This window comes from Plecotus auritus (assembly GCF_963455305.1).
Source record: "Plecotus auritus genome assembly, chromosome: 2".
Taxonomy (NCBI): domain Eukaryota; kingdom Metazoa; phylum Chordata; class Mammalia; order Chiroptera; family Vespertilionidae; genus Plecotus; species Plecotus auritus.
This window is the reverse complement of record NC_137771.1, coordinates 119,030,192-119,300,148: the sequence shown is the minus strand read 5'-3', so window position 1 is coordinate 119,300,148 and position 269,957 is coordinate 119,030,192. Positions and strand designations below refer to the sequence as shown.

General features: G+C 42.2%; 2 protein-coding genes and 1 pseudogene across 4 annotated transcripts; 1 reads left to right on the top strand and 2 right to left on the bottom strand.

Moving 5' to 3' along the window:
* Positions 1–40,789: 40,789 nt before the first annotated feature.
* WWTR1 (WW domain containing transcription regulator 1) lies at positions 40,790–208,535 on the top strand. 2 transcript variants are annotated; one of them, XM_080654258.1, is made up of 7 exons: positions 40,790–41,077; positions 41,484–41,917; positions 133,208–133,344; positions 182,461–182,663; positions 198,407–198,540; positions 200,433–200,545; positions 205,175–208,535. In XM_080654258.1, exons 2-7 carry the CDS (start codon positions 41,487–41,489, stop codon positions 205,357–205,359), a joined length of 1,203 nt encoding a protein of 400 aa, XP_080510384.1. In that variant the 5' UTR covers positions 40,790–41,077; positions 41,484–41,486; the 3' UTR covers positions 205,360–208,535. The 2 variants fall into 2 exon arrangements, with proteins under 2 accessions (XP_080510384.1, XP_080510385.1); XM_080654259.1 differs by lacking the exon at positions 40,790–41,077 and having other exon boundaries at positions 41,377–41,917.
* A 10,165-nt stretch (positions 208,536–218,700) lies between these two features.
* Positions 218,701–245,407, bottom strand: TM4SF4 (transmembrane 4 L six family member 4; the record flags this gene model as incomplete). The annotated part of the gene is made up of 5 exons (XM_080654662.1): positions 218,701–218,805; positions 221,540–221,714; positions 233,825–233,961; positions 244,412–244,501; positions 245,234–245,407. The coding sequence occupies 5 exons, from the start codon at positions 245,405–245,407 to the stop codon at positions 218,701–218,703; spliced, it is 681 nt and encodes a 226-aa protein (XP_080510788.1).
* LOC308241545 (ras GTPase-activating protein-binding protein 1-like) lies at positions 235,348–236,760 on the bottom strand (annotated as a pseudogene). Its single transcript has one exon. The product of its transcript is annotated as a ras GTPase-activating protein-binding protein 1-like (transcript).
* Positions 245,408–269,957: the final 24,550 nt, after the last annotated feature.

The following is a 269,957-nucleotide window of genomic DNA, read 5'->3' as shown; positions in this document are numbered from 1 at the left end:
CTTTGTTGTTCATAATTTTTATATTTACCTTTTTCTTCTTCTTCCTCTTCTTAAAGAATACCCTTCAGCATTTCATACAATACTGGTTTGGCGGTGATGAACTCTTTTAGCTTTTTCTTACCTGTGAAGCTCTTTATCTGACCTTCAATTCTAAATTATAGCTTTGTTGGATAGAGTAATCTTGGATGTGGGTTCTTGCTGTTTATCACTTTGAATATTTCTTGCCACTCCCTTCTGGCCTGCATAGTTTCTGTTGAGAAACCAGCTGACAGTCATATGGGTACTCCCTTGTAGGTAATTAACTGTTTTTCTCTTGCTGCTTTTAATAATCTCTCTTTGTCATTCGCCCTTGGCATTTTAATTATGATGTGTCTTGGTGTGGTCCTCTTTGGATTCCTTTTGTTTGGGTTTCTCTGCGCTTCCTGGACTTGTAGGTCTATTTCTTTCACCAGGTGGGGGAAGTTTTCTGTCATTATTTCTTCAAATAGGTTTTCAATATCTTGCTCTCTCTCTTCTTCTGGCACCCCTATAATTCGGATGTTGGTACACTTGAAGTTATCCCAGAGGATCCTTGCACTATCTTCATATTTTTGGATTCTTTTTTCTTTTTTCTTTTCTGGTTGAGTGTTTTTTGCATCTTCGTATTTTAAATCTTTGACTGATTCTTGGGATCCTCTAGTCTGCTGTTGGATCTCTGTATATTATTCTTTATTTCAGTCAGTGTATGCTTAATTTCTAATTGGTCCTTTTTCATATCCTTGAGGGTCTCACTATATTTCTCAGAGGTTTCTAGAAGATTCTTGAGTAACCTTATAACCATGGTTTTGAACTCTATATCCAGTAGTTTGCTTTCCTCCATTTCTTTCATTTGTGACCTGTTTCTTTGTCTCCACATTTTGGCTGCTTCCCTGTGTTGATAGAGTGGCTTTGTGTGCTAGGTGTCCTACAGGGCCCAGTGGCTCAGCCTCCCTAATTACCTGAGGTGGGCACTCTTGGTGCACTCCTTTGTGGGCTGTGTGCACAGTCTTGTTGTAGTTAAGCCTTGATTGCTGTTGGTATCACTGGGAGGAATTGACCTCCAGGCCAATTGGCTGTGAGGATCAGTTGTGTCTACAATGGGAGAACTTCTGTGCTGGAGACACCCTTATGGGGCAGGACTTGCTTCAGTGAGGCTTTGGTGCTCACTGAGTCTGCCCCCTGAGTGTGTCTCTTATGGATGTGAAGAGTTGTAATCTGGATGGTCTCACTCTGACCACTGGGTACACTGGCTCTTGGATCTCCAAGGAGGTTCAAAGTCAGCCACTGCCTGAGGCCACCCAGCAGTAGCTACAGAGAGATCTGCAGATTCCTCCTCTTTGTTTAGGGTTTGGAGGTGCCCAGATGAGACCCAGCTGTGAAGCAATGCAAGCTGCTGTGGAGCCTTGGGCCTTCTTTTGAAAGCTCTGAGTCTCTCTGACCCAGCTGCAGTTTGTTAGGTAATTTTAGTTTGCAAAAGTCCAGTCCATTCATATGTGAAAGCATCTGCACACAGCTTGGGTGGGGTTGTAAATTGGGTGGGGCGGGGTCTCAGGGACTCACCAGGGCAGAGCAAACAGCAATGGCTGCCCATTAGCCCTGGCCCAAAGAGGTGCCCAGGTCTCTGTGTCCCATGGCACTGTGCAGGAACAATGATCTCTGCGAGCACCTCTGAGAGAAAGCCAGCCTCGCGTTCCGGCCAGATGCCAGACAGTCCAGTTTCTCCCCATATGAGCCTGGGTCCCTAGAGTCTCGCCCGGAACTGGAGTTCAGAACAGTTGGGAGCTTGTATCTCCCTCACAATTGAAAAAGACAACAGCGTACTCAGTTGCCAGCCCCTTTCGCACATGCCTCTGTACTTCCACACTTACACACCTCTGCACCTCCTACCGGACTCAATGCGCTTTTCTCTTTCCTTCTAGTTGTAGAATTTCCACTCAGCCAGCCTTCCCATGGTTCTGGATGATATTTGTTTTGTCTTTTAGTTGTAGTTTTGATATGGTTGTGTGCGGCAGCAAGTTTAGATGTTTACCTATGCTGCCATCTTGGTTGTCTCTCTATTATCACAGTTTAAATTTCCAAACATTCTTTATTGTTCTCTAGTGATTCTTTTTTATACCATCCTATTCTTATAAAATCTTTTCACTTCTCTGAAGATATTAATAGCTTTTTTTTTTTTTTTTTTTGGAAGCTTTTACTTCCTTGCATAGTCTCTGTTTCCTCTCCCGATGATTTGTTTTTTATCTTTGTGTGTTTTGTCTTTATGTTCTCTGGTAGAGGCCTGCTTCAGATCTTTGCCCTTCACTCATATTTTAAAGCTGGTGGAAAATTCTGTAAGGTAGATGAAGATGGTTGAGTTCAGTCTTTACTCTAGGGTGATCTGCCTGGGACATTGATATGAACATTTCCTTCAGGTCTTTTTTCTTGGTCTGTTTGAATTCTTTAGAGAGAAAACATCTACTTGTCTACCTAGAGGACATGGCTGCCAGTGTCTGTAAGCTAAATGTGGACTGGGGAATCACAGCACATTATGGAAAGCTTTTTTCTTTTTCAGTCTCTCTGCTTTCAGTACAGTATTCCCACTCAGTCTGCTTTGGAGCCTAATCCTGGCTTAGAGCCCCTTATCCTCTGCTGAGGAAAACCACAGTCTTTTGCTGCTTTGGAGAGAGGCAGTGGCTAAGCTGCGTTTGGGAGGGAGCTTTTGGGGTTGCCTATCCTGGGAATTGAGTTACTCCTTGATTTTCCTATCTGCCGGTTTAAGATTTAGCTTCCTCAATTTTCTATGTCAGATACCAACTGGTCTATTATTCAGCCTCTAAAGTTTTGTTGCTATCATTAGTCCTTCTCCTTTTAATTTTTTAAAAACTATGTTTTTATTGATTTTGGAGAAGAAGGGGGGAGAGAGAAAGAGAAAGAGAGAGAGAGAGAGAGAGAGAGAGAGAGAGAGAGAGAGAGAGAGAGAGAGAGAGATGTGGGAGAGAAACATTGGTTGTCTCCCATATGAACCCTAATCTGAGACTGAACCCACAATGTGGGTATATGCCCTGACCAGGAATCAAACCTGTGACCTTTCAGTGAGCCACACCAGCCAGCCCTCTCCTTTAATTTTTTTAAATCCCCTTATTTCTACTTTAATGGAGATTTGGGGAAGGGGGTAAATACATTTGTTCAATCGGACATCTTTAATCAGTAATTTTTAAAAAATATATTCTTAGTGTAATTATTTATTCTGAAAAATTAGATTTTTCTGTGCCAGAATTTCAAGTCAACTGATTTACTTAGAATAGTTGTATAAATGTGTCCATTCATTATTTTCTAATTGGTTTTTAATATTTTGGCCATTATAACTACTGCGTGGTAAAAGGTTCTATTTGTTGGCAAACCCTCTTGGGCTGTTAATCACCTTTTATGTGTTTAGGGATGTAAACAACATGTGTGCCCCAGATGGGCTGTGACGCCCAGGCTCCCACTTTTTGACACTTCAATAACCCCTAAACCTCATTTCAGCTTGTATCCTGGCAATCGCAGATTCAGTCACTCCAACTAAAATCTCTATAATGAGAGATTTATATTTATATTCAATATCTACTTTGATAGGAGACTTTATATTCTACCTTCTTTCTGAAGAGTGAGGTGTAGGAATAGATTTGGACTTAGGTTGGGGGAGAAGAGGACAGGAACAAGAGTAACAATAGGAGCAAGGATTTAGGTCCATGCTAAATATTAATAACTTTCACATTTTATTTTATTTTTTTAAAATAAATCTTTATTGTTCAGATTATTACAGGTGTTCCTCTTTTTTTCCCCCCCATAGCTCCCCTCCACCTGATTCCCCACCCCACCCCATGCCCTTACCCCTCCCCCCCCCACTGTCTTCATCCATAGGTGTAAGATTTTTGTCCAATCTCTTCCCACCCCTCATACCCCCTTCTCCCTGAGAATTGTCAGTCCACTCCCTTTCTATGTCCCTGATTCTATTATATTCATCAGTCCATTCTGTTCATCAGATTTTTTTATTCACTTGATTTTTAGATTCACTTGTTGGTAGGTATGTATTTGTTGTCATTTTGTTCATAATTTTTATCTTTACCTTTTTCTTCTTCTTCCTCTTCTTAAAGAATACCCTTCAGCATTTCATATAATACTGGTTTGGCGGTGATGAACTCCTTTAGCTTTTTCTTACCTGTGAAGCTCTTTATCTGACCTTCAATTCTGAATGATAGCTTTGCTGGGTAGAGTAATCTTGGTTGTAGGTTCTTGCTATTCATCACTTTGAATATTTCTTTTTTTTTAAAAATATATTTTATTGATTTTTTACAGAGAGGAAGGGAGAGGGATAGAGAGTTAGAAACATCGATGAGAGAGAAACATCGATCAGCTGCCTCCTGCACACCTCCTACTTGGGATGTGCCCACAACCAAGGTACATGCCCTTGACCGGAATCGAACCTGGGACCTTTCAGTCCGCAGGCTGACGCTCTATCCACTGAGCCAAACCGGTTTCGGCACTTTGAATATTTCTTGCCACTCCCATCTGGCCTGCATAGTTTCTGTTGAGAAATCAGCTGACAGTCGTATGGGTGCTCCTTGTAGGTAACTAACTGTTTTTCTCTTGCTGCTTTCAAGATTCTCTCTTTGTCTTTTTCCCTTGGCATTTTAATTATGAAGTGTCTTGGTGTAGTCCTCTTTGGATTCCTTTTGTTTGGGTTTCTCTGTGCTTCCTGGACTTGTAAGTCTATTTCTTTCACCAGGTGGGGGAAGTTTTCTGTCATTATTTCTTCTAATAGGTTTTCAATATTTTGCTCTCTCTCTTCTGGCACCCCAATAATTTGGATGTTGGTACGCTTAAAGTTGTCCCAGAGGCTCCTTACACTATCTTCATATTTTTGGATTCTTTTTTCTTTTTGTTTTTCTGGTTGGGTGTTTTTTGTTTCCTCATATTTCAGATCTTTGGTTTGATTCTTGGGGTACGTTGATCTACAGTTGAGTTTCTGTATATTCTTTATTTCATACAGTGTATGCTTAATTTCTGACTGGTCCTTTTCCATTTTTTTTTTGGCATTCTCATTAAGGTCCTTGAAGGTCTCACTAAGCTCCTCAGAGGTCTCATCAAGTTTCTTGGCAGTTTTTAGAAGATTCTTGAGTAACCTTATAAATGGGGTTTTGAACTCTATGTCCAGTAGTTTGCTTTCCTCCATTTCTTTCATTCGTGCCATGTTTCTTTGTCTCCGCATTTTGCTGCTTCCCTGTGTTGATGGAGTGGTTTTCTGTGGTAGGTGACCAGTGGTTCAGCCTATCACCTGAGGTGGACACTCTTGGTGCACCCCTTTGTGGGCTGAGTGCAAAGTCTTGGTGTAGTTAAGCCTGATTACTGTTGGTACACTGGGAGGAATTGACCTCCAGGCCAATTGGCTGGGAGGACCCGCTGTGTCTATAATGGAAGAACTGCTGTGCTGGAGACACGCTTATGGGGCAGGACTTGCTTCAGTGGGGCTTTGGTGCTCACTGAGTCTGTCTCTTGAATGTGTCACTTACGGATGTGAGGAGTTGAAATCTGGTGTCGTCTCACACTGACCACTAGATACACTAGCTTCTGGATCTCCAATGGGGTGCAGGTCAGCTACTGTCTGAGGCCACCAGCAGGAGCTACAGCGAGAACTACAGTTTTCTCCTCTTTGCTTGGGGTTTGGAGGTTTTGGAGCTGTCTGACCAGAGCTGCAGTTTGTTAGGTTAAGCTGCGGTAGGGCAGACCATTTATATGCAAAAGCCGCTGCATGGAGCTTGGGTGGGTTTGTAGATTGTGCGGGGCGGGGTCTCAGGGAGTCACTAGGCTAAGGCGTGGCAAACAGCGATGGCTGCCAGTCAGCCGTCTCTGCATCTCCACATTTCCAAGTCCCCGCATCCCGCACCCCAGCGCAGTAAACAATGATTGCTGCGCGCACCTCTGCAAGAAAGCCACCCTCACTTTCCGACCCAATTGCAGACAGTCCAGCTTCTCCCCGTAGGAGTTTGGGTCACCAGTTTCTCCCCAGAGACTGGAGTTCAGAGTAATCGGGAGCTTGTCTCCCTTCGGGTTGAAAAAAGCAGTGCACCCAGTCGTTTGCTGCCAGCCTCCGTACCTCAGCTTTTCAGCACTTGTGCACATCTCAGTGCTCTTTTCTTTTTCCTTCTAATTGTAGAATTTCCACTCAGCCAGCTTTCCCGTGGTTCTGGGTGATAGACATTTTATCTTTAAGTTGTAGTTTTGAAATTGTTGTGCAACGCAGCAGTTTAGGTGTTTACCTATGCCACCATCTTGGTTCCTCCTCAACTTTCACATTTTAAACTCTAATTTATGTGCTGGTGAGGATTCTACAACTGACACCCTCCTGGCACAGCTGACTTCATAGGGGGACAACTCAGTCAATCACTTCAGTGGTCTGGACTGTGTCATGTAGCTAGTCTCACAGCAAAATAGAATCAACAGCCCTTGCAATCTCAGAAATGCCATGGCCAGCCTGGTAAGCAGTAGTAAAAAAATGAAGCTTCTTAAATTGATCTTTGGGCTCTGTAGTCAAAGAAAGACTGGTCTTGCTTGTTTTATTAAATTAGTCAATCAGAATGTGTCTGATAGCACCTTTTCAGTTTACAAGATTAAAGTAGAGAAAAGCTGCTTTTATTATTATTATTATTATTATTATTATTATTATTATTACTACTATTATTATTTTAATCATCACCTGATAATATTTTTCCATTGATTTTTATGGAGAGTGGATGAAAGAGGGACAGTGAGAAATATCAATGTGAGAGAAACACATTGATTGGTTGCCTCCTGCACCCCTTTGACCAGGGCCCGGGTGGGAGAGGAGCCTGCACTGAGGTACGTGAGATTGACCGGAATTTAATCTGGGAGCCTTCTGTCCAGCGAGCCAAACTGGCTAGGGCGAGAAAAGCTACTTTAGAAAAAAAAAAACTATAGGAATTGTTATTACTTAGTGCCTACTATCTGCTGAATATGTTATAGCATGGTAGAAAGCTATGAAAATTCCAGGATAAGCGGAATAGGGAAACTGAGATAGTTAAACAGCAGTTTGTGGCCACCTAATAAATCCTGTCTTCCCTAAATCAAAGACACTTTAAGAGTAAATGGTTTGCACTTCTCCTCCCCAATCAGAGGGTAAATAACTTAAATCACCCTACTTTAGGAGACAGATAACAGAAATCCAATTAGTGCCATTTGCCAACCACACCCAAGGGCAGACAAATTAAGAGAATAAATCTCATTTTGGTATATCTGCATAAAGCTGATGAATATTCCATTGATCCTTCCCTAAACACCCAGCCTTTAGAAGCTCTCAAAAGGAAGGTCACTGCAGGTTCTTCCTCTAGGGAGCACACCCATACCATTCCTTTCCCCCTCTCCTTCCCCCACCTGTCTCCTAAACTCCAAGGGACCCAATGAGACTTGCAACCAGGGGAGCAATGGGCAGTGGCAGCTCGTCCCGGGCTAACCTCCTGAACCTGTCTCCAAGGCCCCCTTTTCTCTGACTTCCCAGTGAGCCAACGCAGCCCAGCCTAGGCTCTCCTGTTGATTTTTCTAAGCCCTTCCTTGTCTCACTGTCCTAAGTGTGTTTTTGCTGTGGTCAATAAATTCTTGCTTGCTTTCCTACACTTTAGTCTCTTGATTGAAATCTTTCCTTCAAGAAGACAAGAACTGAGGTCTCATCCTCTCACTGGTAACAATCCCTAAAAGATTTTAGGGATGGAGTCTGAGGGGGGAATGAGACAGACTAGTAAGCCCGAACAACTGGAATAGGGAAATAGACAGATAGTTAAACAGCAGTTTGCAGCCATGTAGAAAATCTAGATGCCAAGTAGTTTGCATCTATCTAGTAAATCCTATCTTTCCTAAACCAGGAACACTTAAGAGTAAATGGTTTGCCCTGTCTGATTTAGCTCAGTGGATAGAGTGTCAGCCCCTCGGACTGAAGGGTCCCAGTTTCTTTCTTTTTTTTTTTTTTCGAATTTTTTTATTATTATTATTATTTCCGAAGGGTCCCAGTTTCAATCCCAGTCAAGGGCATGTACCTCAGTTGCAGGCTCAATCCGGGCCCCAGTTGGGGCGAGATGGGAGACAACCAATCAATGTGTCTCTCTCACATTAATGTTTTTCTCTCTCTGTGTCTCTCCCCATCCCTTCCTCTCTCTCTAAAAACCAATGGAAAAATATCCTCAGGTGAGGATTAACAACAACAACAAAAAGAATATCTGGTTTGCACTTCTCCTCCCCAGCCAGAGGGTAAATCACTTAAATCACCCTACTCCAGGAGACAGATAGTAGAAACCCAATTGGTACCATTTACCAGCCACACCCAAGGACAGATGAAATTAAAAGAATAAACCTCATTTTGGTACATCAGCATAAAAAAGATGAATACTCTATTAAGATCCTCCCCTGAGACCTCCCTAAATTACCCAGCCTTTAAAACCCCTTAAACCAAAGGTCTGGCCCAGCTGGTGTTGCTCAGTGGTTGAGCGTTGACCTATGAACCAGAAGGTCATGGTTTGATTCTCCGTCAGGGCACATGCCCAGGTTGCAGGCTCGATCCCCAGAGAGGGGTGTGCAGGAGGCAGCCAATCAATGAATTCTCTCTCATCATTGATGTTTCTGTCTCTCTCTCCCTCTCCCTTCCTCTGATATCAATAAAAAAATTAATAAAAAACAGAACAAAAACAAAGGTCTAGCCCTGGTAGGTGTAGCTCAGTTGGTTGGGCATCATCCTATGCACTGAAAAGTTGCTGGTTTGTTTCCCAGTTAGGGCACATGCCCAGGTTTGGGGCTTGATCCCTGGTGAGGGGTGTGCAGATGGCAGCCAATAGATGTTTCTCTTTCACATCAATGTTTCCCTCTCCCTCCCTCTCTGTCTCTCTAAAAATCAACAAAAAAATCTTTTAAAAAACTTTAAATAAAAAAAGGTCCCAGGAACACACCTGTGTGCCCCCTCTTCTTCCTCCAAGGCATGCATCTTCTAATCTAAACTCTATAGGACCCCACCCATGAGACTTGCAACCAGGGCAGCCATCAGCAGTGGCAGTCGTCACAGGCAAACCCCTGAACCTGTCCCCAAGGTCCCCTTTTCTCTGACTTCTAAGTGAGCCAAAGCAGCCCAGCCTCAGCTCATTTCCCCAGCCCTTTCTTGTTTCACTGTTCTCAACTTTAATAAATGTCTTTTAAAATTAAAAACAAAACAAACAAAAAACCCAGAGATGTTTAAATTGTCTTAAAAAACAACCTCAGTGGCCAAAACCGGTTTGGCTCAGTGGATAGAGCATCAGCCTGCGGACTGAAGGGTCCCGGGTTCGATTCCGGTCAAGGGCATGTACCTTGGTTGCGGGCACATCCCCAGTGGGAGGTGTGCAGGAGGCAGCTGATCGATGTTTCTAGCTCTCTATCCCTCTCCCTTCCTCTCTGTAAGATATCAATAAAATACATTAAAAAAAACAACACAAAAAAACAACCTCAGTGAATTTGGGAAATAGACTGCAAATATATCTATACCTTAAGAGTAGGTCAGCAAAGGTATGTCTCTCTGGGTTTTCTTTAAGCAGATGGTCATTTATCATTATTTTTTCCTTTGATGTTAGATTCCCCAAAGGAATTAGCTGTGAGATATGAGGAGATGGCTAATGCTCCCCCTTCTCCCTTCCCCTTACAAATACTAGTTTCTGCAAATAGCTTTTTATATTGATATATTGGGCCTTTATAGCACCTCTGAGTTTTATTTCCATGCCTCTGATTAGGTGCTGGCAATTTTCACTTAGAAACACCACTATTTTTCACATTCAACATTTATAACACTGAGAGTTTCAGCATTTGCCTCCAAATCCTTCCTTTCCTCTGGCCTTCCTCATTTCTCTCTTCAGTCTCCTGATGATACAAGCTCAAAAATCCAGAGGCTGGGTGGCTAGACAATATGATCAAGGACCCTCCCTGATTGTTCTGTTTTTTTGTTTACCCACCTTCAGGACAGCTGCCTTTCTGGTTACAAGATAACAGCAGAGATCTGGGCATCACAATGAGATGCCCCAATGTGCAAATACAGCAGAGGGCACCTCCTCAGGCACGTCTAGTCAGAATTAAGAAATCTTTCCTAGAAGTTCCTTTGTAGACTTCTCACATCTCATTGACCAAAACTGGGTCACATGCCCATTGTTAAAACAATCACTGTTAAGGAGTAGACTATTGTAATTGGTTGATCAGGATATACCCGTGAGCAGAAATAGGGTCATCTTTCCTGAGATGTGGATTCCCAAATAAAGTTAGAGTTTTATTGATGAGAAAGAAGGAGTAAATAAATAGAAGGAAGATATGTCATCCTGGTTTCCTCCTACCACCTTAGTCCAAGCCCTTGTAACCTCCCTCAGAGTCAAATATTATAGCTTCCTAACTGATCTCCCAACTTTCTTTTCCTCATAGCCCACCTTACATAATATGGCCACATTCATCTTCGAGAAACACTGCTTTGCCACATAGCCCTTTTGCTAAAAAATATTATTGGTTCTCTGTGACCTTTAAAAAAGCATTCATATTTACTATAGAATTTTCAAATCACAGAATATAAGAATTGGAAGGGCCAGGAAACTTGGAATGTCATAGGCTGGCACCAGGAATATCAGCCGTTAGCTGAACTAGGAAACGCAGATGTGTGGTCTTGCTTAAATATTTTGTCTAATCAAAGGCATGATCTACAAAAATCTCTCTTTAAAAAGCAATCTTTATTCTGAGTTAAGCAGCATTCCAAGGGATTTCTTTTTAAGGGAATTGTTAAGGAAAAAAATCCAAACAAAACATTGAAACCTGTAAAGAATTTTTGTGAGTTTATTTGAGCCAAACTGTCGACATATGCCGGGAAGCAGAACCTCAATGAACTGAGATAATGCTCCAGAGAAATGGAGGGTTACATCTGTATTTATACATTGCAATGAAAGAAAAGGGATGTATGTGAGTTACGTGAAATCCATTGGTGATAGATTAGGGAGGTGGGATAAAGCAAAGCGGGGAAACCTCTGGCATAGGGTAAAAAGTGAAATGATGGACATGTGCTTCTTTTACAGAGATGGATACAGGATACTTTAACGTAATTAACAGTTGACAATTAACTTGATAACAATAACAATGAGGGAATGTCCCTGTGCCATTTGTTGTGCCCTGAGGGGTCCGGGGTAAAAAGGAAGTTACAAGTTACCCAGACATCTCACAAATATGTTATCTTAGAGGCAAAAAGGCAAATGGGCTCAGTAAAGAAGATCTAAGTTGATCTTTGTCAGGGAAAATATCGGCCTAGGACATGACTGCCCACCATAACCTGTTTGTAGTTATATATTTAATTTTCAAACCATCTTTTGTGGTTATTTTAGGTCTCTGAGTTTGCAAGACTGCCACGCAGGCCTCCCCTGAGCTTGTCAGGTTAGCATGTGGCTCCTTTCGTCCACAGAATCAGTGTCTAGATTTTCAACTTGTTCTTTCTGAAAACTAGCTTCAAGTTTAATATAAATTATTTATTTTCACCTTCCATTTTGAAATAACCTCTCTTCCCTTTAACCATCCTGAGACTTACCTTGTAATATCATCTCCAGGATCTCAAGAGCTTGTGGGGAGTGGAGGAAAAGGCAAACAAAGGGATGATTTAAAGTACGGATTTTGAAAGAGCTTCCTTTAATGATAAAGCAAAATCACCTGGCAGGTCTTTCCATGCAAGGTAAGGTGTAGTTTTGGACTTGGGGTATTTGGGCCTGTGTTGGGAGGCTCTGGATTCAGATATATTGCACAGTGCAGAGGTGAAGTGATTCAGCACCTCTTGTCCAGATTATTGTCCAAGAATACATAATTCTTTAGGGAGAGACACATGACAGCAATTCAAAGAACACTTGAAATGCTGAAAATGGTGTCTGCCATTTGATTTCAGTTATTCCCCAAACTCAGCCATAGCAGGTACTATTAGTTGGAAAGAATCATCCATGAGTAATGCAAACAGTATAGGTTGCAGACACTGATGCTAATGCAGGGCTGAGTGGTACAACAAACACAACAAAATGCTCGCATGCTGGATTCTCACACACCTTCCCTGTGCCATCTACTTTTTGCTAGAACACATGTGAACGATGCTCTTTAAACTGGTGCTACTTCGGGGATGTGCAAATCCTTTTCAAGTTAACTGAAATGTTTCTGAGACTACTACATTCTCTGCTGCACTAGATAACACTCATGGGTAAAAAATTTACATACTTCCTTTACATAATGTGGATAGAGTAATTAATACTTACATATATGAAATTATATCATGGAATATCTTTCCATGGGTAGTCAATTCTCATCTTAATTACTCTTTTAAAATGAACAAATAAAATAAAACTAGACTTATAGAAATAGAGACCAAAGGAATGACAGGCAGAGGGGAGAGAGATGGAGGAACTGATGAAAAATGGAAGGGAAATATGATCAATAATACTGTACTAGGTTGGAGAGAAACCAAGATGGCGGCATAGGTAAACACCTGAACTTGCTGCCTCGCACAACCACTTCAAAACTACAACTAAAAGACAAAATGGACATCATCGAGAACCACAGGAAGGCTGGCTGAGTGGAAATTCTACAACTAGAAGGGAAGAGAAAAGCACACTGAGACTCAGAGGAGCTGCGGAAGTAAAGTGCAGAGGTACAGAGGTGTGCGTGGAGAGGGCTGACAACTGAGTACATAGCTGGCTTTTTTAATCTGCAGGGAGACACAAGCTCCCGACTGCTCTGAACTCCAGTTCCAGGAAAGATTCTGGGGACCCAGACTCATACAGGGAGAAACTGGACTGTCTGGCAGTGGGCAGAACTCGAGGGTGGCTTTCTCTCAGAGGTGCTTGCAGTGATTACCAAGGGACACTGAGACCCGGGGGCCTCTTAGGGCAGGGCTGACAGAAAGCCATTGCTGTTTGCTCCACCCTGAGACTCCACCCCATCCAAGCTATGTGCAAAGTCTTTTGCATATGAATGGCTTGGTCCTTTGAAATCAAAAACTTACCTATCAAACTCCAGCTGAGTCAGAGAGACCCAGAACATCCAAAAGAAGGCCCAAGGCCCTACAGCAACTTGCATTGCTTCACAGCTGGGCCTCATTTGGGCACCTCCAAACCCCAAATAAAGAAGAGGAATGTGCATATCTCTCCATAGCTCCTGCTGGGTGGCCTCAGGCAGAGGCTAAATTAGCACCTCCTTGGAGAAACCAAGATGGCGGCATAGGTAAACACCTAAACTGCTGCCTCTCACAACAATATCAAAACTACAACTAAAAGACAAAATGGACACCATCCAGAACCACAGGAAAGCTGGCTGAGTGGAAATTCTACAACTAGAAGAAAAGAGGAAAGCACATTAAGATTCAGAGGAGCTGCAAAAGGCTGAGGTACTGAGACTCGCACGCGGAGAGGATGGGAGGGCTGTGTGCACAGGCGGCTGAGTGCGCAGCTGGCTTTCTAAAGCGGGAGGGAGACAGAAGCTCCCAACTGGGCTGAACTCCAGTTCCGGGCAAGATTCTGGGAATCCCGACTCATTAGGGAAGAAATTGGACTGTCTGGCAGCGGGCGAAACTCGAGGGCAGCTTTCTCTCAGAGGTGCTTGCAGCGATTATCACGGGACACTGAGACACAGGGGCCTATTAGGGCAGGGATGATGGGAAACCAAGGCTGTCTGCTCCGCCCTGAAACTCCACCCCATCCAAGCTGAGGACAGAGGCTTTTGCAATTTTACAAGTCTTGTCTCATAAGAGTGTCTCCAGCACAGAAGTTCTCCCATTATAGACACAGCTGATCCTCACAGCAAATTGTCCTGGAGGTCAATTCCTCCCAGTGATACCAACAACAAACAAGACTTAACTACAACAAGGCTGAGCACACAGTCCACAAAGGGGTGCACCAAGAGTGTTCACCTCAGGTAACTGGGGAGGCTGAGCCACTGTGCCCTAGAGGACACCTACCACACAAAGCTACTCTACCAACTCAGGGAAGCAGCAAAAATTCAGAGACAAAGAAACAGATCACAAACGAAAGAAATGGAGGAAAGCAAACTACTGGATATAGAGTTCAAAACCACGGTTATAAGGTTTTTCAAGAATTTCCTAGAAAAGGCTGATAAATTTAGTGAGACCCTCGAGGATATGAAAAAAAAACAACAACTAGAAATTAAACATACACTGACTGAAATGAAAAATATTATACAGAGACCTAATAGCAGACTAGAGGACTGCAAGGATCAAGTCAGAGTTGAAATACAAAGAAGCAAAAAACACTCAGCCGGAAAAGCAAAAAGAAAAAAGAATCCAAAAATTTGAAGATAGTGTAAGGAGCCTCTGGGACAACTTCAAGCATACCAACATCAGAATTATGGGGGTGCCAGAAGAAGAGAGAGAGCAAGATACTGAAAACCTATTTGAAGAAATAATGACAGAAAACTTCCCCCACCTGGTGAAAGAAATAGACTTACAAGTCCAGGAAGCCCACAGAACCCCAAACAAAAGGAATCCAAAGAGGACCACACCAAGACACATCATAATTAAAATGCCAAGAGCAAAAGACAAAGAGAGAATATTAAAAGCAGCAAGAGAAAAACAGTTAGTTACCTACAAGGAGCACCCATACGACTGTCAGCTGATTTCTCAACAGAAACTATGCAGGCCAGAAGGGAGTGGCAAGAAATATTCAAAGTGATGGATAGCAAGAACCTACAACCAAGATTACTCTACCCAGCAAAGCTATCATTCAGAATTGAAGGGCAGATAAAGAGCTTCACAGACAAGAAAAAGCTAAAGGAATTCATCACCACCAAACCAGTATTATATGAAATGCTGAAGGGTATTCTTTAAGAAGAGGAAGAAGAAGAAAAAGGTAAAGATAAAAATTATGAACAACAAATACCTATCTATCAACAAGTGAATCTAAAAATCAAGTGAATAAAAAATCTGATGAACAGAATAATCTGGTGAATATAATAGAATCAGGGGCATATAAAGGGAGTGTACTGACAATCCTCGGGGGGGAAGGGGTGTGGGGGGTGGGAGAAGAGACTGGACAAAAATCAAACCTATGGATGAGGACAGTGGGGGGGGGGGGTAAGGGTATGGGATGGGTTGGGAACCGGGTGGAGCGGAGCTATGGGGGGAAAAAGAGTAACAACTGTAATAATCTGAACAATAAAGATTTAAATTTAAAAAAAATTAAAAAATAAAAAGAAAATACTATACTAGGTTGCTCAATGACAGAAGATTATTAGAATTAGTGACATGATCACAGTGTAAGGTATAAAAATGTCAAATCACTCACTATATCATACACCTGAAACTAACATCCTATATAATAAAGAGGTAATACGCAAATTGACCATCATGCCCTCACAAGATGGCTGCCTACCACCAGGCCAGCAGGGGGGTTAGTGAGGGACGACCAAACGACTGAACAGCAGGCTGCATGGGGCGACCAGGCCTGCAGGGGGTTTAGTGAGGGATGACCAAATGACTGAACAGCGGGCTGCATGGGGTAATCCGGCTGGCAGGGGGGGACAGTTGCGGGTGACCAGGCCAGCGGGTGAGGATTTGGGGGCAATCAGGCCAGCATGGGGGCAGCTAGGGGCTACCAGGCTGGTGGGGGGTGCAGTTGGGGGCAACCAGGCAGGCAGAGGGGGGCAGTAAGGGGTGACCAGGCCAGCAGGGGGGTGCAGTTAGGAGCAACCAGGCCAGCAGAAAGGGGACAGTTGGGGGTGACCTGGCCAGCAGCAGGGAGCAGTTAGGGGTGACCAGAGAGGCAGGCAGGTGAGTAATTAGGAGCCAGCGGTCCAGGATTGTAAGAGGGATGTCCGACTGCCGGTTTAGGCCCAATCCCGAGGGGTCCTGCATTGGAGAGGGTGCAGGTTGGGCTAAGGGGATTCCTTCCCCCCCCCCCCCGTGCATGAATTTTGTGCACAGGGCCTCTAGTCTATATAATAAAAGTCTAAGCAACCATTACGGTGGAACTACCAGAATGATCGGTCGCTAGGATGAGCACTGACCACCAAGTGGCAGAAGTTCAATACAGGAGCTGCCCCCTGGTGGTCAGTGCTCCACTCAGCCAGAAGCCAGGCTCATGGCTGGCAAGCGTAGCAGTGGTTGTGGGAGCCTCTCTCGCCTCCACAGCAGCGCTAAGGAGCAGCAAGCAGGCTGGCGATAAGGAGCAAGGAGTCCCAGACTGTGAGAGGGTGCAGTCCAGGCTGAGGGACCCCTCCCTCAGTACACGAATTTTGTGCACCAGGCCTCCAGTACTGATATGATATTGTATACCAACTATACTTAAATAATAAATTAATTAATTTAAAAAACATATTTGCAACCCACAGAATGGGAGATCCTATTTGCCAATGATACATCAATAAGGGGTTAATTTCAAAATATATAGGGAACTCATACAACTTAACAAAAGGAAGACAACCAATCCAATTAAAAAATGGGCAAAGGACCTAAATAGACACTTCTCCAAAGTGGACATACAGAAGGCCAAGAGGCATATGAAAACATGCTCAAAGTCACTGATCACCTGAAAGATGCAAATCAAAATGACAATGAGGTATTACCTCACACCTGTCAGAATGGCTACCATCAACAAATCAACAAATGACAAGTGCTGGCGAGGATGTGGAGGAAAGGGAACCCTCGTGCACTGCTGGTGGGAATGCAGACTGGTGCAGCCACTGTGGAAGACAGTATGGAGTTTCCTCAAAAAATTAAAAATAGAACTCCTGTTTGACCTAGTCATCTCACTTCTAGGATATATTCTAAGAAACCTGAAACACCAATCAGAAAGAATATATGCACCCCTATGTTTATAGCAGCAAAATTTACAATAGCTAAGATATGGAAACAGCCTAAGTACCTCTCAGCAGATAAGTGGATAAAAAAGTATCATACATTTACACAATGGAATACTACACAGCAGTAAAAAAAGAAAGACTTTTTACCATTTGCAACAGTGTGGCTGGACCTGGAGAGTATTATGCTGAGCAAAATAAGCCAGTCAGAGAAAGATAAGTATCACATGATCTCATTCATATGTGGAATCCAATTAATAACATAAACTGATGAACAAAAATAGACCCAGAGATATAGAAGCATAAACAGACTGTGGAACCTCAGAGGGAAGGCAGAGGATGGTGGGTGGTGTGGGAAACTGCTCATTGCCTTCACTAGCAGAGAGGTGTGGACGAGGAACCTGGAAGGCTGGAGACCTTGAGCTCTGGCAAAGGTCAGAGCCATACACCCACTGTCTGGTTGAGACAAAGGGAGCTGAAGCAACTTCCACCTTTTAGTCTTTTTTTTTTTTTAATTTTTTTTAAATTTTATTTTATTGTTTAAAGTATTACAAATAGTAGTACATATGTCTCCTTCCCCTCCCATTGACCTTCCCCCTTCTTCCCCTACCCTCCAGCACATGCCCTCACTCCCCTCGTCCCCCCAGTGTCTTGCGTCCATTGGTTATGCTTATATGCATGCATAAAAGTCCTTCGGTTGATCTCTTACCTCCCCCCACCCAACCCTCCCAGCGTTCCCACTGTAGTTTGACAGTCTGTTTGATGTTTCTCTGCCTTGTATCTATTTTTGTTCATCAGTTCATAATGTTCTTTATTATCCATAAATGAGTGAGATCATGAGGTATTTTTCTTTCACTGACTGGCTTATTTCACTTAGCATAATGCTCTCCAGTTCCATCCATGCTGTTGCAAATAGTAAGAATTCCTTCTTTTTTACAGCAGCATAGTATTCCATTGTGTAGATGTACCACAGTTTTCTTTTCTTTTTTTTTAAATAAATCTTTATTCAGATTATTACAATTATTTCTCCTTTTTCCCCCCATAGCTCCCCTCCACCCATTTCCCACCCCACCTTCTGCCCTTACCTCCCCCCCCACTGTCCTCATCCATAGGTGTATGATTTTTGTCCATTCTCTTCATGAACCCCCCATACCCCTTTCCCCCTGAGAATTATCAGTCCACTCCCTTTCTATGCCCCTGATTCTATTATATTCACCAGATTATTCTGTTCCTCAGGTTTTTAATTCACTTGATTTTTAGGTTTGCTTGTTGATAGATATGTATTTGTTGTTCATAATTTTTCTCTTTACTTTTTTCTTCTTCCTCTTCTTTAAGAATACCTTTCAGCATTTCATATAATACTGGTTTGGTGGTGATGAACTCCTTCAGCTTTTTCTTGTCTGTGAAGCTCTTTATCTGACCTTCCATTCTGAATGATAGCTTTGCTGGGTAGAGTAGTCTTGGTTGTAGGTTCTTGCTATTCATCACATTGAAAATTTCTTGCCACTCCCATCTGGACTGCATAGTTTCTGTTGAGAAATCAGCTGACAGTCGTATGGGTGCTCCCTTGTAGGTAATTAACTGTTTTTCTCTTGCTGCTTTTAATATTCTCTCTTTGTCTTTTGCTCTTGGCATTTTAATTATGATATGTCTTGGTGTGGTCCTCTTTGGATTCCTTTTGTTTGGGGTTCTGTGGGCTTCCTGGACTTGTAAGTCTATTTCTTTCACCAGGTGGGGGAAGTTTTCAGTCATTATTTCTTCAAATAGGTTTTCAGTATCTTGCTCTCTCTCTTCTTCTGGCACCCCCATAATTCTGATGTTGGTACGCTTGAAGTTGTCCCAGAGTCTTCTTACATTATCTTCAACTTTTTGGATTTTTTTTTTGCTTTTTGCTTTTTCGGTTGAGTGTTTTTTGCTTCTTTGTATTTCAATTCTTTGACTTGATTCTTGTGTTCCTCTAGTCTGTTGTTGGGTCTCTGTATAATATTTTTTATTTCAGTCAGTGTATGTTTAATTTCTAGTTGGTCCTTTTTCATATCTTCGAGGGTCTCGTTATATTTATCGGCCTTTTCTAGGATATTCTTAAAAAGCCTTATAACCGTGGTTTTGAATTCTATATCCAGTCGTTTGTTTTCCTCCATTTCTTTCGTTTGTGATCTGATTCTTTGACGCCGCATTTTCACTGCTTCCCTGAGTTGGTAAGGTAGATATTTGTGCTAGGTTTCCAATATGGCCCAGTGGGTCTGCCTCCCCACTTAACCTGAGGTGGACACTCTTGGTGCACCCCTTTGTGGACTGTGTGTACAGCCTTGTTGTAATTAAGTCTTTATTGTTGTTGGTATCACTGGGAAGAATTGACCTCCGGGCCAGTTGGCTGTAAGGATCAGCTGTGTCTATGCTGGGAGAAGTTCGGTGCTGGAGACAGCCTTATAGGATTAGACTTGCCAAATTGCAATAGCCTCTGTGCTCAGCTTGGATGGGATGGAGTCTCAGTCTTGGCTTCCTGTCAGCCTTGCCCTTGCGTGCATGTGCGCTTTCAGTCCTCCGCCTTCCCCAGCTCGAGTCTCCGCCTGGGAGTCCAGACTCCCCCCACAAGAGCGTGGGTCCCCAGGGGCTCGCCTGGAACTAGGGTTCACTGCAGTCAGAACTGGGGCTCAGTGCCGTCAGGAGCCGCTGACTCCCTTCCACTAGGGAAAGCCTGTGGCAACCTCCGCAGCCTTTGTGCGCACTGGCACGCGCGCACGCTTTCAGTCCTCCGCCTTCCCCGGCTCCCGAGTCTCCGCCCGAGAGTCCAGACTCCCCCCACAAGAGCGTGGGTCCCCAGGGGCTCGCCTGGAACTGGGGTTCACTGTAGTCAGAACTGGGGCTCAGTGCAGTCAGGATCCTCTGACTCCCTTCCACTAGGGAAAGCCTGTGGCAACCTCCGCAGCCTTTGTGCGCACTGGCCCGCGCGCCTTCAGACTTCTGCCTTTCCCAGCTCGAGTCTCCGCCCGAGAGTCCAGACTCCCCCTGTAAGAGCGTGGGTCCCCAGGGGTTCGCCCGGAACTGGGGTTCAGTGCAGTCAGAACTGGGGTTCAGTGTGGTCGGAGGCTTCCTTCCCCCTTCCGCCAGAGAAAGTCAGCCAGGCTCTCAGCCGCCCTTCCTCTCTGCGCGCACAAAGACCCTTTGCCGTACCTCCAATTCTCTGTGAGCTTTTCTCTTTCCTTCTAGTTGTAGAATTTTCACTCAGCCAGCTTTCCTGTGGTTCTTGATGGTGTCCGTCCTGTCTTTTAGTTGTAGTTTTGAAATTGTTGTGAGAGGCAGCAGTTTAGGTGTTTACCTATGCCGCCATCTTGGTTTCTCTCTTCCACCTTTTAGTCTTATGTAAATCCTTGTTGATGGGCTTTCACGGAGCTATTACTGGAATTGCCTACCTAAGGGCTATGGGTGTACCCCAGACCTGAATAAAAGGGTTGGCAAGGCCAGAGCAAAGCGGAGTCTTTCTTTTGGCTTCCGCCTGGCCCCCAATTTCCAAATTATTATTTCTTGTCTTGTCTCTTTCATTTGCGTGCAGCATCCTCCAGAGCCTGAACCCGAACCCTGAACCTGAACCCTGAACCACAAGGGACGTGGGACACTCGCAGGTGGGAAGAGATCAACCAATGAACTTGTACGCATATATGCATAACCCATGGACACAGACAATAGGGTGGTGAAGGCCTGGCTGGGGTGGGAGGTAGGCGCAGGCTAGAAGAGGTCAATATATGAGTTATTTGAGGTCAAAGAAAAAGAAGAATTCAAGTCTGATTTAGCTGATTGATTTGACAACCAGGCCTGCCTTTTCCAGTTAGTCTGTATGGGAAGTATTTCCTGTAAATTGAATGAGCCAACTCAGCAGCTCCAAACTTCTGACAAAATACTATTTAAAATATGTTAAAATAGAAGCATTTTTTTGCCCTGGCCAGGTGGTTCAGTTGCTTGGAGTGTTGTCCTGTACACAAAAAGGTTGTGGGTTCAATTCCTGTCAGCACACATACCTAGGTATCAGGTTCGAACCTCAGTCAGGATGTGTACCAGAGGCAGCCGGTTGTTGTTTCTCTCCCCCTTCTTCTCTCTCCCAAATTAATAAGCATATCCTTGCTGAGGATGGAAAAAAAAAATAAAAGCATTTTTTTTTATAATAATGTATGGGCAAAAGTATATTGAGACCAATATTTTAATTTTCAGAGTAAGCAAGACACCTCTAATGAAAAGGTAACAGAGGTAGTTGTTTGATAAATCTTAGAAATTCTTTTTAAATATATATATATTTTTATTAAAGGGAACGGAGAGAGAGAGAGATAGAGACATTAGTGATGAGAGAGAATCATTGATTGGCTACCTCCTGCACTCTCCCCACTGGGGAATGCGCCCGCAACCCTGGCATGTGCCCTTGACTGGAATTGAATCTGGGACCCATCAATCCTTGGGCCGACGCTCTATCCACTGAGCCAAAAGTGCCAAGGCTTAGTAGAAATTCTTTTTTTTTTTTTTTAAATATATTTTATTGATTTTTTACAGAGAGGAAGGAAGAGGGATAGATAGTCAGAAACATCGATCAGCTGCCTCTTGCACACCTCCTACTGGGGATGTGCCCGCAACCAAGTTACATGCCCTTGACCGGAATCGAATCTGGGACCTTTCAGTCCCCAGGCTGACGCTCTATCCACTGAGCCAAACTGGTTTTGGCTTAGTAGAAATTCTTAACAAACCTCCCAGAAACTGCAGAAGTGAATGGTTTTTGTAACTGGGTACCAAACCATTTTGCAGGGAACTCATACAACTTAACAAAAGAAAGACAAACAATCCAATTCTTTCTTTCTTTTTTAAATATATTTTTATTTATTTTAGAGAAGAAGGGAGAGGGAGAGAGATAGAAACATTAATGATGGGAGAGAATCATTGATCAGCTGCCTTCTGCATGGCCCCTACTGGGGATTGAGCCTGCAACCCAGGCATGTAATGTGCCCTGAATGGAATAGAACCCGGGACTCTCCAGCTGCAATCTGACACTCTATCCACTGAGCCAAACCAGCTAGGGCAGGTTATTTCTAATAAAACACTTTCCATAATACTCAAAGAGTCCTTAATTGAAGTGTTAGCTGATGGATTATGAATGCAAAATTTTGATGAGTATAAAATAATTTATTACAAAGTTATGAATAAGTTCAAGTAACTCATCCATTCCAATCCTCTTATTTTTGTGAGTTTTCTTGATGGTAACATTTCTAAGAATGAAAACTAGGAATAAAATTGGTGCTCTAACTTGGGGCATAATTAATTGAAAATAAAACAACCCCATCTATCTTATTAAGAACTTCACCTCTAATAAAAATTTTACTTTTTATGGGCTGGCTGGTGTGGCTTACTGGTTGAGCGTCAACCTATGAACCAGGAGGTCATGGTTTGATTCCTGGTCAGGGCACATGCCTGGATTGTGGGCTCAGTGTGGGGTATGCAGGAGGCAGACAATCAATGATTCTCTCTCATCTTTGATGTCTCTCTCTCTCTCTCTCTCTCTCCCCCTTCCTCTTTGAAACCAATAAAAAAAATATATTTTAAAAAATTTTATTTTTGCCGAAACCGGTTTGGCTCAGTGGATGGAGCGTCGGCTTGCGGACTGAAGGGTCCCGGGTTCGATTCCGGTCAGGGGCATGTACCTTGGTTGTGGGCACATCCCCAGTGGGGGGTGTGCAGGAGGCAGCTGGTCGATGTTTCTCTCTCATCGATGTTTCTAGCTCTCTATCCCTCTCCTTTCCTCTCTGTAAAAAAATCAATAAAATATATTTAAAAAATTTACTTTTTATGTCTAATGTTTACCTTAATTTGTCACATCTGTGGGTTATTTTGATAAATTATACACTAATAATAATTATAATGATAAAATTCTTTTTGCACTTTACAGCCTGACTATGGTAGAATCTATTAGCTGCCTTCCAGAATGTGCTCTCCTCCTCTTGGGGTGCACAGCTAGCCTGCATCTCCCCATCTCCTTTGCTGTGAGGTGTAGCCTTGTAATTTTCTGTCAACAGACTGTGAGTGGAAGTGAGGAGGGTCACTTCCAGGCCTTTCCCCATAAAATCTCTTTCATGTACTTTGCTTCTCCTTCTACCAGCCAGATACAGTAAGAAGGTGGCTCTAGTAGAGGGGTTGGCAAACTTTGGTAAAGGGCCAGACAATAACTATTTTAAGCCTTGCAGGCCACATAAGGCTTCTGTCTTTCTCCTCCTCCTCCTCCTCCTCCTCCTCCTCCTCCTCCTCCTCCTCCTCCTCCTTCTTCTTCTTCTACTACTACTTCTTCTTTTTTTTTAGTAGCCCTTTAAAAATTATGAAAATCTCTTCTTAGCTCTCAGGACACAGAAAAATAGGCCTGCAAGCTAGACCCTTGTTCTAGGGGATGGCAGAGCCATATGTTGGAGAAAAATTGGGTTCTCTAAACACTGTGTGAAGGAAGATACCTCACTCAGGACTATTACATGAGGAAGAAAGAAACTTTGTGCCCTGGCCAGTGTGGCTTAGTTGTTGGGAGTTGTCACATGCACCAAAAGGTTGCTGGTTTGATTCCCAGTTAGGGCACTTGCCAGGGTTGTGGGCTGGTTCCCTTGTAGGAGGTGTGCAGGAGGCAGCCAATAGGTGTTTCTCTCTCTCTCTCTCTCTCTCTCTCTCTCTCTCTCTCTCTCTCTCTCTCTCTCTCCCCCTCTCCCTTTTTCTCTCTCTAAAAATCAATAAAATATCTTTAAAAAGAAAAAGAAGAAAAGAAAGACACTTTGATTATGTTGAGCCATTACATGTTTGGGTCTATTTGTTACTACAGCTTAGCCTAACAAAAATACAGGAAATTAAATATTTAAATTTATAAACATTTTTATTGCAGAATGAATAAGAATATTTTTGAACACAACAATATAGTATTTAGGATAAAAGTATGTAGACGTGGGATAAAAATACCAGCTTAAGGAGAAAAGGGAATGATGTAAAACTTCTGACTGTTAAAGAAGAAATTGTTCATATATAGATTTTAAAAATATTTGTATTATCAATTTCAGAGAGGAAGTGGGGGAGAGAGAGAAACATCAATGAGAGATAATCATTGACTGTCTGCCTCCTGTACTCCCCACATTGGGGATCCAGCCTGCATCTGGGCATGTGCCCTGACAGGGAATCAAACCATGATCTCCTGGATCATAGGTCGAAGCTCAACCACTAGCTGGGCTATTTTGTTTTCTTTAAATGGATAATGATGGATATCAAATTGCTTGGATTTTAGATTCAATTAGATATTTTAAAAAGAGTATTGCAATAGTTTATTTTAAAATACCTATACAATTAATAGGCTGGAAATCACAACCTTTGCAATTATTTAAAGATATGAAACATTTTAGATGTCAACTAAGATTTTGTGAAGGGTTACATGGTTTTAAAAAACTATTTTAGGGATATGCCAATCTTTGAAGAGACTTCAAAGAACCTTTATAGACCCAGAACCAAACCTCTTTTGAAAGCTTCATTGATTCACTGGGCTGGGAGAGGGAGCAGGGGCTTTTCTGGCCCTCTTCAGCCCTTTTCAGAACCCACTGGCTAGGTCACCTCAAACAGTGTTCTGAATGTCTCCCCATGTCAGGACCCCTGCCAGTGTGTCTCTTAGCTACTTGTAGACTCATTTCTTCTGACCTTAGATTCCCCATTGAATTATGAGGATGAGAGGTGCTCTCTTTCTTCCTGTCTAAAGTTTTCCTTTTTTGGTTGTTCTGAGGATTATGAGTTAAATATTTGTTAAATACTTTGCAATATTTGGCTGATAGTATAAATCTTATTTATTATTGTTGGATTGATGAAAGGTATTATACAAGTGCAAAGTATCATTTTCCTTCTAGGGCATACAGCATTACCATGCTTAACCCCCAAGAAACTCATGACCTATTCTTTTGCATGGCCTCCTCATTTACATAACCAGCCACAAATTGAGCTAACAAAGGACTCCTGGAAGAAGATTTGCACTTTCTCCCTTTCTTCCCAGCCTTAAAGGTGTAAGAATTTTTTTCAGGTTGGACTGATAGTTCTTACTTTTCCTACTGATAGTCCTTACTTCTCCTTCTTGTTGTAGGGGAGAGGGAGACCCTGGGCAGTGAGTAAATCAAGAAGATTGAGTTTTTATTTTGATGTATCCTTATCTATTCATGTGACCCTCAACAAGCCACTCTACCTCTCTGAGCTTCATCTTCCTCAACTTAAAAATGACAGAGTTAAGATAAGTAATGTCTATGATTCTTTCACACTTAAAATTTCCTTTTAATGTGTCAAAATGCTGGAAACCTGTTTTGAAAATTTTAGAATACGGGTTTGTATCATTTAGTAATAGGTGATATGCACCAGGAGAAGTACAGGTGAATTAAATGAATAGGAGATACTGTTTTCCTAATATTTTTAGGGCAAAGTTCTTTATTTTCAGTTTTCATAGTAAATTCATTTTATACTGTTAGATCTATGTGGCTGCTGTTCGTAGTGATGATGGTATAAGCTTAAAAGTGACTTTGAATGAAAACACATGTATTGTTGCTTTCATCATAGTCTGTTCATCTTTATGATTCCCATAGTACTTAGCACATTGCCTTGCACAAAGCAGGTACTCAATAAATGTTGGCTAAAAGAATATCTAGAAGACAACCACAGATGCATGTTGTCCTAATATCAAAGGCAAAAACCTCAGATTTAATTTCACTTGATACCACAGGCTTTCTAAGAATGTTGTGAAAATACTATCGATAAAGTTATTTTAATTGATTGACTCATACTTAACTCCGGAGAAGAATAAAAGCTGTGTGAATTATAGGAGTGCCTTTATTAAAAGTAGCACAAGAAAGACTACCTAAGTAAATCTATGCAAAGGGATAAAAATTTTATAGGAAAATGTGTGACTTGGACTATATGTAAAAATTAAAACTAAAACTTATAGAAATAATTTTACCTTATCTCTAACAAAATTTATGTTATCTTCTAGATACTCTGACATTTTCAAAGCTGTGTTGCAACCTGAATCTCATCCTTTCCAATCCTCCTTCCACCTTTCCTCTTTTCTCAGGTGTCATACATGCATTGCGCATTGCACCTGAAGACTCTCCTGCCAACTTTTTTACCTTTTCTCCTATATTGGAGGAAAAAAACCTCTTATTTCCTCCAATACATCTCTTGCTCATCTAATTTTTTTCTTGGCATCTGTTTCCTGGTGGATCTGAATTGACCCACAAACCATGTTGCAAGTTCTTTTCCAGGCAATCATCTGTTTTCCTCAAATCGTTTTTTTCTTGATATATAGTGTGAACACTGAAGGTTAAGCAAACACCTATTTGCTGGACAGATATCTTTGCTGGACAATTTACTGTATTTGACTCTGCAGAGGAGTTACAGGATGTGTGTCTTCTAGAACTTGTACCAGGGAAATTGAGGTACACTTTGCAGAAGGGCAAGATTGCCTTCAAAGTTTTCCTGGATTACTTTTATGATTCCCTCCTAGTGTTTGACTCTAGTGTTTGAGACCCAGTTTATCTTCTTTAAACCATAGAACTGTAAATTCAGATGAAATGACGTTTCCAGAAAAATAGAAATTCCTGATTTAAGTGAGGCCCTGAAGTTGTGATAATCAAAAGAAAGAGCATTCTTGTTCTCAGACCTACTACTATCCATTGCTGACCCAAACTATGAATTAATGGTATCGGCACAGGAATAAACTTGGTTGGGATTTTCTTTGGTGGGATTTTGTGGCCACTGAGGTTTCCTCTCAAATAAATAAGCCTGGGAAGAAAAACACCTATGTGTGGGGTTCTTACTGCCTCTCCCAAAAACACCCCCCCCACCCTCCCGCAGGGGTGAAATAGAGAAGACTGACTGAAGGTAAAATCTTGGCCTCTGCACAAAGGCTTTTAGCGATTTTAGGTAAAGTGGGCTGGATCCTTCCCATGCCAACAGCTTGCTTTGGAGACTGTGAATTTCTGCTTCCAAATACATTTGGTCAAGCTGCCCAGAAAGTCAAAGGGCTGATTTATTAGCAAGGATTAAATTTACCACCATATTATGTCTGTCTTTCTAGCCAAACAGACTGAGACTTATTCCTTGGTAGTCTATTTGTGGGGTATTTAAACACTACTGCAAAAAAATTTGAAACCCATGCAATGTTCTTTGGTGAGGAAGTGTCTAAGGGAGCTTATGTAGAAGAATCAATATAACTATTGCTCCAGAGTTGTCAGAATATTTATCAAAAGGGTTCCCCTCTACTGGTGACTATTGTTTTAAGAATGGGATCTATCACTTCTAACTTAAAACCTTGGATTGTAATATGAAGTAATGAAGCTTTAGTCTGGTATACCTCAATATATCTATCCCCAGGGCAGATAGAAGAGATAGGTCTCTCACCAAGATCAACAAGTTAAATCAACATCAGGCAAAGAACTTTGTTCTTTCTCATGGAAAGGTACAAGTGACGATACCTAATTAAATTAGGCAGTCTTTTAAAAAATGTATTAGGATGACATTAGTTAATAGGTGCATATAGGTTTCAAGTGTACATTACTATGATACATAATCTGTATATTGCATTGTGTACCCACCACCCAAAGTCAAATCATCTTCCTTCACTATATATTTATCCTTTACTACCCCTTCAACCAATTTCCTCTGATAACCACCATACTGTTGTCTGTCTATGTTTCTGAGATTCAATTTTATATCCCATATATGAATGAAATCACATGTTCTTAGCTTATTCTGACTGACTTATTTTACTTAGTATTATATTCTCAAGGTCCATCCACGTTTTTGCAGATGGCAGTATTTCGTCTTTTTTTATGGCTGAGTAGTATTTCATAGTATACTAGAGGCCCGGTGCTTGAAAATTCATACACTAGAGTGGGGGGTCCCTCAGCCTGGCCTGCCCCCTCTCACAGTCTGGGAGCCCTCAGGGGTGGAAGGTAAGGCCCCATCACACCTCTGCTGCTGCCACTGCTGGCAGTGCAAGCCTCGGCCGGCCCCGGTTATCTGAGCCTTGGGTGGCCCTGAGTGGCTGGGCAGGTGACATCCGAAGCTTGCCTGCACCTCGGGCCAGCCCTGGGCGGCTGGGGGGCTGAGGGAACTGGGGGACTCTGGAGGCAGGCATGCAGAGCAGCCAGGCCTTGCCGCACACCTGCCGCCCCAGCGGGGCTGAGGGAACTGGGCACCGCCATCTTTGAGGGCCGAGCAGTCAATTAGCATATTCCCTCCTTATTGGCTGTGGGTGCCGCCATCTGTTGCGACAGCTTGAGAGTCAATTAGCATATTCCACCTTTATTAGATAGAATATGCATAACTCATGGACACAGACAATAGGGTGGTGAAGCCCTGGGGTGGGGCAGGATCTGGGTGGAGGGGAGGGGGGCAAATGGATGGAGATCTGTGTTCAAGCTAAGAAATAGCAAGTATAGCCCTGACCAGTGAAAATCAGTTGTTTTGGCACTGTCTCATGCACCAAAAGGTTGCTTGTTTGATTCCTGGTCAGGGCACATCCCAGGTTATGGGCTGGATCTCTGGCAGGGGGCATGCAGGAGGCAGCTAATCACTGTTTTGCTCTCACATCAAAGTTTCTCTCTCTCTCTCTCTTTCTATCTTTCTCTCTCTCTCTAAAAATCAATTTTAAAAATCTTTAAAAGAAAGAAAGAAATACCAAATATATGAATATGGGCAGCTATTCCATTTCTGTGGTTCTTTGCCTGGGCCCTCTTTTCTGGGAGCTTCCTGCCCTCTCTTGGGAGTCATGCTCATTGTACTTATTCTTGAGCCTGCTCTCCTTGTTTCTCCACCATCAAAGGTGATTAGTCCAAAGATAAACACTAGACTCAAGCTAAGCCAATCAGAGACCTTTCCCTAAGAATTTAGACATGTTAAAAAGTGGATTCCTTGCCGAAACCGGTTTGGCTCGGTGGATAGAGCATGGGCTTGTGGACTGAAGGTCCCAGGTTCAATTCCGGTCAAGGGCATGTACCTTGGTTGCGGGCACATCCCCAGTGGGGGGTGTGCAGGAGGCAGCTGATCAATGTTTCTCTCTCATTGATGTTTCTAACTCTCTATCCCTCTCCCTTCCTCTCTGTAAAAAATCAATTAAAAAAAAAGTGGATTCCTTTTTAAAGAGGAACTACATGTAATATGTGAAATTGTGATACATGGACATGCATTTGCCACGTGGATTGAGGAACAGACAAAGCTGGTTGGTCCAGAAAGAAGAATGAAGTAAATATGCAGGGAGAAACAAAGGAGAGAGAGAGAGAGAGAGAGAGAGAGAGAGAGAGAGAGAGAGAGAGAGAGAGAGGTGGACTTCCTTGGATTTTGCACTATAGTTATAGCGACTCTGTTTTTATTAAGTAAACATATTTTTTACCTGCAGCCAAGAGGAGTCTTAACTACTTTTCATCCCACTCCTTGAGAATGCATGATACAGATAATATTAATTTTCCAGGTAGTCCTGGCCTCACAAGAAATACTTTGATTCTACATGAATTTTGCTGCTCTTGAGGATCAGCACAGACTGACCGAGATTTGGGGGCTCCTAGAAATTTGGGGCTGTTTTGGAGCCCCTAGTTAAATTGCTAGGCTGGATTGACTAGCCATGATTTGTAATATATTTTTGGTATAATGAAACAGGTTCTGAGTTCCAACTGACCAATTTAAAAAATAACTTTCAGAATATAACCCTTTAAAAAAGAGGGACTGCCTATTCCATATTGTTTACTAGTGTGATTCACATTACAGAAGTGTTTTTAATGTCTGGTAGCCCCTATCTGCTCTCCCCTGCAGGCCTGGTCACCCTCAACTGCCCTCCCCTGCTGGCCTGGTTGCCCCCAACTGCCCTCCCCTATAGGCCCAGTGGCCCCCACCTTCCCTCCCCTGCAGGCCTGGTGCCCCCCAACTGCCCTCCCCTTACAGGCCTGGTTGCCCCTAACTGCCCTCCCCTGCAGGCCTGGTCACCTCTAACTGCCCTATCAGCCTTCCCCTGCAGGCCTGGTCACCCCCACCAGCCCTCCCCTGCAGGCCTGGTTGCCCCAACTGCCCTCCCCTGCAGGCCTGGTCCCCCCCAACTGCCCTCTCCTGCAGTCCTGGTCAACCCCAACTGCCCTCCCCTGCAGGCCTGGTCTCCCACAACTGCCCTCCCCTGATGGCCTGGTAGACCCTATCTGCCCTCCCCTGCTGGCCTGGTTGCCCCAACTGCCCTCCCCTGCTGGCCTGGTTGCCCCAACTGCCCTCCCTCACTGGCCTGGTTGCCCCCAACTGCCCTCCCCTGCAGGCCTGGTCACCTCTAATTGCCCTCCCCTGCAGGCCTGGTAGCCCCTATCTGCTCTCTCCTGCGGTCCTGGTCAACCCCAACTGCCCTCCCCTGCAGGCCTGGTCCCCCACAACTGCCCTCCCCTGGTGGCCTGGTCACCCCTAACTGCCCTCCCCTGCAGGCCAGGTCGCCCCTAACTGCCCTCCCCTACAGGCCTGGTCCCCCACAACTGCGCTCCCCTGATGGCCTGGTAGACCCTAACTGCCCTCCCCTGCAGGCCTGGTCCCCCCCAAACTGCCCTCCCCCACAGGCCTGGTAGACCCTAACTGCCCTCCTCTGCAGGCCTGGTCACCCCCAGCTGCCCTTCCTGCAGGCCTGGTCTCCTGCCACTGCCCTCCCCTGATGGCCTGGTAGACCCTAACTGTCCTCCCCTGCAGGCCTGGTCCCCCCCAACCATCCTCCCCCACAGGCCGGGTTCCCCCAACTGCCCTTCCCTGCAGGCCTGATCACCCCCAACTGCCTTCCCCCGCAGGCCTGGTCCCCCCCAACTGCCCTCCCCTGGTGGCCTCGTAGCCCCCAACTGCCCTCCCCTGATGGCCTGTGCACCCCCAACTGCCCTCTCCTGGTTCCCCCCCCCCCCCGCAACTGCCCTCCCCTGGTGGCCTGGTAGCCCCCACTGCCCTCCCCTGCAGGCCTGGTCTCCCCCAACTGCCCTCCCCCACTGGCCTGGTCCCCCCCAACTGCCCTCTCCTGCAGGCCTGGTCATCCCTAACTGTCCTCTCCTGCAGGCCTGGTCCCCCCTCCAACTGCCCTCCCTCCCCTGCAGGCCTAGTCGCCCCCAACTGCCCTTCCCCACAGGCTTGGTTCCCCCCCAACTGCCCTCCCCTGCAGGCCTGGTCGCCCCTAACTGCCCTCTCTTACAGGCCTGGTTCCCCCCCTCCAACTGCCCTCTCTTACAGGCCTGGTTCCCCCCCTCCAACTGCCCTCTCTTACAGGCCTGGTTCCCCCCCTCCAACTGCCCTCCCTTACCTGCAGGCCCTGTTGCCCCCAACTGCCCTCCCCTGCTGGCCTGATCGCTCCCAACTGCCCTCCCCTGCTGGCCTGATTGCCCACAACTGCCCTTCCCTGCCAGCCATCTTGTGGAGGCCACATGGGGGTGGCCATCTTGTGAACACATGGGGTGGCCATCTTGTGCGAGGGCATGACAGTCAATTGGCATATTAAGCATATTACCTCTTTATTATATAGGATTACTGTGATTATGAAATACTAACAACTTTTAATTATTATGGCCATGTGAAAATGTCTACAGCAGGCGTCCTCAAACAATGGCCCGCAGGCCACATGCGGCCCACTGAGGACATTTATCGGCCGCTGCCTGTCCTGCTTAGCAGCCAACTCATCCCGGGCCTGCAGTGCGCATAGGAATTTGTTCATAGTTTTTTTTTTAAACTATAGTCCGGCCCTCCAACGGTCTGAGGGACAGTGAACTGGCCCCCGGTTTAAAAAGTTTGAGGACCCTGGTCTACAGTCATATAATGAAATTAGGATTTATTGTGTGGTGTGGCAGACACTACACGAGAATAAATTTACCCTCTTTTCTAAGATTATCTGCAAATACGTATATGTAATTTATTTTATTTATTTTTAAATATATTTTTATTGATTTCAGAGAGGAAGGGAGAGGAAGAGAGAGATAGAAACATCAATGATGAATCATTGATGGCTGCCTCCTGCATGCCCCCTACTGGGGATCAAGCCTGCAACCCAGGCATGTGCCCTTGACCAGAATCAAACCGTGACCTCTTGGTTCATAGGTTGATTGATGCTGAACTATTGAGCCACCCTGGCCAGGCTGCAAATACATATTTTTTAAAGGAAAATTGTGTTATTTATTTATTTTTTTTTACTTTTCCTCAATTAAATATTTATTGCATATTATTAGTGACTAGAGGCCTCGTGCACAAAATTCGTGTACTCGGGGGGTTGGGGGGGTCCCTCAGTCGGCCTGCACCCTCTTGCAGTCTGGGACCCCTTGGGGGATGTCCGCCTCACAGTCTGGGATCCTTTGCTCCTTACCACTCGCCTGCTCAGTGCTCCTTACTGCTTGGCTTGTTGCTCCTTAGCACTGCTTCGGAGGTGGGAGAGGCTCCCACCACTGTTGCTGCGTTCTCCAGCTGTGAGCCCAGCTTCTGGCTGAGCAGCGCCCCCCCCCCCTTGTGGGAACGCACCGACCACCAGGGGGCAACTCCTGCATTGTCTGCCCCCTGGTGGTCAGTGCACATCATAGTGACCAGTCCTTCTGCCGTTCGGTAGATTTGCATATTAGGCTTTCATTATATAGGATCATATTTTACAGAAAAATTAAATTAAATGTATACACTTTTCAAAAACGTAAAATTGAAATCAAGGCATCTGTCACATTTATATGCTGAAACAAAGCCCTGGTTTTTGGAATCCAGCAATCAATCATGATTCTGGTCTAGGGCCACCAGTGCATGATTTCCAATAGGTGAGGACCTTGTTGGTAACTGAACAAAATCTTCTTTATATGTGACAATTGTTTCCACATAAAACCCTTTCAGGGGCTCAGTTATTTTATTCCTTAGCTCTAATTATTACTTGGCTCTGGGCTTTCATATGTTGAGACATTTTTTTGTTCTACTTCATCACCTTGGTTGCAGGTTCCCTGGCCCTGGTCAGGGTGCCTGCAGGAGGCAACCAATCAATGTGTCTCTCTCACATTGATGTTTCTTTCTAATTGTGTTACTTTTTAAGCGTGTGTGAGTTGAATTCATGCCTATGGGGTCAGCTCTCTTGTGGAGCAGAATTTGAGTTCTGGGCTCCTTCCACCCTGTCTTGATTTAGCTGGTCTTCTTCTCTTCTCCTTGGCTCTAAACCACAAATTGACCTTTCTTGACCAGGCAGGAAAAGTGGCTTTACTTGAGTCCAGAGAATGCCGAGGTAGAGAGATAATAGTAGAGCTTGTATATGCTTGGCTCCAGTCAACATGACAAATAAGACAGGGGAAGAGCAGTGGCTTGAACAGCTGGTGTAACCAGATCTGGAACTTATTTGGGTAGAGGGAGGATTTGAATGCCTCGTCAACCAATGAATGTCCTATCAGGTTGCAAACACTTCCAAGCTTGAAAAACCACATCTGGTCTTGCAAACAGAGGACACTCAAATATATATATATTTCTTCAATGTATGGATAAAACTAAACACCTTGAAAATTTCACCCAAGCACTGCTAAGTAGTTTTCTTGACACACCCAAAATGATATTAATATGATTTAGGCTTCTGAGTGTGATGATTCTATTTCTCTATCAGGTTACACATCCACAGATTTACACAGATCTAAGTATATAGAAAGAAATATTTATCTTTTAAAAAATATTTATTCTTTATTGATTGAGGTATTACATATGTCTCCTTTTCCCTCTCATTGGCCCTCCAGCACATGACCTCACCCCCCGCCCCTTGTGTCTGTGTCCATTGGTTATGCTTATATGCATGCATACAAGCCCTTTGGTTGATCTCTACAATCTCCCCCCACCCTCCCCTGCCTTCCCTCTGAGGTTTGATGGTCTGTTCGATGCTTCTCTGTCTCTGGATTTATTTTTGTTCATCAGAAACATTTATCTTTTTATTTTTGCATAAGTATTTTATTTTTTTATTATTTTAGCATCTTTTCATTAATTTTCCCCATATTTTTGAACAAATTTGTAATTATAGTGTTCATAGATATTTGTTTCTGGATTTTTTCCATAAAAAATAATAAATAAGATCCTTTTCACATTGGTACATTGTCTTCATAGTCTTTCAGAAAGCTACCAAACACTTCATTGGATACATTATGCTGTCAGATAAACTTAGCCAATCTCTTGTTAAATGTCTTCCTTACTAATAGATTTTCCCTACTATTTTCTAATTTTCCTTTAGTATAGGTCAGTGGTGGGCAAACTGCAGCTCGAGCCATGGTTTGCCGCTCTGTTGACTAATGAATTTGCTGACCACTGCTATAGGTTATGCTGCAATTGGCAACTTTACAATACAGTTTGATGGTTAATCTCGGAACCACACTGTATATTGTTACACATTTTCAAAGTGTATTTTTCTTTTCTTAAAGAATATTTCTTAGAATTAATTTGTTCATTTTAAAATATTTTTTTCCAGTTAAGAAATACTATGAAAATACTAAAGGATAAACAACTTGTACACAGTACCTAATTAAAGACTAAATCTCAGAAATTTCTTTTTTCTCTGGTCCCAATGCATTGCTGAAGCAATAGATAACATTAGGCAGAAGACAGTCCATACATCATCATCACCATCATATTAAAACTAGAGGCCCTGTGCACGAAATTTGTGCACTGGAGGGGTATCCCTCAGCCTGGCTTGCGCCCTCTCGCAGTCTGGGACCCCTTGGCGGACATGCTTCTCGCAGTCTGGAATCCCTCGCTCCTTACCGCCCACCTGCTCACTGCTCCTTACTGCTTGGCTCGCTGCTCTTTAGTGCTGCTGTGGGAGGAGGGCAAGGCTCCCACCACCTCTGCTGCGTTTGCCAGCTGTGAGCCCAGCTTCTGGCTGAGCCATGCTCCCGTGGGAGTGCACTGACCACCAGGGGGCAGCTCCTGCATTGAGTGTCTGCACCCTGGTGGCCAGTGTGCATCATAGTGACTGGTCGTTCTGGTGGTTCCAACGTAAGGGTCACTTAGGCTTTTAGTACATATATTACCTTCCTTATCAGCAAGCCAGTCATGCATTATTAGGAGCACAAAAGCAAAGTGTGACAATGAGATGTGCACCTGGGAAGAGTAAATGCAAAAATAGGTGGCAACACCAACTCATAGTGATTTAAGTATTTGTAAATTTACTGTATGCTACACACTGCTGGACACTTGCGATGTGGTGAATTTTGAATAAACAAAGTGTCATGCTTGATTTGTCAAGAAACTGGTCAACTCTTTTGCTCCTGTTGAAATAAAGATTAATATTATTTTTAAAATATAGTTTTATTGATTTCAGAGAGGAAAGAAGAGGGAGAGAAACATCACTGAAAGAGAATCATTGATTGGCTGCCTCCTGTACACCCTCTGGGGATCAAGCTGGCAACCTGAGCATGTGCCCTGGATGGGAATCGAACCCAGGACCCTTCAGTCAGCAGACCGATAATCTTATCCACTGAGCCAAACTCGCTAGGGCTAATGAAACTCGTATCTATTCAAGGCCCTTGTCTATTTTGCTCCTCTTCAGTTCCTAATGGTGACCCTGCTCTGGGACTTTTCTCCATACTGGCTCAACAAGTCCAAGCAGGTTCTACCTCAAGGGCTCCTGGGCCAGAGTCCTCTAACAACTCACTCACCCCACCAAGTTTCTGACCATTCACCGTAGCTGCAATCACTCAGACCAAGTCAGCAATTCAAGGGCATAGGGTTGAGAAAAGCAGCTGTGGCTGTCCTGAGGCAAAAATGGCAGATGAACATAGTCAGGACAACAGCCACTGGGTGAGATGACCACATGTACTGGACATTCCTGTATGGAGAACATTCTGTTAGGCACGGGGGAAAACAAAAAGAAAATGAAGTCCTCTTAGAATTGTCCTCAAAAAGCTTGTAGTCTTGTTTAGGAGTTGAGTCCATACACAGTGCCAAAATTGCTGTGAATGGTAGGGCAATACCTTAAAAATTGTGAAGAGTACACCAGTGGTGCTGAGAACAATGGGAATGACGGCCTCCAGAAGAACAATTCCGCAAAGCAATGTAAGATGCTTCTAGCGGCTAGAGGTGGGCAAACTTTTTGACTCAAGGGCCACAATGGGTTCTTAAACTGGACCGGAGGGCCGGAACAAAAGCATGGATGGAGTGTTTGTGTGAACTAATATAAATTCAAAGTAAAGGAGAGGTGGGGAGAGCAAAAGAACCCTCCGCTCTTTCGGCTCCGAGGGCCGGATAGAACAGCCGAACGGGCCGGATCCGGCCCGCGGGCCATAGTTTGCCCTCGGCTGTTAGCCCCACAGCTAGTTCCCAGACAGTTGGGGAGGCAAGTGATACTGAGGTAAAAGTTATAATATAAGGTAGTGTTATGTATAATTGCGTGTCAAGGGAGTGAAAAAGACAAAAACAACTTGAATTTAGGGGAAAGAAGGGAGAGATTAATGAAGGCTGACAATGGAGTATGGAGGGCAGTTAAGAGCAGGGTTCAAAGAGAGAGCCGTGGTGAAGGAACAGGCCAGATATGCTTTGATACGAGTCTGGAGTGGATGAAGGACACATTTGTGTAAGAATCAAGGTTGGAAAGCTAGGAGATGGCAGTTTGTTGGGAGACTTTGGGGTTAGATTAATAGCTTTGACCTTTATTTTTGTGGGCAGTTGCTAAAAACTTGTGAGCCAAGAGATGACATCATGAAAACAGGAGACCAGAAATGAAGACTGGAGGCAGAGAAACCAATTAGATGGCCACTGAAGCACTTTGAGATAAGGTCCTGTGGGGAGAGGAGGGAAAGCAAGGATGGATTTGAGGGACATCAGAAGAAAAATCCACAGCACTTACCTGATTGGATGTGGACAGAGAGGGAGGGACACTTTCAGTAGGAAGTGTATTGAGGGGAAATTTTGAAAGCAGTCATTAACTTCCAGTGGAAAATCTTTGCAAGTGGAGAGAAAGATTTACATATGGGCAGGAGTGTCTTCTAAACTGATTATCTTTTTTTTTTTAAAATATATTTTATTGATATTTTACAGAGAGGAAGGGAGAGGGATAGAGAGCTAGAAACATCGATCAGCTGCCTCCTGCACACCTCCCACTGGGGATGTGCCCGCAACCAAAGTACATGCCCTTGACCGGAATCAAACCCGGGACCCTTCAGTCCGCAGGCCAACGCTCTATCCACTGAGCCAAACCGGTTTCGGCAGAACTGATTATCCTTTAACCACCATGGAGTTTCTCTATGAGATAGGCAGGCAATAGATACTACACTGATTTAAAATGACAACAACAGGGAGAAACTTCTGGGTCACACAGGCTGGGAGAGTAGAAAAAAGCAATCTGATCTAGGATTATAAACCTTGGGCTGAATCCCAGGTGTTTTTTTTGTTTTTTGTTTTTTGTTTTTTTTCTCTTTTGTTTTTGCAAATTCATTATATGTACTTGGACAAAATACTTTAAAATTCATTGGACCAGTTTCTGTATCTATAAAATGGGGTTATATAATTTATTATCTATTCTTTGGAGTCTTAAATCACAGCCATTAATTGTTGAGTGCTTTAGTATGTAACAGAATTTGTGTTAAAAACTTTATTTGCATTTTCTTATTTAATCTGTAGACTGTCCATTTTGTATTTAAAAAAAATTCCTAAATTTAGTGGCTTACAACTATCCATTTTATTTGCTCACAGGTCTACAATCTGGGCTGGGCTAGCAAGCCTCTGTGGTTCTTTTACTGTCACTGATGTGTTTGCAGTCAGCTGGTGAGCTGGCTGGGAGCTGGGTGCAGCTCAGATTTGGGATGGCTGGACTTCTTCCTCTCTTCACATATATCAGAGCCTCTCTTTCTCTCACTCCATGTGCTTTCTCCAGTAATTGGACTTCTTACCTAGTGGCTTAAGACTTCTAAGTAGAAACTTCCACACCTTCTCAAGGGTTAGGTGGGGAACTAGCACAGTTTCACTGCTGCATTTTCCTAGCAAAGGCAAGTCACTGGCTCAGTCCAGATTTAAGTGGAAGGGTCTCCATTAGGGTGTGACTAACAGGAGGGTGATCCATTGAAGGGCAACAAAGTCACAGACTACCCAATATTATCTCCAATTCGTAAATAAATAATCTGTGACTTAAGGAGGATTAGTTACTTGACAATGTAGAGATTAGAGCTAGGTACTTCAAAGCTTGTGTTCTAAATCATGGGTCAACAGATGAAATTTGTACAAGCATACCTTCTTTTAATGTGCTTTGCTTTATTGCACTAACAAATGTTTTGTTTTTTTACAAATTGAAGGCAAGACCCTCCACCAACAAAAAGATTACACTTGCGTTATTGTGATACTTGCTTTATTGTGGTGGTCTGGAATCAAACCTGCAATATCTCCGAGGAATGCCTGTGTAGTGTTTAGATCTAGAATCCTATGAGGATTGGATATACTTTTCAAAGAAGGAAATGCAGGATATGTATCTGCTACACCATGCTGTTTCATATGGGCAGTACCTGATACATACAAGGCACATGTAAATGTTATTTAACCTGAAGCAATTGTTTGAAGGATGAAGGACTCAGGCAAATCTCTTTAACCATCTATTATTACATCTTATAGGCTGTTTGGGAACTGAGAGTTTTCTCTATGAATTATTCTACTATTTAGTTTTCCTTTCAGGTATTTGCTCCTCTGTCCTCCACTATTTCTTGAAGCTTAGCAAGGAATGAAGACAACATCCTTACCCATGCCAATCCCAACCCTGATTCTCACTGCAGGATTAGTTTCATGGCTCCCTCAGCATTTCCTTCTCTTGTAACAGCCAGGTACTCTTTACAAAGCAGGGCCTTCCTTCTTGGGTGAGAACCTTCCTGGAGTAAGGCTAGCCTCAATTTTCCATCCTCTAATCATGAGGATGGACTTGTGGTTTCTGAATTAGTAACCATATGGTCCCTGTCACTTCCTGTAGTTTTATAGATAAAATTGTCAAAATTGGGGGCTTCTGAAGATAGCTTTTGCAAAAAGCTCCATTTCCTATGGAGTGACTTTTGGTGGTTTCCCCTTTCCCAATGAGGGTCCTGTGGGAACAGGACTTGCTGTGTGGGAAACCCCGGATTCCAGTCTCCTGAAAGGAGTCATGTTCTGCTTAACTTTGAAGGTGATCCACAAGGCTGTCTTTCCCTAAGGCAGCCCGGATCTTTTTTTCTTTTTTTTTTAAATCCTCACCTGAGGGCATGCTTATTGATCTGAGAGAGAGAGAGAGAGAGAGAGAGAGAGAGAGAGAGAGAGAGAGAAAAGAAGAGAAAGAGAGAACCTCAATCAGTTGCCTTCTGAATGTGTCCTGTCTGGGGATGAACCTGAAAACTAGGTATGTGCCCTGCCGGTGAATCCATCAGTCAGGGCAGCCTGCTCTTTACCACTTTGTGGGGAGTCTGGAATCAGAGTATACCAGCAAGAACAGATAATGGGGGGAGGGGGAAGGTGATTCACTTTGGTGGGCACTGCTCTATTTTGGGGCAGTGATGGGCAGCAGCCATTGAGGGAGTGGCCCCAAATACTCCTACCTTTTTCAAAGCAAAATTATAGGGTGGCCTTATCTTTCCTGTAAACTTTTTCTTCAAGACAATTCCAGATTTTAATTTTAACTGCTTTTCACCCTTATAAAAATGTTGAGGCACAATACCTACACTTAATACAGTTCTATTTTATTTAACAAATAGGTATGTAGGTGGGCTGGGTCCTGTTCAAAGTGCTTTACATATATTGCGTTTTTTGACTTATTTTATAAACTTCGATATCAATCAAATGGGGTGGGGCTGGGTACTTTGAAGCGTGACTTACCTAGTAGCCACTGTTTCCCCCAATGGAGAGAGGAGAGATGGAATTGAGCTTCTCCGGAGGGCAAGGCCGCCTACTACTTCCCCCAGCTGTCTAGCCAGGCTAGATCTAGGGGCAGGGGGCTCCACCCTCGCCCAGATCCAGTCGTGGGAGGGTGAGTGGCTTTTTCCGGGTCACTGGCGCACCCTCTTGACTCCCAGCCACCTGCTTGGGTTCCATCCCGGTTCCAGGCTCTCTGGAGGGCGTCAGGGACATTCCAATCCTCCCACCACCCGCGCGGATGTGGCGGGGGAGGGGACGACAACTGCTCTCCCATTCCAGCACCCGGCTTTGAGTAAATTTCTTCTCCATCTCTAGTGACCTGAGTCCCCCCGAGAGGAAACTAAGATTGAAGAGTGGTCTGAAGGTTGTTTGTTTACATCGCGCCCGTTGTTGGAGCCGCATCCCTAACGAGAGGCACTTTCTGAGCACCATCTGCGCTGGGGCAGACAACTGAAAGCTAAACAACCCAGATGCCTCCTCGCCAGACCAAATATGGTCACAAGCAGCCTCCCGTGTGAAGGCTGGCCTTGGTGTCTCCGCGTGCAGGGGCGCACCCGGTCCCGCCCTCGGGCAGAACCCTGGATTAGTGCGGCGGACCCGACGCTCCTGGCCTCAGCACCGGGCGCTTAGGGAGGGCGCGGCGCCCAGGACCCGCCCTTCCTCCGCCTGGGCCCCTCACCCGCGAGCCCTCCGCAGCCCCAGGCCTTGGTTTCGGTCCACAAGCCCTTGATTAAACAGGCCCGGGTCACTTTCCCTTTGATCCGCCCCAAGTCCGCGGTAAACTCAAAGGAATGCACTTCCAGAGCTCCGCGGGAGAGGTCCGCGCGACCAAGAGTGGGTGGGGGGCACCCTTCTCCTCTTAGCCTGCAAAGTACCCATCACACCCAAGGTTTTCTGGAGCCGGAGTGAGGGGGGTAAGGAGAAGGAGGAGGAGGAGGAGGAGGGGCGGGGGTGGGGGAGGGGGAGGGGAGAGGGAAGGGGAGGGATAAGCGGGGGCAGGCAGGCTCAGGATTTGAAAGTCATGCATAATTCAACAGCTCAACTTTCGGGCCCGCCTCTTTCCTGGGAGTGGGAGTTTGCTCCAAACTTTGTTTATGGGACAGTTGGAGAGCTGCGGCGGCCGCGCTGTCTGCTTCTCCTCCTTCAAGAGTGCGAAGGCCTGAGACCAGTTTGGGGGATGTGAAAGCCGAAGCCCCTCGACTGCCAGGCACCGAGGCGGGTCCGGATTTGCCAGCTGGGCTCCGGCTCCAATCCAGCAAGATCGGGACGCACCCCGAGCGACCCAGGCCCGACTGCTGCCGCCGCACGCCCAGACTCGGCTTCGCTGCGCGCCCAGGTAGTGCCCGCTGGAGCGCGCCCGCGCACCACTCCAGGGCGCCCGGGTCCTTGGGCTTCCGGGGTCAAGATGTGGAGTTGGCTTGGGTTGAGATTTCTTTGGGGGGCTCCCTGTCCTGGAGAGCTGCGACCTGTTCTTTGCCACCAACAGTTCAGCAACATCCGGAGTGCAGCTACCTCCCCCCTCTCCCTGCTCTTCCTTCTCTCAGTAACTTTTTTGCTCCAAGAAAGTTGCATAATTCTGGAGGCCAGGAGGGACTCCTCCCCCATGCGGCTGGTCTCCTGGCTGAGTGTCTGGGATCTCGAGGCGGACACCTATCTGTATCTTTTTATTTTCTCTCCATTTTCTCCCCGTACCTCCTACTCCGACTTTAAATAAAAGGCTGATCTGACCTTTTTCCTTGTAGAAGATGAATCCGGCCTCAGCGCCCCATCCGCTCCCGCCGCCCGGGCAGCAAGTGATCCATGTCACGCCGGACCTAGACACGGACCTCGAAGCCCTCTTCAACTCGGTCATGAACCCCAAGCCCAGCTCATGGCGGAAGAAGATCCTGCCCGAATCATTCTTCAAGGAGCCTGACTCCGGCTCGCACTCGCGCCAGTCCAGCACCGACTCTTCCGGCGGCCACCCAGGGCCCCGGTTGGCCGGCGGCGCCCAGCATGTCCGCTCGCACTCATCGCCCGCGTCCCTGCAGCTGGGCACAGGCGCGGGCGCCGCGATCAGCGCAGCACAGCAGCACGCGCACCTCCGCCAGCAATCTTACGACGTGACTGACGAGTTGCCGCTCCCCCCGGGCTGGGAGATGACCTTCACGACCACTGGCCAGAGGTACTTCCTCAAGTAAGTCAGCCTGAAGCGGGGAAGGGGGAGGGGCAGAGAGTCCTGATACCGAGGTGCGCGCGCACGAGTACGCGTGTTTGTGTGTGTGTGTGATGATGGTGTGTCTTTCCAGGGTTCTTTCCCAAATATCTGTGAAGCTGGAAGGAGTGGATCCCTGGATATTGGAATTGTAAGGAATCAGAAGCAGAGAGTCTGGTGATGTTCTTCCAGGGCATCCCAGGAGATTCAGGACATGGAAGGAAACTCTTAGAGATAGAAGATATAAAAGTAGTTTTGGGGGGATTCTCATGAAACACTTAAGTGACTTTGCCCTGAATCTGGAGTATTGATACAGACTGCTGGGCACAAACCCTTACCCCATCTCTGCCCATTCTAAGTCAGATACCTCAGAGCCTGGTCCATTGAGATGTGACACCAAAAACATGTGAGAAAAGTTCTGAGACTGGAGAAGAGGGACTCTTGGTAGTGTAGGTGGTCTGCAGTTTCTATTCTGGGGAAAAGCTGGAAAAGTGTACACTGCCTGGTAGGCCTTAACCTCCCAGCTGGGTGATGTAATGACCACACAGCACAGTGATGTAATTAGCAACTGCTGGTAAAGTAGCTGTGGGCTGGACAAATGCATTGTGTGGAAATTGGGTCAGGAGTTGTATTATGTCATACTTGGTAACAAAATACCATCGAATCAGGAGCCTATTTTGTCATTCTTCCCTTCACGTTGTTCCGGCTTTCTGATGTAATGAATTTTACATTAGATTCATGTTAGAGACTGTATAGGAAAATAGGTTCACAGACATAAAGAATATTGTTTTCATTGTGGTACCCTAAGATAATTATATTCCAGAGGAGGAACCAAGCTGGAACTTGAAAGGTAACCAACCAGTGAGGTCTTGGAGGCTCAGGCTATCCATGGCCCAGGTGGAAGTTGTGCCAACTGGACCACTTGGTTCAGAAGTGCCTGTACCAGCTGGCTGTTCACAGCCACTGAGGGAAACTTCTCTTAGAAGAACTTGCCTTTTGCTTATTTAAAGTCCATGTTTCTTTGATGGTGCAGCCTTTATTTGAAAGTTAAGACATTAGATGCTACTTAAAAAATATAATCAGTCCTTTCTTTGGTGTTAATATTTGATACTTTGATTGCTATCTGAGGGCCCTAATAAAGAATATACAATAGTGGACGAGGTTTATTATAACCAATACTTTGACTCACACTGGTGACCAAGGATTTCTTTCCCATCCCAAAGCTGTTGACATCTTGTGCAAGGAGGAGGAGTTCTTTATTTTATTCCTGGGGTTGGTGCAATGCTGGGAAGCACTTGTCCTGGAACAGACTTGGTGGCCATTTTATCCCACCACTGGTCTTCTCCCTGTTTTTAACTGACAGTGTGGAAATGTGCTCAGTCCTATGAGTTTTAAATGGCTGGTGGAATTCAAGTGTGTGGATGTAATAACATGACATTTTCCTAAATGTGATGATGTTGTTCTGAAGGATGACATTAGTTTCTGTAGTTAATAAAGGTCCAAAATAACTAGCTTCTTGTATTAATAGGTAAATGCAATTGTGAATATTTTATGGTGAACTTTCTAGAAATGGACTTAGTAAGAAATAAAATAGAAAAAGACATAATAATTTACAGTAATTGGGGAGATCATTTTTGGCCCAAATGATTTTTAAATTGTTTATGAATATACACAGAAAAGTATATAAGAAATAAGAGCTGGGCTTACCCATTATCTGAGGAAAGATAGGAAAAAAACAACAACCCTCAAATAAAAGCAAAACAAAATAATTCCCTTTCATACACATTTTGAATGATTGTAATAGCTCAGAACTATCTTTGTGAAACTAGGGTAATAGTGAAAGTTGGCCTGAGTTTAGAGAGAAAGTTGCCCTGATCCCTCTGCCCATCTCCCCAACTACAATCACTCCCCAACCTAAAGCAAAGTGTGTCTTCATTTTACTGGGTCCTCAGTGAAAATAACAGCTGAAAAAATAGGTAGTAGGATAGCCTGATCTGATGCTATCCCTGGAAATTTTTTGGCCAAGTAGCTAAAGGAATTAAAGAAATTAAGTCATCATGACTATTGTCTTTTAAAAAATATGTATTTTATTGATTTGGGAAAGGGAGAGAGATAGAAACATCAGTAAGAGAGAATCATTGATTGGTTGCCTCTGCACGTGCCCTGACTGGGAATCGAACTGTGACCTCCTGGTTGAAGCTCTACCACTGAGCCAAGCGGGCAGGGCATGACTATTGTCTTTTAACATTAGCAATCTGCCCAAAGTTCTGTGAGGTTCTTTTTTTTTTTTTTTTAACTGAGGAAGGGAGAGGGAGAGAGATACATCCCGCAGTGGGAGATGTATCACTGGGGAACCTGCAATCGAGGTATGTGCCCTTGACTGGGAATCGAATCCGCAAGCCTTCAGTCTGAGGGCTGGCACTCTAACCACTGAGCAACTGGCCAGGGCGCTCTGAGTTTCTATTGGAACTTTAAGTTGGAGTGAGGTAAATGTAAGATGTTACACTTTGTTGCACAATCTCAAAAGGCACTGTATTCCGGTGGAATAAATAGAAGTGCAAAAAATGATGGCAACTGATTCTGATTTAATTTTCACAAAATCTGCTCATTACTTTGCTCCAACATTTGTGAAACAGGGCTAGCAGTAGAATCCTAGGTCAGGAGGCTAGGGTTTCATAAATCTGAAATGAATAACTTTTTTTTCTAAAAAAACTGAGTTAAGGAAAGGGTAATTATTTGACTTTGGGAAAGTCATGTGGTCATTTAATGGTGGACCCTGGATTGGACCTCTAATCTGTTGCCCTCTGTGTACTGAGCACTTTTCCATTTTCCCCACCCACCTTTATCCCCACTCACTTCACCAGCTGAACAATGAGCTGTATGGATAACAAAGCCTGGACATCTTAAGATACTTCAAAGAGCTTTTTGTCATTGTTTTCAGGGAAGATTGTTCCTAGGTATATGATGTAATCACTTTCTGGTAACCTCTTAAAGGGCACCTTTCCTGAGCATTCGCACCTTTCCTGTGCTATTCAGGCATTCCTGTAGGATAGCATATAACCATAGAGGATCAAACGTTAAAACACATGGCCTCTGAAAATGACTGCATTGTTCCTGCTGTTCTCTAAAGATCATAAATCAGGCTGAGTGTGTGTGTAGGTATTGGGCTCTTAGCAACCTGGCACATCACTGACTTTGAACATTGATCACATTAAAATAAAATAAAAATTTTCTGGCTATAAATGGAATATATGTTTATTGTACATAACCAGAAAGTAAAGATATAAAGAATGCTCTGGCTTCAATAGAACTTTCAAATCTTGCAGAAAATTTTTATTTGAATAATCCTATATAATAAAAGCCTAATATGCTAAGTGTCCCATCATTTGTTAGACCATTTGACCAGTCACTATGATGCGAACTGACCACCAGAGGGCAGATGCTCCAACTGGTAGGTTAGCTTGCTGCTGGGATCTGGCTGATCAGGACTGGGTGAGACTGGCCAGACATGCCCTGGAGCCCGCCCACGGTCCCTCCCCAGCCCTGATGATCATGCACCGGTGGGGTCCCTCAGCCTGGCCTGTGGGGATCGAGCCAAAACTGGCTCTCTCTGACATCCCCTGAGGGGTCCCAGATTGCTAGAGGGAGCAGGCCAGGCTGAGGGACCCCACCGGTGCACGAATCTGTGCACTGGGCCTCTAGTATTCTATTAAAAAATATTTTATCCTTACTCCTAAATATAATTCCAATTATAATATTTGCCCACCACTCCCAATTTTTAGTAATAATTTTCATGTATTGCCTTTTTTGACATATGTGGTAGAAAATTATTTTTGTCAATGTGATCTATGCACTTGGCAATATATTCAATAGAACAGAAATACTTTTGTTGAAAAACAATGGTTTCCTTAACCTCCTTAAACCTCCCAAAGAAAACCATTTAATTTTTTAAAATATTTCTGTATTTAATTCTTAGATTATTACCTTCTTAACTTTAATATGGGCTTACCATTACTTTATGACTTACCAACTTTAACTCCTGATATGAAAGTGAGAATGTAGCTCCTTAAGCTTATGCCTCTCTCAGATTTAACATTTATATTGTTTTTAGTTTGTTAGGACACTTTTGTATATTTTTGGTCAACTTTTGACAGTATTTCTTTGACTTCCCATTTTGTAAGTCAAGGAGTTTTGGGTAGCTACCAGTTATAGTAATTGTTTTTTGTCAATGATAATAACATTCCAAAGCCCTGAACCCATAACCAATAAAGGTTTTGTGCTTTGCCCCAAAGTTGACCTTTTTATCCATAAATTATTCTTAAAGTTGAAAATCTGTAGGAAACAATTACATTATTATGATTCTATAAATATAATTCATTGCCTGTGTATTAAGATTAGATTTTAGACTTGCACATTGGGTCTGGGGTCAGAACTGGGTTAATCAAAAGAGGATATATCTAGCACCAAAGTCAGATACTTTCTTTTTTCTCTCATTAGTTTTTTAAATTTGTGTCTTTACTTTTATTTATTTATTTAATATATATTTTTATTGATTCCAGAGAGGAAGGGAGAGGGAGAAAGAGAGAGAGAGAGATAGAAACTCAACTAATGGGGATCGAGCAGGCAAGGAATTGAATGGTGACCTGGTTCAAGGTGACCTAGATATTCAAATACTGAGCCACAGCTGGCCAGGCTGTCACTTTTTACTTTCTTCATATTTGTACCTTGACTTCCTTAAACATTTTTTTCTGGTATTTCTAATTGTCTTTTTATATGTTTGTATATTATTTGCCTTTATTATAATCTCAAAATTGTCTAGGCCAGCCGTGGGCAAACTACGGCCCGCGGGCCGGATCCGGCCCATTCAGCTGTTCTATCCGGCCCGCGGAGCCGAAAGAGCGGAGGGTTCTCTTGCTCTCCCCTCCGCTCCTTTACTTTGAATTTATATTAGTTCACACAAACACTCCATCCATGCTTTTGTTCCGGCCCTCCGGTCCAGTTTAAGAACCCATTGTGGCCCTTGAGTCAAAAAGTTTGCCCACCCCTGGGACTCTAGGCTCTTAGTGCCATCAATTCTATCAGGCCTTCTTTCCCTAAGCTTATGCCCAGATTCCTTTATCTTTCTGAGCCATTCTGGATTCTGATTTCTGTATAGGCCTATGTCATTCTGGGACTTCTTTATACTTCTTTCCATGGCTGAAAGTGCTGTGTCCCATGTCTTCCTCTTTTTTGGTTTATGCCTTCATTTTGCTGGAGCACATGCTTGAGTAACTTCTTTTTTTTGGTTAATCTTTACCCGAGGATATTTTTCCATTGATTTTTAAAGAGAGTGGAATGGAGGGGGAGAGAGAGAGAGAGAAAAACATCAATGTGAGGGAGACACATGGATTGGTTGCCTCCCGCATGCACCTTGACCAAGGTCAGGATGGAGCCTGCAACCGAGGTATGTGCCCTTGACTAGAATTGAACCTGAGACCCTTCAGTCCACAGGCTGGTGCTCCATCCACTAAGGCAAAATGGCGAGGCTGAGGCTTTTTATCATTCAAAAAATACTGCCTGCTGCCTTAGTTCCTTTGTCTGTAAAATGAGGAGAGTAGTACCTATTTTGTGATATTTTGGAAGATTAGATAACATTTGAAGTGGCTGGCACATAGTAGACTTTTAGTACAACTTTCTTCTTGCCTCCCCCTTGCCTCTCCTCCCCATGCACATACTTTGTCTACCTGGCCAAAATCAGATGGCAGTAGAATAAGCTGATTTTGACTCTGAATGACAACCTGGATCTGGGATTCAAATCCAGTTTATAAAATTTAAAGTAAGAACTAAGAGTCACTTTTCCTGTTAAGGAACCTAAATAGGAATGCCCATCATTAGTGCCTTTTGTTTTAGCATCTTGGACAGAGAATACCCAACCCCTTCTGAGGAGGGTGTACTTTTTATTTTTTGGAATCTGGTTTGTAACTACAAGTTGGGCAAATTTCGTTTGGGATGGAGGGAAGGAGGATGGGATGGAGAAATGGAGAGTTGAAGAGGGGAGGTAATTGACATTTGTTGATGACCTGCTTTATGCCAGACAAGGCAGGGAGCTGAATCGGTGCTTCCCGGAGACAGCACCTGAATCAGCCATGAAGCACATTCCTGACACGTGTATAAAACTTTTTTTCCATAATCCTAGGTGCTTTCGCATACATTTTTTCTTTTAACCTCATAGTGAACCTGTGAACAGGTACCTATTATTATCTCATTTACTGTTGAGGAAATTGAGGCTCACTGAGGTTGAATAAATGGCCTAGGATCTCATAATAGGTGAGTGGCAGAGATGGGATTAGAATTGTGATTCTAAAACCTGTGCTCCTGCCCTTACATTGTGTTGCCTCATGCCAATTACATGCCCATAATTAGGCCCTGCAATTAGGTATCTTTGGTGACCAGATAACTCCAGTGGTGGATGAAGCATTAGAGTTTGCGAACTCTTGGTGCTGGAGAGGGAGAGATGATGAAATGAACAAACCAGACATGAATAGTATACCTACAGTGGATTACCTTATTGATATCTAGATCTGGTACACTGCTGAGGACTTGTTGAGAGGATTAATTAGATAATGCTGGTAAAGTGTATTCGAGGAGAAACAGAGCCAGGTTACTTCTTACTGCCTTTATGCCTGGCTAGCATGGCTCAGTAGTGGAGCGTCGATCTATGAACCAGGAAGTCACAGTTCGATTCCTGGTCAGGGCACATGCCTGGGTTGCAGGCTTGATCCCCAGTGTAGGGTGTGCAGGAGGCAACCGATCAGTGATTCTTTCTCATCATTGATGTTTCTATGTCTCTCTCGCTCTCCATTCCTCTCTGAAATCAATACAAATATATTTATATTTCTTTTTAAATTGTCAGGGGTGGGGTTATAAAAATTGCAAGAGAAAACGAAAAATCATTGGAGTGGTAGATTTGGGGTCTAAGGCCATCTTAGGCATAGCTCAGTAACTGAAGGCTGGAGCTTATGTAACCAAAGTGTTTTTCTTGTATTGGATTATTTTCTTTAGAAATGAACTGACCCAGTAATTGCTAAAATCTTAACCAAGGATTCTCCATGAAATTCATCTCAAGAAGTCTGCTTATGGCAAGTCTCAGGTCATATGGACTTCCTGCAGCTTATCCTTTATCTGTGTGCTCTCTTTCCTAGAGTTCTAGCTTTTACTTAACATTCCATCTAGACATAGCAGACAGTAAGTAGGAAGGGAAAAGATGATGTTCATTCCTGTGTTGCTGTTAAATGAAGTGAGGTCTGGATATACACTGAGTGGCCAGATTATTATGATCTCTGAAAGCATAATAATCGGGCCACTCAGTGTACTTCTCTTGAGTACCTCGTTTATTTGATATCAAAGATACTATAAATAGTGCACCTGATCAGATTTCCCCTTTGGACTGGCTGATAGAAAGCTCAGGGCAAATAGGTGGTTGATCTCCAGCAAAAGTCTAGAATACTTTTGGAATACCCACTTGAGATAAATACACTGAGTGGCCAGATTATTATGCGTTCAGAGATCATAATAATCTGGCCACTCAGTGTATATGCAATGCTTATTGCTTTGCCTGGCAGGTAAGCTCTGTTGAAAGTTTATTACTGTTCATTCCCAATTGAGATGGGATGGGGGCTGCGATCTCCCAAGACCTTTCCTTTGTGGCGCCTAAAGAATCAATAGCTGTTTCAGCATTTACAAGGAAAAATCATTGAACTCCTGCTGTGTCCCTGCGTTGCAGTGTGCCTTGCGGGGAGAAATGTGTGCCCGGTTTCTGGACCGCAGGCAGCTGACAGTCTAGCTGGGGAGACCAGGAGAACACTGAGAAAAGCAGGCTAACTAGTTGCCTTCCAACTTACGTGGTGTTTGAGCCTAGAGCAGCTGCTCTTCCTGTGCTGGAAGCTCATGTGAGGTGTGCCATGATAAGGCAGTCCTTTCTATTTTGGCTGCAGGTCTGAAATTGGCAGCCGAACTGAAAGTCTTTTCGTTTCTTCCATTGGCTCTGCTCCTTCTGGCCTCGGAAAGTTGGCACAAGCTACCTGTGCCTAGAACATTATTTCCCTGCTTTTTGCCTGGTTAACTCCTACGCTACCTTCAGGCATCAGCACAGATGCCGCCCGCCCATGCAGGAGGTCCTTACTGACTCAGCCTCCTCGCTGGTACTGGTTTAGATGCTCCTGCTCTGTGCTCCCAGAGCCCTCTGTTTCTCCCCAGCCGTAGCATTACTGCTTTATTACTCTTTAATTATTTCTCTCTCTTTTTTTTTCTACTCTAACTTCCATGAGGGCAAGAATGATGTTTGCCTTGCTTGTCATTGTATAACCCGAGCACAGTGCCTGGCCACATAGGTAGTAGGTGCTAGATAATGAAGGAATCCTATCCTATTTTCTTTTAGACATTTGCACTGCAAGCTGGCATCTCATAGGAATCTGCCATGTTCAGAAATGTAATTCCATCATGTCTATGTCCCTTGGACTGAAGGCTTAGAAATGTAGCTCCACATACATGCAGAGGACAGGGTGATGGGTGAAGGGTGGATGGGTGTGCAGAGATGTCTCTGTAAAAGTGGTTGGACATAAATGGAACCTTGAAAAATGGAAAGAATGTGGGTAGGTGGATAAAGAGGTGTTCCAGGAAAGAGGGGATAGGAAGAGAAATGCAAAGGCAGAAATGCTAAGGATGTGTTTTCAGTTAGTTTTGCTTTTATTTTTTTTAGTTTGTTTTGCTTTTAAATATATTTTCATTGATTTCAGAGAGGAAGGGAGAGGGAGAGAGGGATAGAAACATCAATGATGAGAGAGAATCATTGATCGGTTACCTACTGGGGGTTGAGCCTGCAACCGAGGCATGTGCCTTGACCGGAGTCAAAAGGTGACTTCCTGGTTCATAGATAGGTTGACGCTCAACCACTGAGCCACACTGGCTGTGCAAGGGTGTTGTTTTGAGGCCAGAAGAACATGGCCTGACTTGGTTGGTAGGGGATTGTGCATCCCATTGAGGTTCTAGAACCTCAGCGTGTTCTGGGAAAAGAATGAAAGGACTAGGAGAGGTGGGGTTCAATTCCATATCCTCAGGTGAGGATGAACAGCAACAACAAAAAACTAGCCCGGATGCTGTGGCTCAGTGGTTGAGTGTTGATTTTGAACCAGGAGGTTACTGTTCTATTCCTGGTCAGGGCACATGCCTGGGTTGTGGGTTTGGTCCCCAATGGAGACTGTGCAGGAGGCATCCAATCAATGGGTCCCTCTCATCATTGATGTTTTTTTCTCTCTCTCTTCCTCTCCCTTCCTCTCTGAAATCAATAAAAAACCTCAAACTGATCCCCTATTGATGGACAACTAGACTGTTTTTAACTCTCTCTCTCTTTTTTAAATAAGAGAACATTTACTTATAAAATAAATGGGCTTAGGAAACAAGTTATAGAGGTAAAGGACGGGCCTTAGAAGTGAGAGAAGGCAAAGGGAAAGGGAAAGGCTCGGGCATGCTCTTAAGGGAGAGCCCTGACTTTCTCTTTTTAAGTATAAAAATAATATGTGCTCAAACACTACTGGAGGGAGGAAAATAGAAAATAAATTCTTCTGATGTTCCCTGGATCCCTATTTAGAGAGAACCATTGTTAACACTTTATCCAGAGCTATTCTTTGCACAAAGAGCAGTTCTCTGGCTCTTATCTAATTATCTCTCTAGCTTATCTGTTATTCAATTTATCAATCACCTACTGTTGTACTTGTTAGTCGATACATCTACCCTTCTTATACAAGGGTGATACATGGCCTGGCAAATGCACTGGTCAGTTAGATGGATCCCCAATCGAGCAGAACTAATGGCGTACCAGTGTGAAGTAGCTGATGATGTATCTCAGTGCCACTCAAAGTGTGGTCCATGGACTGACACCAGTAACTGGTCCAAGACAAGCTAGATACAGAAGTTGAGAGTGTTTAGGAACTTTTATAGCAAAATGACATTGTTGTGACACTTAAGCATATGATCAGTGGGACTGTCTTGTAGAACAGGGTAGTTTGGGTATGTCAAACTTTGTTTTGTTTGCTACTCTTCACACGAGGATATTTTTCCATTGATTTTTAGAGAGAGTGGAAAGGAGGGGGAGAGACAGAGAGAAACATCAATTAGAGAGAAACACGTCAATTGGTTGCCTCCAGCTTGTGTCCCACCGGGGCCAGGGATGGAGCTGCAACCAAGGTATGTGCCCTTGACTGGAATCGAATCGGGACCCTTCAGTCAGCAGGCTGATGCTCTATCCACTGAGCCAAACCGGCTAGGGCAAGTATGTCAAACTTTTGTGCTGAGTCTCATATGGCCCAAGCTACATGCAAGCCGTCCCCAATAGGACCACGTTCTGCTCTTGACAGATTGAAAATAAAAATCACTGGTCCTTTACCACAGTTTGAGACTCACTGATCCATCTGTTTCTCTTAATTCTATTTATCTATTTATTCCATCCATTTACCTACCTTTCATTTTATTTTTCCATTTATCCTTATAACTATATTTTACGTGTCAACCAATCATTTCATTATATCTCTTAGCTTAACAAGGATCAATCCATGTCATATGTTGAGTAGTGAATCTCAATATGGAAACAAATTTTACAGCACAAAGGTTATATATGATCTGTTTTCCAGGACGTAATATATTTTGTTTTTGTGGGCCCTATGTAACTCAATGTTTTAGAAATATGCTTTGACGCACTTCAATTCTGAATACTGAAGACATGTAAATTCTTTTGTTTTTGTGTAAATAATTTACCTGCAAGTTTGCTAGCTACAGACTCAGTAATTAAAGAATGGTGACCGGAAAAAACTTGCTGTGAGGAATTAGTCTCCAGTCCTGGCTGTGCTAATACCCTTGTCACAGTGTGTGGCACACTGGGCTATTATTGCTGGGACCGGTCATACTTAATTACAGCCATAAACACAGCAGATTCTGTTTGGGGAGTATCAGTTAAAGATTTATATTTTGGAATATTGTGTAACTAGTTTCAGATAAACTTTTTTTTTTTTTTTTTTTTTTTTTTTTAAATACATTTTATTGATTTTCCACAGAGAGGAAGACAGAGGGATAGAAAGTTAGAAACATCGATGAGAGAGAGACATCGATCAGCTGCCTCCTGCACGCCCCCTACTGGGGATGTGCCCGCAACCCAGGTACATGCCCTTGACCGGAATCGAACCTGGGACCCTTGAGTCCGCAGGCCGACGCTCTATCCACTGAGCCAAACCGGTTAGGGCTTCAGATAAACTTTTATCTTTATTTCTCCATTTGCTGGAACTGATTTTAGTATCTGGCAAAAGGGATTCTGAAATTAATGCAGGTAAATGCCCAGGTTATTGTCCTTTCACGGTATAGGTAAGTAAACTAAACACATTTGATTACATCAGACTGATTTCAGTTTGAATTTTGTAGTTAGAGTTGGCAGTTAAAAGGCCATTCTGTTGCATTTTGCTAATATGGGAGCACCTAGTGGCTTTGTTACTGGTTTAGAATTTGTATAAATGTGAGTTTAGTAGGAGGGATTAAGAATCATAAAAGAAACAGTAAGTTTCACTGTGGCTTAGAAAATTACTTATGTTTTCTGAAGATGCATTCTAGTGCAATAGTCTCCACTTTTATGTGTCTTTGTGTTACTGTGTGAAATATAAGTCTTGTATATAGAATGTTTAGCAAATGTGGATTCTTCTTATATATTATACCATCCAACAAATATTTGGCTATTCATGCATTTTAACATAAAATTGAACCATAAATATATATTATAGAAAAATCTGAAGAAAGGAAAGAGAGGAATGGAGGCGAAAGGATCATTACTTGAAGGTTAAGCTGCACCCAAGTGTATTTTTAAAATACAATCTCTTTTTCTTAGGTTTTAAAAAAAGTTTAGTTTTTATCTATGGTCTGAAAAAAGTTACACTTGTATTTACCGATCTTGCATTTCTGTAAGTATGGTGATGGCAAGGGCTATGCCTTGGCTTTGGAAAGCCGGATTCTCAAGCGCATGTCTGAGGACTGTAACCCATGTGGTACACAATGCAGCCATTGTTCTATTTGTTGCTTACCTGTTAACAACTACTGAGCAGTTTGTGATTATTAACAAAGATTGGTATTTAACAGTAGGAGCAGAATGTAGGGCCGTTATGGAAAATTTGGAATGTCAACATTAAAGAAATGATTTTAAAGGTTAGATCTAAATTGTTGAAGCTTTTGCCTAAAACTTTGGCAGATGAGTAGAGCAGGGGATGGACCAGCACAGCCTTTTAAAATTATTAGCTAGAGTGAAGTGAGTCAAGTTATGCCACCGAGCTCTTTGTTTAACCTGATAATTGGCCAGCCCTAGTTAATTGATTGAGAACCATTAAAGGACTCGGATTTCCCAGTTGCACATGATTTTGGAATGTTCAACTTGCCTCGTGTGTGAATAAAAGGGCCCACGGTCTGGCTAATTAAAGTGCATGGTCCATACTCCCCTGAAAGCCAAGTGTCAGCAACAAGTCAAGTTTTAAGAGTTCTTGGAAGGTTCCTCTGAGGCCTGGTAAACATCTTGGTGACTGCTATGTATCTATTTGGAGTCTAGTTTTGAGAGCTGCTGTAAAAGAGTATTTTAAACTTCCAAGTGAGCATGGAAGTGTAAACCAGTACCATAGAGTTGCTTGAGTTGAAGTGAAAGATCATATTTACTGACATGTATTATAAATGGGTTTTTAAAGCAATGTCTGTTTTGTACAGTAAAAGTAAAGTATGCCAAGAGTTAAACAAAAAAGTTTTGTTATGGAACAAGAGAAAAGGATACTATGAAATAAATAATGTCTAATACCATTAAAGTGTAAGGTTTCTTTCCAAAATGTAAATATGAACTTCTAAATGAATGTTTTAAAAAATCTGATTTTACTTTGATGTGCCCAGTGACTTGATATATAAAGTGATTATGGTTCTGAATATGCCCAGATCTAGACTACTTCAATAAATAATACATCTTTAGAGCATGAAAAGATAAATAAACCTCAGATGATACCTCAGATGATATTTTGTTTAGTGGTAGCATGTAAATTGTTTTTTGTTATAATAGGTCAAAAGTAGTTCATTGGCAACAAGCAAAATGTTTTTCTATCCATCAGTTTTTAAGACTAGGATGACATTTGATATAAACTATATTGGTTCTAAGATGACATTTGATATAAACTATATGGTTCTAATCTTTGTCCACACACACACACACACACACACACACAATCATTGGTCTATGAAAATCAACGAGGGAATATAGGCAGAGGGATAAGCCATAGAAACATTTAATATAGAACATTTGAGCATGGGGATCTGATTAGTTCAGGTTGTTTTGCTCTTGCTCTGAATGGATTTTGAACATAAGGAGAAATGGTATGGAATTAAAAATTGATGTTTCTGATCCTAGTGGAGAGGCATTTATCTGAATACAGTAGGGAGGACCCAAAATGTTGCTTACAGGGATACTATAAGAAAGGTAGGCACAATTCTTGTGCAAAGTGGCTACCTGTTAATGAGATCCAGTGAGTCCCCTTAGTGCCTCATACAGTTACTATGGTTCAAAGGCGAACTTTTGGGAAGGTGGTGTGTTCAGAGGAGGAAAGATAAAGGAATAAGTTGAACAAGTGGTCATAAAGTTAGTGTTTATAAAAGACCTAGAAATGCTTGTGGATGTCCTTTGCTGTAGGACAAGGCCAGCAATGTTGCCCAAGTGTTTTATAGGAAGAGGCCACGAAGAAGAATGATTTATTCATTTCAAAGACATTTGAGAGAGTGGCCTTTAGAGATCACTGCTGGAACTTTTGAAATGACTTGAAAGCAGAGAGAATGTAACCAGGTCTCTTTAAGTGCCAGTGTTCAGTGGCTCTTCACTGTAGCCTGAAGGTAAAGTGTCTGACTTAATTCCGACTTGCCGGCCACGCGGAGATGCCCAGATCTCCATTTGAGCTAGTGCTCCGTGTTTTTGCTCTCAAGCCTGATGGTAGATGGGCTGGCTTAGACTTGCTTCCTGTCTGCTTTGGGTGAATTTAAAAATCTGTTTTTTTCACCCACATTCATCCGGCTGGGCCTTACCCATAATTCCTGCATTTTGATTATGGGGGTTATTATAGGACAAGAGCTGCTTTGTAAAAGAGCATGCTTAATACTCTGGGGTCTAGCGTGACTAGGGGATATAAATTGTATGGAAGCAATTAAACTTGAAGGAAATGTCATGTGGGCTGAATTTAAACATGCAGACTTGTGGCATTAATTTTTATTTTTTAAAACTTATACAGAGAAGTGTGGAGAGAGAAAAATAAAGGAAGGGAGAAGAGAAATAGGCCAAGACAGTGAGGGAAGCATGCATAGAGAAAAGAGAAAATGAGTCATTTTTATCATTTGGTTAAAAATCCAAAGTCCGGAGCCAGTATTATGCTAATGCCTTTGCCCTTAATATAAACTCTTTTTTAAAAAAAATATATTTTATTGATTTTTTACAAAGAGGAAGGGAGAGGGATACAGAGTTAGAAACATCGATGAGAGAGGGACATCGATCAGCTGCCTCCTACATACCTCCTAATGGGGATGTGCCCACAACCAAGGTACATGCCCTTGGCTGGAATCGAACCTGGGACCTTTCAGTCCACAGGCTGATGCTCTGTCCACTGAGCCAAACCAGTTAGGGCAATATGAACTCTTTAATAGTACAAATATTAAGGAATTATACTTGGGGGCTTGTGCCCCTGTCCAGTAGGTCACCTTCATCTCAAGGTGTATGTGTATATAACAGTGGAGTGATTTTCTGGGTTTTGTTAATAAACATGCCTGAAGGCAGCCCATAGTGATTGTGCTGTTCTCTCCAGCTTTGTATTTTATGTTCATGGCCTCTGCATATTTCATGCAGAGTGACTTGTCTTTGGACTTCTGATTAACAGTATGTGGCATTTCCCTCACTGGCCTGGAATATCCTCCATCTCCCTGTTTGGTCAGTTAAGACTCAGCCAACCCCATCTCCCTATTGGATCAACCAGCTGGAAGGGGTCTCCTCCTCAGCCAGATCTCCATAGTAGTGAGATATGCACGGGTAATTTGGCAATTAACCTGTTCTCTTGTCCATTAAAATGTTGTATAAGGCTTGTTCAGTGAGTGGCTTTATTCATTCCCCCCACATCAACTCTCAGAATATGAACTCCCACACAGAGTAGGAGTTCAATTAATATTTGCTGAAAGAAATATAAATGATTTTTAATTTCTCCATTATTTAGATCATCTGGTGCTCCTTTTCTGTGCAATAAGCCAATAGGTATTTTTTGAGCACATACTGTGTGTTGGATATTGGTACCGTTCTTAGCATAGTGGGTACACATAAAGAATATTACACTTTGGAATATATTTTATTATTTGTATTTCATTATTAGTCTAGCTATAAATTCTAAGAAATTACTTACTCAAACAGAACAGTGATGATCCAAGAGAGGAAAAGTTCCAATATATTCGTTTGTTCCCAGATTATTTCCACATTCCACTCCATGCTGGAAAAACTGCCTCCCTCCCTGTCCCTCTCCTCTGCCCCCCGCCCCCCACCTTCAAATTATCCTAAGATTGCAACCTTTCCAAGTGGAGCTGGAGAGGTAGTAAGTAGACTGTTTAGGTTTCAAAGGATTTTTCAGGATGTGAAGTAAATAAGGGGACTTTGAGACATCAACAACACTGTAATTAAGCAGATTAACTGTGTTAATAGTGAATACAGAGATGTCAGAGGACCTAGTTAGTAGTAAGTCTTTAAACACAGACTCAAGTTCAATCTCAGTGATATCACCATCATCCACAAATTTAAAAAGAAGTTTAACAAGATAAACCCAGGAGAAATGATTCTCTTGGGAATATCACATTCTAAATCATATATTCAGTATTAATATCTTTATTATAAAATTTAGCTTTGGCTCTTTTATTCTTTTTTTTTTAATATATTTTATTGATTTTTTTACAGAGAGGAAGGGAGAGGGATAGAGAATTAGAAACATCGATGAGAGAGAAAAACATCCATTAGCTTCCTCCTGCACATCCCTCGCTGGGGATGTGCCCGCAACCAAGGTACATGCCCTTGACCGGAATTGAATCTGGGACCCCTCAGTCCGCAGGCTGATGCTCTATCCACTGAGCCAAACCAGTCAGGCTCTTTTATTCTTTACATGTCCCTTAAGGTCACACAGAACCAGGATTTAATATTATCATTCAGATCTCTGAAGACTGGAAAATGAGCTTCCTTCTCACCAGAATAAAGGGAAGAATTTAAAGTAAACCAGGTTTACTTTACTCATAGATAGCAGTATATTTAAATACAACAATATCTATTCTTTAATTTTTTAAAAATTGCCCAAGTTATATTTTGTGTTAAGAAATCCAGCCAGAGACATTCTGTCTTGACTCTCTACCCCCAGCTTGCTCATCTCCTTAGGGTGAGCCCCCCTCTCTGTTCAGGGTCTGCCCTTCAGACAAACATACATGTTCATGGAGAAACCTGTGGTTCCAATGTTTTTTACATGTTGTAACTTAACTTCCTTTTTTTCTTTACTTGAAAGTATGTTTTTTCATGATAGTAGCTAGAAATCTACTTTATATATTAGTCCAGCATATGACTATACCACAGTTTATTTATCCATTTTCCAAGTGATGAAACTGTAATGTTATTTAAGCCTCATCTAAAATACCTGGTATAAATCCAGTTCTTACTTCATTTGAGTTTTTCATCATTTTGAAGGGATATTTTTAGTAATTACCTAAAGACATTCGACTCAACAAGTCCAGTTACTAAAATTACATTGCATTTATGTGATAATTGACAGCTTTTAGAAATATGGGCGCTATATCTCCAACAGTCCTGTGAATGTGCACCAGGGGGGTGGGGTGAGCAAAGACACCACCATATAATCACAGCCACATGCAGGTGAGGATAGAGCAGAGACCTGTTCTGATTTCTGACTGTTGTCTGGCTCTTGGGTCAAGATCACAGACCATGTTCCTTCCTCTGGCTGGAAATTCCTCCTCTTCTAGTCTATAAGCCCTGCCCAGAATTTCTGACCAGCATTGTGAGTTCAAGGTTTGGCCTCCGAGTCTTTGATTTCAGCTGTGAGGGGACAGGCATGGTGAAGAGAGGCTGTGGCCAGGCCTGGAGGGCGAGCTACTAGGAAACCAAGCAGAAAAGAGGCTCAGCTGTTCCCAGGCCCAAGGCTGGGCAGCCTCAGATAGAAGGGTGAGTGCCATCTGAGCATCGCCTCAGGGCATCGGCTACTTAAATAGGAGTTCCAGCTGCCAACACAACACCAGCCTAGCTGACCCAGGTCCTTCCTGTCCTTCCTGTCCACCAAGCGTGTCGTTGAGCCTTTTATGGTGTTGGTGGGGAATAGTCATGGCTCTTTTTCTGGCCCCTTTCTCCCAGAAGGCCCACCCTTGAGGGCATGGAGCATGTTTTTTTCTTCCTAGAACTTAGAGTGAGGGGTGAATGAATGGGGAAAAGTGAGTGAAAAAGGAAGCTTGCTGGGAGAGGCTTTTCCTGGTTGCTGCTGTTGTCTTCAGAAGTTGGGTCACAGAGATCTTAATATGCATTTACATGTATTTATCTAACCAACATAGCACTTCTCTGTGCCAGACATTGTGCTAAGCACTGACATACTTTATTTTCCCAACAACTCTGACTGAAACACTAGTTTTATCCCCTCTTTACCCAGGAAACTGAGACACAGAGCATTTAAGTAGCCTGACCTGTCACATAGCTAGAAATAGTTAAGGCCCAGAGTCAGTGCCCTGGCTGTCCCCCTGTCCCCTGTCACAGGTCTTGAGTGTTTGGATTTTGTTTTTCCCCTGTGTGATCTCTCATCCTGCCCTCTTCTCCCATCATGTTGCCCCTACCCTGTGTGTGTCTTGATACTTCATTTGCAGATTACAACATCCTGGCCTCTACCCAGGACAGCTCAAATCCTGTCATTCCCACTTTAGACTCTTCCTGCATCCTGCCCTATCCAGGCTGAAGTCCTGCCCACTCACCTATTCTAGTCATGGGGCTGCAATGCTACTTAAACCTCATCTGCAAGGCCTGGAATAAATTGAATTCTTACTTGCCAGTGCCTATCTCCCTTCCCCGGAGTGCCCTCACTTCCTGCCTGAGTCCTCAGCTCCTGTGGTGTTTACCTGCTCTGAACTCAGTGCTACAGGCTGTTGGGTATACCTCCACAGTTTTAGGCCTGAAAAAGCCCAGCTACAATTAAGCTCTGTGGGGGCAGGGATAAGGTCTCCCATTATCCATGGTCTGGCATGGAGTTGGGTACCCAGGGGCCATTGAGTAGTGGGTCTAATAGGCAGAGCACATTGGGGCATTGATTTAGACCCTAATATTGAGGTCATTGCTAGGTATCCTCACCTTTAAATTAGGAATTTGAAGAAGATAATAGCTAATATCTGTTTTAATTTTCTTAACTGATTATATTTATTTTTAAATAGCTTTATTGAGATATAATTTACATACCATGCATTTTACCTATTTAATGTGTACAATGTGATGGTTTTTCGTATATTCACAGATATGTGCAACCATCATCACAGTCAATTTAACAATGCCTTTATCACCACAAAGAGAATCCTGTACTAGTTAGATAGCTTATTAACTCTCACCCTTCCCCACACACATGTACCCTCCCCCGCCCCAGCCTTATGCCAATATACTTTACATCTCTACAAGCTGACCTATTCTAGACATTTCATATAAATGAATCATCTTACCTAATAATAGAGAAACATGTAAATTGACCGTACCTCCGCTACACCCACAGCCAATTAGAGTGAGTATGCAAATTAACCCAACAAAGATGGGGATTAATTTGCATATGTACCTGGGTCCTGGGAACATCCTTGGCACCCAGGTCTCTCTGAGCGGGCCATTGGAGGGGTGGGGGGCTCCCTTCCCAAGCCTAAAGCCTGGGTGTCCCGAGCCGGCGATCGGAGGGGCGGGGGACCCCCTGCCCAAGCCTAAAACCTTGTTTGGGCGGAGGCTTTAGGCTTGGGCAGGGGCTGAGCCTGCGATCGGAGGGAAGGGGAAAAAAATCAAGGGAAACATATCCTCAGGTGAGGATAAATAAAAAAGAAAGAAAGAAATGTCATATCCTATGAAAGACACAACTTGAAAATGCCTAAAGAAAGTTGTCATTTTTTCATGGTGAAGGGACTGGAGTCCATGTTGATGAAAATACCTTGGTGGCTGCGGTGACTGGCAGTGTCTGCAGCAGCGGGGTGATGGGGCTGGTGCCTTTCCCTGATCAGCTCGGTTGCCTCCCGCAAAGGGAGGCCAGACTGCGGCTTAGGCCCGCTCCCCTAAGCCATCAGTAGGACATGCCCTGAGGGCTCCCAGTATGTGAGAGGGGGCAGACTGGGCTGAGGGACCCCTCCCCAGTGCACGAATCTCGTGCACTGGGCCCCTAGTATATTATATGGACTTGGTGACTGGTTTGTTTTACTTGGTTGGCATACTGTTTTCAAGGTTTATCTGTGTTGTAGTACATAGCAGTACTTCCTTTTTTATTTATTTTTGGTACTTCCTTTCTTTTTATGGCTAAATACTACTCCATTATATAGATATACCACATTTTGTTTATCTACTCATCTATTGATGTTTGCATCGTTTGGCTAATTACACTTATTTTTGAGGGGGAAATGGCTTTCCCTGTGGTGGTTTCCCTGGTTGTCAACAGCAGTTGCCCTTGCTGCTGTAGAAGTAGGAACAGGACCCGGTGACTGTGTTTGCTCAGCATGCAGGGACAGGTGGCTGGAGACTTGATCACTAGTGCAGGGAGCAGTCATAGGGGAGTACTCATGAGATTTGTAGTCAGACATTCTGGTTTGAATCACAGCTCCCACTTTCTATGCTTGCATAACTTCAGCAAGCCCAGTTTTCTCATAATGGAAGCTACCCTGCCTGCTTCATTAGAGTCAGGATCAAGCTAGAATGGGTGTGGCCTGGGGGGACAACAAGTGCAGAGGGACCTCACTATGGCTATAAAAATGAATAAGTAAATAAGTGAAAATAAATGCTTAAAGTTGTCACTTTTAGTAAGGGGCAGTGGGGATGGGCAAGGAAGATGGAACACTTCCTTTGTAGGCTTTTACCTGAAGGTTGTTATTTCAGAGGTAGCTGCATTTATGCTTATTAAGCATCTATTGGCTCTTATGTTTGGGGTTGTATGGGAAGACTAAAAATGTCTTTTTCAGTAACTGGATAAGGGATGAAATGTTAATATGATCCAAACTTTACTTGGAGGGTGATTTCAGAACTGTATCACTGATTTGGCTAGTGTTGTTACTACAAATCAAGGAACTGTACACTTTTGAATTGTAGGCAAGGCCTGCCTCCATACCCAGAATCACAAAAATAATTTTTGTTGTTTAACGTAAATAGGTTTTAGAAACATACAACTTTTACATTTGTAACAGTAGGTCTTTTGATAGAATGGAAAGTAAGTCATTTTATTCATCCAAACTTAGTTTCTGCCCCTGTGAACTTAGTGGGAGGTAGAGAAAATGGATTGTGGGGAGATAGGAATCTTCACTTCCTTATTCTCTTCTGGCCCCAGGTGAGTGGAGACAGGTCTTGCCTGGCCTCCTCCTCACTAGTCTGAACCGCATAGCAGTTGTGAACAAGTCAACATTTCCAGGCTGTCACAGTGATCAGATTTTGTGTGGGAGCTCTCGACAAAAGAATATTTGTTTCCAGGGCATTGACGCTCCTTTTTTCCCATTAAGTCTGACCTTTCCATCATTAGATTGTGTTTCTTTTCAGAATTAAGTAGAGCTTAGAAACAGGGAAGAAATGAGTAAAGGAAATTTACTTTGCTGCATCCAAATGCAAATTGTGTAAAAAGAAATAGATGAGGTGAGAATGGACACCATTCCTGGGGTAACATCCACACCTTGTGTTCTACACCATGACCCTGGAAAGGAGAGTTTAAATGGCTGAGTTACCAGCTATTTTTATTACCTTAATCATCATGAGTGCTTCATGTTGGTCCTGGGGCTCAGGTGCCCTGACTTATATACAGACTTCTGTTTGCTGACCAACAAGGCCAGAAGGGCTTGGGTACACGACTGTTCAAAGCCTTGGCCTTGTGTTTCTGTCTCATGCCTGCCTGAAAATACAGTGAGCTGAGCAGACCTGAGCTGGTATGGAGGAAGAGCAAGAAGTTCTGATCACCTGTCTCCAGATAGAGGCATAGCCTGTCTTTAAGGTGGCCAAAGAGGAGTAGATGACCTCTGAAATTGTAGATCTTTGTCTTTGGCTGTTGCTCTGAGAAGTTGCTGATTTTCTTTTTTCTTGTGTAAAAAAATCCTTTTTTTTCCTGTCTCTTCCTGTTCATTGTGAGAGCTGGAGGTAGAAGCAAAATTTTAAAGACTTAAGACTTTTATACAAGTTATTTTGGGACAATCACTCATAGTTCACTTAAATGTTAGAATATTACTTATTGCAAAAATAATCTATATAATAAAAGCCTAAGAGACCGTTAAGACGAAACGGCCAGAACAACTGGTTGCTATGATGCATACTGACCACCAGGGGGCAAATGCTCAATGCAGGAGCTGCACCCTGGTGGTCAGTGCACTCTCATAGGGAAAGCGCTGCTCAGCCAGAAGCCAGGCTCACAGCTGGCAAGTGTAGTGGCGGTGATGGGAGCCTCTCCTGCCTCCGCGACAGCGCTAAGGAGCAGCAAGTAGGCGGGCGGCAAGGAGCAAGGGGTCCTGGACTGCGAGAGGGATGTCCAACTGCCGGCTTAGGCCTGCTCCCCACAGGCAGACATCCCCCTAGGGCTCCCAGATGGCGAGAGGGCACAAGCCAGGCTGAGGGACCCCCACCCAGAGTGCATGAATTTTGTGCACTGGGCCTCTAGTTTATAATAATGATAATTGGAAATTCTTTTTAAAAAAGAAAAGACTCATGGAAAAACATCTCATCACCTAAGAAATTCACAGATTTTCCTATGTGCTTGTATGTATACTTTTCATATTGTTATGTGCTTTCAAAATCAAATATTCCAGAGTAGATGGGTTGGTTGACTTGAAAGTTTTTTTTTCCTTTTTTTAAAATTTCTCTAATATATGCTATTACCCAACTTAGAACTTATAGGGCTTTTTTAAAAAATATATTTTTATTGATTTCAGAGAGGAAGGGAAAGGGAGAGAGAGATAGAAACATCAATGATGAGAGAGAATCATTGATCAGCTGCCTCCTGCATGCCCCACACTGGGGATTGAGCCCACAACCCCGGGCATGTGCCCTGACCGGAAATCAAACTGTGACCTCCTGGTTCATAGTTTGACGCTCAATCACTGAGCTACGCTGACTGGGCTATAAGGCGTTTAATGCATTATTAAGGGCCAGTTCTGTCTAAAACAAAATATATTTGTCAAATCTGACTGATGAAGAAGGGTATCTTCATGGCTTTTTTTTGGAGCTCACCAAGGTGCTGGACAAGTCACTGGTACTTGAAAACCAGAAAGGAGAGAGTGTTTCTTTCAGATTCAGAAATGACAAAGCACAGGAGTGATATTGGGGAAACCACATTTGGGCTTCAATGGAATGAGTCTTCATTTGAGTTCTGGTTGGTGAGTTTCCTAAGCTAAGAAATATTAAACTAGTTTTCAGATGATCTGTGAGGTCCTTCTTTGTATGGGAATAAATATCCAAATGAATGGGTGGAAAATATAAATATAAGTACTTTCGTGAGCCTGAAGATCTTTGCTGTAGGATCAAAGACAAACATTTTTGTTTGAGAAAGGAATGAATTGTTTTTTATAAAAAACCTGATTTATTTAACGGGGAGGTTAAGGCCTCCTCAGTCTTCAGACTTTAAATGCTCTGGAGTTGCGAAAGACTTTTCCTTTTAAACCTATGATACACAATTAAGAAAAAAATGTTTTTCTTTTAATTTTTTCTTAAGTTATTTGGCAGAGATGATGGATAGAAGAATTATCTATAAGACTTGATCCCTTGTGCTAAAGCTTGAAATGGTTGGACTTGATCTAGATAGTCATTTTCCCAAACCTGTAAAAGCTCACCTTGTATTTCTTGTTGGCATGGGCACACCCTCTCCATCATATGGAAAGAGCGACTCCTGGGGGAAAAATTAGTCCCTTTTATAAAACAGTGGGAAATACCAAGAATCAAATTTAACTTCAGTGGAAGCTGTTTGTTAGAGTAATGTTTGTTATTTGGGCTTCCCTGCTGGCTTAATAATGGGAATTTTTTATGCCTTTAGAATTGTTTTTAAAACAATACTCCCCCCAAAAAAACAACAACAACAAAAAAACCCCAAAAACAGTCCAGGCTACACTAAAAGAAAGAGGGGAAGACCCACCCTAGAGAGCTTTGTAAATTTTATCAATGGGTAAAAAAAAACAAAACACCACACCGGGGGTCTCATGGTGTGGATTTCTCTGGCTGGTTTAGAACAGATTTTAACCAGTTTATTGGGGGTGCCTGCTGTGGCCACAGCACACACTTCAGCTTTCACCACCTATCTCCCATTCTTGACTTCTCTGGCATTTCAGAAGGGGACATGGAAGAGCTTTGTTTAAGGCAGCTGTCATAGCATCTATTCTCTCAGCTTCCTTACCTCTGGCAGAATAAAGAATAATTTGTTCCCATCAAAATGTGGTCTTCCGCCCTAACTGGTTTGGCTTGGTGGATAGAGCGTTGGCCTGTGGACTGAAAGGTCCCAGGTTTGATTCCGGTCAAGGGCATGTACCTTGGTTGCGGGCACATCCCCAGTAGGGAGTGTGCAGGAGGCAGCTGATTGATGTTTCTCTCTCATCAATGTTTCTAACTCTCTATCCCTCTCCCTTCCTCTCTGTAAAAAACCAATAAAACATATTTTAAAAAAAATGTGGTCTTCCTTTGCCTATTGCATTTCATTGCTCAGCGTAAATTCAGGGTTGACTATCCTACACAACACCCCACATGGCTGAAAATGGGGGCAAGTGTTTCCCGGGAAATTTGGATTACAGTTAGGAAAGAAATGTGAATAGTTGATGTGTAGTCAACAACAGATGTTTACCCTAAGTAGGGTTACCAGATAAAATACAAATGTCTAGTTAAATTAGAATTTCAGATAAAGAATGGCTAACTTTTTAGTATATGTATATCCCAAATATTGTATGAGATGCACCATCCTAAAATTATTTGTTGTGTACCTGAAATCCTATATAATAAAAGGCTAATATGCAAATCGACCTAATGGCAGAACTACCAGTCACTATGATGCGCACTGACCACCAGGGGGCAGATGCGAAATGCGGGAGCTGCCCCCTGGTGGTCAGTGCGCTCCCACAGGGGGAGTGCCGCTCAGCCAGAAGCTAGGCTCACGGCTGGTGAGAGCAGAGGGGGTGGTAGGAGCCTCTCCCACTTCCTCGGCAACACTAAGCCAGCAGTCGGACATTCCCCGAGGGCTCCCGGACTGTGAGAGGGCGAATTTCATGCACCAGGCCTCTAGTTTAGATATAATTGAGTAGACTGCATTTTTATTTGCTAAATCTGGCAAGCCTAAGTCCCTAATATATTTCTCATGTCTCATTTGACATTTTTTGTTAACCTCTAGCTTACCTGGCCCAAGATTGCTTTGCTTTAGAGAGGTGCTGGGAGTGGCACAGTAGGCAGGATATTACATTAGTGTGAACTAAGAGAGGACAGGGCAGGGCATAAATAAAGTATTGGCCAAGAAGCTGCTTGATGGCCTCAGGACAGAGTAGGTGTTCCAACTACCTGTTCACTATATGCCAAGGTTGGGCAACATCTTGTTTTTGATACTATTCTTGGATGCACCCCTATGATATACATATTTCATCACCCCATTTGAACATAAACTCAATATGGCTGATTTTCCAACTGCTGCCATTTTGTAGTCTTCATGAGCAAACACTTCCAATAACTTCTCTTAAAATTTGGGAGAGAGGAGTAGAATTTCATCTCTAACCAATAATAGTGAGTCTGCGTCTGGGCTTTTAATGAAAATTATTTGAGTAAATACTATTTTTATTTGTATGTAAACACATTGGTTCTGGTCAACCCCTCCCCCCACTATATCTATATCTATATCTATATCTATATCTATATCTATATCTATATCTATATCTATATCTATATCTATATCTATATCTATATCTATATATCTATCTATATCTATATCTATCTATATGGTTGTACACAAGCATTCTCTTTAAATTTGGGCTCAAACAAGAGAAGTTATTAGCTTTGTTTTGTATATAGTGACTGATTTCAACTGGGTAGACTTTAGGGAAGAAAAAAAGCATAGGAAATAGGATCATGTAACACAAAGGATGCCTACCTGGATGTTGTATCAGTCTGCTGGGTTTTGGGCATTCTTTTTTTGGAGGCTCTGTTATTAATTAGTAAGTTTCAGTAATGAATGTAGAGGATTGACAGAGTGGGATTAATTTATTTACAGTTGTTTTCTACTGAAATCTCCACATACACAATTTCCCCAGTTTAAGACCTGTTCCTTGTACCTCGATTTGATTCAGAGAACATCTGTGATATGTTTATTTCTTGGGCCCTGCAGGAAAATTTATTCGTCATGAGTGACAATTACTTTGCAGTCATTACTATGTGGTTGCAACACATTCATTGCTGGGAATGGTTTGTGAGTGTCACCTTGATCCTTGAGCTCAGATGGGTATCAGACATCAAGGCAGGGAGGGACTTGGTAGGTACTTAAATGGGAAACAGTATGCTCTATGGAGGTGTATTAGTGATTAAGGAGGTGGCATTTGGGTTGAGTCAGGGTATTTAGTGCTGTGCTTAGAACAACTCATGTCTTCCTTATGAGAAAACACTTGTTTGTATCTGGTCCTAATTTTTGCTTCATTAAAAACAAACAAACAAACAAACAAACAAACAAACCAAGTCACTATAATTCTGACACCCAAGGCAGAGATAAAAAGGGCAGAGTTGTCTATTTAACTAACAACCAACCTTTCCTGAGAAGAAACTTTCTATGAAGACTAAGTGATTACAATTTATTTTTCTAAGTTTCAAAAGAAACAGAACCAGTTTCTTCTCCTTTGCATAAACACTAGTATTTTAGAAGGATGCAACAAAGTGAATCTGTGTGACCTACACCTTCAAGGTGATAACCCAATTACCTGGAGGGCTTGGAGAGCAGATTGGAGCTTTTGGCCATGAACACAACAGAGAATGTAGAGTCCTCTCTCTGGCTTGTGTGGATGAGAACAAGCCAGTCAGGACTGTTCCAGCCGCAAGTGATAGATGTCCAGCTCATACTAGCTCATGTACATAACAAGTGAGGTTAAGATTGACTCCAGATCTGGGGACTACATCAGTATTATTTGGATTCCCATCTGTTTCCTGGCATTTCTCTTCTTCTTGCTCACATCTCCTCCCGTAAGCAGGAGTGTAGCCCCTGGCAGACCTGGGCTTTCCATATCTCAGGTGAGCAATTTCTTTCTTCCTTTTTTTTTTTTTTTTAGGTTCACTAAATTTATTTTAAAAATCATAAAACGTTTCTTACAAAAGAGCATTACATTCTGCACACTGCTCTGAATAGATGCCAGGGACATATGGACTATTATTACTTCATTGTTGATGGTTAGAAAAGAAAATTGCCCCTATGTAATTATTGTGAACACTCTGCTTTGTGGTCACTGTAACATTTGGTGGGGGAGGGTGGGACAGGGAGGAAAAGGAAAAGTAATAATAGTCAGGTGAGCAATTTCGAAGGGTGAGAGGACTTCCTCCTACTCCCAGCTTCAGTGTACACCAGTATCTGCTTGCTTGCCCTCCGCTGACCCCAGCCAAGCGGGGCACTGGATTGGTCACCACCCAGGAAACGCATAGTTGGAATGGAGAAGAAGTTTCTTAATGAAAGTGGTCATGGTGGGGAATGGGCAGAAGAGAGGAAGAGATGCCAAGAAATGCCACATACTTTCATTACAGTGGGAGACAGACCCTAGTTTTAACCCTGTAGGCTCATTGAAGAGATGACATGCATACAGGGAAGTGAGCATGGCATTGCCCAGACTGCATAAAGGAAATGAGGAGATGCAGAATTATTAGTAAATGCTGTCATTGTGAATGAAGGTCATTCAGAGAGGATTGTGCATTTTTAGCTTTACAATGCAGTTTCCCATCTACCGTAAGAAATAGCCTTCCAGTTTGTTCATTATGATTTTACCTCTTTTCTCTATGGATGCATAGTAGATGATTAGTTCTGGAAGCAATAATATTTCTAGTTATATAGATCTACATTCCCCCATAGAAATTATTTCTCTCTTGTTCAAGCCAGATGTTAGAATAAAAGTCCATGAAAGTGAAGTTGTTTGGGCTTTAATTCATAAAAAAAAGAAAGAACATATTTTGCAAACTTAGTGATTTGGGATGCCTCTCACAACTAGTGGCATTGTAGCCTGACTTTCCTGGCTGTCCAGTATTCCATTTTATGGTCCTACCCTGATTAATTCATCCAGCCCCCCTTGGTGATTATTTAGATCATTTCCCATTTCCCACTTTAAATAAGCTTTGTAATAAATATTCTTATAGGTTTTAAAAATACATCTTCATTAGAATTAATTCTTAGAAATGCAGTTATTGGATCCAAGACTATTGCCATGGTTTTTATTGGGGATAGTGAGGAAATAATGATGATCAACTCAGAATCATTTTAGTTGGTTATTGAATCAAGTACATTAATTCTTCAGTTTTCTTCTATGTGGGAAAATATAATTTGGTACTAATTATAAAAAGATTATCATTATTATATTATTCATATGTTATTGGTATATATTTGATGTCTCTAATAAATTGAAAATTGGTTGTATTTTCATGGTTTTTGAAAAATAAATCTATTATTCAAATAACAACCGAAAAGATACTAGCACTTGGGGAAAATAATAGCGATATCCTTATTTTGCTTTAATCAACGTTGTAACTAAAACATTGTTGTCAGGAAAACACTTCACAAGACTGGGTTTAAACAAGCCCCTTGCTGTTTTTGAAATGAATGATTTTGTATTCATTAGGAAATAATTATTACCAATCATGTCATTAGGTGGTGGTGGAAGGGAACGTAGCAGAGAGGCTTATGATTTTTGCAGGTGGAGTATGAGACATGGGTTCATGATTTCTACTAAAATGCTTTTTGCATAGAGGGGAATGAGTGACTTGAGAGAACAAAGGGAAACTACATGACTGATTAAGCCATTTTGACTCTTTGGGACCCAGTGCAAGCATACTTACAACATCAAAGGAAAACTGCATATAAATTTTGAAACTGTGCCAGCATGTCCAAACGATAGTAGAGGAGTCTAAGAGCTCAGGGTAGTTCACTGGTTTATCTTTCATGTGAAACTTTTTGAGCACACCTGCAACGCATAACACCAGACAACAGAACATATGTAGTTCTTCACAAATGGATCTGTAACATAACTGGGCATGGGCCATATGGTGTGACTTCTGTCTTCTACTGAATTGAGTGTTTATAAAAATGTCTTCTTCTCCTTAGTTGTTCCTCCTGGTTTTCTTTCTTTTTCCTATCATTAGCAGAAAGAATATTGCCAGTGAAAGGAGTTGCATCTGGTTACTTTGGTTAACACATCAAGGGAGCTGGAAAACCTGGTTGCTAGTAACTGAATGGTCCCGGCCACAGTAACACGTAGTAGGCTACAGAGGTGCAATGATCTCTTTCTCTGTGGGTCCTTATTTCTTGCAGCACTTTCTACCAGCATTAGTCACTTCTGTTTGGACACTGTGGTTTTCTCCTTCCTTCCAATAACATTACTTGAGTTTTAAAAAAATCATAGCAATATAGTTTCACAAAGACTTCTGTGATTGGAGTTACTGTCTGCAATTTTTAAAAGTAGACGGTGAAAAAGCAAATTTAAGAAGCTTGAAAAGTTTAAAAACAAGAACTCTTTCTTCATAAGAGAGGCATAGAAGCTGTTTGGTCCCTGTTTCTTTTGCCCTTTAAATAGCCATATTTGGTGTACCTCAAAACAGTTCAAGCAAGGTGAAAATCAAAGTAGAAAAGGATGTCATTGTGAGACATTCTTGGGACCATAAAATGAGAATGGCAGCAAATTTGTTTTCAGGGATCTGTGGTTCGTTCAGCAAAATTAATACCAGTACAGCATTTTCCTTCCCAGGTCTGTACTGGTGCTCGGGGTTCTGTAGTTTGTTTGCACCCCTCTGTACTTGTATCATCCTGAGCAAGTCGAGTAGTGGAAGGCGCTGCATAAAAAACTTAAGATTCTTCTGTAAAGGATGATGTGTGTGGTCTCTGCAGCCTGGGGAGTTTATTCCTGGATGTGGGGCACACATAGTTGTAACTTTTTGCAGTGGAAATGCTGTTAGTAGAATTAGACAGATAGGATTTGAGCTGGATCTGGACCTGCAGATAGATAGGAAGTAGATAAAAATGATGTAGATATTTGTGTCAACTCTTATAGAAACACATCCTCTGTCATGCCAAGTAGGTACTCTTGTGCTGTTTAAAAGAAGTCTTTTATAAAGGTCGATGTGTGTGTGTGTGTGTGTGTGTGTGGTGCAGGATGGGTGCAGGAGAACATGATATGCAGTTGCATGAGACCCAGCTCCCCAAAGGGTCTGCTGTGAGGTACTTGGAACTGAATTTGAAGTCAACTGATCCCTGAATACACCCCTTCATCCAGCCTCTTCAGTCCAGCTGAGCTCTGCTGTCAGACCTACTGTCATCTTGGAGGGCTTCAATGTGAGGGCCAACCAAACAGGTTCAAAGAAGATCCAGGTACATCTTTGTGTACCAGGTACATCCAGGTATACTGAGGTTAGGATGTCCATGCATGACCGTGTGCCTCTGTTTCTGTGCACACACTACGCTTCCACTTGTGAGAACCCTATTTAAAGCATAAAGAAAACAAGTTACCCCAAACCCTCTGTAGAGGAGGTGATCTAGTATAGTGGTTGAAAATACAGGTTCTGGAGTCAGAATATTTGGGCTCAGTTGTTGACTCTGCCTTTTAAGACCAATGTGACCCTGGGCACATAATTTCTCCATGTCTCAGTTTCTTCATCTCTAAACAGAGATGATAACAAAAGCACTTATCCAACAAGACTGTTTCTGGGATTCAGAAAGCAATTCTATGTATTAGTAAAGTATTAATAGGTGCTTAAGAGTGCCCTAAGATGAAGCCCAGAACCAAGCAAATTAAAAAAATCAAAGTGTGTAGATCAGTTAATTGTAGCCCAGGCTTATGGCCAATATGGGCAGGCAGCCTATTGGGTCAAGGAGCCCCTCATACCATTCTTCAGTGTCTGAAAAAACATGCTTGCAGAGGACACAGACTTTATCTTTGTAATCTCTTATTTTAGTCTCCCGTAAGAACTTGATAGTAGCCCTCCAACTTGATAGTTTAAAAATAACTCTTAAAAATTATTTCAGAAATAGTCATATATATTTTTAATCCTCACCTGAGGATATGTTTTTATTGATTTTAGAGAGAGAGAGAGAGAGAAACATTGATGTGGGAGAGAAACATTGATCTGTTCCCTCTGTACGTGTCCCAATTAGAGATCACACCCACAACCTAGGTATGTGCTCTGACTGGGAATCAAACTCACAACCTTTTGGTATACGAGATAAAGCTCCAACCAACTGATCCAGGACCAAAAGGAATCATAGTTTTTTTAAGGGTGAAAAAATCTCTAGTCCACCATTTGAACACCCAGTGTCCACTGTGGTATACATTTTCTCAGGCTTTTCTACTACAGTTTCAGCTATTTTCTTTTATCCAGTGATGGAATAGTCTACATTTTACTTTCATATCTATGGGAAGTTCATGAATAATATTGATGTGATTTATGGAATTCTAAAGGGCTCCAAATAATGAGGCCATCTAGAAATAATGAAAGCAGCTGATCCATGGAAACCCATACGACTCTAGTAGTCCTGTATTTGAAGAACACAGCGACTTTGCTCTCCAGGCCCACGTGCTACTCCATGGGCCTGGTGAGAGAGGGGCAGAGAGAAAGTAAGGTCGGTTGCCTAATGCTTCACACGGGCTCTGGGAAGGTAGGCCCTGTAGTGAGTGTGAATTGAGATGTGTTTTTCCCTCTGCTCATCTTGATTCCCAGGAGACCCTCAAGAGTGTGACCACAATGTGGTGCCTAAGTGCTTGCCAGTTATCCTTCAGCTGCCTGACCTAAAGTGGGGGAAAACTCTGTATGCTGGTTTCATTAAGCAATAGAATGTCTAAAAATGGCACAGCAAACTTAATGTTCAGTTAGATTTTCCAAAGAGCAATTTTCCTGTACCAGTTTGCCTTTACTTGGTGACTATTACACTCACCTCTGGCCTGTACTTACAAAACAGCACTTCCTCCCTCCCTCCCTCCTCCTTCTCCTGCCCCGTTGAGTTTCTGTTGCTGGGACTGTGGGACATAAGCATGAATCAACACATGGCTTTTGTCCTAAATAGTTGGCCTCGAGTTTTAGAGAGAAACCTGAAAATGGCCTATCATAATATGGCGAATGGAGGGCATTTATTCAGGGAGCTGACAGCTGCTTCAAGAGCAGAGGAGGAATCCAGCCCGGGATTCAGGGTCATGGAGGAGGGTGCTTCCCAAGCTGCGTTTTCAAGATGCGGTCGCGTTATGATAGACAGAAAAGAAGGGTGGGGAGAGGGCATCTCCGTTAAGGGCAAAGATAAGAGATCCTACGGAAGCTTTAAAGTTGGAGCCCTTTGTGGAAATGGAATTTGTGGGGCAAATCTGAGATGAGACTGAAGCCTGTGCAGGCGGTCAGAACTTCGGTGGGTGCGTGCGGGGGTCCACTGAGCGCTGTGGGTGTTATGCTCAGTGGGACCATACTGGAATATTCCGGGTTGGTTTTATGAGGGGATGTCTCTTACTGAGGATATTGACTCAGGGGCGTTTCCTTTTACAGTCAGGATGGCCTCCATTGGACCAATATTGTTCTCGGGCTTTTTTTTTTTTTTTTATCTTGGATAAACAGACAGAGGCTGATTCATTTTTCTAGAAAAACAGGATGCACTAAAATACTGCAAGTAACAATTAAACAGACATGCTCACGTACAATAATATTTATAAAGGGACTGAACGATATGTGTAGTAGACACCTCCGTGGTGTGGCTGTTCTTCCCATCTCACTTGCCTTCAGCCCTTGGCCTGGTTCCTTTGCATCTCAGTTTCCTCAGATATCAAATTGGGGCAAATACCACCAACCAAGCAGGCCTGTCATGAGGAACAGGTGAGTATAGATTGCCAGGGCCAGCTGGTTACAGAGGAGCCACTCCACCAAAGCTTAGTGTCTGCACTGGGTGCGAAAGATTTATCCACAGTGATTTAAAAAAAACACCTTTGTATTACGTAAATGTTGAAATACTACATATAAAAGTAGAGAGACTAGTGTAATAAATTCCCATGTACCAATCACCCACTTCAACACTTTTCAGCATTCTGCCATTCTTGTTTATGGATCCCCTCTCTTTTAAAAAATACTTTAAAGTTTGTAACGATTAACTACTAGCTAAATTATTTTAAAGCAACTTCCAGATAGCATATACTTGTGTGTATAGTTAGTCTGAGAAATCAGTGGGTCAAAGAAACACTTTTAAAAATTGTAGAAGTCAAGCCCGGTGGCTGAGCATTGACCAAGAGGTCATAGGACACATGCCCGGCTTGCGGGCTCGATCCCCAGTGTGGGGCATGCAGGAGGCAGCTGGTCAATGATTCTCATCATTGATGTTCATATCTCTCTCCCCCTCTTTCCTTCCGCTCTGAAATCAATAAGAATATATATTTTTAAAAATGGTAGAAGTCAATATTTTGAACCCAGTTTTCATAGTTGAGTATTAGGTGCTTCTGAATTAAATCAGAAGATGTTTGCAAATATTTTAGTCAGGAGAGGCACTTTGAAAGTACAAAGTATTGTTTATTTCATTCAGTGCATACTTCACATTATAGTCTGCTCATCAACCAGTACTTAGGTACACGTGCAATGCATTTTTTAAAAATAGAAGATTTCAAACATAGCTAATGCTAGTAGAAGCATAATGACACTAGCCATCACTCTGACGTCTCCTTTTTTTAAAAAAAATTGAATCTTTATTGTTGAAAGTATTACATATGTCCTCCTTTTCCCCCCATTGATTCTACTAGCTCGTGCCTACACCCCATCCCAGACCTTCACCACCCTATTGTCTGTGTCTATGGGTTATACATACATGCATACAAGTTCTTTGGTTGATCTCTTTCCACAGTCTCTTCTATGCTGCTATGTCTCTGCATCTGTTTTGTTCATCACTTTATTTTGTTCATTAGATTCCACATATGAGTGAGATCATGTGATACTTGTCTTTCTCTGACTGGCTTATTTCACTTAGCATAATACTCTCCAGGTCAATCCATGCTCTTGCAAATGGTAAGAGTTCTTCCTTTTTTATAGCTGTGTAGTATTCCATTGTGTAAATGTACCACAACTTTTTATCCACTCATCTACAAATGGGCACTTGGGCTGTTTCCAATTCTTAGCTATTGTAAATTGTGCTGCTCTGAACATAGGGGTGCATACATTCTTTCTGATTGGTGTTCCCCGTTTCTTAGGATATAGTCCCAGAAGTGGGATCACTGGATCAAATGGCAGTTCCATTTTTACTTTTTTGAGGAAACTCTATACTGTTTTCCATAATGGCTGCACCAGTCTGCATTCCCACCAGCAGTGTACTAGGGTTCCTTTTTCTCCACATCCTCACCAACACTTGTCGTTTGTTGATGGTAGCCATTCTGACAAGTGTGAGGTGATACCTTATTGTCATTTTAATTTGCATCTCTTTGATTATCAGTGACTTTGAGCATTTTTTCATATGTCTCTTGGCCATCTGTATGTCTGCTTTGGAGAAGTGTCTATTTAGGTCCTTTGCCCATTTTTTGATTGGATTGTTTGTCTTCCTTCTGTTAATTTGTATGAATTCCTTATATATTTTGGATATTAAACCTTTGTCAGATGTATCATAGCCAAATATGTTCTCCCATGCAGTAGGCTCCCTTTTTGTTTTATTGATGGTTTCTTTTGCTGAGCAGAAGCTTTTTATTTTGATGTAATCCCATTTGTTTATTTTCTCCTTAGTTTTTTTTTGCCCTAGGGGATGTATTGGTAAACATTGCTACAAGAGATGTCTGAGATTTTGCTGTCTATGGTTTCTTGTAGGATTTTAATGGTTTCCCAATTTGCATGTAAGTCTTTTGTCAATTTTGAGTTTATTCTTGTGTATGGTGTAAGTTGGTGGTCTAGTTTCATTTTTTTGCATGTATCTGTCCAATTTTCCCAACACCATTTATTGAAGAGACTGTCTTGATGCCATTGTATGTTTTCATCTCCTTAATATTTTTCAAATATTAATTGAGCGTAATGGCTTGGGTTGATTTCTGGGGTCTCTGTTTTGTTCCATTAATTTATATGCCTGTTCTTCTGCCAGTACCAGGCTGTTTTGATTATGGTGGCTTTGTAGTATAATTTGATATCTAGTATTGTGATTCTCCAATTTTGTTCTTCTTTCTCAAGATTGCTGTAGCTATTCTGGGTCTTTTTGGGTTCCATATAAATTTTTGGAGTATTTGTTCTAGATCTGTGTAATATGCTGCTGATATTTTAATGGGGATTACATTGAATATATAGATTGCTTTGGATAGTATGGACATTTTAGTGAAGTTAATTCTATCAATCCATGAACACGGTTTATTCTTCCACTTGTTTATATCTTCCTCTATCTCTATATCTTCCTTTTCAGCATCCTGTAGTTTTTCGAGTATAAGTCTTTTACCTTCTTGGTTAAGTTTATTCCTAAGTATCTTTATTTTTTTGTTGCAATGGTAAATGAATTATTTGTTTAGTTTCACTTTCTGAGAATTCTTAATTGGTATATGAAAATGCTATTGATTTCTGGGTGTTGATTTTGTATTTGCTACATTGCCAAATTCACTTATTAAATCTGGTAGTTTTTTGGTGGAGTCTTTAGGGTTTTCTTTTCTTTTTTTTTTTTTTTTTTTAATAAATCTTTATTATTCAGATTATTACAGGTGTTCCTCTTTTTTTTTTTTCCCATAGCTCCCTTCCACCTGATTCCCCATCCCACCCCATGCCCTTACCCCCGCCACTGTCTTCATCCATAGGTGTAAGATTTTTGTCCAATCTCTTCCTGAACCCCTTATACCCCCTTCCCCCTGAGAATTGTCAGTCCACTCCCTTTCTATGTCCCTTATCCTATTATATTCACCAGTCCATTCTGTTCTTCAGATTTTTTATTCACTTGATTTTTAGATTCACTTGTTGGTAGGTATGTATTTGATGTCATTTTGTTGTTCATAATTTTTATCTTTACCTTTTTCTTCTTCTTCCTCTTCTTAATGAATACCCTTCAGCATTTCATGTAATCCTGGTTTGGTGGTGATAAACTCCTTTAGCTTTTTCTTGTCTGTGAAGCTCTTTATCTGACCTTCAACTCTGAATGATAGCTTTGCTGGGTAGAGTAATCTTGGTTGTAAGTTCTTGCTGTTCATCACTTTGAATATTTCTTGCCACTCCCTTCTGGCTTGCATAGTTTCTGCCGAGAAATCAGCTGACAGTCATATGGGTGCTCCCTTGTAGGTAACTAACCGTTTTTCTCTTGCTGCTTTCAAGATTCTCTCTTTGTCTTTTTCCCTTGGCATTTTAATTATGATGTGTCTTGGTGTGGTCCTCTTTGGATTCCTCTTGTATGGGGTTCTGTGTGCTTCCTGAACTTGTAAGTCTATTTCTTTCACCAGGTAGGGAAAGTTTTCTGTCATTATTTCTTCTAATAGGTTTTCAATATTTTGCTCTCTGTCTTCTTCTGGCACCCCAAAAATTCGGATGTTGGTACGCTTAAAGCTGTCCCAGAGGCTCCTTACACTATCTTCATATTTTTGGATTCTTTTTTCTTTTTGTTTTTCTGGTTGGGTGTTTTTTGTTTTCTCATATTTCAGATCTTTGGTTTGGTTCTTGGGGTACGTTGATCTACAGTTGAGTTTCTGTATATTCTTTATTTCATACAGTGTATGCTTAATTTCTGACTGGTCCTTTTCCATTTTTTTGGTATTCTCATTAAGATCCTTAAAGGTCTCACTAAGTTCCTCAGCAGTTTTTAGAAGATTCTTGAGTAACCTTATAAATGTGGTTCTGAACTCTCTGTCGTCCAGTAGTTTGCTTTCTTCCATTTCTCTCATTCGTGACATGTTTCTTGGTCTCCGCATTTTGCTGCTTCCTTGTGTTGATGGAGTGGCTTTGTGTGGTAGGTGACCTATAGGGGCCAGTAGCTCAGCCTCCCCAATCACTTGAGGTGGACGCCTTTGGTACACCCCTTTGTGGGCTGAGTGCAAAGTCTTGGTGTAGTTAAGCCTTGATTGCTGTTGGTACACTGGGAGGAATTGACCTCCAGGCCAATTGGCTGTGAGGACCCGCTGTGTCTATAATGGAAGAACTGCTGCGCTGGAGATACGCTTATGGTGCAGGACTTGTTCCAGTGGGGCTTTGGTGCTTACTGAGTCTGCCTCTTGAATGTGTCACTTATGGATGTGAGGAGTTGAAATCTGGTGTCTCACACTGACCACTAGGTACACTGGCTTCTGGATCTCCAATAGGGTGCAGGTCAGTTACTGTCTGAGGCCACCCAGCAGGCGCTACAGCGAGAACTACAGTTTTCTCCTCTTTGCTTGGGGTTTGGAGGTTTTGGAGCTGTCTGATCTGGGCTGCAAGTTTGCTAGGTTAAGCTGCGATAGGGCAGACCATTCATATGCTAAAGCCGCTGCTTGGAGCTTGGGTGGGTTTGTAGGTTGTGTGGGGCGGGGTCTCAGGGCGTCACTAGGCCAGGGCGTGGCAAACAGCGATGGCTGCCAGAAGTCCGCTCTGCGTCTCCGACCGTGTCCCTGCGTCCTGCGCCCCAGCACAGTAAACAATTATTCCTGTGTGCAGCCCTGCAAGCAAGCCTCCCTCACTTTCCGACCCCACGGCAGACAGTCCAGCTTCTCCCCGTAGGAGTCTGGGTCCCCCGCGTCTCCCCAGAAACTGGAGTTCGGAGTAATCGGGAGCTTGTCTCCCTTCGGGTTGAAAACAGCAGTGCTCCCGATTCGCGTGTCTCCGTACCTCAGCTTTTCAGCGCTTGTGCACCCCTCAATGCTGTTTGCTCTTTCCTTCTAGTTGTAGAACTTCCACTCAGCCAGCTTTCCAGTGGTTCTGGGTGATAGACGTTTTGTCTTTTAGTTGTAGTTTTGAAATTGTTGTGCGAGGCAGCAGTTTAGGTGTTTACCTACGCCGCCATCTTGGATCTGGATCTTAAAAGAACTGATTTTTTTTCTAGATAGAATAAAAGTAAAATATGAAATTTGATACAGTTCCTGAAAGACCCCTTCAAAAGACATGTAAGCAAGAACAACTATGGAAGGCAATATTAAAGTGCTAGCAATGGGTTCCCTGGGTGGGGAAATTATGGATTTTCTCCTTTTCTTTTTCTTTTTTCCATCCTTTCATCTTTTTTTTTTAAATCCTCACCCAAGGACATTTTTTCCATTGATTTTTAGAGAGAGAGGATGGGAGAGGGTGAGAAAGAGAGAAACACCGATGTGAGAGAGACACATCATTTGGTTGCCTCCCGCATGCCCAGGACCAGGAGCCTGCAATCAAAGTATGTGCCCTTGACCGGAATTGAACCCAGGACCCTTTAGTCCACAGGCTGACGCTCTATCCACTGAGCCAAACTGGCTAGGGCTTATTTTTGTTTATCTATACTTTATAATTTTTTCACCATGACTCTAAATTATTTGATTGTTTAAAAAGTAATAAAAGAATGTAAATTACCAAAATAAAAGAAGGCATGCAGGCAGTAGAGGCTGGCTATATTGATGTGACTATGTTAAGGGAATACAGATATCTTTTCTTAACTATCAGGTTTTTACCCCGAGCTTCGCTGCTTAATCTCAACCCTGTACTTGATTCTCTCTTTGGTTTCCTCATTACTGATGGGGATTTATGCTCATCTTCATGACATTTCATCTTAGTCCAGGTGGGAGGACAGTTGACATACTTTGTAGGCCAGTCCCCAAAGCTGTGTTTAGGTTTCGTGCTTGATTCTGTTCTGTCTCTGCCTTTACATTTTCTGATCTGCCTTCTGAAGCTGGCTTTAAGAGATGGGTGTTGGGAAAGGCTAGGAGGTGGTGGATGCTGGGAGACAGGACAGGAGCAGAGAGACTGGGACATGGACTTCATAAAGTAGGTGTAGACCCTCCTCCAATTCTGAAAGCATAAAAAAAACATGTCTCTGCTCCCCTGTCAGCCTCCCCACCTCTACTTTGGAAGAAGAATTATCACATATTTCAAAATGGTTTTCAGACCTGCTTTGGAACCATTGTCTGTCTTAAAGTTAATTATAATGGAAATACTTTAGTTATAAAGACCTCTAGACAGGCTTGTGTAAAGCAAGCAGTTAAAGGAACAAAACATTACAAATTGTGCAGGGAAAGATGTTTGAGGGATCAGTGGAGGTGGGGTGTGAGTTGTGAGGCATGGGGAAGGGGTTGAGAGGAGGCAACTTCCATGGTTAAAGAAACCATTTCTACAAACTTGGTGATTGTGAAAGCTCTGACCTCTGGATGACAGATGGTGAGAGTAAATCCTATTTTTCGTGCTCATTTACTCATCACACTGAATATCCTGCTGGAGAGATTTGGTATTTCAGTCTCATGTCATCTTGCATAGGAAATGTGTGGTGCCCCAGATTCTAGAACCTCTTTTATGGCACTTCCCTGAAAAGAAGGTATAACATAATTAGCAGGCAACTGGGTGTCTAAGGGACTCATTCAAATGCGTTTAGTGTACTTGCCACTACAGAGGGACAGGAGAATTCATTACAGTGCCTTTTTCTTAAGGATCCTAAGTTTTCCAGAGCAGAATAAAGATGATCCAACCGCCAAGTTTGGTATTGTTAGGTGGGTTTTGTTTTTGTCTGTGATGGATTCAAGTTCGTCCCTGTGAACATTTACCTACTGCCTGTTGTAACAAAACAATGCATATTGATCAGCACTTGTTGAAGCACAGGAGAACTGACCTCAAGCTCAGTCTTTGGTCTGATTTGGAGTAGCACCAAGCTTTAACTAATGTACTATAAGGCCACAGTGCAGGTTTGGCCAGGATGTGTCCGAAAGAAGCATTTCTGTGTGATTATTTGGTGTTTTGTTTATTGGAGTTCCTAGTCTTAAATGCAGCCCATGTGGCAGATCCTCCAATATGAGTGTCTTCCTAATGTTAGTCATGGGATGGAGCAGAGAATCCAAGGTCTCTTGACCCCTGGCTCCACATGGGACATGAGGTCAGTCTCAGAGTTTTCCTCCTTTGCCAAGTGGTAGTAATGTCTACCATGATCAAGGGTTAAATGCAAGTCTAGGCAATAATGTAAAAAAGTTTTTGAAATGAAAATCAAATGCAAATTGAACATAGTAATGAGTGAACAGACATTTTTTTGAACTCTTGTGTTACACCTTGGCTTTTACTAGGTCCAATGAGGTTTGCCATATATGTCAAGGAAGATAAGAGGGAAGGGAAGTGAGATTGCCAATAAATGGGCAAACACTACGCACTGTGTTTATTAATGGCTAAACTGTGTGGTCTAGGTAAGTGCTATTGGCCATGTTGCCACAATTCCCTTAATTGCATTCTGTACCCCATTCAAATTTGGTCTGTTCATTTCTCAGACTTTTCTCATCTGGGCCATTCTGCCCCTCACAATATTCTCTTCCCATTTCTGCCTTCTGAAACTGTATTTTTTAAGGCTCAGACCGAATGCCAGCTCTTTTATGTGGTCTCCTCTGGCATATTCAGGGGCTGGCATACTTTTTCTGAAAAGGGTCAGATCATATATATTTTGGCTTGGTGGGATACAAGTTCTCTGTCCCGTGTACTCAATTCTGAGTCAAACAGCCATAGACAATACATACATGAGTGGGTGTGACCATGTTCCAATCAAATGCAATGTACAGATGTAGGCTGCCTGCTGGATTTGGCCTGCAGGCTGTAGTCAACCCCTAGCATATGTCATTGTCAGCTATGTAGCACTATTGGTTCTGTGCACATTTAATTTTTCCTGCCAGTTAGTGGTTTTTTTTAAGGGCAGAGTCCAGGCCTTTTTGCTCTTTGTAATCCCCTGTTGTATAGGTAGGAGGGTGTTTAGTTGATGCTTGGCAAATGAGTGAACAGTGGTCAAATGTTGGCTGGTTTCCAGAGTTGGCAACCTTAAGTGTCTTTCAGCCATGTGGTGTCTTGCCCCCTCACCGGCCCCTCGGCAAAGGGAGAGGAGAGGCCCTCTGAGCTTTGTGACCATCTCCCATCTCGTTTCTGTCTTTCTCAGCCAGCCTTCCACTACTTTGAGCAACGACTATTTACAACTCAAATGATTATTTATACAGTGTTGGAGACTGTTTACTCATGTCAAACTAACATTAGGTTTCTTTAAATGTGCTATTAAAACGAAGGGGAGTGGCCATTTGTACCTTCAGAAGCATAACAGCTAGGGGTTATGATGTAAGTGAACATACTAGTAGACACCCTTCAAGTTATTTCCAAAGGCCCAGGGATTGGGGTTTTTCTAGTTTATGCGTTACAAGGTGGTACTTTGTACACTGGGAGAGGAAAAGAAAATGAAACAAAATCAAACGAAAAACTTTATTACATCTTAATCATTTTGCAACACTGAGCAGGTATGAATTTGGAAACCTGCAAGTTGAAAATTTAAATATAGACATAATTTTCAATTTTTAGAAGATGTGTAATACATAAGGACAGTTTTCACATTTAGAAGAATAGTATCTCGCCCTAGCCTGTTTGGTGGCTCAGTGGATAGAGCTTTGGCTGAAGGGTTCCGGGTTCAATTCCCGTCAAGGGCACATGCCTCAGTTGTAGGCTCCTCCCTAGCCAGAGCTCTGGTCAGGGCTCGTTCAGGAGGCAACCAATGGATGTGTTTCTCTCACATCAACATTTCTCTCTGTCCTTCCCACTTTCTTCCACTATCTCTAAAATCAGTGGGAAAAATATCCTTGGGTGAGGATTAAACAAACAAACAAACAAACAAACAAAAAACCCCCCATAAAAAACAAACAAACAAGAAGAGTATCTCAAAGTAAGAAAAAATGCTTTTCAGTTCCATATAATAAACTTTCTTTTTTTCTTTCCGTAGGATAATTTTATTTTTGCTAAAGTAGCTATTTGCTTCCCCCGCCCAGCCCCTGCTTGAGCCCTTCATTGTAAAAGTGAACCTTTAGGGGTCCTGAATTCAGTAGGGGATAATGTACAGACAAACTGGTGAGTGAACTATTGCTTTTAATTTCACTGGAAGTGAGGCAGATGAGGACCTTGGAAAAGGAAGGTCATTATTTCCTTTGTGGAATTTTTTATCTTTGTTTTCTAAGTGACTGGTAAAAACAATAGTTTGCTGTGGAGTTTCAATAATCAAATAAAAGGAAATAGCATGCAAGTGACGGCAGCTGGTTGGCAGGGAAAGGGCTGGCTCTTTGGAAGGTGAAATTTACCAAAGTCACATTAACTATCTCCTGGTGCAGGGGTGGGAAGACCTCTTCTGTAAAGGGCCTGATAAGTATTTTAGACTCCATGGGCCATGCAGTCTCTGTTGCAGGTGCTGTTGTATGGTAGTGTGGATGCATGCCAATAAAGCTTTATTTGAACATTCATGTGTTCCAAATATTGTTATACTTTTAATGTGTTCCACTTATTTAAAAATGTAAAAACCACCCTGGCTGGTTTGGCTTAGTGGATAGAGCATTGGCCTGTGGACTAAAGGGTCCTGGGTTCAATTCTGCTCAAGGGCACATGCCTGGGTTGTGGCCTCCATCCCCAGTAGGCTTGCAGGAGGTAGCCGATCAATGATTCTCTCATCGATATTTCTGTCTCTCTCTCCCTTACACTCTGAAATCAATAATATATATATATATATATATATATATATATATATATATTTATTATGCATATATATAAATGTAAAAACAATTCTTAGTTTGCTGACTGTATAAAAACAGGTAGTAGGTGGCATTTGGCTGCAGCCATTATTTGCAGACCCCTATCTGTCCTGGTGGGTCAGCAAGGTGATTTCTTGAGGTTGAGGGAGAGTATAGTGTTGAACACATTGCATATCTTGTACTTTTTAGTTCACCTTTTAGTCTGATTATGATTGGTTAACACAAACTTGTGAAGAAAATCCCTGGTGGGTTGTGGACCACTGTGGGAGTCCTTGCCCCATGAATACAAAGTTGAGTGGTACTTGGTAGCTCATCTGGTGTAAGATGTGATTGGACTAGATCACTTTAAAGGCTTCATGTAGATTTTAACATTTTAGGCCCTATATCACTTGTATGTTTACTGATGATAATTCTTGCAAATTATCTTCCTAAAAATTATTTAAATATTTATTTATTTATTTTTTAAATTTAATAAATCTTTATTGTTCAGTTTATTACAATTGTTTCTCATTTTTCCCCCCATACCCTTCCTCCACCCAGTTCCCACCCCACCCTCTGCCCTTACCTCCCCCCTTCCCCCGCACTGTCCTTATCCATAGGTGTACGATTTTTGTCCAGTCTCTTCCTGCATCCCCATACCGTTTCCCCCTGAGAATTATCAGTCCACTCCCTTTCTATGCCCCTAATCCTATTATATTCACCAGTTTATTTTGTTCCTCAGATTTTTAATTCACTTGATTTTTAGGTTCACTTGTTGATAGATATGTATTTGTTGTTCATAATATTTCTCTTTACTTTTTTCTTCTTCCTCTTCTTAAAGAATACCTTTCAACTCTAACCAGTTTGGCTCAGTGGATAGAGTGTCGGCCTGCGGACTGAAAGGTCCCAGGTTCGATTCTGGTCAAGGGCATGTACCTGGGTTGCGGGCATGTTACCTGGGTTGCGGGCACATCCTCAGTAGGAGGTGTGCAGGAGGCAGCTGATCGATGTCTCTCTTTCATCGATGTTTCTAACTCTCTATCTCCCTTCCTCTCTGTAAAAAATCAATAAAATATATTTAAAAAAAAATATAGGACTCGTTTAAAAAAAAAAAAAAAGAATACCTTTCAGCATTTCATATAATACTGGTTTGGTGGTGATGAACTCCTTTAGCTTTTCTTTATCTGTGAAGCTCTTTATCTGACCTTCCATTCTGAATGATAACTTTGCTGGGTAGAGTAATCTTGGTTATAGGTTCTTGCTATTCATCACTTTGAATATTTCTTGCCATTCCCGTCTGGCCTGCATAGTTTCTGGTGAGAAATCAGCTGACAATCGTATGGGTGCTCCCTTGTAGGTAATTAACTGTTTTTCTCTTGCTGCTTTTAAGATTCTCTCTTTGTCTTTTGCTCTTGGCATTTTAATTATGATGTTTCTTGTTGTGGTCCTCTTTTGGATTCCTCTTGTTTGGGGTTCTGTGTGCTTCCTGGACTTGTAAGTCTATTTCTTTCACCAGGTAGGGGAAGTTTTCTGTCATTATTTCTTCAAATAGGTTTTCAGTATCTTGCTCTCTCTCTTCTTCTGGCACCTCCATTATTCTGATGTTGGTACGCTTGAAGTTGTTCCAGAGGCTTCTTACACTATCTTCAACTTTTTGGATTCTTTTTTCTTTTTGCTTTTCCAGTTGAGTGTTTTTTGCTTCTTTGTATTTCAAATCTTTGACTTGATTCTTGCGTTCGTCTAGTCTGCTGTTGGGTCTCTGTATAATATTTTTTATTTCAGTCAGCATATGTTTAATTTTTAGTTGGTCCTTTTTCATATCCTCGAGGGTCTTGCTAAATTTATCGGCCTTTTCTAGGATATTATTGAAAAGCCTTATAACTGTGGTTTTGAATTCTATATCCAGTCGTTTGTTTTCCTCCATTTCTTTTGTTTGTGATCTGTTTCTTTGCCTCCCCATTTTCGTTGCTTCCCTGAGTTGGTAGGGTAGATTTGTGTGCTAGGTTTCCGATATGGCTCAGTGGGTCGGCCTCTCCAGTTAACCTGAGGTGGACACTCTTTGTGCACCCCTTTGTGGGCTGTGTGTACAGCCTTGTTGTAGTTAAGTCTTGATTGTTGTTGGTATCAATGGGAGGAATTGACCTCCAGGCCAGTTGGCTGTGAGGATCAGCTGTGTCTACACTGGGAGATTTTCGGTGCTGGAGACAGCCTTATAGGATTAGCCTTGCCAGATTGCAAAAGCCTCTGTGCCCAGCTTGGATGGGGCGAAGTCTCAGGGCGGAGCAGACAGTCTTGGCTTCCCGTCATCCCTGCCCTTGTGCGCGTGCCTCCAGACCTCTGCCTAATGCGACTCCTCTGAGTTTCCACCTGACAGTCCAGATTCTCCCCGTAAGAGCGTGGGTCCCCAGGGGCTCGCCCGGAACTGGGGTTCAGTGCAGTTGGAACTGGGGTTCAGTGCAGTCAGGAGCTTCCGACTCCCTTCCGCTAGGGAAAGCCTACGGCAGCCTCCACATTCAGCTTTCTCTGCGAGCACTCGCGTGCGCGTGCGTGCACCTCCAGACCCGCCGTGGTTCCCCCGGGTCTCCGAGTCTCCATGTGCCTTTCTCTCTACCTGAAAGTCCAGACTCCCCTGTATGAGCCTGGGTCCACGGGGTTTCGCCCGGAACTGGGTTTCAGTGCAGTCAGAACTGGGGTTCAGTGCAGTCGGGGGCTTCCTTCCCCCTCCTGCCAGAGAAAGTTAGCCAGGCACTCCGCCGCCCTTCCTCTCTGCGCGCGTCTCCGTACCCCAGCCCTCCTTTGCTGCTCCTCTGATTCTCCGTGAGCTTTCCTCTTTCCTTCTAGTTGTAGAATTTCCACTCAGCCAGCCTTCTTATGGTTCTGGATGATGTCCGTTCTGTCTTTTAGTTGTAGTTTTGAAATTGTTGTGCGAGGCAGCAGTTTAGGTGCTTACCTATGCCGCCATCTTGGTTTCTCCTAAATATTTATTGAGGAACAAATATGCCCTGCCTGTACAGAGCTTGATGGTGGTGGGGGCTATATGCGTGGAGGTGGATGGTAGGGTAGTCAGAACACAAAAATGTACATTTTAGTATTCCAAACGAAAAATTTTCCAGATTGTGAAAAAGAGAAAAATAGCCTTTCTTGTATTTGTAAGACCAATATAATGCAATTATACATTTAAAAATATTTTTAAAAATAACACAAGTATTCATTCATGCAACACATATTTCTGGAGTACGTACTCTGAGCCCCAGGTACTGTTCTGCCATTGAGCATCTAATGGTCTTTCTAAAGCTTAATTTTTTTTCTTAATAACATTTTTCAAAAATATATTTTTAAAATATATTTTTGTTGATTTCAGAGAGGAAGGGAGAGGGAGAGAGAGATAGAAACATCAGTGGTGAGAGAATTATTGATTGGCTGCCTTCTGCAAGCCCCCTACTGGGGATTGAGTCTGCAACCCGGGCATGTGCCCTTGACTGGAATTGAACCTGGGACCCTTCAGTCTGCAGGCCGATGCTCTATCCACTGAGCCAAACTGGCTAGGGCTATAAAACTTATTTTTAAAACTTATTTTTATTTTTTAAATATAAAGCGTACATTCTAATGGGAATCTTTTGGTGAAGGTGATGGGTGGGTAGTTTTATTTGTACTTTTCACAAAAGGTCTGCTTATTCACTACTTGTTTTCATATTGTTTTGTTTCAGTTATCTCTTGGCAAATCTCTGAGTAATGTTTTTGAGTGATCAGAGGAAATTTTACTGTAGGTCACGCAGGTTTTGTTGATGTTCCCAGCCTCCTAAGGTTTGTTAAAAATTGAATATAATTCTAATTCCTCACTGACAGAAAATGAATTTGCTCTTCTTAGTTATATTAACCAATTTAAAAAGCACTTCAATGTACTTAAAACTATAGGTAAGGCCAGGGATCCTCAAACTTTTTAAACAGGGGGCCAGTTCACTGTCCCTCAGACCATTGGAGGGCCGGACTGTAGTTTTAAAAAAAAACTATGAACAAATTCCTATGTGCACTGCGGGCCCGGGACCAGTCGGCTGCTAAGCAGGACAGGCAGCAGCACCCAGCGGGCCGGATAAATGTTCTTGGTGGGCCGCATGTGGCCCGCAGGCCGTAGTTTGAGGACGTCTGGGTAAGCCCAATCAAGTAGGTCCTTTAGAAAATTACTGTCATGTTCTCAAAGGAACTTTTTATCCATACTATCAGCCTTCTAAGCAATAGTAGTGAATTTAGGTTTGCATTACATGATACTGTTTAAAAAATATTCCATATGCATTTATTCCGCAAATACTAAAAAAATCATGGACAAAATAAAAGCAACTGAAAGTACTTAATACCTGTTAAAGCTGTCTCACGGCTTTACCTGGATGCCACAAATTTTGTTTTTTGTAAGAGGACTAGAGTCCCGGTGCATGAAATTTGTGCACGGGCGGGGGCGGGGGGTGTCCGCTCAGCCCAGCCTTCACCCTCTCCAATCCGGGACCCCTAGGGGGATGTCTGACTGCCGGTCTAGACTGGCAGTTGGACATCCCTCTCACAATCCTGGACCACTGACTCCTAATCGCTCAATTGTCTTGCTGCCTGGTTGCCCCTAACTGCCCCCCTGTGCCAGCCTGATTGCCCCTCATTGCCTCTGCATGCTGGCCTGATCTCCCCTAACTGGCCCTCCCCCCCCGCTGGCCTGGTTGCCCCTAACTGCCCCCCGCTGCCAGCCAGGTCGCCCCCCAACTGCCCCCTTCCTGCTGACCTGGTCGCCCCTAACTGCCACCCCTGCTGGCCTGGTCGCTACTTACTGCCCCCCATCCCCCGCTGGTCTGGTTGCCCCATGCAGCCTGCTTGTTCAGTCGTTTGGTTGTTCCTCACTAACCCCCCTGCTGGCCTGGTCGTAGGCAGCCATCTTGTGAGGGCATGAGGGTCAATTTTCATATTACCTCTTTATTATATAGGATGGCATTCTTGGACTTTACAACTAGAAAAAATACCATTCCAATAATATTATCACAATAACAAACCAAGGATAGTGAAAGCTGTCACTTCTCATCACTCTCCCCAGACCACTCCCTACTCTGCTCAACTGCTGGTCAGAGTAGTCACCACTTCATTTTTCTAAAAAAAAATAAAGTCAAATCTGACCTCAGACCTTTCACACATTTATTTGCTGCTTTTGGGGATCCCCCTCATTCTAACCCTACCCTCTAGTTAATTTCTGATGTCTGACCTTGAAAGTCTGTCCCCTCTTCACTGAAGCATTCCCTGACCTTCCTGGGGATGGATGTTCCCCTTGTTATACACCCTGTAGCATCCCCTATTTTTTCATAGCCACTGTAATTAATTATTTTTATCATCTTACCGTAGGCCATATGAATGTAGAGACTGTATTGCCTGTCACTCCACCTCAGCACTTGGTATAAATGTGTGCCATCCCAGAGCCTCCCTCCTAGGCATCTCAGTCAGAGAATTATCAGTATAAGCTACTACTCATGTGATTTAGTGAGAAATCTTGGTGTTTCCTCTTTATGTGGTTCTGTGTGTCTTTTGTGGGTTTCAACCTTTCATGGCCTAAATATTTAATTATAATGTTAGCTGACTAGTTAGTTCAAGTACTCTTTTAAAAAAATATTTTTATTGATTTCAGAGAAGAAGGGAAAGGGAGAGAGATATAGAAAACATCAATGATGAGAGAAAATCATTGATCGGCTGCCTCCTGCACGTACCCTACTGGGGTTCGAGCCCGCAACTTGAGCATGTGCCCTTGACTGGAATCGAACCCAGGACCCTTCAGTCTGCAGGCCGATGCTCTATCCACTGAGTCAAACCAGCTAGGGCTCAATTACTCTTTGAGGAAATGTTGGAAATTTTCAGAACATTTAATGGCATAAAATGAATAGGGTCAGGATATTTGGAACCCAGACCTCCTTGGAAAAATCAGGGCATGTAATAGATACGTATTTGTCTTTAAAGATGGGTGGGATGGGAAAATACATATGCATGAAATAACTAGTGTGCACCCAATGACAGTGTTTGTCTGTCTGTCTGTGTACCAGTCTGATATTCCCCCCAATATCTCATTGATATTGTACAAGGCCATTAAGTTCAGGAGAGGAGTTAAGGACAGGAATTGATGTGAGAAAGCAGCTTCATGGAGTGGCTGGGGCTTGAGTGGGCCTATAAGACATAGCCACATTTCAGTAGTTAGAGAAAAGGTTCCAGCCATTGGATGTCATAAGTCCCCTGTCTAAACCTCAAACTCAAATCTGTCATTTGAGTTCCAGACCCTTAATTTAGACACGTCCACTTGTATGTCCCACCGTCACCTCAAAGGCAACATGTCCAAAGTGAATTCATTTTCTCACCCTCAAAATTGCTTCTCTTCCATTGTGATGGAACTAGTAAATGTTACTCAAGCTGGGACCTCACCCGTCATGTCTTCCTCACCCATCACATTCAATCTTTCTTCAAGTCCTCTTAGCCCTACCTCCAGAATTTTCCCCACAACCTCTCTCTGCACACTCCCTTGTCTAGGTCACCATCCTCTCTTGCTCTGGCTCCTGCAAGTCTTCTAAGCGATCTTCCTCCTTGTGGGTGGCCTTTCTCCTCTGATTCATGCTGTGGCCATAGTGATTTTTTTAAAAGACAAATGTCTTAATATCATGTTATCTGCTTTAAAGCTTCTCATAAAGTACAAATGCCTTATCTGAACTTAAAGGCCCTCTTGATCCCTGCCCAACTCCAGCCATGCTGAACTTCTTACAGGTCCTCCCACATAGTGCATTTTCTCCAACCTCCGGGCCTTCGCAATGCTGTTCCCTCTGCCTGAATTACTTGACTCTTCAGTTGGTGATCCTTCCCTCCTCCAATGCACAGGCCTGGAAGCCTTTGAACCTCAGTACTCTGAAATCCAGGGAGTAAGGTGACTCTAAACCTCAGCAAGTCAAGCGTTCATTGATATTTTCTCTCTACTTGGCGGGTGAGAATGTGAAACCTATGGCTTCAGTTTCCTTGTGTGCCTGGTTTCTCCTGGCACCTGTCATCACACCTGTTTTCTGGCCTGCCAGTGTGTCTGATCTAGGAGACATGGGGAGGATTTGAGGGGGGTCAGTAGTGCTTTATCAGGAAGGGCAACACAGGGAGGGCCAGGAGCCGTGGGCTTGCCTGACTCCTGCCGCCCCCCAAACACACACAGAAGCATGAGCAGCTGGTCAGCATGTGGGCTGGGAAAATGGGGCTGGGCTGGGGACTAGGGATTAAGGCAGCCCTCTTAGTAGCAACTGTGACACAGGGACACCTGGCCCTCCTGGAAGTCCTAGGACTCTTTGACCTCATTCCTGCGTTTCCTGGATTTTCTGAATTATAGCTAAAGTAAAGGAGATAGAGCTCTAGGAATCAACCATTAATTTATTGAGATTGACTTCTTTTCAGCTGAGGAGCTTCTCTGAATGATGCCTGGAAATTGGAGCCTGCTCCGGTGCCCTTGCAAAGCCTGGTGACGAACCCCTTTCCAGTATGCCCTGGTGACAAACCCCTTTTCTGTGAGCCCTGATAAGGGGCCCAATCCCAGGAGCTGGGTCTCAGCCATAGTCAGCAGCATGATTATAGGCAAACTATTTCAATCTTGTTTTTCACCCATAAAGGTGGGATAATACTTATCTTCCAGAGTTAGAACATGAAATATATATTAGGAGAATCAAAAGCAAAAATGCTTTGCATATTATGAAATGTGAAATTACTTTGTATATGCTACTTATTTATAGTATTACTGCTACTATTAACATTATCTACACTAATAAAAGAGAAACATGGAAATTGACCATCACTCCACTATGCCCACCAGCCAATCAGGAGGGAATATGCAAATTAGAAGGACAAAGATGGCGGCTGCCCAGCTGCTCCAGGCGTGGAGTGGCTGGGCGAGGCAGGACGCCCGCTATGAGAGGGAGGGCGGTGTTGGGGGGTGGCGGCGTGGAAGGGATCTACAGGAGCGGCACTCAGGCCACAGTGAAGACGAAGAAGGCAGACTCTGGCTGGGGTCTGCAGCAAAGGTAGCAGACTTTGGCAGGAGCGAAGGCCTGGGTCCTGGGTGCCGGAGGAAAACCGGTGCTGGAAGCCAAGGGAAGGAAGGCCTATTGCACGAATCATGCAATGGGCCTCTAGTTCCTTATAAAGTTTTAAGAATTTCTATCTATTGAGTATATTTCATAAATTCGGTTTTTCTAATTTTCTCTATGCATCATGATTGCAGCGTAAAACACACAACTGGGCAGAATGCCCTCGTGACCTGGGATGTGGGAATGTGTCCCTTGCTGAGATCTGTGCTGCTTCACACACTGTTCTGTGTGACATTTTACTGTGACAGCATTTTCTTCCATTTACGACCTCTCATAATCCAATCATTATTAGGAGAAAATGTCAGTTGCTTTTTCTGCACTACTAAGAACGTGAACAAAGAAAACTGTGTAACACAAAACTTTCTATGTGGAATCAGAAGTCGAATTGCCCTCACAATTTCATCAGTGGGCAGCTCACAGCTTTGGGGCAGCTGACGAGCTGCCCCTTCCATTAACCGAAGAAAAGGAATGTGAGGGGATGGGAAATGTAACTAGAATACAGGACAGAAAAAAGTAAATCCATAACTCAGTTGTTAGAATTATTATGAAGGAACTGTCTTTTGAATTGTTTTTAAGCAAAGGAGTCATAAAACCTTTTTTTTTTTCATAAAACCTTTTTTATGTGACCATTTTTCTTTGCATTTGAAGTTTATATGCCAAAAGTTCTTCATAAATCTTCATTAAGATGTCAGAATTCCTTGTGAAGCCTCTCTTCATTTGCATTCCCTTGTACAGTTATTAACAAAAGACTCTTTATGTCTCCACCCAGCCTGATTTCAGTCATGAACTCCATTTTCCTTTTATTATTTCATAGAATCTGGTTACTTGACTGAATTTAGTGAATAATTTTTTGAGGACTTGGTGGGAAGCAGAGAATGGTAGTGATGAGGGCAGTGTGTGAACCCAGGGCAAGTGGGGACAAAGAGGGGTTAAGTCACCCGTGACACCACTCACTCCTCAGAGTAGTAAGAACCAAATTATTACCTCAGAGTTTCTTCTTGTCAAGTTTTAAAAATTGTTGGCTAGAGTTAATATTTTTTGCCGTTTGAAAATAGATTTCTGCAGTAGAAGCACAGAATTAGATGAAGCCTGTTTATTATTATTATTATTAATTAGGCTTCTCTCATAAATTATTTGAGCATCAGCTTGGTCAATTTAAGCAGTGATGACAGTAAGAACTATGTAAGGGGTTTAGGGACCATTTAAAAATTGTGCCATGCTAATGATCAACTACAGGGTTAAGTTCCTGTTCAGACCTTGTGCTTTATTCCTTTGAGGCCTGTGAGACGGAGTGGGGATGTGCCCAAGTACTTAGGAACCTGTGTCTGCTGGGATTTCAGAGTTGCTCAGCACTCAGAGTGAAACGAAGGAGGGAGGGTTACTGCAACTGAACTCCTCTTCCCACCTCAAGCTTTCCCATCTCATGTTGCCTCCATTCACATCCTTTGCTTATAAGTTAATGCAGATCCTTGGCTTATTCCTAAGTAGTTGTTAGCAAAAGTATATGTGAATGCTCATTCAAGAATATAAAACCTTTAAAAATACTCTCTTACATTGTGACTTTGGGAATGAAAAATTCTAAGTGAACTTTGCCTTGTGTTTTCCTAACATGCCTTCTGAACTCCACATAGATACATTTCCTTCTGTGGGAAATTTAGAAAAAACTTTTCCCCTCATTTTCGCACCAGCAGTATTTGAGTGCCTACAAAATGCATATTGATAGTTTTTCTAGCGGGGTCTGGTTGTGGCTATTAGTGATGAATGTGAAGATTAGATGTGGTCCAGGCTCTGAAGGAGTTTAAAATCTGACAGAAATAAAACCTACCCCAGCTATGAGTGTAAGTCTCTGTGGATTAATGTAACGAGTTATAATGCACCCCACCGCTCACATTTTGCTTAGTTTACATTGAATTCTTTCTGTGTGAAGGCATCCACTCTATACCATATGAATCTATGGCTGCTTACTTGCTACAGTACTGCCTTTAGAATTGTTTGCTGGGTTATAAACATGCACATCTATTTTTCAAGTAAACTAGAGGATCCCTAAAAGGTATGCAAGGAACAATATTTTGTAAATTTTTGTTTCATATCCTAAGTCATGCTGCCTTGTTAACAGTGACATGATAGGATGAAGAATTGAAGACTGGTTTGGGGGTATTTGGGCTGGTTGTTACCTAGAGAAGAATTAGGTAGTAACTACGGGGAAGTTGTTGGGGGAGGACTGACCTTGCAGTTTCAAGTGAAGGAGAGAGAGCCATGCCTGCTCATTTTTGGGTTGCTTCTTTGAAATATGACCACCTCTTAAATTTATGTATTTTTCAGTTCAGAAATTTTGATTAATTAGAACGGGAGCATGGATCTGTGCTTTACTGAGATAATGTGATTTTTAAAAATTAAGACATTATTTATTTTTCTCTCAAATCTGCAATTTTGACAGAGCGTGGCAGGGACAGCGGATCTCTGCTTCAAACTGTGTCCATTGGAGAGGCAGTTCACTCCCATAGATAGCGAGTTGGTGTTGGCTGTTGGCTTGGTGCATCAGTTTCCTTCCTGTGGGTTTCTCTGTGGACTGCTTGAGCTTCCTTATGGCATGGTGGCTGGGTTCCAAGCATGAGCATTCCAAGAGACAGAAGGTGGAAACTGTGAGTTTGTTAAGACTTAAGCCCAGAAACTGTTACCATATTCTAATGGTCAATCAATTGATAATGTGAATTTTGGATAGGAAATTATATGTGAACATCATTTTAATGCTTACCCCACCCATAGCTCCTATTTTGGGGAAGGGGAAGTTGGTCTTATTCTGACTGAAGAGTAAAGGAAGGTGCTAAGTCCATGAGGTATTGTTAATGCTTATTATAAAGTCTGTTTTACTATTTCCGTTCAGCTGAATGGAGTGTCAGGGACAGAATATTGGATCCCAGCTTAAACTTCTTGGAGGGATGAGGAGGGTACATTTGTGTTAGTTTCGGGGTAAGGAAGTTGATAGGCTTCTTTTCCCTGTGATTTTATTAGCTGAGCTATTGCTTATATAATACTTACAATGTACCAGACACCACAGATATTATCTCAATTATATTCCCACAAGAGACTGTTACTGGTAGAATCTTAAAGTACTGCTGCTGTTGAATAGGTTATTATTGATAATCCCTTGCCTTGTTTTATTACTCTGTATAATATATACATTGCTGCCATTCAAAGATAATTCTAAAGATATTCTGAAATTCTTACATTTTGATGTTTTTGAACACATCATTAAATCCTCCCTCATATTATTGTAGTTTCTCTTAAGACTAGAATAAATATTTTCTTAGTGCTTTTTACTTTTAAGTTAAAAAAATCTGATTTAATGAGAATCCACGTATTTTAGTTTGGGATATTACTACACTGCCAGAGTTGATTAAGTCTTATTTCCACTCAACACCATTTAATAGTATATCGAGTATAATGAGCACCAGTGTGGGATTGCCTTCTCTTTTTAACTGAGGTCAGTTGGCAGCCAGCATGCACTGTTCCTTTATTTTGCAAAGGTTTTCCTTGGGAAGAGACTCCTCTTTTAACCAAATCCTGCTTTTCATCTGTTTTTAATGGCAATAGAGCACATTTCCCAGCCATTTACAAACAGTGCCTGTCTGGCAGGATTTCCTGGACACAGAGCCTTGACAACCATTACCAACCAACTTTTTTTTGAACTTCAGTGATTAACCTGGTTATTTGTTCTGCATTTTCTGCCATGGGAACCAATAAGCTTATCTTTTTGAATTTAGCAAAAGGTCCAAGGAATAAGCCATTTGCTAATTAGGCCCTTTGTTTTCCCCAGCATATTAATTTGAAGAAGCCAGCTATTAATCTGTAAGTCAGTACTATGCAGAGTGATGTTAATTTCTGAACAAGGTTCCTGTGGTAGACCTTGGTCATTGCAATCTTGGAATCCTTACCTTATAGACTGACATGATCCAAATATGGCAGGAACACTGGCCTATGATTAAAATTTGGTTGGTCAACTAAAGATAATTTTGCAGTGCAAATATCATTAATATGCTCTTATGTACAATAATTTTAAAAGTCTGTATGTAATGAGTCATCCTCAATAATAAGGCAATCATTTTTTTTTACTCTATAAAAATAAGCAAAAGATAAAACTTGGCTGCTGACACTGGTTGCCTGTTGATTGTGCCAGTCCTCTAGGGGAACAAAGCTCCCCCGAATAATGAAAGACTGGGGAGGTCAACTGGGCCAGCACCCAGAACAATGATGCTCGTGCCCAGTCACATTCTCTTCTCCTCCGTGGGTTGAGATGCTCTGTGAGATGTGTGTGACTCGAGTGCTTCCTGCTGTCACTTAGGAATGTGCATAGTGAAGCAGAAGACAAATTAACAAAAAGGTTAGATTAAATGGTCTCAAAGTTTTCCCATTTTTTAGTACCCTAGGTATGAAGAAAATGATGTATATACATTTTTGTCTTCCAGGAATAAGCTTTTTGATCATAATGAAAGTGACAGGAAAAAAGGTGCTCTGATTTAAAAAGTTATATTTGAAGCCCTGGCAGGGTAGCTCAGTTGGTTGCACTGTTTTCCCGATGTGCCAAGGTTGTGGGTTCGATTCCCGGTCTGGGCACATACAGGAAGCAACCAGTGAGTTCTAAAATAGGTGGAACAACAAATCAAAGTCTCTCTTTCTCTCTCTCTGTCTCTCTTTCTCCCTCTCCTCCCTGCTTCCTCTTTCTCTCTAAAATCAATTAAAAAATTAAAAAGTTGGTTTTGATAATAGATTTTCAGAAGCACAGCCTTCCTGGTAACTGATGAATGTCTACACGTTGCTGGATATTATTAATAAAACCATTATTCAGTGCAGTGAGCCTGCCCTGAAGAAAGCTGCAAATCTAGTCTTCTCTGTAGCTTGCCTGAGGGTTTGATGTAATATAAGCAGCTGGAGGAACACAAGAGTTCTGTTGGGAAAAATTACTTACATATTGTAGGATGCAGTATGATTGATGGTCCTTGTAATCAATGACTAGACCACTGCTATAGGTATTTGGGATGGATTCTGGGTGAGCACTAAGAATCCTGATATCTTAATTATCAGTATATTTACTTAATCACACAGAACTTGATGACAGCGGGGAGGCTGATCTATATTTGGATCATCTTTGCAGGGCTCTTTTTTGAAAGTGATAATATTTTGGTCTATGCTTAGAAGTGTTACTGTTAATCCTTATGGAAAGCTCTGTTTCAATATGTTTTCCCCACAGGGCTCAAAAGTTAAGTATGAAATGCAATGACTCCTGGCTTTGATACTGATAAGTGTCATGAAAATGTCAAGAAATTTATCAACGTTTTATTCATTTTTGCTTCCATTAATTAAAAACGCATTTCAACAAGTAAGCCAACTTTTTGTATGTACAAAACTACGTAGACCATATAGGCAAAGTATCACCAAGCCTCACTCCTTTCAGCCCCGCACTGAGAAGTCAGACTACCACTGCAGGTCACAATGGTAAAAAATGCCACCTATTTTTATTTTGCTAAAAATAAAGTTGCTGGATGTTTCAGCCTCTAGCAGTTTTCCCCTTTCAGATGAGTTTTATTTTTTAAAATTTTTTTTTAATTTTTATTTTTTAATAAATCTTTATTGTTCAGATTATTACAATTGTTTCTTCTTTTTCCCCCATAGCTCCCCTCCACCCGGTTCCCACCCCACCCTTTGCCCTTACCTCCCCCCACATTGTCCTCATCCATAGGTGTATGATTTTTGTCCAGTCTCTTCTTGCACCCCCCATACCCATTTCCCCCTGAGAATTATCAGTCCACTCCCTTTCTATGCCCCTGATTCTATTATATTCACCAGTTTATTCTGTTCCTCAGATTTTTAATTCACTTGATTTTTAGGTTCACTTGTTGATAGATATGTATTTGTTGTTCATAATTTTTATCTTTACTTTTTTCTTCTTCCTCTTCTTAAAGAATACCTTTCAGCATTTCATATAATACTGATTTGGTGTTGATGAACTCCTTTAGCTTTTTCTTATCTGTGAAGCTCTTTATCTGACCTTCCATTCTGAATAATAGCTTTGCTGGGTAGAGTAGTCTTGGTTGTAGGTTCTTGCTGTTCATCACTTTGAATATTTCTTGCCACTCCCGTCTGGCCTGCATAGTTTCTGTTGAGAAATCAGCTGACAATCGTATGGGTGCTCCCTTGTAGGTAATTAACTGTTTTTCTCTTGCTGCTTTTAATATTCTCTCTTTGTCTTTTGCTCTTGGCATTTTAATTATGATGTGTCTTGGTGTGGTCCTCTTTGGATTCCTCTTGTACGGGGTTCTGTGCGCTTCCTGGACTTGTAAGTCTATTTCTTTCACCAGGTAGGGGAAGTTTTCTGTCATTATTTCTTCCAATAGGTTTTCAGTATCTTGCTCTCTCTCTTCTTCTGGCACCCCCATAATTCTGATGTTGGTACGCTTGAAGTTGTCCCAGAGTCTTCTTACACTATCTTCAACTTTTTGGATTCTTTTTTCTTTTTTTTTTGCTTTTCCTGTTGAGTGTTTTTTGCTTCTTTGTATTTCAAATCTTTGACTTGATTCTTGCGTTCGTCTAGTCTGCTGTTGGGTCTCTGTATAATATTTTTTATTTCAGTCAGCATATGTTTAATTTCTAGTTGGTCCTTTTTCATATCTTCGAGGGTCTCGTTATACTTATAGGCCTTTTCTAGGATATTCTTGAAGAGCCTTATAACTGTGGTTTTGAATTCTATATCCAGTCGTTGGTTTTCCTCCATTTCTTTCGTTTGTGATCTGTTTTTTTGTCTCCCCATTTTTCACTGCTTTGCTGAGTTGGTAGAGTAGCTTTGTGTGCTAGGTTTCCGATATGGCCCAGTGGGTCAGCCTCCCCAGTTAACCTGAGGTGGACACTCTTGGTGCACCCCTTTGTGGACTGTGTGTACAGCCTTGTTGTAGTTAAGTCTTGATTGTTGTTGGTATCACTGGGAGGAATTGACCTCCAGGCCAGTTGGCTGTGAGGATTAGCTGTGTCTACACTGGGAGATTTTCGGTGCTGGAGACAGCCTTATAGGATTAGCCTTGCCAGATTGCAAAAGCCTCTGTGCTCAGCTTGGAAGGGGTGGAGTCTCAGGGCGGGGCAGACAGTCTTGGCTTCCTGTCATCCCTGCCCTTGCTCGAGTCTCCAGACCTTCGCCCTCCGCGGTTCCTGAGTTTCCGCCCTACAGTCCAGACTTCCCCAGTAAGAGGGTGGGTCCCCAGGGGCTCGCCCGGAACTGCGGTTCAGTGCAGTCGGAACTGCGGTTCAGTGCAGTCAGGATCCCCAGACTCCCTTCCACCAGGGACAGCCTGTGGTAACCTCCGCAGTCAGTCCCTGTGCACACTCGCGCCTCCAGACCCCTGCCGCCGCAGTTCCCCTGAGTCTTCGAGTTTCCGAGTCTCTGGGTGCCGTTCTTTCTACCTGACAGTCCAAACTCCCCCTGTCTGAGCCTGGGTCCACAGGGTTTCGCCCGGAACTGAGGTTCAGTGCAGTCGGGGGCTTCCTTCCCCCTCCCACCAGAGAAAGCCAGCCAGGCACTCTGCCGCCCTTCCTCTCTGCGCGCGCGTGTCTCCGCACCTCAGCTCTTTGCCGCTCCTTCTCCGTGAGCTTTCCTCTTTCCTTCTAGTTGTAGAATTTCCACTCAGCCAGCCTTCCTGTGGTTCTGGATGGTGTCCGTTCTGTCTTTTAGTTGTAGTTTTGAAATTGTTGTGCGGGGCAGCAGTTTAGGTGCTTACCTATGCCGCCATCTTGGTTTCCTCAGATGAGTTTTATCTCCTTGAAGAAGTCTGGGAAGAAAGCCTGCCAATTGGAAAATAAGACAGAAATTCATTTAAATGCACATTTTAGTAAAGCATCACTGTAGCACAAAGGTGGCAGCTAAAGTCATGTGCTTGCCCTTACTGGTTTGGCTCAGTGGATAGAGCGTCAGCCTGCGGACTGAAAGGTCCCAGGTTCATTCCAGTCAAGGGCATGTACCTTGATTGTGGGCACATCCCCAATAGGAAGTGTGCAGGAGGCAGCTGATCAATGTTTCTCTCTCATTGATGTTTCTAACTCTCTATCCCTCTCCCTTCCTCTCTGGAAAAAAATCAATAAAATATATTAAAAATAAAATAAAATCATGTGCTACTTTACTTGAAATGCAGCCCAACTTCAGATGCTGTAATGGTTGCCAACTACTTTTCTCCGAGTTGTAGCTAAGCATTGAGTCACATTCTTTAGTGACAGGGGAGTGCTCCCCTCCTTTCTCTGTCTCTCTTCTAAAGCCTACTCAACCTTCCTACTGTGATTGGACCTAAGCATGTTAATTTCAAGTAGTGAGCTGGCCTGGACAGCCAGGGAGACAAGAGCCTGTGGATATCACTGTGGATGGGTGCTGAGAATCAAGCAGGAGGCGACCTGCACAGTAAGCAGAGCACAGGGGCAGGGGACCCATCGACTTGCTTTTGTTTAGAAAGTGATGTCTTTTGCTCTGCACAGAGCCCATGGGGAAATTCTTGGACTTGACCAAGCTAAATTCTTTATAATATTTATTTTCTTTTAATTTTGGGTTCAGATTCTTAAGATTCTAAGTAAATCATTTTTCTTCCGAGGGACACTAACAAGATTAAGGAAAATTTCAGGAGTGCTTGGTTTTGGTGCCAGGCAGACCTACCTAGGTCCAAATTCCTATACTATTTATGAGTTATGGATCTTTAGGCAAGTCTCTTAAACTTTTTAAATCTCAGTTTCCTCATTCATAAAATGGGGATAATTTGTCTTTTCAGGATTATTGTATTAAATGAGGTAATGATTCAAGTGAAATTCTTGAGGTTCTGTAGGAGACCAACAGCTGGGTGGTAGCTGGTACCAATAGCTTCAAGAAGGTGATCTCTGTTGTATTCTTAACTTTGACATTGTGCTGTGAATTTTGCATTGTTTGCTCCTAATTTGACCTGCCAGTGGGGAGAATCTTTCTTTTTTTTTTTTTTTCTCAAATTTTTATTAAGGTATTATATGTGTACATATCTTACCATTGCCCCCCCCCCCCACACCCATACATGCCCTCACCCCCCAATGTTTTGCATCCGTTGGTTACTCTTATATGCATGCATACAAGTCCTTCAGTTGATCTCTTATTTCCCCCACCTCTCCCTAACCTTACCTCTGTAATTAGACAGTCTGTTTGATGCTTTACTGCCTCTGTAACTATCTTTTGGTTCATCAGTTTATAATGTTTTTCATTATCACCAAATGAGTGAGATCATGTGGTATTTTTCTTTCATTGACTGGCTTATTTCACTTAGCATAATGTTCTCTAATTCCATCCAGGTGCCTACAAATGGTAGTAATTCCTTCTTTTTTATGGCAGCATAGTATTCCATTGTGTAGATGTACCATAGTTTTCTGATCCAGTCATCTGCTGACGGGAACTTAGGCTGTTTCCAAATCTTAGCTATTGTAAATAGTGCTGCTATGAACATAGGGGTGCATATATCCTTTCTGATTGGTGTTTCTGGTTTCTTAGGATATATTCCTAGGAGTGGGATTACTAGGTCAAATGGGAGTTCCATTTTCAGTTTTTTGAGGAAACTCCATACTGTTCTCCACAGTGGCTGCACCAGTCTGCATTCCCACCAGCAGTGCACAAGGGTTCCTTTTTCTCCGCATCCTCGCCAACACTTGTCGTTTGTTGATTTGTTGATGATAGCCATTCTGATAGGTGTGAGATGGTATCACATTGTCATTTTGATTTGCATCTCTCGGATAATTAGTGATTTTGAGCATGTTTTCATGTGTCTCTTGGCCTTCCTTCTGTCTTCTTTCGAAAAGATTCTATTTAGGTCTGTTGCCCATTTTTTTATTGGATCATTTATCTTCCTTTTATTAAGTTGTATAAGCTGCCTGTAGATGTTGGAAATTAAACCTTTATCAGTGATACCATTTGCAAATATGTTCTCCCATACAGTGGGGTTTCTTGTTGTTTTGTTGATGGTTTCTTTTGCTGTGCAAAAGCTTTTTATTTTGATGTAGTCCCATTTGTTTATTTTCTCTTTGGCTTCCATTGCCCTAGGGGCAGTATCAGTGAAAAAGTTCTTTTGGCATATGTCTGAGATTTTGCTGCCTGTGGATTCCTCTAGTATCTTTATGGTTTCTTGTCGTATGTTTAAGTCCTGTATCCATTTTGAGTTTATTTTTGTGTATGGTGTAAGTTGGTGGTCTAGTTTCATTTTTTTGCATGTATCTGTCCAATTTTCCCAACACCATTTATTGAAGAGACTGTCTTGACTCCATTGTATGTTCATGCCTCCTTTGTCAAATATTAAATGCGCATATTGGTTTGGGTCGATATCTGGATTCTCTATTCTGTTCCATTGATCTATATGTCTGTTCTTGTGCCAGTACCAGGCTGTTTTGATGACAGTGGCTTTGTAATACAGCTTGAAATCTGGTATTGAGATCCCTCCTACTTTATTCTTCTTTCTCAGGATTGCTGTGGCTATTCGGGGTCTTTTTTTATTCCAGATGAATTTTTGGAGAGTTCTTTCTAGGTCTGTGAAATACGCCGTTGGTATTTTAATGGGGAGTGCATTGAATCTATAGATTGCTTTGGGTAGTATGGACATTTTAATGATGTTGATTCTACCAATCCATGAACATGGTATGTTCTTCCATCTGTTTACATCTTCCTCTATCTCTTTTTTCAGTGTCCTGTAGTTTTCCGCATATAGGTCTTTTACCTCCTTGGTTAGGTTTATTCCTAAGTATCTTAATTTTTTTGGTGCAATGGAAAATGGGATTGCTTTTTTAGTCTCTCTTTCTGTAAGTTCACTGTTTGTGTATAGAAATGCCATAGATTTCTTGGCATTAATTTTGTATCCTGCTACATTGCCGAATTCATTTATTAAGTCTGTTAGTTTTTTGATGGAGTCTTTCGGGTTTTTTAATGTACAATATCATATCATCTGCAAATAAGGACAGCTTTACTTCTTCTTTTCCAATTTGGATGCCTTTTATTTCTTCTTTTTGTCTAATTGCAATGGCTAATACTTCCAGTACTATGTCAAACAGGAGTGGTGAGAGTGGGCATCCTTGTCTTGTTCCTGTTCTTAGGGGAAATGGTTTTAGTTTTTGCCCATTGAGTATGATGTTAGCTGTGGGTTTATCATATATAGCTTTTATTATGTTGAGGTATGATCCTTCTATTCCCACCTTGTTGAGAGTTTTTATCAAGAAAGGGTGTTGGATTTTGTCAAATGCTTTTTCTGCATCAATTGATATGACTATGTGATTTTTATCTTTCAATTTGTTTATGTGATGTATCACATTTATTGATTTTCGGATATTGTACCATCCTTGCATTCCCGGGATAAACCCTACTTGGTCATGGTGTATGATCTTTCTGATGTACTGCTGGATTCGATTTGCTAGAATTTTGTTGAGGATTTTGGCATCTACATTCATGAGGGATATTGGCCTGTAATTCTCTTTCATTGTGTTGTCTTTATCTGGTTTTGGTATTAGGGTGATGCTGGCTTCATAGAAGGAGCTTGGAAGTGTTCCTTCCTCTTGAATTTTTTGGAATAGTCTGAGGAGGATAGGTTTTAGTTCTTCCTTGAATGTTTGGTAAAACTCTCCTGTGAAGCCGTCTGGCCCCGGGCTTTTGTTTGCCGGAAGCTCTTTGATGACTGCTTCAATTTCTTCCATAGTTACTGGCATATTGAGCTGTTTAGATTCTTCTTGATTGAGTTTTGGAAGGTTACATTTTTCTAGGAATATGTCCATTTCCTCCAGGTTGTCCAGTTTGTTGGAATAGACTTGTTCATAGTATTTTTTAACAATCCTTTGTATTTCAGTGGGATCTGTTGTTATTTCACCTCTTTCATTTCTGATTTTGTTTATTTGGGTCCTCTCTCTTTGCTTCTTGGTGAGCCTGGCTAGAGGTTCATCAATCTTGTTTATCCTTTCAAAGAACCAGCTCTTGGTTTTGTTGATATTTTGTATTGTTTCTTTGGTCTCTATGTCGTTTATCTCTGCTCTGATCTTTATTATTTCCTTCCTTCTGCTTACACTGGGCTTTTCTTGTTGCTCTTTTTCTAACTCTTTGAGTTGTTGGGTTAGGTAATTTATTACCATTGTTTCTTGTTTTTTTGCAGTAGGCTTGTAGAGGTATGAACTTCCCTCTCAAGACTGCTTTCGCTGTGTCCCATAGATTTTGGATTGTAGTGCTTTCATTGTCATTTGTTGCCATGATGTTTTTAATTTCTTCTTTGATCTCTCTGGTAACCCAATCATTGTTTAATAGCATGCTGTTTAGTCTCCATGTGTTTGATTTCTTTGGGTTGTTTTTACTGTAGTTGATTTCCAGTTTTATGCCACTGTGGTCTGAGAAGATGCTTGATATGATTTCTATCTTCTTGAATTTGAAGAGACTTTGCCTATGTCCCAACATATGGTCTATCTTTGAAAATGACCCATGTACTCTTGAGAAGAATGTATATTCTGTGGCTTTGGGGTGAAATGTTCTGAAGATGTCAATTAATTCCATCTGGTCTAGTGAGTCATTTAGGATTGATGTTTCTTTGCTTATTTTTTGTTTAGAGGATTTGTCCAATGGTGATAGTGAGGTGTTAAAGTCTCCTACTATGATTGTATTGCTGTCAATCTCTCCCTTGATATCCTCCAGGAGTTTTTTTATGTATTTGGGTGCTCCTGTATTGGGTGCATATATGTTTACCAGAGTTATTTCTTCTTGTTGGATTGCTCCCTTTAGCATTATGAAGTGGCCTTCCTTATCTCTTGTTATTTCCTTCACTTTGAGATCTAATTTGTCAGATATAAGTATTGCTACCCCAGCTTTTTTTCAGTTCCATTTGCCTGGAAAACCTTTTTCCAACCCTTCACCCTCAGTCTGTGTGCATCTTTTTTTCTGAGGTGGGTTTCTTGTAGACAGCAGATATATGGGTCATGTTTTCTTATCCAATCCATTACCCTATGTCTTTTGATTGGGGCATTTAATCCATTTACATTTAAAGTTATTATTGATAGGTACTTATTTGTCGCCATTCCTATTCTTTACACCTGTGTTCATTTTTCACTTCCTATTTCTTTTTTTTTTTTTTTTACAGACCCTTTAGCATTTCTTGCATTGCTGGTTTGGTGGTAATAAATTCCCTTAGTCCTTTTTTGTCTGTGAAGCTCCTGATTTCACCTTCAATATTTATTGATAGCCTTGCTGGGTACAGTATTCTTGGATTCAGACCCTTCCTTTGCTTGACTTTGTATATTTCATTCCATTCCCTTCTGGCATGATGAGTTTCTGTTGAGAAATCAGTTGCTAGTCTGATGGGGGTTCCTTTGTATGTAACTTTCTGTCTCTCTCTTGCCGCTTTTAAGATTCTTACTTTGTCGTTGGTGTTTGCCAATTTAATTATAATGTGCCTTGGCGTCGGTCTTTTGGGGTTCATTTTGCTTGGGTCTCTGTGAGCTTCTTGGATTTGTGTGGGTTTTTTCTTCTCTATATCAGGGAAATTTTCTGTCATTATTTCTTCAAACAGGTTTTCTATTCCTTGCTCAGCTTCCTTTCCTTCTGGAATCCCTATTATGCGGATGTTGTTTTGTTTCGTGTTGTCCCAAAGTTCCCGTAGGCTCTCCTCCTGCCTTTTAATTTTTTTTTCTAGAGGTTGCTCTACTTGGGTATTTTTTTCCATCTTGTCTTCTAGCTCACTGATGCGGTCCTCTGCTTCTTCTGGTCTACTCTTGATGCTTTCTATTGAGTTCTTTACAGCAGCGATGTCATTTTTCATTTCTTCTTGGTTCTTCTTCATTTCCTCTTGGTTCTTGCTCATATTGTCGAATTTGTCTTCCATTCTTTTCAGCCACCTTATGACCATTTCTCTGAATTCTTTTTCTGGAAGGTTGCTTGTCTCCATTTCGTTTACTTCCTTTTCTGGTGATGCCTGCTTTTCTTTCATATGCGTGCTTTTTCTTTGTCTTCCCATGGTCTCTCTTCTCTGGGTGTCTGGTTATGTAGTTCTCTCTCTCCTGCGTTGATTTAAAGGCACAAAATACAGCACTACCAGGTACAACACACAAGGCACTGAACAGAAATGTATTCACGATATTAACAACCTCCAATAAAGGTGACCACCAGAGAAAGGCAAATTAGGGGATAGGAGAGAAAGAAGAAGAGGAAAAAGAAAGAAAGAAGAAGAAGAAAAAAGGAGTGTCAAAATGAAATTTGGAAAAGGTAAAAAAAGAAGAAAAAAAACGTAAGAGAGATAAGAAAGAGACTAAGAGAGAAAGGGAAACAGACTATATATATTGGGGATAAAACTCCAATCGAGCAATCACTTATCCCAGCAAATGCCAGCAACAAGTACCTGGGGATTAATACAAACTACAACACCAACTAATATTGAGTGAGGCAAGGGAAGACAGAAGCACTAAACAAACAAAAAAATAAACAAAAGAAGAATAAGCAAAACAATCTCACAAAAAAGCATAAAAATTCGATATAATCTACATTCAAGCGAACAACAACAAAGGACAGAGAGAAAAATAATTTTTTGGATAGTTAAGACAGCGAAGAGAGAGGTGTGTATGGACTTGGAGCATGGGATTGGAGATTAGATATATAAGTAGGGTGAAATTTTAATGGGGGTAAACAGAAAGAATAGGGAAAATCTAAAGCAGGAAAGGGGTAAGATAAACAGGACACCAAAAAGGGAAAAGTGAGGAAGAGAGTGATGGCATAAAGGTAGAGCTGAGATAGAGTAAAATGATGCTAAAGGAAAGATAAAAATAGAATGTAGAACATTAATCCCAAAACAAAATGAAGAGAAAATAAAATTACACTTTAAAAAAAAAAAGATAAAATAGCAGTAATAATAATACGGATTGAAAATAAAAATGTAATAATTAAAAAGGTAAAATCAAGTGAGGAAAAAAGAAAAAAAATTAGTTTCTTGAGTAAAAGATGCAAAAAATGAAAATAAAAAAAAATAAAAATAAAATGTGGAGTAGTGAAGGTCATTCACTTCCTCTGTTGTTCTGTTTGGCGCGCCTGTTTCTCAGTCTGGACAGTATTGCAGTTCTCTGCGTTCCACTGCTCTTCAGTGTTTTAAAGCCGTCGTGATTTTAAGCAGGCGGTGTGTCTTAATTCGTATTCTTTTATTTTTGATTACGCAAGAGTCAAATTGTGATTCAGCCCCTGGGTGGCAGTGTTTCTGGATTGACTTCCGGGTTTATCTATGGCCTCTCTAGGGAGTGTTAGAGCCTTCTTTCCCTGTGGCACTCACTACCGGTTTGTGGGAGTGGGCTGCCTCAGAGCTGGCTCTCCGATGGTCACTCCCCGCTCCAATCCCCAGGTTCCAGAAAAACAACTTTTCCCTGCAGTCTCCCAGGGTGTCCCCAACTGGGTGATCCTATGTATTGGGCTTAGTAATCAGAAGCAAGAATTTCAAGAGGAAAAAGCCCAAGTGTGCGCACTCCGTGGCTGCGCATAAGTCTAGCACACCCCTGAAATTCTTAGGGTGTCCCTGCACATCAGATCAAAATGGATTGCTTTTTAGAGAGCCCTTCTGTTAGCAGCTCTGAGGACCCCCTTCCACATTCACAGATCACGCCAGCCCCAACAGCCACGGATTTTTCTAGGCACAGACTTCCCTGGTCCTCCAGCTCCCGCAAAACGCGTGTTCCTCTCTGGCGCTGGGACCAGAGACCTCACCTTATCCCACACGAAATCTAACCTTTCCGTGGTGGAGTGTAGAGCTCCTCTGAACCCGTGTGTTTGCGCCAATTGGGGAGCGTTGTTCTGGGGCTCGCAGCTGTTCCGTGGGTGCCGCAGTTGTGGATTCTCAGGCTTCCGATAAACTCCAATTTTTCGGTTCCAGATGGCGCAGACTCCACGTCCAAGCCCGCAGCTCCGGGAGGGGACCCAGCCGCAGTGGGAGCTTCCAGGTCAGGGGAACCCCGTCTAGCAGTCCCCCACCTTCTCCTGGAGTTCAGCTGTCCCCCAACTTGCTAACAAACACTCCTAGTGCGACCCTCAGCTGTTCTTTCTTTCTGCTCCGGGACAAGGCTCGGAACACGTCTGTCTATTCCGCCGCCATTTTTCTCTCTCCAATTCGAGAATGTTTCTTTATGGCTCTTCTGGTCCACTATAGGCACTGTCACATGATCAGGGACCATCACTCTCTACCTGAGATGGACCAATAATACCAACCTGAAGGCAAACACTCTTGAATACAGATGCTGATTATTTTCAGTTAAACACGTATAGGGAAATCTGTATCTACAGTAACATTGATAAGGGTGGAGCTTATTTTTTAAAAATGTTTTTATTGATTTCAGAGAGAGGAAGGGAGAGAGAGAGAAAGAAAGAGAGAGAGAGAAAACAACAGTGAGAAAGAACCATTGATAAGCTGCCTCCTACACGCCCTCTACTAGGGATCAAGCCCACAACCGGGGCATGTGCCCAGACCAGAATGGAGCCATGACCTCCTGGTTCACAGGTCACTGCTCAACCACTGTGCTACACCAGCCTGGCAAGGGGAGCTTATTTCTTTAGGAAAAATAATCACTCACTTTTAAAAAAATATTGGCATCAAATTTATTTTTCAAAGGGAGCTTTCTCTGTGCATTTAAACTGTGATTTAAACAAACCAAATGAGCCCTGGCTGGTGTGGCTCAGTGGTTGAGCATCGACCCATGCACCAAGAGGTCGCCGGATCGATTTCTGATCGGGCATAAGGGCAGGGGTGAGGTGAGGGGTATTGTGGGCTCAGTCCCAGTTGGGAGGGAGTACAGAAGACAGCTGATTCATGTTTCTATCTCTGTATCCCTCTCCCTTCTTCTCTCTCTAAAATCAATAAAAACATTTAAAAACAACAACAAACCAAATGAAAAAGGATTTCAACATAAACTTTCAATGGCACAAAGTAAAGTGCATTTGTGTCCAATGTTGGACTCATTTTCTTTCAAGCATTTTTGTAGGGCTGTCCACACCTGTTCCCATCACTTACTTACTGTTTTATATTTTAAACTTAACTTTAGAATGCTTATGCTGATGTTCATGAGTATATCTTCAAATGCTGTTTTAGTTTTGCTCTCTCCTTCACAGTGGATTCTTGAGGCATGGGGAATTTTAGGAAGTGGCATGAGTAGGAGTCATTGTTGTCAGCTGCCACAGAGGGAATGTCATTGAGTCTTTTTGATCCCCTTTTCCTCAGTAAAATACTTATATTGGCATTGCTTCCCTAACAGGGTTATTGTGAAGCCCGATAATAATAATAACAAACATTTATGAACAGGTATTATGTGCCAGGAAACTATGCTAAGAGCTTTACATGCCTTAGTAACTTTAATTTCAAGATAACTTTATGGGCCTGATACTTTTGTCCTAATAATAATAATGGTAGCTAACAGTTATTGATAGCTTTCTACCTGCCAGCCTGCCAGGGACTTTGTATGCGATAGGTGTTGGAAAACCAAGGCACACAAAGATTCAATAACTTGCTCAAGTTTATACAAGTAGTAAGTGCAGGAGCTAGGAGTGGAGGATTGGTACACAATCTAGCTCTAGTCCTCTTTTTTTAATATTAATTTTTTCCCACAGTTTCAAGATATAATTGACATTTAACACTGAGTTGAAGGTGTACAACATAATGATTTGATATATGTATATATTGACATATGTCACCACATAGTTAAAACATTTTTTTCTTGTAATGAGAACTTTTAAGATCTACTCTCAATTAACAGTCCCCGTGCTGGACATGACATCCCAGAACTTATCTTATAACTGCAGTTTGTACTTTTTGACCACCTCCCCCCACCCCTATCCTCTCCTTAACTGTTAGTCACTGTTTGGTGTCTCCATTTTACAAATAAAGAAACTGAGAAATAGAGGCTGAGTACCTTGTCTAAGGCCATACATCTAGTGAGTGGCAGAGGTGGCCTTCAGACCAGGTTCTTTGTGACCCTCTGTCCACAGGGTTGCCTGTTGTGCAGTATGACCTTGGAGGCAGAGGCTATGGGATTATGTCCCACTCTGAGATCTTTTTGCCTTCTGCTGTCATAACAGCAGAAAAATGCACATCAGGGGCAGGTGCCCCTTGAAGGCCCACTGCACTAGAGCTGTTGCCTTGTTTATTCAAATCTACAATTTCTTCTTTCCAAGGTCAGAGAATGACAGAGGAATGGGCTCTCCTTTTTACAGTTATTACGAGTGCTGACCCAGCAGCAGGTTGCGAAGTGATTTTCCTGGGAAGTGTGGTGCTAGAGCTTGCCTGGGGTCTAGCAGTGCTGTTGGAAGTGCCAGAGCTGATTCCCCAAGGGAGAGTGGTCCAGAAGAAAACAAATGAATTCCCAGAGGCCCTTTGTATTATCAGTGGCAGTGTCTTAGAGAGCAGGAATATGATGGCTCATCTTTGGGAAAGGTCCCAACTTTGAGGATTTTTCTTAGGACACTTACCATCCCTTATTTTTATAACTGGAGGAGAGAGGAATATGTGCCATTTTGCTTTACTTATAAAGAATCAGATTTTTCAGGTCCAGTAGAGTCTCCCCATGCTCTACCAATTTATGGAGAACTTTGAAAATTAATTGGGAAGGGATTCTTCTGCAATTAATTTTGCTAACTTAAGACCAGGAAGACTTGGGAAGGATTTTATTGTTAAAGAGAGAAAAAATATCCAAAACCTGCTATTTAAAAATATATGTATATTTTTATTGACTTTTAGAGAGAGAGGAAAAGAGAAGGAGAAAGAAACATTGAGAGAGCGCAACATGGGTCTACTGGGATGGAGCCTACAACTTGGGCATGTTCTCTGATTGGGAATTGAACCAGCAACCTTTTAATGCATAGGACGATGCCCAACCAGCTGAGTAACATTGGCCAGGGCAAAACTTGCTACTTTTGACATTTTATTTTTTAAATATATTTTTATTGATTTCAGAGAGGAAGGGAGAGGAAGAGAGAGATAGAAACATTGATGACGAAAGAATCATTGATTGGCTGCCTCCTGCACACCCCACACTGGAGATCAAGCCCGCAACCTGGGCATATGCCCTGACCGGGAATTGAACCTGGACCTCCTGGTTCATAGGTCAACGCTCCACCACTAAGCCATGCCGACTGGGCTATTTTTGACATTTTAGTATACAAAATTTCAAATATGCAACTAGAGAAAGAATGGCTGACATTTCCCATATTTGTTTCTTTTTTGTTTGTGTGTTTGTTTTTGTTTTGGTTAATCCTCACTGCAGGATATTTTTCCACTGATTATTAGAAAGAGTGGAAAGGAGGGAGAGAGACACACAGAGAGAAACATCGATGTGAGAGAGACACATTCATTGATTGCTTCCTGCATGGGCCCTGACAAGGGCCAGGGATTGAGCCTGCAACTGCTAAGGTATATTCCCTTGACCAGAATCGAACCTGGGACCCTTCAATCCACAGGCTAACGCTCTGTCCATTGAGTCAAACTGGCCAGGGCTTAATGGAAGTATTTTTAAGTAAATAATAGATAAGATATATTAAACATAAATAATTCAATAGGTGTCTCTAAAAAATAAGGACATTTTCATACATAATAAAATTACCATTTTCAGACCTAACAAAATTAACGATTTATTTCTTCTTTTCATTTTGAACATTTTCAAACCTGAATAAGTGTTGAAAAAGAGTATACTTTTCCTTCATCTCAACTCAGCAGTTCTTAACATTTTGCCACATTTTTCTCTCTATATTTTTTCCTTTCATTACTAAACAATTTGAAAGCAAGTTATAGGCTACAAGAGATTTACCCTAAGTACTTCAGCATGCAGCTCCTAAGAATAAGGATATATTTTACACAATAACAAATACCATGATTACACCCAAGTAACTTAGCCTTAGTTTAAAAATATAGCATAATGTGCAGCCCTTATTCCAATACTCCCACCTCCAAAACGTCTTTTGCAGCCTATGGTGTAGGAGCCAATCAGGGTTTACTGTGATATCTGCTTATTATGTTACTCTATTGATTCAAAACATTGCCCCTCTCTCCCTTATTATTCTCTGTGTTCTTTTTTCTTCAAATTAAGCTTTTTTTTTAAGACTTTAGATTAATATCCACATGGGTCCCTTAAGATTAAATTAGGTTAACAATTTTGACAGAATTTTAACATAAATAATTTTGTGAATTTCTTACTGTATCACATCAAGATACAAACAATAATTTCTTCATATCATTTAATACCCAGTTCCTGCTCAGATTTTTTCGGTTGTCCCAGATGTGTTTTTTACATTGTTTGTTCAAACCAAATATTATGCATCATTTTAAGGAAAATAAAGTAGAAAAATAAACTACATCTTAATCCTATTCCTTATAAATACTTTAGGTTAATTCTTATGCTTCTAGAGCTGACTACTATATCTTCTTTTATAAAAATTATTTTAAGAATTAATTGATCTTAATTACTTTAAAAAATGAAGTATAATTTTTGTAGAAAAACATATATATTTTAAGTATACTGCTTGATGAACTTTCACAAATTGAACACACCCACTTAGGCAGCTTTTAGGATACAGGGCATTCCTGATCCAAGAAGCGCCCTCCTGCCCCTTCTGGATCCTAGGGCCCCCAAGGGTGCCACTCTCCTTATGTCCAGTTGTCATGGGTTCATTGGCCTGCTCAAAATGACTTCTGTTTCCCAAAAAGAGGGGACACAAATTAGAGAAACCATAAAAGGTATGTATATTTTAGTTGCAAATTATGAAGACCCACCTTCAATCAAAAAAATTTTAAATGATGTATGTATATATTTTAACACAAAATAATTCCCACAACAATGTTGTACATAATGGTTTCATTCAGTGGCTTCCCCTGCTTCTTGAGAAATGGGATTGCATCCAAAAACCTAAAGGTTAAGTTATCAATAGAATGAAAGGGCATTTTGTTTCCAATGTTTTTTAAGTCCACGCATGTTAACAATGGATACAGTCAATTGTAGGGGAGCTTAGCAAGGCATTCTTAAGAGTTCTCCTTGGAGGTGAGTGTCAGGGTGAATTCAGAAAAGAGCAACTCTCTGTATGGAAGGAAATTATTTTAATTAGTAACTCTCAAAGGACAGTAAACAGTCAAATAACTCTGAAATCTGGCTTAGTTACAATGAGCGTGCAGTTAAAAAAAAAAAAAAAAAAAAGGAAGAGCTGGTGTTTCTCAGTGGTTGAGCATCGACCTAAGAAACAGGAGGTCATGGTTCCATTCCCGGTCGGGCACATGCCTGGGTTTGGGCTCAATCCCCAGTGTGGGGCGTGCAGGAGGCAGCCGATCGATGATTCACTCTCATCATGAATGTTTCTCTCTCCCTCTCCCTTCCTCTCTGAAATCAATTAAAAAAGACATTAAAAAAAAAGAAAAGAAAGGAAACTAGGATGGGGGCATGTAAATCAATTAAAATGCAAGTAATTACCTCATGAAGACTTCATGACAATTTTATGGTACATTAACAGTGTACAGAAGTGAGCATCCTGCATTCTAGTTAGAAAGCTGACAGCGCAGTCCATGTGTTTGCCCTGAGCATGGTTTTCAGGGTCTTGTAGACTGTATGTCAGCGATTTTCAACCAGTGTGCCACAAGGATTTTTAAAACATGCACTACCTGCCTATTTAGTCAGGAGCACTGACCTCTTTTCCCTTGGATTGTAAAATAAAAAAAAAATATCATAACAGCCAGCACAATGATAGCTCTCTCATGTGAATGCTCTGTCTTGAACCATAAATATATAGTTCATATAGCAGAGTTTTATCTTATTGGTCATGGCACATAATAAGGTTGTGTCTGATTGGTTAATTCTTGGTACCAGAAATCCTTATATACAAGTATAGGCACAAGTCACTTTGGAGTAAGAAGGTGACTTTGCAGTAATTACTATTATTATTATTTTTTTGTAAATCAATCAAAATTATACCTATTTTTTGTTACAACAGCAAAAAACATAATATATTTTATGGTGTGCCACAGAATATTAGTAATGAGTTTATGTGTGTTGGGGCTGATGAAGGCCTGCTGATTGTGGTGTCCAGTGAAGCCTTTTTAGTCACGGCATATCTTGAGTAAATGAGGCCCGTGGACCCTGCATTTTGCATCTGGGTGATATTGCTGTAGTCACCTGAATGGGACTTTGCTTTGTGTGCCTGCAGTTTTTTAGGGGGGTTGGCATCTATATGCCTTCACTGATGTGGTTCACAATGTGGCATGCCCTAGTGACATTAGTTGACTTGCTAAAGTTAGAAAGTGAGCTTGAACAGCTGGGTTGATGGCCCAGTGCAGGTTCCCACCAGTTGTTTCAAGGACATGGAGAGGAGCCACCCAGAGTGCTGTGCAGCAGCTGTGACCCTGAGCCAAGAGAAGCCGCACATGGAAAGCACACTAAGAAAAGACAATTGCAGGCTCTTTATTTTAAAGTAAGGAGGAAGGTTAAAAGCTTCTGGATGCAAACAGCTCAGTTCACTTTTAAAAAACACAAGTTTAATTTTAACATAATTTTGAAAAACTTGAACGCACGCCTGCCTATATATGCCCTCCTCCTCTCTGTCTCTTATCTACATTAACTCTGCTTTGGATAAACGTTGTCATTGGGGTGTTCTGGAATCAGGGCTTTGTAGCATCACACTCCCATTTGCCCAGTGACTCTCGATAGGAACTGCCTATATAGTTTTTAGTTTTGATAAGTTGGATATAAAAATATTGTTATAATGATATGATAACCAGTGTTTGTACATTGTTCGGTACTTTTACCTGTTAACGTTGTTTTTATTTGTCTGAATATGCCAACATGAACCTTTTCTCAGAAAGTCATTTAAAGTGAATGCAAATCCTAACTCCTAATGAACTGTTTCTTTTAATGTAACTATTTCTATTTCAGAGGGTCTCACAAACATAAACATGTGCCTCTGTTAGTGTTAAAAATGTGAGATGTTAACAAAAAAGCTAGAAGGTAGTAGCATAGTAAAATTGGAATTATCTCCGATACTTCTTTCCCCCCCATTGCAGTAAAATTAAGTAGGAAAGATGTTGAAAAATTAGTTAAGCCGAAACCGGTTTGGCTCAGTGGATAGAGCGTCGGCCTGCGGACTGAAAGGTCCCAGGTTCGATTCCGGTCAAGGGCATGTACCTTGGTTGCGGGCATGTCCCCAGTAGGGGGTGTGCAGGAGGCAGCTGATCGATGTTTCTCTCTCATCGATGTTTCTAACTCTCTATCCCTCTCCCTTCCTCTCTGTAAAAAATCAATAAAATATATTTAAAAAAAAATTACTTAAGTTATTATAGACATCTAGAGGCCTGGTGCACGAAATAGTGCACTCAGGGGAGGGGGGGTGTCCCCTCAGCCTGGCCTGCGCCCTTTTGCAGTCCGGGAACCCTTGGGGGATGTCCAACTGATGGCTTAGGCCAGCTCCCCGCGTGGAGCGGGCCTAAGCCATCAGTTGGACGTCCTTAGTGCTGCCGTGCAGGCAGGAGAGGCTCCCGCCACTGCTGCTGTGCTTGCCGGCCGTGAGCCCAGCTTCTGGCTCACTGACCACCAGAGGGCAGCTTCTGTGTGTGTCTGCCCCCTGGTGGTCAGTGTGCATCATAGCGACCGGTCGGTCTGCAGTTCAGTCAATTTACATATTAGCCTTTTATTATTTAGAATAATAAAAGCTAGTAACCTAACATGTTATTGAATGAACAGATTTGTTTTATGGAATGTCAACCCTATTTGTATATTTTTCCTAGTAATCAACATTAATACAAACTAAAGACAATCCGTCTGAAACTATTACTGTTAGAGACTGGTTCCTGGAGGAATAGGCTTTCCAGAAGGCAGGGCCTTCAACATTACAGCCCAGCTCTGGCGTGGCTTTCTAGCCACACTCATGCCAGCACATCAGTTGCTATCAAATCTCCAAATCCATCTCCCGAGTCCTTTTACCACTTCCTTTTAAGTCAGAGCAGAGCGTTGGCTTCTGCGTTTTTATTTTTTATAATTTATTTATTTAAAATATTTCTTATTGATTTCAGAGAGGAAAGGAGAGGGAGAGAAAAATAGCAACATCAATGATGAGAGAGAATCACTGATCAGCAGCCTCCTGCACGCCCCACACTGGGGATAGAGCCCACAACCTGGGCATGTGGCCTGACCAGGAATCAAACTGTGACCTCCTGGTTCATTGGTCGACACTCAACCACTGAGCCACGCCAGCTGGTCGGCTTTTGCATTTTTAAAAGCAGTAGTGTGTTTTTCTTTCTCCTTTCTCCCTGACGACAGCTACAAGATCACATGGAGCTCATTTATTTTACTGTCACGAGACTCCCTTTTCTTGACAGGATGGGCCTGATAAAACCAGGCAGTTAAAGGTTCAACTTTGTAGGCAAGTTTACACACTACGTGACTCAGGGCTTTGGGAGGGACGAGGCAGGATGGTAGTGTGTTATTGAAGCAGGAGTGGGGGAATCTGTCCGTGGGGCCCTTTGCTCCCAAGGACCGAGCCTATAGGAGATGTTGTTCTAGACAAAGTTCGGCTATCAGCAGCACCCACTGTCCATACCCTCTTTTCCTTCCTTCCTAATGGCCCATGTTATTTGCGTCAGCCTCCTTGGGTTCACGGGCAGTACCATGTAATGGGACAAGCTCCAGAGCAGCAAGCTCCTTAAGAAGTTTATTAGGTCATTTCACTTATCCCAACTTAATTTCTGGATCTTAAAAATGGAGATTAATAAACTTTATGTGAGGATCAAGTTAAGATTTATTTTGAAGCTGTAAAACACTATGTAAATGTGAGCTGTTACACATTATCACTATAATTATTGTGATTATCATGAAGTATGACTAAATGAATCATTATTAGCATGACTGTTATTATTAATGAACATTAGTACCAGTTCATTTACTCATTCATTCAACAAACATTTACTGAGTGTCTGTGCCAGGTGGTGTGCTTTCAGGGCTCGTGGAGGGTGGCACCTGGTAGAGGCTCAGTGATCTGTTTGTTGAATGAACTGATACTGTTTTCTCATGTTTTAGAGGATGTTGTAGCTTCCTAGATAAGTTCTTTGATTACTTTATAGATAAAGATATATATGATATTCATAAGATTAATTTTATACAGACACTGATAAGCAAAATGATTTGCTAAAGGAATCCCATTAAGTTTATTCATTTTCTCATTCATTCTTTTTCTTAATTTATTCCATGAGTTTCTGAATATCAGGCCTTCTATACTCAATCCACAGTTGGAACCACAGAGAAGTTGAAAGCTTATTTAAAGTCTCACCTTCAATTCAACACCCTTTAAAAGAGTCTCAGAGAAGGGAAAAATCTGAAAGCATCCTGTGAAGAAAATACTATTTCCTCTGACAATTCTTATGATCTTGCCCTGCTTCATTCCTTGCATAGAGTTCTTCTCCAAGTCAATGGGAATTGCGTGAAGAGTCTGAGGTCATGATGTGCCTCTGAGTGGGATGAGAAAGGAGCCTTGTGGCTGGTCATCAGACTAAATTTAAACCATTATTAGAAGAGAATATATAATTAACATGGGAATTAACAATGAAAAATATAGCTGCAAGGTTAGGTAAAAAAAGAAAAAAGTTGGGGGGGGGTATCAGGCAAGAAGAAAATAAACACAATTACATGAGGTATGCATTCTCTTTTGTAAGAACAATCAAAAGATAGTTTCATCCTAATCTTTCTAGATACAATAAGTGCCTGCCTCTTCTGGATTAGGCAGATGACAGCAATAACAGCACTGCAGCTGGGCGTCTCCAAGGCCGGCAGGTGCTGGATATAAGATGCCCATCTGCCTTGTGAAGTGCAGACAGTGCTGGGAATGATGGGCCCCACTTGATCTGCCTGGGGAGGGGCTGCTCCCCTTTGTTGATGCCTTGTTCAGAGGCTGCCCCTGGCTCAAACAGCTGCAAAGGCAGCCATAAAATATTGCTTACTTATAGAATTTCCCTTCATCTGCTTTATCCCTTCCTTCTACTGCTCTCTTCCCGCCTTTTTTGTGCCCTTCCCTGGTTCAGAGCACCTCTAAGCTAAGTACTCATAGAGGCATTACCATGGCGCCATTTCCAGCTCACTGTTTCAGGGACTGACAAGATTTTCAACCCTACACTCTAGCTGTGGAATTATTCTCAGAGGCTGTAATTAGCAGTTACAGGTTCAAATGTGGAATGCAACATTATTTTTTAAGCAGGAAGTGAGTTCATTTGGGGGGAGGATAGCTTTCTCATTCTTTCTTTTTTTCCTGATTGAAAAAATGCATGCTTATTGTACAAAATAAAGTACAAAGCAATATAAAGATATGAATAAAAACCACTGTCTCTTCATTTATATGTTATGTATATTAACCAAAATGTGATTGTGTTCACTTAGCAATAGATTATGAACATTTTTCTATTTTTACAAGGCTGTTGGTGATTAACAGGGATGTGAAATGAGATTGTTTATTATCTCTAACTTTAAAGAAATCTGAAATAAGACAGTCAAGGGCTGGCTTGATAGATCTTCATGCACTTACCCTTTAAAAAAATTGTTGCTCTTATTAAGTGGCTTCTAGTCCTCATGATTCCAGAGGGCTGCTGTAGCTCTAGCCATCATGCCCACATTGCAAGCAGGAGGAAAGAAAAAAAGTCTTCTGTTTATTCTGTTTATTGTTGCGGATTGAGTCTGGCCACACCTAGCACCTAGAAGAAGGGCGAGCAGATTCTTAGAAGCAGCCTGCCATCTCTGCTGGATTCATCTAATTATGTTCTGGGTATAGTTTCATGGAAGTGGAGTTGGTGGATCAAAGCTTTTTCAAAGCACTTTGTTACATGTCAGAAAACTATCCTCCAGAAAGATGGTGGTACCAAATTAAGTCTAGTTATGACCCTTCATAAGGCTGAGGATTCTTTTGTGAGCGTTTTCTGGGCATTTTTAAAGCTGTTTTCCTGAAGCTGTGTTTTCTTTTGTTTAAATCACATTCTGCAGAGGGTGATGTGGGATTTTTGATATATTTATAATTTTTTCTTCAAAGTCTTTGTCTATACAAGTAAAGCATTCATTTCAGATAATGGAAGGTCATTTGCCTGAGAACTTAAATGTTATTTATATGTATTTTCTTTACTTCTAAAAAAAACATGTGGAGGTTGAATTAATAAACTAACCAAACTAATGTGGCTCTCTTCCAGTTTGAAAAATCTCCCTGCCGGTTAAGTAAAAGGCGCAGGGAAAAGCTGCTCTGCCCAAGTCAGTGCTGAGACCTGTTGGATCCTGCCTCAGTGGGTGGCCCTCAGCAGTTCCAGACACACTGGGCTCGGCTGCCCGTGTTCCTCCTCTCGGGTGGGGCCTATTTCTCTTTCAGTGAAAGGATTTTAAGGGTCACCATTATTGCTGAATTTTTATGGTTTCTGTTTAGACATTAAGGAGTTCGGTTCACTCATTTCTTGATTTGGTTATTCAGATTGATTACCTTAGCCCCTTTTCTTCGAATTTCTTTATCTTGCATATGTTACAGAGTAATATTCACTTCGCTTTAAAGTCAGAAAAGTGACCTGCCAAAGTACAGTATTTTTCCGTGTATAAGACATTATTTTTTTCTAAAATCGTTAGACTGAAAATCGAGGAGTGTTTTATACACGCAAGTCAGCCGAGGAGGGAGCCACGTGGCTGCCTAGTTGCCCATACCTTGTCAAACAGGCTTCCTTCAATTACGAGCCTTATTGTTACTGACGTCAGCTGATGCCGTAATTGAAGGTGGAGGTGGAGAGTGCGCAGATGCAACAGGCACATGCAACAGGGACCAGAGTGTTCTGAGCCCATAAAGATGTCAAAAAATAAAAAGATAAATACTGGTAAGCGATTGTCTTACTCTGCAAAATTCATTACATTACTCTGAATGTAATCGGCTATGCAAAAGGTCATGGAAATAGAGCTGCAGAGAGACAGTTTGGACCTCCTCCCACTGAGTGTATGATCAGACAGTGGAGAAAACTTGAAGAACAACTCCTTAAGAGGCCAAAAAAGAAGAAGGCCTTAAGAGAAAAAATGCTTAAAATATTAATTTCTTAATTTTGGGTTGGAAAAGTGGGGGGCATCTTATACATGGAAAAATACTATTACTATCACTGAAGAATCATATAAAAGCAGATGATTATTCTAGTGCTACTCATCAGAAGTAATTTGAAAAAAAAAAAAAGACAGCTTGTGAATCGGTAGATGGAAGTACATTGTATATTGTTGCAAGTTTCCTGTAAATTTAAAATCAGATCAAAGTTAAAAGTTACATACACATAAGTAGCTGCTTGTTTTATATGAGAATTAATACCAGCTGCCTTAGTGAAGAACAGTTGGGTTTGGATGGGGAAATTACTCATAAAAATTGAAACAGATACATATTTACGTTCTTTGTTAAATAAAAAATTTAAAGCAATAGTATATTTCTAAATTCAGCCTGTGGGTACAAAGCTAACTCTCTGGAGTTGGCAAAAATATGCATTGTATAAAAATTTAGGCTAAATTTTAGGCTAAATTTTGTTTTTCCATTTTTTTGTGTTACAGAAACCTCAAATTTAATCAGGCTGCATTTATGTAACCTGATCTTTACCCCTATATTTTGGGGTTTAACTGTTGTCAACTTGTAAATGATTGAAAGACTAAATTAGCCTAAAACTTCTTGAGCATTTCTGTTACATAACTATGGGAAGCTTTTACATACTCTCTTTTAAGTATTCAGTCCTACCATGTTTTTCACTTCAAGGTGAAATTTTTTTTACTTTATTTTGTTATATAAAAATATTTTTTTATTGATTTCATAGAGGAAGAGAAAGATAGAAACATTAATGATGAGAGAGGATCATTGATCAGCTGCCTCCTGCAGGCTCCCTACTGGGGATCGAGCCCACAATGTGGGCATGTGGCCTTAACAGGAATCAAACCCGGGACCCTTTAGTCCTCAGGCTGATGCTCTATCCATTGAGCCAAACTGGCTAGGGCTACTCTTTTTACTTTAAATGAGAGACTGAAATCTTAGGCTGTCACAGGAAGCTCATCACACTCACCACCAAAAGGACTGAACAGGCACTCGAGGAATCCCAGCTTTGTTTGGCCTTTATTGTTAGAATAAAAGTTATTATTAGAATAAAAAAGAAAAAGAAGGTGGAAGAGCCGCTTGAGGCTGGTGGTTAGCTAGCTCTTTTGTGCTTTGAGAATGTCTTATGTCTCTAGATCAGTTATTACCTAGTCATTCTGACTATGTGAAATTAGGTGTATCTCTAGTTTTTGCAGCAAGTTGGTATCCACCATTATTTCCCTTCATTTTGGGGGATTCATTGTACCATGGGTGTTTGCATTTAAATTTCTCATCTATTTAAACAGTTGTGATAGACTTTCACAATGAAAAGGAAGGGCATGAATATTTATAGTGTCATGTATGTCTGACACTTTTGTTGTTTGAAGAAATATTCAAAACAATAATATTACTTACCTGGTTAATAGATGTAAAATTCAAAACCACTGTACACTCTGTCTAATTTGGGTGGTACTTTCAACCAAAGATGCCAAGAAATACATGTAAAGACAGGATGTGGGCTGGGTTTAAAATAGGAAACAAGCAGTGTTGCCCAGTGATTACCTTCAAGGTCCTTAGCACTCCCTCCCCTAGCAGTGAAAGCCTAACTCGATCCCTTTTAATGCCTCAGTTCTTGTCTTTGAATCTCCAAATCATTTCCTGTGAAATGGCACCCTGGCTCCGAACAGCACCACCAATCTTCTTCAGACTGGGCGTGGGGTTCCTGCCAGTTTTCTCTCTAGTTCCAGTTGTCATGTCTTTCAAATGTGCAGAAAGTGACTTGGACACCAGACAACCAGAGCCCAGGGTGGCTCATCCTCTTTCCAGAATTAAAAACACACATAAAGCCAACCAAAAGGAATTGAATCTCTTCACACGAGTAGAGGAGAAGGTAGACTAACCCCAAATAATTTTTGGTTTTAAGGAGGCTTTGCCTTTTTTGGGGGGGTGGGGGTGAGGTGGCGGGTGGCAGGTGACATTGAAGTCATTTGGCCTCATTAGGAAGAAGAGAAAGGAGGGCAGCCACAGTTTAGCTGTGAGGTATTTTATACTTGCAATAGCTTAGGGGCAAGCAAGCTGTGTGTTAATGTCCCATTTAACAACTGGAAAAACAGCATGTTGAAACGTGTTGGGCATGGAGAGCCTGGAAAAACAATTTTCAAAGTATTTTAACATTTAGAGTAGCTCAGTAGCTTAAAAACAAGCTCCTTTTAAAAACTGAATGTGAAATTAAAGCTGTTTCCCAGATGTCGGACACAGCTGATATGGGGAGTGTATCTAACATGCAGCTATCGAGGTAGAATGTCAGGCTCTGGACACTTATAATAACAATAAAAATAGGGTCTGAGCCTTGTTATTGCATTGTTACTACTCCCCACCAGTTTGATTGCCAGCTTGGAGGGCCCACGCTAGGTCATCTTCCATTACACCCAGTCTGGAGCAGAGGATACCACAGGCACGGGAGCCATATGCCTCTTTCCATGGCACGAATTCAAGACTGCACACCTTGCAAATCCTAGCATTGTGTTTGGGGACAGCATCATTTCACTGGAGCTTGGCTGTAGAAACAGTACCATGCTGCAACACTGGAAAGAATTGGCTATGATTACCGAAAATCAATATAATGTACAGAAAGCCTAGTAGACTGTACATTATGGGACTTATGATTTTCAGTGGTAATTTTCACCACTTCCACATTTGCCTAAACTGACCTTGAAACTGAATCCCCACGGAAGATACAGCTCCCCATAAAGGCTTGTCAAATGAATAAATGGATGAATGTGTTTCACTTCATGCTGATAATTCTAGAATTCACCATTCATAAAGAGCATCGTCTCTTCTCCACATTCCTCATTTTCATCTCATGTTTTTGTTTGGGAAAAGAAAGTGAGAAAATATGTATCAAGTACATAATTTATTCTTGATATCTTTAAATAATAAAACAGTGACACAAACTGTTATGTTGTTCGGTTTGAACATAATAAACTTAACGTGATTTGTAAATATTTTAATAGCATTTTTGATCCTGACATGAGAACAGAAAAAAAATGTTAAGTGTCCATTGTAAAATCTCAGTACAGCTAACGTTCTTTGATAGACCTCTTTGGCCTGAGGCAAACAAGCAAATGAAAACACAGGCCTTCACGTTTTCTTCTTGCTTTATCAGGGGATAGAAAAAATGAGGTTAAGTGAGACTTTAGCTAAATTTGCAGAGGCAATGTCAGGAGTCAGGGTTGCCTACATTGGGTGACGTTGGGGACCTCACCCAGAACGACAGGGCTCTCTAGCACTATGGCTCCCCCTCATAAGGGATCTGTGAGTCACACCTTGGCTGCGCTGATGAGTCACTGGCTTCCCAAAGTGGTTTTCTGTAGAAATGTGGCACATTCATAGTGTCCCCTTCTTCCCTACCCCAGGGACAAAATGCTGGTAAATAAGCCTCACCGGAACTGCGGCTATTTCAGTCTCAAGCGGCTCACACCCAGCTTAGGGTTGGACAGCAGGTTGGCTTGATTCGGATCTGAGCTGACCGGCAGCCTCAGTGGTGAGTCTGCAGAAAAGACCGTGGTGCTGCGCGAAAAGCTTCCAGCAGACAGAGCCGCACAGCTGGCCAGACCCGCGCAGCTGGCTCAGCGGAAGTGTACACAGAACTTTCACGCTGCTGCCGCCACTGCTGCTAATTTAAATAAGTGGAGGCTTCTTGGCATCGCTGTGATGGAAGTTGAGGATTAGAGCCTGGTAGTTAAAAATACAACCCCTGTCATTCATTCTAAATTCCAGAGAACTCTGAAATTTTTTGAATTGTCAAGTGAATGGTAGAGACCGGAAGCATGCACCAAAATAATACTTCTGGTTTTGTATCCTCTTTTATTAGAGGAGCCTAAAAAAAAAATCCCCTCTTTATAGGTGAGTTATTATTTCTGTGTCATAGATTGCAGCTATGTTTGATGAGCTGCTTAAGTAAAAATCTGACCAGAACCTTTTAACTATAAATCCTGTGGTTTTCAAAGAAAGATGAGCTCTTACATCCAGCATGCTTCTGTTATGTGAGAGTCACCTGTATTATATAGTGTGAGGGAGTCAGTTTTTATAGCTTTGGGACTTAATCTGTGACTGATATGAATGTTTGCTAATGGATATGTCAGCCTCGTCCATTCGCAGCCTGATTTTTACTTCTTTGTAGCCTTTATTCTAGATTTGGGCAGAATAGAGAAAGAATTGTAGTGATCGTGCTATGAAAGCTGCTTTGGGGCAAAGAACCATCATCCGTTGGGGTGACAATAGGAAGGATGACAACTGGTAGGGAGAGTGATGGCTTTAGAAATAAAACGGAACATTAGCTCTTCAGCTAGGTGAAGAGCCAGCACCTTATTTCCGATAGTCAATGTACCCAAGTTCAAAAGCAGACTCCCCAATTTCCAACTGAGCTGATAGTGTTAAGCAGAGGAGAACAATTTAGTGGATGGTTACTCATCAGGTGGGGTTGTACGTGTGGGCTGTGAGTTATCCTGGCGATGGGGTCACCCTGTGATCAGCTCATCCCATGTTCTGGTTTTAGATGACAGCAGAGAAACTCTTTGGAGAAAGACTGTGCATCTGGGCCTGGGAGAATTAGTGACTGTGTATGCCATCTGTCTTTGTTCTTGTGGTTAAGACCTACCTCTGTTGTCCCGTGGAAAGAGCTAAGTACCGAAATAAGAGTTTTTAGGGGTGAAATAGGCAGGTTTAGGGAAGTTTTAAAAATTAAGGGGGTCCATGGAAAAAGCACAGGCTATGGAGTTGCAAAAAGTTACTTTTTCATAAGACAAGGGAGTTGGGGGGAAGCAGAAGTTACATTTCCATAAGACAAGGGAGAGGCAGAAGTTACATTTCCATAAGATAAGGGAGTTGGGGGAGGGAGAAGTTACATTTCCATAAGACAAGGGAGCTGGAAGTAGCAAAAGATTCACATTTACAAAATAAAGAGAAGGAAGCCCCTCATTCAAAGAAGGAGAATTAGGAAAACAATAAGGGAGGAGGCCTCCCTTGTCCCAGGGAGGTTTGACCTTTTGAGCTAAGAGTTGCTGTAGTGACCAAATCAAAGCGGGATAGTGGCCAATCAGAAGGGCTATTGAGGCAGCCTTTATAAACTGTGAAGAAGGGACTGGGTGGGGACTCTTTCCTTCTCCCCATGTGGGAGTCTGCTTGTTCTTCAATAAATCTCCACCTTTGCTATGCCATCTTCTGTCTATGGTTTCATTCTTCAATTCCAACGGACAAAGACCCTGGGGAAGCCATCCTGCCCAGGGGAACACCACATGTTCCAGTCCACAAATCCCGTATCAGTACCACTGGCAGAAAAGACCCAAAAAACAAAAGGTGCCACTCAAAGGAATGTAAGATATGAGTAAGATGAGTAAGATATGATGTGTCTTTCCTAGGTCTTGACATTTTAAATAAGAACACACTGCTAGCATGTTTAATTTAATTGAAACACGGGCATTTATCCTTGAAATACAACAAAAAGGTAAACCAGCTTTTGCGTATGTGTATTTTAATTTTAATTGGAGGAAATTTCAAAATGTTAATATGAGTCTTGGGCAACAATTCTTGCCATCTGGTCCAGGAGTAAGCATTGGTATAGCATTTGTTGTCTGTTGACAATGGGTCAAATTTGCTTGGCCAGCCCTACCTCGGAAATTATCACTCTCGTGCAAGTCTGTTTCAGTTTTCATTTTTAACTCTGATGGGTTTAATAGAAGTGGTTCACAACAAGCAAGCTGTAAACCTATTTCAGTTAGTAGTTTTAAAGCAAGCAATCTTCAGTTTATGATAAATGGTTATAACACTAAGGGGGTGGTAAATTGGCCTAGTAAATCAAAAAGGTTTTTAATGTCTGATTTAAAAAAATAAGACAACTTACTTATATCCTGAACTGGACTTGTGAACATTATGTGTATTGAAGCCGAGTGGCACTTATGAATTGAGTTGGAATCAGTCAGAGTTGGTTGTATGACCCAGGCTGCCTTTAACTTACCATCCCATTGGCTGGTTCTCTAACCACCACACTAGGTTGTGGTGGAAAATAAGAGGCAGGTTGGAGGCTGATTCCAAGTCTTGTCCTAACAGCTCTGTTGATGGTAGGGAGCCCTGAGTAATGTCTGAAACTAATGTGAAACTAATATATTAAAGAAGCGGGGGTGGGGGAAGAGGTTGGGAAGTAAAAAGGCTTATATTTGAAGATGAAATCTCTGCCCATGGAAATAAGCAAAGCAAGCAGATTATGTTGCTAAGAATTCTAAATTCTTTAAAAATTAAGCACTCATAATCATTGCTATTTTTTTTATTGTTTAAAGTATTACATATAGTATTACATGTTTTCTTTTTCCCCCATTGACCTCCCCCCCCCACCCCCAACCCCAGCACATGCCCTCACCCCTCCTAGTGTTGTCTGTGTTCATTGGTTATGCTTATATGCATGCATACAAGTCCTTTGTTTGATCTCCTCCCCTCCATCCCCCCCCTCACCTTCCCACTGAAGTTTGACTGTCTGTTTGATGCTTCTCTATCTCTGTATCTATTTTTGTTCATCAGTTTATGCTGTTCATATATTCCACAAATGATCATTCCTATTTTTGTATGCTTCCAGCAATACAAAATGTATTACATAGACCTCCTATTTCAGAATCTTTGTTATGTGACTTCCTTCCATAAAGTTGGAAGAGGGTAAATTCATCCAAAATACTAGGCCTTTTCCTGGGCTCTGAGAGGCCAGTGGATTCTAGTTTTACAAATAAGATTTTATCTTTGCCTTTAATGGTTCTGCTGCTAGTCAGGGTTTTTTGCATTTACAAAATGCTTTTCCTTTTTATACTTACCTCGTATATCACACACAATAGGTATACTGTCCCCACTTGTTGGATAAACTTGAGCTGAGCATTGCCAGCCTTGGTGATAGGGGCAGAAATAGAATATTGGGGACCAGCTATAATTATAAGAAATATTAGTCATGCTGTGTTAATTGTGATTGTTTTATTCTACCTGGCTGGCAGTTACACTCACCTGGAAAGGCAGCCCATCCTCCCCATTTGGAACTGCCAGTTCTCATGGAAAGATTAACAACCTTGTTGCAGAAACCAGAATCGCCAGCCCTTTGAAGACCCCAGTCCTTGCATATCACTAAGCCATTTGAAGATCCCCAGCCCTTTGCATACCTGTAAACTGCCCATTTGCCCTTTTTGCCTACTCCTTATGTAGTCTTTGTCCTTCTACCCAATATAAGCAGCTGGCTTATGGTGGGGTGCAGAGCAGATGACCTGCTGCTCTCCCCATAATGCCAGCATTATTAGAATAAACGCTCATATGTGATTCAACCCTGTCTCTGCTTAATTGGCTCAAGTATTGACAGACAGCTTGGACCCACTGATTGTCCAGTTACATTGGGAAGACACAGCAGCTGCCTTCCATGCTGCAAGGGAAGCCCAGAGAACTGGTCTAGAAATCTGTGGTTTCCCAGAACAGACCTGTTTTACCTCCACAACAAGGAACCGGTGTGTTTATTATTTATTATTATTATTTTTTATTTTTTTACCTACTCTCATGGATACAGGCACTGAGACTAGGATGGGTTAAATGGCTTAGTTAGGTGACACAAGGTCAGAGCTAGCATTAAAACTCAGGTATGGCCAAAACCGGTTTGGCTCAGTGGATAGAGCGTCGGCCTGCGGACTGAAAGGTCCCAGGTTCGATTCCGGTCAAGGGCATGTACCTTGGTTGCGGGCATGTCCCCAGTAGGGGGTGTGCAGGAGGCAGCTGATCGATGTTTCTCTCTCATCGATGTTTCTAACTCTCTATCCTTCTCCCTTCCTCTCTGTAAAAAATCAATAAAATATATTAAAAAAAACAAAACAACAAAAAAAACTCAGGTATGTGTTAGCCCAAGACTGTGGTCTTTCCAGAGCCCAAAGTTCTCACAGGAGGCTGCCTGTACGGATCCAAGTCACTCCTGGGGCCTTGGTCCCCTTTGCCCCTGAAATAAAAAAGTACTACTCACTCAGGGTGGAGGGTAGGAGGAAAACTAGGAAGACTGGAGGCTTTTGTGATCATCTAGGAGGTGAAAGGACATACAGGAGGCTCGCAAGGATTGCTCAGCTAAATTAACAATCCCCTGCAGGCTGATGGGAGGGTCAGGCAGAGGGGGAATGGTGACTGGAAAGATGGTCATGCTGACCCCTCCTCTGCTGATTTCAATGACATTTTTTTGTTTTGTTAATCCTCACAGAAGATACTTTTACATTGAGTTTTTGAGAAAGTGTAATGGAGCGGGAGAGACACAGAGAAACATCCGATGTGAGAAACACATTGATTGGCTGCCTCCTACACGTGCCCCAACCAGGGCCAGGGATTGAGCCTGCAATTGAGGTATGTGCCCTTGATCAGAATCGAACCCAAGACCCTTCAGTCCCGGGCCCACGCTCTATCCACAGAGCCAAACCCGGTAGGGCTGATTTCAATGACGTTTTAACTACAAACAGAATTTCCTTAATAAAATAAGTTTCTGTCTTTATTGAAGAACATATTAATCCAAGAAAGAAAAGTTATTTCACACAACACAATTTCCCATAAGCTACAATTTCCAGACAAATATCTTCCCAGAGAAGTGCCCACTTTTTTTGCCCCGGGACAGTTGACGGTCCTGAGGGCTGAAACTCTTCTGGACCTGGGCGGTATTCAAGCACTTGCTCCTGATGTGGTTGGAGACCAGGATTTGTTTTGTTCTCTCTGTGACTGAAAGAAGAAGACAGCCTGGGAAGTAGTGGTCAGAGGGACTCTCAAAGGAACAGGAAAATACCATCCCATTGTCTTTGTTATAGGCGCCTTTCCCACCACACACCCAGGGCTTCAGTGAAACCCTGCAGGCATTTTTTTTGTCTAGGGAAAAAAAATATTTTTTTTTGGGGGCGGGGGGGGCTGAGGGTGTCAGTTTTTCTTTCGTAGGATCTGGTACTCTTTTTTCTATATAAACAACATGGAGTCGGTAATTGATTCAATTTCCTTTCTTACTTTGGCCACATGAAGACAGATATGCATCATTTCCCTTTTGTCTTTTTATAACTTTATAAGTATTTTTGTTTTTACTGGTTATGAAAACAATAGATAAATCACTGTTAAAAACTTGTTAAGTTCAGAAGAGTTTAGATAAGAAAAAAAAAGCACCAGTGAGCCATTGCATATATCAGCATAAAAGTTTGCTATCTTTTTAAATATATGTTTTTATAATAGATATTTTGAAGAGAAATTAGGCTTTTAATGATGGCATAGGGATATTTTCTTGCAGTAGATTCAGCAAGGGAGTGAAATCAGGAAGGAGGTGGGAGTAGTAGCGGATTGGGGATTAATTTGGCTAACTGTGGGTCCTGGCAGGCAGTAAGGTTACACTGACAAATACGAGAAAGGAAATGACTCAGAACTCAGAGAGGGAGCTGAGATGAGACAGCAGCATGAAGACTGAATGGCTTATCCTACGTTTGGGAATGGGGTGAGGGGCACTAAATGATTTGAACCATAGTAGAATTTAGTTTTCAGGTCAAATAATAAGCAATGTATTAATGAGTACTTGTGAGTAATGCCCTTGCATTTGGCATTCAGACTGGGGCCACTCTGGACATCATCATATAAGCTGAGCCTTAGGGTAGAGCTGGTGTCCTGTCTACCGGCTGTAGTGGCTGAGAATTTGAGTGGCTTTCAGAGTTGTTTCAGAGCAGTGAGAACTGCTCACTTAAGAAAGGCTCCCTCTTGTACTCAAGTCTTTGGAAAATACTGTGAGTGACACTTTTAATTAACAAATCCGCTGGGAACAAAACTCTTTTAAAAGTATTGGCTGGGTGCAGAGTTTGAAGAGTGGGCTGTGGAGGCTCCCACAGTCCTGGGGGAGTTCTGGCATCTGAAGCCATGGGTGCATTGTACATCTTTGGGGTCAGACCTATCGGAATGAGGGCCAGAGTGTCTGTCCAGAAAGCCTCGCACTCTGTCCCAGGGGGTGGAGGCTGGCCAGGCTCACTGGCAGTTCTTAGGCAAGCTGGGCTCATCCACCACTAGAGTATGGGTCTTACTGCTCTCCCCAGATCCTGGAGCCACAGCCCACTTGTTTTTTTATTTTTTATTTAAAAAATGTATTTTATTTTTCAGTTACAGTTTACATTGAATATTATTTTGTATTAGTTGCAGGTATATAGTATACTGGTTAGACAATGATAAACTTTACAAAGTGCCATCCCCTACCCCCAATATTTTAAGTACCCACCTGGCACCATACATAGTTATTACAATATTGTTGACTCACAGCCCACTTGTTCAGAATGGCAGAATGGAGGACACGCATTTGGGAGTGTTATCACTCTAGCTCCTGTATTATTCCTACTACTGACTGGTAGCTGAGTGTGTCTGACCACAGTAGTGTCCTTAATGTCTGCTACCATTCCATGTACATCACTCCATCCTATCAGGCTGTGCTTATACTGGTTCTCCAACTGCATCATTATTCATGGTGTCAGAGGGTCTAAGAAAGGCTCATGATAGAATGATTGCTCCCTTCTGGTACCACAGTGGAAAGTATTTATGCAGGATCTGTCTACCTTGGGAAACAAGTTTTAATAGTATGGTCCTGAAGGAATAGTTAAAGGGTTTCTTAGCTCTAATTACTTTGTTAAAGCAAGTTAGTTAACTTAGACGTCCTCATTAATTGCTTTCTCATTCTGAAGGCCTGTTAAACCACGCGCCCTCCCCCCCCCCCCCCCCCCGCCCCCGGCCTGGCTATGAGTTTCCACAGAACCTAAAGTTGACAAAAGTACTTTATGAAAAGCTTTAAACAGAATTTAAATATTGTTAAACTGAAGGTGTAACTAAAACCATTGTTCCTTTTTCATTTTTTTATGCTTAGGTAATGGATTCTGATCTCTTTAGTTCAGTCTCTTCCCCCTCTATTTGTTTATTTTCTTAACAAGATAGTTTTTTTTTTTTTAAATCCTCACCCAAGGATATTTATATATCTATTTTAAATGATTTTAGAGAGAGAGAGGAAGGAAGGGAGAGAGGGAGACATCAGTGTGAGAAATATCTATCAGTTGCCTTCCATATATGCCCTGACTTAGAATCGAACACACAACCTTTTGGTGTAGGGGACGACATTCCAACCAACTGAGCCACTTCATTACTCCCACTTCATTATAGATTTCTTTGAAGACTGCTGATGGCTCCTACAGTAGTGAAATGCAGCAGTTCCACCTTTTTTCCGAAGCTGTTCCCCCCAACCCCTTTTTAAAACTCACACTTACTTCAAGTATTCTTGGGATACCACCAAGTTTTCAATCAAGGTAATGGATGAGTTCCCCAAGGCAATAGCCTCCAGTCTAGGATGGGGAAATCTGAAGAGGAATTTTAGCAGGGGCAGTGGCAGCATTTAAATGTGAGGAAACAGCCTAGCCGATTGCTCAGTGGTTGAGTGTCAACCCATGAACCAAGGGGGGCGCATGCTTGGGTTGCGGGTTCAATCCCCAGTAGGGAACATGCAGGAGGCAGCCGATCAATGCTCCCTCATCATTGATATTTCTATCTCTCTGTCCCTCTCCCTTCCTCTCGGAAATTAATAAAAAAATATATTTTAAAATAAAAATAAATGTAGCCCTAGCTGGTTTGGCTCAGTGGATAGAGCGTTGGCCTGGAGACTGAAGGGTCCTGGGTTGGATTCTGGTCAAGGGCACATGCCCAGGTTGCAGGCTCAATCCCCAGCAGGAGGCAGCTGACCAATGATTCTCTCTCATCATTGATGTTTCTATATCTCTCTAAAATCAATAAAAAAATAAAAAATAAATGTGGAAACAAGCAACAGAAAATACCTTTTTCCTGTGGATCTAGCAGGGTCAGTAGTGCCTGGGGGTTGGCATTGCAAATTGGGTTGGGGAGTGCAGCCAATTGTAAGGCCTAGAACAAAGGGCTGGCATTCAGTTTCTGCTATCAGTTTTCTGTCTTTGATAAATATAGAAAATCTCTGATATAGTTCCTAAAAAAAGGCTGTGAATATGCTGATCTGTAAAAGAAAAATGTAATAACCTCTCAAAAAAAGATGGAGTCGTGGAGTGGTGCGGGGTTTATACAAGGCGCCCAGAATAACTTGTGATGTGGTTGGGAGCCAGTTAGGTAGAGCCGGCCCGTCCATCCTTCCAAGGACATATCAGAAACTGGGCAGAAGCTTGTTGTGCTGCTTTCCCTGAGACAGTCATAATAACAAACAGCGGTAGTTGTATATGACTCAAAGTCTAATGTTTTCTCCCTCAGAGGCCTTTGTGCCTCAGCGTCAAGGTGTCTCCTTAGTCTGGTGCTCCTGCCCTCCTGCACTTACTAGTACTTTCTGCTGCTTTGCTCAGCCACACAGTTGTGACCGTGCACGGCAGAACATAGGCCTCTTGAGGGTTTTATGTATCACCAATATGGACTTCACAGTGCCTTACTTAGTAAGGATGCAGTAAGGTCATGGTTATGAGGTTGGTTTCAAGGGCCCCGGTCTTTGGCGGAGGACAGGTGGAGATGTCAATTAAATGAGCCTTGCGAGTGTGGGAGGAGCTCACACCATGGCGTCCCAGTAATTGGATGGCAATGATGTCCCTGAGGAGCTGGGAACGCAGGCTCCTTGGATGGTGGCGAGGACTGCTGGGGCTTGTCTGTCCCCAGTAAGGCAGAAAACCTTTAAGAGGGGCATCTGGGACAGCTTAGTGATGGTCTTGTGTTCAGAGAGTCACTGCAAAATCCCCAGTGTAGCCCCGTTTGGATGATAGGTAAGTGACCTGACCTTGTATGAAACCAAGTACAATGTGTCAGCTGCTCGGCAGCAGGGCCTAAGGGAAGAAGAGCCAAAGTCATGGACTGTTGTGCTGTTATTGGTGATGGTGATAAGGATAATGATACTGAAAATTAAAAAGATAATTGTTTTCCTTTTTTTAGTCACATAGAAAAAATCACCACATGGCAAGACCCTAGGAAGGTGATGAATCAGCCCCTGAATCATATGAGTCTCCACCCTGCTGCCACTTCCACACCAGTGCCCCAGAGGCCCATGGCCGTGTCCCAGCCGAATCTCGGTAAGCCATGCTTTGACTTGGAGTTAAATGCAGTGTTCCATCACGGGGCTGTGGGTTCAGAAGCAGCTCTGCTTGCTGTGGTGCCCATTTGTGCACCCAGAGAGCATTTTTTCCTGCCTTTGGCTACATTACTTGTCCACCGCTTTTGCCTTCTTTACTTGTCCTCTTTGCTACAGTCCACCCTAGGGTAGGATTTACACTACTGGTCCGGCCTCCCCTCCAACTTCCTTTCTTGAAGTTCTTTGAAAAATCACACAGGCCTCTTGTCTTCATCCAGACCAAAGCAAGGAGGAGGGCACGTAGCCGCTTTCTGTGAATTTGGTCCCTGAAGACTGCCAAAGGGTACAATTCTGGTCTTGAATCCCTTTCCTTCCCTTTTTTTTTTTTTTTTTTTTGCATGACATGTGACTGATACCAGGGTAGGTGTTTTCTTGCTTTATCTCATTAAGTCCTCACAACAGTCCTGCAAGAAGTGACAGCATTCCCATTTATAGATAGGAAACTTGCTCAAAGTCACCACTTTCGGATAGCAGAGCTGGAATTGGACCAAGGTTGGTTTGATTTTAGAATGCATTCCATCATTATATGTCCTGCAGGTGGCTTCTCCTATACCTGCTCTGGGATAATTGACTCACTTGCCATTTCATTTAGAATGTTTAAGTGTGATTTTATATTTGAGAAGAGATTATCTTCTGCTAATTTCCTTTACATCAGAAAACTAAAATTCTGCCCAGTAGAGATAACCAGATGTGAATTAATATACTGTAGCAACAGAACTAATCAGCTTTTGTTATAGTCATTCTCCCCCTCCCCGAAAGGCTAAAAATGGCAATTTTAAAGTTTTCTAAAATATGGTACCATTTTCAGATAACATTCCCATTTGAGATCAAATGTCTAGATACTGCTTTATACACAGAATAGTTAACTTTGGAGTAAAAAGAAGTTCCTGTTGGATTAGCAGGAATGGAAGTCCTTTTGTTAGACACCCTGCCCTCATACCCTGGCTTAGCCAGAGTGAGCATGAACTTAAGTAGACCCAAGTCAGCTAAAAGTAAATATACAGTCTGTTCTTGCAGGAAGTTTGGACCTACCATTTTAAAGCTTGCAGATGTAAAATATATCCAAAAAGCAAATTACTTGGGATAACTTCTGTTGTGTATAAAGGGCAGATAAAGGAAAATGGTATCAATGCTTCTACCAGCAGTGGCAAGCCAAAACTTCCCATGAGTCATTTATCCCCAATATATAAAAGCTCACATAGAAAGCAGATGCAAATGCAGTAAAGAAACCACATATTAGGTAACATTAGAGTAGTTTCAAGGTTTAACAATTTAATTTTCATTGAAAATTATAAAAACTAATTATAAAGTATTAACCTTAACTTTATCATCACTATAATAGAAAAAAACCTTTTATGGACCTGGTTGAAAAAATTCACTCATTCAAAGAGGTGTTCAAAAAGTCAGTCTTCCTCTGATTCCAATCCCCTGTCCCTTTTATGTTGCATGGGGTCGACCAGTGTTTTCAGTCACATACAAATGCTAGCATATTATACCCACTGTTCTGCACCTTGCCTTTTCCATTTCTATATCTGTGCATATAGAGCTGCCTCTTTCTTTTAAAAAATTGGCTAATAGCTCAACATGTTGGTCTGTTATAATTAGTTTTACTTAATCAGCCCCCAAACTAATAGATATTTAGATATTAGTGTGTTACTAGTACATAAAACACTGCAGTTAATTTTTAAAAATTGTACAAGTAGGAAGTACTGCCTATACACATGCACGCTCGTGCGCGCACACACACATACACGCACCTGAATTGATGGTAAACTACATCTAAAGAAATTGTAATCTGAATGTCTGAAATAAGTTTACCTGTGGTTGAATAAAATACCTTTCCAGATTTCTAATAAATTGGGGTAGTAAATTACTCATGACACACATTCTGGGGTTTTCCAACAATATTTAAGTATTTGTCATTACTAAGTGTGCTGCTAGCCTATAGAGAATCACAGATGTGTCCTGTAGATGGAAATATACTGGGGAAGTAAACACCAAAGACTGGGACAATTTAGAGAGTCACAATATGGTCTTAATAACAAATTATTTGCTCAGAACATTTTATTTCAAGCTATAGGTCTGCCTGTAGTTTGTGCTCTTTGTTATCAATCTTTAAAAATATAAAGAACAGATTCTTTCCTTCTCTTTTTTTTAAGATTTAGAATAATACGTCTATATCAGTGTTTTTATATATTATACTAGAGGCCTGGTGCATGAAAATTCATGCACTGAAGGGGGGTCCCTCAGCCCAGCCTGCCCCCTCTCACAGTCTGGGAGCTCTCAGGGGCGGGAGGCGAACCCGGTGATCAGGGGAAGGTGACGCCTCATCACACCTCTGCTACTGCCACTGCCGGCAGCTCAAGCCTCGGCCGGCCCTGGTTACCTGAGCCTCGGGCAGCCCTGGGTGGCTGGGCAGCCGGCATCTGAATCTTGCCTGCGCCTTGGGCTGGCCCTGGGCGGCTGGGCAGCCGATATCGGATGCTTGCCTGCACCTCGGGACAGCCAGCATCTTAGGCTTGCCTGCACTTTGGGCTGGCCCTGGGCAGCTGGGGGGCTGAGGGGACTGGGGGACTCTGGAGGCAGGCGTGTGGAGCAGCTGGACCCGCCTGGGGGTGGGCCCAGCCGTGCCATGCCTGCCGCCCCAGCGGGGCTAAGGGGACTGGGAGCCACCATCTTGTGGCTGCGGGCACCGCCATATTTGAGGGCGTGACAGTCAATTAGCATACTCCCTCCTTATTGGCTGTGGGTGCTGCCAACGTGTATTTTTGGTCAATTAGCATATTCCCTCTTTATTAGAGAGGACTAGAGGCCCGGTGCATGAATTCATGGACAGGTGGGGTCCCTCATGGTGGCCTGCGGGGATTGAGCTGAAACCCGCAGTCCAACACCGCCTGCCACTCCTGCCTGCTGCTCCCGCTCATCCCGGCCCCGCTACACCTGCAATGGGCTCGCACCCAGTCAGTCCTGATCAGGAGAGGCTAGCACTGCCGCAGCAGCGCTTGCCAGCCATGAGCCCTGCATCTGGCACCTGTCCTGAGGAGGGGGCGGGGGAGCTGGGATGCGATCGGTCCAGAGGTGGTGGGATGCCCTTGCCAGCCTGGGATCCAGACCTGTCATGCTGATGATCACACCAGTTGTCAGGAGCCACCTGGCAGCCACTTTTATATCGTTTCTTTCTTGTGGAGCATCTAGGGAGGGGAAGTGGCCATGGTGCCTGAGGCCGACTTCCCAGAGGCGGATGGTGCTGTCAGGATTGGTGCCTGGCCCATTCTCCGGAGATTGGACCTGCAGGACTATTGAGGGAATGAGTGGCTGCTGCCGGGCTGGTGGGCCGCCAGGACGGGGCAGTCAGCTGAGTGGTGCTCCAGTTGTTGGTGCGCACTGACCACCAGGGGGCAGCTCCTGTGTTGAGTGTCTGCCCCCTGGTGGTCAGTGGACGTCATAGCAACCGGTCGACCAGTCCTTCGGTTGTTCATTTGCTTAGGCGAATGTATATAAAATCAAAATTTCTATGTCTGTTATACATCAACTGCATTTTATTTTCTTTTACCTTTTGACCAGAACATATCCTCCCCCTCCCCCTCCTCCTCTACTTCCTCCTCCTCCTCCTTCTTGAATCTAGAAGTTTGGTCTTTTCATGGAATATAGCTCACAAATAAGATAACAAATGATACATCCTTCACTGGGAGGTATTTATGTGTGAAAATGATGTAGAAATACAGTTATAATACTATCAGATGATAGAATTCGTACCATTCATAGCTAATTTTATGTATTTCTCTAGCTGTGATATGATCAGTGACATAGATAAATAAATTCCTCAATAAATCTTTTTCTGTAGCTTGGGTACATGAAGTTGAGGGTCAGACTGTCAGAATTTGAACCCTGCCCATTACTAGTTTGGCTGTGGTAACATATCCCCATGTTTTAAAATGTTTTTGCCAAGCCTTGACCATAATGGCTCAGTTGGTTGAGCATCGTCATGTGCAGTGAAGGCTTGTGGGTTTGATTCCGGTCAGGACACATGCCTGGATTGCGGTTCCATATCTGGTATGGGGCATGCAGGAGGCAGCCGATCAATGTTTTGCTCTCACATAGATGTTTCTCTCTCTCTCTCTCTCTCTCTCTCTCTCTCTCTCTCTCTCTCTCCCCTCGTTTTTGAAAACAAAACAAAAAAAATCAATTTTTAAAAATCTTAAAAAAAACTCCATGTTTTTGCCAAGAGAAGTCACATATAATTTTGCCTTTTTTTTTTTTAAATATTTTATTGATATTTTACAGAGAGGAAGGGAGAGGGATAGAGAGCTAGAAACATCGATGAGAGAGAAACATTGATCAGCTGCCTCCTGCACACCCCCCACTGGGGATGTGCCCGCAACCAAGGTACATGCCCTTGACCGGAATCGAACCCGGGACCCTTCAGTCCGCAGGCCGATGCTCTATCCACTGAGCCAAACCGGTTTCGGCTAATTTTGCCTTTTTGGTGATAATCCTAGCAGTCATAAACTATGGTGTGCTGGGCGTCTGTCACATGTTAATGGTCTCTTTGCTGGAGTAAGGCCCTGGCTTGGGGCACCAATGTTCTCCTAGACAGGACAGAAAAAGTAAAGACTGTGTAAAACCTTCACTGGACGGCCATCTCTAGCCAATTTAGAGACTTTTGGTTAAGTGCAGCCAGTGTGTATTTTTGCGGATATTATACCAACCTTGCATTCCTGGGATAAATCCTACTTGGTCATGGTGTATGATCTTTCTGATGTACTGCTAGATCCGATTTGCTAGAATTTTGGCATCTATGTTCATGAGGGATATTGGCCTGTAATTCTCTTTCATTGTGTTGTCTTTATCTGGTTTTGGTATTAGGGTGATGCTGGCTTCATAGAAGGAGCTTGGAAGTGTTCCTTCCTCTTGAATTTTCTGGAATAGTCTGAGGAGGATAGGTTTTAGTTCTTCCTTGAATGTTTGGTAAAACTCCCCTGTAAAGCCGTCTGGCCCCAGGCTTTTGTTTGCTGGAAGCTTTTTGATGACTGCTTCAATTTCTTTCATAGTTATTGGCCTATTGAAATGTTTAGATTCTTCCTGATTGAGTTTGGAAGGTTATATTTTTCTAGGAATATGTCCATTTCCTCCAGGTTGTCTAGTTTGTTGGAATAGAGTTGTTCATAGTATTTTTTAACAATCCTTTGTATTTCGGAGGGGTCTGTTGTTATTTCACCTCTTTCATTTCTGATTTTGTTTATTTGGGTCCTCTCTCTTTGCTTCTTGGTGAGCCTGGCTAGAGGTTCATCAATCTTATTTATCCTTTCAAAGAACCAGCTCTTGGTTTTGTTGATCTTTTGTATGGTTTTTTTGGTCTCTATGTCATTTATCTCCGCTCTGATATTTATTATTTCCTTCCTTCTGCTTACACTGGGGTTTTCTTGTTGCTCTCTTTCTAACTCTTTGAGTTTTAGGGTTAGGTAATTTATTACCATTGTTTCTTGTTTTTTGCAGTAGGCTTGTAGAGCTATGAACTTCCCTCTCAAAGACTGCTTTCGCTGTGTCCCATAGATTTTGGATTGTTGTGTTTTCATTGTCATTTGTTGCCATGATGTTTTTAATTTCTTCTTTGATCTCTCTGGTAATCCAGTCATTGTTTAATAGCATGCTGTTTAGTTTTGATTTCTTTGGATTGTTTTTATTGTAGTTGATTTCCAGTTTTATGCCACTGTGATCTGAGAAGATGCTTGATATGATTTCTATCTTCTTGAATTTGAAGAGACTTTGCCTATGACCCAACATATGGTCTATCTTTGAAAATGACCCATGTACTCTTGAGAAGAATGTATATTCTGTGGCTTTGGGGTGAAATGTTCTGAAGATGTCAATTAATTCCATCTGGTCTAGTGAGTCATTTAGGATTGATGTTTTTTTGCTGATTTTTTGTTTAGAGGACTTGTCCAATGATGATAGTGGGGTATTAAAGCCTCCTACTATGATTGTATTGCTGTTAATCTCTCTATTGATACCCTCCAGGAGTTTTTTTTATGTATTTGAGTGCTCCTGTATTGGGTGCGTATATGTTTACCAGAGTTATTTCTTCTTGTTGGATTGCTCCCTTTAGTATTATGAAGTGGCCTTCCTTATCTCTTGTTATGTCCTTCACTTTGAAATCTAATTTGTCAGATATAAGTATTGCTACCCCAGCTTCTTTTTCATTTCCATTCACCTGGAAGACATTTTTCCATCCCTTCACCCTCAGTCTGTGTGCGTCATTTTTTCTGAGGTGGTTTCTTGTAGAAAGCAGATATATGGGTCTTGTTTTCTTATCCAATCCGTTACCCTATGTCTTTTGATTGGGGCATTTAATCCCTTTACATTTAAAGTTATTATTGATAGGTACTTATTTGTTGCCATTTTTATTCTTTACCCCTGTGTTCCTTCTTCGCTTCCTATTTTTATTTATTTATTTTTTTTAAAGCAGACCCTTTAGCATTTCTTGCATTGCTGGTTTGGTGGTAATAAATTCCCTTAGTCCTTTTTTGTCTGTGAAGCTCCTGATTTCACCTTCAATTTTGATTGATAGCCTTGCTGGGTACAGTATTCTTGGATTCAGACCCTTCTTTTGCATGACTTTGTATATTGCATTCCATTTCCTTCTGTCCTGATGAGTTTCTGTAGAGAAATCAGTTGCTAGTCTGATGGGGGATCCTTTGTAGGTAACTTTCTGTCTCTCTCTGTCCGCTTTTAAGATTCTTACTTTGTCGTTGGTGTTTGCCAATTTAATTATAATGTGCCTTGGCGTCGGTCTTTTGGGGTTCATTTTGCTTGGGATTCCATGAGCTTCTTGGATTTGTGTGGGGTTTTTCTTCCCTATGTCAGGGAAGTTTTCTGTCATTATTTCTTCAAACAGGTTTTCTATTCCTTGCTCAGTTTCCTCTCCTTCTGGTAGCCCTATTATGTGGATGTCGTTTTGTTTCGTGTTGTCCCAAAGTTCCCTTTGGCTCTCCTTCTGCTTTTTAATTTTTTTTTCTGGAAGCTGCTCTACTTGGGTATTTTTTCCTACCTTGTCTTCTAGCTCACTGATGCGGTCCTCTGCTTCTTCTAGTCTACTCTTGATGCTGTCTATTGAGTTCTTTACAGCAGCGATGTCATTTTTCATTTCTTCTTGGTTCTTCTTCATTTCCTCTTGGTTCTTGCTCATATTGTCGAATTTGTCTTCCATTCTTTTCAGCCATCTTATGACCATTTCTCTGAATTCTCTCTCTGGCAGGTTGCTTGCCTTCATTTTGTTTACTTCCTTTTCTGGTGATGCCTGCTTTTCTTTCATATGCGGGCTATTTCTTTGTCTCCCATGGTCTCTCTTCTCCGGGTGTCTGGTTATGTAGTTCTCTCTCTCCTTTCCATGGTGGAGTGTAGAGCTCCTCTGAATCCGCGTGTTTGCGCCATTTGGGGACCAGTGTTCTGAGGTTCTCAGCTGTTTGGTGGGTGCCGCAGTTGTAGATTTTCAGGCTTCAGATAACATCCACTTTCCCCTTCAAGATGGCTTCGTCTCCACGTCCGAGCCGGTGGCTCCAAGAGTGAACCCAGCAGCAGTGAGGGCTGCCCGGTCAGGGGAGCCTGTCCAGCAGTTTCCACCTTCTCCTGGAGTATAGCTGTCCTTAACTCTCCAACGGACACTCACCGTGCAACCCTCAGCTGTTCTTTCTATCTGCTCTGGGACAAGGCTCGGGACACGTCTGTCTATTCCGCTGCCATTTTTCCACCCCGAGATGGTAATATCTTTCCCAACATGTATTTTTAATGCTATTGGTATTTTAAAAATATCACGTGTGTGTGCGCACATTTCCGTCCTTTGAAGGTGCCATCCCCTAGGCCAGAGTTGATGTCCTCCAGGTTGATCTTCTTCTGTACTTCAAATTACAAATATATGCATGTTTTTTTTGGTTGTGTGGTTTTTTGCAAGGCATATTTTTCAAGACAAGTTGGAAAGAAAATCTTGTCTGTGCTCATTTGCTAAGTTGGCTCATTCTTCCCTTTAGGAAGTATACAGAGACACAAAACCATTTTATCAAAAACAAATAAAATAGCCTAGCATTGCTTAAAGTATGTGGAAGGCAGCCTGAAAGTTTGTCAAGTGTCAGATTTTTATGTAGGATATCTATTTCTTTTTCCCGTGTTTTTTCCTTGTCAACTTTATGTGGTGAGTTCATGGCAGACACATCTGGCTACTGTGTTTTTTTCCAGCTCTGATCTTCTCACTACTTTTTGAACTTTGTGGTTTCTGAAGTAAATTAGCCTAAAGTGCACTAGCACATGCACACACAAACCCAAAGACATACTGGCAACCTTCAGACTTTATGGGGGAGGGTGGAGATGATGGGGGACTGGTAGGATTGGGGTGGTGGAAAGTGGGTGTTTATGGAAAGGAAGAAAGACTGGTGGGTATGGGAAAGAGGAAAAGTGTTCTGGTAAAAGGGTTTTTTGTGTGTTTTTAATTTTATTTTTCATTTGTAGAATATATTCAGTATTAGTATGTATTAGTTACAGGTGTGAAAGCTCCCCCTGCCCTTCCTTGATTAGAAGAAAAAGGAACATTTTTTTTCTAAATTCTGTGGAAAATCAATATTATAATTTCTTCTTAGATAGATTTGGTGGAAGCCTCTATTGTCAAAATTTACTCTACTAAGTCATCATTATTGTAGACTGCTCTTTGGGTTTCCCAAAAGGAGATTCATTACTGTTTCTTTTAAAGCTTTTAAGGAATTTGTGAAATGTGTACTGAAAACAAATTATCAACTAATTTAATTCCTCTTTTTAAAAACAATTGATTGATTGATTGATTTTAGGGAGAGAGGAAGGGAGAGAGAGTGGAAAACATTGATTTGTCATTCCACTTATTTTTACATTCGTTGGTTGACTCCTGTGTGTGTTCTGATTTGGGAATGAACCTGAAACTTTGGCATATCAGGATGACACTCTGATCAACTGAGCTACCTAGCCAGGGCCTGATTCAGTTCCTGTTGTGCAATAAAATAGTATATAAAGAAATTAACCTTGTGTTGTCATGGCATATTTTATTTATCTTAAGGTGCATGAATCTTATATTTAGATCAGTTTTCATTTATCTTGATACATTAAGTTTAGGTATTGTATTAAGATTAAGTATAAAGACTTGCAGATTTAATTTTATAAATTTAGGAATTTAGGTAGAAAATCTTTGTTTGATAAGAAGTCTCAAGACTCATGAAAACTGATGCCACAATTTTCCTATGAAGATATTCTTCAAGATAAAATTTTTAGGTCAAATGCTAGATGAACACTTTGGAAATATGTACACAAAGATGTGTTATTTATAATGTAGCCCCCTTCTCATTAAATGCCTGCAATACAAAAATAAATATATTTTTACTATTAAAATAATAGTTATAAGGATTTTGTGGCACATAAAAAACTTTATGTCAGTCTAATTTTAAAAAGCAGGTAAAAGGGCTTATGCCATGATTATAATTTTACTTTTTATAAAAGACTATGCTTGCATTCTCTTCCCACTGGATTTTGCTCTCCATTTGCGTATTTCTAGCTCCTGGCCAAGGGCATTATGTAGCACAGCTAGAATAATGGTATTCTACCATTTTGTAAAATAAATGTATTAAGTAAATCAGGTATGTATTTTAAATGTCAATAGTGAGTATAGTAAGACTTTTAGATTGGGGGTGATTTCCTTTATTTTTTTCTGTAATGTGATTATGTCGCTTTTATGATAGCTAGAAGAAGAAAAAGGAGGACCACTTGGTGTGGTTTTTATGGTGGGAGAGGAGGATGCAATGTTGGGAAGAAGGCTCTGGCCCCTCCACCCCACTCCCCCATGAGCAATAGAGACAGAACTTTGAATCGTCAAGCCTTGAGAGTCAACACAGTCTGCTTGTGGCCAAGTCATTCTTTAGTCTCTAAGATCAGTGTTTCTTCAAGTGGGGTCCAGGGCCAGCACTAGTTGTATCCCATGGGGCATTTGTCAGACACACACCTTCAGAATCCAGCAGTCTGATGCTCCCCAAAGGACAGTCATGAGCTGCTGCTAGGAGGAATACTGCCTGGGCCCCACCCTGGGAAAGCCTGTTTCAGACAATGAAGGGTGGGGTTTGGGAATGGGTGCTGTTTCATGTACCCAGATGACTCTGGCCATCAGCCAGGTGTAGGAACCACAATAGAATTGTGTGTTTTAGCACCATGATTGGAGAATGCTATCATAAGAAATGGCAGAAACCGACTCAGATGTTTAGTCTTTAAGCAGTTACCTGAAGAGAACTCCAAGGATGCTCACCAACTTTTTGATTAACTTCTTTGTCCAAAATAGACATTAATGTGGCATCGATATTTGTCATTTTGGCACTTGTTGGCTTTATTGCACACAAGAACATTGGGTTTGTGAACGCTGACACCACTTTCCAGAAAGTTTTGACCCCAATCATACCAAGTAAACTTCAAAAGCTCAGTGAAATGTTCGCTTTCGGATTCAGATTATTGAACTGTATTGTTTAAATTAACAAGTAACTGCAAGCCTGCCTTTAGCTTGGCTTCCTGAGAGCTGGCTGGAAAGTCAGGCATCTGCAGGCCTAAAGTTCCAGAGGGTGCCCCATGCCCTGAAGGAGAGCAGAGCCTCTTAGGAAGGAGGTGGAGGCAGGTCAAGCTTTTCCTTAGTCACTTCTTTGTGCGCACTACCTTCATTTTTAATTATTTTTAATGGAGTCTGATCTCTTCACCAAGCTGTGGGCCTCTGCTGCTGAGGGTTTTAAAAACAATGCTGGCTGACTTCCAGTAGCATGCCCTTGGGAGCTTACTTGCTGTTGCACATTTTGCCTAACGTGAGGCAAAGGAATTCTGGGATGGTTTGTCATTTGGTCACTTGTTCCAAACTGATTAGTGCTGAGTGACATTTGGACACTTCTTTGATCTCCTCTTTGGGACCCCCTGGTAATTCTGTCCACCTGTGTCTTGACCACCACTTCCTCCAGCCCATATCAGCTGGAAGATTGATCTCATCTTCCTTTCTGGGAGTCTAAATTTATTCCCTGGTGTCTTGCAGTTGGTGGTGGTCAGGGACAGCTGTTCCGCCACCCTTGACTCTGAATAATTTTGATGGAGTCAGCAAAATAACACCATAAAAGAAACCAGGAAAACAAAAGCCTTCACAATCTTTTAGCACCTTCTTATTAAGTGCTGAAGAGAGGGAGATAACCCCCTCTTCCTGCTTTTAGGGAAAAAAAAAAAAAAAAGGAAAAAATAAGACCCTAAATGTATTTTGAGGCAGCAAGATTCAAGAATTTCTTTCCCCATGTTATGTAATTACTGTTTGGTCTTGGTAGAAAATGCTGATCAGCAAAAAATCGAGAAAATGTAAAACACTCTATCTAATCTGACCATTCAAAATCACAGTAACATTTTCTCATATATTTGCCTCTTTTCAATACAAATGTAAGTAAAAAAAGGTTTGAAAGTCCTCTACAGTCTTTTTTTTGTAGCCTCCTTCCCCCGTCACCTCCCCACTCATGTATCATGAGCATCTTTCCATTTCAATAATGATTTTTCTACAATATTTTGGATTAGCTGTTTTTATTGGAAAAATAGCACAGACATGGCAAAAATTCAAACAGTGCCAAAGAGTATTCATGAGAAATAAGTCTCCTCCACACTAGAACCCTCAGCCTTTCTCTCCTCCCCAGAGAAACACTGCTACCAGCTCCCTGAGTGAGATTCTAGAAATATTCTATATACACATATGCATGCTTGGATATATAAGTTGTCTTCTTAAAACTTAATATATCTTAGAGAGCTTTCTAAATTAGGACTTGTAGATGTATTATTCTTTGTTAGCAATATATAATATTTCACTCTATTGATGTACCGTAATTTATTTATCCTGTCCCTTATGCTAGATATTTAGGTTCTTTTCTGATTGTTAGCTATTATTAAAAATGGTACAATGTGCATCCCTATACATAAGTTCTTGTATGCTGTTTATGTAAAGGAAAATTTTCAGTAATGGAATTCCTGGGTCAAAGAGTATATGCATCTGAAGTTGTAAAAGATGTTCCACTTCTCTCCAAAATGGTTACACCAATTTATTCTCGTACCATCAGTGGGTCAAAGTGCTTCTTCCCCCTACTCTGGCCAGTAATGTCCATAATCACACTTTTTAGTCTTTAGAATTCTTTTTTCTTTTTTTACATTTTTAAATACATATTTTTATTGACTTCAGAGAGGAAGGGAGAGGGAGAGATAGAAACATCAATGATGAGAGAGAACAATTGACTGGCTGCCTCCTGCACACTTACTTGGGATTGAGCCCAAGGGCATGTGCCCTTGACCAGAATTGAACCCGGGACCCTTCAGTCCACAGGCCGACGCTCTATCCACTGAGCCAAACCAGCTAGGGCAGTCTTTATAATTTTGATAGGTACAGACTAGATTCTCATTCTTTGATTTCTTTGTTTTTTAAAATTATTAATGGACTTGGGAAGATTTTTGTTTTTAAACATTATATAGTGTTAATGGCTGTATAATATTCTATTATGTGGCTATACCATAATTTATTCAACCATTTCTTCTACTGAGAGACATATAAGCTGATTCTATATTTTATCATTATAAATGATGTTATAGCAAAATTCTTGTACATAAATTTTTTGTGCCTTCTTTTAATTCCCTCATTTTTTTCCAGTTTCTTTGGGATGTTTGTTAGTAAAGCAGAATGATTCCTTTAAAATTAAATTTTGACATGGTTCGCTACTATGGAACTAAACAAATAATTGTTTGCAGATGCACTGTTGTGTGTGTTGGGGGGAGGGATTCGTTTGGAGTGCTACTTTCTTTTAGAAAAAATGATTTAAGGTTGCTTCAAAAAGTGCGTTTTTAACCAGGCACCTAGCTTTCCCACTAGCTCTGTTCTTCAGCTTGCATATCCATATGTTTTTGACTAAGCCATAAATGGAAGTTTCATTTGAAGTTTTTTTTGCTTCCCAGTACTACATGTTATGCATTTCATTCCATATTATTTTCATCCTTTTCCTTTCCAGTATCATATTTCTCAGACACAAGTGAAGAGTGAGTTGTAAGTTTTCAATTTTGCCAAGAGTTAAATATTTGCAGAGCTGGAAAAAAATAAAGTAAAACAATTTTTAATGTGACTAATTTAGTCCTGGTTCCCAAGACTTTCATTTAGCTGCTTCAGAGCTCACACTTTAACTATCAAGAAAAATATTCTCTTTCCACCCTTATCAATTGCCACAATTCCTGAATTAATTAGAATGGAACTGTAACTTCTCCCAAAATGGAATTGGGTCATCTCATCCTAGTAAAATGTATGCTCAGGGCTGATGCACGTGGAAGGTTTCTGTATTCCTTGCCTACATTGTTTATGTTGTTTTTCTTTTGCTACTGCCTGGGACACAATGAACAAGGGATGTTCTTCTGAGTTTCCACTTGTCGCATTTGCTTATGCCATCCCCTCCAACTCTACTCCAGTTTTAAGCACAAAGCTTTCCCCCTGCAATTTGAAGGAATCCCAGGGTTCAAACTATTAAAATAGGATGGCTGTGGCCTGAGACATTCCTTCCTGGAGCATACTGCCATATGTCTGCATTTGCTATTTCCTTCTCCAGCTGCAACTCTGCCCTTCTCAGCTTGTTCTTTTCCTTCTATTAAGATGCCATGCACAATATCTTCAGCTGTGACCCTGGGAAGTGAGACCCTTTCACAGCAGAGCCTTAAGCTTTAGGGTCAACAACTCCCGGTTCCCTCCAAGAAAATTTGTAACTCTTTAGTCCCCTGCCTTGTCAGGCGCAGCTGTGCAGAGCTGTTGCTTCTGAAAGACCGTCCCAACCAGTCCCGGAAGGCAGCAGTTTGTCCTGTTTTCCCAGGATCCCTGTTTTTGAAAATGAGACTTTTGACCCTCTTTTTCAAAAATTGAGATATAATTGAAATATAATATTACATTAGTTTTAGGTATACAACATTCGATACATGTATGTATTACAAATAAATCCAGTTAACATCCATCAGCACACATAGTTACACATTTTTTCCTTGTGATGGGAACTTTTAAGATCTACTCCCTTAGCAACTTTCAAATATGCAGAACAGTATTATTAACTACTAGAGGCCCGGTGCATGACATTCATGCACTGGGCGGGAGCGGGGGTGGGGTGGTCCCTCATCCTGGCCTCGCCCTCTCGCAGTCCGGGACCTCTCAAGGGATGTCCGCCTGCCACAGAGGCGGGGAGACCGGCTTCTGGCTGAGCAGTGCTCCCCCTGTGGGAGCTCACTGACCACTAGGGGGCAGCTCCTGCGTTGAGCATCTGCCCCCTAGTGGTCAGTGTGCATCATATTGTAATATTGTAAATCAGCGAGCTAAACAGAGGATGCCTTAATCAATCAGTAAGCTGAATTTTGGAGCCTTTATTATGCTAGCAGTCTCAGAGGAGTTGTCTCTCAAAGTCTGAGCAAAACAATATGGAGGAAACTTTCTCTTTATACCCCATTGGTCTCTTTGTCGCCCAAATATGGGGTTTCCGGACCTTTTGTGGGCTTTACAAAGAGGCCTATGTACTGGAAGATATTTTGCAGGAAGCGTGTAGCCTTTAGCATAGCACAATTCAATAACCTTGAGTACAACATAATTCAGATAACTAAATGACACCTGGCATGGGAGTAGCCAGGGACGGCAGCAGAGCTGCTTGCAAGGCTGGATAATTGAGCTTATTTTCCCTATTATTCAAGCAAGCGTGTTTACAGAAGCCAAGAATAGCAGAGTTAATTCACAGAACAAAGGACTATTTATGTTTAGTGGAAAATTTCAAACAGCAGTTTTTCCCAGCATAGAGGTTATGGGGACAAGATGGAGTGCCTATACTTCAACAGCAACCAGTCGTTGTGCCGTTCGGTTGATTTGCATATTAGCCTTTCATTGTATAGGATAGTCACCGTGCTGTACATTACACCCCCAGGGCTTATTTCTTTTAGAACTGGATGCTTGTATTTTTTACCATCTTCACCCATTATTTCTCCCTTAGCAGTAGAGGTTGGGGGTGGAGGGGGTAGCTGCGAGGAACAGTGAATGGGAGGTATCAGCATCATGTGGAACATACCACAACCAGGGTTCTCTCCCTTACACTCCAGTTGGTTCTCAGAACAATTGTTTAGTGGGGGTTTCCTCAAAGATAAATCACCCACAGGACAATGCTCAGATATGACACTGTTTGTCTGGGCCCTGTCAGAATTGTCAATCGCCAGGGAGTTTAAGGTGTATATAGGGAAGTTTTTCTTCATTGTTTTTATTTCATTAATATGTCACTTTTTATTTTGAAATAATCTTAAACTTACAGAAGAGTTTCAAGTATATTACAAGGAACTCCCATGTACCTTTTGCCCAGATTTGCCCTTGTTCATTGTTTATGATTTGCCTTCTTTCTCTCTCTCTCTCTCTCTCTCTCTCTCTCTCTCTCTCTCTCTCTCAATCTCTCTCTCTCCTCTCTTTGTTTTTTCCTGAACCCTTTGAAACTAAGTTGGAGACATAATGCTCCTTTATCCCTAAATATTTCAAATTGTATTTTCTGAAAGGACGTATTCTTACATAAGCACAGTAGAAGTATCAAAATCAGGAAATTGAACATTGGTACAATAATATTGTCTAATCCACAGTTCATATTTGAAATTTCTTCATTTATCACAATAATGTTTTTTTTTAATTTAAATTCTTTATTTTTTTATTTTTAAAATATATTTTATTTATTTATTTATTTGTTTGTTTGTTTATTTATTTATTTATTTTTTTACAGAGAGGAAGGGAGAGGGATAGAGAGTTAAAAACATTGATGAGAGAGAAAAATATGACTGGGGTTGTGCCCGCAACCAAGGTACATGCCCTTGACCAGAATCAAACCTGGGACCCTTCAGTCCGCAGGCCAACGCTCTATCCACTGAGCCAAACCATTGACCTTTTTCTCCCATTGACCTCTCCCCGGCCACTTCCACCCCCCAGCACATGCCCTCACCCCCCTACTGTCTGTGTTCATTGGTTATGCTCATATGCGTGCATACAAGTCCTTTGGTTGATCTCTTACCCCCTCACCCCCCCGCCTTCCCTCATAGGTTGGACAGTCTGTTCAATGCTTCTATATCTCTGGTTCTATTTTTGTCCATCAGTTTATGTTGTTCATTATATTCCACAAATGAGTGAGATCCTGTGATATTTATCTTTCTCTGACTCGCTTATTTCACTTAGCACAATAATGTTCTTAATGGCTCTTTGGTTTCTGGTTCAAGAGCTGTCAAGGATCATGCATTGCGTTTAGTTGTCCTGTCTTCTTAATCTTTACCTGGAACAATTCCTCAGCTCTTGTGTTTCTGGACCTGACATTTTTGAAGAGTATAGTTTAGTTATTTTGTAGATTATTTTTTATTTTATTTTATTTTTAAACGTGTTTTTATTGATTTTTAGAGAGGAAGGGAGAGGAATAGAGAAGTAGAAACATCTATGAGAGAGAAACATCATCAATCAGCTGCCTTCTGCATGCTCCCTACTGGGTATTGAGCCCACAACCTGGACATGTGCCTTGACTGGAATCGAACCAGCAACCTCTTAGTTCATGGGTCGATGCTCAACCACTGAGCCATACCGGCCTGGCAATTATTTTTAATTTGGGTTTGTCTGGTGTTTCCTCATGATTTAGATTTAGGTTATACATCCTTGGCAGGAGTATCTCAGAAGTGGTGTGTGTTCTGCTCAGTGGCACGTGCTGTCAGGTTGTCCAGGCTGGGTGACGTTGGCTTTGATCACTTGGTTAAGGTTGTGTCTGTGGAAGGTGGGGAATGGGGAGACAGAGTTTGCCTAGGTCAACTGACTCCTCTAACCAGCATGTTCCATAAAGACAATGCAATATGAGGAAAACTTTTTGGTCTACCAGGTCTCTGTCAGAGATGGCCTCAGGTCATGCAAACCCTTCTCGTTGGGATGACGGCAAATGGCATTTTCAGCACACTCAGTTAAGCTTCACAGAACAGTATTTAATTGGACAAATAAAATAATATATCTGTGTAGCTTTATACACAGAGATATAGTTTTAAAATGAAACTGATGCTTCCACCCATTTATCTCGTACTCTTGCTTCTTACAAAACACATAATTCAAAAGGATACATATAAATAATTGAGTTAAATTGGGGGAAAAGGAGACTGTGGCTGGGAATTGTATTATTTTATTAGCCAAGGAGAAACATGCATACCATGGGTCCTGTGTGGTTTCTAGAAGTGCCTGAAGATTTGGCTTTGAGACCTGGGGACTCCTGCAGAGAGGGCAGTATGTTCAGTAACAGGAGTCAAAGCATTTGTGGGCAAGGCTTGCCTGTTTTGCCAGGTGTAAGTGCCTAAGAAGGAGTTCTCCTTCTAATTTCCTATAAATGATTTATACACTGGTGTCTAGGAGGCAGTCCTCAGAAAGCTGCCTGACAGTGACCACCAGGAGTTTTAGAGTTTTTCTATAACCTCCCTGAACACTGGTGAGGATGTGGTCTCGGAGCACTAGCCAGCATTCGAGAAGACCAGAACAAGGTTCCACCCCATGCCCAGGGTGCATCAAGGATAAATTTGACAATGCCCAGAGTTGTAGCTTTTTTGTTGTGTGTTTTGTTTCGTTTTTGTTAAGAATAGAACCCCTTTGGCACAACCTTCCAAATCAAATTTAGAGGTGTGGGTTTTTTCTTTCGTTTTGCTTGGTGCCTGAATCTCCGTTCCAGCGTTTCGAAGCAGAGCTGCGTTGGCTTCCCCCACCCCAAAGCTTTTTCCTTTCTTCCTGGAAGAGGACCCTGAACCACCTCACAGGCTGAAGGGACACTGCTCACAGACAGTTTCTCTTTCTCTGCATTTTCTTCAGAATTTTTTATTTTACCAATAGAGTATGAAATACTCTGGCAGTTTCCCATGTAGTCCGAGCAGTGAGCCAAAAGGAGATTGCTGTCACTCCGGAATAGAGGCAACTGCAGTGCTCACCTCAGCCATGAGGCCCCACAGGCCCTGGTCCCTTACCCTTTGCCCCTCAGCCACGTGGGCTAGCCTGTTTTGCAGTTACTCCAAGCCCACAGGTCAGGCACCTTCCCTCCTTAGAATCTTTGCACTTACTATTCCTCAGCTGAGATTGGCCCCCACACTGATTTCTGTGCTTTACTCAGATTATTTTAGATCACACATCACTTCAGAGAAGTCTTCCTTAACTTCCAGGTCTAAAGTAGTTCCACATTTGTTTGTTCAAAGCCCTTAGCCCTAGAATTAGACTCTGTGTTTGCTATGGTCTGTCTCCCGTTAGACCACAGCTCCCAAAAAGCCAGGACCTTTCTGTCTTGTTCATTAGTATCTCTAGCACCTAGAACAGGGGTGGGCAAACTTTTTGACTCGAGGGCCACAATGGGTTCTTAAACTGGACCGGAGGGCCGGAACAAAAGCATGGATGGAGTGTTTGTGTGAACTAATATAAATTCAAAGTAAACATCATTACATAAAAGGGTACGGTCTTTTTTTTCTTTATTTCAATAGTTTTATTCATTTCAAACATTTTAACAAGAAGAATGTAAACACTAATTATTATAATTTGAAACTTCAAAAAATGGAGGAATCATAGCACAATAACATACCTTATATTGAAGATGGCAAAGGCAAAATAAAATTGCCTAACAAAAGAAAGGTATAAAAGCCTTTCAAATTAAACTTAAATATAATAAAATAATTTAAAACTAAAACAAATAGAAAAGAACAAAATGTATAAACAGTAAATTAAACATTTTCTTTAGTGCAACTTCCAAATTATGCCCGGGACGTAGATGTAGATGGCAATGTAGACTGGGTTGAAAGGTTTTTGGTCTTTAAAACATCAACTTCAGTGGGAACACTGTTGTTAGTCTCCTTTTTTAGCTAATGCATCAAAGTCTGGAGTTAGTTTTGTTGTGGCTATTCTCAGGATAGATCTGAGGTGTTCGTCAGTTAAGCTGGATCTGTGAGGGGCTTTGTTGATGTTCATGACGCTAAATGTCTGCTCACAAACATAGGTTGACCCAAACAGCACCAGTATCTTCTGTGCCATCCTCCGGATGTTTGGAAAAGTGGCTTCATTAAGTGAAGCATGAAAATCTCTTAGTTCAAGAGAGCTGAATTTCTCCTTTAGGACAAAGTCAGACTGAAGATCGATGAGTTCCAGTTGCACCTCTTCTGGTGCTGTTTCAGGGTTTTGTGACAAAGGACAGGCCACCAGTTGAAGTGACTGGTCAATTTTTTCAACATCAGAAAACCGACGGCAGAATTCTGCATGCAGGTCATCCAGTGATTTGCTGTATTTCTTCACGTTTTGGATGGTCTCCTTCTGTGTGGCTAGTGTGGCAAAATGAGTGAAGACTTTGTCTGAAATTTGTCTGGAAAAGAAAATCAGCTTTGATTTAAAGGCTTTCACATTAGTGTACATGTCATGTACATACTGATCTTTTCCCTGTAGCTTCACATTTAGCTCATTCAAATGTGAAAATATATCTACAGCAAATGCAAAGTCACACAGCCAATTCTTGTCACTCAGCTCAGTAAATTCGTCAGACTTCCCCTTTAATTTCAAAAATGCACCAATCTCTTCTTTGAGCTCCCACACTCGTTGGAAAACTTTGCCCAAACTCAAACAGCAGACACGAGAGTGGTAAAGTAAGTCGTGGTGATCCACATCAGTTTCCTCCAGAAACTTAATAAACTGACGGTGCTGAAGTCCCTTTGCTCGAATGAAATTAACAAGCTTTACGACTGGATTAACAACATGATTAAGTTGTAATATAGACTTGCACAATGATTCCTGGTGAATAATACAGTAAAGAAAAATAACATCTTGGTTAGGGTTCTCCTCTTTCACTTTATCCTGAATTCTTTTTAGCATCCAACATTTTTTCCAGTTAAATTTGGAGATCCATCTGTTGTGACATTAGCAAGTTTACTCCATGGTAGCTTCATTTTCTCGATGACAGTAGACACCCGGTCATACAAGTCCTCTCCCCGTGTTTTTCCTTTCAGTGGCTTTATGGCTAAAAACTCCTCCGTAATTTCAAAATTGTCACTAATCCCTCGGATAAAAATTAAGAGCTGAGCAGTGTCCTTTACATCATTACTTTCATCCAATGCTAGTGAATAAAACTTAAAGAACTCTGCCTTACTATTTAACTTGTTGGCCAAGTCTTCATCAATCAGTTCCACTCGACGAGTCACTGTCCTGCGCGATAAGCTGAGTTTTTCAAACTTGCCTTTGCTCTCTGGACACAAGAGACTTGCTGTCTCTATCATACATTCTTTCAAAAACTCGCCTTCAGAGAGAGGTTTGCTAGCTTTTGCTAATTTGAATGATAGCATAAAACTTGCTTTGGTAGTTGTCTCTTGAATTGCAGTTTGTCTGTGAAAGACATTTTGCTGAGCCTGTAATTTAGCCATCAACCTCTGTGCAGTAGCCTCCCGTTCTTGAGGTGACTGCTTGCTAGCATAGTTGCCATGCTTTGTGGCAAAGTGACGGCTGAGATTGTACTCTTTGAAGACTGCAAGTGTTTCCTGGCATATCAGACATACCGGCATTGATCGGATTTCGGTGAAAAAATATTTTGTTGTCCACTCCCTCTTAAACACTCGGCATTCACTGTCCACTTTCCTTTTCTTTGGTCCACTCACGTTTAATATTGGGCTAAGACCAACAGTACTGTTCTCTTATTAAATTCTTTACTAAAATAAGACAGTAAAGTATAAAAACAAGTGATTAAATTTGCTCTACTGTAACATTTTTGGTCTTCTAAAAAATATATATATAACAAAATCATCTGAAAAAGTTCAGACATGGGACAGAGGCAAACCCTGACCATAGAGAACAACCCCTTTCCTCCATAGGAAACCTGTGTATCTTTCACACAGGCCCTTTGTTATGGTAACACACATAGCTGCACATTGCTGTGTCTTCCAGACACACTTGTATGGGAGGTGCTAGGGCAGTGCAAAACATGGGTAACCAGTAGTTACCACTAGCACTTCCGTTACTGGCAAAAAACAGCCGCAGTGTACGTAGTGTGAAAGAGCCCATTATCAATGTCAGATTGCATCCACTGGACTCTATAAAAACAACCAAGTGCCACTTTTAAATGCCCATTGCAACAGTTTTTCTTATTAAAAGCTGGAAATGGCAGGATATTTATATATATACCCCTACTGTGACAGCCTGGCAGAGCATTACAAAGGAGAAAACCCACATCTGGTGATGTCCATAAGTACAAGACTTCAGGCTGTCAATACCAGGAAAGGGTTTCTTCCAAGTATTAGATATGAACATTTGATTTTCAGTTTTTCATTTGTCCAATTACTTCTGAAACCCTGAAATTAAGCAATTTTGTAATAAAATCTTTAGTTCATCACATTTCTATGCAATCTTTTTGTTCAACCCACTGAATTAGGGTTCGTTCACATTAGCCGTGCTGCCGTTGCAGTGTGGTGCAGTACTGCAATGCAGCGCAGCTAGGGTTAATGCAGGGTACACATGTTTCCATCATGTTTGCGTTGATGCTAATGTGCAGTGGTGCATGTTAACACAAATGCCCTGTAGCACGCATTTTTACAGGCGCCAAGGGGGAGAAGCAAACGCAGCGCAAAATGTATTTGTTTTGCCGCTAACACATGCGGTTAGTGGCCACGGTAGCGTTACTGATACCACATCCGTATCAGCAAAAAAATGCAGCCGCAGCATGGCTAGTGTGACATGTCCTCTGTGTGTCTTTTCCCTGCTGCACGCGTCCGCAGTGGGAAAAAAAAAACTGCAGTGGATACAAGCCCTAAAAGCTAAAAGTCTTTGTTGTTTTATTAACAAGTCATTGTGATGTACAGAATGTGGGAACAGGAAAAAATTGTGTTTGAGTAGAGCTCTTAATCTTACCTCAGAAAGGCTCTGATACTGTGCTCTCCATGGGCGTGTCTCCCTACATCACCAGGATAACGTGTCTACGCATTCCCAGGGTGATGTCGGGAGACGCATCCGTGGGCATTATGAGGAGCCTCTGGAAGATTGAGAGGTTGTTCCTTCTACTGAATGGGCGGATCCGCCCACTCAGAAGAAGGAGCTGCGGCCGGCCGTGTTTCCCGACGTTGCCATGTTAACACTGCTGCTGGTGAAGGAGCGGAGGGGAGAGCAAGAGAACCCTCTGCTCTTTCAGCTCCGTGGGCCGGATAGAACAGCCGAACAGGCCGGATCCGGCCCGCGGGCCGTAGTTTGCCCACGGCTGACCTAGAAGCAGTGCCTTGCACCTACTCGGGGCTCAGCAGATAATTGGTGAGCAAATAGTTAAATGAACTATAGAAAGATCATCGAAAAGAAAAAAGTCATATATAGTCCTAGCATCTAAGCACCATTATTAGTATTTTGATACTTTTTCATTTCAAAGGTAATTAACCTTTTGGGGTCACTATTAGATAGATCTAGGGGTACAACCCTCAAAATGCACATATGCACAAATTCCCAAAATTTGACATGTCATTTTACCAGAATTCTTAATCCTGGGCCCCCTAATTTAATTCTTGTTTCATTCCCACTACACACAGTAGTCCTGGCCCAATGCAAAACACATCACATCTTTGTAGTTTGATTGCTGAACAATGGCTCTTACTTTTATTTGTTGTGACTTCATGTGAAGCTGATAATTTTTCCTTATTTGATTACTAATTGCATGTTCTCTTTCATAAACCATTCAAGCCCTTTGTCTCTTAGAGAGTCTGCTGCATGAGCTCTTTGACTAGTGTTTACAAAAATGGCATGTTATGAAAAGAAAACAGATTAAAAACTAGCGGCCCACAATGGCAAATTTTTCTCCGCTTCTTGTGGAAAACAGCTGTGGTTTCATTTTCTGATGTTTAGCTTGGGTTGCCACACGTTGCACCTGGAGTAGCTTTAATACCATTCGGGAAAGCTAACCAATAAAAAGCTCCAGTAAACTCTCTTCTGACTAATGAAAATAAGTGCATGAATCAAAGTTTCCATTTCCTGTTGGAGTAAAGTATACCTATTGTCTGAAGATAATAAAACAGTTTTGTTTTTGCTGCTGTTGCCAGGCCGTGGCATTAAATTCAAAGACACAAAGATAACTTTGTGAAGCAGCACAGCGAGGCTCCCAATTTCCTCTTTTTTCCAAGTTAGATCATTATTTGCCTAAATTCCCTCGCTTCGTTAATGTGCTTTCTGCCATAGGCCACTTCTGATAAATCTGGAGATATCCCCGAAATCAGATGGTGTTGCTTTAGGTGGAAGAAATATGATTTCTTTATAGCAAAAGGATCCAGAATAAATCAATATGCCAGAAAGATAAGATTTTTTTCTAGCTTGTTCTGGATATATTGCAATGATGACAACTGATGTCTAAATCCTTTAAACGCCAATAAAATATACAATTTAGATAATGCATTTGCTGGGAAACATGAAAACCCGTGCTACAGGCATTGACATCCTTACACCCAGGAGAGCAGAGTCGCCCAGATATGCATACACTGGCACACTGGCTTGTCGACTACATTGCTGTTTGGATGGGCAGACAGGATAGCAAGCAGGAAAATCATTTCCCGGTCCTGAAAATTCAGGGTTTTCTGTGAAGTAAATGCAGCTTGGATTACAAACCTAAAACCAGAGAGCTGGGGGCACCTGGAAAACCAAAGGTCCACCTGTTAAGTTTTGGGGCACCTAGAAATGTTTTCAAGCTTGATGCCCTGAGCCTGAATGCACACGTGCCCTAGGGCTCTGGTCCATATCAGTTGAGCAGGTGAGAAATTTCCTTACAGCTATTCTCACCCAGAATTGGAATAAAGGGCTCAGTGTGAAGTTGGGATAGTGCAACTTCTTGGTTTAATACTTTACAGATTTTTGGAACCAAATGCACCCTGAAGTGAAAAGCTGCTCTTTTTTTGCTGACCTTGTTGGATGGCTAATAGGGTTTCTGGGAAATAAGAGAAACAAGTGGCTCATTGTTGGCAGGACCTGAGAGAGACACAAGAAGGGCGAGAGACACGTTGGCAGCCCTTTTCCCCTTAATTGTATTGTGACTGAGTCAGGCTTGGCCTGTGCTGGGCCTTTCTTTCTACCTCTGTAGACATGTGTTTCGTATCAGACAGGGATGCGTGACACCTGATGTTGGCCAGTTCACATGAGTTAAGCCATAAACAGCCAGGAAAAGACTCATAGCTGCACCCAGACTCTGGGCTCTGAAGCACTTTCGAAGCTTGGTGGCTGGGTCCCCACATATGTCAGAAATGATGGACATGTGTGTTTGGCCTCTTTTGTGCATAGCATTACTTCCTGCAGGCACTGCAGCCAGAGATCTCGTATTGCCTAACAGCAACCCCTCTTCTTGTTTAAACCTTCTTGAACCATGAAATGCAACTTGTCAAAGTCATCTGATTTTTTTTTTTTCAAATTTTTTATTAAGGTATTATATGTGTACATATCTTACCATTGCCCCCCCCACCCCACTCCCATACCTGCCCTCACCCCCCAATGTTTTGCATCCGTTGGTTACTCTTATATGCATGCATACAAGTCCTTCAGTTGATCTCTTATTTCCCCCACCTCTCCCTAACCTTACCGCTGTAATTAGACACTCTGTTTGATGCTTTACTGCCTCTGTAACTATCTTTTGGTTCATCAGTTTATAATGTTTTTCATTATCCCTAAATGAGTGAGATCATGTGGTATTTTTCTTTCATTGACTGGCTTATTTCACTTAGCATAATGTTCTCTAATTCCAACCAGGTGTCTACAAATGGTAGTAATTCCTTCTTTATTATGGCAGCATAGTATTCCATTGTGTAGATGTACCATAGTTTTCTGATCCAGTCATCTGCTGACGGGCACCTAGGCTGTTTCCAAATCTTAGCTATTGTAAATTGTGCTGCTATGAACATAGGGGTGCATATATCCTTTCTGATTGGTGTTTCTGGTTTCTTAGGATATATTCCTAGGAGTGGGATTACTGGGTCAAATGGGAGTTCCATTTTCAGTTTTTTGAGGAAACTCCATACTGTTCTCCACAGTGGCTGCACCAGTCTGCATTCCCACCAGCAGTGCACGAGGGTTCCTTTTTCTCCGCATCCTCGCCAACACTTGTCGTTTGTTGATTTGTTGATGATAGCCATTCTGACAGGTGTGAGATGGTATCGCATTGTCGTTTTGATTTGCATCTCTCGGATAATAAGTGACTTTGAGCATGTTTTCATGTGTCTCTTGGCCTTCCTTCTGTCTTCTTTCGAAAAGATTCTATTTAGGTCCGTTGCCCATTTTTTTATTGGATCATTTATCTTCCTTTTATTAAGTTGTATAAGCTGCCTGTAGATGTTGGAAATTAAACCTTTATCTGTGATACCATTTGCAAATATGTTCTCCCATACAGTGGGGTTTCTTGTTGTTTTGTTGATGGTTTCTTTTGCTGTGCAAAAGCTTTTTATTTTGATGTAGTCCCATTTGTTTATTTTCTCTTTGGCTTCCATTGCCCTAGGGGCAGTATCACTGAAAAAGTTCTTTTGGCATATGTCTGAGATTTTGCTGCCTGAGGATTCCTCTAGTATTTTTATGGTTTCCCGTCTTATATTTAAGTCCTGTATCCATTTTGAGTTTATTTTTGTGTATGGTGTAAGTTGGTGATCTAGTTTCATTTTTTTGCATGTATCTGTCCAATTTTCCCAACACCATTTATTGAAGAGACTGTCTTGACTCTATTGTATGCTCATGCCTCCTTTGTCAAATATTAATTGCGCATATTGGTTTGGGTCGATATCTGGATTCTCTATTCTATTCCATTGATCTATATGTCTGTTCTTGTGCCAGTACCAGGCTGTTTTGAGGACAGTGGCTTTGTAATACAGCTTGAAATCTGGTATTGAGATCCCTCCTACTTTATTCTTCTTTCTCAGGATTGCTGTGGCTATTCGGGGTCTTTTTTTATTCCAGATGAATTTTTGGAGAGTTCTTTCTAAGTCTGTGAAATATGCTGTTGGTATTTTAATGGGGAGTGCATTGAATCTATAGATTGCTTTGGGTAGTATGGACATTTTGATGATGTTGATTCTACCAATCCATGAACATGGTATGTTCTTCCATCTGTTTACATCTTCCTCTATCTCTTTTTTCAGTGTCCTGTAGTTTTCTGCATATAGGTCTTTTACCTCCTTGGTTAGGTTTATTCCTAAGTATCTTAATTTTTTTGGTGCGATGGAAAATGGGATTGCTTTTTTAGTCTCTCTTTCTGTAAGTTCACTGTTGTTGTATAGAAATGCCATAGATTTCTTGGCGTTAATTTTGTATCCTGCTACCTTGCCAAATTCATTTATTAAGTCTGTTAGTTTTTTGATAGAGTCTTTCGGGTTTTTTATGTACAATATCATGTCATCTGCAAATAAGGACAGCTTTACTTCTTCTTTTCCAATTTGGATGCCTTTTATTTCTTCTTCTTGTCTAATTGCAATGGCTAATACTTCCAGTACTATGTCAAACAGGAGTGGTGAGAGTGGGCATCCTTGTCTTGTTCCTGTTCTTAGGGGAAATGGTTTTAGTTTTTGCCCATTGAGTATGATGTTAGCTGTGGGTTTATCATATATAGCTTTTATTATGTTGAGGTATGATCCTTCTATTCCCACCTTGTTGAGAGTTTTTATCAAGAAAGGGTGTTGGATTTTGTCAAATGCTTTTTCTGCATCAATTGATATGACTATGTGATTTTTATCTTTCAATTTGTTTATGTGATGTATCACATTTATTGATTTTCGGATATTGAACCATCCTTGCATTCCTGGGATAAACCCTACTTGGTCATGGTGTATGATCTTTCTGATGTACTGCTGGATCCGATTTGCTAGAATTTTGTTGAGGATTTTGGCATCTACATTCATGAGGGATATTGGCCTGTAATTCTCTTTCATTGTGTTGTCTTTATCTGGTTTTGGTATTAGGGTGATGCTGGCTTCATAGAAGGAGCTTGGAAGTGTTCCTTCCTCTTGAATTTTTTGGAATAGTCTGAGGAGGATAGGTTTTAGTTCTTCCTTGAATGTTTGGTAAAACTCTCCTGTGAAGCCGTCTGGCCCCGGGCTTTTGTTTGCCGGAAGCTCTTTGATGACTGCTTCAATTTCTTCCATAGTTACTGGCATATTGAGCTGTTTAGATTCTTCCTGATTGAGTTTTGGAAGGTTATATTTTTCTAGGAATATGTCCATTTCCTCCAGGTTGTCCAGTTTGTTGGAATAGAGTTGTTCGTAGTATTTTTTAACAATCCTTTGTATTTCGGCCGGATCTGTTGTTATTTCACCTCTTTCATTTCTGATTTTGTTTATTTGGGTCCTCTCTCTTTGCTTCTTGGTGAGCCTGGCTAGAGGTTCATCAATCTTGTTTATCCTTTCAAAGAACCAGCTCTTGGTTTTGTTGATCTTTTGTATGGTTTCTTTGGTCTCTATGTTGTTTATCTCTGCTCTGCTCTTTATTATTTCCTTCCTTCTGCTTACACTGGGCTTTTCTTGTTGCCCTTTTTCTAACTCTTTGAGTTGTTGGGTTAGGTAATTTATTACCATTGTTTCTTGTTTTTTGCAGTAGGCTTGTAGAGCTATGAACTTCCCTCTCAAGACTGCTTTCGCTGTGTCCCATAGATTTTGGATTGTAGTGTTTTCATTGTCATTTGTTGCCATGATGTTTTTTATTTCTTCTTTGATCTCTCTGGTAACCCAGTCATGGTTTAATAGCATGCTGTTTAGTCTCCATGTGTTTGATTTCTTTGGGTTGTTTTTATTGTAGTTGATTTCCAGTTTTATGCCACTGTGGTCTGAGAAGATGCTTGATATGATTTCTATCTTCTTGAATTTGAAGAGACTTTGCCTATGTCCCAACATATGGTCTATCTTTGAAAATGACCCATGTGCACTTGAGAAGAATGTATATTCTGTGGCTTTGGGGTGAAATGTTCTGAAGATGTCAATTAATTCCATCTGGTCTAGTGAGTCATTTAGGATTGATGTTTCTTTGCTGATTTTTTGTTTAGAGGATTTGTCCAATGGTGATAGTGGGGTATTAAAGTCTCCTACTATGATTGTATTGCTGTCAATCTCTCCCTTGATATCCTCCAGGAATTTTTTTATGTATTTGGGTGCTCCTGTATTGGGTGCATATATGTTTACCAGAGTTATTTCTTCTTGTTGGATTGCTCCCTTTAGTATTATGAAGTGGCCTTCCTTATCTCTTGTTATGTCCTTCACTTTGAGATCTAATTTGTCAGATATAAGTATTGCTACCCCAGCTTTTTTTTCAGTTCCATTTGCCTGGAAAACCTTTTTCCATCCCTTCACCCTCAGTCTGTGTGTGTCTTTTTTTCTGAGGTGGGTTTCTTGTAGACAGCAGATATATGGGTCATGTTTTCTTATCCAATCCATTACCCTATGTCTTTTGATTGGGGCATTTAATCCATTTACATTTAAAGTTATTATTGATAGGTACTTATTTGTCGCCATTCCTATTCTTTACACCTGTGTTCCTTCTTCGCTTCCTATTTCTTTCTTTCTTTTTTTTTTTTTTTACAGCAGACCCTTTAGCATTTCTTGCATTGCTGCTTTGGTGGTAATAAATTCCCTTAGTCCTTTTTTGTCTGTGAAGCTCCTGATTTCACCTTCAATTTTGATTGACAGCCTTGCTGGGTACAGTATTCTTGGATTCAGACCCTTCCTTTGCATGACTTTGTATATTTCATTCCATTCCCTTCTGGCCTGATGAGTTTCTGTTGAGAAATCAGTTGCTAGTCTGATGGGGGTTACTTTGTATGTAACTTTCTGTCTCTCTCTGGCCGCTTTTAAGATTCTTACTTTGTCGTTGGTGTTTGCCAATTTAATTATAATGTGCCTTGGCGTCGGTCTTTTGGGGTTCATTTTGCTTGGGACTCTGTGAGCTTCTTGGATTTGTGTGGGTTTTTTCTTCTCTATATCAGGGAAATTTTCTGTCATTATTTCTTCAAAGAGGTTTTCTATTCCTTGCTCAGCTTCCTTTCCTTCTGGAACCCCTATTATGCGGATGTTGTTTTGTTTCGTGTTGTCCCAAAGTTCCCTTAGGCTCTCCTCCTGCCTTTTAATTTTTTTTTCTAGAAGTTGCTGTACTTGGGTATTTTTTCCCGTCTTGTCTTCTAGCTCACTGATGCAGTCCTCTGCTTCTTCTAGTCTACTCTTGATGCTTTCTATTGAGTTCTTTACAGCAGCGATGTCATTTTTCATTTCTTCTTGGTTCTTCTTCATTTCCTCTTGGTTCTTGCTCATATTGTCGAATTTGTCTTCCATTCTTTTCAGCCACCTTATGACCATTTCTCTGAATTCTTTTTCTGGAAGGTTGCTTGCTTCCATTTCATTTACTTTCTTTTCTGGTGATGCCTGCTTTTCTTTCATATGCGGGCTGTGTCTTTGTCTCCCCATGGTCTCTCTTCTCTGGGTGTCTGGTTATGTAGTTCTCTCTCTCCTGCGTCGATTTAAAGGCACAAAATACAGCACTACCAGGTACAACACACAAGGCACTGAACAGAAATGTATTCACGATATTAACAACCTCCAATAAAGGTGACCACCAGAGAAAGACAAATCAGGGGATAGTAGAGAAAGAAGAAGAGGAAAAAGAAAGAAAGAAGAAGAAGAAGAAAAAAGGGGGTGTCAAAATGAAATTGGGAAAAGGGAAAAAAAGAAGAAAAAAAGTAAGAGAGACAAGAAAGAGACTAAGAGAGAAAGGGAAACAGACTATATTTATTGGGGATAAAACTCCAATAGAACAATCACTTATCCCAGCAAATGCCAGTAACAAGTACCTGGGGATTAATACAAACTACAACACCAACTAATATTGAGTGAGGCAAGGGAAAACAGAAGCACTAAACAAACAAAAAAATAAACAAAAGAAGAATAAGCAAAACAATCTCACAAAAAAGCATAAAAATTCGATATAATCTACATTCAAACGAACAACAACAAAAGGATAGAGAGAAGAACAATTTTTTGGATAGTTAAGACAGCGAAGAGAGAGGTGTGTATGGACTTGGAGCAGGGGATTGGAGATTAGATATATAAGTAGGGTGAAATTTTAAAAGGGGGTAAACAGAAAAAATAGGGAAAATCTAAAGCAGGAAAGGGGTAAGATAAACAGGACACTGAAAAGGGAAAAGTGAGGAAGAGAGTGATGGCATAAAGGTAGATTTGAGATAGAGTAAAATGATGCTAAAGGAAAGATAAAAATAGAATGTAGAACATTAATCCCAAAACAAAATGAAGAGAAAATAAAATGACACTTAAAAAAAAAAAGATAAAATAGCAGTAGTAATAATACGGATTGAAAATAAAAATGTAATAATTAAAAAGGTAAAATCAAGTGAGGAAAAAAATTAGTTTCTTGAGTAAAAGATGCAAAAAATGAAAATAAAAAAAATAAAAAATAAAAATAAAATGTGGAGTAGTGAAGGTCATTCAATTCCTCTGTTGTTCTGTTTGGCACGCCTGTTTCTCAGTCCGGACAGTATTGCAGTTCCCTGCGATCCACTGCTCTTCAGTGATGTAAGCCAGTCCTGATTTTAAGCAGGCGGTGTGTCTTAATTCGTATTCCTTTATTTTTGATTACACAAGAGTCAATTTGTGATTCAGCCCCTGGGTGGCAGTGTTTCTGGATTGACTTCCGGGTTTATCTATGGCCTCTCTAGGGAGTGTTAGAGCCTTCTTTCCCTGTGGCACTCACTACGGGTTTGTGGGAGTGTTCTGCCTCAGAGCTGGCTCTCCGATGGTCACTCCCCGCTCCGATCCCCAGGTTCCAGAAAAACAACTCTCCCCTGCAGTCTCCCAGGGTGTCCCCAACTGGGTGAACCTATGAATTGGGCTTAGTAATCAGAAGCAAGAATTTCAAGAGGAAAAAGCCCAAGTGTGCGCACTCCGTGGCTGCGCGTAAGTCTAGCACACCCCTGAAATTCTTAGGGTGTCCCTGCACTTCAGATCAAAATGGGTTGCTTTTTAGAGAGCCCTTCTGTTAGCAGCTCTGAGGACCCCCTTCCACATTCACAGATCACGCCAGCCGCAGCAGCCACCGATTTTTCTAGGCACAGACTTCCCTGGTCCTCCAGCTCCCGCAAAACGCGCGTTCCTCTCTCGCGCTGGGACCAGAGACCTCACCTTATCCCAGGCGAAATCTGACCTTTCCGTGGTGGAGTGTAGAGCTCCTCTGAACCCGTGTGTTTGCGCCAATTGGGGAGCGTTGTTCTGGGGCTCGCAGCTGTTCCGTGGGTGCCGCAGTTGTGGATTCTCAGGCTTCCGATAAACTCCACTTTCTGGTTCCAGATGGCGGCGACTCCGCGTCCAAGCCCGCAGCCAAAGTCATCTGATTTTTGTCTTTGTCTTTTTTTTTTTTTTAAGTACGGAAGGAGAACACCTTATACCCTATTCTGTAAAACCAGATTACATAAACAAGTTCCCATCATAACATGCCGTCCATTTTTTTTTTTTTATAAATCTTTATTGTTCAAATTATTACAATTGTTTCTCCTTTTTTCCCTCCATAGCTCCCCTCCACCCGGTTCCCACCCCACCCTCTGCCCTTACCTCCCCCACACCGCACTGTCCTCATCCATAGGTGTACGATTTTTGTCCAGTCTCTTCCTGCACCCCCCATACCCCTTTCCCCCTGAGAATTATCAGTCCACTCCCTTTCTATGCCCCTGCTTCTATTATATTCACCAGTTTATTCTGTTCCTCAGATTTTTAGTTCACTTGATTTTTAGGTTCACTTGTTGATAGATATGTATTTGTTATTCATAATTTTTCTCTTTACTTTTTTCTTCTTCCTCTTCTTAAAGAATACCTTTCAGCATTTCATATAATACTGGTTTGGTGGTGATGAACTCCTTTAGCTTTTTCTTATCTGTGAAGCTCTTTATCTGACCTTCCATTCTGAATGATAACTTTGCTGGGTAGAGTAATCTTGGTTGTAGGTTCTTGCTATTCATCATTTTGAATATTTCTTGCCAGTCCCGTCTGGCCTGCATAGTTTCTGTTGAGAAATCAGCTGACAATCGTATGGGTGCTCCCTTGTAGGTAATTAACTGTTTTTCTCTTGCTGCTTTTAATATTCTCTCTTTGTCTTTTGCTCTTGGCATTTTAATTATGATGTGTCTTGGTGTGGTCTTCTTTGGATTCCTTTTGTTTGGGGTTCTGTGCGCTTCCTGGACTTGTAAGTCTATTTCTTTCACCAGGTGGGGGAAGTTTTCAGTCATTATTTCTTCTTTTTGCTTTTCTGGTTGGGTGTTTTTTGCTTCTTTGTATTTCAAATCTTTGACTTGATTTGCTGTTGGATCTCTGTATATTTTTCTTTATTTCAGTCAGTGTATGCTTAATTTCTAGTTGGTCCTTTTTCATATCTTCTAGAGTCTCGCTAAATTTATCGGCCTTTTCTAGGATATTCTTGAAAAGCTTTATAACCGTGGTTTTGAATTCTATATCTAGTCATTTGTTTTCCTCCATTTCTTTCGTTTGTGATCTGTTTCTTTGTTTCCGTATTTTCGCTGCTTCCCTGAGTTGGTAGGGTAGCTTTGTGTGCTAGGTTTCCTATATGGCCCAGTGGGTCTGCCTCCCAGTTACCTGAGGTGTGGGCACTCTTGGTGCACCCCTTTGTGGACTGTGTGTACAGCCTTGTTGTAGTTAAGTCTTGATTGTTGTTGGTATCACTGGGAGGAATAGACCTCCAGGCATGTAGGCTGTGAGGATCAGCTGTGTCTATGCTGGGAGAAGTTTGGTGTAGGAGATAGCCTTATAGGATTAGACTTGCAAAATTGCAAAAGCCTCTGTGCTCAGCTTGGATGGGGCAGAGTCTCAGGGCGGAGCAGACAGTCTTGGCTCCCCGTCATCCCTGCCCTTCCGTGCGCACCTCCAGACCTCTGCCTTCAGCGGCTCCCCTGAGTTTCTGCCTGACAGTCCAGATTCCCCCCGTAAGAGCGTGGGTCCCTAGGGGCTCGCCCGGAGCTGGTGTTTAGTGCAGTCGGAACCAGGGTTCAGTGCAGTCAGGAGCTTCCGACTCCCTTCTGCTAGGGAATGCCTGTGGCAACCTCCGCATTCAGTCTTCTCTGGGAGCACTCGCGCACGCCTCCAGACCCCTGCCCGCCATGGCTACCCCGGGTTTCCGAGTCTCTGTGTGCCTTTCTCTCTACCTGAAAGTCCAGACTCACCGTGTATGAGCCTGGGTCCACGGGGTTTCGCCCGGAACTGGGGTTCAGTGTAGTCGGAACTGGAGTTCAGTTCAGTCGGGGGCTTCCTTCCCCCTCCCGCCAGAGAAAGTCAGCCAAGCACTCAGCTGCCCTTTTCTCTGCGCGCGTGTCTCCGTACCTCAGCCCTTTGCCGCTCCTCTGATCTCCGTGATCTTTTCTCTTTCCTTCTAGTTGTAGAATTTCCACTCAGCCAGCCTTCCTGTGGTTCTGGATGATGTCCGTTCTGTCTTTTAATTGAGTTTTGAAATTGTTGTGCGAGGCAGCAGTTTAGGTGCTTACCTTTGCCGCCATCTTGGTTTCTCTCCCGCGGTCCATGTTGATTTCATCATTTTATAGTAGTAAATAAGTTAAATACATTAGTCTGCATCAGGCTTTTTTATAACATAGGGAAAAGGAAGCACTTCCTGTCACCAAATTTAACTCAGTAAACATTTGTGATGACTGAGGGTGGACAGGACAGGGCAGCTAACACCAGCCAGGGCATTCTAGCATATTCTCTGGGCTTCAGAGGTTTGTTAGCCTATGTCTGTGATTTGTGATGAATCATTTAACCTTCCAAGTTTCTTCATCTCTAAAATGAGTGAACTGGCCTAAATCATTGGTTTTAAATTGTGTCCCAAGGTCCTATGCCAGGGTTTCAGGGTGATGTGAGCAGAAGCAAAACTTAGATAGTATTCAGAGTCTCCTAGCTGTGTCAACGGATTTTTAAAATCTGTTTTATATTTGTGATATGCATTGAGAAACACCAGCAGGGAAAGCCGAGTGGAAAGCAAGACTGAGAGCACTCAGAGAAGACAGTCAAAAGCACTGCCAGTGCTCACATGCCCACCAGCACCAGCAGGGGCCCAGGCCTGCTTTGGATGACTCTCTGCACATGAGCATCATTGCTGCTTCATGCCATGTATCAGGCTTGGAGAAAGATCCTACTGTTAAAGAAAAGTTTGAGAACCCTGGTCTAAATGGACTAAGGCCCCTTCCAGCCTAATCTTCTATGGTGATGGAAAAACGTAGGGTAAACACATGGTTCCTAATGAGTGTGGTGGGGGAAGTGGTTTGTAAACCACTAATAATAAAACAGCAAAATGAAATGGGTGCTGAGCAGGGAATATACTCTGGGAATAAAGAGAAAGCAGCAACAAAAAATTTAGTATTTATTAAATATCCACTTATTAAAAATGGGAGTAATGGATAAAATGCTTCCCTCAAGAGGGAAAGAATTGTGTCTGTGTTTTGGGGGAGGGAGGGTTTCCTAGTTTGTTCTGGATGCCTATGGTGATCATCTTCTTATAAATAAAACTGATATTTTACTACCAATTTCTGACTCATAAACCCTGAACCTTAATTCAGGCAAAATGTACTTAATGCCTACTAGGCATTATCAAGTTAGATTTGAAGTGCACTAAATTATTGTAATTATTATTGCATTTTAAACCAGAAGTTTATTTAAACAACAAGATGCGTGACTCAAGGGAAAACTTTCTAGAAAATTACTCTTTTAGAGTAATTTATCCCTACTTAAAGACAGATTGCTTTGCCTGTGACAGCCACGTTCAAAAAGTTATAAACTTGTCCTTGGTTTTATAATGATAAATGAAAAGCATTAAAATTCTCCAATCAAACAAGGTGTGCAAGGATTTTTATATTCTTTTTTTGTTAAACAGTAAAAGCAAAATGACTTACTGGAACATAAAGATAAGAGCTGAACGAGCATGCCCCTAATGGAGAAAGGGGGTATTTTCATGGAACTGGTTACTGTGTGTACAGTGAAGGAATGGGGAAGGGGAAAATGAAGGAAGAGAAAGCTATACTGTAGTAGTCAGGAGGTGGTGGAACTAAAGGGCGGTTTTCTTTCTTTTTTTTTCTTTTTTTAATTTCTTTATTGATTAAGGTATTACATATGCGTTCTCATCCCTCCATTACCCCCCAATCCCCCACTCATGCCCTCACCACCCCCCCGCTGTTTGTGTCCATTGGTTAGGCTTATATGCATGCATGCAAGTCCTTTGGTTGACCTAAGGGCGGTTTTCTAATTGAGGATGTCTTCTTAGTCTGGAGGAACCGAGTTCTGGAGTAAAGCAGCAGGTTCACTGTTTGGTAGATCCCTCCCTTCCTTCATTGACAGGCTGCCCGTCAAACTGGGATCTGTCTGCCTCATTGACAAACCCTGTCGTTCACAGTAGGCTTTCATTCATTTACTAAGTGGTGTATGCCTCTTAATCTTACTCTGCACCACAGAGCCACCCTGCCCCGCCACCTTCAAATTCATATGATCGTCTTTCTCAGTCTGGACTTCTTCCAGGCCATAGCAAAGTGCTGAGTCTCTTCACAAAGAGGTACCAGGTCCGAACCCACTGAGCACACATGCACACTAAATTATTTTTGTTCTGTGTTTATAAGGAAGATCCATATTGTTAAACTTGGTTCCAAGGAGTTGGGGAGACTTTGCTCCTTCCCTGGACTTATTGATAAAGTGCACAAACCCAGCCCTCAGGAAGATGAGAGTTACTTCAAATCATAGGAAGAGAATAGTTCACTGTTTCTTAAAAGTGCTTCTCTTTAGTGCGTCTGGCTCAATCAGGAACCCAGCAGGAAAGATTCCCTAAATTTCAGGCTTAATTGAGTGCCTGTTTACTAGTACATGATGCCATACAATGTCATAAATATTGCTTGATTTCCTTAAAGAGTTAGAGTCAGTTGGAGGAGTAATATTTCCTCTCTGATTATCCAGTGATGTGGTTACAAAAAGACAACTAGCTAGTTGTAATCCATGGAGGGCACTCCAAGAGCTAATCTGGGCAACCTGGCCGGGGTTCTGTAAAAGATACAGAACCCTGGCTGGCTCCGGTTTTCTTTGTCAGGGAACACATCAGGGTGGAAACAGGAAACTTGGGTTCTACTGCCATGAGCTAGTTCTGGGGCTGTGGATGGTCACAGGCCTAGGGTGACCAAACAATCCATTTACCTGGGACTCTCCCACATTGAGCACTGAAAGTGCTATGTCTCAGGAAACCCCTCAGTCCTCTCTGGCAGACCTCAGTTCTCGCACTAGTAGAATGGGGAGAGAATGAGGTGATGGTTAAGCTTTCATTTCCACTGTCCAGGATTTAGGAGCTCTTATACTCCCCTCTCATAGAGTTTCTGATGCAATTTATATAAACTTATTAGCCCAAACATCAAACAGAATTAAAAACCTGTTCCATCTAGGAGGAGGAAGTTTCCCAGATCCCAAATCAAGTGTATTACCCAGGGAGTGCACTTAAATATTGCATATTCTCACTTATTTTGAAAAAGGTGGTTCTTGAATGTTTATGTTGCAATTCACCTCTTTTGAGGAAATTGCAACCACGTTTTAAAAACAATGCCAGCATTTTCTTCTCACTCCTGAGGGATGATGTTAGAAGGATTATTTGGAAGAGGTAATGTTATTTTATTACAGAAGCAAGTAAAAAAAGCCCTGACTAAATTGAAAAGATAGGTTATTGCAAATCTATGGAACTAAAGTTAGTTTATTAAGGTTCTGCTCACCACCTGTGAAAATGCATATGTAGGTTAATCCGACTTTGAAATTTTCCAATTAAATCGACATTTGTTGTGGAGAATTTCAGCAGATACTATCAGTATTTGTAAAATGCTTGTTTCCCCATGTTTTGTTTTTTTCTTGAATAGCAGTCTGATTCTAAGCCCATGAAGTCACTGTTTAACACCCACAGGCTGCCCTGTTCCTTCTGGCTCCACAGCCTACACAGCTGCTTAGTTGACTTTAAAGAGTTTAGCACATAGTAGGAGCTTAATAAATACTAATTCATTTTCAGTTCAATTCATAATTCAGTACTGCCAAACATCTGTTAAAGTTGAAGTGGCCCAGCATTTCCCAGCATTCATACTCAGAGTGGCACCTGTCTTCCAATGTGGGAAGTGCTGCGTTTTACATCTGCCTCTTGGGAAGCCGCAGTGTCTGTCAGCATATTCAAGGCTCAGAGAAACCCTGCAGTGAAATGAGCTCTTCTAACTTTGTTTAAACATTTCCCAATCTTAGTTGACCATTCCTAGAAGCAGCTATTTAAAAAATAAAAAAGCTTAATATCTATTTACTCCTATAGAACATACTGTAGACTATGTTTCCTTTTGAATATTTATCCATTTTATATACTCTCTGAAAACTAATTAATAGTGAGTATTGAAGAGGCAGCACCCAATACAGTTCCTGATATTTTTTGAAGACATGGTTACTACACACATACTATTTTTTAAGAACAGTTTAAGATTTATAGAAAAATTAAGAAGATAGAATTCCCATATATCCTTTCCTCCAATTTTCCATATTATTAACATCTTACGTTAGTACACTACACTTGTTATCACTAATAAACCAATACTGATACATTATTATTTCAATTTCACCTTTTATTGAGGTATAATTGACAGATAACTAATTAGTTTCAGTTGTATAACATAATAGTTCCATATTTATATATTTTATGAAATGATCACTACAATAATTGTAGTTACATCATCACCACACATAGTTACAAATTTTTTTTCTTGTGATGAGAACTTTTAAGATACATTCTCTTACCAACTTTAAAATATACAGTATAATATTATTAATATGTTACCATGCCATACATTACATCTGCAGGACTTACTTATTTTATAACTGGAAGTTTCTACCTTTTGACCTTCCTTACCTCCTCCCCTCCCTCACTTCTGACAGCCTGTCCCCTGTTTCTGTGAGCTTGTTTGTGTGCATGTTTTTAAGATTCCACATATTAGTGAAATAATATAGTATTTATCTTTCTCAGTCTGACTTATTTCATTTACATAATACCCTCAAGGTACATCCATAGTGTTACAAATGGCAGGATTTCATTTTAAAAATATATTATTTATTTGTGGAGAGCGGCTACAGTGTTTGGACAGGTTCAAACCTCGGACTAATGCAGGTCCCAGCAAAGCCCACCAAGCACAATTATAGCCAAAGGCTATGGTTGTAAGCTTGAACCTGCGGTCCCAGGTGGCTGAATGATGTAGGCTGGGAGGTGCAGCAAGTGCTGCCAAAACAAAGCTTGATAGAGTTCTTGGGTGCATGTAATCAAGTAGATTCAAAACTGATGAGAACATTGTAAACATCTTGACCATGCCATTGCTTTGCCTGGTAGGATCTTGACTATAAAATAAAGACTTGGCTTCCAGGCTGTGTCACTGTCTCTCCATCCAAGAACAGTGTCCCACCTGGCCCCAGCTATATTCTGTTGTCTGTTTTCTTTAATCCTTCAGCACCACTCCTCAGGTTCACCACCGGCTGTGCTGAGCGCGGTTCATTTATTGATTGATTTTAGATTTGGGGGAAGGGAGAGAGAGAAAGAGAGACACATCAATTTGTTGTTCCACGTATTTATACATTCATCGATTAATATATTTTTTTTTGGGGGGGGGGGGCGTCAATCCTCACCTGAGGATATTTTTCCATTGATTTGTAGAAAGAGTGGGAGGGAGGAGGAGTGACAGAGAGAGAAACATCGATATGAAAGAGACACATTGATTGGTTGTCTCCTACACATGCACCGACTAAGGCAGGGGATCAAGCCTGTAATCAAGGTACATGCCCTTGTCCAGAATCAAGCCCACAACCCTTCAGTTCTCGGGCCGATGCTCTATCCACTGAGTCAAACCGGCCAGGGTTCATTGGTTCATTCTTGTATGTGCCCTGAACGGGGTTAGAACCTGCAACCTTGGCGTATCTGGATGATGCTCTGACCAACTGAGTTACCCAGCCAAAGCAGGATTCATTTCTTTTATGGTTGAATAATATTCTATTGTTTATGTACATACATAATACATTTTATGATTCATTACTTCTTAACAAAATCCATATTTTATTCAAATTTCCTTACTTTCTGTTCCAGGTTTCCTTATAGAATACCATATTACTTTGTGATGGCATGTCTCCTTATGCTGTTCGTGGTTGTGGTAATTTGTTAGACTTTCTTTGTGGTTTTTTGTTTGTTTGTTTGTTTTTTTAATATATTTTATTGATTTTTTACAGAGAGGAAGGAAGAGGGAGAGTTAGAAACATCGATGAGAGAGAAACATCGATCAGCTGCCTCCTGCACACCTCCTACTGGGGATGTGCCCGCAACCAAGTTACGTGCCCTTGACCGGAATCGAACCTGGGACCTCTCAGTCCGCAGGCCGACGCTCTATCCACTGAGCCAAACCGGTTTTGGCAGACTTTCTTTGTTTTTGATGGCCTTCATAATTTTGAGGAGTACTGCTTAGGATTTTTTTTCTTAATATTTTCAATTTTTATTTTCAAGTAAAATGATCCTAAATATAACCAATACATGCAATAAACATTAATATCTCAACAAAAATGGTTTTAAATATAATGTTACATGCAATGAACACCAACTATTCAAGAAAAACGATCTCAAATATAATAATACTAGAGGCCCAGTGCACGAAATTCGTGCACAGCGGGGGGGGGGGATGTTCCTCAGCCCAGCCTGCACCCTCTCTAATCTGGGAACCCTCGAGGGATGTCCGACTGCCCATTAAACGGGCAGTCGGACATCCCTCTCACAATCCAGGACTGCTGGGTCCCAACTTGTTGCCTACCAGCCTTCCTGATTGCCCCTAACCGCTTCTGCCTGCCAGCCTGATCACCCCCTAACCACTCCCCTGCCAGCCTGATGGATGCCTAACTGCTCCCCTGCCAGCCTGATTGCCCCTAACTGCCCTCCCCTGCAAGCCTGGTCACCCCTAACTGCCCTTCCCTGCAGGCCCGGTTGCCACCAACTTCCCTCCTCTGCCAGCCTGGTCACCCCTAACTGCCCTCCCCTGTAGGCTTGATTGCCCCCAACTGCCCTCCCTTGCAGGCCTGGTCACTCCCAACTGCCCTCCCCTGCTGGCCATCTTGTGGCAGCCATCTTGTGTCCACATGGGGGCAGGATCTTTGACCACATGTGGGCAGCCATCTTGTGTGTTGGAGTGATGGTCAATCTGCATATTACTCTTTTATTAGATAGGATTACATGCAATAAACATTAATATTTCAAGAAAAAATGGATTTTAAGTATAATGTCACAAAAGTTGGGAAATTTTAAAAATCTGCAAATAACAGGATTACTTCTATTATATTCTAAAATATTTTATTTTCCTCTGGCTCTATTTTTGTTCATCAGTTTATGTTGTTCATTATATAACACAAATGAGTGAGATCATGTGATATTTATTTTTCTCCGACTGGCTTATTTCGCTTAGCATGATGCTCTCCAGGTCCATCCATGCTGTTGTAAATGGTAAGCGTCTCTTCTTTTTTACAGCAACGTAGTGTTCCATTGTGTAGATGTACCACAGTTTTTTAATCCACTCATCTGCTGATGGGCACTTAGGCTGTTTCCAAATCTTAGCTATGGTAAATTGTGCTGCTATGAACATAGGGGTTCATATATCCCTTCTGATTGGTGTTTCTGAGTTGGGTCATGTTTTTGTATCCATTCAGCTTTTGATTGGAGCATTTAATCCATTTACATTAAAGATTATTATTGAGAGGTACTTATTTATAGCCATTTTGATTCTGTATGGCTAGGTCTCTCTTTTTGTTTCTTCTTCTCAGCAATTCCTTATAGCAATCCCTTTAGCATCTCTTGTAATGCTGGCTTGGTGGTGATGAATTCCTTTAGCCTCTTTTTGCCTGGGAAGCTCTTTATTTGACCATCTATTTTGAATGATAGCCTTGCTGGATATAGTAATCTTGGACTCAGCTCCTTGCCTTCCATTGCCTTGAGTACTTCATGCCATTTCCTTCTGGCCTGTAGAATTTCTGATGAGAAAACAGGTGTCAGCTGTATGGGAACTCCTTTGTAGGTTACAGTTTTCTTTTCTCTTGCTGCCTTTAAGATTCTCTCTTTGTCTTTAATTTTTGGCATTTTAATTATGATGTGTCTGGGTGTGGGTCTGTTTGAGTTCTTCTTGTTTCAGGTTCTCTGTGCCTCCTGAACTTGTGTGATTTTTTCCTTTTCCAGGTTAGGGAAATTTTCTGCCATTATTTCTTCAAACACCTTCTCTATTCCTTTCTCCCTTTCTGCCTCTTCTGGCACACCTGCTATTCTAATATTTTTACGTTTCACGTTTTCCCACAGCTCCCTTAAGCTGTCCTCCTGTTTTTAAATTGTTTTTTTCTTTTTGGTTCTCTAATTGAGTGATATTTTCAACTCTGTCTTCTAATTCACTAATTAGATCCTCAGCTTCCCCTAATCTGCTGTGTATTCCTTCCCATGTGTTCTTTATTTGTGATGTCATTCTCTATCTCAGACTGTTCTTTTTTCATAGTTACTATATATTTTTTCATACTGTTGAGCATTTTTACCATCATTACTCTGAACTCTGTTTCAGATAAGTTTCTTATCTCTGCTTTATTACCTCTTCTTCTGAAGAATTCTCTAGTTCTTTCATTTGGGGGTTGTTTCTTTGTCTCCTCATTTTGGTTGTCTGGGTTTGTGACTATGTTTTAGGTAGATGTTCTACACCTCTCAATCTCTAGTGCAGGACAGTGTTAAAGTCAGTTTCTGACTAATTGGATCAGGCAAAAACTCAAAGCCTCCAGAGACCCCCTCTGTCTACAGACTAATGGGACTCTGACTTGAATTGCCCCAAGGCAATCGTCCTCAGGTGTAGCAAGAGTTTTTTCAACAGGGTGGGACAGTTGCTTCTGCAAGGAGGCTAACTGTTACTCGTAATCTTTTAATGGTCTCAGGGCAAGGTGTTTTCCAATAAGGTATATCGACTGTCTTCCCACCAGGCAAGGCAGATGTCTATGTGGGAAAGATGTCCTCCACTGGGAGAGGTAGAGTGGTGTGCCTGCCTTCTGAGCTCTGTCCCCCGAGTTCCCAGTCCTGGGTTCTGCTCTCACAGCTCCAGTCCACTTCACCCTCCCTCTGCCAGAGCACAAGATGGGTGGCTCCACAGGGAATTTTTGTGCATTAGCCCTTCAAGAGGGTGCCTGAACTTTCAGCTGCCACTCCTTGGCAGACAGCACCCTACTGGTTTTCACAGCTAGAATTGATATGGGTGCCTCCTCAGATTTAGTGCTCTCTGCTGGGGAGCACAGCTTGGGGATTAGATCCCAGAGTTCTTAGTGCCTCCCCATGACAGCTGAGATCTCTCTCTGGGACTTCAGTTGCTGTCTGTGGGGGCCCAGCCAGCCCTTTTGCACCTTCACCCATCCTACCAGTCTCTATGTGGTCTCCACTTTCGGGTCCTTGGATATCAGGGTTCTCTCCTGTGAGTTTTCCTGCTTAGGAATTTTGTATGATTCCCCTCTACTGGATTTTTTTGGATGTTTTTCTGTTATTAGACTGGGATGATGTGCTTTGGGGAGGAAGATTGCAGAGGTAACGTGCCTTTTTCATAACATCTTAGGGAGGGTTATGCAATTACGGTTAGTGTTGACCTTGATCATTTGGCTCATACACAAGGTTTCTCACCTGTAGAATTACTGTTCCCCCACCCATTCAATACTGTACTTTTTGGGAGGCAGTCACTATGCACAGTCCACACTAAAAGAATGGGAGTTAGACTCCTACCACTTTCATGTATGTATTAAATTGTTTTGAATTCTTTGGTCTGACTTGTCTCTCCTCTGCCCACTTATTTATTTAATTATTTGGGTTTTTTTTAAAAAAAAATAATTATTTATTGTTGAAAGTATTACATATGTCACCCCCCCCCCCCCGCATGATCTCCTCCAGCCTGCCTGCGCCCCCCCCTCACCCCAGGCCTTCAGCACCCTATTGTCTGTGTCCATGGGTTATGCATATATGCATACAAGGTCTTTGGTTGATTACCTCCCACCCACCCTTGCCTTCCTGCTTAGATTCCACACTCTGTTCCATGCTCCTATGTCGCTGGGTCCATTCCATTCATCAGTTTATTTTGTTACTTACATTTCACATATGAGTGCAATCATGTGATACTTTTCTTTCTCTGACTTATTTCACTTAGCATGAAACTCTCTAGGTCCCTCCATGCTGTCTCAAAGAAAAAGATTCTTCTTTTTTTACTACTGCATAGTATTCCATGGAATAAATGTACAACAGCTTTTTTATTCACTCATTTACTGATGGGCACTTGGGCTGTTTCCAGATCTTAGCTATTGTAAATTGTGCTGCTGTGAACATAGGGGTGCATACATTCTGTCTAATTGGTGTTTGGGTTTCTTAGGATATAGTCCTAGAAGTGGGATCACTGGGTCAAATGGCAGGTCCATATTTAATTTTTTGAGGAAACTCCATCCTGTTTTCCATTATTTAATTATTTGTTTATTTGAGCGTGGATTCATGAATATATATTTTTAATTAAACTAATGAGCCACAGTCAGCAACATGTGAAACTTTACCCACTCTTGAAAGAATTATAGTTCAGGAATGGGTTCTGTGAGTGGAAAGGTCATGGAGTACTTGGGGAGGCTTACTCACTTGAATGGAATTGTGCCTCTGGCATATTGACTAAACCATATAGTTTAAAGGTTCAACTCAAAGTGCCAAGTGTAGAGATACCTCAGCTAAGAAGTTTGTTGTCAAAAGGAGAAAGGAGGCCGAGAATGACATGAGAGATGTGTAACTAACTACAGGTATTCCTCTGCCCTCCCCAGACTCCCATGTCAATTGGAGAAGGACTTGAAGAAAATAAAGTAATTTTTGTCTTTCTAGCGCTTAGGTGTGGCTTCTAGCCATCGGCACATTGGTTGTCTTCTCCATAATCTATTCAGGCCAACCCCATGCAGGCCCGTGATGGGTTTTGTACTTGAGCCTAACTTTTGTTTTTCTCACTTGGCTCTGTGTGTCTTTATTGTTATTGTTGTTGTTGTTGGCTCTGTGTGTCTTTATTGTTGTTGTTGTTGGTGTGTGTGTGTGTGTGTGTGTGTGTGTGTGTTGGTGGTGGTGGTGGTACTAGTGGTGTGTGTGTGTGGTGTATGTGTGGTGGTGGTGGTGGTGGTGGATGGGTGTGTGCACTCACATGCGTGCACACTGAGGACATACAAAAGCAAGCCACTGAGACTCTCCAAGGCCAAAAGGACACTTGTCAGACATTCCAGAAGGCTGGGCAGCCTCTGCTGCATTGGCCTCCCTCATTGTCTGCAGCTCCTGGCTTGGGGGCACTGCCAAAGCACTTTCGCTATGAGCTATTGCGCTGTGTTCCCTGGTGCAGCAAAAGGCAAAAAAGTTCAGGAGTGAAACCTGTACCTTTTCCTTGTCTGCTTCTTAAATAGCAGATGATGTGCAGGCTTAGAACTGAGTCAGGGACTTTCCTGACCTTTAGCTTACTCTTGGGACTTCTAGATGAAGTGACCAAGTGTGTTGTTAGAACAGGTCAGAGGGTACACAGTGCACCTTGTCCCAGGCAACATTAACCAGAGGGTCATGTCAACATGTCACCCCTCCACCCACAACACCCATTCCCATGCTGACTACTAACTTCACGAAAGAAATAGTCATTCAGTCACAGGGGTATTCCTGTCTCAGATGCTGTGAAGTTGCTGTTTCTTGGTGTTTCATTCTGTTGAGTAATAATAGAGAAATGTTTGATCATATATCTGCAGAGTATGGTTATTGAGTTCCAAGCACAGAACAGAAAGCCAAGTATTTAAGGAAAAAGGAAAGAAAACAGAAAAGAAGAGGAAAACAATGAGAAAGAAAAATGTAGATTTAAATTTAAATTCTGACTATTTTGGAAGGGGAAAAAACGCTGTCTGCTTTAGATTTGGTTCATTCTTGCTTCGATGGAGAAATCTTGTTTGGGTTATTGCTTTGTGTGAGGACTGGCAAAGTCTAGAACTGATGCAGTCTTTAGCCTTTTTGAGGCATTTAATGGCAGTCTGCCCTTAACTGGTTTGGCTTCAGGCACTGTGTTTGGGATACTCTCCTCCCCCCTCCTTTTTTTTTTTTTTTTTTTAAACTGGGCTATTTTCTTTCCCTAAAATGTTCTGGAATATTTTCCCAAGTTGTATTTTGTTCATCACAAATTTAGGTGTTTCGCCTTCCCATACCCCTGTGGGCCTCCTCTCTGTCTCTCTGTCTTGGCCTCCTCTACCACACTGTCTGAGTGGCTAACAAAAGCAGCGTTTTAAAGAACCTCAACTGCCACCCACAAGCTCCAGTCTCAGAGAAGGCTCAGTGACAGTTTAAAGTGGAACAGCTCCAGGGAACAGAGAGGCAGGTGGAATTGTGAACACCTAGATTGAGTTAGGACACCTGGTTTCTAGGTCTCCGCCCCCTTTAAGACCTTGACTAACTCACTCGCTGCTCTCTGAGTATTGGTTTCCTCATGTTCACGAGGAGGTGTCGCATGGGTGGGCGCTCAGTTTTGATGACCTTGACTGTGTTCTAAGCTTTATTTGTTATTTTTCAAATAAATTTGAGGCTACCTCCTATCACTCCACCAGGAAAATACTGAGTTTGATCTATACATGACCATGTTTTGTTTTATATTTTCTTAACTTTCATGTTTATGTTTTACATAAGTAATAAATGCACATAGGGAAACTTCAAACAGTACAGAAGAGGAAAAGGAAGATCTCCTCCCACCCCCAACTCCCAGCTTCCTCTCCAGAGTCACCACCATTGCTAGTTTCTCCTGTGTCCTTCAAGAGATTTGCTGTATGTGTACACAAATCCCCCTTTTCTAACTACAGATAGGATGAACTCATGCAAATAGTTCTGCCCCTTGGATTTTCCCTCTCCGAACAATGTTTCTTAGAGATTGTTTCATGAAAGTGCCTGCAGAGCTCCCTCATTATCTGCAGTAGTGCACACACAACTCCTCTCATCGAGGGCTCGCAGTCTTCCATTGGTGGACAGGTTTTAGCCTTTTGCTGTTATAGACTGCACTGCAGTGAATATTCTCATACAGACTTGCTGGGTTTTGTATGTGCCTTACTTTGAAAACAAAGTCATTGTCTAAGTTACGCTCTTTTTCAATCTCTACAGTTAATAACTGAAGATGTCTAGTCTGAATGGTCAAATCTGAATTAAGTGGAAGAAGGCATCATGCCCACCTTTCCTCTCTAGGATGGCTCTGTGTGGCTGGTGCTTTGGAACCAGCAAGGGTGTGGCTTTGGAAGAGCTCGTCTCCAAGTCTTTCACCCCCCCCCCCCCCCCGATAAGGACGCAGACATCGATGAAGTGTGCCGAGCAGTGTCTGCGTTCTATGTGGAGATGAGTGAGAGTCCACTGAGTAACTGGGGCAGGATTTTCTACACTGGCAGGAGTATTCTCAGGCCCCCGAAGACAGTTCTGCTCCCATTTATTTGTCATATCAGTAACTTACCAGACCTGAGTCATTTTAAAAAAATGCTCAAAGTATGAGTTATAAAAATTAACAGTTAACCTCTGAACTACCAACAAAAACTTTTACAAGCCTCTTTTTCCTAACCTGAGGGTTTCTGATATTAGAAATATTCAATTTACACATTTCTCTTATAGACACAATTGGGCATTTGTTTTGTTAGTTATCTCAGAAAAATAGGAGCATCTTTTTTCAGGAGGTTCAGAAACCACTATCCCTGGAAATGATCACCATCCCTTGCCTTGAAAGAGGTCTAATGAACTGAACCCTTCCTGGTAGCTGTACATTGTCTTACTTGAAAAAGTATTGAAGAACATGTTTTCCCTTGTGCACAGTCCCTGGCCTCTTCCTCAGTCCTTTAAATGGAGACTGTAATTATGCTCTAGCAAGCTATGCAAATGAAACACTCAGTTATTTTGCCACCAGTCACGACTTTTTTTCTGTTCTCAAGCTAAGAACATAAGAAATGCTCAGGTACTTTCACTCCCTTATCACATCATTTTCCGAGCCTCCTGTGTGCCGGGATGGTGCCTGGGGGTGAGAGTTTTTTGTGGTGGGCTTAATTCTGGGAGAGAAAGCTGAACTCTGGACAGACTATTCCTGTCCCTGCAGTAGCTCATTATTGAGCAGAGAGCTATCAATCTGGCCAAACCCTTCTTGAAACCTTCTGTTTGTAACCTGGACAACTTTCGATGATTTGCTGTCAAAGGCAACCTATGTTTAGAGGGTTGCTTGCAGTTTGAGCATTTGTTCCTGTTCTTCAGTCTAAGGTGAGGCGGAAGGCAGCCAAGGACAGTTGAAAGAACAGGTGGACCAGGTCTCAGGAGGCAACTTTGAAAATAGTTCTTGTGCTAACCAGAGCACATCCCTTCACCTCTCTGGGTTTCCTCTTCTCTGCCATAAAATGAAGGAATGGGTTATATCAGTGGTCGGCAAACTGCGGCTCGCGAGCCGCGGTTTGCCGCTCTGTTGACTAATGAGTTTGCCGACCACTGACCTAGACTCTCTATTCCAGTAATTACAGGCTGTTGTTGTTCCTTGTGATTAAGCCCCTATCCCAGTGGTCAGCAAACTCATTAGTCAACAGAGCGGCAAACCGTGGCTCGCGAGCCGCAGTTTGCTGACCACTGGGTTAGATGCTCTCCGGAGTTCCTTTCAAAGCCTATCATTCTAGTGTTCCACAGCCACACATAAAAACCCACCTCATTTCTTCCCACATTTTTTCCAACAGCCTATTAGTTCTTGTGAGGGCAGGAGCTATCTATTCCAACTACAAGCCCACTGCCTGATTGGGGGGGGGTGTGGCGGGGGGAACACAATCAAGATTTAAGTGAGTGTATCAATACATTTTTTTTTAAAAAAGAATGGTTTAACATCCTCTCCCCCCAGCTGGAGGAAGTTCCTGCCATGAAATTAATTGTTCCTTAAGGAAACCAATTCTCTCTGTGTGTGAAGTTGTTGTCTTTGGCCCTGACCTAGGAACAAAGACTGAAAAGCATGGTTTTCATTATTGTAGTATATCGCCCAGGCAGAAGTTAAGCAAATTTGACTGGTAAGTTGTTTTGAGAAAAACTAGCACCTTTTAAAATGCATTTTTTTGTGAAAATGATATAATTTATTAGAGGATTTTTCAGTTGTATTCTAAAGTGAAGTATGACATGCTAAAATTAAAAATGTTAGTAAATGCAGATAAACGGAAAATCCTTAAAAAACTTAAAACACTTCTAATGCCTTCATCCAATCACAAGCATGATTAACATTTTTATGTAATTTTTTTATCACTAATTTTTCTCTTTGCAAAAACTGAAATGCTTTTCCTCAATCAGTTACTTGTTCCTGAGCTTAGCTCACACTTCTTTGGGGCACCCTTTTTAGACAAAGCACTAATGGGGTCCTGCCTGTGTACAGGTCTCTGGCCCAGGCACTGTGTTTACATGTGCAATGGGTTCTCGTTCACCCTAGGTATTGCTGCATACCCAGCAAGCACATGCTCACAGCTTCTGTAGCTCTACCATTCACATGCGGGTTGTCTGAGGAAGTGCACCCACACCTAGGTGTCCTGGTGAAATGATCCCATATGTAGTGCTAACTAACCTTTGTAGAATTTACCTGTGACTACTATGTTCTGTGAAAGGCTTAAAATGTATTCTAGACATAGGGATGGTGTGAAATAAGATTTTTAACAGAGCACAAGACCGGAGACTAAATGAATCAGGTCAATATCTGAGGCTCCATGAATTGAGTTAAGATGAAAATTACTTAAACAGTATCGATTGACAGGGAAGTACTTTGGAAGGGACCCCAGAAATCTATACTCCAAAGCACAAACATTGTGATGGTTTCCTTTTGATAAGGTGTTGTGGACCCTTGTCATTGATCTCCTATGTTCCTCCCTCCCACAGTGATGAGTCACCAGCACCAGCAGCAAATGGCACCCAGTACCCTGAGCCAGCAGAACCACCCTACTCAGAACCCAACAGCAGGGCTCCTGAGTATGCCCAATGCGCTGACCACTCAGCAGCAACAGCAGCAGAAACTCCGGCTTCAGAGGATCCAGATGGAGAGAGAGAGGATTCGAATGCGTCAAGAGGAGCTCATGAGGCAGGTATGAGCTCCAAGGTGCCTGGTGGTGCTTTGTGGCCTTTGTTGCCAAAGCTGTTGGCTAGGTAGCTGCTAGCCATTAGGATAAGTCTTCCTCTAGAAGCATTAGAGGCCCAACGCCTTGCTCCAGACCTCTCAAGTAGAATGAGTTTCTTGTCCCAGCCTCTGCCTGCACTATCTGTAGAGCCACCCGAGAGCAGGACTAGCTACACTAGCATGGCTGCCTTCGGCTTCTGCTAGCTTTAGAAGGAGAGAAGGAATATGTTTCAATTATCTATTGCTGTGTAACACGTTATCCCAAATTTAATGACTACAAACAATAGCCATTTTATGATATTACACACATCTTGGGTCTAGAATTTAGGCAGGGCTCAGCTGGACTGCTCTTTTGCTCTATGTGGTGTTGACTGAGGTCACTGAGTGGCGTTCAGCTGGTGGGCAGGCTAGTCTGGAGGGTCCCAGATGGCATCACTCAAACACGTGGCACCACAGTCAAAATTGCTGGAAGTGTGCTTAGCTGGGACTAAAGCCTGGAGCGTCTCTATGGCATCTCTAGTAGGGCTATCTCAGAGTAATGGCACATATTGCATAGCAGCTTGGGTCTCCCCAAGAGAATGTTCCAAAAGACAGGAAATAGAACTGGCCAGTGTCTTAAGGGCCTGGCTCTGGAATTCAGAGTCACGTCTGCCATATTCTCTTGGTCAAAGCAGTCACAGATTAGAGCAGGTAGCAGAGGATGCTCTGTGGAAGAATGACAAAGAATCTGCGACCATATTTGATCTGCTGTGGAGCATGACAAAGAGGGGAGATTGAGGGAGAATGAGCAAGGAAAATGGTTTGCATGTGGACTCTGATAGAGTGGTTTGCAAAGCTGCCTGGGCATTGATCATTCGTTTATTTATTCGATCAGTCAACAGACTGCTGCTGTGTATTCTCTCTAGGGCAGGCTCAGGGCTGTACCTCAAAAACTGAATAAGGAGAATCCCTGAAGGAACCCTTGTTTCCCCTGCTTCTGTGGCTTGGCCAATGCAAGAGCAGAAGTCTTAAGACCTTCTGAGCTGCTAAACTAATGCAGCACATGTTTTCTGGTCTCATAAATTTTGCTGGCTACATTTTGGGGAGGAAAGCTTCATTTATTGTTCTAATTCTTCAGACTTTGCTTTATGACTCCCATGAAGCCAGATACATGAGTAGCTTCCTTTCACTGGCTTTTAAGGAAGTAAGAAGTTATAACTGGTTTAGAGAGCTTTCTTGCAGGGAACTGGGGGCATTAGGGTAAACACTATTTTCTCTTTTAGTGACAGCTGATACTTTAAAAAATATATGTAATGTATTTCTCATCAAATATATTCTAAGATATAAAGTATCCATGCTACATGAGGTTTTAAAAACATGGTAAATTAAAATAATTCCTTAGAGCCTTTGAAAATGAGGGAAATGAACACAAATTGTGCTTTTTGTTCATTTGAACTGTCCCACTGAACTGAGTAACTATAGTTGTGCCTTTACTCTAAGTATTACTTTAGTCTGAACTCATAGTTATTTCAGGTAACATTTATATTGTTTTGAGATAAACAGTATCATGTTTCTCAGCAGGGAAATAATTACATTATTGTTTTCTGTCTTTGGATAAGAATTCCATTTGGAATAATTTTCCTATTTAATAATGTAGAGTAAATGAAACAGTATTATTTTAGGAACATTTGTAAGTTTTCTGTTAGTTTTATATTTAAATGAGCTTTACTAAGGTTTTTTCCTTAGGCAAAGCCATACCAAAGGCTTGTTTCTCAGTTTCTGCCTCTTTCTTTGCTTCTCTTTCTCTTGCCCCACCTCCTTCTTTCCCACAGAAAGTATTTCTGAAAAGGGGTGAGGAAAAGTGCCCTAAATTGTTTCCTCTATTCCAGCCCTAAGTGCCTTTGAACCAGAATGTACTATTGATGGTTCCTATTACAGAAATGCCAAGCAAGTTTCTTAAATGCTGATCCCCAGAGGCTGTGGCATTTGGTGCATTTTGCTGCCTCATAGCGTGCATTCCATTGTGTAGGACAGGGAAGGAGAGCTGTCTGGATTTGCACAGAGGCTCACACAGTTGAGCTTTGACCGTGTGTGTGTGTGTGTGTGTGTGTGTGTGTGTGTGTGTGTGTGTGTGGTTAGGAGGAGGAAAGGAGATGGAGTGGATAGTAATGTCTCATTACTTTTATTATGGAATATAGGAAAAATGGTCTGAAGAGACTATTTAAGGCCATATAGTAGTTGGTGTTGGAGTGGTCTATGATAGTTTTCTGGGGCATTTGTCAAGATGCCTGATGGTTCAGGTGTGGATTATGTCTATCATCTTGGTGGTTTTTCTACTTTTTTTTTTTTTTGCGGGCGGGCGGAGGGGCGGTGGCAGTGGTTTCTACTTCACTATTTGCACTTAAGCCAGGGCAGAGGCAGGGATGGATTGGCAGTAAAAGTGATATTTGGCTCAGCTGTTAGCTACCTCCCAGCATCTGGTAGAAATGTGGACTTTCCTCTCTTCATTGTGCCCCACTCTCATATCCTTGGCATCAACAACCGCCTGCATATCCTTGGCTCACTGGGCAGTTAGTAACTCCTCCTCTCCCCATGCTTGCAGGATGGCCCTGGTTATACAGCCCATCTTCACAAGGTCCTTGTCCTAGAGGCAGGCCTTTACTGCATGCAGTTCTCTCAAAGGAGGCTTTCCTATGCTCTATCTCTGTATTAGGAAGGAAGCTTGGCAAATTTAATAAGTAGATGAATTTATTCCCCAATTTCTGGGAAATCATCACACTCCTGTATATTTTTATTATTCTTAAATATATGGTAAATGTGAAAGCGCTTTATAAATTATGTGCTATATAAATATTCTGTTTCTTCTTCTCTTCTTTCTTCTTCTTCCTCTTCTTCCTCTTCTTGCTTCTTCCTTGCATGCCATTCATCCTCTAGGTGTAGAGTCTGATGATATTGTGCCATGGAGAAAACCACTCCTCGGACCTCATTGCACAATCTAATGTACACCTCCCAATCCCAAGGGCTCAAATGTTAACTCATTGTCACTGAAATCATGTCAGGATGTTAACAAAGTGGATTTGAGGAAAGTTTGACTTCAGATCTAAAGTGAACCTCCATTATTACATAATGGAAAAATATTTTTCCTTCCTTCCTTTATTTCCTCAATCCTTTATTCAACTAACATTTATATAGTGGAAAATAATAAATGGGACATGGCTGCCCTCAGGTAAGTTATATTTTAGCAGAGGAGACAAGATGATTAAATCTAATAGTTGGCCAGAGGAGTAGATTCAAACTCCTCCCTCCCTACTTTATGGAGTCCAGGTGGCTCCCATCTTTGAGTCTTATTACTGGAGCAGAGACCAGACACCGGCAAGCACAGAGGTTTATGAACGTGAGGGCAGGATGCTTCCTTATTTTCTTCAGTGGCCCGTCAGGCCAAGTTATTGAACAGCTACAGAATTCGTATCAAAGAGCCAGTGAGGATTACTATCTCCCCCAGCTAGGAACCTTCTGAAGTGAGGCAGTTTCATTAAAAATGGCTTGCTTCTACAATTAAACATTGGCGCTGTAGCAACAGAGTTGAACTACTATTATCTGATAATTGGTGAATTATCTCGGAATGTGTTAGGAGTGTAGGGGTACCACCAGCACCAGGGTGAGGATCCCAGGACACTACCTTTTTAAGAAAGTAGATCTTCCCCTGCTTTCAATAGGCATCTATCACAGACATTGTGCAGAGTGAACTTCCATGAAAGACCTTCTCCACTGGTCCTGATAACGAGAGTTTGATTTTTGCTAAATTTCCCAAAAGGCTATGAAGCAGTTCTGGGCCCATCAGAGTAATGGCAACCCTAGAAAAGAGAGCAATTTCAGTTAAAATTGTACTTCTTGGTATCTTCATATTTTTAGAAAAGAAATTAGAATTCAGTTTGTGGATTTTTTTTTATTAAGTAGAAAATTAAAGTTTTAACTTTTTTTTTTTTAATATATTTTATTGATTTTTTACAGAGAGGAAAGGAGAGGGATAGAGAGTTAGAAACATCGATGAGAGAGAGACATCGATCAGCTGCCTCCTGCACACCCCCCACTGGGGACGTGCCCGCAACCAAGGTACACGCCCCTGACCGGAATCGAACCTGGGACCTTTCAGTCCGCAGGCCGATGCTCTATCCACTGAGCCAAACCGGTTTCGGCTAAAGTTTTAACTTTTAAAAATATAATTGATTTTTTTTTCCTAATTGAGACAAAAGAAATAATTTTGCTAAGTGAAAGAAGCCAGACCCCAAAAAGCTACATACTACATAATTCCATTTATGACATTCTGGAAAAGGCAAACAATAGGGACAGAGAACAGATGAGTGGTTGCCAGAGTTAGGGGTGAGGGAGGAGGGCCCGACTACAAAGGGACAGCACTAGGGAATTTTGGGGGCGGGTAATGGCACAGTTTTACATATTAGTTTTAGTGGCTGTTTCACAATGGTATGTATTTATCAAAACTCAGAACTGTATGTAAAGAAAATCATAGCAAGCATAAAACACATTCATTATAAAAAATATTTAAAATATTCAAAAACAAGGAAGAACATAATCACTCATGCTCTTACGTAGGTAGAGTAACTATGAAGATGTGATTTCTTTCTAGTCTTTGTATGGATCTGTGTGTGTGTACTTTGTTATTTAAAACACAGTTAATAGCATATCACATTACTGTTTTGTATTGGGCAGTCACTTTATATTCTGATCATGGGAATTGTGCTGTGACTTTGGTTGTGTCTATTCTAAGCTGCCTGGAATCCTTTCTACAGCAGGGCTAAATGTATATTTTAAGATAACATGAGCCACACCTGCCTATAATGACTAGAGAATATTGTGTTGTTACAGCTTAAAATTCAACACAGTATTCACTCTGCATTATAAAGGACATGTTTGCAACTTTGCCCAATGAAATGGAAAATTTTAGTAAGTGGTAAGAAATTGAGAAACAGGCTTCTCAATCCCTATTTTTCCATCTGAAAGAACAATTCCTTTACATGGAAACAGACTCAGGCCTTTATCTGAGGAGAGTGTTTCTTTTCATGTGTATTATTCATTTAAATATGAAGCTGGGGTATGAGTGGGTGCTTCTGTCTCCAATATTTTAATCTTCCTGTCAGTCCCCAGGGCCCCTTCTCTGGGGCTGCGTTGTTGAGAAACCGGTATTGTTCCCAAGCAAGCTCAGCACTGAGTTTACCTCCATCCTTTCCTTGATTGGGGCTCAGTGGACAGAAGAATGCAGCTCACTCAAACAAAAATGCTGACTAAGGCTGACCTCTGGTTGCCAGGGCAACAAGGAAGAGGACAGAGGGTTTGGGCAGGAGGCTGTGGAATTTTTTTGGCAGGTCTCAGAGATTTCTCTTGGGCTTGAACGCCACTACCGGGTCCTGCTGGCCAGCTGGCGGGCTTCTCACAGCCATTCCTGACCAAGGGTGCTGGGAGGGACACGCCCGGCTGTGAGCAGCTCTGGTCTGGGGGGAAGGTTCTGAGGTCTGTGTTTTGTCATGTGAATAGCTATTTAGAGAGGTTAAAAAGTGTCATATCATAGCAGGTCATGAAGCATATGTGGTGGCTATTTCATAAAGTCTTTCCTTTAGAAAAGGAGCTAAAATTTAACTTTTTAAAAAACATTTTATAGAATTACATTTCAGGGTTGACTGTGATTCCACCAACCTTTAAATCCCTCTAGAACAGCCTGGCTCTCTAAATTCATTCATTCATTGTTCAACGTGCTCTGGACACTGAATGCAAAGTGGTGAGCAGATAGACTTGGATCCTTTCCTCACAGAGCTCTTCTAACTTCTGTCAAGTGTTTTGTTTGCCCACAAGTCCCAGAAATAATACATTTTCTAAAATCTTCTTATGTTGTTGAAAAATAATATCAATTCAAGTCTTTTTAAAAGGACCCTTTAGAAAATGTTATAAATTGAACACATTTTTAAACGGAGGTACACCAAGTTTGCACAAAGGGAAAAGCAGCCTCTGATTTCTGGTCTTAACGAGATCACCAAAGTATGAGGAACTATTCCACTTCAAGGTCCATTCAGCTATTTTTTTAAGTGAAGAGAATGTCATGGAAGTTATGCTGTGATTATAATATCTAAATTATAATGTGTTCCTTAATGTGATTCTGAGAAACAACAGAGATTATAGAATAACACAATATTGTTATATACGTCTTGAATTAAAGGAGCAGCAAACAGGCCATGGATAATAATACGGACTCCAATGTCTTCCTGAAAGTGCTGGAGTTCCCATTGTTCTTTCATAGCAGCAGTTCTGGCAGCTGAGTGTGTGATGAAGTGTTTCAACAAGAGAGATTCCCGAAAATGTGACAGTGGGTTTCTAGAACCCTTTGGCATCGGTTTTTTTCTATGAAGAAGGTGAATAATTCAGCATTCTGCCTCTAAAGCCTCAGCCTTTGGGCTGCTCTGGAATAACTGTTTTAATGGTAGGATTAACTGTTTTAATGGTAGGATTTCAAAAGGTCTTTATTTTTTCATTAGTTTCTAGTCACCCCACCCTTTATAATGAAAACAATCCAATCTTCTATTTTTCTGGAATCCCTGGAAACGCACACTTATATCAAGCAGGACACCCTTGGAAAAGGTTATTGTCATTCGTTTCTCTTTGAAGTATATTCCAGGGAGGCAGGAACCATGGCAGAGGCCGCCCTCAGCCCAGGACTGGCCGCAGAGGCTCTCACCTGTTGTGGACGTGCTCGCTCTGCTGTTGATTTATTCCGAGGGCGAGATGCAGGCCCTGGGGAGTTGGAGGGGAGGAGATCTGGGATTTGCTTCCTTCTACTGACAAATCAGTTTTCACACCTTTACCCTCCAGCTTTTTTATACACCACCCTCTCCCCAGCTGCTAGGAGAGGGTGTTGTTTTTTTTTTTTTAATGTATTTTTATTGATTTCAGAGAGGAAGGGAGAGGAAGAGAGAGATAGAAACATCAATGATGAGAGAGAATCACCAATCGGCCGCCTTCTTCACGCCCTCTACTGGGGATCGAGCCCACCACCCAGGCATGTGCCCTCATCCCAAATAGAATCCAGGACCTTTCAGTCTGAAGGCCGATGCTCTGTCTACTGAGCCAAATGGGCCAGGGCTAGGAGAGGGTGTTTTTAAACCTACATATCATTATTCATTTCAGGGAGTTAGATGGATGACCACAGACTCAACCAAAAACTCCGAGAGTCTCAAAGCCTTCACTTTGCAGCAGTCTTTCCACTCCAGCCTGGGTCTGCAGGGGTGGGCAAACTTTTTGACTCGAGGGCCACAATGGGTTCTTAAACTGGACCGGAGGGCCGGAACAAAAGCATGGATGGAGTGTTTGTGTGAACTAATATAAATTCAAAGTAAAGGAGCGGAGGGGAGAGCAAGAGAACCGGATAGAACAGCCGGATCCGGCCTGCGGGCCGTAGTTTGCCCACGGCTGGTCTAGAGACAAAGTAAAGTTGTGGTGGAGGAAAGGAGGAGTAGATTACCAGGAGCAGCTTTCCAGATCTTTCTGAAACTGGCCTTTAAAATCTGAAAGTATAACTTTGCTTGATGTGTTGTGTTTTCCCAGGACACTAGCTCCACCCATATATACATTGAAAAGGAATGTAGAACCATGTAGTTCAATTGCTTTCCCAATTCAGGACAGTTAACTGTGTTCAAGAGTTAAATAGGTTGTTTCATTAACCCCCCCTCTAACCTGTCTGAGTGGTGGGGGTCAGTATTTCCATGTCAGAGCTGGGAAAACGGGCCCAGAGCAATGAAATACCCTGTTCCAGTCTCACAGCCAATAGGTGAAAGGGCCAAAAATTTGAGGTCTGCCAACCGCAGCCCTCGGATTTCCTCTGTCTGCTACACTGTTGGCGTGGTGGCCATGAGAACGGACTCTGGAGCCAGATCTTGGGGAAGTTGCTTAACTTCTCAATGCCTCAGTTTCCTCATCTGCAATACAGAGACAGTTGGATAGGCATGAGGATGAAATGAAATAGTATGTTAAAGTGCTCAGAACAGTGCTTCACACATTGGGAGCCATTTGCAGGTATTAGCTAATATTCCTGCCTCTAAAAACATTTACTACTATGGGTTATTCATTTGTTGGCTGCCCTACAGTGCCAGGTTCTTTATAAATATGCTTTTAAATTTTTATAACGTCCCAGAAAAATGAGTCAGATGAACAAACTATTAAGAAAGGTTAAGAATTTAGTCCCAGACGTTATAGCTGGGGAGTAGCTGAGCTGGGACTTGAACTCCAACCTTTTTTATGTGAAGGACACTTTTTCCCTGTGCCAAGCTCAGGACATGTCTAATAACACAGCCTTTCCCAACTGCTTGAGAATTGCAGTGGCCAGTACCCCAGAGAATGGAAAACAGCTAGTTCCACCCCAGAACGGACTACTAATTAGAAAGTCCGTCATCATATTGGCCTCAAGTTTGAGTAGAAGGGATCTTCCTGCTCCCATGTAATGTTTTCTTGATAGTTTGAGAGCCAAAGCATGCCCCTCAAGTCTTTCCTCTGGTTAAATAGCCTTCTACTTCTTCATAGGACATTTCATCTAAACCCCTCCCATCTTACTTTTCTTTTCTGGTCAGTCTTTGTAAAGACCTCAGCAAAGTGTAGAACAGAGAACTAGATACAGACTTGACAAGGTGGGCAGGTTGGTTGAAATACCCAGAGGAACAGTGCTGACCTGCTACTTGAGATAGAAGCGGGGTTTGGACCAAGGAGATACCAGGGACATGGACTCCACTAGGCTTGGCTCTTATTCATCATTATTTGTTACTAGAGTCCCAGTGCATGAAATTTGTGCACAGGGCAGGGGAGGGGGGTGTTCCTCAGCCCAGCCTGCAGCCTCTCCAACCAGACATCCCTCTCACAATCCGGGACTGCTTGTTGCTAAGCACTCGCCTGCCTGATTGCCCCTAACCGCTTCTGCCTGTAACTGCTCCCCTGCTGGCCTGATTGATGCCCAACTGCTCCCCTGCCGGCCTGATCGCCCCCAACTGCCCTCCCCTGCTTTGGGGCCTGATGAGGAGTGTTTTGGGAGACATGAGGTTTCAGATCCCTGCTGGATGTGTTTGTTTAGGAGTTCAGGGCTGGGAGAAAGGGAAGGTAGCTTGCTGTGGTTATTGTAGTCAGGGAAGGCATCTTGGAAAAGGTGGTGTAATGGAATCTCTAAGACAGCAGTCACCAACCAGTGGTCCACTGGTGGTCTGTGGGATCCGAAAGGTTGGCAACTGCTGCTCTAAGGGTGGGTGAGATCTGACTAGATGAAGAGAGACCCAGAGTACTGAGGAGTCTAGGCAACTGAAGATTTGCTTGGGAGAACAGGGTGGATGGGGGTGCAGGGGATACTGGAAAGGGGTCTGTGAATAGATCTGTTGAACTAGAGTGGAAGTGGGAAATGAGAGACATGCCAGGGGGCTTGGATGTGCCTCTAGCTTAGCATTTCTTCTGCCTCAACTAGAGGGAGCTGGGGACGGAGCACAGGGTTGGTTATGGCAGCTGTACCGCCAGTTCTCTGACTTGGAGGCCTAAGTCATGCCCTAGACCAGCTTTGGCCAGCTGTCCCCCTGTTTTCACATCAGTTTACATAGTCCAGTGCCCCCATCTTCTATCTTTGCTTCAGCTGTTTCAGTTCCAACAGTCTCGATTGACTGCTCCTTCTTGGTCAGTGTTTGCCTCTTGGTTCTGCCTAGGCAGGGCCGTGGGTGTCATGGCAGCTAGAAGCATATTGAATCTGGGGTTGAATTTTATACCTAAATTTAGTTGTTTTTTAAATCCTCCCTTGTTTGGATGGAGATGTGTTAGTAAGGTTAGCCCTTTTATTTAAAAACTAGGATTTCGTGCTGCTTTTTTTCTCCTTCCATTCATGAGCAGAAGTAGAAAAATACTGTCATTCAAAAAAAGGCGATACTTTTAGAATTCTAAATATAGAGCTATTATATTATAAAATGTAATCAAGTGAAATGAAAATTCTCACCATTCTCCATTTATATTAAAAACTAATTTAACCCTGGCCAGTGTGGCTCAGTTGGTTGGAGCATCGTACTGTATACTGAAAGGTCGTGGGTTTGATTCTCAGTCAGGGCACATACTCAGATTGCCTGCTCCATCCCCAATGGGGTGTGTATGAGAGGCAACTAACTGATTGATGTTTCTCTCTTACATTAATGTTTCTCTCTCTCTCTCTCTCTCTCTCTCTCTCTCTCTCTCTCTCTCTCTCCCCCTTCCCTCTCTTCCTCCCTCCCTCCCTCCCTTTCATCTCTCTCTAAGATCAATAAAAACATGTCCTTGAATGAGGATTTAAAAACAAACAAACAAAAAACCCCCACTAATTTTATGTTATACAAAAAGGTTTACAAACCTCTCCTTATTTTAAAAAAGAAATTGTTTTCTTAGTCTTGCTGGCACATAATGATGAACTTCACACTTTAATCCTTCTGGGTGGAAGTTGACCAGGAAGAAATGTCAGACACTCAGAGTAGATCAGGCCACACAATAGTGTGATCTTTAAGATTTTTTGTTTTGTTTTCTGGGATTGGAATATAGAACATGAGATGATGATAATAACAGTTAACATTGATTAGGTGAGCTCATGTTCTAAGAGCCTTACATATGTAACCTCACTTTATCATCACAGTAGCTCTATTGGGTAGATGCTGTTGTTATTCCCCACTCTGCAAATCAGGAATCTAGGGGTTAAATAATTGGCTGGGAGATGTCAGGGCCAGAGTTCAAATCAAAGCATTTAGCCCTGAAATCCCTGCTTCTGACCACTCTGCCCTCCTGTTTACTCTCTATGTTTGGAGCAAGGAGGAGTGTAGTGGGATTATCACATGAGGATGAAGTTTGTGCCTGGCTAGTAAGCAGTGTATACGATAGGCTGTTATTGCTCTCATATTTGTGGTTGAAGGTGAGAATTGAATGTTCTTAGTTTATTTTTTATTACTAATTACAATTTTAAAATATCTCCATTTGAATTCCAGTAATGTTTTTTACTTATGCATTGAGCAAATGTTTATCATGTACCTACTATATGCCTAGCTGTTATAGGCAGTGGGGACATAGGAGTGAACATGACAAAACCTTTCCCTCTTGAGCTAATGGGAAAGACAGCCAACATATAAGTTGCTATGAAGAAAATTTCATGCAATATTTGAGGAGATGGCATTTGTAGGAAATAAATATTAGTGAAGGAGTGAACTTTGGGAATATCTGAGGAGCATGTTACAAGCAGAGGGAACAGTTGGTGCAGATGCTGGAAGTGGGAGAGGCAGCAGGGAAGGGATGTGTAAGGGGACGTGTTGGAGATGAAGGAGGAAAGTGGACAGGGCTATCCTGTAGGGCTTTGTCATGTTCCCTCCTATGTCTCCACTGCCTGCAACAGCTGGGCATATAATAGGTACTCGATAAACATTTGCTCAATGAATAAGTGAAGAACATGTAGGTGGGTTTCCAGTAGGGGCCAGCATGATCTTCAGGTTGGCTGAAGTGTGGAATAATCTTGGAGAAAGTGTTGCCCCTTATAATAACTTCCCAACTCAGACTAGCCTAATTTATATTTCAAAGTTATGGCCTGGACATGTAGCTCAGTTGGTAGGAGTGTCGTGCCATGCACCAAAAGGTTTCGGGTTTGCTTCCTGGTCAGGGCACAAACCTAGGTTGCAGGTTCAATCCCGGTTGGGGGGTGTTTGGGGAGGCGACAGATCCATATTTCTCTCACATCGACGTTTCTCTCTCTCTCTTAAATCAATAAAAGCATATCTTCAGGTGAGGAATATAAAAATAAAGTTATTATTCAAATGCACTTAACACCCTTTCTGTATTCTCTCATTTGTTAATCATTTGAAGGTGGAAAATGATACTGTGAGTTTCCTACATGCAGAACATAGCCTTGCGCTTATAATGTCCTGAGAGTCAAGTCTTTCAAGTAGAGAAACAGTGCTGCTGAAGAATGGAGCTTTGGTTATCTTTAATTTAAAATAGAGGAAACAGATGTGAAATGGCACAGTGAACCTCTTTCCCCGTTATAGTATAGGTCCTTTCAGCTTTGATTATTATACACTAGAGGCTCGGTGCACAAATCATGCATGGGTGGGGTCCCTATGCCTGGCCGGAGATCAGGGCCTATTGGGGATGCCTTGCCCAGTCCCAATTGGGGCCGGGGGAAAGGGACCCGTGTGGGGGTGCGGGAGGTTGGCTGTGGGAGCACACTGACCACCAGGGGGCAGCTCCTGTGTTGAGCATCTGCCCCCTGGTGGTCAGTGTGCATCATAGTGACTGGTCGATTGGTCATTTCGGTCATTCGGTTTTAATGGTCACTTAGGCTTTTATATATATACTAGAGGCCCGATGCACGAAATTTGTGCACGGGGTGGGCGGGCGAGGTGTGTGTCCCTCAGCCCAGCCTGAACCCTCTCCAATGTGCTCCCCTGCCAGCCCGATTGCCCCTAACTGTCCTCCCCTGCAGGCCTGGTCGCCCCCAACTGCCCTTCCCTGCTGCTCCAGTCACCCCTAACTGGCCTCCCCTGCCAGCCTGGTTGCCCCTAACTGCCCTTCCCTGTAGGCCTGGTACCCCCCAACTGCCCTCCCCTACAGGCCTGGTCCCCCCCAACTGCCCTCCTCTGTCGGCCTGATCGCCCCCAACTGCCCTCCCTTGCACGCCTGGTCCCTCCCAACTGCCCTCCCCTGCTGGCCTGATCACCCACAACTGCCCTCCCCTGCCGGCCATCTAATGGTGGCCATCTTGTGTCCACATGGGGGCAGCCATCTTGTGTTCACATGGGAGCAGCCATCTTGTGTGTTGGAGTGATGGTCAATTTGCATATTACTCTTTTATTAGATAGGATAGATCAGTGGTCGGCAAACTGCGGCTCGTGAGCCACATGTGCCTCGTGAGCTGCGGTTTGCCGCTCTGTTGACTAATGAGTGTGCAGACCACTGGGATAGATAGATAGTCCTTTTGAATTTTATTTACATACTAGAGGCCCAGTGCACGAAATTCATGCACTGGTAGGTCCCTAGTGGCTGCCGGCTGCTGGCCGGGGCCTCCCTCCCTTCCCCTGTGTCCCCCCCACCCCTGCCGGCCTGCCCCCTGGTCGAACTCCTGGAAGAACTCTGGTTGAGGGGGCAATTTGCATACTACGCTTTTATTATATAGGATTTAGCCACACACAGGCATTAAAAAAAAAAGTTCTATATTGTAGTTATGTGAAATATGCCAGGAGTAATTTAAATGAAGAGGAAAGCTTATACCTGGTATTTTTTCTTATAATGTAAACATTTTTATATTATAGCATTATAGATGATAAATAATCCATATGCATTATGTATCTAATATGGATTTTTTTATTCCATGAAACTCCCAAAATGATTTTTTTTTTATTTTATTTCAGAGAGGAAGGGAGAGATAGAAATATCAATGATGAGAGAAACATCAATGGCTGCCTCCGGCATGCTCCCCACCAGGGATCAAGCCCACAACCTGGGCATGTGCCCTTGACCGGAATTGAACCTGGGACCCTTCAGTCTGCAGGCCGACGCTCTATCCACTGAGCCAAACCAGCTAGGGCCCAAAATGATTCTTATGTTTGTATTCAGACTACCTAAAATTACAAACTCAAACAGTATTCTTAAAACATGATTGATAGCCCTAGCTGGTTTGGCTCAATAGATAGAGCATCGGCCTGTGGACTGAAGGGTCCCGGGTTCGATTCCGGTCAGGGGCACATGCCCGGATTGCGGGCTTGATCCCCACTAGGGGCATGCAGGAGGCAACCGATCAATGATTCTCTCTCATCATTGATGTTTCTATGTTTCTCTCCCTCTCCCTTCCTCTCTGAAATCAATAAAAATACATTAAAAAATAATAAAAGGGCATCACTTCAGGGGTGAAACCCACATTTATTAGTGTATGATTTTGCGTGAGGGGTTGGTGGGTTCTAGGCTCCTCACACCAGGTTTAGTCACTGTTGGTCACCCCTATGAGGCCTTTGGGTAAACTTTGGTTGCGAAATAAGGTTTCCAATGCACACTGCCTGCCATGTAAGGACTAGCAGACTTTTCTATATTTATCCAGAGGTATTTCCAAGATTTGGATTATGGATTAAAATCAATTTTAAAAAAATCTCCTTTTTGTTTGCTTGCTTTTTATGGATTAACTGAATAAAATTTGTGTTAGTTAAGTATTCTGATTATTTGCAAGCTAAATGAGCAAAAGTGAACCAGGAGCCCTTCCTAGCCAGGGCATTAATTTCAGTGTATGTTAGCAATGCAATTTCTTATTAGTCAGCCTCACCGTATGTGAGAAATATGTCACCATAACTCCTAGTAACAGTGCAGTGAACTCTAGTAACCGAAAATTTTTATAGCCGATGACTTCACTAGACTTGTCTAGACAGCAGTTACTCTCTGAAATCACAGCATATTAGGGCTGGAACAGATCTAACAAAGATATTGTAACTTACATGGCCTAAATATTTATTCTCTTTGCTATTGTAGCCATGTTGTGAGGGTGGGGGGAGAGAAGAGGGGTTATGGGACAGTGAGACCAATGTTGTTAGCCTGGAAAGTGGGCAACTAATAGGCATAAATATGGAAAGGGCCTATACTTGGTTTTGGATGAAGTATAAACATGCAAAACTATTCTTTGGACTTTGAAAGAAATTTTATGTTTGATTATGTTTGTCAAAATGGGAGAGACTCCCTGGAGGTTATACCTAGAGAAAATAATTGCAGTCAAATCCATAACCTTCGGGTTGACTCTCTTGGCAAAGTAATATTAGCTTTAAAAAAATAATGCTAGCATTCTGATTTTTGCTAATAAAATGCAGATGCTCTCAAACATTGATTCAGCAGAGGGATTTGGATTAGGTCTGCTTGTTTCCCTAACCTTCAGCCATTTTAGTCCTTGACAAAATAATTAGTCTAATAGAACAACTGATTGACAAACAAGTTTTTAACCGATTGTTTTGCTCTCCTGGCTACTGACATAAAAGTGCCAGCTATGATTTAATGTAGAGCTTGAACTCGGTAATCCCACAGTTTTACTGGCCAGTGCCTGGCAAAGACCAGAATGTACCTGCTAGTGCAGAGGAGTCCAATGGCTTTGATTGATTGAGATTTGGTCTGAATCCCTAAGATAAAAATAGCCTTGCCTAACCGGTTTGGCTCAGTGGATAGAGCGTCAGCTTTCGGACTGAAGGGTCCCGGGTTCAAGTCTGGTCAAGGGCATGTACCTTGGTTGCGGGCACATCCCCAGTGGGAGGTGTGCAGGAGGCAGCTGATCGATGTTTCTCTCCCATCGATGTTTCTAACTCTCTATCCTTCTCCCTTCCTCTCTGTAAAAAATCAATAAAATATATATTTTTAAAAATAGCCTTGTCTCTGAGCAAGGCCTTTCTAAGATTTGGGCATTTAAACAATTGTATGGATGGGACATTGCTACATAAGTGTCCTGAGGAGAAATATTAGCTGAGCTCCTCATTAACTTTGTGAATGTGAGGAAGTGTCTTTCACCTGTAAGACTTTCTTCAGAGAAAGAACACTTGATTTCCTGATGATTTTGACTTATTAGCAATTAACGTAAAGTGCTTTGTATTTGGTGAAATGTTTTCATGTGAAGTATACTTTGCTCTGATCCTGAGACTAAGGGAATAACTCTTGTCTCTCCCTCTGACTGGCATATTTCTGCAGGAAGCTGCCCTCTGTAGACAGCTCCCCATGGAAGCCGAGACTCTGACCACGGTTCAGGCTGCTGTTAACCCCCCCGCCATGACTCCAGACATGAGATCCATCACTAATAATAGCTCAGATCCTTTCCTCAATGGGTAAGTTAACTACTTTTCTTTTTTAATCTTAAATTTAAAAATTGGTGATATGGCATGGACTGAAACCCTAGTCAATAATTTTAAAATGGGGATGAACTTATTTCAATGGGATGGTGTTGCACAGTAATTATTTGGAAAAATCTTGTTGTTTAATGTAGCTAGTAGGGGGGCGGGGGGAAGCCTGCCATGTGGCAAATGAAGAACATAACAGTTAAGAAATGATGTTTATGGTAAAATGTGAGTAAGGTCTGTAGTTCAGTTAATAGTGTTATATGATGTCAGTTTCCTGGTTTTGATCCTTGTCCTGTGGTTACGTAAGTGTCCTTGGGGAAGCAGGGGGAGAGTGCACGAGGATCTGTTCCTTTTGCATCTTCTATGTGATTCTAAAATTACTTCACAATAAAATTAATTTAAAAAAAGAGATGATGTTTTAAAATAGGAAACATAAGAGCAGATGGAAAAGATAATTTAGTCAAGAATATCTTCATGAGCAGAAGTAGTTAACCTTAGTTTCTTAAACTCAAATAAAGGGCAGGGTTCTATGTCCTGTGCCTTTTCTGTCCTTTCAGAGGATTCTGGCAAACAAATACAATTATGAATGTTATCAAAAATAGAAAGAGGTGAAAACAAACAGTAGCTAAAATAATGAAGGAAAGTTTTTAAAGTGTTGATTTTAAAGCATTTCAAATGTTCAGAAAAGTATAAAGAATAATGTAAGATTCACCATGTACCCCAAACCCAGATTTCTCATATTTTTATAGATTTATTTTTTGAAATAAGCATTACAGTTAATATTTAAACTCATTCTTACCATTGCACATTCATCACACATACTTTTATGCTTCTGGTTGCCTGATAATGTGTGCATCCCTAAGCAGTGTTCAACACTGTTTTCTATTTCTTTTTTTAAATTTACATAAATGCTATTATACTTGACTAGAGGCCCAGTGCACGAAATCCGTGCACTCGGGGAGGGTCCCTCAGCCTGGCCTGGGCCCTCTTGCAGTCCAGGAGCCCTTGGGGGATGTCCAACTGATGGCTTAGGCCCGCTCCCTGCTGTCAGTCAGGCATCCTTAGTGCTGCCATGAAGGTGGGAGGGGCTCCTGCCACTGCTGCTGTGCTTGCCAGCTGTGAACCCAGCTTCTGGCTGAGCGGAGCTCCCCTTGTGGGAACACATTGACCACCAGGGGGCAGCTCCTGCATTGAGCGTCTGTTCCCTGGTGGTCAGTACACATCATAGTGACTGGTCAATTTGCATATTAGCCTTTTATTATATAGCCTTTTATTATATCGTACTCGGGCGGGGGGGTCCCCTCAGCCTAGATTGCGAGAGGGCTCAGGCCAGGCCAAGGGACCCCACCTGTGCAGGATTGGGGCCGGGGAGGGACGTAGGAGGGCTCTAGGGAGTGTCCAGCCCATCTCGCTCAGTCCCAATTGGCTGGACCCCAGCAGCAAGCTAACCTATTGGTTGCAGTGTCTGCCCCCTGGTGGTCAGTGCAGGTCATAGCGAGCAGTTGATTAGCCTTAGCATATCATTAGCATATTATATTTTGATTGGTTGAATGGCCGACTGGACGACCAGACACTTAGCATATTAGGCTTTTATTATATAGGATATGTAGAGTAGTGTTCAAATTACTGTTTTAAAATGAAAATGAAATCAATTTACTATGAACAGCCAATTTTATTTGCTTACAATTTATTAATTTCATGGACATTGGGGTGTATGTTTCAAAAAAATTAAAAGGAGCTACAAATTATGCCTCTCTTCATTACTTGGAAAGTTGGACCAAATGACAGAACTACACTAGGTTAGGTTTTCATGACTGTACTTTAATTTGGAGATTGCTTTAGTGGGCTCACCTTGACGTTCCTCCACTTTTGCTCTCCAGAGGGCCATATCATTCGAGGGAACAGAGCACTGACAGCGGCCTGGGGCTAGGGTGCTACAGTGTCCCCACCACCCCAGAGGATTTCCTCAGCAACGTGGATGAGATGGACACAGGTAGGAGCAAAGCCTGCAAGTACTTGCAATGAGTTTGCATTTTTAAATCATCTTTATAGTCATCTCCATTCTGGAATCCAACCAGAAACACTTAATCTCAACAAAGCACTTTTTAAAAAATTATTTTCAATATGTTTTTTTAATTGATATCAGAGAGAGGAAAGGAGAGGGAGAGAGGGATAGAAACATCAATGATGAGAGAGAATCATTGATCGGCTGCCTCCTGCACGCCCTCTACTGTGGATGGAGCCCGCATCCTGGGAAGGTGTCCTGATCGGAAATCAAACTGTGACCTCTTGGTTCATGTGTTGATGCTCAACCACTGAGCCATGCCAGCTGGGCCCCAAGCACTATTAATAAGCTCTAGCCCCTCCCCCATAGTTTATACAAATATAGTTTTGTATATGACACAAGATTTTCAATTCTTCTTTTTCTCTTTTTTTTTTGGCTTGTCCTTGCTCCACATAGCCTTTTCCTCACCATCATGTCAGGACACCACTGTCTGCTTGTCATTCTTACACAGTGAAACAGTGATGGGTTTGGTCCTTAGTTATAACAAATAAGCCACTTTCTCTCTTGGGAAAATACTGGTTTATAGTTCCACCAGCACTGCATTTGGAGAGCAGTTGGCTGTGGGCATTTGGGCAGAGGATTCTAAATTGTCAGCTCCAAATCCCAACAATTAAAACGAAGAGTTGGGTGACTTCACCCTGATCCCCAGCCTGCAGGCCAGTTCTCTGCTGGCTTCCCGGTTACTTCTCCTTTCCTCCTCTACTCAAGGAGTAAGGCCTTCAATTGAAAAAACTGAATTTGGACTTATTAGCCAAATCTAGACTTAATTATCAAAGTCCTAAACTCCCAGAGATATTCTAGAACCAAAAATAAAAGATAGTAGAGGTGTCCACTATTTGGAGTTTTTATGCAGGTTTCTCCTTTATTCTGATGGGTGATAGAAAATTAATTGTTCTGTGGTGAAAATAATTGGTTTTCCCATTGCTGTTGTCCACAGTGCTTATGTTTGTCACACTCTGCTCCTCGAAGTCTGCTCTTCCCATCTGACTCTGAATTATTGGTCAGCCAAGAGACAAACTTGCCAGAAGTGTGGGCGCGGGGGGACTGCCCAGGTCTCCTGCAGTTGTCATGTGAAGAGGGTTGTGTAGCTGTATTGTGAGGAGTCACACAGGAATAGTTTTACTTGTTATATTTTAATTTATTACTTCAGCTTTCTCCCTCCTAGCCTGTCTCTCTCTCTCTCTCTCTCTCTCTCTCTCTCTCTCTCTCTCTCTTCATCTCTCTCTCCTTTTCGGTGTGAGATTTATTTGCCCTCTTTGGAGTGGCTCCTTCCTGTCTATAATAATAAAAGGGTAATATGTTGATTAGACCAGATATCTTCCGGGCATCATTCTGGATGTCCTTCTTGACAAAGCTGGGGCCGGAGGAAAGCCAGCCCGGGCCCTGGGTGCCTGCGGGCAGCACGAGAAGCAACCCCGGTCCCAGGTGCCTGCCGGTGGCCAGAGGAGGGAAGCCCAGGTCCCAGGTGCTGGAGGAAAGAGTGCCGGCAGCAGGGGGAAGGAAGGCCTACTCTTGCACAAATTTTCATGCATCAGGCCTCTAGTGTTTAATAATTGTTTGCTTCATCTTTTAAACACTGGGAAGCCAGTAAAGATAAAGGCAAAGTTAAATAAGAAAAGACTAAGGAGACCTAAATCTAAGCTTGATATTAAAAAAAAAAAAGATGAATTCTACTCTATAGCTTTTTAAAATAGAATAAATTCTATTTTATGGCTTTTTAAAATTGAGAATGTGGAATTAAGTGGTGTCCTGAAAAGAGCAGTCTTTGCAGACAGGCAACTGAAGTTGAGTTCTTGCTTCCCACTTCCTGCCAGTGACTTTGGGTGAGTGCCGTCACTTCCCCGCGCCTCAGATTCCTCACCTGTAAAGTGGGACCCCTGTGCTCACTTCTTAGAGCTGTGAGGAATCATGAGACCACAGAGCTTGGTCTCCTTCTAAGAAGGCTCAGGTAAGGTTCCAAAGGAACTTGATAAATGGTAGGGCTCCAGGGTACCCTGGTTAGGTGACTATCAGCCCACTGACTTGGAGTCACTTCTCTGAAGGCTTTATAGGAAATGGGTGTAAGCCCTCTCGGGGGAAGAATATAATTACCCATAACAAGATAAGGGGAGGCTGAGAGTGTGTGGAGCTCAAGTGTAGCTAGAAAGGTCCGTTAGATCCACTGACCACATGTGGAATAGGAGTGAGCCAGCTGAGTAGTCTCCTTGTGAAAGGCACACAAAACCACAGCTGAGCGTATAGAGCAAAGCCTGGGAGGTAACTTATCCTTCCAGAATATTTTGAAATAATCATACCCTTTTAAGAACTGCCTGCTTTTTGTCTCTCCCACTTTTTAAGTGGATAAAACTGCAAAAACCAAAAAGATTACAATGAGATTGCAAAGTTGCTCCAAAGAGAGATAATTTAAAATTGTTAACCTCAATAAAGAACCTTAACTAGTTTCCTCATGCCTTTCATGTCTGAGGAGAAAGGATAAGAGGAATTATTTAAAACAGAGCTTTTAATTGGCTAAAACAATGTATTCTCGAGTTATTAGAAAGTTAAAATGGGAAATCAATAGGGATAAATGATTCTAACTGGCAATGAAGAAAAAAAGAGATCAGCACCTTTCAGGGGTCCTCAAACTACGGCCCGCGGGCCACATGCGGCCCACCGAGGACATTTATCTGGCCCGCCAGGTGCCACTGCCTGTCCTGCTTAGCAGCCGACTCGTCCCGGGCCCGCAGTGCGCATAGGAATTTGTTCATAGTTTTTTTTTTTAAACTATAGTCCGGCCCTCCAATGGTCTGAGGGACAGTGAACTGGCCCCCTGTTTAAAAAGTTTGAGGACCCCTGCCTTAGATCATTCTTCGAGGCAGGTAACTTTTTTGGACCTCACTTCCAACCTGTTATACTCTAGTGGCAGAAAAAGTTATTTTGTATTTTCTTTTCTATTTTGGTGTTTTTCAATATGTGGTTGAACTTGATTTAATTTTTCATTGTATTTTGCAATGAAAAGCCTATAAAATATTGCCAAGAAGCATTGATATTTTATGAGTTATAGAAAAGACTTGAAGCTTTGCTATCACCCAAATAAAGTTGAATTATGTTTCCCTCATTACTAGGAAGGCTATAATTTTTCTCCCTGGAAAACATTTAATTCATATGCTTAAAATGAATTTTCTGCAGTTTTAGTCAGAATAGTGAATTTCTATGCAACGACTACTGCACTTTATGACACAAAAGCTAGCGTAATGAGTTTCGTAAAAAAGATGCTGTGGTGGGAGCTGGCCTTAGTTATCAACGTTCCTCAATTTTGAGGTATATTGTATTCCTTCAGAAAATTGTTTGGAGCTGTTTACATTAACTAGTTGTTCTAATATTCTGTATTCAACAGTGATTGAGTTCTAAGGTTTTTCTTTCTTTAAGCACAATCAACAAACCTTTATTGTATTTTTGTATTTATTGTATTTTTGTATGTATATGAGTTTGTGTGAATGGTACCCAGAGCCGTGGGTGCTTTACTCCATTTTGTGAAGATGGTGTTATCATACCAACTTCATGTGGGTAAACAGGGCCAGACATCTCATACAACACGTTATGTATGTCCAAGACCTCACAGTTAAAAAGGTCAGTCTATGGACGCAAGGTCAGTACATTTTCTCTTACACTACTATCATAAAGAACATGGATTCCTCATGTCACACCCCAGACACTTAATTTTATTCTAGAACAGCATTTTCTCAACGTAATCTGTTTCCGTGTAGGCATAGCACAGGTGAAGACGAGAGTTATGTCTCTGTAAACTCTAGTTCTATCAGGATATAAGTTCTGCCAAAATTGGATTAGGCGATTACATGGGATTAGGTAACAGTGGCTGAAACAAAATAAAGCAGACTTCTTTACTGCAAGACATCTCAGAACCTTCCTGAGCTCACAGGCATTGTGACTCTCCTGCTTTGTGAGAAAGGCAGATGGTGTGGGGGGTGGAGTGGAGGGAGGGGCATGGTCTGCAGAACCCACTTTATAAAATGCTTTGACATTGATCCCTAGTGCCATCAATGAAGACAGCCTTTTAATTACACCGTTAAAAGAAACTCCTCACTATTATCTATGAACATAGAGGGAAGATATGGGTACTTATAAGCTTGCAATTAAATCCTGAGATTATAGCCCTGTGATAAGGCATTTCTTACAGGCAGGGCCTCTCCACTCTTTCACAAAACAGCTCTTCATGCTGCTGTCTCAGGAAGACACAGGTCATAGGTCAGACCCCCAGGGCCTTCACCTGTGCCTCCTTATCTCCCAGGACTTGTTCCTCTGGACCATGTCGCCCCAGGACAGTTGCAGATTCCCCTGGCACCTCTGCATGTCCTAGGAGCGAGCATCACCAGCTCAGAGTCAGTGTGGTAGTTGAAATTTTGCCCAGAGATGAAATATTTTATACTTATAGCAACGTAATCTGTTTCCGTGTAGGCATAGCCCAGATGAAGACGAGAGTTATGTTAACATTTGAATTGCCCCTCTTTCAAGAACCTGAAAAAGGAGTGAAAATGGTTTCTTCTCATTCTGTTGCAGGGGAAAATGCAGGGCAGACACCCATGAACATCAATCCTCAGCAGACCCGTTTCCCCGATTTTCTGGACTGTCTCCCAGGAACCAATGTGGACCTCGGAACTCTGGAATCTGAAGATCTGATCCCCCTCTTCAATGATGTAGAGTCTGCTCTGAACAAAAGCGAGCCCTTTCTGACCTGGCTGTAGTCAGTACATTGTAACCTGTGTGCAGCCATGACCTGACATTTCCTGGGCCTCTTGGGAAAAGCGATGGAGCAGAGTAAGTCTGCAGGTGAACTGCTTTCTGCCCCCATGACTTATGCTCCCTCCTTTCCATGTGGCCAGTTTAATCATTGCCTGGATTTGATTGACAGTAAACTAAGTTAAACATAAATAAATATTCTATTTTTGTTTTCTGCAAGCCTGCATATCTGTGGTGGGTTATGCAGAATTGCGTTCTTGTTTTTCTCTCTGTAGCCCCATGACTAAGCTTTATGGGTGCTAGTTGAAATTTTTACATCAATTGATTATAAACCATAAAAAGATGACCACAGGCAGTGATTTCTGACAGGTGGCTCGGTCCAGGAAATGTACCCAAAATCAGACCTGATTTACCATTTTAAAACTATTGATGACAGTAGTACCAAATGCTTTAAATATTTACCTGAACTTTAAAAATCATCATATGGATAGTAAAATTTTGCTGTATGGAATGCCATGTAGTGCTGAATCCATGCTGGTTCTGATGATTCTTATTACTCTGTATTTACAAAGGCACACATGGTCCTCTTGTAGTTTATGCTCCATCATTTTGGGCATAGCATGTGCATAGCTAGTCCTTCTAGCGGGAGAGCAGTGGCAGCATGCCATAGTCCCTACACTGCGGATCTTATGAATGATACCCGTTTGCTACTAATTATAAGCATTTGTTAAACAAAACATTTAAAATTACAAGTTATATTTTTTAAAAATTGCTGCTTAGAAATTGATGTTTATTTAATGAAGCACTATATTTTGTAGCTGATGACAAAGGGCAGGCAAATATTTTTGATGAATCAGTGGCAACTGTATTTTTGTCTTTTGAAATTGTTCTGAAAACATCAGGACTCATAGCTTTCAGTCCAATGGCACACACAGCAAGCTGTTGCTTTTTAAATTCTAAAGCCTTGTCAGTTTTGCTTTTAAGATTTCAAGTTTTAAAATAGTCTTATCTATGAAACTGTTTGAAGGATGAAGCAGATCTCTGACTGACATTTAAAAATATGCCCTCTAGATGGTGTGTGGTGGAGGCATATGTTTCTGAATTCAGTAAAAATGATTCCTAAGTATATTATCCTAATCCTTTTGCTACAGTTGGTATAAAAAGGCATGAAATATGTACTCAATACCTCTTATGTAACCAAAAACTGTTTTTTTTATTAGCTTTTAAGGACTGAGAGAGTGCATCGGGTTCACCTGGCATGCACTCTGTCTGCCAATGAAGTCCTCAACTGTTTAGTGTTTTCAACTGACGTTATTTATAATATGTATATGAATTTAATATCTTTTTAAAAAGACAGTAATTGAGGTCTCTGGGAGGAACCTTTCAATTCCCAAGGGGACTTATTCATTTGGGATCGTAATTGAGATCCTTTCAATCTATCAGAATATAGATGGGCAGAGTACCTTTTATCTTGTTGGAAAGAAGGCATGTGAAAAGGTCAGAGATGAAATAGTAAAGTTATGGAATACAGTGAAAAGGATACCAGTTGTGAAATGAAAAGACAAATTAGAGTACCCCAAAAGCAAGACAGGCAGAAGGTATGAGCAGTGCACTCCCAAAACAAAACAATAATTTTCAACTACAACCTTTATACCAAAAGACTGTTGTAGAAGAAAAGAAGGCTTTAGTGCACTTTATGTGGTGGGGGAGGGGCAGGGATGGAGCCCTGTCCATGCTGATGTTGAGCAGCAGGTGGACAGGGCATGAGCCTGCTGTGCTTCCTACACAATGCAGTGATTTCTTTTTCCTGAAAGACCCATGGTTTAAGTTCCTTTTATTTCTTCTCTCTCCAAGTGCTCCAAGAGAGATGGGGGTGATGTTTATGTTGCTACTAAATTGTAGGAAGCACTATTCCTTTTTCTCTTGTGATAGCAATAATTGCAAAAAGACTTGTACATTCTAAGAAAAAAACAAACAAGGGACCTAACAAAATTGAGCAGTGTTACTGTATTTTTAAAAAATATTTTTATAGATTCATTTTCAGGTTATTAAATGTAAAAGAAACAGATGCCTTTTTCTCCTAAAGTAATTAAAACATTGATGATTTGTATTATCAATTTTTAGAAATAATTTCCTAATAAGCTTGTGGCATTAGAAAACAATAGAATTTTTTAAGTGAAATTAGTTAAAATATTTGTTAATGAACAATACAAATATTTTTTCAGAATTAAGCATGGACTCTATGTGCTTTCTAATAGATAAAGCCAGATATAATTTTTTGTGTTTGTTATTAAGGCCATAAAATATGGCCTTTGTTAAAGAACACTAAAGCTAGAAATCTATGTAAGAACAGCTTTTTAAAGGCTACTTCCTATTATTGTGAGTGTTAAAAACCCTGCAGGATCATGATAAGGTGCTATTTATACTGTTTTTCTTATTAGAAAACAACCGCCAGAATATCTAGTCTTTTTATTTCTACATCAATCAACTTCATTTCATTCAGTAGTTTTGCCATAGAAAAGGCATATTAAAATTGAAATAGGAAAATAATTTCATGTATCTTTCTTTCTAGGTATCCTCTCCCCCCCCCCCCCCCCCCATTAAACACATTTTCTTGAAGTAAATACATTGTTAAAACCTATTTGCAACTCTATTCAATCTAAGTAATTCTTAGTGTTTCACCTTAGTATTTAGGATGTGAAATGCCATCTCTTTCACTGATTACACAGTGTACCAGAAGCATGTAAAACAGGAAAAAAAGACAGTATGCCGAGGGGCTATTCCCAGTGTGGCAGAGAAGCTCTCAGTAGAAGAAGGTGATCTGAGTGATAGGAGTGTTGCTAATTACGAGTTATTTTCTCATGATATAATTAGGAAGTAACTTCTGAAAGAACAACTTCTATGAAAAAAAAAATTGTAGATTAATTTAATTGGGAAAATGGACCATTGACAGAGACCATTTCCCTAACACACTACATCATTTCTGTGCTAGTACTTTAACTTTTTACAAAATTTACTTCTACATTTTATAATGTGTTTATTTTTAATTTAGAATGCTATGTGTACAGAGAGTATGCAGCCAAATCAGGCAGATCAAACCATTTTACCTGGACTTTGGTACTGGTTTTTACTTCTCTGATTCTGTAAAAGAAAAATAAATACAATTGAGTTTCCACATGGAGCCTTTGTCTTTTTATTATTTGTGTGTGTTCCTTTTACTGTGGGCTTTGTGTGGTAATGTACTAAAAAGAGGCTTATGCAACCCTCCTGGCAGAGAAAGAAAGAAAGAAAATTTTGTAGGCAAATATTTTTTTGGCTCAAATGCTTATTTTTCAATATTCTAAATATCTTTTATTTGAAGTGACCCTCGGGGATTTTTAAAGACTGCATATGTATGTGTGTATACTTTAAAACTTCTACTGTGCCCTAACCGGTTTGGCTCAGTGGATGGAGCATCGGCCTGTGGACTGAAAAGTCCCAGGTTCGGTTCCGGTCAAGGGCATGTACTTTGGCTGCAGGCACATCCCTGGTAGGAGGTGTGCAGGAAGCAGCTGATATTTCTCTCTCATCGATGTTTCTAACTCTCTATGCCTCTCTCTTCCTCTCTGTAAAAAATCAATAAAATATGTTAAAACAATAACAAAAACAACTTCTACTGTCCTTCCAGCACCCTCGCAGATTTGACAGACATCAGAAGTATAGGAATTCAGTTTTTCTTCTATTGTATACCAAGGAGTATGGTATACCTCCTTGTTGTCATTCACTCTGTGCACTGGGACTGTGTTTTCTCTGCCTGTTGAGTCCCTTGACTCACTGTCGTGATCCTTTTGTCACTGCACAGGAGCACTGGGGGAACGCACTTGTGGCAGAGAGTGTTTAAGCAGAAACATTCAGCTAAACAGCAGAGAGAAGAGATGCTAGTGGAAACATTACCCACATTCCAGGGTCTGTCTCATGCATCGTTTTAGAAACCATATTTCATCATCATTTGTAAGGTAATGTGCTCATTGTTGAAAATGTTATAAATCACAACATGTATAATGTAAAACTGAAAGTTCTGTATCCCCCAAATCTCACATTAAAATAAAAAAGTACATTAGATGCTTTATACGTGAGATTTTTTTAGCAAATGGAATTTATACTTGCTGTTTAGAAGCTTTCATTTTTTTCTCTTAATAGCAATGATATTACCAATACCTATTGAGCATATACTATGTGCCAGAAACTATGCAAAACAATAGCTATAATCTAATTTAATATGCACAACAACCTTACTATTGTTACAGAATTTACCAGGTGACCGAAAAAATACACAGGAGTACCGGAGGTACAGGAAAAACCCATTTAGTTCCAGACATTTCACATATACCGGTACAGGACTCGGGAGACTGTTTCAAATCCTGAGTCCCAACATGAAGGAGGCTTTCCCTTTTTATACTCTCTCGGTCTGTCTCCCAAATATGGAATATACTTCCAGACCTTTCGCGGGCTTTGCAAAAAGCCCTAGGTGTTGGGGCCTTGAGACCACAACTAAAGGCCTGGCCTGGTGCCAGCACTGATTTCTCCGTCTGGGGATGGTTTATGGCCTCTAAAATGGGAGTAGTATTTTGGGTAAACGGGTCTTACAGGACCAGATAATTAAAGGGGCAGTGACTAGATTCAGATTGCTAGCCCCCCGAAAATGTCTCATTTTCCCTGTTACTATTTCAATGATATTATCCTCAATTTACAGATGAAGAAATTGAGTATTGGAGAGGTTATATAACTTGTATAAAGTCACACAATAAGCAACAGATATATCCCATACCTTCTGGTCATCTTTCCATGCCAGTACATATAGTTGTATACTTCATTATTTTTAACAACAAATAATATTTTTTTGTATGGATGTCCCTTATTGATAGCCAGGTGGTAGCTACAAATAGTGCTTTAGGAAAATGGCATATTCTTGTGTGAATATGGCTGGAGGATAAGTAACTTTCTAGGAAAGAAATTACTACATCAACAAAAGATATGTGATTTTAAATATTGATAAATTCTGCCAAATATTTTTCAAAAAAGGACCTAGCCATTTCTACTTCCAACAACAATGTCTACAAAAGCCTGTTTCACCATTGCCAACCTAGAGCTGGATAATGCCTAACTTTTTAACATCATTTTTAAATTTTTTTAATTACAGTTGACAAAATATTATATTAGTTTCAGGTATACAACCCCAGTGATTAGACATTATCAAACTTACTGATAAATCTCATACCCATCTGACACTATACATAGTTATTAGAATACTAGAGGCCCGACGCATGAAATTTGTGCACCGGGCGATGGCGGGGGACGACTGTTATCCCTCAGCCCAGCCTGTACCCTCTCCAATCTGGGACCCCTCGGGGGATGTCCGACTGCCAGTTTAGGCCCGATCCCACAGGGACTGCTGGCTCCCAACTGCTCGCCTGCCTGTCAGCCTGATCACCCCCTAACTGCTCCCCTGCCAGCCTGATCGACGCCTAACTGCTCCCCTGCTGGCCTGATCGCCCCCAACTGCCCTCCCTTGCTGGCCCGGTAACCCCCAACTGCCCTCCCCTGCCAGCCCGGTTGTCCCTAACTGCCCCCCCTGCCAGCCCGGTCGCCCCTAACTGGCCCCCCGCTGCAGGCCTGGTTGCTTTCAACTGCCCTCCCCTGCAGGCCTGGTCACCCCCAACTGCCCTCCCCTGCTGGCCTGGTCGCCCCTAACTACCCTCCCCTGCCGGCCATCTTGTGGTGGCCATCTTTGACCACATGGGGGTGGACATCTTGTGTGGGGGTGTGAGGGTCAATATTACCTCTTTATTATATAGTATGATTGACTATATTCCCTATACTGTACTTTGACATCCCCTTGACTATTCTGTAACTACCAATTTGTACATATATATATATATATATATATATATATATATATATATATATTTCTTTATTGATTTTGGAGAGGAATAGAGAGAAACATCAATGATGACAGAATCATTGATCAGCTGCCTCCTGCACTCCCCCTACTAGGGATCGAGCCCACAACCTGGGCATGTGCCCTTGGCCGGAATTGAACCTGGGAACCTTCAGTCTGCAGGCTGACGCTCTATCCACTGAGCCAAACCGGCTAGGGCCCAATTTGTACTTCTTAATCCCTTCACCATTTCACCCATCCATTCCTCCTCCCATATGGTAACTGTCAAAATGTTCTCTGTATCTATGAGTCTGTTTTTGTTCTGCTTGTTTGTTTATTTTGTTCTTTAGCTTTAATTATTGACAAATATGTATTTTTTGCCATATCTTTGCCCTTTCCCCCCTTCCCCGCCCCTTCTTGAATATTCTTTAATTCATGTAATGCTGGTTTGGTGGTGATGAACTCCTTTAGCTTTTCCTTGTCTTGGAAAGTCTTTATCTGACCTTTAATTCTAAATGAAAGCTCTGCTGGGTAGAGTAATCTTAGTTGTAGGTCTTTGCTTTCATCACTTTATTTCTTGCCTCTCCCTTCTAGCCCGTAAAGTTTCTGTTGAGAAATCAGCTGATAGTCTTATGGGAGCTTCCTTGTAGGTATCTAATTGCTTTTTTCTTCCTGCTTTTAAGATTCTCCCTTTGTCTTTAGACCTTGGCATTTTAATTATGATGTTTTTGGTGTGTGCTTCTTTGGGACTTTCTGTACTTCCTTGACATGTGTGTCTGTTTTCTTCACCAGGTTAAGGAAGGTCTCCATCATTATTTTTTCACATAGGTTTTCAATTCCCTGCTCTCTTCTTCCAGCACCCTCATGATGTGAATGTTGGTATGCTTGAAGTTGTCCCAGATGCTCCTTACACTCGCCTCATTTTTGGATTTTTTTAAAAAGTATTTTTGCTCTTCTGATTTTTTTTTTTTTTTTTTTTGCTTCCTTATATTCCAAATCACTGATTTGATTCTTGGCTTCATGTACTTTACTGTTGATTCCTTATAAATTTTTCTTCATTTCAGTTAGTGTATTCTTCATTTCTGACTGGTTCTCTTTTATGGTTTCCATATCCTTTTTATGCTATTGAAGTTCTCTCTAAGTTCATCTATTCTTCCCCTAAGTTAATTGAGCATCCCTATAACCAGTGTTTTGAACTCTGCATCTAATTGATTTCTTGTCTCCATTTTGTTTAGTATTTTTTCTAGAGTTTTGTTCTGTTCTTTCATTAGGGACATAGTTCTTTGTCTCCTCATTTTGGCAGCCTCCCAGTATTTGTTTCTATGTACTAGGTAGACCTGCTATATCTCCCGAGCTTGGTAGAGTGGCCTAATGTAATATGTGTACTGTGTGGTCCAGGAGCACAGCCTCCCCGTTCACCTAATCAGGGCACTCCACGTGTATGCCACCCTTATGTGGGCTGGGTACACCCTCCTGTTGTAGTTGAGCCTTGATTACTGTTGGCGCCTCAATGGGAGGGATTTACCCCCCAGACCAGTTACCAGGAGTACCGGTTAATATTGTGGACTTTTTTTCAATAGATGGAGTTACACATATGTTGATGTATATGCGATTTGATATGTATGCTATTTTGTTGTATTGACAACAAGCTTCGAAACTTCATATGTCAAATTTTCTGAAGGTGTTAACATCATAGATATGTTTACACTTAAAAATGTCAAATTTCATACAAAAAAAAAGAGCATTTGCGGGAAGTTTTAACTCATTACTTTATTTTGAAGAAAAGTGCTGCTGAAAGTTATCATATACTTCGGAAAGCTTATGGTGAACATTCTCCATCTCAAGATACTAGTAAGTCCCAGGTGGTAGCAGGAGATGACTGAGGACTTTGTGTTGGTCTCAGGCAAAACACACGTGAAGTACACACAAACCATGTCAACAAACCCTGGGTAACTGTCTTGGCACACACCTGCGAATGCAGGAAGAGACTGCTATCTAGCACATATTGTAATCCATGGAGTATATTCATCCAAAAGGTGAGATGGGACAAAAGTAAGAAGAGGGAAGAAGTGACAGAGGTGGAAGAGGATGAAGAGAAGAAGGAAGAACAAAATAAGTCCAGGATTTAGAATAATTCATGGGAAAGGACCACTGATTGGACCTCAAGGAGAAAAAATAATCTGCCTTTCTATAAAATTATTTTGTTCTGTGTTTCAGAGATCAAATCTATATATATATAAAAGGCTAAGTGACTATCTGACCAGCCAGTAGGTATGATGTGCACTGACCACCAGGGGGCAGATGCTCAATGCAGGAGCTGCCCAGTGACAGCAATTCTCGCACTCCAGGACCCCTTCAGGGATGTTGGAGAGCCAGTTTTGGCCCAATCCCTGCAGACCCAGCCGAGGGATCCCACTTGCTGGAGGGACCCCATTCACTCCCCAGATGCCCTTCTAGCTCTGGCACTGCCCCAGTTTCGGCAGCCAGGGAGGGACCACGGAAGGTTGGCTTCAGGGTGTGTCTAGCCTGCCTCACCCAGTCCCATCCCGTTGGCCACCTTCTAATTAATTTCCTTTCAATGTGCACAAATCCATGCACCGGGTCACTAGTAGTATTATAAAAAGCATTCAGTTTCACTACCATGTTTCCCTGAAAATAAGACATCCTCCGAAAATAAGACCTACTTACAGGTTTCCTTCTGAGTGAAATATAAGGCATCCCCCGAAAATAAGGCCCCCAGGCTCTGTCTCAGAATGAAAATTAATTTACCGTAAACTGGTCGCTAGGGCCGCCCCTACTGGCGTCTAGCAACCAGTGACGTTAGGCGGAGTCCTGACGTCACTGCTGTGTGGAGGCGGAGCGGAGGTCGGAGTGAGCAGTGAGCGTGGGGCAGGAGAGAGGAGGAGACTTTCGCAGATGCGTGTAGAAGAACAGGAGGATTAGAGCGGACGGGACGCGGCGAAGGTGGTGAGTGCTGGTCTGTCTCTGGTGACACTACCTGATGCTCGCGGCCGCCTTCATGATGACTGAAGGTTTCTCAGTCAGTGGCAGACCCTGCTCCAGCCCAGATCCAGGCCCCAGCAAGCCCAGTGACAGTCTCCAGGCAGGCCCCAGGGGGTAAATGTCTGCTAAAGGGGTAGGGGGGATGTCTGGTGAAGGTGTTCAGTGGCACAGGAGTGTGGGGAGGGGGATCACTTAAAATGACACAGGAGGATCAGAGGGGGCAATCAAAATGACACAGGAGGATCAAAAGGGGTTACTAAAATGGTAATCCCCCCTCTGATTCTCCTGTGCCATTTTGATTCCCCCCTCTGATCCCCCCTGTGTCATTTTGAGTGATCCCCCTCCCCCCACCTTGATACTCCAATTCCTTTTTTTCACCCCTAGAAATGAGCGCAAAAAGAAAAAGCTACTCCGTGGAGTACAAGAAAGGAATCGTGGAAGACTCTTGGGGCCAAAATCTTACTGCTTTCTGCAAAGAGAAGATGTCGAGTATCCGATTGGTCCGAAAATGGCGAGCAGAGTATGGTAACCTCATTGAACAAGTGGACAAGGGAAATGCTAAAAAGCGCAAGTGTGGATCAGGTCGGCAACCATTATTTTCCGAGCTGGAAGACCTGATCTGTGAATGGGTTGTTGACAGGAGAGCAAAGGCTTTGGTTGTGAATAGGGCTCAGATTCAAGAATTTGCCCTTGCAATGGCACCACAGTTTGACATAGCCCCCGAAGACTTCAAAGCATCACAACACTGGCTGGATAATTTCCTTCAGCGAAGTGAACTGTCTTTAAGAAGATTTACAACATTGTTTAGGTTGGAAGATATGCAAGTTATTAAGCGAGCACTTGCATTCAAGTCCTTTATTGATGATGCTGACTTCTCCAAATACAATCTTTCCAACATGATTGCTATGGATGAAACTGCAGTGTTTATGGGCCAATCATCTCAAACAACAATTGAACAGCGGGGTGCCTCCTTAGCGTACATTCCCTCCACTGCTTACAAAAGTGCACGTGTTTCCTGTATTTTGGCAATTCGTCTGGATGGCACTAAAATCCCACCTTTAATCATTTCTAAGGGCAAGAAGGAAAAGATTGAACGTGTTTTGGGCGTTTTTATTATTGAAACTGAAAAAGCCTGGGCCACACAAGCAGTTATAAGGAAGTGGGTCGATTTAATGCTGCCGCTCCTTATGCGAGGGAGCCAAAGAGGTCTGCTGGTCTGGGATGCAGCCAGCACTCACCGCGCTAAAGACATGAAGACATTTCTTCACGAAAGAAAAATAGATCAGATAATGATTCCCGCAGGAATGACGGCCTATCTCCAGACTCTTGATATTGCAATAAACAAGCCATTCAAAGACAATTTGCGCATGGAAATTAATGACTACATTGAAAATAGAATGGAGAGAAATCAGCCTGGAAACTTTGTGAAACCTAAACTGCAAGAAGTTGTGACTTGGGTGAATAATTCATGGGAGAAAATCACTGACAGTTGCATTGCAAATGCACTGCGAGCAGGCTACCTTGACAAGAAGTACTCATTTAAAGACAGTGCTATTGCTAAACATGAGAGATTTGGTCCACTGATTCTGAAAGAAATGGAGTCACAAGAAATTCACCAGGAAATTCAGGAATTGGATTGTTATGATGATGTTCCAGAAGATGATGACATGATTGTCATTGAATAAATGAGTAAATTCTTGATACTGTAGGATTCACAGTTTGTCTGGTTTGTGTTGACAATTACCGTACTACCATACCGTATACAGGTAATAAATTTCCTTTATTTTCATTTAACAATAAATGTGTACCGTATTCTTCTTCATGGAAAAATAAGACATCCCCTGAAAATAAGACCTAGCGTGTCTTTGGGGGCAAAAATTAATATAAGACACTGTCTTATTTTTTGGGAAACACGGTATTACGCCCATCAGCTGATGAGTGAATTAAAACACTATGGTACATCTATGCAACTGAACACTATGCTGCTGGAAAAAAGAAGGAATTCTTACCATTTGCAACAGCATGGATGGACCTGGAGAGCATTATGCTAAGTGAAATAAGCCAGTTGGAGAAAGATAAATATCACATGATCATCTCACTCATTTGTGGAATATAATGAAGAACATAAGCAGATGAAAAAATATAGATCCAGAGACATAGAAGCATTGAACAGACTGCCCAACCTCAGAGGGAAAGTGGGTGGGGTGGGGTAGAGAGAAAAACCCAAGGACTTGTCTGCATGTATATAAGCATAACCCATGGACACCGACAGTAGCAGGGTGAGGGCATGTACTGGGGTGTGGGAATGGCCAGGGAGAGGTCAATGGGGAAAAAGGATATATATGTAATACTTTAAACAATAAAAAGTTTTAAAAAAGAAGTACAAATTATAACAGTAAGATATTTTATACCTATTATACTTAGAAAGATTTAAGAGTTAGACCAAATTTCTCACCACAAAAAGAAAATTGCAACTATTTGAATGATGCATGTGTTAACTAACTTGATGTGGCAATCATTTTGCCATATATGCATATATAAAATCACTACATTGTACACTCTAATGTTATATGTCAATATCTAAATAAAACTGGGGAAAAACAGAATTCACTTTCATTGTATATTATTATTAGAATAGAAAATATATTTTTCATTCAAATTTTGAATATTTACATATTCTACATATCTTCTCTAATATTTTGTGAAAAGTATAAACTGAGGAGAAAACAAAAAAAATATTAGAGTTTATACAAATCAAATTTGACTAGATATTTTTTTAAACTGCATGTTTGTAATAAAACTTAATCTTTAAAAAAAACATTAGGGGGTTGGTCAAGATGGCAGCATAGGTAAATGCAATACTCCCATCCTCTCACAGCCACATCAAAACTACAGAAGAGTCATCATTCAGAAACACCTAAAATCTAGCTGAACAGAGGTCCTACAACTAAGGATGTATCAAGACTGGTAGGAGGGGCAGAGACACAAAGCGGACTGGTCCCACCTCTAAAAATTGGGAGGAATATCTTGGCTGCTTAGAGTGAAGGGTCCCATCCCCATACCAGGTCACCCAGACCAGAGATCCAGTGCCAGAAAGAGAAGTTCCCCATAACTTCTAGCTGTAAAAACCATTGGGGATTGAGCCTGAGTGAGATGGAGGCTGCTGGAGTCCCAGCCAGTTCCTCTTATAGGGCCCTCAAAGGAATTTACTTGGACTCACTCCCTCTGAGCTTCAGCACTAGACAGCAGCTTGAGAGGCACCAGGGGCATACAGAGAGGAACTGATTTTTCTAGCATTGGGGCTAGAGCTGGAGAGGCAGCTTTCTCTCTGACAGAAGTGATGGCAGAGCTAGCAGGCAGGTGCCATATCTGAGTCTCCATCAACCTGGCTCACTGATAGCCTCACCCTGGTGATTCTCTGAGACTCCACCCCATGAGCTTGTGGGCCCACCCATGCTGTTTCCCTACAAATGGCCTGTCTTGACTCATGCTTCAGACTTTCTTAGTTTCTTAAACAAGCAGTATCTAGCCTCAGCATGTCCCTGGCACTAGAAGCAGCTGGCCTTGCTTCATGGCTTGGCCTCTCCTGGGCACCTCCAAGCCCAGCACCAGGCATAGTCATCTGAAGATCACTTTGTAGCTCATACCAGGTGGCCCCAAGAAGAAAACAGGCAGCAGCTGACCTTGGCCTCCACCTCCTGAAAGGCCCCAAAGCCAGTGCACCCAGTGGACAGCTTCAGACCCTGTCAAAGCACCACCCCAAGCAACACACTCAAGGGGCAGACTCAGCAGGCACAAGAGCCCCATTAAAATAAATCCTGCTCCATAAGGTGGGCCCCTGCACAGCTGATCCTCCACAATTGTCACAGCCTTGAAGCTACTAGTAGGCCATTAAAAAAGTAAGGTGTCATAATTGGGATGATCTCATTTTGTTGGGATGGTCCACCTAACCATTGGTGTTCAGGTTTGTTTGGGGTTTTTGGTCACCCTCTGGAGATCTCCAGAGTCCTAGTGTCTTCCTTGAGCTGTTAAGAGCAGAGCTGTGCAGAGCTGTCCCATTCTTAGGCAGACACCTACCAGGTGGGCCTTTGGCCTTGTGCTCATGGACTCAGTAGGACTGAGGCAGAGGGAGAGTTCCACGAACGGCCCAGTGCCATGTGCTCAGAGTTAGGAACCACATGCAGTTGTAGGAAACACAGTTTAAACTTCTATACTCATGGGCCTGTCATGGATCTATAAGCTCATGTCAGCTCCTCATTCAATTTGTAGCTTAGATGCCCACTTTCTACTTTTTTGGCTCAGTATGGAAATCTTCTTACAGCTTATTTCAGGGCCAGGAACACTACCTTATTCAGCCTGAAGGTGCAGGAGAAATGGCGTGGGCTCTGGTCACCTCCACTGACACAGCACATCTATGGATTGGCTACTATGTGCTAGGTTCCTTGTTAGGCACTGGGGTGTAGCCTCGGATGAGATACTGTTCTTTCCTCTGTGCTTTTGTACTCCAAAATGTAGAGACACCAATCACGTACTGAAGAAAGCAATACCAAGTTAGGAACTAACATAAGGAAAATTTCTGAACAGTTTTATTACCAACCTTGGTGTGTGTGTGTGTGTGTGTGTGTGTGTGTGTGTGTGAGGATCTACAAAGGAAGAGCGCACTCAACCTTACCCTTTGTTTCCTGTCTCTTCCTTCCAAGTCCTCTTATCCATGGCAAGCTATTTTTCCCAATTTTATAGAATTGCATTTGAAAAATGGCTTTTTGTGTAAAAATTTATCAAAGTCGTGTGATACTTCTTGACTTATAAAATAATGAGACTGGATTTAATGATGAATACAAACCTTCGTTTCTAAAATCTGTTTCAATGAAAAGCCCTAAATAAGGAAGTGATGCCTCACTCACATTCTTATTTCCTCATCAAAGAACTTAGGTTGATGAGTCAGTCCCAATGGTCTGCTGTCTCTGAACTTCTGGCACATAGTTACCTCTGTGACCCTTTAGGATTTGGCATATACTGCGCTGTATTAACATTAATCTGTAGAATGTGAGCTCCCAGTGGGGTCTGACTCCTTTTCATCCTTGGTGCCTGCTAGTCTGTGGTCTAGTCAATGGTTGCTCACAGTGGCTAGTTTTCAGTTTTTAAAACTCAGCAGCTTTAAAAAGTAAGTAACCCAAAAGATAGACATCCATGCCTCATGCCTGAGATTTCAAATGCAGTAGGTCTATGCTGGGGCTCAGGAATCAATTTTAGGACATTTCTGGACCTGGGTGATTCTGATGATCAGCCACATTTGAGAACAAGAAGTCTAACACGATTTGAAACTTTGTGTGTGTGTGTGTGTGTACAGGTCCCTCAAGGAGACAGTAATGTGTAACTGCCTGCCTTTCCTCCTTCTTCCTGTTGAGTGCCAGATTTGATCTCTGATCTCAGAGATCTCATTACAGTGAGGGCAAAATCAAAAGACGTGTAACTCCTTGAGTCTTCAGTGGTGATCCCCCAGTGGCCAGCACTCAGGGGTGATTGGTAATTACTGTTAATGGCTAGGAGAAGCCTCGTTGTCAGTGTGCCTATGAGCTTGGCAGGTGCAGAGGTGAGACTTGCTGGCTTGTAACTCCCTCTGAGGTCCTCACTGTGGACAATCCCACAGGCCTCCTGGTTTCATCCTTGAGACTTCAACATTTCTTAACCGTTCTTTTACAGATGGGAAAACTGAGACTTAGAAAGTAACTTTCACAGGATTCTATGCAGTATATGATGGAGTTGAGGTTTGAACTTAAATCAACACAATGGATTTAACTCTATATTAGTGCCTGACACATAAAACTAAAGTTTTAGTGTCATAATATAACACATAGAATTAATAATATCTATTATCTTAACCCTGGGCTATTGGCTGACAAGTTATTACCAAAATTAACGTTAAAACATATTTTTTGTTTGATCAAAGGAAGCATTTGTAGAAACATGAAAAGAGGTATAATTCATTCAACCTTCTGCCCCTCCTTCACCATCTTTATTATATTACCACTGAATTAGGATTTTAATTTAATATCCACAAAGAAATGCTTACTAATAATGACAGGCACAAAAGACTAGTTATAAGTAAGCCAAAAGAAACCAAATAAAATTATTTATGATACACCAGTCACTCTTTTCCCCCATAAACCTGGAACATAAAAATTGCTCTTAGTTTCTCATTTTTAATGTGCTTCCTTCCTTTGAATAATTTTAAACTTCCAAAAATGTAAACACCATATGTAGAAAGAAACAATGGCGGTACATGTGATTTTATACATTTTTCACTTCGGTAGAAAAACTTTGTAAACTTACTTTTAATCTGCTCATCAATTCCAAAAGGAAGTCAATTTGAAAGATTTATAAATACAACTTAAGTGGGCAACCTGTTTCTATTTGAAACTAACATAAAGCTCCAAGGCTAGCTAAGCTGGTTGGAAAGGAGAAGGAATAACTGTGTCTGCCCTAAGCTTGGACAGTGTGAAAGCAGATGGAAACTGACAACCCCAAAGAGAGAAGATTAAGTTTAATGTGTCTTTCCACATGTCATAGAGTAATGAAGGTCATCACAGGGGTTTAAACTCTTCTATATCCCTATAAGACAGAAAAAGTTAATTATATTATTGTTGTTGTTATTTTGCTTGCTTTCCCTTTCTTTTTTTCCCTCCCCATCACCCCTATTCTACAGATTACTCCCGCCGCTTACTGGTTACTCATACTCAATTCTCAATGCTTTCTCCTGCATAACTATGTCTCTCATCTGGATTATAAAAATACAGATTTTGCATTGGTGTGTTCTGTTCTTTCCTTGGAGCATATACCATATATTACATGGCAACTTTAACCCTCTCTGTAGCTCTAGTTAAGCAATGGGGAGAACATTTCAGGCCAGACTATGATGCGCTACGGCGACACATGCCCACTTCCCGGGGACTTTCACATGACATCACCGCACATTTCTCTATGCATACCCAGTCCTTTGCCTCCAGGACTATGGTTAACTGAGTGTGAAGCTAAAAATTTGGGTCAACTTGAGCCTGGGTATGTTAACATGCACAGAGAACAGAGTTTCTGGGTTCCAGCAACGCAATGTCACTGTTCCCTGGGTTGACAGAGGGGCTGCCAGACTGTCCAGCCTGGCTGTGGCTTTCTGTAGCTGCAACTCTCTCCACCGTGTCATTCCACTAGTGCTGGAGGCCAGCCTTGGCTTCCCATCCTGAGGAGTATGGACAAAGACCTCAACTTACCCTGCAGCAGTCTCCACATAGGGTCCCCAGGAGGCCGTTAACGACCTGGATGGTGCAGAGAAGCATCTGGAACACTGCTATGATGAGCAGGATGGAGAAGAGGGTCAGATTCCAGGACACCACGTTTTCGGGCTCCTGGCACTTGCTCCATAAGGCTTTGTCATTGAGGTAATCCCTGTCAGGGGCATGGGAAAGAAAGGAAACAGCTGTAAAATGTAGGCAATACCTAGACTAGAAAGTCACAATAGTAATTTTTCTTTTGAAATACTTTTTGTCCAAAGCATAATCTCAATAAGAAATATATCACATAATACCCATATTTTTAATAATATCTAACATTTCTGTATAATATATACTATATATTATGTGTTAAACTCTGTTCCAAATATTTTACATTTTAACTATTTTATTTCTTATAGAAGCCTTATGCTTCTTTTATTCTATTTCACAAATAAAGACATTGAGGCACAGAGAGGTTAAGTGAGTTCCCATAGGTCACAGAGCTAAGTGACAGAGTGACTTTTGTGAGCTGACGGAGAGGATGGGTAAATTCAGTATCTATCGGGGAGCCAGGAAAATGAAGACACTCCAGGAACAGAATGTCACCACCTGGGCTTGGTCCCACCTACTGTGATTTGTGACCACTTGGACATTTGACACAATTCTGCCACGTCTAAGTGGCCGTCTGAAGCCCTGTATAATCATGTCACATAGTTAAAGGGGAGAGCTTGTCTTTTTTAAAGGCCTAATTCTAACCAAATTGTGAATTTGACTCAAGTATACAGGCAGTCCTCGGGTTACTTTGGACTCAACTTACGTCGTTTCGTGGTTACATCACCATCTCCCATTTACAGTATTTATAAAAAAAAAGTTTCCATGTTTCTCTCCCATCAATATTTCTAACTCTCTATCCTTCTCCCTTCCTCTCTGTAAAAAAATCAATAAAATATATTTTTAAAAAAAGTTCCGTCATTTCAACGTATGTACATATGTGCTTTATGTTTTTTATTATTTATTTACCACTAGTAAAGGTCAGGAATTGTTATCTTTCTTTTAAAATTTTTTTACTGTTTCACTTTATTACTGCTGTGTATGTGCTCCATGTGAGTGACATAGGTGCTTCTGTAGGTGGGTTCCAACTTATGGGAAAAATCAAGTTATGTCACGTCATAGGAATGGATCTCTGATGTAACCTGAGGACTGCCTGTATTTTTGACAACATGTGGGAATTCCACTTATAAAAAGATTTAATTAACTAGAAGCACTAAGTAATCTGCTGCCTTAATATCCTATACTAGAGGCCCGGTGCACAAAATTTGTGCATGGGGGTGGGGGGTTCTCCTCAGCCCAGCCTGCACCCTCTTCAATCCGGGACATCCCTCTCACAATTCTGGACTGCTGGCTCTTAACTGCTTACCTGCCTGCCAGCCTGATTGCCCTTCACTGCTCCCCTGCTGGCCTGGTCGCCCCTCACTGCCCCCCCCCAACTCGCCTGGTCACCCCTAACTACTACCCCCTGCTGGGGTGTGGTGGTGGAAGGGAGCTCTGAGCCTCTGCTGGGGCACGGCGGCAACAGGGAGCTCTGGGCCCCGGGTTTGAAGGCCGGTCACGCCCCTGATTACGGGACACCCAGAGTTCCGCCATGCTCCGGCCAGGGCCCAGAGCTCCCTTCTACCACTGGACCCCGGCTGGGGTGCAGTGGCCACAGGGAGCTCTGAGCCCTGGTTTTGAAGGCTGGCCATGCCCCCGATCACAGGAGACCCAGAGTTCCACCCTGCCCTGGCCGGGGCCCAGAGCTCCCTTCTGCCACTGTGCCCTGGCTGGGGCCCAGGTCCCAGTTGTTTGGTCATCCCTCACTCCCCCCCCCCCCCCCATGGCCTGGTTGCCCCACGCAGCCTCCTGTTTGGTCGTCCACTTGGTCATTTAGGTTGTGATGGCCCCTGGCTTTTTATATATTAGGATAATAAAAGCCTAATATGCTGGAGTGTCTGGTCGACTGTTCAACCAATCAAAGCATAATATGCTAATAACTAGACAACCAGTGCACAAAATTCATGTGGGATCGGGCCTAAACAGGCAGCCGGACATCCCTATCACAATCTGGGACCACTGGCTTCTAACCGCTCTCCTGCCTGCCTGCCTGATCACCCCTAACTACTCTGCCTGCCTTCCTCATCACCCCTAACCACTCGCCTGCCTGCCTGATCACCCCTAACTACTCGCCTGCCTGCCTGATCTCCCCTAACCACTCTGCCTGCCTGATGCCCCTAACTGCTTGCCTGCCTGCCTGATTGCCCCTTGCCACCTCTGCCTGCCTGCCTGATTGCCCCAAACCACTTGCCTGCCTGCCTGATCACCCCTAACCACTTGCCTTCCTGCCTGATCCCCCAACCACTCGCCTGCCTGCCTGATGCCCCTAACTGCTTGCCTGCCTGATCACCCCTTACCACCTTTGCCTGCCTGCCTGATTGCCCCAAACCACTCTGCCTGCCTGCTTGATGCCTCTAACTGCTCACCTGCCTGCCTGGTTGCCCCTAACTGTTTGCCTACCTGCCTGATTGCCCCTAACCACTCTGGGGCAATCTGCCACCATGGCTTCATCCGGAATGATGTCCAGAAGGCTGTTCGGCTGTCTAGTCTAATTAGCATATTATGCTTTTATTATTATAGACTAGGGGCCCAGTGCACAAATTCGTGTACCTTAAAGGAACTGTGGGCTGTGAGGCTGTGGTGGGTACAGGGGTGGGTCTTGGCCCATCCTCCACAACCCCGCTGAGCCCCTCCCACCTGGCCCCTGGCCCCTTGTCTGCCAGCAGCCCCGCTCCCACCTCTGCTCCCATGTGCTGGTGCTGATGATGCTGGCCCTGCTTACAACCACTGATGGCATGGAGTGATTGGGGCCAGAACCAGCAGCGGGTGCGAGTGGTGGCTGCTGCCCCAATTGCCCTTCAGGAGCAGGGGGAGGTGGAGAAACCCACATGGGCAATCGGGGCAGGCAGCTACCACTTGCACCCGCTGATGGCGCCAAGAGATCAGGACGGGCACCAGGTGCCAGCAGCGGATGCAAGCAGTGGCTCTGGTTGCAGGTGTGAGTAGGGCCAGCGCCAGCAGCAAGTGCGAGTGCCTAGCGGGACTGTGGTGTGCGGGAGCAAAAAATTTTCAATAACCACCAGAGTCTTGCCCCGATGACAGCGACTGGTGCCCCACCTTGGTCTGGTGCCCTGGCTTACCTGCTCCACCATCTTGCCACAGCCAATGCCCACCATGTTCTGCACTCTGCACCTTCTGCCAATGCCCACCATATTCCACGTGCGCCCCATGGTAGTCAGCGCATGTCATAGTGACTGGTTGTTCAGCTGTTCTGCTGTTCGGTCTATTTGCATATTAAGGTGTTATATAGATAGATAGATAGATAGATAGATAGATAGATAGATAGATAGATAGAGATATGCTAAGGCTGCTTAACCACTTGCTATTATGTGCACTGACCACCAGGGGGCAGACAGTCAACTGGTCAACCAGTCACTATGATGTGCACTGACCACCAGGGGCAGATGCTCCGACTGGTAGGTTAGCTTGCTGCTGGAGTATGGCCAATCGGGACTGAGTGAGACAGGCCGGACAAGCCCTGGAGCCCTCCCGTGGTCCCTCCCTGGCTGCCCAACCTCCTGTGTCCCTCCTGGGCCCCAGGCGTGCACCGGTGAGGTCCCTCAGCCTGGCCTGCACCCTCTCGCAATCCAGGACCCCTTGGGGGATCTTGGAGAGCCAGTTTCAGCCCGATCCCTCAGGACAGGTCCAGGGACCTCACTGGTGCATGAATTCGTGCACCGGGCCTCTAGCATATTTTATAAAAACATTGAAATAGGAGAACTCCAATACATTTACAAACTCTGTGTATAGGGTCAACTGCGCGACAACAGGCAAACTGCCGTGAAGGAGGAAAGTGAAGCACACTGTCTTCAATGCCAAACACAGCAAACGGTCAGTCCTTTGGGTCATTATCTTTCCTCTCACATTCTCAGAGCCACAGATTGGTCTGCCCCTCTTCCTTTATGCCTCCCCTAGTCTCCCAAGGCCTCAATGGGAAACCATCTGCATGTGGCTACTAAGTCAACACCCACCTTATTGTTTTTAGACCTTTTTGACATGATGAATCTTTTTGTAATCAGTACACACTTATTTAATACATTCTGTGTAAAAATTTAAAAATATTTGCAATGACAGAAGATATCTTGGCTTTTAACAGTCGAAAGAACAAAGGAAAGGGCATTTGCTCTTGCCTTAAAGATAAAACATTCTTCATAGCATCGATGGACCTTTCCATAAAAGCACATGTTCTAGCTGCTCACTAGCTGTGCGACTTATCTGTAAAATGGGAACAACATTGTCTATGAAATCATAGAATTATTGTGATTAAATGAGTTAATACTAGTAGAGTGCTTAGGACAGTGTCTGGCACATGGTATGTCTCAATAAATGCTAGTATTATTATTTCACTTAATCTGAGCTATCTGGTCTAAAGGAAAGAGTCTGGTATTTTGGATTTCGATGGACTTGGGTTTGAATACAAGCATTCCTCTTACTAGCGTGTATTGCTCATACAAGTTACTTATCCCTTTCCCAGCGGTAGTACCAGTTTCTTCCTCTAAAAAGAGGCTAAAACCAACCTCTCAGTTGTGAGAAGTCACTGAGATACTACACTGTACGTATTGTTGTGTAAGACATCTTTTTAGTACTTATTAATTTTTAAACACTCGTCTTTCTGTTCTGCATTTCTCCATGTAGTCCTATCCCTCTTATCCCTTTTTTAAAACTTGATGATAGGAAGTTACAGGGAGACAATATTTTCCAGGCACATTTGGTAAAGAGAAGACCCTGAGATAAAGTGATTGGCAGTCCTGAGTTCTTCCCTCTTCTGAAGGTGTGTGCAGTGGGCACACACACGCCCTGCTTGTGAAGCGATGGTCCCATACCCAGCTCTCATGCACTCACTTTAGAGAGTGGAAAAAGTCCTTTTTTAAAAGTTTTTCTACAGGTAACTATGGCTTTAGCACCTCCTGGTGGTGAGATCAGCTCCCCGGGGAACTTGGAAGCATGGATTGAGTTTGGTGCCTGGAGAAGTCCTTTCAGTCCCACTCACAAACCACCACACATGCCGGTCCAGGCCCTTCTCCTATCCCCCAAACTCCCAGGTTCTGAGACTCTCAGAGATGCCAGCAATGATTACTGTGCCCAACTCTCCAACCTCATATTCCTTGGACCTGGGGGCTAATCATGTTTCCACACTCTGTGAAGCAAGAGGAGCTGAGGCAGTGTACACCCAGTTTACTGAGCTGGAGTTTTACAGCATCCTGCTCTTGGGAAGGGCATTCCCATGGAGCAGCAGTAATCCATCAACATCGGAATGGAGCCGCATGGAGTTCATGCAACTCACGTCTTGCAGCTGAAGGAAGGGCAGGGGAGCCCCACTGCCCCACTGGCCACTATGCCTGGCTTTGGTCCCCTTCTGTGCTTCCCAGCATTCTGTGTCATCGTCTGGGCATTTGTCTGTCTTCTTTTCGGATTGTACACTCACAAGGACAGAGGCCATGTCCCCTGTGTCTGTCCCCAGTTCCAGCACAGGGAGTTTCCGTAAGTAACAGCAGCTTGCACCTACTGTGCCCTGCCTGTGTTCCGGGCCCTGGGCCAGCTGCTTTACATCGCCTTCCCAGTGCTGCTCTCCTTGAACAAGACCTGCCATAGAGTCGCCTTCAGGAAATAGTCACTGAATGAATGAACATACACCCACCGCAGATTAAAAAGTTGAGGCTAGAAATGGAAGTGCCTGGATTTGATCTGAGGTCTGTCTGACTTCAAAGCCAATGCTCTTAACCATTACACAAATCCCTCTATTTAAGAAAGTATATCTCCTGGGGCTATTTGAAATATGATGGCTAAAATACATACATATGTCTCTAATGGTATGTTAATCAAGATTTATTCATATCATTATAAATCTTGATATCTTCACGTGAGTGCCTGAGAAGATTGAGTTAAATCACAAAATCAATAAAAGCATAGTTACCTGTAGCAAAACTTTTAAAAAAGGACTTTTCCACTCTCTAAAGTGGTTTCATGAGAACTGGGTATGGGACCATCGCTTCACAAGCAGGGCGTGAGTGTGCCAGGGGATGTGTTTGGCCCTTAATGTGTGACATCTGAGACCAATGTACTGCCTGGGAGTGAGACTTTGAGTCTGTTGTGTTTCCTTTTTCCCTCTTTGTTTTAGACATAGATTTCCTCTAAATCATTTTAAGTTTTATCAAGGATAGTATTATTCACCTAACACAATAAATAGAAAAACCTTTTAGTGCTGCGCTGATGCTGTTGTTAGAAACATCAAGAAAAGGGTCCTTGGAAGAAGACAATCTGTCGTTCTCAGCCACACCCCCATGTGGGAGAGAGGGAGCCATCAGGGGAAGAACCTCAGGAGATGGCTCAGCCTTCTGAAGTCTGAATGCTATGCTCAGGCAAGACAACTGAATGGCCAAGGGCCCCAGCAGTCCTCTGTAAATTTGGGGATCCCTGCCTGTGTGTGGTATGAGGATATTAGAGGCCACATATTCCTGTTTAGCTATAGAGAAGGGTGGGGATATTTCATGTGAAACTTGTGAACACACTCAATCTCAGGTCATAACAGAACCAGTACCGCCATCTCCCCTGCCTGAAGCCTGCTCTGGGTTCTTAACTTTTCACTGTAAATTAATAAAGGGGTTTGAGTTAATAAACCAGTGCCTTATATTTTTTCTAGTAATGAACCCATCCTCCATGTGTAGGAGGACCTAACAACCATCTTTCCTGACCCTCCGGGTTGCGTCAGTCACTGTGCTGGGCGGAGGGGCTGCAGTGGTGAACAGGGCAGAAATGGTCCCAGCCCTCGTGGAGGTTCGAGTCCACACAGCACTGTCTGGTAGGCTGGCTGTGACGGTGGAACTGCCTTGTGTCTGTGATATTCAAAACAGTCACTACCAGCCATGTGTGGCCACTGAGTGCTTGGAAGATGACTAATGTGACTGAGGAGTTTTTAATTCTATTTCATTTACATGAATTTAAATTTAAATAGCTACATGTGGCTACTGGCTACCATATTGAACATTGCAGTGTGGAGGCAAGATAATGTGTAATATGAGGAGACTTAGCCTGGAAGTCAGAAGATGTGAATTTGAATTGTGCCTCTGGCCCCAGTTGGCAGTCTGACTTTGAGCAAGTCAAATTTCTTAAGCCTGTCTTGGTTGGAAGTAAATTACCTTTTGGAGTTGTTATGGATATTAAATCATAAATGTGTTTAAAAAAAGTTTTTTTTTTTTTTATAAACCACAAATCACCATAGAAATACGAAGTGTTATTTTAAAGATTTCTATTAACATTGACTCTCATGAAGAATCTACAATGTTATCAATGTCATTAGCTCTAAATTTGCACCTTAAAAATCTGTTTAGTTATAGACCATTTGGAGTATTAGTGAAACTTTGAGCCCAGTTAGTGAGTATTCTTGTTTTTTTCTTTTAAAATATGTTTTTTAAAAAAATATATTTTTTATTGATTTTTTACAGAGAGGAAGGGAGAGGGATAGAGAGTTAGAAATGTAGATGAGAGAGAAACATTGATCAGCTGCCTCATGCACACCCCCTACTGGAGATGTGCCTGCAACCAAGGTACATGCCCCTGACTGAAATCAAACCCGGGACCCCTTAGTCTGCAGGCCAATGCTCTATCCACTGAGCCAAGCTGGCTAGGGCTAAAGTATATTTTATTGATTTTTAGAGAGAGAGAGAAAGGGAAAAGGTAAAGAGACAGAAATACTGATGAGCGTGAAATAACAACAGACCCCACAGAAATTTGAAGAATCGTAAAAAATACTATGAGCAACTCTACTCCAACAAACTGGTCAACCTTGAAGAAATGGACATATTCCTAGAAAAATACTACCTTCCAAAACTCAACCAGGAGGAATAAAAAAATCTGAATAAGCTGATAACTATGGAGGAAATTGAAGCAGTAATCAAAAAACGTCCAACAAACAAAAGCCTGGGACCAGACAGCTTCACAGGGAAGTGTTATCTAACATTCAAAGGAGAAATAAAACCTATCTTCCTCAGACTATTCCAAAAAACTCCAGAGGAAGACACACTTCCAAGCTCTTTCTACGAAGCCAGCATTACCCTAATCCCAAAACCAGATAAAGACAATACAAAGAAAGAGAATTACAGGCCAATATCCCTCATGAACATAGATGCCAGACTCCTCAACAAAATTCTAACAAATCGAATCCAGCATTACATTAGAAAGATCATACACCATGACCAAGTGGAACTTATTCCGGGGATGCAAGATGGTACAATATCCGCAAATCAATAAATGTGATATACCACATAAACAAACTGAGAGATAAAAACCATATAATCATATCTATTGATGCAGAAAAAGCATTTGACAAAATCCAACACCCTTTCTTGATAAAAACTCTCAGCAAGGTGGGAAAGAAGGATCATACCTCAACATAATAAAAGCCATATATGACAAACCCACAGCCAACATCATACTCAATGGGTAAAAATTGAAACTATTTCCCCTAATAACAAGGACAAGACAGGCATGCCCACTTTCACCACTACTATTTGACAAAATACTGGAAGTGCTGGCCATAGCAATCAGACAAGAAGAAGAAATACAAGGCATCCAAATTGGAAAAGAAGTAAAACTGTCCTTATTCACAGATGACATGATATTGTACAAAGAAAACCCCAAAGACTCCATCAAAAAACTGCTTGGCTTGATAAATGAATTCGGCAATGTAGCAGGATACAAAATTAACACCCAGAAGTCTATAGCTTGTCTATATACCAATAATGAACTCACAGAAAGAGAAATTTAAAAACAATCCCATTTATCATTGCAAAAAAAAATTAAGATACCTAGGAATAAACTTAACCAAGGAGATAAAGGACCTGTACTCAGAAAATTTCAGGATGCTGAAAAAAGAGATAGAGGAAGACATGAACAAATGGAAGAATATACCATGTTTATGGATTTGTAGAATCAATATCATTAAAATGTCCATATTTCCCAAAGCAATCTATAGATTCAATGCAATCCCCATTAAAATACCAATGGCATACTTCAAAGACCTAGAACAAATTCTCCAAAAATTCATCTGGAATAAAAAAAGACACAGAATAGCTGCAGCAATCTTGAAAAGAAGAGCAATATTGGAGGGATCACAATACCAGATATCAAGCTATACTACAAAGCCATTGTTCTCAAAACTGCCTGGTACTGGCACAAGAACAGACATATAGACCAATGGAACAGAACAGAGAACCCAGAAATCAATACAAGCAATTATGCTCAATTAATATTTGACAAAGGAGGCAAGAGCATACAGTGGAGTCAAGACAGTCACTTCAATAAATGGTGTTGGAAAAACTGGACAGATACTTGCAAAAAAAATATGAAACTAGACCACCAACTTACACCATACAGAAAAATAAACTCAAAATGGATAAAGGACTTAAACATAAGACAGGAAACCATAAAAATCTTAGAAGAAGCCATATGCAGCAAAATAGCAGACATTTGTCGTAGCAATATCTTTACCGATAAAGCTCCTAGGGCAATGGAAACTAAGGAGAAAATAAACAAATGGGACTACATCAAAATAAAAAGCTTTTGCACAGCAAAAGAAACCATCAACAAAACAAAAGGAAAGCCCACTGCATGGGAGAACATATTTGCCAATGTTATCTCTGATAAGGGTTTAATCTCCAACATTTACAGGGAACTCATACAACTCAACAAAAGGAAGATAAACAACCAATCAAAAAATGGTCAAAGGACCCAAATAGACAATTTTGTAAGGATATTCAGAAAGCCAAGAGACACATGAAAAGATGCTCAAAGTCACTAATTATCTGAGAGATGCAAATCAAAACAACAATGAGGTACCACCTCACACCTGTCAGAATGGCTATCATCAACAAATCAACAAATGGTAAGTGCTGGAGAGGATGCGGAGAAAAAGGAACCCTCCTTCACTGCTGGTGTGAATGCAGACTGGTGCAGCCACTGTGGAAAACAGTATGGCGTTTGCTCAAAAAATTTTAAAATGGAACTGCCATTTAACCCAGTAATACCACCTAATAGGAATATATCCCAAGGAAACAGAAACACCAGCCAGAAAGGATATATGCACCCCTATGTTCATAGCAGCACAATTTACAATAGCCCAGATTTGGAAATAGCCTAAATGCCCATCAGCAGATGAGTGGATTAGAAAACTGTGGTACACAATGGAATACTACCCTGTAATAAAAAAAGAAAGAATTCTTACCATTTGCAACAGCATGGATGGAACTGGAGAACATTATGCTAAGTGAAATAAGCCAGTTAGTGAAAGAAAAATACCACATGATCTCACTCATTTATGAATAATCAAGAACATTATAAACTGATGAACAAAAATAGATACAGAGGCAGAGAAGCATTGAACAGACTGTCAAACTACAGCGGGAAGGTAGGGGAAGGTTGGGGGCGGGGTTGGGGGGAAGAGATCAACCGAAGGACTTGTATGCATGCATATAAGCATAACCAATGGATGCAAGACATTGGGGTCAGGTGAGGGCACGTTCCAGGGGTAGGGGAGACCAGGGGAAGGTCAATAGGGAAAAAAAGGAGACATATGTACTACTATTTGTAATACTTTAAACAATAAAATAAAATTTAAAAAGAATTATAAAGTATTGTAACCATATTACAGAATATGGAAAGGTAAAAAGTCACTAAAATGCTATGAATATAATACAAAAAAAAAAAAGAAAAGAAATATTGATGAGAGAGAAATATCATTGATCAGATGTCTGCTTCATGCCCCTACTGGGAATAGAGCCTGGAACCTGGGCATGTACTCTGACCCAAAATCAAACCAGTGACCTCTTGGTTCATAGATCGATGCTTAACCTCTGAGCCACACAGGCTGGGCAGTGAGTAATCATTCTTGTTTTCTGTTATAAGATTTGCAATGGAAGCCAGTACTTTGTTTATTAATATTGTTAGTTGTCTCATGTGTTTGCTAATAAATTTTGAATGTCAGTGGAGACTCCGCAAATCTCCTTCCCTCAGGCCAGCTGAGGTGCCCTCTTTCATGGTTTTTCCTGGTCTTTGTCAAAGCAGCAGTTAGAGGTGAGATCTTGTGCAACTTAAGTCCATGCTCCAGTTCTGCCTCACAGAGCAACATGCCTGAGACTTGCAAATTAAGATGACAGGAAAAGATGCTCAACATCACTAATCATCAGAGAAATGCAAATTAAAATCACAATGAGCTATCACTTCACACCTGTCAGAATGGCTATTATCAATAAATTAACCAACAAGTGCTGGTGAGGATATGAGGAAAAGGGAACCATTGTGCACTGTATGGGAATGCAGACTGGTGCAGCCACTATGGAAAACAGTATGAAGTTTCCTCAAATAACTTAAAATGGAACTGCCTTTGGACCCAGCAATCCCATTTCTGTAAATATATCTGAAGACCCTGAAACACTAATTCTAAAGAATATATGCACCCCTATGTTCATAGCAGTGTTATTTACAATAGCCAAGATCTGGAAACAACCCAAGTGCCCATCAGTAGATGAGTGGATAAAAAAAGCCGTGGTATATTTACATAATGGAATACTACATGGCCATAAGAAAAGAAGGAAATCTTACTCTTTGCAACAGCATGGATGGACCTGGAGAGCATAATCTAAGTGAAATAAGCCAATCAGAGAAAGACAAGTACCACATGATTTTATTCATATGTGGAATCTAATTTACAAAACACTAGGTAAACAAACAAAATAGAAATGGACTCATAGATAGAGAACAGACTGACAGCTGTCAAAGAGGAGGGTGGTTGTGGGGCTGGGTGTAAAAGGTGAAGGGATTAAGCTAAAAAATAAAAAACACCTCATAGACACAAACAACAGTATGGTGATTACCAGAGGGAAAGGGGGCATATGGAGGTAGAAAAGGGTATATGGTGATGGAAGGAGACTTGATTTGGGGTGTTGAGCCCACAATACAATATAAAGATGATGTATTATAGAATTGTACACCTGAAAACTATATGATTTTATTAATCACTGCCACCCTAATAAATTCAATTAAAAGAAAAAGACGATAGGACAAGTGCAGTGTCTCCCCTTTGGCCATTTATCTTACTGTGCCCCTTGTGGTGACAAATGGGCATTGCAGGATGTACCTTACCCGTCATGGAAGGGGTAGCCCCACTCGTTATTATCCATGAGACATTTAGGACCACGCCTGACTGAGATGAGTGAGATGACAAATGAGTACCCAGCACCCAAGAATCCAATCCCAGCAAATATTATGGAGGAGAACATCTGAAAGAGAATAAGAGAGACAGTTAGGTTCTTAAGTTGGTCCACAGATTGTTCTCAACACACCTAACCAGCCTGCTGTTGAGCACGGGTAGCTACAAGACATTACAGGCAGATGTCAGTCTTTCCAAAAGATGGGGCCTCTGGGGTCTCCTATAATGATTTTGGTGTCATGTAGCACACAGGCTCTGCTTATGAGAAAAATCAGAAGTCTAAAAATTCTCCTTGAGATCGAAATCATTAAGTCCAACCTCTCTTCCATGTGGTAGCAGCCTTTAAAATATCTGCAGACCTTTTATATCTTAAACATGTTTTGCATTTAACATAACTCCTCCCCTTCCCCTCTCTAAAAGTTTTCTTTGAGTTAAACAAGCCCAACATTCTAGTTCTTTCAAATGTTTTTATATGACAGAGATTACTAGCATCTTTCTTTTTATAATTATAAAATCAATATAGAATTATATACCTGTTAATACTAGAGGCCTGGTGCATGAATTCATGCACCAGTGAGGTACCTCGGCCTTGCCTGTGGGATCAGCTGAAACCTGCTCTTCAACATCCCCTGAAGGGTCCCGGATTGTGAGATGGTGCATGATCGGGGCCAGGGAGGGACCGCAGGAGGGCTCCAGGGTGTGTCTGGCCAGTCTCACTCAGTCCAGATTGGCCGGACCACGCCAGCAAACTAACCTACTGGTTGGAGCGTCTGGCCCCTGGTGGTCAGTGCACATCAGAGCAAGCAGTTGAGTGGCCTATATCATTAGCATATTACTCTTTGATTGGTTGAACGGATGACTGGACACTTAGCATATTAGGCTTTTATTATATAGGATGAAAGGCATAAAGAATCCTGGAGCCCATTCAGCTGTCTCTTACAGATTAAAAAAAAAAAAAATTAGGCCCAGAGGTGCAATTTCTATTCTAAACAGTAATAAAAGAGTAGTGTGGAGACATTAATAATTTTGAAAATAGAGTCAGAAAATTATCACCTCTATTGCTTTATTTTGGTGACATGAAGGTGTACTGCAAAGCACATGATTTTAAAAGTCAGCAGACTCAGGCTCAAATCTCAGCTTTGCTACTTTTCTCTGTGATGACTCTGCATAATGTATTTCCTCAGAGTCTTAGTTTTCTCATCTATAAAATGGGCACCATAAAGTCTACCTAAAGGTCTGTTGTAAAAATTAGATGTCTGGAGGGAACAGTCATACTTCAAAAATCAATATAGTAAAATTATGTTATATTTTATTTTATTTTTATTTTAATTGTACAAACTTAAGCAGTTTATAAGAGACCAGGGTCATACTGCAAGATACCAAAGGATGGTTGAAGAAATCACCATTCTGAAGGAATGGGGTTTGTACTGCTGCGTGAAGATCAGTGAAGAGCAATTCACTGCCTTGGAGCAATTCCCCTTCCCACTCCAAATCCTGGTTTCTGCACCATGCCTCCCTGGGGAGGGCCTCTCATTCCACCACCCAGCCCACCTCGAGGGCCTTCAGGTCCCTGCAGGCAGTTATCTCGCCGGTCTGCTTCCCGGGCAGCTCGATTCTTCTTCTCTTCCACATTCAAATGGACCTCACCCCTGAATGATGATGGGCCTGTTGCTAAGGACCTTTTGGACAGGCTCAGAATCATCAAACACAATGAAACCAAAATTGGGTAATTTCCCACCACTGTTAATGTGCAGCTCCACCACATTCCCATAATTTTGAAAGAAATCTTTAAGCTCTGACTTGTCGACCTCATGAGGCAAATCACCAATGAAGAGTTGGTGACTGTCAGGGTGTCTCACGATTCTTCGGGGTTCAACATCGCTTCGCTCACCAGCCTCACGAATTGGTCTAGGTCCCCTCTGGGGAGGAATATTTATCCATTGTTCTCGAACTCTTTGATCCCTCTGAGGTCTCTGCAGTGGAATCTGAGATTCAGGCTTAGACTCTGGGCGAGGCTGTGAAGCTGGTACTTTAACAACATGAGGTGGTATCCCAGTAACTGGAACAGCTCCACTGGGTGGAAGGTTCTTACTGGTCGCAGATGCCCAGGAAAATGTCCTCAAGTCTTCCTGCGCTGTCTGAGCGATGAATGTGGTGCTGCAGAAGAACTCTTCTGAGCATCCTCAGGAGCAGTTTCCTCCAATACTGGCTCACACTTCTCCTCTTGGATTTCAGATACAGGTTCTTGCTCCGGTTCTGGTTCAGGCTCAGGCTCAGGTTCAGCAACAGGTTCCTCTAAATGTTCTTCCAAGTCATTGCTGACAGTCTGATCATAGAAAGTTCCAGGATCATCAGGTACCACTTCTGGTGTTCGCTGTCTTTCTTCAGGTTCCTCTACTTCTTCCTCAGATTCCTCCTGAGGCTCAGTGACAAAGCCACCAAAGACCTCATCTTGATATCTGAAGATATCATTGTGAATGTAGAACTTATTTGCAACAGAGCCCTCAGGAGCAAGGACAAATGTCTGCATGAATCTCCTGAAAGCCTGGTTGTTATTGGAGAGCAATCCCATCACCTGGACCACCACACCATCATTCAAAGTGGCATGAGCATCAACATGGCGAATCTTAGTGTGGCAATTGGTGAAGTTTTGTGACATCACTTTCTTATGGATTTCTTTCTGTCCGTAGACTGCATCTGCTGGCTTTCCATTTGAATCCAATCCCCTGTGGACATAAGAAGAGTTCTTTCCATAAAATCTGTGCAGCATGTCTGGGGCCTGGTTCAGCAGTGTGTAATACTATCTCACGAAATCCCGCCCGACCAGCAGGGAACTAGGCTTCTCCATAACCATTGCTTTGGTCAGTTCAACTTGCGTGGCTGAGTGGGAGAGGAACAAGCTTTGCTCCAATGCTCAGAGGAAGGAGAAAACTTATATTTTATATAATGTAATTTAAAATAGGCATATGTCACTGAAAGTTTATATATCAATCTTAGTTAAGAGCTTATTTTGAAACGTCTTTATGGGAAACTGAGATTTGGTTTTATGTTAATTATTACTGCCTTATATTGGGGTACAGATGGTAATTTACAGAGTTTTCCAATCTCATGGAGCTTTTAACTTTTTTTGGCAAGTTCTTGCAACAACACACTTGGGGAAATACTGCTCCAGTTTGGAGAGAGCTTATCTAGCTTCTCTGTCTTTGAGCCACCTTCATGCTCCATCCAGATCACTGTTCAGTTAGACAGATGGTGTCCCTCTAGGAATGGCCAAATCACCCCAGTGCAGCCATTGAGAACTTCTAATGATGTGCCTCGCCTTTCAGAGCAGCTCTGAGTGGTCTGGAAATACCTGTTGATGTGTGGTCCTTCATGCCAGAGTGGGTGTCTCAACGAAAAACAGATTCTATAAAGGGAGGGTTTCTAACATCTTAAAAGTGGTCAAAAGTGTTTCAAAGCCAGAATTGCCACTACATAAATGGTTAAATATTCTTATAATTATATTTTTGTAAAAAAGATTTCAATAATCATCTACTGCAAGCACCTCACTTTCTAACTAATACAACTAGCTTTATTCCATCAGAGCCTTAGATGTATAATCTCATTTAGTCCTCTTAGCACACCTGTGATGTGGGTAGTATAATGTACACTTTCCAGAGAAAACTGAGACAACTAGAACTTAAGATCATTGCTCTAAGTCAAATAGTGAAGCTATAGGATGGGACTCAGTCCCTGGACACTGCTTCCAAAGCCCATGCTCTTAATTTGGGACTTTCTCGTGTTGCATGTCTAGAACAGGCTGAGCTAGATTATGAATCTGGGTCTCCTCCTTCCAGTCTAATGTCCTGTAACTTCCACTATTCAAATACATGCACACCCATGACACACTGCCACTAACACCAGATACTCTTATTCTCAAGTTGCCCTGTGGATGGTATTGGTTCTCTCATAGAACTAAAACAGCATATAAGAAAACATCTTTTTGCTTACTTTATTTGAGTTCTAATTATTAGTCAGGAGTTATTAAACTACTGATTAAGAATCTTAGAGTGTCTAAATTTGCTGTAATTGAAAAGAAAGTATAAAATAATAAAGAGAAACTTCTTTTAAATTGAAGTCAGGATGCTGGGGGAGCTTTTAAGCCCTACTTGGACCATAGAGCTGCCAGTAAGAACTGTTTACAAGAGCTCTTCCAACCGCCTTTCTCCAGAAAAGAGGTTCCTCTCCTTTGTTTCTTGGGAGTTGCACGTGGTTCACCATTAAACTGCATGTCTCGAGTTGCAACTTTTTGTTGTTTCCAAATAAACCCATTTTGCTGGAGAAATAGGCTATCTATTTTTTTTTAAGGTCAACAAAAGATTGTATTTATAGGAAGACTAGAGGCCCAGTGCATGAAATTTGTGCATGGAGGGGGCTGTCCCTCAGCCTGGCCTGCACCCTCTCCAATCCGGACATCCCCCTCACAATCCAGGACCACTGGCTCCTAACCGCTTACCTGCCTGCCTGCCTGATTGCCCATAACCCCTCTGCCTGCCTGCCTGATCGCCCTAACCACTCTGCCTGCCTGCCTAATCGCCCCTAACTGCTTGATTGGGGGTGGGGCCAGCCCAGAAAGGGGCTGTCTGCCTACCTAATCATCCCTAACCACTGGCCTGCCTACCTGATCATCCCTAACTGCTTGCTGGGGGGGCAGGGCCAGCCTTGTGAGGGGCTGTCTGCCTACCTGATCACCCCTAACTGCTTGCTGGTGGGTGGGTCCAGCCCCACAAGGGGCCGTGGTGATTCTGGTCTAACGGTTGTTATGGTTGTGACGCCGTTACAGTCTCTGGCCTTTTATTACATAGGATAGTTTGGGAGTCTGAGGAGACCTGGCTTCCAGCCCACATCTCTTTGCCTGACAAATGTTTGTGGATACCTGTCTTTATAGAATGGTTGCTGCTTTGTCCAGATTCTTAGAACAAAAGGGAACCTGGCTCCAGAGCAAGGCATGATGCAATGGCTCCTAGGGGTGGGGTGGGGCTGCTAACGAAGGGCTCAGCCTTGCCCAGTGTAGGCCACTGTGCCAACATGCAGGCCCTGCAGTACCATACTTTTTGAAAAAGAAGTAAGGTGTCTATATACTTAAGTGAACTCTATTTTGAAAAGTTGGCAGTCAATTACAAACAAACAAAACAAAAACTAATGCTTCTTCTGGCCACTTGGAGGGTAGTGGTCCCTGGTCCAGGGCAGCTGTGGCTGGGTTTACAGACTGGCTTGGTTGTTCCTTTGATGGGCATTGGCCTTGTGGACAGCTGGACAGTCATTTGAAGGTGTCATCCTCAACTCAAACCAAGGGCAGATCCCAACCCGGTATGGGGACAAGGGAGTTTAGGGAGCTCAGATGGACAACTAGAATTGGGCAGAGCAAATGTTTCAGATCATATTTGACTCAACTGGACTTGTAAAAGCATGATTTCTCAGCATTCCTTTTGGACTGCACTTAAATCTAATTAAAAACAAGTTCTGTATGATACTTGAATGTTATTTCACATATCACTAAGGTTGTATATAAATCTAAAAACAAAAGATTTAAAAAACCCTTGTTTTGAGAGGAACCAAGATGGTGGCATAGGTAAACACCTGTACTTGCTGCCTCCCACAAACACATCAAAATTACAACTAAAATATAGAACAACTATCATCTAGAACCGTGGGAAAGCTGGCTGAGTGGAAGTACTACAACTAGAGAGATAAAGAAGAAAGCACATTGAGACTGGTAGGAGGTGCGGAGGCACGGAACGGGCTGGTCCGGCATCTGGGTGTGTCACTCTTTTAATCGGGAGGGAGATCGCCTCTTTGGAGGTCACCTGGAGGAGCAAGGAGTTCCAGTGCCACACCAGACCTCCAGCCCAGGGTTCCAGGGCTGGGGAAAGAAGTCCCTACAGGCAGTACGAACTTCAGACTGTAAAAACCAGTGTGGATTGGAGCTGAGCGACACAGGCTGATAGAGACCCAGCTGCTCCTCTTAAAAGGCCCGCACCTTGAACTGAATTTACAAGCTCCCGCTTGCTGTGAGCTCCAGTGCCAGGCAAGGCTCTGGGGACCCAGACACATGTGGGAGAAACTGGACTATCGGGCATTGGGGCAGGAACTTGGGGGTGGCTTTCTTCCAGACAGAGGTGCTCACAGTGGTCATTGTTCCTGTGCTGGGACCTCCTCAGTGCTGACTGGCAGACATTTATGTTCACTCCGCCCTGGAGATTCCCTGAGACCTCACCCCACCCAATTTACAACCCCACCCAAGCTGTGTACAGCAGCTTTTGAATATGAATGGCCTGTCTTTTCTCAGCCTAAAGCCTGTCAAACAAGCTGCAGCTGGGTCAGGGAGCCCCAAAGCTATCAATAAAGGCCCAAGGCCAGCACCAGCACCAGCACCAGCCTGCCTTGCTTCATAGCTGGGCCTCATCTGGGCACTTCCAAACCTGATACAAAGAGGAGGAATCTGCAGATCTCTCTGTAGCTCCTGCTGGGTGGCCCCAGGGAGTGGCTGACTTTGCACCTCCTTGGAGATCCAAGAGACAGTGTACCCAGTGGTCAGTGTGAGACCATACCAGATTACAACTCTTCACATCCATAAGTGACACACACAAGGGGCAGACTCAGTGAGCATCAGAGCCCCACTGAAGCAATTCCTGCCCCATAAGGGTGTCTCCTACACAGCAGCTTTCCTACTGTAATTGCAGCTGGTACCCACAGCCAGTTGGCCTGGAGGTCAATTCCTCCCAGTGATACCAACGGCAATCAAGGCTCAACTATAACACAGCTCACAAGGGGTGCACCAAGAGTGTCCACCTCAGATGATTGGGGAGGCTGAGCCACTGGGCCCTATAGGACACCTACTACACAAGGCCACTCTATCAACTCAAGGAGACTTAGCAGCTACCCAATACATAGAAACAAACACAGGGAAGCAGCCAAAATGCAGAGACAAAGAAACAAGTCACAAATGAAAGAAATGGAAGAAAGCAAACTACTGGATATAGAGTTCAAAACCACAGTTATAAGGTTACTCAATAATCTTCTACAAACCTTCGAGGAACTTAGTGAGACCTTCAAGGATCTTAGTGAGAATGCCAAAAAAATGGAAAAGGACTAGTCAGAAATTAAGCATACACTGACTGAAATAAAGAATAATATACAGGAATTCAACAGTAGACTAGAGGATCCCAAGAATCAAGTCAATGATTTGAAATATGAGGAAGCAAAAAACACCTAACCAGAAGAGCAAAAAGAAAAAAGAATAAAAAAAATATAGTGTAAGGTGCCTCTGGGACAACTTCAAGCGTACCAACATCCGAATTATAGGGGTGCCAGAAGAAGAGAGAGAGCAAGATATTGAAAACCTATTTGAAGAAATAATGACAGAAAACTTCCCCCACCTGGTGAAAGAAATAGACCTACAAGTCCAGGAAGCTCAGAGAAACCCAAACAAAAGGAATCCAAAGAGGACCACACCAAGACACATCATAATTAAAATGCCAAGGGCGAATGACAAAGAGAGATTATTAAAAGCAGCAAGAGAAAAACAGTTAATTACCTACAAGGGAGTACCCATATGACTGTCAGCTGATTTCTCAACAGAAACTATGCAGGCCAGAGGGAGTGGCAAGAAATATTCAAAGTGATGAATAGCAAGAACCTTCAACCAAGAATACTCTACCCAACAAAGCTATCATTTAGAATTGAAGGTCATATAAAGAGCTTCACAGAAAAGAAAAAGCTAATGAAGTTCATCACCACCAAACCAGTATTATATAAAATCCTGAAGGGTATTCTTTAAGAAGAGGAGGAAGAAGAAAAAGGTAAAGATAAAAAATTATGAACAACAAAGTGACAACAAATACATAACTATCAAGTGAATCTAAAAATCAAATGAATAAAAAATCTGAGGAACAGAATAAACGGGTGAATGGAATAGAAGCAGGGGCATGGAAATGGAACAGACTGATGATTCTCAGAGGGAAGGGGGTGTGGGAGGGTGCGGGAAGAGATTAGACAAAGATCTTATATGCATGTATGCAGTACCTATGGATACAGACAATAGGGTGGCAAGGGCCTAAGGTGGAGTGGGAACCAGATGGAGGGGAGCTATGGGGGAAAAAAGAGGGACATCTATAATAATCTCAACAATAAACATTAAAAAAAAAAACACACCCTTATTTTAACAGGTTAATCTTCACCTCTATTCAATACCAAGGAATGAACCGGTGGACTCTTAAACAATTAGTCTTCTTTTCTTTTCACTCAATATCCTTAATTGCTTCTCCCCTCCCCCCAAATTCTCACCTTCAACTTATTCCCCCAAATCTTCCACGTTGTACAAGATTACATTTCAAGGGGAAAATGAGTTATATATTTCTTCCTATCTTATTAATATAAAAATATCATATTACAGGCAGTCCTCGGATTACGTCGGACTTGACGTGTATCGTTTTGTGGTTACGTCCCCATCTCTCATTTATTTATAAAAAAAATTGTTCCATCATTTTGATGTGTGTACATATGTGCTTTATGTTTTTTATTATTTATTTACCACAAGTAAAGGTCAGGAATTCTTATCTTTCTTTTATTTTTTTTTACCGTTTCACTTCATTATTGCTGGGTATGTGCTCCATGTGAGTGACGTAGGTGCTTATGTAGGTGGGTTCCGACTTACAGTGAAAATCGAGTTACGTTGCGCTGTAGGATAAGATCTCCAATGTAATCTGAGGACCTACTGTATATATTACACATGTAATATAATTATACCAGAGGCCCAGGGCACGGATTTGTGCACCAGTGGGGTCCCTCAGCCTGGCCTGTGGATTAGGAGAGGACACAGGCCAGGCCAAGGGACCCCACTAGTGCATGATCAGGGCCAGGGAGGGACTGTCAGAGGGACTGCAGGAGGACTCTAGGGCATGTCTGTCTTGTCTTGCCCAGACCTGATCAGCTGGACCCCAGCAGCAAGCTAACCTACCGGTTGGAGCATCTGCTCCCTGGTGGTCAGTGCACGTCATAGTGACTGGTGGAACAGTCAAATGGTCAGAGGGAGAATTAGCATATTAGGCTTTTATATATATCGATCACATAAATTGTGGTTATTTTACATCTTTTTGTAAATGAGATTTAAACATTATTATAATAATTTATGCTTACTTGGGACTCGTGATGGTGTTACGAAGGTGAGAATGTTTTCTTTGAATGATCTTTCATCTCCCATGAGAATCTATGTGCTATGTGCTGTGCACCAGCCTCAGCCCTTCATATGTGCTCAGTAAGTATTGTTTGATTCAATAAATGAGCAAATGTGGTGAGAAAGAATGATGACATGATTTTATTTCAGAACAGAGAGCTTTCCCTTGAAGAAGTTAAGGTATAGTTCATCACTGGGCTCTCAAGTCTCTTAGGTGGACAACTGAACCTCAGGAGATGGGAGCAGGAGCTGGCCTTACTCCTCACCCCGCCTTCATTCCAGTTCTACCTTCATCTTTGCCACATCAATGTATTGATCTCCTAATACTTTTCTTTAAGTCAACCCTCTCTTTCATTCATTCATATCATCATCTAAATGAAAAGCTAGGATCTTTAGCAAACAGAGCACAATATCATTCTTTGTTAATTTGCTGGCAATCCTGGAGCTGGGGGCTTGTTCTTTTCTTAGAAAAGGAGGTCATGAGGGGTTAGGAATAGTAAGAACTTCGTTCCATCAAAATAAGATTTTCTTTTTCATGATAGCCTCAAAGGATTGAAGGAGAATTGAAAAGGGGGTAACCTTCTATGCTATTGAAAAATATAGCACATCTGAATACCAGCAAAGCGTGTCCTAAATTGGGAAATTCTGATCTAGTCCAACTTCCTCATAGTACAGGTAAGCAAAGGGAGGCAGAGAGCAGGACAGTGACTTGGCCAGCTGTGAAAATGGGACCCGACCTTATATCCCAGAATTCTTCCCACCCTGAGAGGAACAGGGAAGCCTAATCTCTCTACCTGTCTGTGAAAATACGGATGGCTGCATGAAGGAAGATGTCCTGAAGCAAAATACAGGGAGAAGTGGGAAGAGCTGGGCACTGAGATAGTGAACTGGCAGTGGTGTGCATTGGGAATTTAGGGGGCTAAAGGGGAGAGGAGGTTACCATTTGTTATCTTATCCAACCCCTCTTTATAGATGGACCAGAGAAGGAAATGACTTGTCTAGGGTCTCAGGGCCTCTCATGACTGGAGGAGAGGGCCACTCCCCCATCTCTGCCTTCCCAGCCTGGTTCTTTATATGGCTCCACTGCAGCCCTCCAGCTCTGACATCTCTGCTTGTTTGTGAAATCGGAGGTGGCATTTTAAATGTATCGTTATAGTTACTTTCCATCCACAGGAAGAATTACATCTTTATCCCTGCCCCAGAGTCTTGCTTGGGGCTGGTTACTCATCTGCACCCTTGAGATGTCCAGCAGGAGGGGACAGTGTACCAGGGAATAATTATGGTGTCTGCCCCCCTGGTAACTCACCGCAAATCTCTTCCCACACCTCTCGTTGCCACAGCACCCACAGCAGTCATTGTACTTCAGGTCCAAGAACAAGTTAGCAGGAAGGAGCATCTGTCAGCAAGAGAAGCACCTCAGAATGGGTCTGGGATGTGAAAGCAAGGCCCCCACCTGCCTGGTTGTGTGAGGAGCCACAGCCATGTTGTGGGACTTGGTGGCTGAAGGTTATGGCAGGAATGACAGAGCGTGGCTGGTGGGGTGGACCAGTGTTATTGAGTATTTTGATGCCATTTGACTTAACTGCAGTTTCAATGGACCAAGATTGGAAGCTCTGACACCCCCAGTCTCCATTTAGATGGTGGGTTAGGAAAAGAAAAAAAAAAACAGGTGTCCTGGATTGTCACGATAAGGATCTCTCTCTAAAGCAGAAGCTCCCAGTCTCTACTGGAAACAGGAACAAGACAGCCTTCATGCATGAGTGGAAGAAGAATCCTCTGACACCTCTTGGTGGTTCAGTCAATCAATTTGCTATAAAGTGTATTTCCACTCCCTCCTCCTCCTCCCCATAGCACCCTCTCTTGTTTGAATTAAGAAATTCTGTGACCTTCAGTTTTGTTCCTGGAGCTTAATTGGCCCTTGAGAAGTGCCAGACCAAGTTTAAAAGACCTAGTAATACAGCAGACAGGTCCTTGTCAGGCCCTAATGGAGAAGGAACAATTAAGGCACTGACTTTTCATCAAGCAATGCTTAGGCTTTTGTTAGCAACTAAGTATCTTCCTGGTTAATAAGTGCCCAATTTTGGAAGAATGGGGTGAAAATCTCCTTCAGGGGGATTTTAATACTCACCAAGAACCCACTTCCTAATATTCCTCCGAAAAACCAGACCTCTTGGGAAAGGTTATTGATGTTGTCTATCTCTTTTCCTCCAGGGAAAAACAAAAGGATGTTAGCCAGGAAGGCAATCATGGAAAGCAGAATGAGGGTGCCCCCCAGGCACTTGGCACACCCCCCAGTGCACATGTTGGGGAAGGATGGCACAGGACGGGGAAAAACGTCCCTCACTGCCTCTTTCACGGGGTCTCTTCAAAGTTATGAGCAGAGGGTCCTAGTCAATTTCCCAGTTCAATCCATATGTTGGAGCTGAGAAGCCAGTCAGCCTGGGAACTGTGTTCTGGAGTTGCTTCCGCTTCTCAAATGGAGCAGAACCTCGATGCCAATGGCTATTTATACCTTCTCCCTGACCCAGAGTCCTGGGTGTTTTATGCTTGGTTCAGAGTAACTATTTTGCCATGGAGACTAAGTGTGTTCCACAGACTGTGGTTCTTCATATAAGTTCTGCCAAAATTGGATTAGGCGATTACATGGGATTAGGTAACAGTGGCTGAAACAAAATAAAGCAGACTTCTTTACTGCAAGACATCTCAGAACCTTCCTGAGCTCACAGGCATTGTGACTCTCCTGCTTTGTGAGAAAGGCAGATGGTGTGGGGGGTGGAGTGGAGGGAGGGGCATGGTCTGCAGAACCCACTTTATAAAATGCTTTGACATTGATCCCTAGTGCCATCAATGAAGACAGCCTTTTAATTACACCGTTAAAAGAAACTCCTCAGCCCTAACTGGTTTGGCTCAGTGGATAGAGCGTCGGCCTGCGGACTGGGGGGTCCCGGGTTTGATTCCGGTCAAGGGCATGTACCTTGGTTGCGGGCACATCCCCAGTAGGAGGTGTGCAGGAGGCAGCTGATCGATGTTTCTCTCTCATTGATGTTTCTAACTCTCTATCCCTCTCCCTTCCTCTCTGTAAAAAAATTAATAAAATATATTAAAAAAAAAAAGAAACTCCTCACTATTATCTTTGAACATAGAGGGAGGATATAGGTACATATAAGCTTGCAATTAAATCCTGAGATTATAGCCCTGTGATAAGGCATTTCTTACAGGCAGGGCCTCTCCACTCTTTCACAAAACAGCTCTTCATGCTGCTGTCTCGGGAAGACACAGGTCATAGGTCAGACCCCCAGGGCCTTCACCTGTGCCTCCCTGTCTCCCAGGACTTGTTCCTCTGGACCAGGGGTCCTCAAACTTTTTAAACAGGGGGCCAGTTCACTGTCCCTCAGACCATTGGAGGGCAGGACTATAGTTTAAAAAAAAAAAACTATGAACAAATTCCTATGCGCACTGCGGGCCCGGGACGAGTCGGCTGCTAAGCAGGACAGGCAGCGGCACCCAGCGGGCCGGATAAATGTCCTCGGCGGGCCGTAGTTTGAGGACCCCTGCCTGGACCATGTCGCCCCAGGACAGTTGCAGATTCCCCTGGCACCTCTGCATGTCCTAGGAGCGAGCATCACCAGCTCAGAGTCAGTGTGGTAGTTGAAATTTTGCCCAGAGATGAAATATTTTATACTTATAGCAACGTAATCTGTTTCCGTGTAGGCATAGCCCAGATGAAGACGAGAGTTATGTTAACATTTGAATTGCCCCTCTTTCAAGAACCTGAAAAAGGAGTGAAAATGGTTTCTTCTCATTCTGTTGCAGGGGAAAATGCAGGGCAGACACCCATGAACATCAATCCTCAGCAGACCCGTTTCCCCGATTTTCTGGACTGTCTCCCAGGAACCAATGTGGACCTCGGAACTCTGGAATCTGAAGATCTGATCCCCCTCTTCAATGATGTAGAGTCTGCTCTGAACAAAAGCGAGCCCTTTCTGACCTGGCTGTAGTCAGTACATTGTAACCTGTGTGCAGCCATGACCTGACATTTCCTGGGCCTGTTGGGAAAAGCGATGGAGCAGAGCAAGTCTGCAGGTGAACTGCTTTCTGCCCCCATGACTCCTCGCCATATTCCACCTCAGAGGGAAAGTGCACAGTTAGATACCTACTATAGTCACATTTGAATATCAAGGAGGGGTTAGATGAACATTTCTCAGGCATTTCCCATCTAAAATCTATATTTTAGATAATAAATACTGCAAAGGTACCCACAGAACTGAAAGTGAAACAAATGCTTTGGGAAGACACAATATAGGGAAAAAAATAAAACAAATTAAACAGTATTATTCACAAGAAATTATCTGGAATAAAATGTCTTATCAACAGTACAACTTATAGGGTGAATTCAGAAACTTAGAAATTTGGTAAGAATCCAGAGTCAATTCATAGCTTAGATGAAAGCTTCTGTGAATTTTGTCTGGTTTGAATAGCTCCTGAAAGCTATCTCATCAGATGCCATCAATGTCAGGAAATCTTCACTTTTGGGTCACTAGGTGGTGTGCAGATCCAGGCAGGAGAAGTGCTCTCTTTAGATATGTCACCTGAATCCAGGTCTCTATTCCCTGGAGTTTGTTGGCACAGGGTGGTTAGCAATGCCTGATAGAGGTCTTTTCAGTGAGGTTGAGGCGAGTCTTTCCAAAGTTGTCTTTTCCAGCAGATAAAACCTCCAGGCTGTGGAGTGTGTGGCTGAAGGTTTTCATCTGCCTGGAGCACCCTGTGAAAGGATTGTTGCAACAGAACATGGTTATTTTGATAGAGGCAATCAGGCCTTCAGAGTATTGAAATATGTCTCCTTTATCAGCTGTGGATCAAGGGGCAGGGACCAGGTGCTTTGGGTGCCCTGTGACTATCTCAAAGGGTGAGAGTTTGTGAATTCCAAAGGGATGTGGATTTGAGATTTAGAAGGACCAATGACTGCTTTGGACCAAAGAACATGGAAGGTCTCTACAAATGTTGCCAATTAAGTTGGTTTTTTGTTGTTGTTTTTTTTTAATCTTTGCAATTGTCTTAATAATGCTGATAGTGTGTTCAAGTAACCTGGGGTGAGGGTGGTAAGTGCAGTCAAAGTGTTATAAAACTGACCAAACAGCACAGACTTGTCAAAGCATCTGACCCACTGTGGGAGCAGTACTTACTCCCAAATCCTGCTCACAGAGCTAATTGTTAGAGTAAGTTCCTCCTTGAACCCTGCTCACTGTACTAAGTGTTGGGAACACACATTGCTCCATCCTGCCATCTGGTCCAAGTGTGGGAGCACAGGTCCTTCATCCTGCTCCACTACACCAGTCGTGTCTGAGCCCCTCTGCTAGGGGCTGGACCTGCTGAACGCTGGGTGGTAGATGGAGAAACCATGAGAAGTTGTGGGTATATAAAAGTCTTTATTGAGGAGCCAGTTGCGATGTAGCCATTGCTAACAAGAAGCCACCCAGCCGTGGGCAAACTACTGCCCGCGGGCCGGATCCGGCCCGTTTGGCTGTTCTATCTGGCCAGCGGAGCCGAAAGAGCAGAGGGTTCTCTTGCTCTTCCCTCCTCTCCTTTACTTTGAATTTATATTAGTTCACACAAACACTCCATCCATGCTTTTGTTCCGGCCCTCCGGTCCAGTTTAAGAACCCATTGTGGCTCTCGAGTCAAAAAGTTTGCCCACCCCTGCTCTAGACCCACAGCCTCTTATAGTAGCTGCATCTGAGCTCACTACAGCATAGTAGCTGTATCTGAGCTCCCCTTGAGCTCTCTAGCCTCAGTAACATACTTTAATACTACTTAGACAAAAGAGGCTTCTAGCCAAATAGTGACATAAATCTTCTGGGTTATAGAAGGGCACGTCTGCACAGTGTTTGCATCCTTGCACCTGCTTATAGTCTTTGGACACCCTGATTAAGATTCCCATGTTCAGAGTGGCCTTGAACATCCCACATACTTTGAACAAGACCTTCTCACTCTAATTGGCCTTGAGCACCTGGCATGCTCTGGCATGGTTCCCACACCCATACAATGGGTTCTATCACTGTGGAGTTTGAGAGTGGTTCCCCAGGTAGGGACAATCTTTTCCAAAAGGATTTTGACTACTACTCACTAGAGGCAGTAGTCTAGTGAGAAAACATGTAGACCATGAGACTAAAACACATGTATGTCCATGAGATGGGGAGCTGTATGAAATGCATTTGCCAACCCTTGAATGGTCCATTAAGAAATTTAAAGTGTCTGGGAGCTGTGGGAACAAGTTTCCCTGGGTTGTACTTTGAAAAAGTGAGACAAGTGAGACAGGTGCTTTTTGTGGCCTTGTTAAATATTCCCCCACTAATACTGATTCATGAAGGCTGTCATTCTGTCAGTGGATCATGGTAATGTGTGGACAGTAGTTAAGAGTGCGGATATTAGGGTCTCTTGCTGGGGTTCTTTTCCCAGCCTTATAAAGGGTTCAGCATTCTGGAGAAAGGGCTGCACGTAGATGATTAAGAAGGAGTCCAAGGATGAAAGATATTTTTGAAAGGCATTGGGGGTTAGAGGAGCTTCCAGCTGAAGGAGCTAGAAGGCTCTACCCTTGACCAAGAACCCGTGCTTTTATTAAACACAATTTATCCTAAGGCAAGGTGGAAATATACACTTCAAAGGGTATCGTATCAAAGGGTTTACAGAGATTGTCAATTTTGGGAATAGCCTACAGCTATTCAGGTGTTTGGCCAACAGGAAGCAATAAAATGCCCTGAGCTGTCTGGCAGCTAACAATACCATTCAGGTTTGGGGGAGATGCCTTTTAGCCATTTCCAACAGGTAAATTACATATGTGACTCACCCTTGTTGAGCCTCCCAAGCTTCACCAACCTTTTGGTAAAACTCCTGCAATTATTACATGCTGGAATTGGTTATTGGCAGTCTCTGTTAGAACTGGGTTGTTATTTGGCCTGACCCGGAACTTTCTCCTTTTTCAAGCAAATGATTGATGGATTTCCAATCTTGTCTTTCCTTTTCTGAGGCCAATTGTTGGGTTTTTCTAAGCAGTTTGTCTAAGTCAGTGGTCGGCAAACTCATTAGTCAACAGAGCCAAATATCAACAGTACAATGATTGAAATTTCTTTTGAGAGCCAAATTTTTTAAACTTAAACTTTTTCTAACGCCACTTCTTCAAAATAGACTAGCCCAGGCTGTGGTATTTTGTGGAGGAGCCACACTCAAGGGGCCAAAGAGCCGCATGTGGCTCGCACGGTTTGCCGACCACTGGTCTAAGTTATCATTTGGGGAAATATCTTTTTAACTGCTGCTTGTTTCAAAGAGCAGTCTTCCCTGCGGAAGTGTCAGCAGGCTGATTTCCTTTAGCTGCCAGGGAGTTTGAGTTTCGAATGCCCTGGGAACTTAATGATAGCTAAAGTAGAAAGTAAATGTATGGAAGCCAATAATCCCCAAACATACTGGCCAATTTTAACTTTATTTCCACTGGAAGGAAGCCATGTTGCTTCCACAACATTCCAGTATCATGAGTTACTCTGAAGCACATCCACTATCAATATGAATGTTGTTGGTTTTGACCTTGTCTAGGGTGCAGGCCAGTGTGAACAAGAATGAGCCCTTATAATTAGACTTTTTGGGCTGAGTAGCAAAGGCAAAGATGCTGCTTCAGTTACAAAGGCTGTTGATATTGCATATCTTGCACAATACTTACCATTGTCACCTTTTAAATAAGAACTATGAGTGAGCCACTAGCATCACGAAGGGTCAGAAGGTGATCCATCCTTTAAAGTGTTAAAGCGGTTGTGAGGGGCTTTGTGGGTGCTGAATGAGGGTTGTTCTGTAGTTTAGTTGTAATTTTGATGTGGTTGTGGGAGGATGCAAGCACTGTATTTACCAACACCAATATCTTGACCAGAAGCCATGAGGGGCTTTGCTGGTAATGGAGGGGAAGAGAGTAGCAGGTTATTACAACATGAAAGATTTATGTGAGGAGTAGTTAACAAAAGGACTTACTAAAAAATCTTGAGTTTGATGAGAATTCAGAAGGGCTTCTATTGCATGGGGTACAAAGATGGTTAAAAGAGATCTCACAATGACTTCCTCAGTGGCCTTAACCAAAAGGACAGTGGCCATAATTGCTCTAAGGAAGGGAATGTTCCCAGGCCACAAGGCTCTGTTGCTGCTGTCATACCCTGTGGATCAATAGTGTGAGTACCCTAAGGACATCCCCTTCCTTTTCATATACATAAAGGAAAAAGGGGATGTGATAATTGGATGCCCAAAGGCAGTGGGTTCATCAAACTCTCCTCTGAGGCTTTAAAGCTATGTCAGCCCTGTTCTTTCCATAAAATTGGGTAGGAGTTGTTCTTTAGTAAAACACACAGAGGTTTGGCCATAGAGAGAGATTTGGAGTGCAATATCATCAGTATCCAAAGAGCTTGAGAAAACTCAGGACACCATGAAGCCTATCTGTTCAAGATGCAACCCTTGTTCTGATATCAGATGCACTAAATATTGAACTTGGGCTTGGGAAAACTGCAATTTTCCTTTGATGACCTTATGTCTCTCAAAGGCTAAAAGCTTTAGCAAAGTGATGATATCTCCTATGAGGAGATTTGGGAGAAGGCAAAGAAGCAAGTTGTGCAGATATTGCAACATAGGAGAAGCCCTCAAGAACTCCCTATCATCCAGCTCGTCCTTCAGAATTTGGGAGAAATAAGAAGGGCTCTCAGCAAATCCCTGAGGCATCAGTGTCTGGTTATGTTCCTTCCTAAGTGAAGGCAAGAAGGTACTGACTAGCTTCATTAGTGGGAATGTGGAAGGATGCACTGCATAAACCAGTTACAGTAAAGAATTTGCTTTCAGTTGAGATGGATGTTAATAGCACATGAGGTTAGGAACAACAGGGTGTTGAGGGATAACAATGTTGCTTATTGCTCAGAGATCCTAAACAAACCTTCCGCCTTAGACCTTTTGTTTCCTCACAGGGAGTATTAAAGGGACTAGTGGAAGGCAGAATGAGGCTCTGAATCTTGTAATCTTTCATTATGGGTTTTATACCACTAAGGGTTTCTTTAATTATGGGGTATTGATTGATTCTGAGGGGATTTGAGGGGACCGATTTGAATTTTGAAAGGAGGTGCACTGTGAATTCTGCCAATATCATTTGGAGATTTTGCCCCAAAAGAGGGGGTAGCTGATCCAATAGGGACAGTTGACCAGTGCTCCCAAGTTCAGGTATACTGACACTGGAAATAAAAGATGTCAAAGGGTCATTTAATTTGCTTGATTGGCTAGTCCAATGCTACTGTCAAATTCTAGAATTATTTCCCACTTTGAAGAAATTCCAGCATGATACTTTTATAAGAAGTATAGGCTTAATATATGAATAAGGGAAAAGCCAATGTAAAATGAAACTATGAGCCTTTTGCTCAAATTAAGAATTTCAAGATGGAGGCATTAGGGCAGTTAGCCAAGTGCGGGCTCTGCTGAGTGGGGATCCTGTGTGACTGCACAGGACACATATGGCCAGGAAGCCAGTCTGCTCATCGCAATCCTGAATATCAAAGAATTGTAAGTGCTAGTGTATCTCTCTGTAAAATTAAGAAAAAAGAGAATAATATAAAGAGCTTTATAAAAATGAAATACTTATTAAATTAAGCCAGGGAATTATTAATATTTTTTCCTGAAATAACCTCTTACCAAAATATTCTAGGGAGCCAGCTGGGTTTCCAATGGTAGGAGAGAGTAGGTGGGTCTGAGGCTTCTGGTCCTAAGCCAGATTTGTTTTTTCCCAAGGATACCAAAGAATGTAAAACTCTTTTAGGATATTTTTTTATATCTTCCAACATTCTCAGGGTTTAATATCAATGACAAGCAAATATATATTGAGCACTTCATTCATTCATTCATTCATTCATTCATTCATTCATTCACCACTCTGTACTTGCTGAACCCTTGCCATGTTGAAGGCATTGAATAGGCACTGAAAATACAAGGATGAAGAAAACTCGGAGAACCGATATCGAGGAGACAAAATGGCGGCAGAATAGACAGACGTGTCCTGAGCCTTGTCCTGGAGCAGATAGAGGGAGCAGCTGAAACTAGTGGAATCCAGCCTGAATTGGCGAAGGAGGCGCAGCTGGTGAGACAGTTTGCAGCTGGGAAGGGCAGAGATCCCCCCAATAAAGGTAAAGTCAAAGATCTAGGCAGTAGAATCTGCTGGACCTCAGAGCCCAGGTCGGGGAGAAACTACACAGCGCCAAGCCGCGTCCCTGAGGACAGGCAAAGCGTCTGACTGAAAAAAAAAAAAAAAAAGGGTCCACGGGACTGCGGGAGGTAGGGGATTTTAGACCTTGGAGTCTGGATTTGGGATCTGAGCTCTAAGGCAGCCCTGAAGAGCTGTCAGACCGTGCAGTGCCGGCAAGAGAGGAACTTGCAGAGACACGGTCCCTCCTCGTGCTGGGGCCTGCGCCTTTCTCCACTGAACCTGGTTCGTAGGACCCTTAGGATACAGACGCTTACCTGTGGTTGAGGTGCAGAAGAGGGAGTGGGGTTGTGGAATCTGGGGAGAGTAGGCAGCGGATGGTCTAGGAGAGGTGGAAGCGAGTCTGGTGCTGAGTCATATCTAGGCTGCATCGTCATTTTCTCCTGAGAGATAGCCCCTCCCTCCAGTCTCCAGGCAACCAATATAGCCACACCCAGATCCCACCCTGATTAACACCATGGAATCTCAATACTCCCTGAGGCCATAGGATCTGCCCTAAAGAGAAATCTTTAGAAGTTAAGCACCTCAATTACACAGCTACACTGCCAGAGCCCTTCAGAGTGCTTCAGTGTGCCTCACTGGCAAACTTACTGCGGGTGCTCCTGTGAGCCGCCACTGGGAGTAAGCGCCTATCCACCACAGGTGCAGCAGTGAAAGCTGAGTCTACCCACCCCATAACTACAGAACTCTGGGCATCACAGTCACACCTTTCCAGAGAGCAGGCCCCCCGAGCCACATCACCCCAACAGACAGTTCCTTGGTGCCACTGTGAGTCCCCACTGGACACGCGTGATTTCAATTAAGGGTGCAAGACAGCAAAAATTGGGATACTCCCCTCCACGGCTGCTGACTTCTAGATACCGCAGTTGTACCTCTCAAGCTCGCAGGCCTACATCAAGAGAACCCAAATAGCTCAAGTAGGGAGCTACACTAGATTACCAAGCCCAGGGGAACTGAGAGATTACACCAGTAGCACCATCACCAAAAGAACCTGGGTAGCAAAGCAATTGGATCTACAATTAAAACATTACAGGAATACATGGGAAGACAAAAAAGCAACTCCCAAAGGAAAGAAAGAGGAATCACCAGAGAGGGAGTTAAATGAAATTGAGGCTAGTAGCTTAACAGAGAAAGAATTCAGAGTAATGGTTATAAGGATGTTTAAACGGATGGATGACAAATACACACAACTCAATGACAAATACACACAACTCAATGAGAACTATAAGGAGCTGAATGAGAATGTCACCAACATGAAAAGAAACCAAGAAGAGATGAAAAATGACATAGCTGCAATAAAGAACACATTGGAAGGCTTAAACAGTAGAATAAAAGAGGCTGAGGACTGCATCAGCGAATTAGAAGACAAGGTAGGAAAAAACACACAAACACAGCAGCAACTGGAAAGAAGACTTAAAAAGCAAGAGGAGAGCCTAAGGGAGCTTTGGGACAACACAAAACGAAACAATATTAGAATAATAGGGATACCAGAAGGAGAAGAAGAGAAGCAAGGAATAGAAAACCTGTTTGAAGAAATAATGACAGAAAACTTCCCTGGTATTGGCAAGAAAAAAACTATGCAAGTCCAAGAAGTACATAGAGTCCCAAACAGGTTGAACCCCAAAAGACCAACACCAAGACACATCATAATTAAACTGGCGAACACTAACGACAAAGTAAGAATCTTAAAGGCTGCCAGAGAGAGAAAGTTACCTACAAGGGCTCTCCTATTAGGATATCAACTGATTTTTCAACAGAAACACACCAGGCCAGAAGGGAATGGAATGAAATATACAAAGTGATGCAAAGCAAGGGTTTGAATCCAAGAATACTATACCTAGCAAGGCTATCATTCAAAATTGAAGGTGGAATCAGGAGCTTCACAGACAAAAAAGGGCTAAGAGAGTTTATCACTACCAAGCCAGCAATGCAAGAAATGCTAAAGGGACTGCTGTAAAAAGAAGAAAGAGAAAGGCAAAAAGAAACACAAACACTAAGGAAAAATATGACAACAAACATGTACTTGTCAATAATAACATTAAATGTAAATGGATTAAATGCACCAATCAAAAGACATAGGGTAGCTGAATGGATAAGAAAACATGACCCATATATTTGCTGTCGACAAGAGACCCACCTCAGAGCAAAGGATTCACACAGACTGAGAGTGAAGGGATGGAAAAACATTTTTTCAGGCAAATGGAAATGAGAAAAAAGCTGGGGTTGTGATACTTATCTCTGATAAAATAGACCTCAAAGTAAAGGCCATAACAAGAGATAATGAAGGCCACTACATAATACTGAAGGGAGCAATTCAACAAGAAGATATAACTCTGGTAAACATATATGCACCCAATGCAGGAGCACCCAAATACATAAAAGAACTCCTAGAAGATATCAAGGGAGAGATCGACAACAATACAATTATAGTAGGAGACTTTAATACACCACTGACATCACTGGATAAATCCTCTAGACAAAAAATCAGCAAAGAAACAGCAATTCTAAATGATGCACTAGATCAAATGGACCAAATTGACATCTTCAGAGCATTTCACCCCAAAGCCACGGACTATACATTCTTCTCAATGCACATGGGACATTTTCAAAAATAGACCACATACTGGGTCACAAGCAAAGTCTCCCCAAATTCAAAAAGATTAAAATCATATCAAGCATTTTCTCAGACCACAATGGCATAATATTAGAAATAAACTATAATAAAAACATTCCAAAAAAATCAAACACTTGGAAGCTGAGTAGCATGCTATTAAACAATGATTGGGTGATCAACGATATCAAAGAAGAAATTAAAAACATCCTGGAGAATAATGACAATAAAAACACAACAATGCAATTGCTATGGGACACAATGAAAGCAGTCCTGAGAGGGAAGTTTATAGCTCTACAGGCCTACCTCAAAAAACAAGAAAAAATGCTAATAAATGATCTAACTCAACAACTCAAAGAATTAGAAAGAGAGCAACAAGAAAAGCCCACAGTGAACAGAAGGAAGGACATAATAAAGATCAGAGCAGAGATAAACGACATAGAGACCAAAGAAACCATACAAAAGATCAACAAAACCAAGAGCTGGTTCTTTGAAAGGATAAACAACATTGATGAACCTCTAGCCAGGCTCACCAAGAAGCAAAGAGAGAGGACCCAAATAAACAAAATCAGAAATGAAAGAGGAGAAATAACAACAGACCCCACCGAAATACAAAGGATTGTTAAAAAATACTATGAACAACTCTATTCCAACAAACTGGACAACCTGGAGGAAATGGATATATTCCTAGAAAAATATAACCTTCCAAAACTCAATCAAGAAGAATCTAAACATCTCAATAGGTCGATAACTATGGAAGAAATTGAAGCAATCATCAAAAAGCTTCCAGGAAACAAAAGCCCGGGGCCAGATGGCTTAACAGGGGAGTTTTACCAAACATTCAAGGAAGAACTAAAACCTATCCTCCTCAGACTATTCCAAAAAATTCAAGAGGAAGGAACACTTCCAAGCTCCTTCTATGAAGCCAGCATCACCCTAATACCAAAACCAGATAAAGATAACCCAATGAAAGAGAATTTTAGGCCAATATCCCTCATGAATATAGATGCCAAAATCCTCAACAAAATTCTAGCAAATCGAATCCAGCAGTACATCAGAAAGATCATACACCATGACCAAGTAGGATTTATCCCGGGGATGCAAGGATGGTACAATATTCGCAAATCAATAAACGTGATACATCACATAAACAAATTGAGAGATAAAAACCACATAGTCATATCAATTGATGCAGAAAAGCATTTGACAAAATCCAACACCCTTTCTTGATAAAAAACTCTCAGCAAGGTGGAAATAGAAGAATCATACCTGAACATAATAAATGCCATATATGACAAACCCACAGCCAACATCATATTCAATGGGCAAAAACTAAAACCATTTCCCCTAAGAACAGGAACAAGACAGGGATGCCCACTCTCACCACTCCTGTTCAATATAGTGCTGGAAGTATTAGCCATTGCGATCAGACAAGAAGAAGAAATAAAAGGCATCCAAATTGGAAAAGAAGAAGTAAAACTGTCCTTATTCACAGATGACATGATACTCTACATAGAAAACCCTAAAGACTCCATCAAAAAACTAACAGACTTAATAAATGAATTCGGCAATGTAGCAGGATACAAAATTAACGCCAAGAAATCTGTGGCATTTCTATACACCAATAATGAACTTACAGAAAGAGAGACTAAAAAAGCAATCCCATTTACCATCGCACCAAAAAAATTAAGATACCTAGGAATAAACTTAACTAAGGAGGTAAAAGACATATACGTGGAAAACTATAGGACACTGAAAAAAGAGATAGAGGAAGACGTAAACAGATGGAAGAACATATCATGTTCATGGATTGGTAGAATCAACATTATTAAAATGTCCATACTACCCAAAGCAATCTATAAATTCAATGCACTTCCCATTAAAATACCAATGACATATTTCACAGACCTAGAACGAACTTTCCAAAAATTCATCTGGAATAAAAAAAGACCCCGAATAGCTGCAGCAATCCTGAGAAAGAAGAACAAAGTAGGAGGGATCTCAATACCAGATATCAAGCTGTATTACAAAGCCACTGTCCTCAAAACAGCCTGGTACTGGCACAAGAACAGACATATAGATCAATGGAATAGAATAGAGTACCCAGAAATTGACCCAAATAACTATGCTCAATTAATATTTGACAAAGGAGGCACGAACATACAATGGAGTCAAGACAGTCTCTTCAACAAATGGTGTTGGGAAAATTGGACAGACACATGCAAAAAAATGAAGCTAGATCACCAACTTACACCATACACAAAAATAAACTCAAAATGGATAAATGACTTAAACATAAGACGGGAAACCATAAAAATACTAGAGGAATCCACAGGCAGAAAAATCTCAGACATATGCCGAAGGAACTTCTTCACTAATACTGCTCCTAGGGCAATGAAAACTAAAGAGAAAATAAACAAATGGGACTACATCAAAATAAAAAGCTTTTGCACAGCAAAGGAAACCATCAATAAAACAACAAGAAAGCCCACTGCATGGGAGAACATATTTGCCAATGATATCAACGATAAGGGTTTAATCTCCAACATTTACAGGGAACTCATGCAGCTTAACAAAAAGAAGATAAACAACCCAATCAAAAAATGGGCATCTGATCTAAATAGACACTTTTCGAAAGAAGACAGAAGGAAGGCCAAGAGACATATGAAAACCTGCTCAAAGTCACTAATCATCAGAGAGATGCAAATCAAAACAACAATGCGGTACCATCTCACACCTGTCAGAATGGCTATTATCAACAAATCAACAAATGACAAGTGCTGGTGAGGATGTGGAGAAAAAGGAACCCTTGTGCACTGCTGGTGGGAATGCAGACTGGTGCAGCCACTGTGGAGAACAGTATGGAGTTTCCTCAGAAAACTAAAAATGGAACTCCCATTTGACCCAGTGATCCCACTTCTAAGAATATATCCCAAGAAACTAGAAACAAGAATCAGAAAGGATATATGCACCCCTATGTTCATAGCAGCACAATTCACCATAGCTAAGATTTGGAAACAGCCTAAATGCCCATCAGCAGATGAGTGGATTAAAAAACGGTGGTACATATACACAATGGAATACTACGCTGCGGTAAAAAAGGAGTTCCTAGCATTTGCAACAACATGGATGGAGATGGAGAGTATTATGTTAAGTGAAATAAGCCAGGCAGAGAAAGATAAATATCACATGATCTCACTCATTTGTGGAATATAATGAATGGCATAGACTAATGAACAAGAACAGATCCAGAGACCGAGAAACATCGAACAGCACGTCATACCTCAGGGAAGGTAGGGGAGGGTGGGGATAAGGGGGATACATCAACCAAGGGACTTGTGTGCATGCATATGAGCCTAATCAATGGACACAGACAACAAGGCGGTGGGGCATAAGTGGGGGGTGGGAGGTTATGGGGGAATAATTTGTGTTTTTGCCTCCCTGACAAAGTTTATATAAAGTTACAAAAAGAAATTGTCAGCCAGTTTGAAATTGAATTGCCATGGCCTAGAGCAAAGAATATCCTTACATGATATTATTCTACAATGTCATTATAATTTTAGATATTTTACAACAGCATATTGTACAATTATCTCAAACAAACTTACAAACTAATTCTTGGAATGTTTGGCAGCAATTAAAAAAAAAAAGAGGACATGAAAGGATTTAATCCCTTTCAGAAGGAATTAAGGCACTGGGAAGGCACTTGAGCATTCTATATTGGCCCCTCTTGCTTTTTGTGCCAAGAGGGACCCTCTTCTCACAATCCAATTGCCCTCAGCTGTTGCCTCATCTTTTCCCAGATGAGGAACCAAATTGGACCCCAAACTCAGAGGATGGAAGGGCCAGGCTAGAAAGATATTGGCTGGCTTTCCTCCAGGGTGTCAGGGCCGAAGCCAAGAAGCCCACCAATATGGCTAAAATCTCTGAGGTATTCTAGAAGCCTGATGAAAGTCCAGCAGCTTTCTATGTGAGGCATACCGGATCTACACTCCCTTTTACCCTGAGGCCCCGGAAAATCAAACTATAGTAAATGCAGCTTTTGTAGGCCAAGCCCAGCCTGATATAAGGAGAAAATTACAGAAGCTGAAAGGATTTGCAGGAAAAAACACTACCGAGTTGCTAGAGATAGCAAACAAGGTTTTCATCAACCGAGACAGGGCGGCAAGAAAGGAGGAAGAAAAAAGAATACAAAGAAGGGCCAATATAATAGCAGTGGCTTTTAGAGATTCGGGATCCCAGACAGATCAGAAAGGGAAGCAAGAATACAGATCAGGGGGGAAAGGAAGAGCAAGCCTAAGACAAGACCAGTGTGCCTATTGTAAGAAAACAGGACACTGGAAAAATGAATGTCCCAAATGGCAAAGTAAGAAAACAGGGCCCCCTTTTCCGCCTAGCTACTATCAACCAGAGCCACCTGAAGAAGATCTCATTGAGCTAGCAATGGCTAATTCCGACTAGGACAGACTGGGGTCTTTTCAGCTGGGCCCCAACGAGCCCATGGTCAGAATGAAAATAGGGGGCCAGACTGTGAACTTTATGGTTGATATGGGAGCTGAGCACTCAGTAGTCACACAGAAAGTAGTGCTTCTCTAGGGAAAGGAGGTCACCATTATTGGAGCTACTGAGGACCAGACCCATAGACCATTCTGCCGCCCTCATCGATGCCAACTTGGCAGCCACCAAGTGATTCATGAATTCCTGTACTTGCCAGACTGTCCAGAACCTCTGATGGGTAGAGACCTTTTAGCCAAAATGGGGGCAGAAATCACTTTTGCTCCAGATGGCTCAGCACAGTTTCGCCTAGGTGAGGAGACCTCCCCAATGATCCTGTCCTTAGCAGTGCTGAGGGAGGAAGAATGGAGACTTTATATCCCCCAGTCAAAGGCCTTACCATTAGAACCTGAATTAGAGGAAGAATTTCCAATAGTCTGGGCGGAAGGGGATTCTCCAGGCTTGGCTAAGGACCATGCCCCTGTACTAATCAACTTAAAGCCTGGGGCACAGCCTGTTAAAATCCACCAATAGCTGATTCCAAGGGAGGCATGTCTAGGAATCCAGGTCCACTTAGACCGGCTGCTTCAGTGAGGACTTCTTAAACAATGTCAGTCTCCATGGAACACTCCTCTCTTGCCTGTCAAAAAGCCTGGGACAGCCCTAACCGGTTTGGCTCAGTGGATAGAGAGTCGACCTGCAGACTGAAAGGTCCCAGGTTTGATTCCGGTCAAGGGCATGTACCTTGGTTGCGGGCACATCCCTAGTAGGAGGTGCAGGAGGCAGCTGATAGATGTTTCTCTCTCATCAATGTTTCTAACTATCCTTCTCCCTTCCTCTCTGTAAAAAAATCAATAAAATATATAAAAAACAAAAAAACAAAAAAAAACACAAAAAGCATGGGACTAATGACTACTGCCTGGTGCAGGACCTGCGGGCTATTAATGAGGCTGTTTTAACCTTGCATTCGGTGCTACTGAACCCCTACAAACTTCTAGGACTCATTCCATCAGGGGTGGAATGGTTTACATGTCCAGATCTGAAAGATGCCTTTTTCTGCCTTCAGCTGGCACCTTCCAGTCATCCTCTGTTTGCCTTTGAATGGGAAAACCCAACTATAGGGGCCAAGGAGCAGTTCAACTGGACCAGACTGCCACAAGAACTCCCCTACTTTTTAGTGGAGCCCTAGCATCTGATCTGTTTAAGTTCCCAGGACAGGACTTGGGGTGTATTCTACTCCAATATGTAAATGACCTCCTACTGGCTAGCTCCATGCGAGCTCAGTGCTGGGAAGGAACATGAGCCCTTCTGAGACTGTTAACTGAAACAGGTTACCGGACACAGATTTATCAGAAAGAAGTCAAATATCTAGGCTTCCGAATCACCCGAGGGAAACGAAAGCTAGGGACTGAAAGGAAGCAGGCAGTATATGTTATCCCAGTCCCTAGCACCTGGCGACAGATTCGGGAATTCCTGGGAGCAACAGGGTTCTGTCGGATTTAGATCCCAGGGTTTTCAGAACTAACTAAGCCCCTCTATGAAGCTTTGAAAGGGGAAGAGAAGGCACCCATCAACTGGGGTCCCGAGCAGGAAAATGTCTTCATTACTATTAAGGCAAAACTTTACCAAGGCCCCAGCACTAGGGCTACCAGATGTGACACGGGACTTTAACCTCTTTGTTCATGAGAACAATGGGGTAGCCCTAGGAGTTCTAACTCAGAAGTTTGGACCCTGGCAAAGACCAGTAGCTTATCTCTCCAAATAGATTGACACAGTTGCCACTGGGTGGCCCCTATGTCTCAGGGCCCTTGCAGCCACGGCATTATTAGTCAAAGAAGTGGATAAGCTTACCCTGGGACAAAACTTAAATGTAAAAGTACCTCATGCTGTTGTCACCCTAATGGAAACAAGGGGGCAGCACTGGCTAACTCATGCTCGAATGACTCAGTATCAGGGGCTCCTATTAAAAATCCACGGGTACTATTAGAAGCAGTGAGAACTCTTAATCTTGCCACCTTTTTACCTGTTGCTGAGGGAGCCCCTGAGCATGATTGCCTAAAAGTCCTAGAGGAGTTTTACTCCAGCTGACCAGATCTAACAGACAAGTCCCTACAGGACCCGGACTTAGTATTGTTCACAGACAGCAGTAGCTTCTTAGATGAAAGAAAAAGACGAGCCTGATATGCAGTGGTATCAAACTTTGAGATAAATGAGGCACAGGCCCTTCCTGAAGGATGGTCAGCACAAAGGGCAGAACTTTGGGGCCTAGTCAGAGCCTTAGAACTCAGTAAAGATAAGCGTGCTAACATCTACACTGTTTAGTACTATGCCTTCGCCACCCTGCATATCCATGGGGCTATATACAAGGAAAGGGGGCTCCTGAGGGCCAGAGGGAAAGGAATAAAAAATCAGAATGAGATTTTAAAGTTACTAGAAGCAATCTGGGAGCCCAAGTAAATAGCCATTATCTATTGCAAAGGTCACCAGATAGGGAAAGACTCAGTGTCAGAAGGAAACCAACGTGCTGACACAGCAGCCAAGCTGGCTGCTAAAGAACAAGTGGCACTGTCACGGATCATGTTGGCTCCTGAATTACCTGAACCTATGAAATACACTCCTCAGGAGGAGGAATGGGCCCAGCAAGAAGGGGGCAAGAGAACGAAGGAAGATTGGTGAATACTCCCAGATCATAGGGTCTATGTCCCAGAACAGTTGCCCATAAGGTAGTCCTCCAGCAGCATGAACTTACTCATTTAGGGAAGACTGCCCTAGAAGCTTTGTTAGGCAGATACTACCTAATTGCCTGTCTTCCCTCCTTGTGTGCCTCGGTCTCTCAGCATTGCTTCCTCTGTGTGCAGAACAATGCCAAACAGGGTCCCGTAGGACCGATAGGAGTTCTGCGCTGTGGGCAAGCTCCCTTCAAAGACTTAGAAGTAGATTTTACGGAAATAGGGCCTAGCAGAGGAAATAAATACCTGCTAGTCTTTATTTGCACCTTTTCAGGATGGGTCGAGGCATATCCCACTCATACGGAAAAGGCAAGAGAAGTCACTAAGGTGTTACTGAAGGACATAATTCTGCGATATGGAGTGCCTCTGACCATAGGGTCCGATAATGGCCCAGACTTTGTAGCAGAAATAATACAACAAGTAGCTAGGCTTTAGGAATTAAATTGAACCTGCATACAGCTTACAGGCCTCAGAGTTCAAGGAAAGTAGAGCGCATGAACCGGATTCTCAAGCAGACTATGGCTAAGCTATGCCAAGACACAACCTTACCCTGGACAGATAACTTGCCTCTTGTATTCCTGTGGGTATGCTGTGCCCCGAAGGCCAGGGTAGGTTTCTCTCCCTTTGAAATTCTATATGGCAGACCCCCTCCCTTAATTCAGCCAAAGGGAGATTTGGGGGAAATAGGGAACTTGGAAATCCAGAAGTAACTGCAAGGACTTGGAAAAACTGTTTTTGAAATCCACAGATAGGTTACTGATTGGTTATCCATCTCTCTAGGAACAGCTGTACATCCTTATAAACCTGGAGACCAGGTTTGGGTAAAGGATTGGAAAAAGGAACTCCACAAGCCTATCTGGAAGGGACCCTATCCAGTCTTATTAACCACCCCCACAGCTCTCAAAGTTGCAGGATTGAGCACCTGGATCCACCACTTGCGTATGAAGGCAACTCATCAGCCAAGCAGCGATCAGTCCGAGTGGAAGGTGACCCCAGATCTTGAAAATCCCCTCTGGCTGCGCCTCAGCAAGGAAACGAAGGCCTCATCATGAATTGCTGGATCACTCCTTGTCATGCCATCCTTGGCTACATTTGCCTTGCAGGAATAGTTATAATACTAATTTTCATTCTAGCGGTTCACTGCTGTGGACCCCCACTGAACAGAAACAGGGGGAATACTTCCCTTAATCATAGCCTGTATGTTCCCACTCTCCCTTACAACTACATATCCATCCTGCCCTTGCTTAACCAGGACCCAGAATGACACTATTGTAAGTCTTTCCTCTTATCAGGGGAGCTACTGCTACAGTGGAATAAAGCTCTGTATATGGAAAAGACTGGTCTACTGGACAGGTAAGCTTCGCAACCATTTTCAGGGACTCTCAAGCAGTGCATCAGTCTGTTGGGCCCTTAGGGGGGACCAAAGTTTTGTTGACCAACCCAGGGAAGTCATCGGACTAGAAACAATCAAGCAATGACAGGAAGCATCCAAGGTACTGGTACCCAGACTAAGAACTCAGCCACAGAAGTAATATGACTTGGACCCCCAATTCTATCAGCTCCTGGATTCAACCCACCACCTCCTCAATATTACCAAGCCTAATTTGGCTAGGGATTGCTGGTTATATCTTCCCCCAGGATCACTCCTATTAATGGCTACCCCAGTAAACATAACTAAATCGGGGAACTTAGCGGAAGAAATAATAGGACCTGTCATGGCCAATGTGCAGCTAACTAATGTTGCTCCTATTTGTTTCAGCAGTACCCAGGGCCAACATCCAACAGGTTGCCTCCCAGATGATCTATGCAAATCCACTCTCAAGGCTGAAAACACCACCAACCCCTGGTTCCCCCATGCAGGAACATTCTATGTGTGTGGGACCACTGCTTACCCTTGCCTGCCTGCAAACTGGATGGGAGTGTGCACTACTGACTATCTAACCCCAGATATGTCTATTATACCCAACAACCAATCCCTTGAAACCCCTCTTTAAGCAGTAACTAGATATAAAAGGGCTGTGCAAGTGATTCTCCTTCTAATAGCACTTGGAATTGCGGGTGGCATAGGAGCCGGGTAGGGGGAATAGCTCACTCTGTCTCCTCTTATCAAGTTTTGACCCAAGAATTTTCAGAAGACATAGAGAAAGTAGCTGAGACCCTAATTGCCTTGCAGGATCGAGTTGATTGCTTAGCCACAATAGTACTACAGAATGGAAGGGGATTAGACTTACTAACAGCAGAGAAAGGTGGGATCTGCCTCTTCTTAGGAGAAGAGTGCTGCTTTTACACCAACCAGTCAGGCATTGTCAGAGATAAGGCTAAGGATCTAACAGAAAGAGCAACAAAAAGAAGACAGGAGCTATCCGATCCTGGGCTGCTTGCGGGGGAGGTCTGGAAATGGCTTCTCCATCGACAGGATCACTGTTAATGCTATTCATAGCTGTAACCTTAGGACCATGTTTTCTAAATTTCTTAACTTGCCTTATCTCATTTTGCCTAGATGCCTTTAAACTTCAAATGGTCCTACAAACCAGAAGAATTCCCTACAATCCCCTCCAAGAGGAAGAAATGGGATGCTAACCCCTTGGTTATCGTCCCTTATCAGCAGGAAGCAGCTAAGAACAGTTGTCGTCCCTGTTCATTGTAACATCAGGGGTCAATATAACCCCATCCCCAATAATGGCCTACAAGAGTCAATGATTAGACTCATGTATATAAAACCAGTAGGGAATGAAGCATAATAACCTTTATTTTGTAAAAACTGCTGTTTGAAATTTCCACTAGACATAGAAGGTTCTTTTTTTTTTCATAGTTATTTATTTTTTTTTATTAAGGTATTATATGTGTACATATCTTACCATTGCCCCCCCCACCCACTCCCATACATGCCCTGACCCCCCAATGTTTTGCATCTGTTGGTTACTCTTATATGCATGCATATAAGTCCTTCAGTTGATCTCTTATTTCCCCCACCTCTCCCTAACTTTACCGCTGTAATTTGACAGTCTGTTTGATGCTTTACTGCCTCTGTATCTATCTTTTTGTTCATCAGTTTATAATGTTTTTCATTATCCCCAAATGAGTGAGATCATGTGGTATTTTTCTTTCATTGACTGGCTTATTTCACTTAGCATAATGTTCTCTAATTCCATCCAGGTGCCTAAAAATGGTAGTAATTCCTTCTTTTTTATGGCAGCATAGTATTCCATTGTGTAGATGTACCATAGTTTTCTGATCCACTAATCTGCTGACTGGCACTTAGGCTGTTTCCAAATCTTAGCTATTGTAAATTGTACTGCTATGAACATAGGGGTGCATATATCCTTTCTGATTGGTCTTTCTAGTTTCTTAGGATATATTCCTAGGAGTGGGATTACTGGGTCAAATGGGAGTTCCATTTTCAGTTTTCTGAGGAAACTCCATACTGTTCTCCACAGTGGCTGCACCAGTCTGCATTCCCACCAGCAGTGCATGAGGGTTCCTTTTTCTCCGCATCCTCGCCAACACTTGTCATTTGTTTATTTGTTAATGATAGCCATTCTGACAGATGTGAGATAGTATCGCATTGTCGTTTTGATTTGCATCTCTCAGATAATTAGTGACTTTGAGCATGTTTTCCTGTGTCTCTTGGCCTTCCTTCTGTCTTCTTTCAAAAAGATTCTATTTAGGTCCGTTGCCCATTTTTTTTATTGGATTATTTATCTTCCTTTGATTAAGTTGTATAAGCTGCCTGTAGATGTTGGAGATTAAATCTTTATCAGTGATAACATTTGCAAATATGTTCTCCCATACAGTGGGGTTTCTTGTTGTTTTGTTGATGGTTTCCTTTGCTGTGCAAAAGCTTTTTATTTTGATGTAGTCCCATTTGTTTATTTTCTCTTTGGCTTCCATTGCCCTAGGGGCAGTATCAGTGAAAAAGTTCTTTTGGCATATGTCTGAGATTTTGCTGCCTGTGGATTCCTCTAGTATTTTTATGGTTTCCTATCTTATATTTAAGTCCTGCAACCATTTTGAGTTTATTTTTATGTATGGTGTAAGTTGGTGATCTAGTTTCATTTTTTTTGCATGTATCTGTCCAATTTTCCCAACACCATTTATTGAAAAGACTGTCTTGACTCCATTGTATGCTCATGCCTCCTTTGTCAAATATTAATTGCGCGTATTGGTTTGGGTCGATATCTGGATTCTCTATTCTGTTCCATTGATCTATATGTCTGTTCTTGTGCCAGTACCAGGCTGTTTTGAGGACAGTGGCTTTGTAATACAGCTTGAAATCTGGTATTGAGATCCCTCCTACTTTATTCTTCTTTCTCAGGATTGCTGTGGCTATTCGGGGTCTTTTTTTTATTCCAGATGAATTTTTGGAGAGTTCTTTCTAGGTCTGTGAAATATGCCGTTGGTATTTTAATGGGAGTGCATTGAATCTATAGATTGCGTTGGGTAGTATGGAAATTTTAATGATGTTGATTCTACCAATCCATGAACATGGTATGTTCTTCCATCTGTTTATGTCTTCCTCTATCTCTTTTTTCAGTGTCCTGTAGTTTTCTGCATATAGGTCTTTTACCTCCTTGGTTAGGTTTATTCCTAAGTATCTTAATTTTTTTGGTGCGATGGAAAATGGGATTGCTTTTTTAGTCTCTCTTTCTGTAAGTTCACTGTTGGTGTATAGAAATGCCATAGATTTCTTGGCGTTAATTTTGTATCCTGCTACATTGCCGAATTCATTTATTAAGTCTGTTAGTTTTTTGATGGAGTCTTTCGGGTTTTTTATGTACAATATCATGTCATCTGCAAATAAGGACAGTTTTACTTCTTCTTTTCCAATTTGGATGCCTTTAATTTCTTCTTCTTGTCTAATTGCAGTGGCTAATACTTCCAGTACTATGTCAAACAGGAGTGGTGAGAGTGGGCATCCCTGTCTTGTTCCTGTTCTTAGGGGAAATGGTTTTAGTTTTTTCCCATTGAGTATGATGTTAGCTGTGGGTTTATCATATATAGCTTTTATTATGTTGAGGTATGATCCTTCTATTCCCACCTTGTTGAGAGTTTTTATCAAGAGAGGGTGTTGGATTTTGTCAAATGCTTTTTCTGCATCAATTGATATGACTTTGTGATTTTTATCTTTCAATTTGTTTATGTGATGTATCACATTTATTGATTTGCGGATAATGTACCATCCTTGCATTCCTGGGATAAACCCTACTTGGTCATGGTGTATGATCTTTCTCATGTACTGCTGGATCTGATTTGCTAGAATTTTGTTGAGGATTTTGGCATCTACATTCATGAGGGATATTGGCCTGTAATTCTCCTTCATTGTGTTGTCTTTATCTGGTTTTGGTATTAGGGTGATGCTGGCTTCGTAGAAGGAGCTTGGAAGTGTTCCTTCCTCTTGAATTTTTTGGAATAGTCTGAGGAGGATAGGTTTTAGTTCTTCCTTGAATGTTTGGTAAAACTCTCCTGTGAAGCCGTCTGGCCCCGGGCTTTTGTTTGCCGGAAGCTCTTTGATGACTGCTTCAATTTCTTCCATAGTTACTGGCATGTTGAGCTGTTTAGATTCTTCCTGATTGAGTTTTGGAAGGTTATATTTTTCTAGGAATATGTCCATTTCCTCCAGGTTGTCCAGTTTTTTGGTACAGAGTTGTTCGTAGTATTTTTTAACAATCCTTTGTATTTCGGCGGGATCTGTTGTTATTTCACCTCTTTCATTTCTGATTTTGTTTATTTGGGTCCTCTCTCTTTGCTTCTTGGTGAGCCTGGCTAGAGGTTCATCAATGTTGTTTATCCTTTCAAAGAACCAGCTCTTGGTTTTGTTGATCTTTTGTATGGTTTCTTTGGTCTCTATGTTGTTTATCTCTGCTCTGCTCTTTATTATTTCCTTCCTTCTGCTTACACTGGGCTTTTCTTGTTGCCCTTTTTCTAACTCTTTGAGTTGTTGGGTTAGGTAATTTATTACCATTGTTTCTTGTTTTTTGCAGTAGGCTTGTAGAGCTATGAACTTCCCTCTCAAGACTGCTTTCGCTGTGTCCCATAGATTTTGGGTTGTAGTGCTTTCATTGTCATTTGTTGCCATGATGTTTTTTATTTCTTCTTTGATCTCTCTGGTAACCCAGTCATGGTTTAATAGCATGCTGTTTAGTCTCCATGTGTTTGATTTCTTTGGGTTGTTTTTATTGTAGTTGATTTCCAGTTTTATGCCACTGTGGTCTGAGAAGATGCTTGATATGATTTCTATCTTCTTGAATTTGAAGAGACTTTGCCTATGTCCCAACATATGGTCTATCTTTGAAAATGACCCATGTGCACTTGAGAAGAATGTATATTCTGTGGCTTTGGGGTGAAATGTTCTGAAGATGTCAATTAATTCCATCTTGTCTAGTGAGTCATTTAGGATTGATGTTTCTTTGCTGATGTTTTGTTTAGAGGATTTGTCCAATGGTGATAGTGGGGTATTAAAGTCTCCTACTATGATTGTATTGCTGTCAATCTCTCCCTTGATATCCTCCAGGAGTTTTTTTAATGTATTTGGGTGCTCCTGTATTGGGTGCATATATGTTTACCAGAGTTATTTCTTCTTGTTGGATTGTTCCCTTTAGTATTATGAAGTGGCCTTCCTTATCTCTTGTTATGTCCTTCACTTTGAGATCTAATTTGTCAGATATAAATATTGCTACCCCAGCTTTTTTTTCAGTTCCATTCGCCTGGAAGACCTTTTTCTGTCCCTTCACCCTCAGTCTGTGTGTGTCTTTTT

What these genes read in the sequence shown, in the direction of transcription:
- WWTR1 (XM_080654258.1), top strand. Translation starts at nt 41,487, where the DNA reads ATGAATCCGGCCTCAGCGCCCCATCCGCTCCCGCCGCCCGGGCAGCAA. An exon ending in AAGAGGAGCTCATGAGGCAG is followed by an intron (nt 182,664 to 198,406) that starts GTATGAGCTCCA and finishes ATATTTCTGCAG; the next exon opens with GAAGCTGCCCTCTGTAGACA. An exon ending in TCAGATCCTTTCCTCAATGG is followed by an intron (nt 198,541 to 200,432) that starts GTAAGTTAACTA and finishes TTTGCTCTCCAG; the next exon opens with AGGGCCATATCATTCGAGGG.